The sequence below is a fragment of the Oryzias latipes genome, chromosome 8, assembly GCF_053564925.1.
Source record: "Oryzias latipes strain Hd-rR chromosome 8, Olatipes_Hd-rR_3.1".
Classification (NCBI taxonomy): Eukaryota; Metazoa; Chordata; class Actinopteri; order Beloniformes; family Adrianichthyidae; genus Oryzias; species Oryzias latipes.
In genome coordinates, this window is record NC_136244.1 from 3,399,850 (window position 1) to 3,630,000 (window position 230,151).

The 230,151-nt window shown below is 44.8% G+C and overlaps 3 protein-coding genes and 2 long non-coding RNA genes across 51 annotated transcripts; 4 read left to right on the plus strand and 1 right to left on the minus strand.

The window, feature by feature from the left end:
* Nucleotides 1–7,961: 7,961 nt before the first annotated feature.
* rad23aa (RAD23 homolog A, nucleotide excision repair protein a) lies at nucleotides 7,962–18,681 on the plus strand. The gene is made up of 9 exons (XM_023957763.2): nucleotides 7,962–8,225; nucleotides 8,884–9,045; nucleotides 9,150–9,346; nucleotides 11,781–11,824; nucleotides 12,260–12,387; nucleotides 14,362–14,449; nucleotides 17,097–17,227; nucleotides 17,311–17,472; nucleotides 17,559–18,681. Exons 1-9 carry the CDS (start codon nucleotides 8,160–8,162, stop codon nucleotides 17,670–17,672), a joined length of 1,092 nt encoding a protein of 363 aa, XP_023813531.1. The 5' UTR covers nucleotides 7,962–8,159; the 3' UTR covers nucleotides 17,673–18,681.
* Nucleotides 18,682–26,279: 7,598 nt separating this feature from the next.
* nfixb (nuclear factor I/Xb) lies at nucleotides 26,280–205,405 on the minus strand. Of its 47 annotated transcripts, XM_078951142.1 has the most exons (16): nucleotides 203,972–205,405; nucleotides 182,767–182,850; nucleotides 176,383–176,418; nucleotides 148,481–149,012; nucleotides 65,374–65,439; nucleotides 62,869–62,943; nucleotides 60,660–60,780; nucleotides 60,388–60,423; nucleotides 59,901–60,031; nucleotides 58,678–58,752; nucleotides 49,168–49,296; nucleotides 42,811–42,977; nucleotides 40,448–40,595; nucleotides 37,394–37,485; nucleotides 29,741–32,789; nucleotides 26,280–29,625 (listed from the first exon to the last, which is right to left on the minus strand). In XM_078951142.1, the coding sequence occupies exons 1-15, from the start codon at nucleotides 203,972–203,974 to the stop codon at nucleotides 32,775–32,777; spliced, it is 1,710 nt and encodes a 569-aa protein (XP_078807268.1). In that variant the 5' UTR covers nucleotides 203,975–205,405; the 3' UTR covers nucleotides 26,280–29,625; nucleotides 29,741–32,774. The 47 variants fall into 47 exon arrangements, with proteins under 47 accessions (XP_078807268.1, XP_078807272.1, XP_078807270.1 ...); XM_078951146.1 differs by lacking the exon at nucleotides 176,383–176,418 and having other exon boundaries at nucleotides 204,104–205,405; XM_078951144.1 differs by lacking the exon at nucleotides 176,383–176,418.
* LOC144994212 (uncharacterized) lies at nucleotides 37,392–39,313 on the plus strand. The gene is made up of 2 exons (XR_013657647.1): nucleotides 37,392–37,518; nucleotides 37,778–39,313. It is a non-coding gene; the product is annotated as an uncharacterized LOC144994212 (long non-coding RNA).
* LOC144994210 (uncharacterized) lies at nucleotides 100,036–121,894 on the plus strand. The gene is made up of 2 exons (XM_078951188.1): nucleotides 100,036–106,551; nucleotides 106,636–121,894. The coding sequence occupies exon 2, from the start codon at nucleotides 116,609–116,611 to the stop codon at nucleotides 118,118–118,120; it is 1,512 nt and encodes a 503-aa protein (XP_078807314.1). The 5' UTR covers nucleotides 100,036–106,551; nucleotides 106,636–116,608; the 3' UTR covers nucleotides 118,121–121,894.
* LOC144994211 (uncharacterized) lies at nucleotides 177,272–195,036 on the plus strand. The gene is made up of 4 exons (XR_013657646.1): nucleotides 177,272–177,407; nucleotides 187,786–187,868; nucleotides 188,017–188,164; nucleotides 188,266–195,036. It is a non-coding gene; the product is annotated as an uncharacterized LOC144994211 (long non-coding RNA).
* Nucleotides 205,406–230,151: the final 24,746 nt, after the last annotated feature.

Consider the following 230,151-nt stretch of genomic DNA (forward strand, 5'->3'; position numbering starts at 1 on the left):
TCACCAAAGTGTCTTTTGAATGAATGAATGAATGAATGAAAAAAAAAACTTTATTAATCCCAACAAGGAGAAACTCAGTTCCAGTACATCTCGATGAAGAAGGTCAGACAAACAACAACACAGGATACGCACACATCTCGAGAGGTTACTGAGGTCAATGCAGCCGAGCGCCTTAGATGACCTGCGCCGGCGCACCTTTGTATAGCATGCAGATGGACCACGAAGAGGGCCGGGGGTTGGGTTTGGTGACAAAAAAAAAGTTGTATCCCTACACTGCGTACAATGTGTTGATACAAGAAAAAAACTACACCGTTTAAACACAAATAGCACATATTCAGACAAAGACACAGTACATGAGGCTCAGGGGGGGAACGGTGGTGGACGGGAGTGGGGGGGCCCCCCATGAGTCTGTCCATCAGGTGCAGCTCCGTGACCCAGGCACATCTTCCGGGCAGCACACCCTCCTTCTCCTCCAGCCGGAGGACACTTTTCGCCAGCTTCAACACCTCCTGGTGAAGGAGTTCAGGAGGCATTCCAAAGCAACCAGACCTCAAGCAGCGAGCTAGTCCCAAAGGAAAACCCCTCCCCAAACACTGTGGAGGGAGGAGGGGGTTGTTTCCAAGGATTTTATCTCCGATCTTGTTTTTAAATCCGCTAACTGCCTCCAGCAGGGAGTCTGTTTCCAGAAACACTGAAGATCCCGTCATCAGCTGATTCCTGACTGATCGTGTCCTTCATGTGAAAATAGCAGCGATCCAATCATAAGAACATGAATGTGAATGTCGTGAAGAAAAACCCGATTCTCTTCAGCATGGAACCAATCTTTATCTGATCTTTGTCCGATCTTTATCTGATCTTTATCCGATCTTTGTCCGATCTTTATCTGATCTTTTTCCGATCTTTGTCCGATCTTTATTAGATATTTTTCCGATCTTTGTCCGATCTTTGTCCGATCCTTATCTGATCTTTATCCGATCTTTGTCCGATCTTTATCTGATCTTTTTCCGATCTTTGTCCGATCCTTATCTGATCTTTTTCCGATCTTTGTCCGATCTTTGTCCGATCCTTATCTGATCTTTATCCGATCTTTGTCCGATCTTTATCTGATCTTTTTCCGATCTTTGTCCGATCCTTATCTGATCTTTTGCCGATCTTTGTCCGATCTTTGTCCGATCCTTATCTGATCTTTATCCGATCTTTGTCCGATCTTTATCTGATCTTTGTCCGATCTTTGTCCGATCTTTTTCCGATCGTTATCTGATCTTTATCCCATCTTTGTCCGATCTTTGTCCGATCTTTATCCGATATTTATCTGATCTTTGTCCGATCTTTGTCCGATATTTATCTGATCTTTATCCGATCTTTGTCCGATCTTTATCTGATCTTTATCCGATCTTTGTCCGATCTTTCTCCGATATTTATCTGATCTTTGTCTGATCTTTATACGATATTTAACTTATCTTTATCTGATCTTTGTCCGATATTTATCTGATCTTTGTCCGATCTTTGTCTGATCTTTGTCCGATCTTTATCCAATATTTATCTGATCTTTGTCCAATATTTATCCGATCTATGTCCAATCTTTATCTGATCTTTATCCGATTTTTTTTCTATCTTTATCCGATCTTTGTCCGATTTTTATCCGATTTTTTTTCGATCTTTATCCGATCTTAATCCGATTTTTGTCCAATCTTTTATATCTGCACACGAAGAAGCTCTGATTTGATTTGGGTTTTGCTCCTACATTGAGTTCCTCCTGGTGCGCCTTTGAGTGAAAATTTCGGCCCCGCCACATGAATTTATGACCTAGTGATTGACCTCGCCCCCAAAAAAATGATAACATGACAGCGGACAAAATGGGGCCAAACATTCGTAAGGGGCCAAAAGAAACATTTTCAAATCCACTAATGAACGCAAAACCCACATGTCAGGGAGATCTAAAGGAAGTTTTGAAACTATTATGGGATGACCACCGTATCTGTGGTTGGGGGCCATCCATCTCAGCCGGAGGCTGCGGTGGTTGGTCCTCAGTGCCCCCCTGGCCAATGGCGCTTACATCGCATCAACTACTGTCACGAAACGGGAGTCCACGCGGGAGGTATCCGTCACCGGTCCGGCTGCGTCCTGCTGCTGCCATGGCGCCATCCAGTCGGCTACAAAAAAAGACCTTCTCCTTTAATGAGCTTCACACCAGGAAGAAGTTGGACGCATTGTTCCTCACAGAGGTTTTGCATTCACCTGAAGAAACTGTCCCCTGCCAGCTGCTCAGCTGTTGTTATTGCATTTTTTATTTTATCATAAAACGGGAACAAAGTTCAACTTTTGTTTGACATACACCACTAGGTCAAGTATGCAACATAGTGACAACATAGTATGATTGAACTTTGACCTCGGGAAGATCCAAACATCTTAAATGTAAAAAAAAAAAATACACCTTTGGTACCAGCCACAAATTGAAACTCCTCGAGCGTCATCGGGAAGCTACTTGGACAAATATTTTGGTTTTAACATTTAACGCCTGGTGAGTTCGCCGAAGTGGCGTTCTCCTGTCGCTTACACTTTTTTTATCGGAACATTGTGGAAAATTGAATGCGTGAATCCCTGCTTAACAAAACGGTATGAAATTCGATATGAACATGCCAGGAATGTGGGTGGGGTCAGCAAAAAACCTCAGTTGCCAAGGAAATCCAAAAGGTTACTTTTGCTGAGTTTGACCAAGTTCTGTTCGTCACCCCGAGGCGACCAAAAAGTAAAATGGTTGCTATGGTGATAAAACCATCAGAAAATTAGAAAAGCCACCATAACAAAAATTACAAAAAATTAATTACTATTATTATTCTTACTGTTATTTTTACAGTCGTTTGTTTGTTTTGTGTAAAGCCCTTTGGGGTGTTGTGCAACAGGATAGGCGATGTACAAATAAAGTTGAATTTGAATTTGAATGACTTCTCCGTAAACAGCTAAGCTGCGTCTGCACGAAGCGCTGTGTTCTGCAGGAATCAGGAGGTGAGGACTTCCCCTTCGTGGCTTTAAGGATCAGAGTTCACGTGTTTGTAAATGCAGCTCGTCTCCATAAAATATGGCGACTGCTTGTTAATCTTTAATAGTTCTGTCCTGAAGAATTAAGCCAGTCGAGTTCACATTTGGGGCACTCGTTCATCCACTCACACAGCCGGCTTCACGTTGACTCTGAAGAAATGTCTGAACCCATTTGCTCCCAAATTCCTCAGAAAGCTTAAATGTGGACGGTAAGAAGGAACATAGAGCAGAAACACGGAGGAGCAGAAAGAAGGGGAGCGACAGGCAGGGAGGCTCCTGGCGAGGAGCGATGGATCGAGGGTAATTCAATGCAAAATTCATGGCTGGGAGGTTTGACCGGCCGCCACAGACGGCGCTGAATGCTGCATTGTGTGAGTTTGTGTGGGCATCTGTAAGGTCACGGGCTATCAGTAAAACGGCAAAAAAATCCGGCTTCCAGTGTTCTGTTTCTGACAAGCAAATCCAGCTGAAGAAACATGCGACCAACGCCTCATTTCCTGTCTGTGCTTTTCAAAGTCGCAGACTGTTGAGGTTCTGATGTTTGGGAAGTCGGCCGTCATGTCCACATCACCACAGAACTTGATAAACAAATGACACACAAAACAAACAAACAAAACAGTGTTTGTGAATTGCCAAAAAGTCCTCTCAAAAAACAAGTCTGCATGGTGCAACAAGTCTGCCCCCTGCTGGTTGTAACCAGCAGGGGGGTGTAACTGTTGCTTTTTTCAATATATAATAATTCTTATGATAATATATACTAATATATAATAATTCTTATTATATATTTTTTTGTTTTATCTTTTTCTATTTTTAGCTTTTCTGTAAAATGTGTGTTTTTTTAAGTTTTTTTCCTCTTTTCTTTATTGTGATTTTTAGGTTTTTTGCTTTTGGTTCTTTTTGTGTTTTTCTTTTGTACATTTTGTTGTGTTTTTGTAAGTCGTTTTAAAGGTTAAGTTTTTCAGAGTTTTTTAAATGTATTTTCTTTTACTGAAAGACCGATGCCATACTATCAGTGAGCCTTTTTTAGAACTTATAGGACTTTTAGCAGAGTTAATAAACCTGCTGCATTTGGATCCAGCCGTCTGCCTGTTCTTGTGACAATATTGGTCATATAAAATGAAAGCTTTTTAGCCGATCACAGCCAGCTCCACAGAGAAAGTGTGTGTGTGTGTGTTAGCCTGGGGGCGGAGCTGGCAGCACAGATTCTTCTGAGAAGGGGCTGTTCTCACTTTGATGTCACAATGTGACACCCTCTTCTTTTCGTGGATTGGGAGGGGCTGGTGCTCTGAGAGCAGGAATACTCAGAAATGTGTGAACGGATAAATTTTCCGTTTTGGGGATGTTTTTTGTGAACATAATAAAACACTCAAAAGCTCAAATGGATTTTGCATGATAAATGAGCTTTTTAGGTTTCCTTTGTCTTATTCTTTCTTTTTGCAAGTTATTTTTAGGTGTTTTAACGTTTTTTAAATAGTCTTTTTGATTTTCAGTTTTTTGTTTTGTTTTAGGGCTTTCTTTGTTTCTCTTTTTTCAGTTTTTTTGCAAGTTTTTAAAATTTGTTTAACTTTTTTTCTTTTCTTTTATGCGTCATCTTAGTTATTTTTATTTTTTGTTTTAGGTTCTTAGATTTTTATATTTTTAATAAATTTTAGATTTTTTTTATTTTGCATTTTTTGTAAGTGTATTAAGTGTTTTTTAAAGTTCTTTTTGTTTAAGTTTTTTATTTTAGATTCATTATATTGGTTTTTTTTTAAGGTTCTTATGTTTTCTTTTTTTAAGCTATTTTTAAGTGTTTTTGTTTGAGGTTTTATTATTTCTATTTTCCCCGGTTTTCAAATAGATTTAAAAATTTGTGCTCTTCTAAAATTTTAAAGTGGTTAACTTTGCCTCCAAAAATGTGAGCTTATTTTGTTATAATATTATATATTGCTGGTTGAAAAAGCACAGGTCATGTTTTTTAAAAATGTTTTTTGTCAAAATCTATGAAAAAACTAAAAAAACTAAATCAAAAGAAATTAGTCTTAAAATAGACATAATATAGAGATCCAGAGTACAAGAAGAATATAAATATATCCAACAAAACAAGTTGTGATGGTGTGATTAGTGGAGTATAAACTTACCTGGAATTCAACCTGGTTGAATTTATAGAGTTTATGGAGTTGGTTGCTATGGTAACTAACAATCGTTGAAGATACCTCAGTTCTAGAAACAGAAGTTAAGGTTAATTAAATAGTGCCAGCCCATAGAATGAATGTAGATTCTTTGTTGGATTTTACACAGAACAAAATTACAACATTTGACTTTTTTTTAACTGAATTTTCGAAAAACAAAAGTGCAGCTATGTCTGCTAAGAGTTTTCTCAGCTAGTTATCTCAAAAAGTTAAATTAGATTTAAAAAAATGTGCGAACGGAATAAAAAACAGCTTTTTATCTGGAGATAAGGTGTCATGGTTTGTCTGGTCCTTTGTCTCCCTCTTCTGGTTGTTTTTGGTACTGCTGACATCTGTCATTTTTCTCTTGGGCTCGGTTTTGTGTGCCACACCTGAAAGCCAGCCCCATTCCCCCTGGCTGTATTCGGGACTTTTTTTTTTTTTTTTTTTGCAGTCCATCAGCAACTGGCTAACCATTAAAAGTCGAATGCTGGTCCGATTCCACTTGTCTTGGGTCAGCCTGATCTAACTGTAGGACAGTGTTGGGTAGATGAGGCGTTTCGACACATTCCCAAACTGCCAACTTGTACTGGTACTGTGTCACTACATACTGACACCTGCTGGACCCTAAAAATCTCTACAGGCAGCTGAGTCGACAGACTTTTATAATTTAAGTCATTGTATTCCATATTGAAAGTATTGTTGATATTTCTAGATACGGAGACAGGATCCACATCCAGGTGCAGTAGCAGAGACGAGATACACGACGAGGTACAGAGCAGAGACGAGGTACATGGTCAGGTACAGAGCAGAGACTGAGATAAGTTTTGTTTTAATGTCTCATTATGTCAAAAAGGGGCGATTTTTGCAGGTGATAATAGCAGGACTAAAGGTTACACAATGAAGACTCATGGCTTCATCATCAGTGTCTCAACAGAGAGTTCAAATCCAGGTGAGGTCCTACAATTTGTTTTTTAAAAATGGGACCTAAAGCCTCCCTGCTGTCAGTGGTGGTTGTAAACCGGGTAAAGCAGAAGGGACACGCAGCGCTCTCCTCAGTCGGTCCTGTGATACATTTGCAGCATGCTTGAAACGTGGTTTTGACCATCCTGATCATGCCGGGTCTGCAGTTGGTCCACTTTTGGGTTTGGTTTAGGGGTCCAGCACCTCCTGCTGGAACTTCTGTGGAGTTCGGTTGGGAAGTCCCGCTGAAAGCGACCGTCATTCAGATGCAGCTCCTGCAGCAGATGGTGAAGCTCACCGAGTCTCTGAGTGATCTCCTGAACCCAGAAACGGAGACGTGATTACCAGCACTGTGGTAGAACTCTCCAAAATAAATAAACACGATGTTTTCTAACCCTTATCCACCTTCCATAAAGAGCAATTTCCCCATAAAATTAAAGTTTATTAGTAGCTCCTCCCACATGAGTAAGGAAGATCCAATTTTTAACAATTTGACACACAAATCATGTTCAAAGTGCTCAATTCTGTCTTTTAAAATCACTTCCTAAACTCTTTTATGCAGCAGATACCCAAAGAATCCCTTTCTCCTAGGTTTTCATTGACACACGTTGACACCAAAGTCCTTTCGTTTGAACCAGTTTGTGTTGGTCGTGTGATAGTGGCATTAAAGTCTGCTGTGCAGAAAAAAGGCCCTCCAGGTGTGAATGCAGATATCCACTGTGCCTGAATCAGGAGGAAATAAACAAAGAGTGAGTTAATATTATACCCAATGATGAATAAAAGAAGTTTACAGCACGATGAAGTTTATGGTTATGTGGCTCCTTCTAATGCAAAGTTTAAGTAAATGCGTGTTTTGGGCGTCTCGCATCACGCATAGCTATAGGTTTTTGTGTTCAAAACTTGCGACCATTGACTGTGTGTGATGAAAGGTTAACCAGGTCAAACTTTGACCAATCAGGGACTCGGATTTGGTAGTGATTTGGCGTTGTAAACGTCGCTTCAGACTCAAAGACCCACCCCAATGAAAGTGGGGTTTTTAAATTGTTCTTGTGGCATTTTTCGGACAATGGAGAACACATATAAAGAAAATTCAGCTTCAAATTGGGGGGGATCCCGAGCACAGCTGTGTCACCGCTCCCCCAGGGGATGGGTCAGAACATGATGTGTATAAAAGTTTTGTGAATCTGGAACAGACAAAAAAAATGCCATCTTAGAAAGCTTGTAGCTGTGACACGGATACTTGTGACCTAGAAAATACACTGGGCGGGGCCACAAACTCACTGCTTTGCTGCATTTTGATGCATCCGCCTGTAGACCAGATCCATGTAGGCTACATCTTTGTTTTACTCGTCCGAGCTGGCGTCTGGCTCAAAGCCGGTCAGCACCAATATTTGTTGCACTGATAATGTTAGGTTGTGTGGGGCTGTAAGCTAGCAGGAGAGCATGTAAACAGAAGGGTGATGGGAAGGGGGGCCTGGGTAGCTCCGCACCAGAAGTGTTTCCTACAAACTTAGAGGTGAATTTTTAATGAACTGCTGCTGCTTTGCAGGAACTACGTCCACGAAATCAACACAGGTTTTTGAATTTTTTTGTCTAAAAACAGCATAATCGTCACTAAAAGACCACCAGGAACGCTTTGAAAATAGATCAAAAGATGATCAAAGTGGGACTTTGAGTCTCACAGGCACTTAACATGATCAGAATGTATTTCTATATAGTTAAAAAGTTATAAGTCTTGTGATTTCTGTGCGCGTGTGTTTGTCTTGCTTGTTTTCTAAAGCTTTTGTGCTGCTGGCCCTCTCGTGGTTTCTCGCGATATCTCACAGCCTCCAAGCAGGAGTGCCCGTAACTTGTCACCAAAGATGGCGATTTGCTGAGTGCTCATGGATACACACATTTCTCGGCTAGTTGTTATCTTACTCAAAACGCGAACCTGAGACACAGACTGACTTTTTTTTCCTTTAGTGCGCCGCTCTTTTTCCAGTTTGAAGCACACCGGACGCCGCCATGCAGATCACTCTGAAAACGCTGCAGCAGCAGACGATTCAGATTGAAATAGACCCCGAACAAACGGTAAGTGGCTAACAGCTAACTGCGTTAGCTTCCAGCACCGGAGTTGTCTTTTAGCTCCGCGTGCACACCCGACAGCTCCATAGAGCAGGTACAGTGAAAGGAACTAACTTTTATCACATCGAATTAATTTCTGAATTGTGTGAACATTTAAGCCACACAAAAAATGCTTAAAATTAAGAACACACCTGTTCCTTTACGCGCTGAAGCTACCTCGCTAAGCTAGGTTTCAAGCTAATGTTGCTAAAATTAACAGAGTCATTGGGCCGCCACCTGAAAGCTGGTTGTCACTAGTTGAAGTTGCTGACAGAGGATTGTTGCGGCCTTTTTGGCTGTGAATATATGAGGTAAAACCACCAACATGTGTGAATCAGAGACGCTCAGTCAGTGCGCTGGTGGTGACGAAGGATGATGCGCGTGCTCTAAATGCTCATCATGACACTGCCAATCACGCCTAGCTCCTGATAGATAGCCCAGCTCTGGAAGCCTAGATGGATTGGGTTAACTTCTACTGTTTAGATGTCTAACAAAAGTAAAATACACGCTGGTGCTCCAGATTTGGCCTTTTTCGCATGGAGGCGGCTGGGGTGTGGCTTTCAGGTGTTGAGGATAGGCTGCCTCCGGGTAGTCCGACCATCATGTCTGCCCTCTTGTGTGTCAGGTCAAGGCCTTGAAGGAGAAGATAGAGGCTGAACGAGGAAAAGACAACTTTCCTGTTTCTGGGCAGAAGCTGATATACGCCGGGAAAATCTTGCAAGACGATACGCCAATCAAAGACTACAAAATCGATGAGAAGAATTTTGTTGTAGTGATGGTATCCAAGGTGAGACTGCATGGTCCAGCTTTTTATCTTTTTTTATGTGTGCAGCGGACTCGCGTCTGGATGCAGTTCCTCTGACGTTTTCATTTGTTTTCTGAACACGTTAGGCTAAGCCTGCAGCCACGACCTCGGCACCAGCCCCGGAAGCCCCCAAGCCCCCCGCACAGGACTCTGGCTCCACATCAACCGCTGCCCCGCCTTCAAATCCTCCTGCTGCACCCACCCCTGCAGCTGTCCCTATTCCTCCTGAGGAGGCCAAACAGGAGCAAAGTGCCGAAGCCACAGAACCACAGCAGCCCGCCAGGTAACAGGCGTACCGCCACGCTCGCCGGTGTCAGCTGGTAGAAAAGGGAGACGAAATGGGGAAAGAAGTCACTTAAATCTGAGCGGGTTTGTACGATGACTTAGCATTTAATTCAGCAGAATGCAGTGAGTTCGGCTGTTGTTTTCTTTATAAACAAAACAAAAACAAACATCATTTTGTTGTTTTGCGGGATTCAGACACTGACGTCTCCATCATAGTTACAATGACTTTGCAAATCATTTACAAGATTTTCATAATATCCTTAACTTTTGTATCACATTTTTTACTTAAATCGACAATTAGATTTAAAGGAAGTGACTATTTCACCGTAATTAGGGCAGGGCTTATGGTTACAGGTAAGGTTAGGGTTCAAATACGTGCAGCAATGTGTATTTGGGCCACATGGTTTTCGTGTGATCCACATGTTTTTCCATCAGTTTTTGTGCTGGTTGCACGTAAACGCCTGCGAATAACATCGACCATATTTAAAACAATTACCGTAATTTCCGAACTATAAGCCGCTACTTTTTTCCTGCGCTTACAGCCGTGCGGCTTATTCAGTGACGAGGCTAATTTATGGTTTTATTTGGCGGCCGCCATGTACGTACTTTCGGACACAGTGAATGGTTAGAATTCTCTATCTAACACCAAGGGCAAGTCATTTGTTTTTCAATACACGTCTAGGCAGCCAAACAGCATGGACCTAACTTCAGGTCTTAGACACTTCAGTCATGGTTCCACAAACGAAACACGCATGCCCAGCCGCATCCCAGAATCCTTTGGTGCCATTAGACCCAACGTGCACGTGATCGCCACTGCAATATGATGAAGCTTTCAAGTTAAAAGCAATCGTTAGAAGCAGCGTGAAAAAATCCACCATCACACTTACTCTGGGAGGCAGGACGTGATTTGTCAGGATGACAATGTTGCCTAATACATGCGGCTTGTACTCCGACGCGGCTTGTGTATGTAGAAAAGTAGTTAAACACGTGAAAATGGGTGGGTGCGGCTTGTAATTGGGTGCGCTTTGTAGTCCGGAATTTACGGTACTTTTCCGGAACTTATTTCAGTGAAATGAACATCTGTCCAATTTTTTAATCTACATAAAAACACTTTTACTGTATAGATTTATTTACTTCGGGGGACAGAAGCGCTTAAAGTTCGTTTAGTTTCTAAACGTAAAATCCAACATTATTCAGTAAATTTAGAGGGATGTCCTGATCGGGGTTATTTTTTCCAGTCCAATGCGAAACGACTCAGTCGGCCTGATTTCTGCTCACGTGATCAGATCTGGACATCACTAATAACTTCTCTGCTGTTAAACAGGGGCCTCCAAAGTTTTCAGAGTAGGAGGCTTCTAGGAGGGAAAGCAGGAGGCTACCACCCGGGCGGTGAAAGCAGGAGGGGTTGATTGAGTGGAGGCTAAACTAGCTTTTATTTTGAAAAATATTTTTATTTTGAAAAACTACCAGATCTTTTCGGTTGCATGTCTGTCACTTGGGTGCTAAACCCCATATTTTATGACAGAAGCCTGCATGTCATTGAGCCAGACTTTGGACATGCCAGATGGATGAGATGGCATAAACTTTAAAAACAAAGATTCCTTATTTATCTTGGGAATTACATTCTAAAAATAACCCTTGATAGGAAATCTGCAAAGTAATGAAGCTTTATATGTACAATAATTCTGGTATTTAAGGCTGTAAAGCTTCTCACTACACACCTGTCTACGTTTCTCAGACAAACATGAACATTTTCACACTTTTGTCTCTTGTTTAAAGTCTCAAAGTTCAAACCTTCACAGAATCTAAGGCCAGTATTGTAGAATGAAAATAGATCTGTTTATAGTAGAAAACACTGATGGTCATGTTTCTGAAATCAGGTGGTTGATTTTTTTCGGCTTTTCTGCTTTCTTCTTTTTTTAAAATTTATTTAAAATGTGTTTTTGTGGAGGGGTTGCACAGTGGTGTAGTGGCCAGCGCTCCTCCCTCGTAGCGAGAAGGTTCTGGTTCCAATCCCAGCCGGGTTTTGTCTGCGTGGAGTTTGCATGTTCTGTCTGCATGTGTGGAACTCCAAAAAACATTCCAAAAACACGCTTCATGGTTAATTGGTGAATCTCAATTGTCTCTAGGCGTGAATGTGAACTGGCGACCTGTTCAGGGTGTAGCCCACCTTCACCCAATAGTAGTTGGGATAGGCTCCAGCAACCATGTGACTCTAAAACTGATTCTGCCGGTTTAGGGGATGGATTGATGTTGTTTTTTGTCGATTTTGTTGAATAATTTAGGCGTTTGTGCTGTTTAAATGTTGGATTGATAAAGCTCTTCGAGGGTCTGAAGTCTTTCACATTAAGGCGGATTTGTTTTACTGTATATAAAGCTAAAATAACGTGATAGGATTTCAAATCAATCAGGATTTTCCTTGTCTTTTGTAGCTCCAGCGGCGGGAATCAGGGCCTGGACGCCTCTTCAGCGTTGGGTATGTGACGCTGAACCCTCACCTGATGACTCTATGCTCCGCCTGCAGTTGCTGCTCTCATCAACACAACACAAACCCTTCCTGTAATTAGAGGGCGACAAAAGCGAGCTGGCTCTTGTTGCGGGGTCACACAGAGGGATGGGGAGTCCCATGTGATGCAGTTATGAGCACATCTGCTGCACGCAGAGGCGACAGGAAGTCACGTCATTTGTCAGTCAAGTGCCAGAGAGCCTCTGTCTTCTGCGTTCAGCCTTTTGGTCTTGAAGTCAAGTTGAGACCGTTCCCATTTAAAACAGGGGAGCCTGACACAATAATCATGAAATGTTTGGACTATTCAAATCCCGAAACTCTTTATTTGACCCGTAAAACTTGACTGATTGTAGCTCAGGCTTGACCCCCTTTGCACAGAGGTTTGATTCCCGGTTTGTGTTTCAGTGACTGGAGCGGAGTACGAGGCCATGCTGACGGAGATCATGTCTATGGGATACGAGAGGGAGCGAGTGGTGGCGGCGCTGCGGGCCAGCTTCAACAACCCGCACAGAGCCGTGGAGTACCTCCTCACTGTACGTATGCTGAGGCCCCGCCCACCTGCCGGATGGGACGCTGCCTCTGAGCTCCCAGCCAGGGTGTGATGCTCTCACTACCGTAACCCTTCGACTGCGTACGCAATTCTTCTTTTCATTAACCTGTTTTTTAGTAGGGAATCAACACGAATCGGCTGATTCTGACACGGACAAAAGCGGCTTTTCATGTTGGCTTTGCACCGATAGACCACACATTTCTAACTTTAAAAGTGTTGCATGACGGCGCAAAGCTGTTTCCGCCACGGCAGAATCGGCTGTTGGTTGTGTAAACACTTGAGTCCTGTAAAGTGTTGCCCATCAGTGTGAAGCTCATTTTCTCCACTTCAGAATCCGTTGCGTGAACAGTCGTAGGGTTACGGTAGTGGAAAGAATGTAAACACTGGCGCTAAAGCTCTGGTGTCGCTGGACATTCACACAACAGACATCCGACCAACAGGAGGTGAGGTTGTGTGAGACGTTCACACCAAACGCGTATCTGACGCGTCAGATCTGCTGCTTAATGTTTATCCAAAGAACGCGTTCATAAATGGACGTCTGAGACGAGCTGCCGGTTCAGATTTTGGAAGCATTGACTCCATATCCCGTTTACAGTGCATGGAAGACACGGATGATGTTTAGAGATCAGGTTTACGTGTTTTAAAAGACTTCTACAGAAACATTGGTGATCCCGCCTCCACGTCTGGGTTCATGACATCATTCAGAGACTCTCCCGGTACGCTGAGCTTCACCGTCTGCTGCAGGAGCTGCGTCTGATTGACAGCTGCTCCCGACTCTCCCTGACCCAGTTTGACGACTCGCTGTCCCGCATGAGTCCTGGGAGGGAAAAAATACAAATGAGAATCAAATTAGAGGAACTTTCCATTATTGTATCGACGGAAAAAGCAAAACAAAATAATGGTCCTAATCTTTTCAGTGATTCCCGATTGCATCACTGAACCCGCCACGCCTGATTGGTTGACATGCGGTTGAAGTTTAATTCGACTCGCTGCGATGCCCAAAACATGCTGCTGCAGAACCAACGTTCAGACCCCAGATGGCGTCTGGACATTGATGCGTGAATCGCATTTGGTGTGAACGCGGCTTTAGCGACACGCACCCGTACAGGTGCTGCGGGGTTTTAGGTCGTCTGGGACGTGGAAAGTCGTAGCGAGGAGCCTACCGCCACTCTTGAACTGTTTATGCAGAAAAGCCAAAGCTTTGCAACGTTTTCTCTGTCAGAATTACTAAAAAGTAACGTAAACAATCCAAGAGCGTGTGTTTTTTGTTGTTTTTTGTCGCTAGTGACAACGTAGGTGTTAAAGGTTAAGGAAACGCAGGTGTCTTGGAAATGTCATGAAATGGAAGGTACCATTGGCGTGCGTGTGGTAAGTTTGTCGTTGGGATGATGTAAGTTGCACGTGATGCTGTTGTATGGCCCCCTAGTCATCAGTAAGGCGTCACTGACGACATGCTATGTTTGATACGCAGGTGCCTGTAGGATGTCCTCTGTCTAATTTCTAAGTCAGGCTGCATGTGAGGAGCGCGCACGTGTCACGTGAACAGCACCACCGGCTCCTTTCTGCTGGAATGAGGAGGGTTGAAGACATGAAAGTCCTGACGACACGCCTGTGTCTCACCTGCTTCATCCTCACGTGTTGTAGAAGCGTTCACTGCGACCTGTCGTCCGTAGAAAAAACTGCGCACGAGCATTTTCGCCTTACAGTCTACGGTGTTAAAATGGTCCCCCAGGTGTGCCCACGTTCCCCCCACAGACAGCCGTGTCCACCTGCGAGTGCGGTGGAGACCACAGCTAAAGCCTCTGGGTGTAAATCTGGAAATGAAGGCGTGTAACCGCATCCGCTGTGTGGCACCAGCCGTCTGATTAGGTCGAACTTGTGACTCTAGATGCCTCAGAATGAAACATCGCTGTCCAGCTCAGGAAGTGGTCGCTCACAGGCGCTCTTGTGTTTCCAGGGTATTCCCAGCAGCCCCGTGCAAGAAAGCAACCCCCCAGTGCAGCCCCCCACCTCTGGATCCACAGACGCCCCCTCTCTAGCAGAAGGTATGAGACCACAATGCATTGCCTTTGAATGATTTGTCATTTGAAAAAATGTACATAAATGAGTTTTTATGAATTATCCACCTTTTCTTTATCACAACACAGAACAAAGTTGTCATAAAATGTTCCTATTGATTAGGTTTTTTAGTTTGGCAAACCGGTGACGTCAGATTTGCTGTTAAAAAAACAAAACTATCGTATTTTCACGACCATAAGGCGCAGTTTCCGTTATGGGAGCTTTTTCTGTATTTAACATGGAGAAAAGGAGCACCAGGTTTTAACGCGTTAACACACACCGGTAAAACACGCATGCAAATGTGTGTGTTTTAAAAAAGGAAGCGGAAGCAAAACTGGTTTATTTTTAGTCATCAATCAGCATCCAAAATCCATCAAAGTCATCATCTTCTGTATCTGAAATGAACAGCTGGGCTACATTTCTATCCAACACGCCAGCTCCCCTTTCGTCATCGTCAGAGTCCGTCTGGTTGCCGTGCGGCTCCTCATGAATGATGCCGGCTTTTGTGAAAGCTAGAAGAAAGCAGACACGTTAGCCCTAGCTTCTTCAATCCATTCATAAACTGTGGCGTAGCTCGCCCGCTGCTGCCTCCCAGTCTTTGTGAAACTGCGTCTGCCATTCGACAGTGTGACGCGGCGCCTCGTCCATAGTGGTGATGCGGCTGGGCTGGATGTGTTTGTGGGCGATCTTTTTACTGCAGCAGGAGCAGCTTTCTATTGTAATCCACTGGAAGTCGCTGCGCCACCGTAGTCGGCGCTCGGTGGAAAGACGGCGGCGTTTCATAAAACGGAAGCACCAAGACGGACCTGCTAGAAAGGGTTCAATTTTCATTTCCTCTGCGCGTTTCTGCCTTCAGTCGACTGGAGACTGTAGAGACGATTCCCATGAAGCACGGATTCATGAGTCTTGAATTCTCTCGTTGCTGCTGCTGCTCTATTCTTATGTTCCTCTTCGTAGCAGATAGCTTGCAGTTCAAACTCTGCTTCATATCGTGTCTCTTTGCATTTTCAGGGTTGCTTACCGTTCTCATGCTTTCATCTCCTACGTCTTCTTTACAGAAGTCACTCAACACATGAAGCGTGCCGTACATTTTGGAGAAAACCTTGAAGTGCGCCTTATGGCCGTGAAAAGACGGCAGTGAGAGTCTGAGTGGTCGTCTCCAGGGCACCACACAGATTTGTACGGGTTAGGGAATTCAGACGCAGCCTTTGTGAAGACAATTGAGCCTAAAAGGATGTTTGTTGCAGTTGATGTTTACAATGGGATTAATATACAAAAAAGAAGTGATTTGATGCTTTAAAAACACGATCAAGTCGATCAATGGATCTAGAAAATACTTCAAAGACTCAAGAATGAAGTAAATGACAAACTGTCACCTGATTTTCAATAAGAAGCAGGACTTTCAGTGACTTTCTTCTGAATCCTCAAAGTCCCACTATTCTAAAAGCATTTCCGGTGGTCTTTTAGTTATAAATATGTTGGTTTTTTTTTAGCCAAAATCCGGTTGTTTTTCTAGGACATAGTTTCTGCAGGGCTTCCCCTCTTTGTTCTTGAGAGCTCTCTGTTTACACTCTCTCCTGCTAGCTTACAGCCTCTCCCAACCCCAACCTAACATTAGCGGTGCAACAAAAAGGGTGAGCAGTCGGAGCTATCCGGTTTAGATCCAGATTCCAGCTCAGACGAGGAAAACCAAGGCGTCTCCTCTTCCTCTGCCGGTTGGGACAAACTAAAGCTCACCAGGCAAACCGGTCTTGAGCGAGTTCTTCCAGCTGTCCCCACGTTTTCCCCCTGCTCTTGGCCCCTGCTTCCAGATCTCGGCGCCATGTGTTCCAAGGTCTCCCCCTTTTTCTTTTCCCTTGGGGATTCCATGTCAGCGCCTGCCTTGTAGTGCTGGGTGCCGGTTTCCTTAGGGTGTGGCCAATACATCGCCATCGTCTATTAGAGACGTCTTCCTCTACTGGTTGCTGCTCCATCCTCTCCCAGAACTCATGGTTGCTGATGATGTCAGGCCAGCGCACCTTCAGGACTCTTCTGAGGCGGGTCTGGATAAAGCTCTGGAGTGTCTTCATCAGCTTAGCAGTAGTCCTCCATGTCTCAGCGCTGTAGAGTAGTTTGGCTTTTACCGTGGTGCTAAAGATCCTCATCTTTCAGATCCGTTGCTCCCCACATGTTCTTCAGCTGGTGGAATGTAGCTCTTGCCTTACTGATGCCAACAGTTACATCTGCGTCAGTACCGCCCAGCTTGACGATGCTGCCAAGTTTTCCACCTCTTCCAGCGCCTCGCTGTCCACCCTGATTGGCACAGCGTTTGCTACGTTGACCTTGTTCTTGGCTCTATTGACCTTGAGCCCCAGCTGTGAGGACGTTGCTGCAACCGTCCATGTTTTATCTTGAGTCTTCATGGGGGACAGGAGAGCCAGGTTGCTACGTTCAAAGGGTCCCCTGGACACAAATGGATCTATTTGTCTGACCGTTGATGATCAGCACGCTTTCTAGGAAATAAATCCGATCTTTTTCATACTCAACGATTTGATTAAAGACAGACTCCATGGCTGTTTTCTGCATTTCCGCATCCAAAGGGATCCAGAGGAGCTCTGTGGTTCCTGAAGCTCTCTGTTCATGTTGTCTCCTCAGGGGAGAACCCGCTGGCTTTCCTGCGCACCCAGCCTCAGTTCCTGCACATGAGACAGGCCATCCAGCAGAACCCCGCCCTGCTGCCCACCCTCCTCCAGCAGCTCGGCCGCGAGAACCCCCAACTTCTACAGGTGGGAGTCCCAAAGCCCCAGGGCGCCTCCCGCCGTCCTCCAGATGTTAGTTTGCTGACAGCCGTCTGTCCGTCTGCCTGCAGCAAATCAGCCAACACCAGGAGCTGTTCATTCAGATGCTGAACGAGCCGGTGGGGGAGGGAGGAGACCCCCCAGAGGTGGGTGAGATGGGGGCGGCAGGTGAGGAGGGAGCGCCTGTCAACTACATCCAGGTGACACCTCAGGAGAAGGAAGCCATAGAAAGGGTGAGTGGGACCCGTGGGTGGGCGGGGCTTATGCTTTTGGGGTGCTCCCACCCCCCCCTAACCTGACTCCCCCCCTCCACCCACAGTTAAAAGCGTTGGGGTTCCCCGAAGCCCTCGTGATCCAGGCCTACTTTGCCTGCGAGAAGAACGAGAACCTGGCAGCCAACTTCCTCCTCAACCAGGGTCTGGAGGACGACTGAACAGGAGCTGCCCCCTCCCCCTCCCGCCCTTCCTCTCCCCTCAGCATAAAGACTGCAACTCCCCCCTCCCCCCTCGAGATTCACTGTACAGCTACCCGGGGGAGGAGAGCTGTCCGGGGGAGGGGGTTGGAACGGTGGCGGCGGGGCTGAGGGACGGGAAGGGGGAGGGACATCTCGGAGGGAAAGAGACGGGGGGGTGGGGTGTAAAGGTCAAACGGAGGTGAAGGCGTAGAAGAAGTGTGGAAGAAAGATGAAAAAAATCCACGTGAATTCCAATGGAATGTGTGGGGTTCGTTTAGGGGAGATCTCTAATTTGATTTTAGGCGCGCTTTGTGAACATATGGGGGAGGGGGAGGGGGGAGTGCGTGTCTTGCGTGTGTGGATCCATGTCTGATGTCCATGTCATGCCTGAGCAGGTGGAGGCCACACGGCCCGGCTGGAGGAGACGACCTGTTCATGCTGTGGAGCGGCCGTCCTCACTGCTCCTCGTGTGAGCGTCCAAAAATGACAGCGCCTCGCCGCGCCCGGGAGCTCAACCAGCAACCTGCAGCCTCAGGAATCGCCCGGTGGCAGTCGCAGAGCTCGGACTGATGCATGCCTTTAGCGAACGCCCCCCAAACCACTAGAACCTTCTCTGAGCCGAGCTCTGCGACTGCTGGACCCTCAACCCCACGTCTGCCAATTCGCTCCGTTTCTGCGGGAACTGACAGTGATGACATCACATTTGGGGGGGAAAAAAAGTTTTGGGGGGGGGCAACAAAACAAATTTAAAGGAACAGATGGGGTTGAGTCACCCAAATAAAAGCCTAAAGACTTTTCTGGTGCAGAACGGCGGCAGGTTTGATGTCCAGAGATCTTCAGGCTGTTGGCGTTGAGCTTCCTGGTCTGTGAGGCGGCGTCCTGCGAGCTGCATCTGTGTTCAGGCAGTCTTACTGATGGTTGTCCTACAGCATCAACATGATCTCAGACTCTGCTGTGCTACATTAAATATCAGCAGTCTTTCAGGCAACCGGCTCCGTGCTTTTATTTAAGAGGTTTCCTCGTAGAACATGAACATTTCGGCGCCACGTCTTTACTAAATAAGTATGCGATGTTAAAGTTCCTTTGATATTATTGATGATGTATGAGAAGAAACATTTTGCGTTAGTTTGATTTTTTTTATTACCCCAAAGAACAAACATGGACCGTGCCAATTCCTGCATTTACTGCAGCGGCGTCCCCTGCCCCCTCACCGGCCTCATGATGTCGTTCTGAGGCGGTCCACTCTTCCACTGGGGCTACACGGTGTTTCTACCAGGTCACTTGGGGATCCCATCATCCAGTCTCTGCTTCAGCTGGTCCCAGACCTGCTCTATGGGGTTCAAGTCATTCCTGAAGTCTAGCTGTGACGATTCTGGCAGCATGTGGTGGAGCATCCTCCATGACCAGAAAGTGGGGGGTTTTGGCGGAATTGGGGCTGATAATTCATTTTAACGATCCGATTCACTGACCTGAAATGGATCCAGGACATCTTTATCCAAAACATCACCCACTCCAGGGGAAGTTTTCCAGATTCCTTGGATTTCTTCAAGATCATTTGTTTTGAAGAATATTTTGCCTCAGACATTGATCTGGTTGGATCACAGGTATATAAATTGATCAATCGTTACACCCGTAGCTCTATGATGTCTCTGAGGTGACGGGCAGTCACTTGGCCGTCCACAAAAAGCAAATTGGTTTTGATTGGTTTTGCGTTGACTGATGGTGCCTTCGAACAGAATTTCAAAAAAATTGAAAACTGTTGAGAAATCTGCCCAAATTTAACAGGACATGAATGTTTGAAACTGAGATTCACCAGCTAAAAAAATCTAATAAATGTGCACAGATTCCCCACACGTCATTCAGCTGTCTCGGTGGAGTTAAATATGGGAAAGACTTCAGACTTAACTATCCAGAAAACCATCAATGATCCCTATCAAAAGGACAAGATTCAAGAACCTGGAGACTTCCAGAAAGAGTGGAATGGCGGTGGAGGAACAGCTTCAAAAGCCATCGTGGTCAGGAGACGGACTACAACTGTTGGATTCCTTGGGTCCAAACCACTTCTGAGCCCGGACAGACGGAGGAAAAGTCTCAACTGGACCAAGGAGATAAAGAACTGGACTGTTGCCGCAACAGGATGGACTGATAGCCTATGCTAGCGGGGCCTTGCAGCCTACCAAGAGGAATCCTATCAATTACAGCTCCATGAGATTGGAGCTTTTGGCACTCCAATGGGCTGTGGCGGAGAACTTCAGGGAGTACCTTTTGGGAAAGAAATGCATGTTCTTCACTGACAACAACCCCCTTGGCTAACTGTCCACCGCCAAGCTTGAGGCCATGGAGCAACAGTGGGCAGCTCAGCTGGCAGCATTTGACCTGGAGATAAGGTACCGCTCAGGGCGCAGAATTTTTTTGTCAAGGAAGGAAAGTGTTCCTTTCATTTGGGAATTTAGGTCCAAGGGCCATGGAGGAAGACTGGTGACGAACAGAACCCGAGCTAATGAAGTTCCAGAGAGAAATCTCCAGTCAGTCAGGATTTGGGCTGCATTGGAGGCGCTGGTGTTGGTAAACTCTGCTTTCTTCATTCCAAAACCACCGCAACAGTCTGGCAGAATGTCCTAGAGGACTTCAGGATTCCTTCTGCTGAGGATCTGGATGGAGATGGAGATTTGATCCTCCAGCAGGACCTGGCCCAAAACCTGCTAAAACCGCAGTACTCGCCAAACCCCATTGAAGATTTAAGAGAAAAAACAAGACAGCAAAACAAAGAAAAGCTGACGACCAGAATCTGGGCTTCCATAACGCCACAAGCTGATTGGGTCAATGTCAAGACCTATTGAGGCAGTTATTAAGCCAAAGGGATTCCCAACCAAGTATCCCTTATGCCATCTTAGGTGACCCCACCCTTACATTGACGTGTTCTCCCTACCATGACAAAGGTGGATAAAGGTGGAAAGATTTCATGTAATCCATGGACACTAGTGAAGATCACAAATCATTGAAGAAAAAAGGTTCAGCGCACTGTCTAGTGGGTCTAGATGACCCAACTCCCAATGTTAAAGTGCCTAGGATAGTACAAGGGTTACTGAAGATGGACTTTATTGTGATTGATCTGAATGGATCATAATCCCTGTCTTTATCAATCCATCCATTAATTTTCCAAACCTGCTTTATCCATTTTGGGGTCATGGGGTTGCTGGGGCCTATCCCAGCAACTGTTGGGTTTACCTTGGACAGGATGGCAGTCTGTTGCAAGGCCACACATTCACGGTCAGTTTAGAATCTTCATTTAACCCATGCACCATGTTCATAACTACATGGAATCTTCATTAAATCAGGGGGGCGGGGTGACATGTTCTCCCTACCATGATAAAGGTGAAGAGGATTTCATGTAATCCATGGACACCTGAGAAGATCACAAATCATTGAAGAAAAAAGGTTCAGCACACTGTCTTAAGGGGTCCAGATGACCCCACTCCCAACGTTAACGTGCCTTGGATAGCACAAGGGTTACAAATCAAACAACCAAACTTTTGTCCAGATTCACGAGCAGTCCACCGGAAAAATCCACTGGAGACTTTGAGTTTGCGCTCTTGAGCTGTTCTGACATCACGGCGGCTCATTAGATCAAACCGAGCGTCTTTGCGACAGTTTGATTGACACATTCACAGTGGGTATGGTGTTCTCTGAATGAAACTCATCATTTTTTCTCCTTCAAAGCAATCAGGGACTCAGACTTGGTACGGAAGCATGGATGATGATCTTTTTAATTCACAAAAGTGCCAACCATTTGAAACAACAATCTTGAAAGCTGATCATAAAGGAGAAATTAATAATTGCAGTTTGTGCCCGACACCAAATCTTTCATATATGGGTACAGACCTGTGAAAGAAAAAGCCTGGAGCAAGATTCCTGAGATTATATGATGCATGTGTTACCACTGTACCTTTCGTTATTGTGCTCACAGCTCTTCAGGTCGTTGACCAGGTCTCCTGGGTAGTTCCGGACTGTTTCGGTACAGTTCTGAAGATCATTTGTTTCCACCAAGTGAGATCTTCTCCAGGTGGAAGGAGATTGTCAAGTGATCTTTTATTTTTTTTAAATAATTGCTCCAAACTGCTGTTTTATTGTCGATTGGTTCATCCCAGTCTGGTTCAGGTCTACAGTCTGATCTCTGGTGTCCTTTGACAGCTCTTTGGCCTGGATCATGGTGGAGAGTTCACAGTCTGGCTGTTTAAGGGTGTGGACAGGTGTCTTTATGCCGGTAAGCAGTTCAAACAGGAGACACTAATGCAGGTAATGAATGGAGGACAGAAAAATTCCGATTTTGATTGCGAAAGTTGGCATATTTCACCCATTGTCTACAAGGTCTCCCGAAAATCTACGTGAACGACATCTACAGGATTGTCGACCAGTGTTCACCTGCACCCGGTTGTAAGCGTGAAAAAGGATTTCGATTGTACATTCTACTCTTCATCTTGTAAGGTGGACTTTTAGTGGAGCAACATTTTACATGTGTGGTAGCCCGTCTTTACTTTCACGTAACCCTTGTGCTATCCTAAGCACTTTAACATTGGGAGTTGGGTCATCTAGACCCACTAGACAGTGCGCTGAACCTTTTTTCTTCAATGATTTGTGATCTTCACTGGTGTCCATGGATTACATGAAATCTTTCCACCTTTATCCACCTTTGTCATGGTAGGGAGAACACGTCAATGGAAGGGTGGGGTCATCTAAGATAGCACAAGGGTTTTTAAGTGCATGACTTTGTACATGATTTTCTGTCCATCACTGTTAATATGGTACAAGACATCAGCTTACTGCAATTCAAAAAACCTTAATTATGACATACCTGGTATAAAATCGGATGTCCTCGTCCGATCCTGCAAACCGCTTCAGTCCAAAACAACTCCGCAGCTGGAGAGCCTCAATGTGTAGTTCGAGCTCCTTAACTTTCTGGCGAAGTGTATCGTTTTCCTCAGCTAACTGATCTGCGACCATTGCTGTTGTAGGAGTAATACACTAATCATGATCTGGTGCCAGGGTATCCAGTTGCATCTCTTCTTCTGAGTCGATGTCATGGACAGGAGGAGGGGGGCTATCTGGTCTGGGTCTCCACTCCCACGCGCTCGCCTTCGGTGCCGGTATTTGAAAATCATTCCAGGAAAAAAGAGTAGGAATGGCTCCTTTCTTCAACTTTCTCAATTTCCCGGGGTTGTTAACAAAATCACCCTTTTGGAATTGCCTGCTGCAAACATGACTCGTCTTGCTTGGGGTGAAGTCCTCCCGCCGTTACCATCCATTCGGCTCTCACCGACACATCTACTGGAAAGCTATGAAAGCTTATAGTACTGTTGTACTTTGACAAATTCGCACACAGGGGTACACAACAATGTTGTGATGTCTTTGTCACGCGTTGAAACACCAAACGCCTCTCTTTTACCCTAAATACGCTCATATTTAGTCAAAACTAGCAACTCAACAAAACTCCCCACAACAATAACACGATCAACAGGAAGTTGTCGGCCTTACACTCAACACACCGAAGTTAACCGGAAGTTCTATCGTGCACGTAGGCTATTGCCCCCCCACCACCACCTACCCTCACAAACAGACCCCTACTGTGTCAAATTCAGGGGTGGGCAAACTACGGCCCGCAGGCTGGATCCGGCCCGCCTCCATGTTTGGTCCGGCCCACTGAACCAATCAGAGACGCATGTTTTTGATTTTTATCTGGCCACACGATCACGACATGACATTTTCTTCCCCCCTTCTGCAGTCTGTGTCCCGATCTGAAACCCTCTAAAATCTCTGTCAAACAGAACAGAAGACAGTCTTTCCTTTCTACGTCACAGTTCATCTTTCCCAGTTTAGCTCGTTCTTTTAGAGCGATGATGCTGCTTTTTTTAAACAGCGCACCCTGTTCTGTGTCCTGATTGGCTGGAGACCCTGTCAATCAATCTCCTCCGTCTGTCCTGTACAGAAACGTGGAGCTCTTCAGATCTACAGAACTCTGTGATGGATCAGATCTTTGTTTTCATTCTAAGTTCCTGGACTTAATTTCTATGAAGGTTTGAGAATTTAAACAAGAGAAAAGGGTGAAAATGTTCATGTCTGTCTGAGAAAAGTGTAGAAAGTGAGTAGTGAGGAGTTTCACTGCCATAAACGTCTGTAATCATTCTCTGTGGATTTCACCCATAACTGGTTCTTTTTGGAACGTAACTCCTGCAACAAACGAGGGAACTCTATACTGATGAAAAGGCAACGCAGATATATGCGTAGCTGCAGCAGAAGACACAGAAATGAGCTTTTTCGTGGTTACTGGATGAGAAACAGACGTGCAGGACACAGCTGCTCAGTTTTATTGCAAACTGTGAGACATGTGAGGAGCTGCAGCTTCAACGTCTCAGCGAGAAAATGACGACAGAGGATCCACTATTTATTTTTTATTTTTAATGTATTAGTAAATTTTTCTTGATTTTTTGTCTTTGAAAATCACAGTTATTTGGTCATTTTAAAAAAAAATGTATTAAAAGGATCATGGATCAATCAAACTTTATTATAGGTCTTTACAATGAAAGACAGACAACAGAAGTTAAAAGAAAAACAGTTATTATGGCCTTACAAGAAAAAGTTTGGGGCCTCCGCTTTAGCATCCATGCTGTGTTGGAAGATTTGTTCTTTTTCATTCTTCTGATCCTTCAAACACAACATGAAGGTTTTACACGAGGTTCATCAAGCCGTTGGTGCCATTGGCTCTAAAACGAGAACAAAAGTTTTAACCTAAAACTCTAAAATGGGGTTTTAAAATATAATTTTCAATCCAAATGTTTTCATCCAGATTCCATGTTATTTCTTTCTCACTCCACTCATCTGCTCCTATGTGGCCCGCGAGTCAAAATAGTTGCCCACCCCTGGTCTAAACGAAGGTTATTATTATTAATATTTGCTGTGAAAAAGTAAAAACTAAACTAAACAAGATCATCCGGTGAAACAGAATAACATTTGACTGTTAATGACTCCTGACATCTCAGTGAAAGAATACAACATGTTCAATCAGGCCAACCGCCCCTCCCCTTCGTGTCACTATTGGCGTACCACAGGGTTCTATCGTTGGACCCACATTTTCTCTCCACATATATCAATAACGTCGGTGATTCCTTCATTCATCTCTACGCTGACGACACAGTTTTTCCCTCCGATGGCCCCTCCCTGGACTTAGTGAGAAATCAGCTTCAACAAACCCAACTTTCATTCTCCAGACTGCATGGTTCGGTTAGACGGGACCTCCACCATCTCCACGCTTGATGGGACACATCCAGAACTGGTTACAGAGTACAAATATCCTGGAATCTGGCTGGACAACACTTTGTCCTTCTCAACCCACATTGGCCATTTGAAGTCAAGGGTAAAATCAAAAACAGGCCCTCTGTACAGAATGTGCAAGATGACCATTGGTTCAAACAACTGTCCTTCCTGTTCTTGATTGTGGTGATGTCATCAACAGATCGGCTTGTAAGCATCTGCTGCTAAAGATGAAAACTCACCACTGTCCTTCTCGGTCGTCAGTAAATCAGACTTTATGGTTCAGTCGTCGAAAAATTCTGTGGCTGCTCTATTTTACAAAACTCTGCTCAGTCTTTCTCCAACTTTTCCAAACCCCTGTGTACAATACCCACTCCCCTACCCTTGTGCTATCTTGTGGAGTCATATTGACCCCACCCTTACATTGAGGTGTTATCCCTACCATGATAAAGGCGGAGAGGATTTCATGTAATCTATGGACACCAGTGAAGATCAAGAATCATTGAAGAAAAAAAACTTTCAAATGAGACACTTTTATCATATCTGTAAATTGAAAAATGCGAATCATCAGGTGTTGTAAAAAAGGGGTGGGATCAGACTAGATTTCTTTTTACCCCACTCCTATGTAACCCTTGTGCTATCCTAGGCACTTTAACATTGGGATTTGGGTCATGTAGACCCACTAGACAGTGCTCTGAACCTTTTTTCTTCAATGCTTTGTGATCTTCACTGGTGTCCATGGATTACATGAAATCTTTCCACCTTTATCCACCTTTGTCATGGTAGGAAGAACACGTCGAAGTAAGGGTGGGGTCATCTAGGATAGCACAAGGGTTAACCCTTGTGCTATCCTATGACCCCACCCTTCAGAGCACTGTCTAGTGGGTCTAGATGACCCAAATCCCAATGTTAAAGTGCCTAGGATAGCACAAGGGTTACAGATAAATGCTGCTGTCACACGGTGCAATGATTTGAACGGTTTTATATTTTTATATATATATATTTTTTGTCTGCTTCTGATTTGCAACAATTTGAGAAAATACTCAGAAATGCAATTTTAAGCTCAACTTTCTTCATATCATCACCCTAGTGGGTGAGTGATCCTGAATGAGTCCATTATTGATTTAAAACTCTTTGTATGTATTTTATTATTTAATAAATGTTATGAGAAAATTTAAACAGATCTCAATGTTGTAAATTCATCTTCTCTAAGTGTTTTTTCCCCCCGGATTCTTTCATCCTTGAAAGACAAAAAAAAAAGAGGAGCCAACAAAGCAGAGATACAGTTGAGAACATCCTTTTATTCAATCAAGTAAAGGCATTGCTCTTTTCAAACTGTTTTTCTCATTATTATGGAAAAGAAACTGTAATTAACACATGCATTTCACCACGGGCTCTGGACGGGGCCTCTCCTCTGGGGAGGGAAGAAAGGGGCGGGACCCCGCAGACTCCAGTAAAATGGCTCTGCTGCGTCTTTTGTCAAAGCTTGGTAAAGAAAGACTGTGCACGTGTGAGTGTGTGTTTTTCCACACTCACTTTTGCTGCTGGACTTCCGTGTCAAAAGTCACTAATTGGGTTTTTGGAAGCTTTGGTCAAATTAGTGATGATTGTGCTTAATTGGAACGTCTCCGCCTTTAAGGTGCTTTTAGTCACTTTTAGTCTCCATCCTGCTGTTTTCTTCCAGCTGTCACTCAAACATCAGGAAGATCCGGATGCAGCATCGGAACAAAAACAAACCCAAAAAAAATCCAATTCCGAGGAAAACCCCCGCCTTCTGTTGTGGGCGTGGCCTGAGGAGCCGCCCCCTCCGCCCGGCCCAGAGCCCCAGTGGTGTCACTTGTTCACTTACATTAGCTGCTGCATGGAGAAGCTGGAGGAGATGGGTATGGTGATACAATGTGAAGCGTACAGACAAGGATAACATGTGAGCTAACTGCAGTCTGCTCCGACGCAAACAAAATCAGAACAAAACAAAGAAGGAGAAGAAGGAAACAAAAACAAACCAACATTTTCATAACCCCGCCGTTCAGAGAAAGGGAGAGAAGGATGGGGAGAAGGCTACAGACTACTCCAGTGTCCAAGATAGACAGACCACGAAGATACAGAGGAAGAGAAACGAGACAGAAAGAAGCATCTTTTTTTGGAGTTTTCTCAGCGTTTTTCTTTTTTATTCAACAAAAGAACTAAATCACACCAGTTTCCTTTAGTACTATGTATACTGCTTTAAAAAGCTGCAAGAAGAGGAGAAAGATATTAAAGGAGGGGTGGGTGGGGGGGCTTTTTTTTTTTCTCTTTTCACTCAGGATAACAAGATGGAATCTGTGAACAAAAGGCACTTTTTAGGGACAACCTTTAAAGATGCTCTGAGTCTAAAACACTACGTCACCAAACAAATATTTATAATCATTTACAGCTGGTGGATGGGGGGGGCATGTGGGTGGAGGGGGGGGGGGCGGGGTTCTGAGGACCCCCGCCCTCCACGCAGACAGTCTGTGAGTGTGTTTTTTTTTTCTTTCATTTTTAAATGTAACTGAAAATCCCAACCAGACTTCATCTGCAGCTTCTCGCCACAGCTAGGGGGCGGGGTGGGGGTGGGGGGCTGCCTTTGAACCCCACACCCCCCCTCGCCGTGGACTACACGGGGTTGGAAAAACTACGAGGAAGTGAGGTTTACAACATCTTACATGATGGGGAGTAGAATATGTTTGTGTACAAACCCCCCCCCCCCCCCCCACACACACACACACACAAGCACCCCCTCCCTGGTAAATACAAAAAGACAAATAGAATAATGCATGTTTTCCTAAAAAAAACAAATTACTTTTACAATAACACTTAGTTTTGCTTATTATTCTTTATGTATAATAGAGACTGAACGTCCTTTCTTCCTCAGCACCAGTTTTCATATTGATATATATTTATGAGCTTTAGCTACGATGGAGTATTAGGACCGAAAAAACACAAACAAAACCATAAATATATGAGAAGAAAGTGGAAAAATTATAAGGAAGAAGAGTCCAAATTTTACTTGATCAAATTGTAAATTTATGCCAAAAAGTAAAAAAAATATTACAAAGCAAATCATACAGATATAAAAAAATAATAACTGTTAGCTATGAATAAAGTTGGAAATTTATGCTTCAAAAAGTTATTTTTTTACAAGGCAAAAGCCGTGTCTCTTTGAAAGAAACTCGTTGAATTGAACTTGTTTACATTATGTTTTGTACAAATATATTTTTAAAAAGCAATTTTTTTCATCATTTTTTAATGTTTGCTTGTGAAATATTTCACACAATTTAATTAATTTATTCTTGTAGATTTTATTTATTTATTTTTATATTTTCACAAATTTATTTGGTAAAATGTTGCCACTTAGCTTATTATTTTGCAACTTTACAACAAATGCAACACATTTAGACTGTTTTTTCATATATTTGGAAATTTATTCTTGAAACATTTTTTACTTTAATTTCATAATTCTAAAAATGTATTCTTGTCACATTTAGCAACTTTTCTCCTATTATTCTTGTAACTTCTTTTTGGCTTTTTTCTCATATTTTAGTTATTCTTTTTTAAAAAATTAAGACGTTTTTTCTCATAATTTCTGTAAAAAATGATTACTATAAAAAATGTTTTATTTGTTTTTTTCCCACATCTTTATTCTTGTAAAATTTTGACAATTTTCTCACAATTTTACACGTTTCTTCTTGTGAATTTTTGTAAGCTTTTCTCATATTTTAACTTAATTATCGTAACATTCTTTGACTTTTCTACAAATTTATTCTTTCTTAGAATTTTGTGGCTTTGTTCTCGTAACATTTGGACTTTTTTCTCATATATTTATGAATTTATTTTCATTTTTTTTCCTTGGTGGTCCTAATAGACTGTTGTATTCAGCCCCCCCCCCCCCCCCCCCCCCCCCACATTTTCCAAAAAATCCATAGAAACATTTTTTTTTTCAAAGTGATAAAAGAAAAGAAAAAAAAACACCAAAACCAGAATCCCCAAATGTTCTTTTCTTTTCTCTTTTGTTTGTCGCTGCTCGTTTTTTAGAGTCCCGGAGCGCGCGGACTTCAAAACACACAAACCCACAAAGAAAAGGTGGCGAGGGTCTTCCCTCTTGGCGCCCTCAAATCTAACAAACACAATTCCTCTACCAAGGCATTGCACATGGCTCAATCAACATACATCATGTAGTTTAAGGACAAAACTTCCCATCACAACAGTAATGAAAACAACACAGACTATTCTGCTTTCAACCCTTCAGCTACTCGTTTTTTTCTTTTCCTGGTCTCTAATGCTAAGCGATGGACTTCCTGTTGGGTTGGCGGGGGCTTCGGCTGGAGGCGCATCCTATGACTGTGCGGTGAGTCACGCTTCCAAAAATAACTAGACTGCCACAGAGCTTATTTTTGCAAAAAAGAAAAAAAAAAGTACATATCTATAAATATATATGTGTATTGTATATAAAGATGCTTGTGATTATCTAGTGAGCTGTCAGTATTTCCCCCCTCCTGACATTTTTTTTTTCCACTATAGCTTATATATGTGAGAAAAAGAACCTGATGTTTGACAAATTGCATAATGGGAATCCAGAGGCACTTCCATAGATCAGAGGAGAAACCACCTTAAGAGCGGAGCTAGCTCCACCTTAAGAGCGGAGCTAGCTCCACCTTAAGAGCGGAGCTAGCTCCACCTTAAGAGCGGAGCTAGCTCCACCTTAAGAGCGGAGCTAGCTCCACCTTAAGAGCGGAGCTAGCTCCACCTTAAGAGCGGAGCTAGCTCTCTCTACGAAGCTGATGAAGGTCAGCGGTCTGGCGGCCCGCGGCGTTCCCTGCAGCGCAGAACCGGGCCTGGCAGTCCAGTTATTTTGTGAGCTGGGATGGGGCTGACTGGGACTGGAAATAAGGCGACTGAAAGGCCTCCTCAGATTGTCTGTTGGATGAACCTATGAAGGGCTGGGGGGGTGGGGGGTGGTAAATACTGATCTGTGCTCTTTCCACCCGCTGGTCGGAAGCGTGACGTGTCGTCAATCTGCTGTCACGCCTACAAAAGTAAGGTTGGCTGGCATGATTGTATTAGTGCAGTCGTTTGATCTAGAAGGACTATTCTATTCACAATAGCCAGGGGGGAGTGCTGGTGCATGTTTTTGGGGTGGGGTGGGGGGGGGCAGTCTGTCTCTGTAATCGTTGCACGGCGGGCCCCCAGGGGCCCTCCTCCTCCTCTTCTCTCCAAAACCAGCCAGATATGTCACATATTCATTTTGCTCCACGGCGCGGCCGCGTCTGCTCTTGGAGCGGGGGCTCGTCCGGGAGTGTAAACAAAACGGTAAACCGACGGGAGAGTCCCATCTTTAGCTACCTTCCCTCCAGAACCAGCTGCCACTCCCCACAACGCCGGCCTGACGCCACAAGCGAGTTCTCTGTCTTAGCGGGCCCGATTCCTCTGATTGTCAAAAACCAAAATCCGGGTTTTAGTTTTTTTCCTGATTGACAGGTCGTACTGGGACCGATGAGAATGGAACCGTGTGGGGAGAAATGTCAGCCGAGAAGCCGTTTGTTGGGTTTTGACCGTCAATCTGAAGCGGTCTCAAACGCATCAAACTCTGAAACAAAGGATCTTAAAGTGCTGTACCACTCATGACCACTAGATGCTGGCTCTAAAACCTCAACAGCTGTCATTCTCAATGATCCTCGTGTCAATAACCGACGTACTTCAATGAGCTTCTGTAGAGTTGGGATACTGATTGCATAACAGAGGCGGGAATGTGTGGGAAATATGAACCGAAACGTCATTTCCCCAGGAAATACTGTCAAATGAAGTTTTACTGATGAGAAATTCCTCAGGGGGGGCCATGAGGGGGCCCAAAGGGGACACCCTCCAGCTCTTTACAAAGTAAATTAGCTTATTATAAGGCCTGTAACATACCTGTGGAGAAGTAAAATTGGACTAATCAAAAGTTTGAAATAATCTGAAGGAATTTCTGTATGCAAGGCTGAAAAATGTCTAACCTGTGAGTTTCAGGCATTAAATACAAACTTAATTTTGAAAGTTCCTTGAAAATTGGCTTAGGACAAAAAAAAGAAAGAAAGAAACCTATCAAAATAAGAAATATGGCATTTATCCTGAAGCTGCTTCTGTCAGTTTTCAGTCACTGTTGGTAGAGGACAACACTCCAATTCAAAATTAGCTTTTAAGTTTAAACATTTCAACATTTTGGGTTTAAAAACTTTAGATTGTCTTTTAAATCTTGTCATCATGAGGAAAGTTGTAGGATGTAGTTGCAAAAAGGAATTTAAAACCTTCAACTGGTGGGGGCTTTTATGATGTCGGCATTAACATACATGAATGTGGCCAAAACACCAGAAAGTCCAATAATGAGGAAGGCAACACAGCAGCCAATCACAGCTCTGCAAATGTAGTTTAAAAATGGGTTGTTGTTTTTTTTAGGGTTCTATAAATGGCTGAATTTCTTTCCCATTGTCCTCATAAAATGTTGCTGTGACTCACCAAAAACACCAAAAATGATCAAACATAGGCAAAAAAAAACATAGAAACAAAGCAAAAGGAAAAACCAAAAGAGGGTTTTTGAGCTCTACCATATCTGGTTGACCAAGCGGGTCCGCTGTGCGCCGCCCTAAACACGCTGCTGCTTCTTCTCTTTAAGGTGCTATCATACAAATACAAAACAATTACAAAATAGTACAGGAGTAAATTCAAATAAGAGAAAACACAAAGAACCAAAAAACACGTCAGCCTGTGTTGATGGACGTAACAGGAGGGGAAAGGTGATACACGTTTCAGCATTTCAAGGGCATGTTTGTACTGAGTGGTACAGTCCAGTTCCGGTGGGCAAAAAATGTACCGCTCTGCCCCCTTGTGGTGGGATTTCCTCCACTGGTTAATTTGGAGGTGAATACAAAAAGAATTCCAAACAGAGATTGTTGGATTCTTTTGAAAACACAGGAAACACTTGTGATGGCGCAGCGCCCCCCTCTGACCCAAACTGTACCACTCAGTGGCCCAAAACCGTCGTGTCTGGGAATCCGGCCAAACTTCAAATCTGATTGGAGCGTCTGAAGGATCCTCAGAGCGCCGGCTCACTGCGAGCGAAGTGGAGGACAAAGCGAAGGCGTCTTTTACCTTCACGCGTTTACCTGCCATGCCACGTAGGTAAATAGTGCACATCGATAAGATTAGTGTTAACTGATTCAGCTTGCAGTGCAACCTTTCATCATTGATATGTTTTGGCATGGTCTCTTTAGTAGTAGGGCGGGAGTCTGGAGCGACGGAAACGTCGGCCAATTGGAATTTCTCTGACGGGCCTTGGAGGGTTCCAATCGGGTTTTTCTGGCTGTGGTTTCAATACTGACGGGTTTTTCGATGGAGTTGCTGATTTCCTTGGCTGTTTGTCAGACATCCTCTTGTTCCTCTCGCTGCCGCGCTGGTTATGCTGGCCGGAGAAGACCCGCTTTTGCCACTTTTTCCCCTTATCCCCCGGCGTCCCTGTCCTTCCACTCATCTCTCCATCTGTGCGCCTTTCTCCTCACCGTGGCTCCTCCCCCTGACCGCGCAGACGAGCGGGCTCCACCAAAAGAGCCGTGCCGCTGGGATTTGCTGCCTGGTTGTGTGAGACGGGTGAGACGGACAGTCGGGGCGGGTCGTTCGAGGACGTTTCGTGTCATCCTGTAGGGTGGTTTCTGTGTTATTTTTTCCTTTTTTTCATTTCTGATTGTAACGAAAGCATTCTACTTGCTGGTTGGAGCACAGATCTTGTCAGAGGAACCAAGACTGAAAAAGGAAAAAGAGAAAAGATTTCGTTAGTTTCAGCGCTTGCTATTTTCATCATGTTATCCCGTCCAACAGAGGTTGAAGAAATCTTTGAGTCGTAGACATGAGGTCGACTCATATGGGTGCTGCAGGTTTTTGGGTCTTCCAGACCCGTGGAGGCTCATAAAGAGGAGCTGCTGCATCTTAGACCTTGTGCTATCTTGTGGGGTCCAGATGACCCCACAAGATGGCACAAGGGTTAAAGGTACTGGAGGTGTGTCTTGAAGTTACGACCACCTTAGGGGACGTCATGAAGATGGAATGTACCATTGTCTTGGGTGTGGTAAGTGTATCGTGAAGTATTTGTTAGGGTAATAGAAGGTACACGCACTTATGGCGTACCGGTGATGCTGTCATTAAATTAAATAAATCAAACACCTAGGTGTTTGTTCTCCGCATTTGACCCATCCCCTGGGGGAGTGGTGAGCTCCAGACGAGTCGCTCGGTAACCATTCGGTGGATATAACCCCCCAATCTAACCCATTAATGCTGAGTGTCAAGCAGGGAGGCATTGGGTCCCCTGTTTAAAGTCTTGGGTATGACTCGGCCTGGGTTTGAACCCATGACCTTCCAGTCACAGGGCGGACACTCTAACACAAGGCCACTGAGCTGGTCTTATAGTGTTCCTACACCACACTCACACACACAAACGCTGCACGCACAGGGTTTGCACGTGAGATGCTTACACAAACTGCACTCTGCACAAGTAGCGCATACTGATCACAGCACCAACCGCCCCTTTGTGCAGGGTTTGGGAAGTTTGGGAAAAGGGAAAAATCTGTAGAACGCAGCAAAGCACGCTCAGTTGACCACTTTCAATGAAAAGTCCATGTAAAAACGCTCGTAAATGTGCGTTTCACGAGATTTGCACCAAGCCTCTTCCAACTGGAGGTGGCGGTCATGTAAGGGTTAATGGCCGACCAAGCGTGCATTGTTCAGAAATCAATGCACGCCGTGGAAGCCTGAACCGTCTGACGCGAAGCGTTAATTCTGATAATGCTCTCTTTGTCAACCATTATCCCGCTTAAACCATGGTCACTTACAAAAGAAAAAAATATTTAATCGGTTTTTAGTACTTTATTTCTGTTATTGGTTTGGTTTGGATCGCTGTTTTCACAACAAGCTGGACTATTGGTTGTGTGGCCTCGAGGTGCTGAGCCAGCATCATATAACCAGCAGCGGCAAAGGAAAGCGATATAAGTGCTGATCGGTTAAATAAAGCATCAGTTCAGAGAGAAAGTTCTCCTCTTACCGCTTGTTTTTGTCCAGATGATGTAGCTAAAGGTTTTTTTAAAGAAGCCGACGCAGTGATACAAAACATTTAAGCAAGTTGACCGGAACTACTTTTTTAGGTGTGCGGTTTTCACTATGCGTTATCACTTTTTATGGCACACCCAGCAACTGATCAGAATCGAGAATTCACCCGGACCATGGTATTGGGATAAGTCTTCTTCTTCTTCCACTTTCGGCTTCTCCCATCAGGGGTCGCCACAGCGAACAAGTCGCATGGTAAATTTGGCAATGTTTTACGCCGGATGCCCTTCCTGACGCAACCTTCTCAAACCGGGCTTGGAACCGGCAGAGGTAGAGAAGGGAACAGGGAGCAGCCCGGAGTCGAACCCTGGTTTCACGGACGGAAGGCGCCGCAAACCAGCACGAGCTAAACTGGCTCATGGTATTGGGATAAGTGAACTATAGAAAGAGAGAAGAAGAAGCCCCTCCCCGCTTGCCCAGTGTGAACATCATGGGCTTAATGTCACCTGGCCGGTGCGTACGTACCTTCACCTTTTGTTTAAATATTCACTACAATTTGTTTCATGCCTGGAGAAAAAATGTTGATGAATTTTTTTGCTCTGTGGGTCACCGAGCAGTCTTGATATTTCCTGCAGGCCACCTGTGGACCCTGAACAGGTATGACCCCTTATCACCTGCAGACATGTCAAAGTGCCTGCATAGGCTATTTAATAAAAAAAAGGCGTGCTGTGGGAGGGGACTGTGCACTTTGTGAGCCCACCTGGGGCTCGTATCGTCCACCTGGTCATGGATAAAGCTCAACCCAGCCCAGCAGGTGAAACTGGGTTCTGCTCAGGGCTCAGTCCACTTCTCTATACATCTGGCCCACCCAGACAACATCACTGTCAAATTCACCGATGGCACCACGGTGGTGGGGCTGATACCTGGGGGTAACGAGGCGACCTACAAGCATGAAGTTCTGATACTTGGAGAGTGGAGTGCATTTAACTAAGGAACCAGTCGTCCGACTCTCTCGTACCTCAACAGTTGAAGCGAGTGGAGTTCTTCAAAAGGATGAGATCTTTCAGAAAACACAAACTGCTGCTGGGTTTTTCCTCAGAAAAGCTGCAGGCTGTTCGGCTGTATCGACTTGCTGGAATGTCCAGAAGCAGCAACAGTGAGACCCCAAAGGCACATCTGACCCTGTCCACTGAACCAGAAATGACCTCCCGCTACGTCCTGTCATCCTTTTTAACAGAGTCTCTGTGTTTCGGGGGAAAAGCGCTGTTGGCCAGGCAGTAAATGGCTCATTATGACCGTGCAGCAGCAGGGGGTGGCAGTCTGGCGCTCTCCGTCACTTTCGGCATCTTCGTGTGGGTGCCTTCCACTCAGCATGGGCGGAGGGCAGTGGAGGGTCACCGCTGCTGCTGTTGGCCGCCCCGCTTGGCCTGCAGGCTCCGGCTCTGCTGTGCCAACATTCTGGAAGTCAAGCCTTGGAAACTGCTCCGCTTCTCCAAAGGAAGAGGCCTTTTGTTTGGTTTGAATCTAACAGGTTGCATGAATAACACACACCCCTCCTCCTCTTGCCTCTTGCCTTCCACTGTTACCCCACTCCTACTCCCCCCGGGCATGGTCTCAGTGGGCCCGGGCATTGTAACCTCCCCTCTTAGCTACTCTCTGTCCTTGTGTGTCTGCTCCCACAAACACACACAATCCACCCATCCCGCGTGAACACTCCCACTAAATCCTTGGCAGCAGACGGTGACCACCCTCTTTTTGTTTCCTGCCCCCTCTGGAGCAAACGCGTCTCAAATTCAAGATCGACTGGCTATGACATCATGTCTGGTTACTGGGGGTAACCAGACAGGCCGGGACGTGACTCCACGTTGGGTCAAAAATGTTTATCTGTCGCTCTCCGACAATCCTTTTCCCTTTTTCCTGCACCTTTGCTTTGGCTGTGGTGTCAATCTCTTGCCACTAGAGGGCACAACAAGCCCGATCTTTGAAATAAAACAGATCTGCAGCTGTTAGTAGTCAATAAGTGTTAGTTTTATACAATTAATCAAAAGAGTCATTAAAGAAAATGAACATTCCATATTTTTTAGCCTAAATTTAGCCTTAAAAAGCCAAAGTTGTGGAGGAGAATCAAACCCAGGATGCCTCTAAAGTTTGGGTCTTAGCATGAGGCATTTCTTCTAGAATGTAAAAGGAAACGAACGTGCAAAAGAATGAAAAAGTGAGAGCGAGACGATGGTGAAAAACCAATGCAAAGGCAGGAATGGAAGGAGAAGCCAAGCTGGAGAAATGAGGGAGGGGATCCTCGCTGCACCCTCAGATGGTTTCCATGTGTTGAGGAGTGGTGCTGAGCTGGCTCCAGGCGGGTGTGGTTAGACACTAATAGGAAAAGTGCTCGTGATAATGGAGGAGGCCCGGGAAGGAGGCGCAGGGTGGCAAACGAGAGAACAATAAATGCGGGAGAGGGAAAGCCAGAGAGAAGGCCACGGCGCGAGGAAAGGTAGCACAAGGGGACCGGCGTAGAAACAAAAGAGAGCCTTGAGCCTGAAGGGTGGGCTCCATGTGTGCCACATAAACACTGGAACACATATGGCAAACCACACATACAGTAAAATACAGATGTGCAAACTCGCAGATTGATGACTTGTGGGTTGGTGAGCACAGAGAAGCAGAGGGAACCCAGAAAACGGGGATTTTTAGGACGGTTGTAGCTCAGTTGATAAGACTCTGGACCTCCAACCGCACACTGTGCTCACGCTGAACAAATGGGGTTAGAATTTAAGGTTAGAGCCAAGGTTCAGGGTTTAGGGTATGGGGTTTGGGCCTAGGATTAGGGTTTAGAAAAGGAGTTGGACCCCCTTTGATAGAGATTGGCTGATGAATAGTTCATCACAACTTGCCCCTCTGCTCTGTTGGAAGGTACGTTTACAGACCCTCTTTAGGTGTTAGGATAGGGGTTAAAGGTTAGAGTTTAAGGTTGAGGTCTGGGTAAAGGATCTCTAAGGAGGGCCCTCCTTAGGGGTTAGGGCTATGGGTGTAACAGTCTAGGCCTCGAGGACCATGTTTTCCAACCAACCTGCCATTGAAGCTCCTTATTGGCTAAATACACCTGATTCAGGTAATCAGCAGCAGATAAGGCAGAATTTCTGGAAACCAGCAGGAGGTCACCCCTCAACGCCTGGGGTTGGACACCCCTGGGTTAACGGTTAGGGTTAAGGTTTAGGGTTTGGGCAAAGGATTTGGGCGCCCTTCAATAAAAGTTGGGCGATGCTCAGTCCAAAGGTGTGTATCACTCCTTTTTGTCAGCGTTTCCTTACCTGTGTCTGCTGCGGGATGTTCAGAAAGTTGTTGTCCCGTGTTCCGATGCCGACAAACCTGTTGGGAGCTGTGGCGCCTGGCGTGGAGTATGCTAAGAAAACAGAACATCAACAGCGACTATTTAGTGAGTGAGCACTTTAGATCATTTCTGTTCAGGCTTTTACAAATTAAGGTCAAACAGATCTCAGATTCTCAGTTTTCTGTCCAGTCGCTTACCCCTCTCAAAGTTCTCTTAAGTTCTACAATTGGCTTATTGTTTTCAGTAAATTTGTGGCTAAAATGTTGGTAGAAAAGTTCTTTAAAAAGCAACAGACTGACCAGGAAACAGAGATACTCTAGAAGAGAGATCCTCTATAACAGATCTACTGCTGCCTGTTTTCCAGCTTGCCCTGCAGATGACCTGGATCACCCTGGTGGACTCGCCCGATCCAGAACATCTTCAGACATCCTGGAAAGTGCAGCGTCTCGGACACACAACTCTTCCTCTAAACCAAACTTCAAATGGTCCAGTCATGTGGCTGACCTCTGAAACTGCTTGGATATGGGAAAACCCTTAAAAGAGCGTTCCTCTCAGATTACAGGCCTCGTTTTAGGGGACTTGGGCTCCATTTCATGCTTCCATGCTGGAAAGCTTTGGCCTCCAGGCTGTATATTCAAGCTTAACTTAAGAAGCAAAGATGGCTGACACTTGCATCCAGGCAGAAAAATGGCTTCTACTGTCACTGGTTCGGATACATTTCTTTCACCTGTTGCAGCACATCATTGTACCGTATTTTCTGCACTTAAAAGCTAACATATTTTTTCAAAAGACAACTGAGCACCTTAGAGATGAATTCATCTGGTTGCGTTTACTGACATTGAAGTGATTTTGAGAGGAACACGGCGCTCTGTCAACATGTCAGTCGGTTGTTTCACGTGCTCCAAACAAGGTTGTGAATAGCTAGCACGGCTAACGTGTAGCGGTGTCGGACTGTGTTTTTTTTAACGTATTACATACAAGGTTAGGAGTTAGCATAGTCATAGTAACGTTTCTTTTAGCGGTATAAGTCTTTTTTTACGCGCTGTAAACAGGATTGGAAGTAACAGGTTTCGCAAATATGCTAACATGGCTAAAGTACACGTTGCGTGTAACAAACAAGTTGTAGAGTTACTGTGAACACAATTTATAAAGTTTGACTGACAGACTCTTTGGTTTTGGTCAAGATGGGTTAATGTTTACACCGTCCTTGTGAATGTGTGTTCAAGTGACCACTTCCAATAAAAACTCGATGTAAAGGCATGTAAACGCACGTTCAAAAAAAAGTTTCTACGACCGTTTTTGGACTCTACGTACAAAACGAGTATCTGAAGGTTGAAGGTTAAACCAAACCTTCCACACAGTCGAACTTTGACCAATCAGGGACTTGGATTTGGTAGTAACGCATGGATGGTGTTCTTTTTAATTCACGGAAGTGCCAAATGTTTAAAATTGAATTTGGAGGAGAAATGAATAGTTGCAGTTTGTGCCTGGCCTGAATTCTATGACACCAAATATCACAATAGAGCTGTAAAAAAAAAGCCTGGAGAAAGATTTACGATATTTGCACCGCTTTGACATTTAGCTCCAAGTCTCTTCCAACTGCAGGTGATGGACATGCGCTAGCAAACAAAAGAATGGTAAGAAGAAGCTCCTCCCTGCTTATCCAGTGTGAACACCACGGGATAGACACGGGTTTAGCGTGTTCTTCAAACACCCAGTGTGAATATAGCATTATAGATCAGCTCGCCTTATATCTGACATGAGTTCAAAAATAAACCATTCATTGATGGTGCCTCCTTTTATCTGGTGCAACCTAAAATGTGGAAAATACGGTCCAGTTGTTATGTACTTTTTTCCTGTGACTATTCCCTGAAATTTTAAATAAAAACAGCGGAAATGACCACTGAAAAGACGACTGAGTTTTCAAATTAGATCACAGATTTAAGGTTATGGTCATTAAGTTGACTCTAACTTTGTTTTTCTAAGAAAATAACTCAGAGTTTCCAGCAAACTATTGCAGCTTCTGCTTTACCATAAAACAGCATTGATCAAAGTATTAAATTACTGCTAATGAGCTAATTTAGAAAAAAAAGCTAGAACTCCACATAGGAGGTGTAACATTAAGGTCATCAAACCTTTTGAGAATGTTTGCTCTGATCTAGTATTCCAACTTAGATCTCTCAAAGTGATTCAAAGCGGGGAATCGGCCCTGCTGGAAGTCATCAAGCGCACCAGAACCCTGACTCGCAGCGGCAGTCGGGGACGTTCAAAACCCACGAGCATCAAAGTCTGACAAATTTAGGGCAGTTGGAGTTACCCCACGGGCTTTGGGGAGGCAGACGTGAGCGAATGTGGGTCTGTTTGTGTTCAGGAAAGGGAGGAGGACAGGAATGAGAGACGAGCAGGAAGATACAGTGCAGTTCCATGTTGTCTTTTTGGAATTGGAATAACATACAAAAGACATGAAAGACTTTCAGACGCTGACTGGGGATAAGATGAAAACATTAATTTTAGAACAGAGCAACGATCCAACAAAAAAAAGTGCTCCATCCAGTGCCCCTTTGGTTACAGGTCAGACAAATGAGTCCATGTGGGACGTTGCTTGCTTACCTTGAAAACCCTGTTCTTCCTCTCAAATGTTAACCCAAGGAAAAAAAAAAAAACACTCCACTAACGTCAAGGAGGAAGGCTTGGAGGGAAAATTTCTCCACAGATAAGTCAGTTTCCACGGCACAACACAGAAGCCATGGAAAGTCAGGGGGGGCTAACACAGAGCCATGCTGACCACCACAGAAGTAATCGTCTCGGACCCTTGGACCTGTGGGGGGCCGTCCTGTCTTCCTTCTGTGCTCTGACCTCTGGAGCCATTTGACGGCAAAGGGAAGTGAGATGCTCGATACACAATGAAGGCACAAGTTGGGGAGGGAATAATGACACGGGTCTGTTCAATGGGGGGGGCCGAGGGGGGTTCGGAGTTTTACTTTTTTTTGTGTGTTGGTTTTACGTAGAGGACGGTCTCTGCGGGGTCACTTACACGGAGATGCGGGCGAGGAGAGTCCGCCGTCAGGGGGCGTGCTGTTGGGTTTAGAGTCGGGCATGGGGAGGGGCACTGGGCGGGCCACTGGGGGAGGTGGAGGCAGCAAGAAGGAGCCTGGCATTTTGCTCTGGCCGCTCCCGTTTGGCTGCAGACAACACAAATAGGGTCAGGAGGGCGACATGCGACAGTCCGTGGACACGGAATGGAAACGGGACATGGCTCGCAAAGCCAGTCCAACAAAAATGCCCATGAGGTACGAAGGAGTGGGGAGCGATGGAGGGAGTGAAGGGGACAAACAACTAAAGAGATGATGTATGTGGACGGCGTTGGTCATGGAGGGGTGAAAAATAATCAAGGACTGGTTGGAAGTGGGACTCAGAGCTGAAGGCTCCTTAGGGGTGGTTCCTTCCAGGTGAAGTAGGTGTGGAAGAGCAAATCATTGGACTGTGTTCATCCAGCGTATGGCGAGAAATCAAAACCATGAGAGAACACTCGTCTACACAACCACAACACCACCAACAGTACCAGCACCAAACAGCCAAACTCCAACTAAAATCGGAACAGCTAGAGATGAAAGCAGGCACACGATGGCACAACACAAGAAGGATGTGCTTGGTTGAGGCGTGCTGTGACTTATTCACTTTTGCACTGATGGCAGCAACTTCTGAGGGGTTGGGTGGAGCGAAAGCAAAAGTAAAAAAGAGAGGCGGGGAAAATCGGGGTCTGAAACGGGAAACGGCAAAATGACACACACAGAGACAATGCCGAGGTTTCTGGACTAAAGCGATGCCTGGCTGCATGTCGATGCGGGTGCACGACTGGAGATCTGCAGTGGACACCACCCATTATTTTAAGCATCCACTTAAAATAACGATACACCTTTTTAAAGAGCAATTTCATTGCACCACGAGATAGTATTAAAAGTATAGACTGTATATGAGAACTAGACTGAGGGACCCCTCCCCCCTGGTGTTCCAAACAGGAAGTACCCACCAAAATCCCACAGACGTCTACAGAAAAAATAAACAGCTGTTTCTCAGTCGTTCTATTGGTCAGAATAACTGGTCTTGATCTGGTACTTTTTTTTGACATCCTCTTTTTTTCATTATATTTTTTCTTTATTGCAAGTTATTTAAATTATAAACTGACCAATCAGACACCTCAATAAAAGGAGGTAGTCTCCAGTCCAACGTTCAAAACCTTTGATTGACAAATTTCATTGTCGCTCGCTTTCAAATGTAGACTTCCAAAAAGTTCACGCCTGATTGGCGAAAGCGGTTGCCATAGAAACACTAACTCAGATTGATCTGGACCAATCACTGATGTCGTCTGCCCTTTCACAAAAAAAGGGCGACTTAATTGACTTTATTTCGTTGAAACTGGAAATAAACCATTTTCTTTGGATGACGTCACACTCGCTCAGTCCAGGTTTCTTATACAGTCAATGATCCAAGGTCAACATTTAAAAAGTTCAGAAAGCATTTTTTTTCAAACCACATGATAGAAATGAATTTTTAAGATATGTTCCACCTTATGAAAAAGTAGAGGGTATGCGCTCTAAAGTCCCACTGAGAGCATCTCTGCACAAATGTGAGTACTAATAACACTCCAACATCTAATTAATCTAATCAACGAGTGTTTTGAAAAACAGCTATATGTACACCTCTCTTTGGTATTAAGTTAGACTTTTGACACACAGTCAATAGAAAATTGCTTTTTCCTGAAACCAGACTCCAGTGGTAATTTGAGGAAAAGCAATTTTAAGTACTTCCTGGTTGTTGATAAATTTGGAAACAGAGTGTGGATGCTTGTGGAAAATGAACGAGTTATCATTCAACAGCTCTTTATATTTCCTTTAGATTCCGTAAAAATGAAAGCAGGAGTGGAGCAGAGCCTTCCGACAAAACACTAATCAAAGTAGTTTTATTTTGAAAACTACTGATGTCAGGCTTCCTCTGCTTCCGCCTTCAGTGGGACCAGAGCTCGATTAAAATCTGCAAATTGCTAAAATATCCAAAACCTTTCAGTTGCAGCAAATCGAAATGAATACTTTTGGATGAAACAGGATCAGCTTGTCATGTGACGCCCGTACTTTTTTTATAGGCACAAATAAGGGTTACATTTCACAAAGGTTATCTGCTTTTGATTTTTTAAGTCTTCATGTAAATTGTGGCCATCCTCTAATGTCACATTTGTTTTTGGTTGTAACTCTGAACCCCTTAAAAAGTTTGACGGCTCACTTTTTTGTGATTTAAGTGATTTGAAGTTTTGTGTTTTGATATCATTTTAAAGTTTTTTTTTTATAAAAAGCCCTCTGATGGTCTTCAGATCCGCCCTTTTGCCCCGAGCTCGAGCCCTACCTGTCCGGCGGCCTGCCCCGAGCCGTCAGTACAGACGAACTGCACGAATTCCTTCAGGGGATCCTGGTGGTGGTAGCGGATGGTGGGGTGGGTGAAGTAGGGGCTGGACTGCTGGATGATGGAGGGAGAGGGGAAGTGCAAGGCCGAGGCTGAAGCACGTGGACTCCCTTAAAAAAATAAAAATAAAAAACACAAAAGTTTTTGTTAGAAACACACGGAAACAGTGAAAAGGTGAGAACACAAGGTAACGTCTATGAATCAGGTGATCTATACATAAAAGCAAGAATGCAGGGGTGTGCACTGGTCATAACTGCCTTAAACGAGAACAAAAACCCCTGAGAGGGGGGGTCCGAGTGCTGTGTTTTCTAGGTTGTGTTGGATGTCAACCCCCTCCCAGAGTGAAACTCCTTCCCAACGTCTACAACGGTCTACAGACCAGGACCTCCGAGTGTTTAAATGTGGACGTTTCGTCAACGTCATATGCAGACTTCTTGGCTTCCTGTTTTTTGTCATCACCATACGTGGGGGTGGGGGGGGTGGGGGGTAGGGGGGGGGGGGGGGGCAGACCACTGCACAGCTAAAGGTGACGTCCCATGTCAAGCCAGCAAGCCACTGGTCCCTGATTTATCCCAACACCATGTTGGAACCAGATGACATCAGCAAGCAGTGATTGGTCCAAAAGAGTGAAATCTGTACGCAATCCTGAGTCACTTCCAGGTCAAATAGAAAACAATTGAGGTGAGAGACACTTAACTGAAATGAAGCCCCTCCCACACATCCAGCTCACAGGTTCACAAACAACAATAATGATAACAGACAGTAAGAAGTCAGTCTGACATAACAAACCAGTAAAGTGAGCTCCCACAATGCACCTCATCCTCCGAAAGCCTTATTTTTCTTCATACTAGACATAAATGAATAGTTTTACATGAAGCTGGTCTGTAGCTTAAGAAATGTTGGGCTGTGGGAGGAGCTTCCGTCAAAAGTCTAAATGGAGGACGGGTTAATGACAGATCAGGTTTTTTAATATTAAGGAACTGTAGAAAAGCTCTGATGAAATCTTTTCCTGTGGCAGAAGAAAACCGACGCCAAAAGTTTAAAAAAATGAACATGACTTCAAAAAAAATGTGCACACTGACGTCCAAAGAGTGGAGCTAGCTCACACTTTAGCTAACAGATGAACTGGCTGACATTTAGTGGCAGACATGTCGACACACAACATCACGTGCTCTACCTTTTGAATCGGACCCAAAAAGCTTCAACATCGGGGTCTTTGAGACCTAAATTAGCTGCTCTTAACGCTGCACTGTGGCGGTGAGTCACCGCCGCTGATGCATTTTGGCATTCATGTGGCAAATCCGTTATTTTCTTTTCCCTTCTTGCCTCACTAATCTGTAGGTTGACTTAAAGCTGATGTTTGCAGCTTAATATCTTTAAATATATACGTGTCCGTGGAAGAGGCAGAGATGAAAAAACGGCTCTGTACAGGGATGAACGGCGGCGGTGCGTGAGCAGTTGGTAGAACAAACAAAGCCGTGTGTCAGACCTACAGCCTTCACTAAATCTCCCTGATTTGTATTAGGAGCCTGTTCTCCGCTGAGCCGTGCCAGCCCGACGCCCATCCATCCAGACCTCCAGCTGCCCGCGCTGCTCTGCCAACGCCCCTCCATCCTTTACATTTTGTGTAAGTGTACTTCATTAGGGAGCCGGCTCTGCTGAATGCAGGCGAGAGAGAGAGAGAGAGGCGATGCCTCTGAGCACTGCAGCGCCTCGCCGCCTGTGCCAGGCTGCCTGCTCCCGAGCGAATCTGTCACCCTCCTCTATAGCCCCATAGTAATCCCATTAGACGCTGGGTGGAGGCCAAATGCAGGAGGTATGGGGGCGGTGTTAGAGGGGGGAAAGGTGGATGCGATGTAGAGGAGGGAATCCCTGCATTTCCTCCCAACTCCCATTTCTACAGCTGTCTACTCCCAAACTTTGTGTACTATATAATCTATGGTTTCTATGTATGGTATTTATTCGACCCTATGATCTCTTTTTTGGAGTTTTCTGATGAAAGGGCAGCAGAATTAATTCATCTCAGAAATGAAGCATCGTCTTTGTACTCTCTGGACTCCTTCAGCATCTGCCTTTTGGATGAGTTCAGATAGCAGAAATGAAAATCTGGGTGTTTAGCAACACCAGCAGACCTTTTTTTTATTATTACCATGAAAATAAGAAAAATATCAGAACGTTCAGGAGGCCCGAGTGGGCTGTCAGTCCAGTAGTCGGGACGGGTTCCTGAAACCTGGCGACCTCCCAAGAGGTCCGATTATCTTCAAACTCTAGCACGCCGCGGCCTCCGCCCAATTCGCACCGCAGGACCTCAGATCACATCTGTACCGTTGACTTAACGTTAACCCTGGCCGCTTCCGCCATGTTTGTTGTGAACGCCGCTTTAAGGTCCAGTAACCACGGGTTGTTGCCTCATGTTTACCATGGCTTACAGTGTCGTTTGGCCAATCAAAATCCTGAAATCATAGTTCTTAGAAAGTGCTGGGGGCCATTTATTATGAATTTTATGATCCAAGCCTACAAGCCAGTAGAAATCTGGCCGGACTTTGGACATGCCTGCTTTAGCCTGTTCATTTCTTAGTTCATTTACTATTTTTAAACACATTTGAACAAAAAAAACCCCAACAATATTGGAATGAGCAGAAACTAGACGCCGTTCATCACTTTGGTCCCATTTGGTCAAATAATTCATCATTTGTTCATCAAAATGATCTTTAGCTTTTATCAAAAACCTTTAGATTGATCAACATTTAGTTAAACCAGTCATCCTTTAACTTAAGACTTAAGACTTGCATTTTAGCGGATCGTCGTAACCTTTCCTTACATTTGAGGCAGTTCAAATCTGACATCATGAAAAGGTTCTAATGGTTAAATCAACTATAATACTCTGGATTGTGTTTATTTTGCAATGATTATGGTTGGTTTTATCCATAGCTTTTAACTAAAACATCTAGGTAGAATTTTTCCTCAAACTATCATCTTCTTTCTCAAACATGAATCCTGCTAGAGTTTCCTGGAACCATTATTTACAAGAATTTGGAATTCAATTTCTCCTTTTTTATCGGCTTTAAGGCTAACTGCTAACTGTTGAGCTGTCATAGTTTGAAGGTTTTCTCTAGAAGTGGATTTCAGTGCTCTGAATCAAACATTAATAAAACGGATACTGAAAAGTCTTTAATTGTGTAGGAAATTGCTGTAATTCAACCACGACAGACGATCCAGTCTTTTATTCTTTATTGCTGATGACAAGAAACCGTTCAAGATTTTCAGTAGTTTCCCAAAACGACAGATGTGACTCCAGTTCCACCAAACCCCTGACCGCTCTGGCCCGGCAACGCCGCGACTGCTTACAAACACGCCGGCCTCCAAACACACCCGACCACGGCGAGGGCAGGACGTGTGCGAGCGCTGACACGCTCAAATGCTCGCCGCAGCTTGAGCTCCGGAGGCGTGGGGTCTGCCGCGGCCGCAGAGGGGAGGGTAACGACATGCTGCCTGACTTTTTTACCCCACATCTGCTCGGTGGCTTTAAATACTTCGATGAAACGCTGCCACTTAAAGCGCGAGGAACTCAGAGAGCCTGTTTCTGTGGCGTCATGAGAAAAAAGCTGCTGCAGATCAGAGAATTTCTACATGACGCCTCTTTGGTTCTTTGAATTCACAGTTTTGGACTTCCAACATGTTTAAGGAGCATCGTCTGATCATTTTATTGTTTAGCAAACGTCCTTGGAAAGATCATTCCGGAGTTCGGCGATGTCTCCCACCACTTCTTTGCTGATGATATCCAGCTATATTGCTCTGGACTCTCTGATGAACTACCTGATGCAGATAAAACAATGGTCGGGCCTGTTAGAACTCTCTGTGGCTAAACTCAGAGAAGACAGAAACACTAGTTATTGCCCCTGATGATGCTCTTCCAGGGATTAAGCAGTTCTCTTGGCCAGGCTGTCAAACCTAGCCTTAGAAACTTGGGTGTCATTTTTGTCAAAGATATGTCGCTGGAGCAGCGCTCCAAACAGCTGATCAGGAACTGTTTCTTCCAGTTGAGGAACATTTCAAGCTTAGGAAAATGGCGTCATATGAAGATCTTGAACTTCTTATTCATACATTTGTGTCTACACGGCTAGACTACTGTGACCGTCTGTTTTCCTGTCCGAATAAGAAGGAGCTGTCTGCTCTGCAGTTGATCCAGATCTCCCCAATGCTTGAAGCTCTTCATTGGCTCCCGGTTGCTTACCGCTTTCAATATAAAATCTGCGTACCCTGAACTCTATATATTGTTTTAAAAGTCAAATAAAAACTTATTTTTGCAAAGAATTTAAACTAAAACTGTTTTTATTTTGGGCTTGGGATGATTGTGTAACCTGTGAAGCACCTTGTGACTTCGAGAACCGACAAAGTCAACATTTCACTTCTTTGGGAGCAACCATTGACTGTATAGAGAACTGGACTGAGTGAATGTGATGTCATTCATAGAAAATGGTTTAATTCCAGCTCCAACCAAAAGAAGCCAATGCAGCTGCCATTTTTTCTGTGATACGGACTACCAATTGAAAGTCAGCTACACGAAATCTGTCAGACCGTCAGAAGCATCGGTCAGATGTTTTGAACGGTCAACGTAAGACCACCTACGTTTATCGAGGCATCTGATTGGTCACTTAAATAATTTGATGTATGGAAAAAAATGTGGGGGGAAAAAGAGGATTATCCAGAGCGGTTCTTCTGACCAATAGAATGATTGACTAACAGCTGTTTATTTCTCTGTAGACGTCTGTGGGATTTTGGCTTCTTGGAGCAACTTCCTGTTTGGAACGCCAAAGTGGGAGGGGTCATTCACATACAGTCTACGGGAGCAACATGGGGACTCCGAGGAAAAAAAGGCTTAAATAGGGATCAAGAAGATTCAAGCTACAAACTACAGACACGGAACGTGGATTGACATTGAAAAGGTTATTTTTAAAAAAAGTTCAATCTGAGTTACCAAAATGTACTGTGAAAGAAGTCACAATATATTTTGCACTAACAGTTTAAATGTATCACCTTCCTGAATTAAATATGGCTCCATATGTGCTCATGGAGAACCGGTAGGTTATTAGCGGGTATAAGCTTTTACAGAATGGACGTCAACATCTTGGCATTGGTTTTACGGCTCTGTGGAGGAATGAGTTTTACGAGAACACCCCGTTTGCTCTCCCACAGTTCTACATTCATGTTTAGGAGCCGCCCGATTCAGCTGCAGATCCACCTGTGGTCGGGTTTCAACCACTAAGTTTATCTGAGAGCTGGACTGAGTGACCCCTCCCACCTGGCGTTCCAAACAGGAAGTACCCACCAAAATCCTAGAGAAATAAACAGCTGTTACTCAGTCAGAAGAACCATTCTTGATCTGATCTTTCTTTTAACATCTTCTTGATAACTACTTATTTTTTCACGATTTCTATATTTTAAGTTATCTAAGTTATAAACTGACCAATCTCAGTACCGGCCTCAATACAAAGAAAAAGTAGGTGGCCACATGTTGAACATTTGATTCATGCGTTCAAGTGGTAGGGGGTGTGGCCTTCCAACAAACTAACTCCTGACTGGTGAGAGTGGTTGCCATAGAAACGATGACTCATACCGATTTTGGACCAATCACTGCTTACTAATGTCATCTGGTTCCAATATGGCGGCATTTGCATCGTGACAAAATGGCGACTGAAGTGACTTCATCTGGCTGGTGCCGGAAGTTCAGCGATTTTTATAGGCGTCCTGCTCACTCCGTCCAGTTCTCATTTACAGTCAATGGTTTAAAGTCCCTTTAGCTGCAGGTCCGCCTTGTTTGAGGTCAGACCCCACCTCTGCATTACACAACAAGAAAACAGCTGAGGCTCCTGTAGGCCTGAGGCCAACACTGACTGCTGCCGGCTGGAGAGACCATTCCAAAGAATCCCATCAAATGTCAAAGCTGAAGCTAAAAAAAAGCAAGCTTTCCTTCAACTCTCTGCTATTCAGAGAAAATGAAACTTGATTGAGGACAGAAACGACGGGATAGAACAGCACCAACCGCTACACCACCAGGAAACCCACAGACAGCCAAAGCTCCATCCCCAGCAAGATAATTGCCCCCTGCAGGGTCAGAGGAGGAAGAACAACCTGCCGGTCAAACTCCCAGCTGCTCTCCTGCCCCAAAGCTCCCGCCTCTAAGCTAAATGGAGAGGGGCGGGGCTCTGAGGGGTGGGTGGGTGGGGAGGGGGAAGTGGTGAAGAGTTGAGGAGGGAGGGGGTTGGGAATTAGCGGGATCGGGAGCTGGGTTGGTCTCACCTGGTCTAACTCCCGCCAGCATTGGCAGTGGGTGGTGGGTGAACGCCATGCGGGGGGGCCTCGTCTGGGAGGACAGGGCGCTGAAATCGAATTTCCCCGGCTTCTTATGAGAACCAGGCGACGAGAGTCCTGGCAAAAAGGGGATCAACAGAATGGCAGAACAGAGACGAGGTTTTAATCAAACATGGCTTCTTTGCTTACTTTGACTCTACTCAAAAAAAGAAGAAAAATATAAATCAAAATAGAAAAAAAAAATCAAGACGTCTGTAGTTTGATTACAGGAATCAAATGGTCATGACTGAAATCAATGGATTGATCGATCGAGTCATTCATTGATTTGATTGATTGGCTGGAACATATAGATGGTTCTCAGAAATTTGGAGTGGGGGTAGAGTCAGCGGGCTGTACCACGTTTGTCTGATCGGGGGCGGGGTTTAAGGTGGCGGGGTTAAGAGGACAGGAGGAGGGGTGAGGGGGGGTCACAGAGGCAGGACAGAGTGGAGCTGGAAGATGCCATTGAAGGGGGGGGGGGGGCACTACACTACCGGTATATCTAGAGTCCAAACTAGTTAAGAGTTGACTGCACTCCAACCGACAACCAACCAGTCTGCAACTAACATCCGTCAACGCTAGCAGAACTGGAGAACTAGCTTCCAGGCTGGACTCCCACCAGATGGGACAGCTCAGGTTGATGCTACAGCAGCAAATGTGGGATGGTCCTAAATTTATCTCCATAGAGACGATGGAGACCAAGGACAACTTAGTAGATGTTTGGTCTTCCCCAACCAAATCAAAGCCAACTGTATGTATGAAGACACTAGCTCATGTGGCTAGTGTGTTGGTGTGTCTGTTGACCCTCAGCCCACCCAGCCCAAGTCACATGGGGGTCGACCCGTTCGGGTGCTGCTGGTTTTTGGGTTGTCCGGGTCTGAAAGAAGAGCGACTGCATCTTAACCGTTGTCCTATCTTGTGGGGTCCAGATGACCCCACCCTTACATTGATGGGTTTTCCCTACCATGACAAAGGTGGATAAAGGTGGAGAGGATTTCATGGACACCAGTGAAGATCAAAAATCATTGAAGAAAAGAGGTTCAGTCATCTTGTGGGGTCAAAGAAGTGCATGAACGTCTTCACTCTACGGGTTCATCGAGCCGCCTACGGCTTTAGTATTTAGTGTGGACCACCTTTGTGCCCCATATAGGGTTACCCATTTTCTAACCCGAACCCACCCGTAAGGGCAGTTGTGACTGAGGGCTTTGACAGAAGCCTGTTTGCCGTCAGATTCAAAACTTCCAGTCTGGTAGAATCCCTGTGATACTCTGGACTGCAGGTAGGACATAGAAAACACTCTAGAATGTTAAATAGCTGACGCTTCCCAGGTACGGAACCTTCTGTTAACAAACAGCGGCATCGGAAAACTGTACCTGAGAGGTAAAACACACACCCGTTGTTTGTAAAAACAAGAACAGAAGCTATTGAGTTTTAATGTTGCTTCATTTTAAAAAAGATCCCAGAATTCCAAAGTCCACATTCGTTTTGTAGAATTTATACAGAAATGTCACAACTTCAATAAAGGAGCGAACATAGTCTGCAAGTCTTGGCTGTCAGACTGACTCAGTGCTTAAATGTGATGCTTGGAGGGAAAATGTGGACGTTTTATATTCAACCCTTTAGGTAAACATGCGCTAAAACAGGGACTGTGAAACCTTAAGTGGCTCGGCCAACACTAGATGATTGAGAAATCAAACTTTTGTTAAAACTACCCTCCTGCCAATTAACAAGACCACAAAAAAAGCCCCTTTTATGCTCCTATTTCAGGTGTAATACAATCAAAAACAACAAGAAGAATTGGTGTAGAACCAGATCTCTCAGCTGTGACATAAGAAGACACCGAAAAAGGATCCTCTGGCTGAACCATAGCCTGTATGAGAACTGGACTAAGTGTGATGTCACCCACAGAAAAGGGTTCACTTCCAGCTCCAACCAAAGGAAATCAATTCAGTTGACATTATTTTGCACGAATTGGACGCCGCCATGCTGGAGGTAGATGTCGTCAGTAAGTAGTAATAGGTCCGAGTCTGTCTACGTCAACGTTTCTATGGCAACCTCTCTGGCCAATCAGGACTGAGCTTGTTGGAAGGCCACACCCCTACCACTTGACAGAGCATGAAATCTGTCAATCAAACATTTCAAACATCGGATGTGAGACCGTTTACTGAGGCCTCTGATTGGTTACTTTATAACATGAAAATAAAATTATAATAAGAAAGAAAAAGTAAAAAAAAAATCAAGAAGGGTTCTTCTGACATCAAATTGACTGAGTAACAGCTGTTTATTTCTCTATAGAAGTCTATGGGCTTTTGGCTTCTTAGGACCAGCAGGTACTTCCTGTTTAGAAAGCCAGGGGGGGAGGGGCCACTCAGTCCAGTTCTGATATACTGTCAACGGTACGAACAGATGGTTTTGTGCTTTAAACACACAGTCTGAGTCATTGGTGTGTCATCTACAGGGTCTTGTGGTTGCGTCTCACAATTGCGCTTAGACACAAACATTGATGGGTGACACCAACACGTCGCCCACTCGGGTGACACCAACACGTCGCCCACTCGGGTGACGTGGAAAGATAAAGTCAAGCAGGAGAAGACTGCTCAGGGACTTGAGTGTCCTCAGTTTCAGTGCTTCACCTCTGGAGGAAGAGTGGCAGGAAAACAAGCCTCAGCTTGGTAAAAAAGGAGAAAAAAGGAGGACAGAGTAAGTACAGGCCTGGCTCACCAGCGGACCAGAAACATGGCCAAACGTGTGAGAGCCACCGATAAAAGAGGCTCCATTCTGTGATCAAGGCTGTGTGTGGTGACGGCTGCGGGAATTTATTTTGATGTATGGTAATCCAACGGAGCAATTTAGACTCCCCGGGTTTGAGGACCAGCGCCAAACGGTGCATCTGACCTCAGCTAGGAACCGCAGTGCAGAGCCTGCGCTGAAGTGAAACTCCAGGAAGGAGAATCCATAAAACTAAATAACGAGGACGGACGTGAAGCCCAGCGAGGAGCATCGCCGTTCGTTTCTCACAAACCTACCCAGCCCACGTTTTGTTTGCCTCAGATTGGGTCGAAGGGGTGATAAACAACCTTGGCGAGCGAAAAAGGACCATAAAAAAGTAAACGGCACAATATTCACACATATAAAAACAAACACAGGCAAATAAAAGTGGGGGTAATTTCAGCGTGGCCCTGAGAGACGTGGAAATAGATTTTATGAGCGACGCTTTTCAAGTCTAACAGCAGATTTGTGAGGAGCTCGCTTTTAAATGCAGCACTGGGAAGTATTTTACCGCTGTTCGCCTCGGCGCTCTCAGGCGCTGTGGGTGCAGCTGTGCTTGTGTGGGCGCCGACCAGTATAGAAAAAGGTGGGCGCCAGCATTTCTATTCACTGTCACTGCACATGCAGTAGGGAGGGGGGAGGAAGACAGCAGCATTTATTTGACTGAGTGGAGCGATCATGACGACTAAACCGCCTCAGCTCATAAGTGCGGCATTTCCAAGTCCAAGAAAAAGAAAATAACCATCATATTCAGAACTAAAAGGACCTCTAAAGAAGCAGAAAACAGTATTTTTTGCTAAAAAAAATAGTTTAAGTTAATAAATTTAAAAATATGGGACATCAAAAAACTATTTTGTGAAGACTTTTTTCCAAACCACGGTGGGGTTTGCCTTTAAACAAACGTTAAAGGCCTCAACACACTCCCAAGAAGAATTTTCCTTCGCACAAAATAGTCTATTTAAATGTAGATATACTTAGTCTGCTTTAAACATTTGCTTTTTATATGTGGCAAACTTAAAATGTTCCAATTTAGTCTAAAGTATTCAGATAATATACTTCTTACACCAGTGTGCTGGTGGGAAATGACCCATTCTGTGATTTAAAAACATTCAGCATCTCCAGGATATCAGCTCTGTGTTCATCCAAACAGCCCCTGATAAAACACTGAGTAGTTAGGAATATAAAAGATCATAAAATACAATTTTCTTTGTGTTTATTGGATTAAATTAAAGACATTACTGCCATTTAGCCACAGCTTCAGCTCCGTTTTCGGAAAAGTCCCGCCCCTTCAACTGTCTCCACCAATCATTCTTGAAGGCTTAATCACATGTCATCAGTCTGACCAATCAGAAGTGGTTAAAGTATTCACTTTCTTGTTCTGATTTAGCTCGTAAAGTCTCTCAGTTCTAACAAAAATACCAGCTAAAGTTCGTCTTTAGGGGTGAAGCTTTCCACAGAATCCGGTGTCAGACCGTGGAACAAGTGAACAAAACAATGAAGCTCAGAGAAGCGAGTCTGTTTGCCATCTGCTGCACTTTTTTGCACTACATCTCCCATGATGCATTGGGTTAAAGTGTCAGCATCTCAGCGTACAATGGGTTTTCCTTGTTAAACATCTTGAAACCACAACTTATGTCACTTTTGAAAAATTAAAAGTTAAGCTTAAGTAGAAGTAGTAACTACATTTAAGAAAACAGGATAAGGTGAAGTGGCCAACAGACACCATTAAACTAAACTGAATCAATTTAATAATCTAAAAAGAAATAAAACATTTTTGTTGAAGTTTTCAAAGACTTCATCTTTGATTAAGACAAAAGAAAAACTAATAAAGCTTCAACATGTTCACTTTTTGTGTAGCTACAGAAAACATTAACATAATGTTAGTCTTTTTGTGTAAAATGTATCAAACATATGTTGATCATGTAAGTTTTCACAAAATTACAATTGCCTTTGCACCAACATTGAAAAAAAAATTAAAAGCTAAATCACTAGAAAGATTATATTTGGTTTTTAGTGAGGTTACATAAAATTGCATGTTGATAAACTGGAAGAAAAAAACAACTATCAGGGTAAAATTACACATAATTTAGCTGAAAATTATTACAGAAAACTAACTTAACTTTTATTACATCTTTTAGAAAAAACAGCTGCAACTTCCAGCTTTTTATCACAAAAATGCACGTGATATTTCAGAAGGACGTACATGGATACAGACTATAGAGTTTCTCCTTTTTTAAGTTTGGTGTGCCGCGGGATTTTTGTCAAGGATAAAGTGTGCCTTGGCTCAAAAAAGGTTGGAAAACACTGATCTATCCAAAGACTTACAGACCCACTCCAATGAAAATGGCGCTTTTGCTGTTTTTAACATGTTCTTGTGGCATTTTTTTCACGGGGAAGCATTTTTTTTAGGAAAATTATTTAGTATTTTTTATCCATATTGTGATTTAGGAGTTTGCAGTTTGGAAAAGATCGTATTCGGTATGTAAAAACTGTTGGAGGGCCGCAAGCTCCCTGCTCAGCTCCATTCTGATGCATCCGCCTGCAGACAAAAAGATCCGTGAACGTCTTTGTTTTCCTCGTCGGAGCTGGAATCTGGATCAGAACCGGGAAGCTGCTCGCCATTTTTGTTGCATCGCTGACGTTAGCTTGGAGGTGTGTAGACTAGCGATAAAGCATGTAAACACAGAGCTTTCAGCAACAGGAATGGGGGCGGGGTTGCTCCTCGCCACATCTCAGAGGTAACTTTCTAACCAACTCCTGCCGCTCTGCAGAAACTATGTTCTGGCAATAAGATCGGCTAAATGTAGACCACTGGGAACGCTTTGAAAAAAGATCAAAAGATGATCGGAGTGGGACTTTAAAAATACAAAATATCATTTTTTAAATAGAAGTTTACAATAAACAAAATAACAAAAGAAATAAATAATATTTCTCCTCCGTCTGGCATCATAATCAGTTCTCTTTTGGAGTTGTGTGGGCAAATAAACCTGTTTATGTCATCTGTTTGTTTATGACGGTAAAGAGATTTAACAGGTTAATTAGCAGAGCAACAGAGGAGACAGAGTTATTCCCAGCAGGAAAATTAACACCAACGTGGAGTTTAACTCCAGCCAGGAGTCACAGAAGTCCCCCTTTATTTACATCTCATTAAAATAATCTATAGTTCGTCTGCTTTTATTGTTGACCGTCATGTTTACTTTCTTTTATGTTACTTTGTTTATTCTTAGCATGAAAAAGTAAAACAAACCAACAAACAAACAATTCAGATTTTTTTTATTAGTTTAAGGTTGGACTTTATCACTTTGTGAAAATAATAAAATAATGGAATTAATTCAGGAAAAAAAAAAGATTTAGAAAAAATTGGGACCCATAAACTGGATGTTCCCGTGCCGCCAGAGGAATAACACCCCCCCCCCCCCCTGCAAGCACAAACTGCCCACCAACATAACCTGGAGTCAGTATTCTGCAGATGTTTTCCTCATGAATCTGTTTGTTAGTTACAAGCTGCAGGATGCTTTCATTTACCCGACATGATGACGTCTTAGGATTCCTCAAAAAAAAGCAGCAATGATTCAATCATATGAGCTTTTTTGTGGTTGAGTTGTTTTTTTTTTTTTTTTTTTTTGACAAGGGTACGAAAAGTAGAAAAATAAGATTAAAAATTAACAATAACAAAAATCACATTTTCTGTTTCTTGCTTGATCCAGTTTTCCTTTAAACCCCGCTGAAGTGTTATTAGAATACATGCTGGGGTCAAAAACAGTTTTTTCATTAAATCCTGATTACTTCAGGCTTTTGCTGAAAAACAACCAAAAAATAGGAACATTGTGAGGCTGATTAAAGATCCACACAAATGAAAACGGAGCTTTTCCTTGTTTTCTTATGACGGCGGACACATGTAGAAAAAATTAAGCTCTGAGAATTTCTTTCTTCATAATGCAGTTTGTAAAGGATTGTATTTGGGACATAGAAAACACGCTTTCGACGGTAAGGGGAAGTGGGGGCGGGGTTGCTCTGCAACAACACTCCCGTTCAGGACTCAGAGGGGTATTTCCTCCTGCCGCTCTGCAGAAACTATGTCCTGGAAAACGACACAGGTTTTTGGATTTTGGCTAAAAGCCCACAGGGAACATTTGAGAACGGATTAAAGGTGATGGGACCTTTGGGGTTGCTGAGGTGATCCGGAGCTGTTTATCCACAACCTTTGGTGTTTCGACTGAGACGTAAAAACGCTGAAGTCGTCAGATCTGTCTGAACCTTCCTCGCACTGACTCAAATCCACATTGGCTCCTAAAATCAGCTCATGAATCGGAGGACAAGATGACTCCACTCCAGCGGGTTGCAGCTCCTTTGTGGCCCACGCTGGAAAGGCGGCACATCCTGGCGTCAATTACAACGACTCATTTTGCATGAAGAGCCTTAAATTATACATATTGTTTGGAGTCCCTGTGATATTCCCTAATTAGTCTGAATCTTCCCTGGTTTCTCAGCGAGGAGCAGCAAATGAGACCCAGATGTCCAGGGAGAGCTTTGTCTCCTGAAGCTAACAGAAGTGGCTGTGATCTGTCTGCTGCTAGCTGCTGCTGTGTGGGAGTGGGTGTGTGCGTCTGCACTCCAGCGCTTCCCGCGTTCTGCGTCCTGTTCCTGGCACGCCGCACCGGCAGCCTGCTAGCCAATTGCTCCCGTGACCCCGCAGTCTTACCACGCTAACAAGCTGGCGGCCACACATATCTGTGCTGCCGCATCCCTCACGGAGCATCGTTAGCGCTTAAAGCACACATCGGTTTTGGGGATTGTTCTGCACAGGATGTGCGCCTTTTCTCTGCTGCTGAAGAGCCCCCCCCCCTCACCACCACCAAAATGATGGAGTACATGATCACCTGCAGCGCCTGGGAGCCCCTCGTTTAGACCGGGATTCACCTGCGCGGCCGGCAGAGGCCCCGCCCCCGTCCCATCATCTTCACTCTCTGCACACCTCGGCTACCATCACCAGAGCAGATGTCTGCTGTAACCCGGCAGCTCCCTTCACTGTAGACACATGGAGGCGCCATCTGGAGCCGAACGCCGCTCCCCTCCAGACAGGCAGCGTTTACGGGGCCGCGGATGCAAGCAAACGGCGTTTGTGCAAATGAGACACGCAGAGGCAGCTTTGTACGCCAGGATGCCCTCAGCTGTGTCTGTTTGAGTCTTGGGGGCTTCCTAGACTGTTGTGAGAGATCTGCAACATGAGGGATTAGAACCAGCAACTGCTGGGATCAGATACTAAAGGTATGCCGTGATCCAAACCACTGGCAACATTTCAGACCTTAAACCCATTAAAGCTGAAAGTTTTTCTGATTCAAGGGAAGATTTGAACCAAAACCTAAAGATAAAAGTTCTCGTTTCTTGGTCAGGAACGCATTTCAGTCCCATCAAACTCTGTTTGGTGTGAACAAAAACCTCACCATAGTGGACTACTGCTCTTCACAACATCAAACCAGTTTTAAAGTCCCACCCCGATCGTCTTCTGATCTGTTTTCAGAGCGTTCCCAGCGCTCTTCTCATTATGAGGAAGCCGTTTTTACCTGAAATCAAAAAAACGTGGCAGGACAAGGCAACCCAGCTTTATATTTTTTGCTGCAGATTTATTTGAATAAAAACTTCAAGAAACTCGAGTCAAACATGATCGATTGATCTACCTACCTACCTACCTACCTACCCATCCATCCATCCATCCATCCATCCATCCATCCATCCATCCATCCATCCATCCATCCATCCTATCGTTACGTCTTTTGTCATCCTTTTCATCTTTTACTATTGAACATAAACATAACAGCACTGGTTTAGAATCTAAGCTATAAACAAAAATCTTTGCATGAAACGGTCATTTTGCTTTAGGAACTTTGCCTCTGGACGGCAACAGGACACGGTTTTGCACCAGAAGATCCGATGATGCTTTAAACCTTCTGTAATAGTACTAAAGCCCTCTGACAGAAGATAAACCTTTGACCATCATTTATCTTAAAATCCAATATGACCAAACTCAACCATATAAACTAAATGAAACATTTTTTTCTAATCCTTAGCATTTTCTTTCACACCAAAGAGCCATGATGGAGGGATAAAGGAGCCGGAGCCTCAGGTTGGACAGGTGAACCATCAGGGTGACCTGAAACCCAGCAGTGGATCTACAGACGCAGAGATCCAGTCAAAGTTTGGCTTGCATCTCCACTGAAATGCTGTGGTGGGACCTTGGAGAGGAGAAATCCACGAGACTGAGCTGCAAATGTCCAATACTAATAACTTCAAACAGAAAATCATCATCTAAATCAAAGGGGCATTTTTCATCCATGGTTCTGATGCTGTTCCTCCCCATCAGAGACCCTCACAGACCTTCAGCAGCGTCGCCGGGGCAGACAGACAGACAGACAGACAGACAGGCGCTGGATATCATGGCATTGCTCGGGCTACCGAACGGCTTCGGTAAACCCACAACGGACAAAACCAGACATCTGGCAGAGACACAACTCCAGCCAGCAGCAGCCAAAAAACAAGACAGGAGAGAGGGAAGAGGGCGCAGAGAAGATACGGCACGGATGGAGGATGCAGAGGAGCTCCCAGAGCTCAGAGGAGGCGCAAACAGACGGAGGAGGTTGGAAGCAGAGGAAGAGGATGTAGAACACACAATAGAAGGTTTAATGTTCTAACCATGGTAAGGAAACTGCACTCCATCGCTCTCATGCTTAATCTTCCTCTCCTGCACACTGGCCAAATGGTGCTGCACTGAAAGGCCAAACAAGGAGAGAAGGGAGAAGTTAAGGAGAGACACAGGAAGAGGAGGAAAGACAGAGAGACGGCAGGTTAACGTGATGGACGTCATTTAAAAAACTGGTCCTTGGTGGTGGGGGGTCCGGGTTCACACAGGCAGAAAATGTTAATGGGCCCCCTCTCTGAAATGACCCTGCAGCACGCTTTTGTTCAGACTGCTGTGACCCCTGAAGGGGAGTGTGAGCTTAACTAAGCCTCCACTTTCCTGAAACTTAGTAAAAAAAGGTGCGGCAGGCACCAGGAAGCCCCTCCCACCCTATCAGCTGATCGTGTCTGCTAAATTATTATTTTAACACATACTTAGCATTGAAAAAGTCAGTTTTTGCACTTTAACTAACATTCGTCTATGTCATTTTAATATTTGATCTATTTAATGTAATTCTCTCCTGCATGAATGAACATTACTGATTTTTCTAATGCAGCTATAAATATTGTTTTGAGTCAGATTCTTCTAAACTTTTGGATTAAAGTCCCACTCGATCTGTCATGTAAAAAAATCCACTGCCCCACGCCTCGATCTCCAAGCTCTCAGCAAAGCAGAGGCCCCGCCCACAACTCAGGGGTGAATTTCTGACGAACTCCTGCCGCTCTGCAGAAACTATGTCCTGGAAAACGACGCAGGTTTTTAGGATTTTGGCTAAAAAAGGCCAAAAGGGTTTTTGGAGCAGATAAATGGAGTTCATCCACTGCTGTGAAGTAAATATTTACTGTTGATCAGTTTGTTTCATTACAATGAGCACGAATCCACACTAAAATCTGCTTTAAATGGAAAAAAGTATTTTCATCTGTGGTGAACTGAAAGCTTTTTTTCTCCATGGATGCTATGAAGGAGGATGATGAAGGTGTGTTTGACGTTTCTGGTTAATTCCTTTGGATATCCCTGCCATGTTTTAGTTTGATTTTAAAGTATATTTTTGAGGCCCATAAGCGATTTTGGAGCCAAAAATTATTTGCCTGCTCTGATGTCATCGTTCACTAGGCCCAGAATTCCCCCTTCACCCCCTACACCCTCTGGTTAAAGCTGGAGACCCGACTCCAGCTCCCAGAGCAACACGTGGAGACAGATTCTGATTCTGAAGGAGAGCGGCGAGCGGGGGCGTTACCTGCATCCACATCATTGGGCCAACCACTGGACTGGGAGCTGCTGCCCGCCGCTGGGGAACGGCCCGAGTAAAAGACATCATCCACGGGGCTCTCCATCTCACTGTCATCAATGGACTTGCGCTTGGTGGAGCTGAAAGACGGAAAACAGACAACATTTTTTTCCCCACTTGAGTCTGAATTTTAGCAGAAATCCCGACCAAAAGGAGGGCGGAGTCTTGAGGTTTCTCCTTTCTGTTTTCGATTGCAGCCCGAGGGAACAAAGCGTCCCGGCGAGAGCAGCCAGGACGCTAACAGACAGCGGCCTGATGCAGCCTCGTCATCGAACACATCGTTGGTAAAACATGCAGGTCCTGCTGAATTCACACATCTGGGTCCAATCGAGTAAAACGGGGCAGTGAATGTACAGCATGCGTGTGTGGCTTTTGTTGGAGTGCCGTCTGTGTTGCATTAGCATCAAGCCAAATATCCTGCCATGAGTGTAACTACCTCCGTGGGAGACTTGCATAAAGCTCCATTTCAGTCCTGCAGCATCAGGTGAGCAGCAGTCGGGGACAGAAAGAGAGAGATCCCGACACAGATCGAGGATGAGGAGGAATTAGAAGAATTAGTGGGGAAACAGAAAAACAAGGAGAGAAAAACCAGAAAGCACAATCAGAAAGAAGAGCAGGCCAAGTGTTAGGAAAACAGTAAGACTGTTAGCAAATGAGAAGTATTAGCATTAGTACTGGAGTTTTTGTCCCCACTGATGGAGTTTGTACCTGGTAGAAGGGGTGGAGGTGATGGAGCGCCGTCCCAGAGCCACCTGGTTGATGTTGTAGTAGCCGGGGCTGTCCAGGTCTGCCAGGGAGAAATTGGGACCGGTTGCCGTGGCAACTGGAGCTGGGAAACGGGAGCAGAAAGAAAAATACATTTCCGAATTTAACATTCTGTTTCTTTTTTTCCCAGAGCAAGTGCAATCCAGGTAAAGGTGTCACCTGACATGCCCCCCCCCCCCCCCCCACACACACACCATAAGACGCACCTAAAAAGCCTTTATTGTTTTAAAGAAGTCAGTCCACCTTAAAAACCTAGAGCCCCTGAAATATGGATTCAATCTGCTTGAGTTTACTGATGGTAACCCTTGTGCTATCCTAGGTACTTTAACGTTGGGAGTAGGGTCTTCTGGACCCCACAAGACACTGATATGTGATCCTCACTGGTGTCCATGGATTACATGAAATCTTTCCACCTTTATCCACATTTGTCATGGTAGGGAGAACACGTCAAAGTAAGGGTGGGGTCATCTAAGATAACACAAGGGTTAAACCAGTTCAAGAAGTTAAAGCGATTTAGAGAGGAACGCGGTGATCGGTCAACATGTCAATCGAGTTACAAACAAGGTGGAATATTCTGTAATCATGCTAACGTGGCCAACGTGTAGACGTGTTTTCTACACGATTGTTTGATTTATTTCAAACACTGTAGTCAATACAATAAAAATTTCACAAAAAATGTTTCGAACTCATTACAGAAATGATGAAACGTGTCTATTATTTCTAGGGTATGTCTGAACTCCCACCCTAACCCCTATATAGTGCACCATTCTGTAGTGCTGTCCGAATCTACAATTCCAAAATCAAGTGCCCTGGAAACGTCCCAGAAGTGTCTGCAAAAATCCAGCGTGAATCAATGCTCAGTAGATTGGAGAGTGTAGACCACAATGCATTGCATCAGAACATTTTTTACCAAGAAAATGTATTTAAATGTATGTTTTTGATAAACCTTCAACGTTTTTATCTTTAGAAGACTGTGGACTCATAAATAATCGCTCAACGCTTTTAATTAGATTTTAACTTTAATTATATATTATTTAATTAAATCGACAACGTCATATCCGCCTTTAAAAAAAAAGTAGTTAGCACGTTAGTTAGTGTCCGAATTGCTTTTAAAATTCATGGCACTATATAGTTTTATGGAAGCTAAGGGTTGGGGTGGGAATTCGGACACTTCTTGCATGGCTGACACTTCTAATCTGTAGCGTGTTACAAACATGTTCTAGAGTTACTGTGAAGGTAATAAAGTAATAAAGTAACTCTTTTGTCTCATTGTCCCCTCAATGTGTTTTATTTAAGACACACATTCAAAAATAGCCCATTCGTTGACGGTGTGTCTAACGCGGCTAGTCCGGTGCAGAATATTTGATAAATGGATGGCTGATGCATGGCTTGAGAGTTTTCAGATGTTCAAAAAGGGCAAAACATTTTGTAAATGTGCCCCCACATGGGTCAGATTGAACTGATTTTAAAGTTATACCGTTTCTTGAGCTTCCTCTTGATGAAGACCTGCTTGATCAGGAACTCAACACACGTTAAACGAACTTAACATTTGTTTCCCCCAAATCTTCTAAGGAAAGAAAACCCATCGCATTCTTCCAAACCAATGCATAAAGAGGCTTTCTTGGAGAAATTGAACTGATAAAGTCACATCGTATGGGGGGTTGACCTCATACGGGGTCGGGAAGTATCTGTAAGGGATACTGTAAGTTAATTATGACGTATGGGTGATGTGTGGTGTTGCATGGTGGTACAGGTGTGCAGGTGATACTTAAAATCCCATAGGACGCCCAAAAGATGTCCAATCAAACTATACTGATTGTCTAATTTCTAACAGTCGGGCTGCACACAAGGACAACACACATGAACAGCACTAATGGGCTTCTCTGTTCAGTGGAAATCTTCTATATATGAAAGGAATCAGTTTTAGTCGGACCAAAACGTCCTGATAAAGTCCAGAGATCTCCATGCTGGCGCTGACTTTCAAACCATTAGATGAGCTAATGCATTGTGGGTATGTTTTTGGAGCTTTGATGCTCCTCCAAATGTGGCTCATTAATCATCTTAGGTGCTAAAGCGGAGGAGCCGCCCAACATGTGCTCGGGACGGCCAACCGCTTGATTGACGGCGAGGGTTCCAGCGGAGAAAGACTCACTCTGCGACACTCGCACCAGCTCGGCCACGTTCCACACCCCTGAAGTCACAAAGCAGTCCTGGAAACTCAAGTGGCCTGGGAGAAAGAAACACACAGAAGGGAGAGTGTGAGGGCGATCACGACACGGAACATGCATGTTCAGACGGGCATGAACGCTGGAACCGGAGCTGAAAACCAGATGTTCGGACAAGCTTGACATTCACCTGTTTTCTATAACATGCTATAGATGTTTGGTTCCGGAAGAAAATGTCCTTTTTTCCACTGACATACTGTTATGGAACAGGAGCAGGAATCTCCACAGAATAATAAAGATAACGTCACGAATTTGGAATCGTTTTCATGAAATTTGATGGTGACTTTCATTTCTGCCTCTTAACCTTCATGGCCATCTCTTTCAGTTTTAAACCTGCTTTGGTATTTCACTGGATTCTTGACACCCATCTTCCCACAATTCCCAAACCTTTATTGCATTTTCTGTGTGTGGCAGAAATGTCCATTGTATGCTCAATGTTCACGCCTGGCTTTGGTTCTCCAACGTTCTCCTCCTCGTAGCCTTTGTTTGTCTTTGCCCGTCTGCAGAGTCTTGGTTCATCAGCACCTCCTGATGTTCTAAATTGAAGAATCATTTTGTGTTTATTAACAGATTACTTACAATTTTGAATAAATGAAATGTTGGTAAAGACTCTCATTCAGTCTTCTGGAATTATTTTTTTAAGTCGTTGAGAAAGTGTCTTGGATTAGAAGTGAAATGTCTTTAATTTATCATTTGTGAATTATTTTTTAAATAAAGTTCCTGTTCATGTTTTTGGTGTTTTTAAGGAGTTCTCGTAGCATTTTCCTGATGATCTTACTCAGAAAATGGCAATTCTGAGTATTTCCTTACTCATTGTGAGGAAGGAGCAGGTGAAAAAGATCGTATTTGTGACGTAGAAAAAACGCTGGGCGGGGCCGCGAGCTTCCTGCTCCGCTCCATTCTGATGCATCCACTTCCAGACGAATAGATAAATGGACGTCCTTGTTTTCCTCGTCTGAGTTGGAATCTGGATCAAAACTGTACGGATGGTTAGATCTGATAAGCTAGCCAGAGTGTAAACAGAGAGCTCTCAGCAACGGTGAGGGAAAGTGGGGGTGGTTAGTGCTCTGTGCGCCATCAGTGCCACTACCAACTCACATGTGAACTCCTAATGAAGTCCTGCCGCTCTGCAGAAACTATGTCCTAGAAAACGACACAGTTTTTGGGGATTTTGGCTAAAAGTGTCATCATCATAATTAAAAGACGACTGGGAGGGATTTGAAAATAGATCCAAAGATGATCAGAGTGGCACGTCGGGGAAAACTCCAAAGTCCTGGATTTGGGTCGACCACTACACCATCCTCAACACTTTTTATGCATTCTAACATCAGAATTAGGGCTGCCTGATATAATGTTTTTTTTTTGATATAGTGATCAAAATAACGATATAACTTGCGATACATTAATAAATAGCAAAACATTATTTCCATTTCATAGCAGCAGGTGGGAAACTGACATCAAAAGGGTCCATCCGATTGGTCAAATGCATAAATGGATTCATTTGACTCGTTGAATACTTCTAGCTGCCATAAGATTGTTTTACACATTTAAAGTGACCATTAATCACAATTTTCAACCACTTTTGCGATATGCGTCTTGCATAGCTTGAGATCGCGATCACGATAAACTTGCGATTCCTAGTGCAGGCCAACTCAGAATGTTTTTCTTTTTGAAAATCAATTCAGGATTTCTTCTCTTTGACTCCAAACTCTCCCCTCGGATGACCTGAACAGTCTTCTAAACCTGCTGAGGGCTGTTTGACCTCCTTTGACCGTCAGGTCTTCCCGTCGGTCTCTGTCTACTGCGCCTCACGCAGCTCATCGTCTCTGCAGGAACCTGATATTGAACCGCCGTGACGTGAATCAGGCCTGCAAGACATTTGCAGATCATGGCTGGGCTACATTAAAGCTCTCCAGCGCCGTTTATAATCCATCTTTTAATCCATAGAATATCTTCTTTGAGTCCTGGTTTGGCTGCTGACTTGGCCGGATGAACCTGTGTTTCCGGCTTCGCTAAAGGTGAAACAGAATAGAGCTTTAGTTGTCTATGAAGACTCATCCATCACCCTGTCCTCACTGTTTAATTTTCTTCTTTCACCCCCCCCCTTCCCTCCTTTCCCTCCATTTCTCCATCTTCTCCTCCGCCTCTCCATCCCTGCCCAGGGTTAACCGCAGCGGGGACGCCGCATGAGGTCAGCAGTCGGCTCGGCAACGGCCATGTGTTTCCCATCTTCCAATAACGTCAGCGTGATTTATGAGCGGCCCGCCGAAACCAAGCACAGCCCCCACGGGCTCTCCTTACCATAACAATCGGGCCGACTGCAGCAACAAACAGAGAGGCCGGTGTGTTTTTGGAGGCGTGCGTGAACGTGAGCGGCGTTAACCGAGCTTCTCAGGTCAGGCATGCACGCGTTGGAGCAGTGAGACACTCACCATTTGCCGGGGGTTTGACATCTGTGTCTCCTTGCTGGTTTGAGTTGTCTGATTGTCCTGATTGTTCTGGAAACAGGATAAAAAAACAGAGGAAAAAAGGATGAGACGAACTGGAGATGCATCATGGTCAGAAAGAAGTTGGAAGAACTCCACAAAGTTCTTTGACTGCTGATGCAAACAGGTGTGAATCCGAGTCAACAGTCATTCCCGTCATCTCTCTGAAGGCTTTTTCTTTACACCAATCACTGTGCAGCTTGAAGAAGGAGCCAGAAGCCTAATATTTTCAATGCTCTCATGGACACTGAAGGGTACTTGTACAAATATACATGGGGAGGTTCTGTGAACGCTTCAAGCTGAAACTTTGGAATGCACTGACATCCAAAACTCCCATCAAAACCTCCTGGTTTTCCACCGTTGAGGCGTAACTGACAGTTTGGACATTTGGGATTCCCAGCAGGGCGTGGAACCGCCTCAACAAGCCGTTTTTCTTTCGTTCTTCGACCTATTTTTTTGTTGGATTTTCAACTCGATGGTGAAAACTGTGAACGGAACGTTTTACCTCAACCTGTTCCGGGGTTTTTCTGTCTTTAAAGGCTTCTTTGTCTTTGAGGTGTGACTGTGGTTAAGGCGGTAGAACAGCTTTCAAAGATGGAGGCTGAAACATTTTTACTACAAGCAATAAGAAATGAATAAATTACAGATTTTGCCCTTTAGTTTGATCCGATTTTAAGTCTAGTTGCTTTGATCATGTTTTTTCTAACATAACCATTTGTATCATATTTGATACACACTTGTCTGAGGCCCTCAATCTCATCAGCATGATTCAAACTACCCTTAAAAACTCATTGGAAAGAACCTGGTCCATGTTTTCTGTCCTGCAGTTCATCATTATCCCACTGGGGGCAGTAGAAGGACTTTTCCTGCACATTTCAGAACAGCTGCTTCCATGAAATCTCAAAAAAGACTTTTGGCGGCAAAAGTTGAGCTTATTTTCAAACATTTATTATGATGAGAATAACCTTTTTTTGACTAATTGATGTATTGAAAGAGTTGTTGATAATGAATGCTTCATAATACACACAAATGTCACAAATGTGTGGATCAGATTTGAGGCAGAGGGTAAATAAAGGAGTTGTTTCCTGAACACTCATAGCTTTACAGGGTTTCGTTTATGTATTAGTCACAACTACCGGTAATGCACGCGGGCATGCTGCAGGCGACAGGTCGTGGCGAACACGTCTACAACACGCAAGTGTAACTAAAGGCAAAGCACGTGAGATGAAGGTGTGCCGTATGAATTTTTCAACTCCCACTCCCCCAAAATGTGAGGACACCATGCAACAGCATCGCCCTTATGTTGTAAGTTACTTTAATTACCCTTGTATACCTCATGATACACTTACCCCCCCCACAACAATGGTACGTTCCATTTTCATGAAGTAGCCGCGAGGGCATTAAGAGAACTGGAAAACAGCACCTGCGCTCCCCTCAAGATGTGAGCACTTCTCTCTATGGGCCCGAACAAGCCAAAACTGGCGGCAGTGGCTCAGGTGGTGTAGCAGGTCGGCGGTTCGATCCCCGCTCCCCCCAGTCAACTGTCGTTGTGTCCTTGGGTAAGACACTTCACCATCCCTGCCTCCAGTGTGGCTCCACTGGTGTGTGAATGATCCCGGTGATGGTCAGAGGGGGGGCATGCGCGAACCGGAAGCCACGGCTCTGGCAGTCTGCCCCAGGGCAGCTGAGGCTGCATCAGTAGTTACCAAGTATGAATGAATAACGGATACATTGGAAGAGCTTTGACCGTCTGGAAATTATTGTTTTTATTATTAAAACCTGCAGCGGCCGAACGGGTCACCCCCCGTATGGATGCACGTTTTTAAAGTTCTTTGATGGAAGAAGAGGCTTTCAGAACTGAACGTTCTTTGGAACGTTAACCTCCACAGAGAGGTGCCTACTTCAGCTCCTTTAGTTTGGCCCACGCTGGCTGCCGTTCTCCTTCAGATGTGTAATGCAGCCGGCTTTTATGGCTGTACGGTATAGGTACCACTCAGCGCTTGAGTTTTAAAAGCACCTTGAGCCGAGGCTCCTCGACTGCTGCCTGCCCCCCCCCCCTTCAGCAGAAAGCACTCAGAGCTCCCAATAACGGTTATTTCTGAGCCCAAATCAGAGTCCTAATCTTGGGTGGCACCGGTGCTCTGTGTGCCAGCAAAGTGCTGCACTCTTCACCCCGCCGGCCCCGCTGCCAAAAACACCAAAACAAAAGGAGACACAAAATCCCCGCATCGTTTTGGGCCAAAACAGAAGACGGAGAGAAGCACAAACCCAGCCCCCCCCCCACCATCCAACAAGAGTTATCTTCAGGCCTCTCCTCCACTTTCTCTCCCACTCGTCGAGCCTCCCTTTCACTCTGTCGCTCAGTGGAATCCTGGCAGCCATCTTAGTGCTTGGCAGCCATCTTAGCTTTGGCGGTAGCTGTGCATTCCTGCTAGCTGACGGCACGCCCACGCACACACACACACACACACACAAAAACAGACGCACATGCTCGTGAAGCTTCCTCTGCCTCTCTCAGCCTCCCTCAGCCTCCGTGGTCTTAAAGATAAAAAGACCTACAGAGGATATGCAGGGCGAATGGAGGGAGGGCGGCGCTCCGGGAGGTCTGTCTGCAGTCCTGCGAGCGCCGTGTCCTCTGCAGGAACAGCCTCCTGTGCACAAACTGCACCAGTTTAACGGCGGCGAGCGCTGGACGCCAGGGCCGGCTCGTAAAGTGTTGGAAAACCTGCAGGCAGAAACTCCAGCACATCATTCGTGTCAGCAAAGGCCGTCCTTCACAACCAAAGAAAGCAAATTAAAAATAAAAATAAAAAATACCCCCTGCCAGAACTCGCTCCAGCGCTTTAGTGACATCAGAAACGCTACACTATACTTGAAGCCCCTAAAGACGAGTGCTTGTTGAAGCCCATGTGTGCATATGTGTCACTGTTCGGTCTGGCAATTAGTTGGGATGAAGATAATAATATAGCTCACTGGCAAACGCTCAGGGTGTTGTTTTGTTTAAGGATCTCCTGGCATCGAACGCACGACAGCCGCTGAGCCATGCTGCCATGAGGCCAGCTTTATTACTATGTCTCTGCGTTTGCAACCCCACTCCGACTGAGTCTGCAACTCTTCAAACCGAGCTTCCCTGCAGGGACTGGTCGCCTCATTTGGAGAGAGAGGCGTTTTTTTTCAAACTAGAAGCTTTATTTGTTTAACACCAAAATCATTAAGTGCTTCACAGAGTGAAATAAACAATAAACAGAACAGAATAATTAAAAGCTCTTTTAAAAAAACACAGCGTCTTTAGCTGGTTCACACCTGCTGCTCTTTACTTTCATGTCACAGTTTGATGACTCGCAGTTCCTCATCAGTTCACGAGGGGAAAAATAAAAACAAGAAGCAAACTACAGGATCTTTCTATTATTGTCTCGATGAAAATGAGAAGTTTTAGGCGGCACAAGCCGGCTGCCTCCCCTTCGCGCAGCGGTCGCTGGCGACCCGTCCAGGGTCTATCCCTCCCATGTCCAACAGCAGCTGGGACAGTCTCATGCAAACCCCAGCGGGTTAAGGAAACGGATGCAAACTGTCAAGAGAGTTGTTGGTCAGATGACCCATTTAAGTAGAAAAACGTGTTCCCATTGCAGTTTAGCGAAATATGTCAATTCCATACGCCTCAAAAACCCCCTCCTCCGAGTTTTTTTTCAAAACAGATTTGTTTCCATTGCGTGAATTTATTATCGCAAATCCAATTTGCGTAATTTAGTCAATGGAAACACAGCGGGAGCCGGTTTAGCTCGGCTGGTTTGCGGCGCCTTCCGTCCGTGAAACCAGGGTTCGACTCCGGGCTGCTCCCTGTTCCCTTCTCTACTTCTGTGCCGGTCCCAAGCCCGGTTACTTTGAGAGGGTTGCGTCAGGAAGGGCATCCGGCGTAAAACATTGCCAAGTTTACCATGCGACTCGTTGGCTGTGGCGACCCCTGATGGGAAAAGCCGAAAGAGAAACAACAAGTCAATGGAAACGCAGCGAGTGCCAGGTGACCTTGAGTTCTATAACAAGTCTATGGGACCTTAAGTGGGTTCAGACCAGAGTTAAAATCTTCATGCTGCCATAATAATGTTTCAGCTCTTTTAAGGTAACCATTTATTGCAATTTTTGCCGTCTTTTGCTACATACATATTGCACAGCTTGATATTTCGATAACAATCAATTTGCGGTTTATTGTGCAGGCCTAGTCTGTGTGAACAACTGTCATAATAAATCCATACTTGGATGAAAGACTTTTGGTTTTTGTTTGTTTATTATGAAGTCAAAGACTCTTCTTCTGTTTCCTTTCCGAGAAAGGAAACTTTCCAAATACGCTCGGGGGTTTTCAACGTGGCGCTCAGTGCAGCCGCTTAAAGAAAGTAGCGGATGGATTTTCGACACGCGACCGAGCGATTGGGCATGAATGTGGTGGAGAGAATCCAAGAGTTTTCCGGGATAAACTGAATAAGACTTTAGAACTCAAATGTGTGCAGAGAAACCCATCAAAGCCGGACGTCTCCTCCCTCCAAGATGGGACTATGGTGATCCAGAAAACTCCAAATAATCCATCCATCGATTCATCCATCCATTGATCTATCCATGTGTCCTTCCGTTCGTCCATCCTTCCATCCATCCATCCAACCATTGATTTATCCATCCATCCATCCATTGATCTATCCATCCGTCCTTCTGTTCGTCCATCCATCCATCCATCCATCCATCCATCCATCCATTGATCTATCCATCCGTCCTTCTGTTCGTCCATCCATCCACCCATCCATCCATCCGTTGATCTATCCATCCATTGATTTATCCATCCTTCCTTCCGTTCGTCCATCCATTTATCCATCCAACCATTGATTTATCCATCCATCCATCCATTGATTTATCCATTCATCCATCCATTGATCTATCCATCCGTCCTTCCGTTCGTCCATAAATCCATGTTCTGAACCTGCTGAATCCCTCTCCGGGTCACAGAATAGTGTCGTTTTCCAGAACAGCTGGTTCCGTTTTTACTTTCTTCACCAGGATGTCTACGTTTTTAACCAAATACTGATTTGTCTACAAACATTCTTGAATGAAATAAAAAAAAGTTTAAAAAAAGTACTTTTTCGGTCATCCAGCCTGAGATTGCAGAAGGTCTGAGTAACTGATCCTGGTTCTGCTGGAAGTTTCTTCCTGATCTTTTTGTTAGAGGAGATCTCAATGTAAACATCTGGAAAGTTTAGACTTACATAAAAAGTTTAGTTTGAAGTTTCCTGATTTTGTCTAAAACCTGAAGAAAGCTGAAACTAACGTCCCTGTTTTTGATATTTGCACATGTTCCACCTGCAGATGTGCACCAAAGCCCCTCTTTGTATCTAATGAACACGCTGGTATCAAAAGGTTCCCTCACAGAAGGAACTGCAACCACAGAGCTCCACTTCTCTTCAGGAAAACAATGGAGAAGCTGTGCAGGATTGTTTTATCATAGGCGCTCTATGGACCACCTGTGGCGAGGAATCACTGCGAGCAGGCCTCAATCCCTGCGGAGCCCTTTGTGCACGCCCACGTGGCTAACACGCATGACAGTGACTGCAGCATGTGTAACCAGGTTCAAGGCGCACAAACGGCGCTCTCACACACGCCGAATGTTCAAACACGGATGAATCACCCTTATCTCCTGTGCACAGTCGCCCCGTGGCCCCCCGGCGCATGGCTCGACAGAGATAATACAGCGCACAATCTCTCTAATCACACGCTGACTTCATTTTTTGCTGCCGACCCGGACAATATACAGCAGAGTTAGTGGAGCTCCATCCATCACGCCGCAGAGGCAGACGGCGGCGGCCAACTGCTGGCACGCCAACGTGCACGCACCAAAGTGCCAATCATCAAGAGACACTTGAAGGTAGAATCCATGTGCTCACTTAGCGCTCTGGCAGCCATGGCTGGTGCTAATGGACTCACGGACTGCACGCATGGAGCAGACGCTCACTGCAGACGTTCTGCTAATTCACTGTTGAGTGTTTGTTTGTGCTTCACGGGAACAAACGAGCGACCAGAGGAGAGGCTGCAAACGTCAGCGGCGCAGAATGGTTCAGCTCCTGAGGTAAACATGACAGGAACACAAATCCCTACAGCCAGAAATCCAGACCTCCAACTTTCAGCACCAACACGCCAACGTCCAATGAGGATGAGCTGCTGGTCGCTCTGCCTGAAATACCATCCATCAATGCATCCATTCCTCCATCCGCCATCCATCCATCCACCCATCAACCATCCATCCATCTATCCACCCATCTATCCACCCATCAATCCAACCTTCCATCCATCCATCCCTCCATCTATCCACCCATCTATCCAACCTTCCTTCCATCCATCCATCCCTCCATCCGCCATCCATCCACCCATCTATCCAACCTTCCACCCATCCATCCACCCATCCACCATCCATCCGACTGTCCATCCATCTATCTGTCTATCCATCTGTCAATCCATTCATCCATCCGTCTATCTATCTATCTATCTATCTATCTATCTATCTATCTATCTATCTATCTATCTATCTATCTATCTATCTACCTACCTATCTGTCCGTCCATCCATTCATCCACCTGTCCACCACCCATCCATCCATCCATCCATCCATCTATCTGTCTGTCCATCCATCCATCTATCCACCCATCAATCCAACCTTCCATCCATCCATCCATCCCTCCATCCGCCATCCATCCAACCTTCCATCCATCCATCCATCCCTCCATCCGCCATCCATCCATCTATCCACCCATTTATCCAACCTTCCATCCATCCATCCATCCCTCCATCCGCCATCCATCCGTCAATCCATCCATCCACCATCCATCCATCTGTCTATCCATCTATCCGTCCATTCACCCAGCCTTCCATCTATCCACCATCCATCCACCCGACCACCATCCATCCATCTGTCCATCCCTCCATCCATCTATCTATCTACCTACCTATCTGTCCGTCCATCCATCCATCCATCCATCCATCCATCCATCCATCCATCTGTCCATCCATCTATCCATCCATCCATCCATCCATCCATCCATCCATCCACCATCCATCCACCCTCCATCCATCCATCCATCCATTCATCCATCCATCCATCCATCCATCCATCCATCCATCCACCCTCCATCCATCCATTCATCCATCCATCCATCCATCCATCCACCCTCCATCCATCTGTCCATCCCTCCATCTATCCATCTATCTGTCCGTCCATCCATCCTTCCATCCATCCATCCATCAGAGTTCCATCTATCCACCATCCATCCACCCGTCCATCATCCATCCATTTGTCCATCCATCAATCTATCTGTCCATCCATCCACCCATCCATCCATCCAGCTGTCCGTCCATTCAGAATAGGGTGCCTGATTCTGCATGTCTGTAACCATATCAAATATACACAGCATTTACAACACACATCATTATGCCTCTTTGCAGAAAAATGATCTGAATACTTTAATTATTTCAGAGGGAAACTGTTCTTTTAGCGGAGCTCAGATCAACCAAGTACCCCTGACCAATATGTCCAGCATGCAGCCAACAAAGAAAAAGAGAAAAAAGAAAATTTGCAGTGTGTAAAATGAGTTTTATTTGCGTTTTTCGGCTCAGCTTCACCAATTATATGAAATCTTCTGTTGTTTTCTAACTAAAGGGTTGTGTTTGGACAGTGTTGAATCGTAAAAAGGGCGTCTGATGCCTAAAAATGTCCAAACCCTGCTTCAGTTGGAAACACTGAGCTTCAGCCTCCGGCTCTGTGTCCTCACTGACAGCTCTTAGTGCCCCCTATAGGTAAATTAGATTATCTTTGTTGGAGAAACGACAGCTTGAAGAATGAATATATGTTGGTTTGGGTGTTTTTTTATTCCTAGCAGCAGACATGTAGATGTTTGTTTCTGATAGTCACAGTTTTACCGCTGTAAAACTAGAGATGCTGTTGAAACGTGACTTCATTCAAGAGTCTTCGAATGCACACATGCATGCAATGCATATCTGCAGCCTGGACCCCCTCCTCCACCCTCCTGCACTGTGTCTCCTCACGGCCCCCCCTCCAGCGAATGCTGCAGAACGCTGCAGGCTGATTCCTCCCCTCCTCTGTCGCTGCCCCCTCGCCACTCTGCTGTGACCCCACGCTGCTCCACAGCTCCTTTACCTCCATCTTTGGATTTCTCCTCTGCTCCCTGCAGCATCTGAATCCCGTTATCCCTGTTGCCGGACAGCAGCAGCATCAGAGCTGCAGGAGAAACGCAGCTGGGGGGGGGGGGTCGCGTTCACGTAGTTCAGCCAACAATAGCACACTCCTTCGCTAAAGGAGATAAGCTTCAGACTGTAAGGACTGTCAGATTATACAGATTTGAAACCTGTGGCATCTCCCACAGCTCACGGAGCGTCTCCATTCTAACTGAAACAGAAAACTCAGAAACAATTCAATGTTTTCTACTTTTATCTGAATTTAATCTGCAAAAACTTTAAATAGAAATGTTAAAATGTTAAAATTTAGGAGCTTTTCCAGATCTCCTTGAGGTTACTTCCGGGTTGAAGCTCATTTCAAAGAGAAAAACCGGAAACCAGTTCAGTTTGGACTGGGTTTTTGTGATTTTTATTCCTGGACCTTCTCTTTTGTTTACCACACTGCTTCATCTATGCTAAATTTAAAAAAAAATGTACGCAAACAAAGTGTGCCCCCCTAACCCCCTCAAAAAAGGATGACATCACAGCGAAAGACATTGTCCAAAAAAAAAAAGAGATAAGGCTGAAATCCATTATGGGGCTCAAAAGCAATAATTCAAAAGCCACTAATGAAGCCAAAACTTGGGTTGGGGATATCCAAAAAACGTTTTGATATTATTATGGGATGTCCGGCTACAGGAGCTACAGCTTAGTGGCCAATTCCCATTATGGGGAAAGAAGAGTTTCAAACACACACCGCCAGCTTAACACTACAACCACAACCGAGGTTTTGTTGACCTTTGACCTCAGTGAGAGGCTGCGATCTTGAATTTACCCCCCAAAATATCCCCCTTGGTACCAGCAGGAAATGTGAAATCCTTCTAACTCCTCGAGCATTGATGGGAAGCTATGTGGGAAAAATGTTGGAAACAATGTTTGTAGATTTTAACCCTTGTGCTATCTTATGGGGTCCAGATGACCCCACCCTTACATTGACGTGTTATTCCTACCATTACAAAGGTGGATAAAGGTGGAGAGGATTTCATGTAATCCATGGACACCAGTGAAGATCACAAATCATTGAAGAAAAAAGGTTCAGCGCACTGTCTAGTGGGTCTAGATGACCCCACTCCCAATAAGCATCCTTCCATTAGCATAGCAAGCTCAAAAACGGGGCGTCTCCCTGTTGCTCACGCAATTATTTACTGGAATATTTAGAAAACGTAACTCATGCATCATTGTCTAAAGCTGAATTAAATGATACAATGTTTACTGTTGCCAGTTCTTATCAAACCCAAACATAAAACGGTTGCTCTGGAAAAAACAACAACTTAAAAGCTCTTATTTTGAAAAAGTTTTTTTTTTTTTTTTAAATCTGACCAGGATGGCAGGGTGAGAAGGGAAGGGGGGGGGGGGGGGGGGGGGGCATCTAGCAGACACTCAGCCAGTGAGGACAGGACAGGTCGAAGGGCGGCGGCGAGAGGGGTAGCACCTGCCAGGAGGGTTCCTTTGAGGGTTCTTCTGTGCAAAATTGATCAATAAGACATATTTTTGTGACTGAAAACTCCTCAAACCGCTGCTGTGAGGTTGAGTTTACAGGAACAAAAGGATCTGCAAACGAACGAAAGCAACACGGACCTCCACCCTGTGGTCATGGAGTAACGGGACGACCTCCCGGTTCCTCTGATCCCCACACGCCCTGACTTTGGCGTGAATTTATGGGACGTCTTCTGTCTCAAACGTTCCCCTCTTGCGTAAATACTCTTCTTTCTGCAGAGGTGAACTCTCCGTTCTTTGGAAATTGTTCTGTAACTGGTTCCAGATTGAGCAGCAGTAATGATTATTTTCCTGCCATCGCCGCGGACGTCTCATGTGTGAACGCGCCGCGGCAGACTTCAGCCGAGGTCCTCGTACCTTTTGATGATCCGATAATTACAGGCTTTTGATTACCCACACCTGGCTGCTGATCACCATCAGGTCCCGAGTGTGCTTTCAGTTTATGGCATAATGATACATAATGTGTTTTTCCTACATGTAAGCTTGAATTATGCTAATTCAAAGACAGCTATATTTTCCACACTGTAACAAGCCAGCCTTCATTTTTTTCAAAAAAGGAAAATACGATTCATAATCCAGAGTGTCTTACATATGGATTAATTTAGTTGTGTTTGCTGATTTTAAGACGTACACGGCATTCTGTTATTCTGAATACGCTAACACAGCTAACGTGTAGCAGTGTTTTTTATTTATTTATTTATCTGTTACTAACGATGTTGGGACATGCATAGCCACAGTAACTTTTGTTGTAGTAGTTTCAGTCTTTTTATATTTCTTTTGTGTTGCAAATAAGGTTGAGTGTTACAGTTATTGTGAATACTTTTGTCATGATTTGAACTTGTCTTGTTTTTGGTCCTTGTTCTGTCTTGTTTCTGTTTCCTGTTTTATTTTGAAAGTCTCCTGTCTTGTCTGTTTTCTTGAGTTTTACTTCCTTTGGTCCCCATCAGCCCTGATCGTGTCCACCTGTGTCTTGTCTGCCCTGTCTGTATTTAAGTCTTGTCTCTGCCTTCCTCCTGTGTTGGTCCATTAGTTATTCCTGTCCTGGTTGTCCTTGTCATGCCATGTTCCTCGTTTCTTGTTCCACGCCACAGTGAGTTTTGTTTAGTTTTGTCATCCTGCTCTGCAGCGCCTTTTGTTTGTTCATTAAACCCTCTAGACTCTGATCCTCATGCCTCCACCTCTGCGTCTGGGTCCAACCGGCTCTCGAGCCACCCCTCACCGTGACAACTCTAACGCTTCTAAAGCGGCTAACATGTAGCAACCAACAAACAAGCTCTAAAGATACTGTACTGTACTTAATAATGACTGACTAACAGATTTCTTTCATTTTGTAGTGCTGTCCGAATCTACAATTCCAAAATCGAATGCCCAAGAAGTTTCCCAGAAGTCTTTGCAAAAAACCAGTGTGCATCAATATTCACTGTATTGACAAATTTAGACCACAATGTCTGAACAATTTTTGCCCAAAAAATGCAATTAAATGTTTTTTTTTTTAATAAACCATCAACATTTTCATCTTCAGAACACAGTGGATTCATAAATGGTCGTTGCAAAACGCTCGTATCAATTCGATTTTAACTTTGTGAAATTAGTGACATCATATTCGTGGTTTAAAAAAAATAGTGAGTGTGGTGTCCAAATTGCATTTAAAATTCAGGGCACTCCATAGTCCCGAACTATATAGTTTTTTAGTAGTTAGGGAGTAGGGTGGGAATTTGGACACAGAGGTTGTGTCTGAATTTAGAAAAATTTTGGGGAAATTTCTAGGACACTCCATTTTGGAATTGTAGATTCGGACGGCACGACAAAATGCCTATATTACTATATAGTGCACTATGTGGGGGTTAGGGTGGAAATTCGGACATAGCCAGAGACTGTTTCTGTTTTTTTTCCGTGTTTTTAACATCGTTGGAAGTTAGCGTAGCCACAGTAACGTTTCTTTTAAGAGATGTCCACCATTTTTTTTTCACGTGTTGCAAACAAGCATGGGAGTTAAAGGTATTGCAAATGTGCTAACGCAGCTAAAATGTAGCAGTGTCAGACTTTTTTTTAAAGGGTAATTAACAATGTTGGGAGTTAGCGTAGTTAGTTTCTTTTTGCAGCATCTGTTTGTTTTTTGTAAATGTTGCAAACAAGCTTTGGAGCTACAGGTATTGTGTTTATGCTAATATAGTTAGCTTTTCTAACATGGCTAGCATGCAGATTGTCACAAACAAGTTCTAAATACTGTGAACGGAGTTAATAAAGTCTGACTAAAAGACTTATCTCTTTGTCTCGCTTGATGTGCCTAAAAGTTGGGTGCGCCTTAAATATGACAAAAGCTCGAAAATAGACCATTCCTTGTAATCCAGTGTGCCCTATAGTGCGAAACATGTTATATAAGACACATTTTCATGTTTTTTAAATAAGAAATAGAAACATAGACCTGAAAGGATTTATCGCTTGGAATTCTTTTAAGGTTTTCTGCAGATGCAGAGCAGAAAACATAAAAATCAAAAGTGTTGAATTGACCAAAACATCTCCAGCCTCCACCAAAAGCTTCCCAAACAGGGTTTCGCTTAAGAGGTTTATCACTATGTTGCTAAACAATATGACCTTTTTTTTATCTTTAATGCGCTTAAAATGTTCCAAACCCTCCCAATCCCCACGGCTATCCCTCACAGATGTCCGCCCGGCTCTTTTGTTGGACCTCACTGCTACTTTTTTTTGTGTCTTTCTCCAGTGTTTATTGATGGAAACGTCCCTCTGATCGCTCTACCGCCACACCTCTTGCTGTCTGACCTGATTTCATTCTGAGATTTTGGACCCTCTGCCTGAGGGAGGGGCCAAACTCAGTGAAAGTCTCAGACGCCTGAGGAAGGTTCATAGGACTCTGTTTCATTAGATAATAGACAGTAAAGGCTAACAGGATAATAACAGGGAAGGAGAAGACCACTGTGGTTGTTCCTGCTGAGCTGTTAGTGGAGGACATCTGGAACCGCCTCTCCAGCCTCGGCTCTCTGATTCATCCACAGCTTTCTGCTCTCACGAGTTTCTTTTGGTGTCTTTTGGTTCAGGATTTAAACCATGACTGTATCTGAGAACTGGACTGAGTGAGTGTGACGTCACCCATAAAAAATAACTTACTTCTGGCTCCAACCAAACAAAGTCCATCCAGTCACCATTTTTTTTACAATATGAAGGCCGCCATGCTGGAACCAGAAATCAATAGCAGGCATCTGATTGGTCCGAGTCGATCTTAGTCACCGTTTCTATGGCAAACACTCCTACCAATCAGGAGTGAGCTTATTGAAAGTCCACACCCCTACCACTTGAAAGCGGGCTACACGTAATCTATCAATCAAACGTTGGACATGAACGCACCTGCTTTTAATTGAGGCATCTTATTGGTCGGTTTATAATTTACAAACATTAAAAGAAAAAGTATCAGAACAAGAACAGTTATTCTGACCAATAGAATGACTGAGTAACAGCTATGGGAGTTAGGCTTCTTGGAGCCACTTCCAGTTTGGAACACTAGAGGGGAGGAGTCACTCAGTCTAGTTCTCATGAACAGGCCATGTCCGTAACCCTTGTGCTATCCTAGGGACTTTGACATTGGGAGTTGGGTCATCTAGACCCACTAGACAGTGCTCTGAACCTTTTTTCTTCAATGATTTGTGAACCTCACTGGTGTCCATGGATTACATGAAATCTTTCCACCTTTATCAACCTTTGTCATGGTAGGGAGAACACGTCAATGCAAGGGTAGGGTCATAGGATAGCACAAGGATTTAGAGACCAAAAGTGCCTTGGATTTTAAAAGCAATTCAGTCACAATTAAGATAGTTTCATGATGTCACTCAAATTTCAAGGTGAAACCTTAATAAATATGAAATTTTTACTGAAAAATTGGATGGTTTATAAAAAACAAAGTAAAACACCTTTTATTCACAAGAAAAACGTTTTAAACGCAATGCATTGTGGTCGATATTTTCCAATCGATGGCTGGAGGGTGTGGATGAACAGGTCAAGGTTTGTCTGATCAGATGCAGAACAGGTGTGCCGTACCCAATCCTCACCCAGGTGTGCGAGGGCGGCCCCGACACCTGACAAAACCATCATATAATAGTAGGTAGTGAGGGAACACGTCCATAGTCAGCGGTTTGATGCAAAGGCCTGGAGCGAACCTTCATCCCTCCTCAGGAGTCCTCACCAACCGGAACCAGAGGATCTGAGTTTTAGAAGGGATTTTCCCGTTCAGCTATTTCTGTCGCCTGCCTGGGAAGTCCGTTTGGCCTGCTGTTCCACACCCCAGCTCTTAAAGCAGAACCCAAACCTGGCTGTGGCTGGCGGCCTCCACCGCTCCTCCTTTCTCCACCTCCATGTCCGTCTGGAGGCGTCTGCGCGCTCTCAGCAGAGCAACGACGGCGGTGCGTTACTGACGAGTGGCATGTAACTCCGTGTGACAGCGCAGCAGGGGGCGGCGTGATTGATAGTGAAGCTTGTCTCTGTGCAGGCGGTGCTGAAGTGTGAACGTGTAGGCAATTGGGGCTATAAATACCCCGCTTGGTTGGTGCGGATCTTTCTTACATATATGTTTACAATCAGGCGCAGAGATTGGTGGGCAGCACATGTTGAGGCGCGGCGGCAGATAAGCGCGGAGCCATCTGTGACTGACAGGCAGGCTGAGCGGCGGCGAGTGGGAGGCGGACGGGCTCTTTTTATCAAAACACATACGTCGATGGCGGTTTCCATTTGCATGCCCCCCCCCCAGGGTTCCTCTATACGTGGGAAAGTCAATACATTGAGAGGCGGAACTCTGCACATCTGTGTGTGTGGGGCTCGAACCCCCGTGCCAGCAGGAGCAGGTGTGGGAAGGCGGCCCTGGGATGCCCGTTACCCATCTGCGTGGCCGTCTGTGTGCCGCCTGCGCCCTCTCCGTGCCAACGCCACACAGAGACGGGGGTGGGGAGGGGGGTGAGAGGGGCCTAAAGGGAATCAACCATGGGAGAAAGAAGAGGGCAGGGGGTAGAGGGACGGCGGGGGCTGGCAGGATGCCCACCTGCTACCCCCTGCTTCTCTGTCTCCTCGACGAGCAGAGATGCGACGGGGAGAGGGCGCCACTTTTCCCTCCCCAGTCAGAAAATAAAGGTCTGGTTCCGGAGGCCAGAGGTGTCCTTCCTCTATTCGGCCTGCAGGTGTCACTTGCTGGCAGAGGGGGGCAGCAATGAAACACATGCTAGATAAATCTGGTTCTCACCTGATTTCCAGAACCCCCCCCCCCCCCCCCCCCCCCCCCCATCCAGACCTCAAGTGGGAGGAGCCTGTATTCTCTGCGATGATGTGTATATGTTTCATGCAGACAGAGCAGAACATAAAGCAGAGCTCCAACTCTCAATGCACGTGTGTGCAGTGGGGGTCAAGTGGGGCGTAAGATCACATGATGGGGGGGGGGGTGCACAGGTAAAAAACAGCTACACTAGGAGGTTGGAAGTAGTTATGACCACAAAAATAAGATATATAAGATAAAATGGGGGGGGGGACTTCACTGGGGGAAGAGGGTAAAGAGACAGAGCCAGGGGGGAGGTTGTGTGTGTGAGGGGGGGGGAGGGCTGTGGGAACATTTCCTTACCAAAGAAAACACAAGCTGAGAGAATAAAAGGAGGAATGAGAAAGAAAGAGAGATCTGTTGGCAGAGCAGATGAGGAGAGCAAAGGAGGCTACAAAAGGGGGTAAGACATGATCAACACTACAGCGTGCGGGGGGGGGGGGGGGGGGGGGGGGGGGGCAAGGGAAAGCAAATACATGCTAAACTGTTACCACATCACATGGGAACATCACGCCACCTAAACGGAGACGGGCCTCAGTGGGTCTGAGGGCTGAAACGGTGACGCGACCTACTGACCCTTCAACATCTATGAAATTGTCTCCTAAAGATGGAAGGAACTGTCCCCGGAACCGTCTCCGGAACCGTCCCTGGAACCGTCCCTGGAACCGTCCCCGGACCCGTCCCCGGACCCGCCCGGACGCTGGAAAGTCGTCTCACACAGATACGGCAAAAAGTCTGCTCCATGCGTCATTGTCAGCCACTCTGCAGATGCTCTCTGTGCTCCAGGTTTTTATATTTAACAAAAACCTGACGAAAACCTCCATAAGTCTCCTCTTCAAGCAGAAATCTATTTATACCACGACAGGTGGTTCCCAGATGGAAGAGCGTGTTCAGCCAAACATGACCTACAGCCATAGTTATCTTGGCCCAGCACTGGCCTGGGCTGACAGGTTTCAAACTGGGGTCAGTGTGGCTGCGAATGTGCGATTTCTTTGATGGTTTGGCTCTCCCAGCAGTTGTGGAAACCCACATGAAAGCCAAAGGGCTGACATTTGGTCTACATCTGGCCCGTTTAACTCATGCTAGAATCCCAGTTAGGTCAGAGACTTGACCTTTAGGGCCGACTCACAGCACACAGACGGTCAGAGTCCATCTGGCCCCTAAAGGGCGCCTCAGTCCCCTGGCACCGGCCCACCTTGCAGAAGGGGGGCCACAGCAGTGGCCACTGTGCTTCAGAACAGGATAGTGGTGGATTTTAAAGGTAACAGACGTAGCGACCATCCAATAATGTGTCAAAGATTGTACCGTGTCTGGGCAGTCGTGGTAAAAACAGCTTATGAGTGAAGCCAGGGACTGTGCTGTAAGAACCCATCGACTGTATATGAGAACTGGACTGAGCGAACCCTCCCCCCTGGTGTTCCAAACAGGAAGTAGCCGGCGTTTATTTTTATAGAGAAATAAATTCAGTCATTCTATTGGGTAGAAGAACCATTCTTGCTCTGATACTTTTTTGAAAAAATATTCTCGATATTTATTTTTGATTACCTTTTTTTCATGATATTTTTCTGTACTTCAAGTTATTCAAGGTATAAACTGACCAATCAGACATCTCAATAAAAGTAGGTGGTCTCATGTCGAACGTTTGACAGATTTCGTGTGGACTTCAAGGACTTCTAACAAGCTCACTCCTGAGTGGTTGCCATAGAAACGAGGACTTCGACGGAATCGGTCCAATCCCTGCTTACTGACGAGATCTGGCTCCATATCACAAAAAGATTTGGGACTGAATTGACTTCAGTTTATTGGAGCCGGAATCTTCCATGGGTGTCATCACACTCACTCAGTCCCGTTCTCTTTTACATTAAACGGCAGAACCGTAGACCGGTATCAGAATATCAGACTGAGCTGGAAGTGCTGCCTGGGTTTGGCTGTGCAAAAATCCACTCCGTTACAATAATATTGCAGACGCATTTCTTATGCAAAGCATTTTGAATTGTCTTTTTACAACAAATGTGCTTTTTTTTTTTTTAACTTGTCCTGTCCAACAGCTAGGCAAACAGATGAGAGCTGAGGGCCTCTTGTGTTGGACATATTTTATTTTAACAAGAGGGGTTATTCATCTTCAGACAAACCAAAGGTATGTCTGAATAAAGCCCTTTTGTAATTGAGGCCAAACTTTATTAATTTCAATCATGTTTGAAAATCTTTGGTGTTGGACCGGACGGAAAAGGAAAGAGGGGAAGAAGAGAGAGGGACGTTAGAGAGAGGGGGGGGGTAGGAGGGTGATAATAGGAGGGGAAGGGGGGTAAGACCATGAAGCAGCATAGAGCAGACAGGTTTACTGGTTGTTTATCATTACGGTACGGTTCAAATGTAGTACAGAAAGGGCGTGGCCTGTTCACACACACTCAAATATTATCAACACACCTGCTAGCCGCAAAAATGTCCACATGTCAACATGCACACAAAACAGATAGTGTTCACGAACGCATACCTATGCCTTTAAACCAACTAGTGTGAAATCTTTCATTCATTCAATCATGCAAACTATTAGTGCAAAGGTGAGCTAACACCTGTGCTCAAGTGAGTATTTATGTTCTTCTAAAATGGATGGTGGAATGTGAAAAGAAGGAGGAGGAGCGCCCAGCCACCCCCACACCCAGACCCCCGCCGCAGCAGCAGCGGCAGCCGGAATACCCCCAACGCCACACGGGAACAGGCAGGGAACAACCGCCCCCCGGGCGACCAAGCCCGCCACCCAGGCCAGGGCCAGCAGGACCGCCGCGAGGCCCCCAGAGCCAGAGAGCAGGGAGGCGCAGAGGGAAAGAGAGCGCCACCCCAGCCCAGCCAGGAAAGCAGCCCCCCGCCGCGCCGGAAGAGCCCAACGCAGGGCCCCACCGGAGAGGGACGCCCACAGCCCCAGACGAGCACCCCACCACCACCCAGGAGTTCCGGGCATCCCCCCGCCCCGACCCCAGGTACGAGCCAGGACCCCCCAAGGGAGACCCGCTCCGCACTCCAGGCAGCCACCCACCCGGCCCACGGTTGGTCCAGGTAGGAGCAAGGCAGGGGCCCGCCGCCCCCGCCCAGGAGGGGGGAACCCCGGGGAAAAAAGGGCGGCCCACAAGGGGTGTTATAAATATGGCCCGACCAGGCTCGGCCATGTTGGAAGTTTGGCGGGGCCCAGCGCCCAGGGGCAAGGACCAGGACCCACCCCCCAGGGACACGAACACCCCCGGCTCAGGTGTAATATGAACCCCCCCACCGCGCGGAGAGAGCACCGCCGGGCCCAGGGAGCCGGCACCCAAGGGACACGGCCGCCATCGCCAAGGGGCCCGCACCCCCCACCAGGGAAGGGGTAGGGGACAGATGGACCCAGGTCCCACCTTCCTTGTAAAATGTGTGTGCGTGTATGGGTGTTTGAGAGGGTGTTTGTGTGCATGTGTGTGTGTTTATGTTTGAATGTATATATTGAAGGGGGAGGGGTGTGTGTACTAAGGGGGGTGCAGTTAAAATTGGCGAGTAGGGCACTAAGGGGACATCTCCTGATTACTCACAGTGATGTCCCCTCACCCTCCACACCAAGGGGCCCTAAATGTCTAAGGTGCGGTTAAAATTGGCGGGTAGGGTGCCAGGAGGATATCTGCTGCTTGCTTGCAGTGATGTCCAAGCACCCCCCCTACCAAGGACCCTACATGTCTAAGGTGCAAATAAAACCGAAAGAGGGGGGGCCCACTCCATACGGCAACCATAGGAGGGGGGCCACTCCCAAGTAGCCCCCCCCCAAGGCGCATCGTAGGCTAGACCCCCCACCCCCTCACCCTAATATGAGGTTATATAAGGAAGGGGGTAAGTTGGGGACAGCTGGTAGACTGTCCCCCGGTGGTCAAACAGCCGTCCCCCAGCCCACCCCCAGCAAAGGGGCCAGGGCCACCCAGCCCAGGGTCCCCACCCCCGGAGGCGCCGACACCCCAGGCCCGGCACCACCCACCCCACACAGAGAGAGAGGAGCCAGAAAGCGTCGCCCCCCCCGGAGCAAGCCCAGGCCCCCACCCCCAGACGCCGGCCCTAGAAGAGCTCTGGTCAGGCCCTGACGGGACCGAGGAGGCCAACCGGCCGAGGCAACCACTGATTGCCTCAGCGGAGACCCCGACCCGTTAGCCCCCCCGACCCGTACTAATAATGGGCCCCCCCTCCCCCCCAGAACGCCCCCCCACAGGACAGGGCCGACAAGCCCCCCACCCCACCCCACCCCAGACCCCGCAGCCGAAGCGGGTGACACCCAGAGCGACCGGGGGCCCCGAGAGGGTTGTCCCGTCCCGTCCCAGAGCCAGGGAAGGGCCGATCCCAGCCCCAGGTGCAGATGGGCAGCCCATCCGGCGCCGCTGGGCCCCCCCCACCCGAGCAGGGCCCCCCGCCAACCCCCCCCAGCACAGGCAAAGGGACCAGCCCCCCAAGCCAAGCCAGACCACCACCCCACCCCCCCACCACGCACCCCCACACCCAAGCCCAGAGGACCACGCAGCGCCCCAGCCCGCCCCACCCAGGCACCGGACCCGACCCCCCGACCAACGGAGCCCCCCACCGCCCCCGCCAGGCACCGGAGGCCCCGACCCCACCCCAAACCACGGCAGAAGGGCAAGGAGCAGCGACGACCAAGCCCCCCACCCCCTAAGTCATGGAGTCAACCACAGGAGACCAGAGAGACTGAATTCTTTCAAAGTTACTTGAGCTTTGGGCTGACATTTTTTCCAAGCTGATATGATCAAACAGCAGATTTCTGTGTTGACTTATGTTTATATTTTTCTTGTTTTTCCAATTTATTAAAATAGTTTTTATGGCAATACAAAGAGTTATGAAAATGATAGATGCTAATCCTTCTTCTATATCGATGGCACTCATGTCACCAAGCACACAAAGTGACGGTGAGGCAGTGATTGAAACCTTAAGCCAGACTGATAAATCGGCACATACCTGCTGCCAGAGAGCCTGGACAGGAGTGCAGAACCACAGTGCGTGCATGTAGCTGTCGGGTAGATTATTATCACAGTGCTCGCAAATGTCTGAGTTACTGAGACCCATCTTGAACATCCTCTGTCCAGTGTAGTAAATTCTGTGAAGAGTTTTGAGATGGATTAGCTGCAGATTTGGACTTTTTGTCAGTTTAAAGGTGTTTAGACAGAGTTCTGACCAGAAGCTTTCATCTGTGCTGATGCTCAAATCTGCATCCCATTTTTTTGTTGGAAGGGCAATATTGTTATCTAAATTACATAAAAGTTTGTATATTTTGGAGAGAGTTCTATTCATTGAAAAATTAATCAGAGTGGTAACTACATCTGGTAGCTTTAAATCGTCGTCTTTAATTTTATACTTTTTAGTAATACTTGATTTAAGTTGCTGATATTCCAAGAAGTTATTTATTCCATGTTTGTCTTGAAGTTCCTGGGGAGTTATGAATCTTCTATCAATAATTACGTGCTCTAGTTGTTTTATGCCCCCTGCTTGCCAAGCTGGGAAGTGAATCATTTTTTTGTTAATAAGGATGTCCGGGTTGTTCCACATGGGTGTCATTTTGCACGGTTGAATTGATGATTTTGATATTTTGAGAAATTCCCACCAGGCTGTTAAGGTGGCATTTATATTAATGCTTTTGAAACAATCCTGTTTTTTATTTGTTTGGCTAATAAATGGTAGCTGTGACAGGTTGATCTTTCCACATAACGCCTGTTCCAAGTCTAACCATGAGTTGGTTTCTGGATTATTTTTTAACCATTTTAAGATGTATTGCAATCTATTTGCAAGAAAGTAATTGTGGAAGTTTGGTAATTCTAATCCTCCACAGCTTTTAGCAGATTTTAAAGTTTTTAGACTAATTCTTGCAGGTTTGTTGTTCCATAGAAAGCTTGATATGGATGAGTCTAATGTTTTGAACCATTTTAATGGCGGTTGTGTGGGAATCATTGAGAAGAGATAATTAACTTTGGGTACGATTTTCATTTTAACCGTGGCTACCTTGCCCATAAGGGACAGAGGCAGGTTGGTCCAGCGTGTTAGATCGTCCTGTATGCTTTTCAGTAATGGGGTGTGGTTTAGCTGCACCAGTTCTGATAGTTTGGGGGAAAAGTAGATAACCAGATATTTTATATTTCCTGTTTTAACTGGAATTGTGAGTCTTTGTTCCATATTCCTGTTGAGTGGTAATAAAACAGACTTATTCCAATTAATGGAATAGTCTGATATGGAGGAGAATTCATTTATGATCATTGCTGTTTCATTTACAGAATGTAAATTCCTTAAAAACAGTAATATGTCATCCGCATAAAGACTAATTTTATGATGGCTGTGTTTGGTTTTTATTCCTATAATGCTCTCATTCTGTCTTATTGCTGCAGCTAAAGGCTCAATGAATATAGCAAAAAGAGAAGGAGAGAGTGGGCAGCCCTGTCTGGTTCCTCTTCCAAGAAAAAACCTGTTTGAAGTCTGTTTATTAGTTCTAACTGATGCATTGGGGTTGTGATATAATATTTTGATCCAATTGATGAATGCTTCTCCAAAACCAAACTTATGGAGGGCAGCAATAAGGAACTTCCAATTAACTCTGTCAAAGGCTTTTTCAGCATCCAGCGATAGTACCGTCATTTCCTGGTTTTCAATGGTGGCAAAGTCTATTATATTAACTAGTCTACGGACATTATCATCCGAGTGTCTGCCTTTGATGAATCCAGTCTGGTCGAAGTGAATTATGTGAGGAGTGATTTTTTCTATTCTCTGTGCTAGTGCTTTGCAGATAATTTTTACATCTGCATTGATTAGAGAAATAGGGCGATAGCTTGAAGGACTAGTGGGATCTTTGTCTGGTTTTAGAAGAAGAATTATGTTGGCTGAGTTCATGTTAGGTGGCATTGATTGGTTCTCATTAATAGATGTGACAGTTTTATAAAATGTTGGTGCCAGTTGTTCCCAGAATTCCTTATAAAACTCAGCAGGAAAGCCGTCAGGCCCTGGTGCTTTACCATTGGGCATAAGTAACAGAGCTTCATGAAGTTCAGACAGCGAGAGCGGAGAATCTAAGTTTGTGATTTGATCCTCATTTAGCCTGGGTAGGTTTACATTATTAAGAAATGAGTCAATACTTTGCTCTGACGGATTGATCTGCGGTGTGTACAGGTTTTTATAAAAGTTTTCAAATGCGTTATTAATTTTGACCGGGTCATGGGTGACATTTCCTGTTTGGTCCATAATAGAGGTGATTGATGATTTTTCTCTATTAATTTTAAGCTGATTAGCCAGAAATTTGCCAGATTTATTAGAGTTTTCAAATCTTTCAAGTCGTAGCCTTTGTATTTGAAATTGTGTTCGTTTATTAATGATGTCATTTAACAGCAGCTTTAAATTTTTCAGACCTCCCAGAATGCGTTCCTGTGCAGAAGCAGCATAAGCAGTCTCCAGGGTTTTGATTTTATTTTCTAATTCTAATAAATCTGCTTTCTCTTTGCGTTTTTTGTGCGTTGAATAAGAAATGATTTTCCCTCTCATGACTGCCTTTGCTGTTTCCCAAAGAACGCACGGTGGGATGTCTGGAGTATTATACAAATGCATATACATATACAAATGTGCTTTTTAGATAAACTTCCCTTGCCTAACCAATTACACAATATTTTACTTTCAGGTAAATAAACTGTGGGCTCCATGATCAACACCAAAAACCACCACCTGCTGGGCCAGAGCCTCAAAGAAACCCCTCAACATTTCTTCATGGATGTTACCCCAGGTGTGAATGTGTGCTGTTGATGGACTGGCGACCTGTCCAGGGTGTTCCCAAGCTTTACTCAATCAGGAATTCAGAGGGTTTAGAAGAGGATGGACCACAGCAGAACACAGTCACCTGAGCACAGATACCAGCTCACTCATACGTTTGCCCCAAACGTATGAGTGATTGAATGGCACATGCGTTGCTGTAGTTGTATTGGGTACAAGTTGACATGTTTGTGTGTGAAGATCTTTGGAGCCAACAGCTACGTTTGTATCTGATTGTGTGGACAGGCCCCGCCCCTTTTGACTAACATTCACACCTGTCAGTAATGAGGATAAACCTCCTTGTAACCTTACCCCCTCCTACTTCTTTAAGCCTCTTTATTTGTACCCTGATGCCCAATCTTCAACAACCCATTCCCTCCTTTTCTCTTCTTTTTTTCCATCCGGTCCAACAAGAAATGTATGAAAGACACAAAATAAATCAAGTTTAGCCTCAAGTACAAAAGGAGTTTATACAAATATACACCTTATGAGTCTGAATATTCATAACCCCTGTTGTAACGGTAAAATCTGTTCAACACAAGATGTCTTCAGCTCTGATCTTTTGATCAGCTCTTTTTGCTGCTTAGGTAAATTTGATGAGTGAGCTACTTTTTTTAAACAAATTGCTGCTTTGTCAAGCGTTTCTGTCCATACAAACCCTGGTTCAGTTTGGGCGTCCTCCCTGCCTATGGTCATGTTAGGGTTCAGTAACAATTACACGAGATGACGAGACGAGACATACTGAACTCTAATGCTGTAGTTCGGGTTTTCTGAGGATGTGCTCTGCAGATTTGCATGATGGGAAAAAGGATCTAGGAAACCACGTTGAAGCCTCTCATAAACTGACGTGTAAGCTGATTTTACGTATAAACGAGGCTAACAGGTTAGCATAACATAGCGAAACCACCATTTACAGAACAAAACGGCGTGCTCATGAATGAGAGCGCTCGTGTTTAACGGCGCGGCTCCACTGAAGCCTCGTCGCCAGTACAAGTCGGCTAGAATGAAGTCATTCTTCCCACACTGCAGTGTCAACAAAACATTGTTCGGTACAGGACAGCATTGTTTGCATCGCCGCCGCGCTCTTTATTGACGCCGAGAGGCCTGCAGCCTGATGCAACGTTGGCCAAAAAACGCTCAAGATTTATTTTGGGTTTCTGAACTATGCAAATAAATGCTCCCATCTCTATCTGGAGCTTGGAGGACGTGTTTTACGAGGGCTGTAAAACTCCACACAAACACATAAAGCCGGCCCGTAAAAATAATGTGCGCTCTGCATAAATGCTCATTTGGATTAATGAATTAGGGGAGCGAATGGGCGTGTAAAAAGACGCCACATCCTCCCCGGGTGAAGTCAGCAGCGACTTAACGCACAACCTGCACGGTGTCTGAATCAGCTGTGTGTGTGTGTGTGTGTGTGCTCTGCAGGATCATAAAGAGAGGCTGCTTATCTCAGTAACAGTTCCGCAAACTCCAGTCAGGATGTTCATCTTGACCTTTCAGATCGATGCCAAAAGCTTGAAGTGAACCAAACCCAGACGAGGAGCTCAGAGACTCGTGAGGCTTTTCCACCAGCAGAGTCCCTAATTACCTGGTTTCCTTTCACTAATCTTAACCACCACAACAGCCGTACCCGACCATTACATCAGCCGGTGGAGCACAAACCACAGGAACACTAAAACACCCTGAGCTTCAACGAGTTGACCCAAAGTTTTGTGTTTCTATGGAAACTACACACTTTATTCGTGATTATCAGACAGACGTGGACATTTTCTCTATTGCTTAGACTCTCAAAGTTCACAGAAAAGTGAGTCCAGTATTAAAGAAAGAAAATCATCTGATCCCAAAGAAAGATTTATGTAGGGGAGACAGATGAGATTGACTGACAACAGCCTGCAGCCAATCAGGACGCAGAAGACAGTCAATGCACTAAACAGCCATGTGAACTGGGTTACAGAGAGGGGTCACCAGATTTTACAATCTGTTGAAGGAAGAAGATGCTGAGGAAGGACAGATTTGGGATGTGGGAGGGGGCTTCAGCAGCAAACACTCTTGGAGGCGTCAGGACAGTGTTCCTAAAGATTTTGACAAAAAAAAAGCTAGTTTGATTTTTTAAGATGGAAGATCGGGATAAGGTCGAAAGAATGACTCAACTGAATAAAACAAATGTTGGTTTGATGCACGGAAAACGGTGAGATGCTGCACGGGAACTTGTTTTGGGTCAGGTTCTGCTGGTGTGCGGTAAATTCCCTTTATATTCAATAAAATATCGATGTGTTTAAGGGTGGGGTTAGGCCAAATCGCAATGCTTCCCCTACCCCTTCATTTGTAGGGGCATCTGGAGGGGTAGGATTGTCTGAAATTGATTTTTTAAGGGCTAAACCTCCACCACGAGGGTTTTCCACGTCACGCTGTGGCGTGGAGGACAGGCGCTTTTCTTCACGTGGGTGTGCCCTGATACACAGAAGTTTACATTCAAATGTATGTGATATATTTTTGTTTAGTTATTAAACCGACGCTTTTATGTGTTTCCGAGCGCTAGCTGCTCCACGCTAACGTAGCTGACCGGCGACTATTGATGACGTCATCGAGAGTTTTTTTTCTTCAACCTGCTTTAACTTCCATAAGGGATGCGTTTTTGCCCCTTAAAGCTTCTCCTAAACTGGCATCTGAGCATCTATGACAAATCGAAGGACTGAAACATCCTCACCGCCTCTGCTGCTGCCCCTTCTTCTCAGGGATGATGGGAAATTCTCCTCCCTCTTCGGTTTGTCTGCATGTGCGTCTCGTTTTGAGCCTCTTCTTCAAAGGGGCTTTGACGACGATGCAAACTGTCTTACCAGTTACCGGGTCCTGTTCACCAAAATTAACTGTTTGCACAAATCTGTCTTAAGCTATGGCGACGCGTGTTCAAGAACGCGCTTTTGGCATGTGGTGTTCACATTGAACAAGCAGGGAGGGGCTTCTTCTTCTTCTTCTTCTTTTTTACTGCTTAATAGCGAATGTCTGCCACCTACTGGCAGAGTGGTGGAAGTCTGGTAAATCCGGCTTTTTTTTTAATTTCACCGCTCTATTCTGATGTCATATAACTCGAGGCCGGACACAAACCGCAATTATTTATTTTTCCCTACCATGATCTATTTTCAGACGGTTGCCACCTCAGTGAATCAATAAATCCCCACAGAGACCTGAAAGTAGCTTCAGATTTTAAACACGACTTGAGTCTGCGTTCCCAAGCGAGGCCGGGCCAGATCCGCATCCCTGCCCGGTTCCTGTCGGCTGGGAGCGAGAACAACAGGAAGAGGCAGACGGACGGGAAGAGGCAGGTAAGGCCTGAGAAAAGGCGATCAGCCCAAACGAGGGAACCTCTGACCACCATCCGCTCAGCCACATTTGTCCTGTCTGTGTCCTGCTGCGACCCCGGGGGTCACTGGCCACCAGGCGCTCGCCGTCGCACACACGTGCGGGAGGCCGCTGCACCCCTTGTGCACACCTGACTGAGTGAGGTTTACGGCGCTTCGACTGTCACAGTCTGTGTCACAGCCGGCGTTATCTGTCCGCCCGATAAGGTGGGTAAACAACTGTCCCGCTCTTCCTGCGTCTGACGAGCCGACCGATAGAGACCGCCTTTCGCCGAGGCTCCAGCTGCAGGCTGGAGGCAGAACCCGTCGCCTCCCCCCTCGTTTGACACGCTTCCTGCGGCATACGTGAGCCACGCAACCGGAGGATTAGCCTAGTTTGGACAGCTTATGGCCGCAGTCAGACTCTCCTTCTGCAAAGCTGATAATTGGAGATTTATTCCTACAATCTATCAATCCATCTATTAACTTATTAACCCAGATCAAAAGCTTTAGAAGCGAAATCCACTGATCTGTTTTCAAATCTGTACGAATCAATAGACACCACTGTCTGCATCCACTGTAGAATCAGAACGGCTCCATAAATTCATCTAAATTCCCACAATCCACCTCTGCGTGCCTTGACGGTTCAGCAGGACAGCATGTTTGACGTTGGGAACTCCTGCCGGTCCTTTTCAGCCCCTGTTAACGGCATTAAATGGCCGTGTGGCGGCGAATTGTGCGACTCCTGGCTCGCCGTTATTAAACGGGGTGGATGTTCACTTTGTGCCGTCGGCCAGATGAGCCCGCATCTGCTTGGCAGGCGCTCAGAAATGTCTAGCGTTTCACACCGCGCCTCTGGGATCACCGGCTCCGGCGCAGCCAGGAGTTTATGAAAACCAAACAGAAAAGGGGGGGGGGGTGCAGGCAGAGGAGAATGAGCTGAGTGACAGGAGACGACGAGGAGGTTGGACAGCAAAAAATCAGATGATGTGATCTGTCCCACTCCTTCTGTCAGCCTCTGGGGTAAGACCGCATGCGGGGCTTTTTCCTGATGCCCCCGAGGAGCCCGAGCCCCCCCCCCCCCCCCCCCCCAACAGTTTCTGGGACCAACGTGCCCCAATATTTGCTTGACTTTGAGACTCTAAATATTTTTATTTTCAGATGGGGCAACAGGGTTCTGCCTTCCATCAATCCCTGTTCTCCTCAGCAGATCTGCTCCTAGGGGTCCGGTCTGTGGCTTTGGTCTGCGTCACGCCGGCACTGTCAGCCTCCACACTCCCATCACACGCTATATAAACACACGATCACATAGATCCAGACGTTATACACGCACCAGGTGGAGGCGAAAAATGTGCTCTAGGTTCTGGACCGGAAAGTTGGAGACCAAAAAAAGAATAAGGCAAGAGGATCAGATCACAGAAGTTTTTGACTCTCTCGTTTCTGACTTTGGCAGATTTAAAAAGCTTTGGTCTTCAGGAAGGTTTACCTCCAGACGTTAGACACAGCCGCAGGCCGCTGTGTCAGACCCAAAAAGACACCGTTTACAGGACGCACAAACACTGCTGTCAGCGCCAGCGTGGTTCTGAAGACAGATCCGACTAAATACGTCGTCAGAAATAAGTCAAGAATTCCTAAACAAAAACACTATTTAGAAGAGCAAAATGGTTCTTATTTTAATTAAAAATATTCTAGTCACTAAACATGTTTTCCTAAATTAAGATTATTTTACTGTCGAGAAACGTTGTTGATAAAAAAAAAGACTTATTTTCAGCGTAGCCACAATGCTGCTGCTGTTTGTGTACTTGTGGCAGTGCAAAAAGCCCCCCGGTGGTCACCTGGGGAACTGGTCTGGCTCCAGTTTAGGGAAAAAGTTAATTTAAGTTAAACGACGACCAGAACGTTTTTTGACATCGGTTGGTGGGCGGATTTGGAAGTTGCAGTGCAGCAGTCAGGCAGCAGTGCGATAATTGACTCATGCAAAGGTCTCCAAGGTCCCCCAAACCACCTCAAGGTCGATGTCAGACCCTCCAGCCACCCCCCCTGCCCCTGCTGCCGTCCCATTGTTACATATCGTACGGTGACAGTGCGGGAACTCCATGAGGGCTGTTGACGTGGGCTGAGGGCGGCCTGGCGATGACTGGACGTCAACCGAGGCAAGCATGGGTCCTGATTATAAATGATGATGATGCACAAAACTCATTGACAGCACCACAGCCACTCCGACACAGCCGTCTTGGCGAATTCCGGTTGATACTGAGAAGAATATGAAGAAGACAGAACGTTGTGTTTGCTGCAACAAGAAGGACGAAGAAGAGGTTGCTGGGGGAGGCAAAGGTGAGGTTGCAGTGCAGAGGGGTGCAGAATGGCCCGCTTTTGAGATACTGCCCCGGCTACCAGGCGCCCGGTGATCCTTGATATGAACGGTCGCCGACATTTACACATCGTCCAATCAGAGCTGCTGCCGGCCGGGGATCCGGCTGCCACCGCCCTGTAGCTGCCAGATTCCATAAAGGCATCATCCCCGCCTGACTGCCAGCCGCCATCTACGTTCATGACCACGCAGACAGCAGCTCATCTCGAAGATTCTGCCGATGCCTCCCCATCGCGCAGTGGCAGTTGTAGCTGTGACCGTAACCTTAAGAAGGTTTTTGAATCCTTTCTTAGTGTTTTCAGTAAACGTCTGACCTCTCTGGGTCATGACAATTGACTGTATATGAGAACTGGACCGAGCGAGCGTGACGTCATCCATAGAATATGGTTCACTTCCGCCCCACCCAACTGAAGTCAATTCAGTCGCCGGGCTGAAGCCAGACGACGTCAGCACGCAGTGGTTGGTCCGTGTCGGTTTGAGTCAACATTTCTATGGCAACCCGTCCGACCAATCAGAGGTCAGTTCCCTCTAAAGCTGATTTCTCTGTTGTTTTGCTCACTTACAATTATTTTTTTTAGCAGATGCTGCTCATCAAAATCTACCAAACACTTGAAACCCAGCCCCTCCAGAAGGGAATGGCCTCAGACGCAGGATCGTTTGTAGAGCAGTTCATTTGAGCGTGTGCAGACGTGTGTTTGCGCCTCCTAGTCTTACATAAACATGAACTCTTTTACATGTCATGATGCCCCGGGATCAGACCTTATCACTGAGTTACTAAAACAATCATCAGCTGTTTGCTAGCTTGATCAAAGAACTAGATACATTTCCATTTATTTGCTGTTTTTCCATCTGATGCGGGATGAGAGAGCTGTTGGAGGAGAGAGAGCGCAGAAAATCGTCCAACCATCGGCTGATTGGCAGTTCGTTTTGGGTGTCGGTGAACCTCCCTGACCCAAAGCGGATGTGGTAATCCCCGTCCATCTGGTCTCAGGGCAGGTTAAAGCGTCTTCATCTCTGCGCACTTGTTCGACATGAGCACAATATTCCACACAGCTTGGTCTTAAAAGGAATAATACTGTGCAGCTGCAGGTCAAATGAGCCTGTCGCATCCCTGCAGACTGCAGGTCTATGTTGATGCCCCCCCCCCAAAAAAAGTCCCCATTTCTGGAGCCTGCTGGGGATTTTGGAGCCTTCCTCCTGCTGTTGGACCCTCTGCAGCGCCACAGCGTGTGAATCCAGGCCTGCAGGATGGAGGTGGCAGCGTGTTTATTTAACTGTGGGCTGCGTCTGGCCATCATTATCTCACACTGCAGAAGGAGCTCTGTAAACAGATGCTCGCGGCCCGCTCGGCTGCAGGCGTGTGTGTGCGTCTGCGGCGGGAAAACAGACATCTCAGGGTGCTGAGGTCAGGGGCAGAGTGTGTGCTGTTGGCTCCTCACAGCCAGGACCTCTCCTTCAGAGGAAAGACACAGTTTGGGAAAGCTGGGACCCAAAACAAAAGGAGCTGAGGATCTGGAGGGAGGAAAAAACTGAAATGGCGTCTGTCTTAGTTAGAGTGGAAGGCGAGCTCCTCTGACTTTAATGGAAAGCAGAGATGCCCAAAAAGTGCGGCAAAAGGCAAAGTTTACGCGAGCTCAAGGCTGAGAGGGGGAGCGAGGAGCAGGAAGACCAACAAACACGGAGGAACGCGCCGCAGAAAGAGGAGGAGAGCAGTCACAAGAGTGGAAATGTGGTCCTCATTTCATGATTCAGTTCCTGCTCCCTTCCTATCTCCTCCCTCCAACTCCCTTTTTCCTCACCCTGCTCTGCTCTGCAGCTGCAGGCCGGCTGGAAAAGCCTGTAAAACGCAGGGAGAGCAGTTACAGAATAGCAGAAAATGAGCAAGGAAAGAGTGGAAGCCAGAGCGAAAGTCGTAAATTCAGTCTGAGAGCTCCTTCACGGGCCTCAGCGTCCGTCCGTCCGTCACTTCCATCTGCAGCTCATGTTCTCCTCATCCACGCCAACACTTAGGGCTGCTGCAAAGTCTCCCGCTGACAGCAGCGGTCTCTGCGACCCCGCGGGGGCTCATCGTCTGTGTCTTCCCCTCATGCGAGGCCTAATCCCAACATCTTTAACCCCCTCCTTCTGTCCTAGGACCCCTGCCAGGCAGAAATGAAAAAATCCCCCTATGAAGCGGGAGACTTTCGCGCCGCATCCCTCTGCCTCCGCAGTCCTGGAGTCTGCACCTCCGCCGCTTCCCACGCGAAGGCCTTGTCCTCAGCTGACATCCTCATCTGCTTTTGTTCACGGCGCTATCTGTCAAGGTTATTTTCACCCCTTCCCCTCTTTCTGCATCAGGCCGTACCCAGCTCTTCCCCTCCCCTCCTCCTCCAGTTCGCCAAGTTCGGCCAGGCAGTTCATTATTTCAGATTTACGGCCTGTCCGCCTCGAGGAGGGATGGAAATCAGCCTTTGGGTTGCCGTGGCGATCGGCGGCCAAACTTCTCCAACCGCTTGAATATAAAATCAGATCAAATTAAATTCAACACATCAACCGACGAGAGCCAGGGGCGGCGCACACGTGCAACCGCCCTGCTCGAGCGCGTGGGGGGGGGGGGGGGGGGGGGGGTGCACGACCTCCACCGTGGGATGCGGCGTGCGCGTGCCCGCGGCGCCGGACCGAGGAGGCTGCATTTGAAAGGGATCGGGATCGGCGGTAATGCTGGTGCCAGATCACGTCTGTCAACCTCTTCCTATCCCTATTCGCTCATTGGCCCTTTGGGGATTTCAATCATTTGAAAATATTTTAAAGAGGCCCGATTGCCCCCAGCTCAGCGGCTCAGAGAAGCCTTAAAGCCCTGCAGCTAAATCCCAGGGTTATGTAAGGTAAAGCCCTAAATCTCACCACGCCTGATGTTACATATTACTGTAATTGCAAATGAAAAAGGGGGGGGGACCCACGAGGGGAGGAGTGAAGAAATGCAGGAAAAGAAGAAGAAGAGGAGTTTAGGGGCCAGAGGAAGGGGGGAAAGGAAATAAGGGAGGTGTGAGAGGATGAATGGAGCCACGGAAAGCAGTCGGGATCAACGGCAGACGGAGTGGACTCAGAGGAGAAATCCAGCAAACGCTCTGCCGCAGTGTCCATGAGCAAACACCAGCCAGGCTGCACATTTAAACCGATTCTTTTTCCACATGTAAGCATGGCGGAGTGCCGCGCTGCATGTATGGAAACCAAATGCATGTGGAGGAGGAGCGTGATGCAACGCCGCATCTGAAGATGAAAACGGCTTAAAGTGGCGTTTCTGTGAAGTGGAGGCTTTTGCAGCAACATCTGGAGGAATCTAAGGCCTCGTTAAAAACAACATCTTTAAATCTGCTTAGGCTGAGGAAGTATTTAAAGACGCAATCTGATGAAAAGGCTGTTTTCTTTTTTTGGGTGTTTTTAACATTTTTAGCATTTTTTCTGATTATGGAGGAAACATATAAAGAAAATTCCACTTAGATCTGTACGGTGGCCGAGAACCGACATTGCAGTAAAGAAAAAAAAAAAAAAGCAACTGCAATCAAAAAGAAAATGAAATGCAAATAAAAAAGAGGAAATGCAAATAAAAAATAAACGCTGCAAATAATAACCACCATCACAGCAAAAAAGAAAAAAAAGCGATGCAAAACAAAAGAAATGACATGCAAACATAAAGAAAAAGCGATTCATCTGGGAAAACGGCTGACAGATTATCACCTGCGGGAGACCCCATCGAGAATCTCTGTTGGCTTTGGTGTCATCGGCACTGAAGAAAGAAGCTGGGCTTCTTTCTTGGAAAGGAGGTGGTAGTATGATGGTCAGGGACTGTTGCTGCAGTAGGAAACGTAGCAGACCACCAAAGGTTTGGCGGTGATGGGAGACGGTAGATCAGGAGACATTTTGTAGGAAGGACTAAAGCTAAATGACCTCTAATAAATAAAAGTCTAATTTAACTTTAAAAACAGCAGCTTTAGCCTCAAAGCTGCAGTTTTTATGAGTGGAACAGTCGTCTACTCTCTTTTTTAGGTGGTATTTTATCAAAAACGTCCTCTCTGATCAGATTAGTGAAGTAAAGGTAAGACTTTGTTGGATGGCCGTTCACATCGGCGTGGTCTCCTCTGTGAGAACCCTCTGCTATGATCCGCCCCACATGTCCTCAACCGGCTCCAGGCTCAGAGAGGCTGCTGGGAGACGGTCGCGACATCCGTGGAGCAGCTCGCCACCGTTCGGTTACCATCGGGTCAAAAAGGGTCAAAAGCAGCACTCCAGTCCGAATGTACGAATGCTAACAAACAGACTTTTATGAGCCCTCTTCGGCCTGCTTTTCATTTGTCCTACACTTCCCATGATTCTCCTCTTACTCCTCTTTTGTTTCATTTGTTCCGCTGGATCTGCTGCCAACACCTGATTTCACTTAAGTTTGAGTGAAATTAGAGTTGAACAGCAGGGACTAATGGTCATCTCCCTGTCTCTGCCTCTTTTCCTCTCCCCTTTCCTAATGAAACGACCAGTTTGGTTTCACTTCAAGGTTTGCTGCCTGTAAAAAAAAGAATAAAAAAAACTGCATTGGTCGCCAGGATTCATAAAAACTCTGGCAAACTCCAACCCCAGGAAAACACTGGACCTGCAAGAAAACGGTTTTCATTTGGGTTTTTCCCGAACTCCTTTTACCTGAAGGCGAAGGAAGCGTCTACCTGATGCAGGAGCTCACGTCACGCTTTGGCGAACTTTGAGGATGGATCCCGAGCGAGATTGTTGAGCGTTTGCGACCTCCAGTGAACCCGTCTCACGTTTCTGAACCTCCCAAAGGACACATTTAGTCATTAGCGTTAATCACCGTTGACCAAACGCGCCGAACTTTTACAGCCAGGTCACGAGTCGCGAGATAGCATCAACACGGGTCCTGACTGGATCCGGGTCAGTGGGAGCAGAACCGGCGTCCTCCAGGCCCGGTAGGACTCACTGGAGAACCCTCCTCTGCTGGCTTTCCCTTCACAATAAGAGCTCAAATGATTTTCAGAAATGAAAAACCCTGAACTCATTTCCTGGCTGAACTGACAGAAGAAACACCATCTGAAACATTTCCCAACAGCCCTCAAAACGCCGTCACCTTCAACAAGTATGCCTTAGACAGGCTAGATTTCCATTCCCTGTGATGTAAAGGAGCTGAAACTGTCTGCTCAGCTTGGAGCAGTTCTGCTGAATCCCATTCCATTTGGCTTTTCAAAGGGTTTCAAACCGTTCAGACATCAGGTGAAGAAAGGTAATCGCTCTGTGAGTCTGCACAGACTCCAACATTCCCGCTAAAACACAAAATCCCAAATATTTTTGTCTAGTTTTAACATCGTATCACGATTGACAAAAGACAAATTTACCTCTTTTAGTAACTTTTAGTACGTTTTTAAGGATTCAAGACAACCTGAACCTCTTGTTGAGTCGTGATCTCGAAAACCTTTCCTTTAAGCAAAAATTTCTACAGACGAATGTTTGGAAGATCTTCTGTTCGATTTCCGATTTATTAATGTTTTGCAGGATCTCTGCAGCCGTTTCTTCCTCCACCAAAGACAAGGAGGAGCACTCTTTTTGCATTTTCAACATTCGTATTCTAATATAACTGACTATTTTCATTCATCTTTGTTGTTTTCTGTTCAAACAGGATGTTTCATCTGGAGCAGGGGACCATGTAACACTGTTTCCCTTCCCCTTTAGTGTTTCTAAAGGGACAAATGGACTTCTGGGTTCGTGAATGAAAAGGGAAGATAAAGTAGCGGTCCTCTTCACCCAAACGTGTCTCTGAGATCCCTATTTTACAGATGAAACTCCGCTTTACCGACACCGAACCCTGGAAAGACGGCTTCACTGACAATAATCTGATTTTGAGTCGTCTTTGTTTTTGAAACCGGTCCTACCGACACATTTTTCATTTTCAAGCAAGGTTCCGATAAACTGACAACTTTGGTGTTTTCTCATAAATTGACAAGATTTAAAGTCGTAAATTTATGAGAAAAAATATAGTAAATATGACTGTTTTTTATTTTTATTATTATTCATTTTTTACATTATATTTTGTTAGTTTTTGTCTTTCCACTGCACATGGTGTTGGATTCAATGTCATTTTCCAAACTCCTCCACGGCGGCTATGCGGCGTGTAAAAATGTGACCGCTGCCTCCCCATTACAAACGCCGGCGTGCGGCCACCTGCCATATCTGCTGAACAAGGCTGCATTTAGGTGGCGGCGCTGTGGTATTTGGCGATATAAGTCTAAAATGCTGCATAACTGCGCAAAACTGCTCTTCTCACCGACATTATCACGTGACATGTGTTGATTCATAAATCAGCCGCTCCTGTAAAGCGTTGCAGATCAGCTCAACGCCGCTTTTCTCCACCTCAAAATCCGCTGGAATTACAATAATGGCGTTGACGACTTCCGGTTGTCCAAAGAATATAAAGACTGGAGCGAAAGGGACAAAGGACAGACGAAAGCTTGTGTGTAACTGGACATGTCTTTTTTTTTTTTTTAACACTGATCAGCTTCCTGTGGTTCAAAGTTTGGTTAATTGATGCCAAAACAGTTGGGTCACATGACATCACAGGTGCAGCGATCCCACCGGTCCTCGCCAGAGTCCGCTGCGTTCTGAAGGCCCGTCTCGGTACCTTCATTGTGTGATGGTACTAGACGGTACCTTTGGTTGGACAGAGCGGGCTCTGCGTCAATCTGAAGGAAAGGGGTCCAAACCTTTTTTTTCCCGTTTCAAACATGAATGAGAAAGTCCTCAAACGAAGCCGAACAATCATTGGGTTTTTTTGCAGCTCGACTAACAGAGGTCCAGAATGGAGAAAGTCTGGACTCAGACCTTCTGGTTCTTTTAGTCTAGCAGCTAGGCTTGATGGACGAAAACAGTGAGATCCAAGGGTCCTTGAACGCATCAGTTCTGCTTGGATGCTCCACAGTTGTGAGAGAAAGCAATCATGGGAGGAAAACTTACTGCAGGAACTGCAGATACCCCTCTGGGATCCCCACATAAAATGGAAAAAAGGGAAGAGTCACGGAGAAGGAAAGGGGGAACAAGACGAAACGAGTGAGAGGAGAGCAGAAACCCAGGAGCTAATGTTTTCAGCAGAAACGGCCTCCTGAATGTTCCTGTAATTGGTGTGATCCGAGAAGCCGGATCTTTCCATTCGGCTCGATTCATCTTTTTTTTTTCCAACTAAAACCTCCGTCTCTCCTCCTGTCCTCCTCCTCCTCCTCCTCCTACAAGAAGGATGTTAGTTTCCCTTTTTCACATCGTCTGTCTCATTCATTTAGCAAAACCAAGTCAAAGAAGAACCACAGAACGTCCGCATCAACACCGGCCTCGGCGGAGAACTCGGATTATTCCAATGAAAATATTAACTCGGGAGAGCTCTAAAAAACCGACCGGATCGATGTCAGCGAAGACACACAGGTGGCGATTTCATGATCCCTGCTCGCCACGTCAGCCCTGCTTTTGCACTTACTGTGCTCCACGCTCAGCCAGAGGCCGGCGGGAGGCGGCCGGCCGCAGTAAACAACCTCATCCGCGAGCTCGCTGCAACACTGAGCGGGATTCGGACCGACGACAGAAAACAAATTTCCATTTCCTCAGGTTGCAGTGTTCATGAGAACGGCTAGAAGTCTGGAGCCAGATTCACCGGACTGGCACCACTGACACTTGTGCTATCTTGTCGGGTTCAGATGACCCCACTACCAACTTTGGTAGTGGGGTCATTTAGACCCACTAGACAGTGCTCTGAACCTTTTTTCTTCAATGATTTGTGATCTTTGTAAGGATCAATGTAAGGGTGGGGTCATTTTGACCCCACAAGATAACACAAGGGTGAAAGAGCCATTGGAGTTGACCCCAACAACCCAGTAGGAACCACAAAGTCAGACTTCACCCTTTAAAGAAATAAGACACTGACTTGCATCCAAAATGAATAAACTATTGTTTATTGGCATAAATAACATGCGACATGGAACTGTTTATAAGTTTTGGTTCACATGACTGCCTTTCAAAATAAAAGTAGGTAGTGTGATGTCATGACAAAAGATCAACAACACTCAACAATTTTTTTTATTGCATCTCAGCTACAACTTCATAATCAGACCTGCTGACCTCAAAAAGATTTCCTGTGGCACACGGCGCCAGAAAATCTGTCAAAATCTTTGACGCTGCTGAACTACAAAGCCACACTGCTGGATGGATTGTCGGGGCATTGTGGGTACTGTAGTCAGGAGCCTAATGTGGGGATCCATTCTGTGCTGCAACTGTTAAGGAATGAGTCGGATAAAGTTTTCTGACAGTTTTGTTTCACTTGATGTTGCAGAAAAACAGTTTTTTTTCTTTAACCAGAGAGCCACAAAAGGAGGGGCCAAAGACACCCCTGTGGCCCCAGAGCCTCAGCTTGCAGGACCCCGGTTTAGATGCTGGAAATCTCTAAATTTTTTCAAGCTTCTTTGAAAAATCAGCAAACATCTCCTCCCCACAGGAGGTACAGGGCCTGCCAGCTGAATTATGGGTAATACAGGTGAAGGACAGTACAGAAGAACGTCTCAAAGCTCTACGACAGAACAATCTGTATTTAAAAAATGTAAAACTCAGTTGTCCGAAAAGGGAAGTGGTCCCGTGGATGACCTGCTGACCTCTAGGTTTGATGTTAAACTATTAGGCCTTTTTATGAGATAAAAGTCAACCAGATCACCTTTGACTCACAACCCTTTTATTTTGAAAGAATGCCGAACGCAGCCTCCTGCTTGAAATGAGCCTCCACATTCCAAACATTTGACTGGATTTTTTTCATTCGGGGGGGGGGGGGGGGGGGGGGGGGTCCTTTTAAATTGGTTCTGGTCTTAATGCTCCTGGCGCGAGCCTCAGACTTTTATAGTCGTCTCCAGTTTGTTTTTTAAGCCTTTTGCAAAGGAGAAACTTTACAGAAAAGGATTTTAGACATTTGGCAGAATCATAAAATGCTGCTTCTGAATGTGCCGCCAACAATAGCAGCACCGAGACCGGAACTCCGCATGGGGGGGGTTTCATTAAAAACAAGGCGTTCTAGCTCTAAAAGAATGCTTTTAATGCACAGACATCATAGAATAAAGGAGCACGAAGGGGACACAGAAGGATTTTGGAGGATCTTCACGCTTTAGCATCACCTAAATGCTGAAAGATGATGCAACGTTTTTGTAACCGCCAGCGTTCATCGGAAAGCTTTCGTGTGGGTTGTCTGAAATCCCAAAAGGTCATATTTTTTTGCGGTCGCGTGTCTACAAATCTAAGTGGATTCTGAAACGGATCATCCAATTCCCTACAAGCCCCACCTGACCTCTGACCTCCACAGCTCTCATTCCGTCCCTAATCAAAAAGCACAACCCCGTTTTTAATCCCGCTCCGTAATCACAGCTCCCCCGCTTGAGCGGGGCCGCAGAGCGCCATGCAAACCCCCCCCCTCCACGTTACAGCAATTGCATATCTGTGGTGATTAAACCATTAAGGAGATTTGGGGATGTTTGCCTCTAAAGCAAGAGTTAGTGGAAGGATGAGGGTGGGCGGAGGAGGTCAGCGATGCTGGGTGGGGGCGGGGATTAACTTATTTGGGCTGTCCACAGGCTCAAAACACTAAGCGCTCAATCACTCAATCACCGGGATCCACGCGCTGGCTGGGACTTAGCCCCGCAGATCCCCGTGACATTGACGGCGGCTAAATCTCTGCGCTGACCCACAGCCCCCGATCTGTCCCCGTCTGTATCCACCGGTCCTCCGACGCCAGCGGCGGCTCGCCATGGAGGATGATACCACAGGGAAGGTGGAGGCAGGATTAGAGGTCAGGTTCTCTGCGGTTCCACAAACGAAACGGATCTCGCCGTCTGCAGGACCGACGGGTTTTAGGGACCTCAGGAGAAGCATTCTCACTCTGACGCCTCTGTTCTTGCTGATCCTTATTTATCCTGATATTTTCACTGCAGTTCAAGTTATTCAAGTTAGAAACCGACCAATCGGAAGCCTTAGTAGAAGTAGGCGGTCTCACACTTTCAAGTAGTAAAAGTGTGGCCTTCCAAAAGGCCCTCCTCCTGATTGATGAGTGTGGTTGCCATAGAAACAGTGACTCAGACCAACTCGGACCCATCCCTGCTCACTAACGACGTCTGCCTCCAACGTGGCGGCGTACGCATCGCAAAGAAAAATGGCGACTGAAGGGACTTTGGTCGGAGCTGGAGGTGAATGGCTTCCAATGGGAGACGTCACGCTCACTCAGTCCAGCTCTCTTATACAGTCAACTGTCAGACAGTCAACAACCCCCTCCACCCCCCCAGAATGACATTGTCCTCCTGTGACCCGGTATCTTCTAAGTTTCCAGACCCTGAAGATAAACGTAGCCTGGTTCTGTGAGACGAGAAGTTCAGGAAATGAACGGCATCCCTGCAAAGAGGCGAGCGTTTCCCCGATCTGCACCACAAACCCGTTACGCATTTGAAATAACAGACAAATCTTTTAAAATCTCACCCAGTTTTCAGTCTGATAACAAGTCTTTGTTTGACTCTATAGTGTAGTTTGACAGGTAAGAGCTGGGGCTGAGGACGGGAGAGGTGGCTGATGGGAAACGCATCGGCCTGATGGGCAATAAGCTCCAGTGTCCCAGACTATGACCATTTTAATAAAATGTCAGATCCGTATCTTGTCCCGTCTGAGAAAACCAAAGACGCCAGAGAGCAGGTGGACCTGAACACAAAGTAAAATCTGGAATTATCCATTTGTTATCTTTGACTTTTGGGTTATACGACTAGAGGGAACCAGAGAAACAAAAACAGCTGCTTTTTTTAATTGAGAAATGAAAATAGAATTTGAGTTTTCTTCATGTATGTTCTCCATCATCAGGGAAATGCCTCAAGAACAACAGATCTACGGGAAAGAAAAGAGCTAAGAAAACGGATATGAAAGCAGCAACTGAATAAACTTAAGTCAATTTGACAGCCAAGACCCCGCCTCCTGGATTTGAAACACTGCAGTTCCCCAAATGACCACTAGAGGCTGGTTGCAAAGGACTTTCAGGACAAAAAACCAATCAATCCAATACTAAATAACAGAAACATATAAATATGTTTCCTTTAAAGCAACTGATGAAACCCAACTAATAATAAACAGAATAGAGACATTATCGGATCAGTAAAATTGCTGAAATTGTCTGATCAAATGTCCTAGCTTGGAGGGTTTCTTGATTTTCCCGGCATGAGGACGCCTCTGCAGGGAGGTCAGAGGTCAGACACCAGCACAAACTAATGTAGCTGTCTTCCAAGCAGAGGCTGGAGGCTTGTTAACTTGTTGTACCATGAAATGTTTTATGTCCAAACCATGAGCAGGGAGCGTCTCTCTGAAAGCAGACTGTTGATCCGGGGCTCCAGCCAAGAATTCTGCAGGATTTCGCCAACGAGTCTTCCTTTATTTATTGTTGGACATTTTTTAATGACAAACGGCTTCCCTGTTGCACTTCTGCACATGTTTACACTGAAACCGGGTCGTTGATTGAACGTTTTGTGTGAGTCGACGGCAGATTCTGTACAATCGGAGCCACAATCTGGTCTTTGAGACGAGAAGCAGAGAGAGGAGAGGAGAGGAGGAGAAGCCCTGGAGGTGAGAAAAGATCCCGCCGGTGGATCTGGGGGAGCGTTGGGGACGCAGAGCGGAGCTGCCGGTGTCTGTTTTCCCTCCGGCTGGCGATGGGCGGCTGCAGCCAGCATAAACACATGCCTTCATGGCTCACACATTTCCTGCTTCCCTCCACATCGCCGCGCTGGGCCACACAGGCTCAGGACGCCGCCGAGAGCGCCGCGCGGCACATTTGCATATGTGCATATGTGGCATGACTCTGTTTTCAGAAGCCCCCCCTCCCCCCTCCAAGTACGAGGCTTGTCTGAGGCTAATTACACATATACAGCAGGACAAAAACAGAAACATGGACTCCAGGACGCGTTTGGAGGAGCAGAGAGGCGCTCTGATTCTCGCTTTGCTCGCTGTACCTCCTACGTGTGAACGCCTCCAAGAACGGCGGCGTTTTCTCACTTCGGGGCACATATGTGAGCTGCGGCAGAACATTTGTTGCATCGTTTTCTTAAAGCAGAAGAAGCTCTGGAATGTGTCGATTGCACGCAGCGCTTTGTCTCCGTACCGCCGTCTCCTTTCAGGAAAAGTCCGGCGTGGAAAAAGAGCCGAGGCCGATGAAAGGGTGAAGGTGGGATTTCCAGTAAGGACCTCAGCGTTTTCCAGAGTCTGTTTGGTCAAACGGTGACGGCGTTCATCGTAAAAAAACTGTTTTCAGAACAGGACCAATCCCTTTGAGCGCCGCGGGGTTGCTGGAGCCTATCCTAACCAATGTCAGTCTGTCAAAAGGCCTCACACACACACACACACACACACCAAGGGACAATGCAGAACCGTCAATCAACATGTAGGAGGAAGACGGAGTTCCAACCCACGCATGCACACGCGAACTCCACGCAGGAAGCACCCATCCGGGATTCGAACCTTCTACGGTGAGCCGCTAACCCCTGGACCAGCATGCAGCCTTCATTTCTAAATGTCTGTAAAGATAAAATACGGTTTTTCTTCCATTCCAGGAAACTTCTAAGGTGACCTTTCCCATGTGGGGTCAAGTGTGACCCGGTGACACCCGGGTCCCTTCCAGATCGCTGCTGTTCGGATCAGCGCCGGATGGAACCGAGCTGTACGGCCCGTGACGCCGGATGTCTGGAAGCTGGTGGGAGTGGACAGTGACAGTCAGAAAGAATCACTTTAAAGGAAGTCTAAGTGGTTTAATACTCGTGGGGGCGGAGCCTAAACACACACAGGTGGCACAAATGTTAAAATCCCATCTTTTCACTTCCTTCAAAGCGTGGAACTACTGGGCATGAAGCGAGTAAGTCACAGTAAAGATGATGATGAGCTGCATCATCTCCACACTGGAGCCAAACCATTTCCTCTCTGCAGGGGGGTGAAAGGATTTGGTTTGGTCCGAATCGGAGAGTTCTGCTCACAAATATCTGTTTATGAACCGTAACAAAATACAAAAACTTCTCTCTGAAATGTGCCTATTTTTAGGAAACGTTTCAAACATTTGATCCAATGGTGACCAGAGGTTTTTGACCTGTGACCTTTATGACATTAAAAACAGGGCAGTGTGTTCTGGAAGATTCACCTAAAATGTGCCGTTATCCCTCTTCTCACCATTTGATGCAAAAACTCTAAATCTCTGAAGTTTTGTATTTTAGCCATCGATGTGGCATTTAATGAAAACTTCAAAAAGACGACAAGAATGAAGCCAAGCAACAAAAAATAACTCGAGATGCATCCTTTTTTGGGACAACCTTTTCACACCGTGTGTCACTAAGTTACCGTTGCATCCGGGTTTTAAGGGGTTAATGTTTTTATTTCTAGAAACTACAACTGACAGTGCAGACTGACTTTTGAAATCGGCAAAAACTGTATTTTCCTACAGAAGCGTTCAGAATCAGAGCGCTACCTTCTCTTCTTCCTGTAGTGACCTTCAAAATAAAGCTCTGCAGGTGAAATGACATCGACGCACCGACAGAAACTTTGTTAAATAAAGTTCACGGTTAAAAAAGAAGGAAAAAAACTATTATTTAAATGTTGATTTAACTAAAGAGCAGAAAAATCTGAAGCATGAGATGAGAGGAAGGTGGAGGAGGAAGAGGAGCAGACACTGAAAAAAACATCAAGCTGAGCAGACTGAGGACCAAAAACGCTACTTCCTGTTTGAAACACCAGGGGGGAGGAGCCACTCAGTCCAGCTCTCATGTACAGTCAACGGTCAAAACACGACCTGTCCTGACTGCTACACTGCATCAAGAAGATCCAGAACCTTAAAGCCGGTGAGGAACACGACGGAAAAAACCCAAAGAACAGCAGAACCCGACGCTAGAACGGCCGCTTTCTGCAGCTCCAAAGCAACGTCCGAGAGGCGTCTGAACGCAGCCCAACGCTTCCAGCCTCGGCTGTTTATTTTTAGCTGGAGCGTCTGCATTACAGTTACCCGGTCGTCTGTCTTACAACTTTATTTAAACTGCCAACAGACACGACAGAACAGACGAGGGGTTAGAGTCGCAACCACAAACCGTCGAATCTGAAGTAAAAAATAAGAAATGGAAACAAACTGCTGGAGATGTCAGACGTGAAATTTGAGTCAGAAACTGCAGCCCAACATGCGACAGAAGACGACTGTTCAGAGGCGTCCTCTGCAGGTCACGTGGAGCATGCATGAAGAACACCCCCCCTCAGGTCAGCACGCTCGCCTATCAGCTTACATCAACATGAATGTGCGTCATGTGACACTTGCTGTTCGCGCGGGTCTTTGCACATGCATGCATGAAAACCTGCACATGTTCCTGTGTTTCCAACGCATGCGTGCTCATGCGTGTAGGCGCTCCTGCTAGGCCCGCACGCTTAATCGCAAATGTATCGTTGATCGACATCGAGCTGTGCAATAAGCATATCGCAAAAGACGGCAGAAATTGCGATAAATGGTTACCTTAAAAGTGCAAAAACAATCGTCTGGCAGCTTGAAGTATTTAACGAATCACATAAATCCCTTTCGGCATCTGACCAATCGGATGGAGCCCTTCCATGTTAGATGTTCTCCTCCTCTGTAGACGAGTCATTTGGAGTGTAATTAAGTCATGTTGACTTTTATTTCAATTAAACTGTTGTAGTAACGTGGTAATGATGTTTTCAGTTGTCTTGCTATTGGTTCATGTATCACAAGTTACGTCACGATATTGATCACTAATATCGCGAGTTTTTCCTCATATTATATTTTTCTGCTGCAAACTCAATTGCAGAAAAAAAAACCTCATTTTTAAATCTATTTTCACACGTTCCCAGTGAAATGATGCCCTTTTTAGCTAAAATCTAGAAACCTGTGTCGTTTTCTAGAACATAGTTTCTGCAGAGCAGCAGGAGGTCATTCCAAAGTCACCTCTTAGCTGCGGGCGGGGCTAAAGTAAGCCTGCGCTTACTTCCCATCAGGCCTTTGTTGACCAATCTCCTGCTATCTTACAGCCCCTCATAACCCCAAGCTAAGTGGTTCGACAGTTTAGATGGAAAACAAAAGCGTTCATGGATCCGTCTGTCTGCATCAGAATGGAGCGGAGCAGGAAGCTACCATCTTTTTCCAACGGCATGTTTTTGTCTGATTCACAATGATAAAGAAATCCTCAGAAATGCAATTTTTATGAAATATTCTCTTTATATTTGTCCTCCATCATCAGTAAAATGCCACATTTTCATTGGAATCTAAAAGAACCCAAATGCAGAAATGACAGCGTTTCTGCGAGGGTGTGCAGTGTCCGTCTCTGCAGCCGTTCGATTCCCTGCTGCCTCCTGAGCGGCATTAGTCCCACTATCAGGCGGGGGGGGGGCAAGTCTGCAGGCTGACGGAGCAGGTCTGCTTCCTCTTCTCCCCCTCCTCCTCCTCCTCCTCCCTCCCTGAAGAACCGCAAACAATACACCCTCTGTTACATTTAACCTCCTCACGTGTTCCTCTTCCTCCGCCGCCCCCCCACCCCTCGCCCTGTCTCCCCTTCACTTGTTGCTCTTGCAGCTCTCGTTGCTGTTTGTGTTCTGGGCATGCTCCGTTGCTCGTACCCTTTGGGGTATTTGGGATTGGAACCGTGCAGCAGAACAAAAGGGGGCGCACTTAGACTCTGTCAGGCTGACGGCGAGGACGGTGGCGAGGAATTTCTCCACAATGCTTAGACTTTGTGAGGTAGTTTCTTGTTCATGCCGGCTGCAACCCGGGCCCCCGCCGCCGCAGCAGCAGCAGCAGCAGCAGCAGCAGCAGCAGCAGCAGCAGATGTTGGCCTAATCTTCCCCTAATGAGATTGGTCCCTCGTTCCTGCGTCTTTATGGAAGCTGGCAGACGAGCAGACTGACACTCTGCAGCCCGTTTAGGGGAGAACCGCCGCTGAGAGCGCCCAACAGCACTGACGAGAGGCGGCGAGGACCGAGGGTTTGGGAGGAAGCGTGTCAAGCATGCCCAAGTCCCTTGCAGGAAGTGGAAGTGAAGGCTTTTATCTGATGGCCAATTCGATTAGAGCGCAGCTCAGCAAACTACACTCATCTCTCTAGGTTGAGATCATTGCCGGTTTCTCCGACCCGCTGAACGAATCCACTTCATTCGATTACACACGCAGCGCCAAACTTCCGCGCTTTTCTTTCCAGGAACACTTTTCCTCTTTTCCAGCACAGATTCTGCATCGGCGTCCTCCTCTGCTAAAAGCAAACCGTGCTTTTCTTCATGCATGTGGACGGTTCTGCAACCCGAGGCCCCGGGGCCACACGTGCCTCTTTCACCCCTCCGTTTTGGCTCTCTGGTTTTAGAATATCAAAATGTTTTTACATTTTTAAAAATAAACTTTTTTTTTGCCTTGCAATACGGCAAAACAAAACAGTCAAACTTTATTCAACTTATTCACAAACAGTTGAAGGACATGACGTATCACTCTGTGAGGCTTTGGACTACAGTACCCATAATGCTCCAAGAGACCATCAGGCAGTGCAGCTTCGTAACCAGAATTCATTCGGCAGATTATAGGGCAGATTTTCCATTTTTGAACAAAATCACTGATTTAAGATGCACCATGAAAGGGCAGAAAAGCCAGTAAAGGTCATTTAATTCTGGTTAAATTTTATTTTGTTACGTTTACAAATTTCTGGCTGAAATGCACCAACACCAGTAAAATAACTGTGAATAGTTTTTCTTTTTTCTTTTTCTAATCACAGCTGACATCAAACTACCTACTACTTCATTTGCTGCATGGAGATGATCCTTTGGTGGAAGTGCCTTTTATTTTGAAAAGACGTCAAAAGTTAGAACCACAAGTTATAAACTATTTCATATTTGGATTTTTTTTCTCTTTGTTTATTTATGCAAAAAAGAAAATCGTAATATAATTAATTAAAATCCCACCCTGCTCATCTTTGGATGTATTTTCAAATCGTTCCCAGTGGTCTTTTCATAACAATGTTGCCGTTTTTAGGCAAAAATCTAAAAACTTGTGTGGTTTTCTAGGACATAGTTTCTGCAGAGCGGCAGGAGTTGAAACGCTCTCCCGCTAGCTTACACAGTTGTGGGAGGGCCTTTTGGTGCGGAGCAACCCCACCCATCTTCCCCTTCCTGTGGCTGAGAGCTCTCTGTTCACATTCTCTCCTGCTAGCTTACAGCCCCTCACAACCCCAACCCACTATTTGGGTTGGTAACAAAAATGGCGAGCGACCTTCAACACATTCTCACCCCAACTTCAAGTGTACACAGATACGGACATCGGCCTTAATATTAATATTAATAATAATAAAAGAAGCTTAAAATGAAAAGTGTTTTTCTTTTTCCTCCTGTGGCCTGAAAGCAGCGCTTATGTGGCGTTTGATCAGCCAAACTGCCAGATCACTATCTGCTCAGACGACCTTTCCCTGCGCTCGCCGTGGCGGCAGCCTGTTCCCTCTTTGACAGATTTTCAGGAAACACCAGCAAACAAGCCGTTATTTCGGTCACTGCAGAGCCCGCCTCCCCCTTCCCGCAGCAGGCTGGTTGGGGGGGGGTGAAATCACCCCCACAGCTGTGATTTAAATCAGCACTACATTATACGTCCCATTATTTGTTTAAAAAATGACACAGGGAACCAAACCATAAAGGGCCTTTGACTTGACAGAATAATTGCTTTTACTACATCAGCCCCCCCCCCCACACACACACACACACACACCCCATGTCCTTCTTCTGCCCCTCCAGGTCTGTACAAAGATGTTAAAATAATATCATCAGAAAAGTTAAAAAAAAAAAAAAAGGAGAAGGCAAAGCTGTCAAAGGCTGAGTTTTAACGCGTACCATCTGGTGGAATGATGGAGGTAAACAGACACAAGCAGGAGGAGGGAGGAAGAGGAGGAGGAGGAGGAGGGAGGGGAAAAAATGAAGGCAGCTGAGGGAGGAGGAGAGGAACAGAGATCTTAAGTGGAGAAAAAATAAACCTGATGCTACGCAGGAGGAGTAATGAGAGATGGAGTTGACAATTTGGACAATGAGGAGGAGGAGGAGGAGAAATGAATGATGATGAGGAGGGGTGGGAACAAACCAAGGTGCTGCAGTGGAGATCCAACAGAAGGAGAGGAGGAGGAGGAGTGGGAGCTTCAAAGACATCTTTTACAGCAGAACAATCAGAGAACGTCTGGAGTCCTGATCTGATTCTGGACTTCAGCTTCGCTTCTGTGTTATCCCCACACATTCGCCTGCTATCTATGGAAGCATTTCTGTAGCATAATTAAAAATAAAAGTCAAAACCAGAAAGGATTTTTCATTTTCAAAATGAAGCTGCATTTGTTGACTCAAACTTAAAATTAAAAATAAATCCACTTTTTCTTCTTCTTTTTCTTCAACACCACTCATTCTGTCACTTAATTAAAATGATAAAGAAAATGGTTTTTGACATTTCATTTTCAAAAAGTTCTCTAGTAAATGGGTAGCAAAATTCCTTTAGAAATGTCTAATTGGACAATTAAAATGGATTAACAGAAATGCTTTTTCATTTTCACAATGTAACTGCATCAATTGACTCAAAACTTAAATTAAAAAACAATCCTCCAAAATGTTTTCATTTTCTACTTTAACACTGCTTAATCTGTGACATAATTAAAGTGAAAATGCAAAGAGGGAATGGCAATAGAAAAACCCCATTAGAAATTATAGCGCGTCAGAAGTCTGATACCAGGTTAGCCCCGTCAGAAGTGTTAGCGGTGTTAGCGTATTTACAATACTTCTACCTCACAACTTTTTTTGCAAAATGTAAAAAAAAAAAACAACAGTCCCACACTGCTACACGTTAGCCGCGTCAGACCCTGTAGCCGCACTAGATGCACTGGCGTATTTTCAATATGTCTGCCTTTCCACTTTGTTTGCAACACGTAAAAACAAAGACAGACATCGCTACGTGTCAGAAGTGTTAGCCGCATTGGAAGCATTAGCGGTGTTAGCGTATTTGCAATACTTGTAGCTCACAACTTTGTGTATGTAAAAAATGTAAAAAAAAAAGAACAGTCTGACACCGCTAAACGTTAGCCACGTTAACCGTGTCAGAAGGGTTAGTTTTCAATATTTCTAACTCAAAGCTTTGTTCGCAACACGTAAAAAACCCAGTCCAACCCTACTACACGTTAGCTGCGTTAGCCGCATTAGAAGCATAAGCGGCGTTAGCGTATTTACAATACTTCTACCTCACAACTTATTTTTGCAAAATGTAAAAAGAGAAGTCAGTCCGACACGCTACACTTTAGCCACATTACACTTGTCAGAAGTGTTGGCCGCATTAGAAGCATTAGCGTATTTTCAGTACCTCCAACTCCAAACCTTGTTTGCAACAAAACACAGTCCGACAGCGCTACACGTTAGAAGCGTTAGCCGTGTTAGAAGCATTAGCGTGCATATTTACAATCCTTTTTACTTCCAACCTTGTTTGCAACATGTAAAAACCAGAAGGATATCACAAAAACAAACATAACTGTGACTTTATTAACTCCCAACCTTGTTAGTAACACAAAAAACACAGTTTTGCGCTAGCGTATTCACAATAACACCCAACATTGTTTGGAACAAGTAAAAATACAGACTGACGTGTTGACAGAGAGCTGTGTACTTCTTAAAATCGCTTCAACATCAGTAAACACAACCAGAATGAATCCATACATAAAGCGCAGCAGAATATACGGCGCACTGACGTTTTTTTGGGGGACAAAGGGCTTTTATGAGACAAAATAGAGTGCAGAAAATATGGTAATTTTTCATTATTTTAATATAGCAAGTAGTCATTTAATGAAATGCATGACAACACGAGTTACTTTCACCATAAAGTTGTGAAAATTAGCTAAACTAAAGTGTTTTTGAGATTACACGGAAGCAGCCATTTTGAATTGAACAGGAAAAGGCCTTCTACTGCCCCTAGTCGAATGATGATGAACTACAGGACAGAAAACATGGACCAACTTCTATACAACTGGTTTGCAAGGACAGTTTGTATCACGCTAAGGAGACAGAGAGTCTCAAATGAAGCTTTTCAAATGAGATATGAATGGTCATCTACTTTCACTTTCGGCTTCTCCCATCAGGGGTCGCCACAGCGAAACAACCCTCCCTCGAGATATGAATGGTTATATTTGGTTAAATCCCAAAGAGAGTAAAAATTCAAATATAATTTGCAGGAGCCTGAACTGATTGACAAAAGATGTGATCAGGGAACAAACAATATCTGAATCCAGGTTACAGAACTTCTCCTCCAATATAGATTCTAGTTTTTCTCTGGTCTTAATAACACTCACCTGCAGGATTAGTGAATTCAATATGTTAAAAATGATCCAGAATTCATGTAAAATGACTTCTATACATCTAATATTTTGTGTATAAAATACCTAACTTGTTAGTTTCTGTGTTTTAAAGTATGAAACATTTCAGTGTCTCAAAGTTTAGTAGTTGAGTAGGTTTCCTCTCACCTTCACTTTTTAAGCTAAAATGCTCATAACACGACCCATAAATAATTTGAAACGTCTAAAAAAAATTGACTCTGTGTGAAATACAAAGGTCATTTGGTCAAAGCGAGATGCAAACGTGACATCAGTGTTTCCGTCAGGGTAAGGACCCCCCCGAGTGCAGTTTTGAAAAACCTCACATGAAAGCATAATAGGTGCATTTCTCAGCGTATCAAACAGGAGAAATTCATGAGCATGCTCAGAAGAAAGACAGCAACAAAAATACACAAACAGAGGAGGTTTTCAGAACATAAACGTCTTACCTGTTGAGGAAACCGCAGCAGATCAGCAGCAGAAACATGAAAGACAGAAATGAGGTTGTGGGTTAGAAACCAGCTGAAATGTTTGTGTCAGATCAAATTTATTTTACTTTATTAAGAAAATCTCAATGTTCAAAAAAAAAAAGCTAAACTAGCAGATTTAATGTTAATTGATTTATGATGACTTGGTGCTTTTCTCTTGGCCCCACTGACCCAGAAGAAGGGTTAGTACTAGGTTAATGCGTGCTAACAACAAGATAGCCTTGGATGAACTTAAAAACTCAGTGCCGCAATGTGCATCTTGGCTGAACGTAAACATGTGGGAATAACTTCAGCCTGGATTTTGTCTGGACACGATTGGAAACATGAATTCACGTGATTGTTTACACGGTTTCTCAGGACTGTGGAGCGGCATTTCTGAATTCAAAACCCACCGTCCCAAAGCCGTCCCACAGTTCTCCTGATGTCCGGCAGAGCAGCCGGCCTGACTGCGGTCCGAAGCCTCCTCCGGAGTCAACGCCGTAACAAAGCTCCCTCCCCTGCCCGCAAACATGAAGCTATGAGTCTGGCTGCTCTGCTCAGACAGATGCCCCGCTCGCCAGGCCTGTTTGCACTCCACAGCTTTCTCTGGAGCGTCACAACGTCTACGCATGACGTAAAACCAAAGCAGTAGTGACCCACATCGGAATAAACTGTTTATGCACCACGATTGGATCAGCCCACCTATCTCCATCAGAAAACGTTTTTGATCCAAAATGAGTCTGATCGGGACAGAGGATTCCAAACGGCGTGTTTACATGACGCATTTTTATTCTGATCAGGCGTTTATTCTGATTACCTTTGTCCGGGTAACCACAGCTATTGTTTTTATGATTTAGTAAGAGCAGCAAAATGTTCTGTAAAACATCTTGAGAGTTCCTGCAAACTGCATGTCAGGAAAGTTTGCTGATCCTCTGGGATTGGTGACACAGAACCTGAAGTTTGGGACTAAAGGTGACCTCGTCCAGGTTTTTGGGAAGAAGTTCAGAGGAACCTTTGTTCACCTGAACAAACACACTAAGGAGGTCAAAAAAAGGGAGGGTTGTTATTTCCACTCAGGTATCCGGACGTCTCTGCATCTCGGCGGCACGCGCCTCTGACTCCGCCTCCCCCCGCTGGCTGTATAACTCTCCTGCACGGGGGCATGGCCTCCGTCAGGTGACACGGCAGCTGATGAGGCCTGACAGAGGGTCAGCGACCCCCACTTCCTACTCTAATTGGTCCGGGGTGATAAAGCAGCCCCCTGGGACTGAAAGGGAGACGTGGGGGCCTAGCGAAGCAGAGGGAGGAGCAAGGAGGAGGGGGGGGGGGGGGGTACTGGGGGCTCTTCACATTCTGTAATGCGCTAATTAATTTGAAGAGTTCGGCCTCCCCTTTCTGGTCCTTACTGGAAACAGATGTTAGTGTCTGCAGGGGGGGGGGGGGTGGAGGAAAATGGCGCCTATTATAAAGCAGATCTGAGTGGAGGGGAGGGGAAGGAAGCATGACCGATTATCAGAGAGAACGAGTGTTCCACAGGATCGCAGTCACTCCAACGGCCCTGATAGGTGAAGCGGATGGCAGTGCAATTTCACAGCTCGCTGAGCGAGTGACGGATTCCTCTCTGTTTGCAGGGGGGGGACAAAAGCCTCCCTCAGAGACGCTGTGCATGAGTCTGTGCATGAGTCTGTGCATGAGGCTGTGCATGAGACTGTGCATGTAGCTGTGCATGAGTCTGTGCATGAGTCTGTGCATGAGTCTGTCTATGAGTCTGTGCATGAGTCTGTGCATGAGTCTGTGCATGAGTCTGTGCATGAGTCTGTGCATGAATCTGTGCATGAGTCTGTGCATGAGTCTGTGCATGAGTCTGTGCATGAATCTGTGCATGAGTCTGTCTATGAGTCTGTGCATGAGTCTGTGCATGAGTCTGTGCATGAGTCTGTGCATGAGTCTGTGCATGAGTCTGTGCATGAATCTGTGCATGAGTCTGTGCATGAGTCTGTGCATGAGTCTGTGCATGAGTCTGTGCATGAGTCTGTGCATGAGTCTGTCTATGAGTCTGTGCATGAATCTGTGCATGAATCTGTGCATGAGTCTGTGCATGAGTCTGTGCATGAGTCTGTCTATGAGTCTGTGCATGAGTCTGTGCATGAGTCTGTGCATGAGTCTGTGCATGAGTCTGTGCATGAGTCTGTGCATGAGTCTGTGCATGAGTCTGTCTATGAGTCTGTGCATGAGTCTGTGCATGAGTCTGTGCATGAGTCTGTGCATGAATCTGTGCATGAGTCTGTCTATGAGTCTGTGCATGAGTCTGTGCATGAGTCTGTGCATGAGTCTGTGCATGAGGCTGTGCATGAGTCTGTGCATGAGTCTGTGCATGAGTCTGTCCATGAGTCTGTGCATGAGTCTGTGCATGAGTCTGTTCATGAGTCTGTGCATGAGGCTGTGCATGAGTCTGTGCATGAGTCTGTGCATGAGTCTGTCCATGAGTCTGTGCATGAGTCTGTGCATGAGTCTGTTCATGAGTCTGTGCATGAGTCTGTGCATGAGGCTGTGCATGAGGCTGTGCATGAGTCTGTGCATGAGTCTGTGCATGAGTCTGTGCATGAGTCTGTCTATGAGTCTGTGCATGAGGCTGTGCATGAGTCTGTGCATGAGTCTGTGCATGAGTCTGTGCATGAGTCTGTCCATGAGTCTGTGCATGAGTCTGTGCACGAGTCTGTTCATGAGTCTGTGCATGAGGCTGTGCATGAGGCTGTGCATGAGTCTGTGCATGAGTCTGTGCATGAGTCTGTCCATGAGTCTGTGCATGAGTCTGTTCATGAGTCTGTGCATGAGTCTGTCCATGAGTCTGTGCATGAGTCTGTGCATGAGGCTGTGCATGAGTCTGTGCATGAGTCTGTGCATGAGTCTGTGCATGAGTCTGTGCATGAGTCTGTCCATGAGTCTGTGCATGAGTCTGTTCATGAGTCTGTGCATGAGTCTGTCCATGAGTCTGTGCATGAGTCTGTGCATGAGGCTGTGCTTGAGGCTGTGCATGAGTCTGTGCATGAGTCTGTGCATGAATCTGTGCATGAGTCTGTGCATGTCCACGTGCTCAGTGTCCATCTTTAGGATCCAGAGCTTCCTAAAGCTTGCTGGAGACCATTTTTTGATGCATGTCAGAAGATTTTTGGTTCTGTTTTCTGGACCTGGAAGTGAAAAGTTTCCTCGTGTCCGTGACGAGGTTGGAAGGATTTAGGGCCCATCTCTGGGAGGCCCAGTTGTTCTAACCTCTGACCCCACGGCACACTCCGGGGCCTCCCAGGAGCCACTTTAAACAAGGGAGCCCCTCCTGCCACGGAGGGGAAAAAAGAGCAAACACAGCCCAGAGGGTCAGCTGTCAACACCGACGCAGAGCTGCACGGACCCCCAAGACCAGATCACTAACCTACAGCCGCCTCTTTGAAGTCCACGTCTCTTTTCGAGGTCCACGCCGAGCACAGGGGCGCACGTTCGATTCCCCCCCAAAGGAAACCTGATGCAAACGCTCAGGCTTTCCTTCTACACGTCTTTAAATCTGCTGCTCACATCGTTTCCTTCATGTTTTTCCTGTCAGAGATGGATCTAAGAGGAATGTTTGCCTCTAAAACTGCTAGAAGAAGAAAAAACGCATTGGTGTAACTTAAGCCTGAACAAAGAAAAATGTCCAAAGTTACATATGTGATATGAAGAAAAGCAAAAGGATCCTTCAAAGAGTATTGGAGAACTTTATGAGAAATACCTCCACCCCCCTAAAAAAATAAAACGTGTCCCTTTAGTTAGATACTGCCGGCAGGTACAGAAAGTAGCCTATAAATCATTAGATATAGATTAGTGGAGCTTTGCTGGGTCTTTTACATGTTGTTTTGACTTTGTCTTTGCATATAAACAGTTTTTATTTTGTCTCTACATATATGATTTTGTTGTAAAACATACAAAATAGTTTGATCTTAATTTTTTGGGGGCTTTTTCACTAAAACTAAATAAATAAATAAATAAAAATCTACTACTGGATTTTCTACACTCTAGGGTACGCTGGATTATAAGAAATACCATCAGAAAATGGTCTATTTATGTTATATACAGTAGGTGAACCAAACTATGAGGAGCATTAAGCAAAGCATGGTAAATGGTAACTGGCGTATACTTATACAGTATAGCACTTTTCAACTTACAAAGCCCAAAGCACTTTACAGTCACAGACCCATTCACCCAGTCACACATTCACACACTGGTGGCGGCTCCGCTGCCGAACACTGGCGCCAACCTCCCACCACAGGCAAGATGGGGTTTAGTCTCTTGCCCAAGGACACATCAACTCATGGGCATGCAGGGCAGGAATCGAACATGCAGTCTTACGATCATGGGTCGACCGCCCTACCGCTGCACCATGGCCGCCCCGGCATGTTACAAATAACTTAATGTTGGTGACCAATCAGATGGACCCCTTCATGTTGTTAGATAGATACAGTAGATTTGCTTTATTGTCATTGTCCGTTGTACAATGAAATTGAACCAATCGGATGGACCCCTTTACGTTGTTAACCAATCGGATGGACTCTTTTTATGTTAGATGTTGGCCTCCAATGTAGACAAGGGTCATTTAGAGTATAATTTAAGTTATGTTGACTCTTATTTAAATTACACTGCTGTAGTGAAATGGAAACAATGTTTTTGGTTGTTTTGCTATTTGTTCATGTATCACAAGTTGTATCGTCATCGCAATTTTGATCACTAATATTGCAAATCACAAGTTTTCTTTTGTCTTATTTAACAGACCTTATAGATGCCATAAGTTCAGAAATAGACCATCCTTTGACGATGTGCCCTTGTGTGCGGAAAATAGGGAGAACTAGAACTTGGTTGTAACACGCTACATGGTAGCCATGTGAGCTTATTAACAATACCTGAGTCTCCACCTCGATTGCGCCAATAAAAACCCAGACTGATACCACTAAAACAAAAGTCCCTGTGACTAGGCTAACTCCCAACCTTGTTAGTAATGCGGGGAAATAATCATTCTGACACGCTGCACATGACCTGCGTCAGAAGCATTAGCTGCAGTGGAGGCATTAGCTGCGTTAGCGCAATTAAAATACCTGTAACTCGCAACCTTTTTTGCAACATGTTAAAAAAACAGACTGATACCGCTACAACAAGCTTTACAGTGACTATGCTAACTCCCAACATCGTTAGTAATACGTAAAAAAGAACAAAACTCAATAAAAACACAGCCCAGCACCGTTACATGTTAACACCGTGCCGTGTCCCTCTTAAAATCACTTTGACCTAAAAAAACACAACCAAAAGGAATCCGTATTTAAAGCACACTTTCATTGAAAAAAATAATTACAGATTTTAATTGCGCCTTTTAGTGCAGGAAATACGGTTCTCCAAATGTTGTTTTTTAGACAATTTTAACTTCATTGTGAAATTAATGAAAAAATATCTGTAAAAAAAAAAGGAATCTGGGGTTATACTAAAAAGATTTATGCCAATAAAAAGAGCTTAACCCACCTGACTGTAAAGGCTGTTTTTTTTGCAAAAGGCAGCAGGATATGGTTACAAATGAAGAGAAAGGGGGGAAATAAGCAACTTTTAAAAGGCTAACTTTATTTGAAACTCTACCTACTCACACTCTGAATGTTCATGAACCCTAATTGGTCCTCTTTGAATGCCGTCCTTTTCCTCTGACGCTGCTTTTATTTCTGCAGCGAGGCCACAGATTTCCATATACAGCACGCAAAACTCCCTCATCCGAAACCTCCAGCGGCTCCCCTCTGCCTTCCAGAGCGTCGAAAAATAAACCCACACATCAGCGCCGTTCTCCTCCCCGGTCGCCTGTGTGGTCCGATTACTCAGGCCCCCGCGGTTTCGTTCTGACCCGGGGAGAATTCCACCCAGCCAGGCTTGCATGGATGGATGGAAGGTCTGGGGGGGGGTATTGATGTGCCAGGATGAAGAAATGTGATGTCATTCGCAGGAGCTGTCAGCCCTGCTTCACGGCGGCCCGCTCCATCCACGCCCGACCTGGCCGAAAACCAGGATGGGGAATCGTTCAGCAACTTGCAGAGGAAAAACAAGAAAATTCTGGAATGCAAAGGAATGATGGAAACGTTTTCTCTTTGTCAAATTCTTCCATTAGTTTCCAGAAATCCCAAACAGAGGTGAATGTTCTTCTCTCAGAGTTAAACGGCAGTTTGGGACGACTCGGAGGTCGCCAAACCGTCGACTGCGATCAACACGTTGGTCTTTGTGCGGTTTGTCAACCTGCTGCCTGAGATCCCAGTTCTGCTGTCAGGAACTGCCAAAGGCGTTGAGGCGGCTGACCTCTGACCTCTGAGGCCTGACAGCGTAGGGCAGAGCTGCAGGACAGAGACACACGTGTGGCACATGTGATCAGCGCTGGCGGTGCGTTTGCGGCCAAACTTTACAGACTGCGTGGCTGTCAGCTTCCAGAATGTCTTTGATTCGCCCATCGGCGTGGAACCGTTTAAGCTCCAACTAACACTGAATGGGGAGGAGGAGTCAACCGCAGCGACCTCAGTGGCGTTTCCTCGTTGGACCTCCTGAGCTGCAAAGATGTCCGTAAACCAGAAGAAGCAGAGCCTCCAGCTGATGCAGTGACTGATGTGTCACACTAACCTGACCTGCAGTGACATCATCTTCTCTGATTCTACTTTTAGATGATTTGATTTGTTCTTAATAATTCAAAAGTAATGTTGTTTTTCTGCTGATGTCCAGTACAGTACGATGGTTTCATTGTGTTCATTTCAATATTAAAAGTGTTTTCAAACTTTTTCACGTTCACTCTGCCGTCATGACAGCCTGTTCTGTTGATTGGACCTCTTTGACCTCTTTTGATTCTTTGATTGATTCTTCGCAGCTAAATGTTTCTTTATTACATTAGAAAATCTGCCCTTGAATGTTTATATATATGAGATCTATAAAGAGTATATCCATCCATCCATCCACGCATCCATTCATCCATCCATCCATCCATGCATCCATTAATGCATCAATCCATCCATCCATCCATGCATCAATACATCTGTCCAACCATCCATACATTCATCCATCCATGTTTCAATCCACGCATCCATCCATCCATCCATCCATCCATCCATCTCTCCATCTATTCATCCATCCATCCATCCACGCATCCATCCATCCATCCATCCATCCATCCATCTCTCCATCTATTCATCCATCCATCATGCATACAAACATCCATCCTTCCTGTCATCCATTCATCCACTTTTGCCTCTTTTTTTTATCCCTCTTGGGGTTGCTGGATGTTTTTATACCATGATGACGTTATTACTTGTGGATTTACAGACTTTCAAAATAAAATGATGCACAACTGCTGCAGAAAGTGTTTTCCTTTTACTCTTAAGGTTGTGAAATATATAGGACGTACATAGAGGATTGTTTTTTGGATCAACTTCATCTGCTGTTATACTGAATTGGTCACATGACCTGTTGAAGATTTGGATGCATGCTGTTCACCTGGAACTAACAATCAGGCTGCACGTTGACGCCTCTTCGCTGAGACACTGCAACTCCAACGAAAACTTCTGCAAACACTTTGGAAACCTTTTTCACCAAACAAACCCTAATTTGACCTCAAGGCTCTGGACAACCTGACTCCGCTTCCCCCAACGACCCCCACAGGGCTCCAAAAGTTTGAGCTCCATCCTTAAATGTAGATCTGAATTGGTCCTAGAAATGTCCATCCCGCAGAATCACACTGTTATCCGTGTAAAAGTGGGACAGAAGCAACGAAACCTCCTCATCATGCAGATGAAGACGAGCAGCCTTCATCTGCGTGTCACACCCTTGGAGGGCGGATCGAGTGAGCGCATGAACCTGTGAAGATACTAATTCTCACCGCGGGCATTGGGTCAGGGAGAAAGGAGGCGAACGGCTGGGAAAGTTTGACCGTATTCCGAAACGTCCGAGAAGTCCAGCTGAGGAAGAAGAGGCCATGCGGGGAGTTGGTCAGCCAGCACACAGAGTCTACGAGGACGGCGTTGGAGCTCCGTTTCCTGTGAAGACGCACTGAAGAATTCAGCGATGTGCTGCAACTGTTGGCCATATTGGCAATCACAACTGGCAAGTCCCCCCCGGTAGGGTTGACACGGGCTCCCGGCACTCAGCAGATTGAGCTGTGTGAGTCTCCTTGTGCTCACCATCGCACATGTTGTGTCATCTGCCGGGGGCCTTCTGCACACATTCTGCACACACGCTGAAATATTGGTACAAGCTGCTGGAAAAACAGCCCGAAACGCAGGAAGGGCCTCGTCCTTCCATCGTTCCCGTCTTCTCCCAGCACTCCTCTGATGGATAATTCGTTTTTCAGGCAAATGGATCCCACATGGGCTGGTTCTTCTGCGCGCGTTTGGAGTTTTTTTGGGGATGCTGATGTGGTTCCCCGAGAGATTTGGGGGAGTTCTGTTCCTGTGGGCCGTTAGCTCAGCTGGTTAAAAACAGACTCTAGAGGATCACGTGGCGGCCTATAATAACAGAAACTGTGGAGTCAACGAGCCTAACAAATGTTAACAATGCAGCCCACCTCCCCCTCTTTCCAGCCCCCAACCACATGGACCACTGCAGCAATTAGTGTAATGAATGTGGTTTTGCTGGTGGGTAATCACATACTGTAAGCCCCCCCCCCCAACACAATCCACCACTTACTTTGAACGCTTTCACTTCATTACAGGAGGCTCTAATAGAAAAAAGCAAATTCCGTCCCTCTTCTTCACTCTTTGTTTGGTTTCTGTTAACGTCAAACAAAAACACACATTTGGTTGATTTCTTTCCCTCCGCCCCCCATCAGCTTTCACTGACTCGCACAGGTGGTTTGGCAGAGATTTTGATGGCCTTCCTGATTTTATCCGGGCTGGGGATCGGCACAGGGAAACCCAGACATAGGCGCCCTTGTGGCTTCATAAGCGGTTTTTTCATAAACGTATCCGCAAACCGTTATAGAAATTCTAGAAATGTTGAAAAAACACAATTTGGCAATCACACTGTTTCCATTAAATCCTAATTATGTGAATAAACACAAATCAACTCACGCGATAAGTCTTTCAAAAACATGGCGACAGATGTGAACGATACTTTGATTGACAGCAGATACATTCACATTTCTGCCACGGCACTAGCGCTCATCATTACCTATACAAAGAAGACGTCGCCGTCTTCTTTAGGTCATGGAGTGGCGAGCTCCTTACAGGTGGGAGCGGCTACGGATGAAGTCATTTTGGGAGATGGTGGTTGGTGATTTTCCGGAGGAGCTGTAGATCCAACAATTCCTTATAACACGCTCAACTTTTGATGATCTGTGTGACGCTGTGGGACCTCGGGTGGCGCCCACTGTGCAGCGCCCAAGGCCGCCAGTTCCTACCAAGAAGTGCACCGCCATCCGGTTGTTGGTCACATGACTCATTTAATAAGAAAATAAAAAATATATTTACCGTTTTGGAAACATGTCAATGACGATATGCCTCAAAAATCACCTCCTCCAAGAGCAAAAACGTTGTTTGATAATTGCAATAAATAGTCAATAGAAACACAGCTTGTGTTAGGCAGCAGCTCTAAAGGTCTTGCCCAAGGACGCACACTGGATGAAGCTCATTGCACGCCCCTGGGAATTGAACCCTGATTTCCCATGTGCCCATCATGGACTTCACCAACTGAGCTCCAGCTGCTTGATTTGATACAAACCAAAAATCCAGTGATTTGATTCAGATCAAACCACGATTGTGAGGATGAGAACCTTCCCTGACACTTGACTTTAAAGGTTTATTTACTTCTGGTGACAGTTGTGCATTCCTTTAGTGTATATACTTCAAATCCAACATTATTCTCTCATTTCAGAGCGATAATTACATTTCCTAAAATGTTTTCTACAATACGTAACTATATTAGCGATCTCGGATGTCACAAATATTCGTACACCTATTTTCAGGGTTACAAATCTAATCGACACACTGCAGGTAACGTGTTTAACACCAGAGCCGCCGCCGGCGACATCAAAACCACACACGCCTTTTTAACGTACCTTAAGTCTTACCCTTTACGCGATCGACGCCAGTCAGCTGATCCTGACGGGGAGAAAAGCGGCGTTTCATATCAGCTTTGCGCCAATTTGCAGCGCATCACTAATGTAAGGTTTTTGGAACTTAAAGTGTTGTATCACGCCATTTGATTCACGAATCAAAATCTACGGCTCATAGATCCAACAACGATTATTCTGGCATTTTAGAGCGATAATTTTCCTGATTTAAAGTGTATTTTACTATTTAATAAAAATCATGAAATAGTGATCCCAACGTCACAGTAATTACTAGCAAATTTTGGGAAAACAGTTGTAATTATTACCACCCGACTGTAAACTCTTTAACGTATCGTAACTCCTCGACCGTTTACCCGATCGTCGTTAATCAGCGGATTCTGACTGCGGCTGTTTTCTTTCTCCAACAACGGCGGGAAGCTTATTTTCTCTGTGACAAAACCAGCGGATTTAGGTAAATACTTCAACAACGTTTCACATCGACACAAGGCAAATAACAAAAAATGGGGAAAGAGCTACGGTGGTCGAATGGACGGCAACACTGAAGCCAAAGCGCAGCTGTTAAAGGGTTAACGTTATCTTTTCCACATTTATTTTCCTGCAACATTTTCGTGGTTTTCTGTCATTGTTCAGTCACACTTAATCGTATTGTTTCAACAAACCAAATCTGACTTCAGCAGCGTCATGTTGTGCTTTTTGAGCAAAGACAAAATAGAATTATTGTTCACAGAAAATCGTCAAGAAAATGTTTAGAGCTCATGAGAATATATTCTACATTTTGGGACACTACTGACTAATATTGGCTTTAAACATTCCAGCCAACATGTTGTTTTCTTCACTTCTTATGTTTTAGCTGAGCGAATGTTCCTGAAATAGTTCAGATACTGCCAGAGATTTACCGCAAATCAATTTTATTGAGTAAAGGGAAAAATGTAAGGATTTTGCCTGTGCTGCATTTAGTGCTTTTCCTCTTAAAAATCCGTGGATACCGCAGTCAGTGACTCGGCCCCTCCCACAGGTACTTAGACAGGCTTCACCCGTTTTCTGCAGAATTTTTCTCCTCCATTGAGCTTGATTATTTGTCGTAAATACCCTCAACATGTCATTATAATGTTGGAATACCAGTAATATAGTTTTGAAGACCTAAATGATAAAATGAATAAACTCGGCTGCCCTCTCTTACCTTCACTGTGCCAGATCAATAAATTGATTAAACTTTCTCCACAATAAAAACATTTGAGTTCTAGTGATGACGATTTATGACACATCACAACATTTTAAAAATAGAAAAATCCATTAAACCCGACGAGAACAAACACAGAGACATGAATGGCAGGTTAAATATAGATACTGTCGTCATGGTAACAAGTTGAAAGCGAGTTTAAACAGAGGAGCTTTGAGCGACGATTTGAAGGAAGGGACCGACATTTCTGAGGTCACCAGAGTGCTGAGAGGTAGAGTCGAGCGAATGAGGAAGAAGATCTAAGAGAAGTTTGAGACTTAATCCTCGGGTAAGTGAGGAACAAAGATGGCTACGGTTGAAGTTCTCCGACCAGGTAACCTTCATGATGTCAGACTAAATAACAAACGTGTAAGTGAGGGTGATGTGGCCTCTGGAATGAAGAACTTCCTCCTTGAAACAGTTTCCCACCCATCCTTGAACCCAGCAGATGGATGAAGACTGAAGAGGAAGAGGATTTGAAGTCCAGATGCCCTGACTCAACCTCACCTTCAACAAACAATCCTCCATTACTGATCAAACCTACACAATTGTCCTAGTTCCACTAAAACACACAAGTCTATTTACTTTTAAAAAAACTGATATTGCAGTTCCTCAAAAGACCACTGGAGGCTGGAAACTGAAGACAGCCACTTTCCAATGGGACCAAGGGGCGGCCGTGGTGCAGCGGTAGGGCGGTCGACCCATGATGATATTGCAGGTTCAATTCCCGACTTGCACACCCATGTGTCGAAGTGTTCTTGGGCAAGACACTGAACCCCACCTTGCCTCTGGTGATAGGTTGACGCCAGTGTTTGGCAGCGGAGCCGCCACCAGTGTGTGAACGTGTGTGTGACTGGGTGAATGGGTCTGTGACTGTAAAGTGCTTTGGGCCTTGTAGGTAGAAGAGCGCTATATAAGTATACGCCATTTACCAATGACCAATGAAGTTAAATATTCCGGTTGTTTTGTTTCTTCTACAGTGCACTGTGTTCTTCGTCCGGATTGGCTGCCGACCATTGTCAATCAATCTCTTCTGCGTCGTGTCTCCAGTACCGAATGCATTCAGTTTAGACAGTTCTACATGAATTTTCCAGCGTGATCAGAACTTTGTTTTCATTCTGTAATCCTGGACTTTTTTTGCTATGACGGTTTGAAAGTTTAAAGAACAGAGAAAAGTGTGAAAATCTTCATGTCTGTTTGAGGAAAAACATGGAAAGTGCGTAGTGACGCATTTTACAGTCAAAAAACATATAGAATACCACTGTTTTTATCTGTGTAACAATGAGGGAACACTTATCACTGCTTTATGCATTTCCTTTTTTTTCTAATCAATTGTTTTGATTTCTTTTACAGCTCCAAATCTAGGGTCACTAGCCTTTTTGATTGACAGATGGGTGAACCCATAAGCCATTGAAGGCACTGTTATAAGGTGGGCAGAGCAAACTTGTGGTGAGGTCAGAGGTTATCTCTCCAAACGTATAAATGTCCCACTTAAAGCATTCCAGTGGCCTTTTAATGACGATTATGCCGTTTCTAACCAAAATCAAAACAACATAGTTTCTGCAGAGCGGCGGGAGTTCATTAGAAAATCATTCCCGTCACCAAGAAGTGAGAGCTTTCTGTTTACATCGTCAGAAAAATGCCACAATAACAGGTTAGAAACACCGTCTTCATCAGAGTGAGGCTTCAAACAGCCGTGGTAGAACTCCCCCCCCCAGGCTCAGCCTGCATTTGCTCGTGAGGTCGTCACGACAATGACCCGCCTCCGTCCCAGAATACCGTGGCTTCACATCTGAGACCCAACGGCCGAACGGCCTCGTCTTTGCTTCTTCTGCTCATTTCCCTTTTCCGTGTGTCTCTTTTCTGCCCCCCCCCCCCCTTTGGTTTTATATAGAAAAACATTCCAGGTTTTTCTGCTCAGCTCCACTGAAACCTGCTGCTTGTTTTCAGTGCACTAAATTGATAGCAAATGTGAGGACAGATCCCTCCCCTCCCTCCATCTCCACCTCCTCCCTTTCTGGCATCAGCATTTCGGATACGTGGAACGTTTTCGTGACCATGTTGAACTCTGGGGCTTTGTGCTGTTGGAGGTGCTCTCCCTCACAGCTCAGCTGCACATGTTTCTGCCTGCAGCACCAGACTCCCCTCCAGTAAGACTCAGGGGGCAAAGTCATTTTAGGTTTAAAAAAAAAAAGAAAATCAACCCCGAATCCAAACCTGGTGAGCCTCTGCAGCCCGTACCCATAATTCCCAAACCACAACGTGTTTTCTCATTATGAGTCCTAGTAAATGAAACTCGAACTGTTCCTGTCATTTTGGTTCTGTTGTATCCAAAGGCCCTCAATGGTTGTGGATGTGGGCCGGGCCCACAAACCCGTTTGGGAAGCCAGTCTGGTTCTGCTCTAATGTGAAGCTAGACCTTAAAATTGTATTTTCCTCTGAGACAACAAACACAAATCTCACAAACATGATCATTTCGCCAAAAAAATGTGTTATTTTGTTGCTGTTTGAGCAGCAGATATCGACGCCCCTATGCCGGGCTTTGACCCCAAAGTCCAACGCATCCATCAGCCGTTTGGCGCTGTTGGAAGAAGCAGTCGATTTATCTGTCTGTTTACATGGTAACAAATGGACCCCCACCACCAAGATGAATCTGAACCTGTTATTGTCATTTAGACTGGTTAGGCTTTTGTCCACTTTTGTCTCCATTGGGGTTTCTACAATGTTTTACTCAAGTGATGTTGAATATGTCTATTATATATACTTATTATACGTAGTTTTAATATAATTTCTACTTTTTGTTCTCTATTCCAGCTAAAAGCAGCTTTGCTTAGGGTGTATTCAGACTGGACACATTTGGTTCATTTAAAATGAACCAGAGTTACCTCAATAATCCAGAACTCTTGGATTATTGAGCACAACTACACCCACATCCACACGGTCTGACGAAGGTTTCATATCTGGTGGTCATTTGGAAGAAAATTGCGAGAAGTTCAAAACTGTTTGGCACAAGAGATTCATCCGATTAAAGAAAACTTTTCTAAAGTGTCTTTGTTTCTACGTAAAATAAAGAGCTAATAATGAACATGTGTGATAAACATGAGGTTTTAGCAGTCCTCCACCACGTGGTGGACAGAATCCGAGCCGTGCTGCTCCTGGGCTTTGCAAAAGAACTGGCCTAAGCTGGCCTGGTAGTTCTGAAGCTTCACGCAGATGGAGAGCCGGGCCTGTCTGTTTTTATTGGCCAACCCACAGCATTCCACATGTCTTTGTGATTTTCAGCTCCCTGACCTCAGGAGACCCTCCATACTACTGTAAGTTACACTCACACAACAGATGGATCAGGAAGGAAGCCCATTGGTTTGCAGCGGCCTCATAAATAAATGTGTAATGAGAAAAGCCGCCCACATGGCAGCTCCCTCAACAGCTTCGAGATGTGTTGAAGTTTCCTATACGATCGCTGGCATCTCTGAGACGGGAGTGAAGGTTGGCCTGTTGGTTTTTTCAGACATTTGCCATCATGAGCTCCAGATCTTGTGAAAAAGTATCGTTGGGTTTAGACTTCAGACTGTGGGTCAGCAGTCTTTGTGGGCTATCAAGTCACGGGGCTTCCAGTAAAAAACAAATTACTACTCTAATTTAGTTAGAGGTGCTAATTACTAACCCATGGAGACTGTCTGGGGTTCACATTTTCTCTCTGTTTAGTTCAGCGCTTTCTGACCATCCTCTGCCCGTTTTCTCTACATGCAGCATTAAATATACAGTTCAACATGTATTCCTTTGATTCATTTGTTTGGTCCCATAACAGGACTGGGAAATGGCGTAAACTAATACTTCTATAGCACTTTACGACCTTACGACCGGCGGCTCTGCTGCCGAACACCGGCGATGAACCTGCAACCACCAGGAGCAACTGGGGGGTTAAGTGTCTTGCCCAAGCACATTTCGACACGATTGACCGCTTTACCTCTCCTGGCCATAAAATCTCCACCAAAGTGATAAATTTTGTGAATAGACTGTATGAGAACTGGACTGAGTGACTCCTCCCCTCCTGGTGATTTAAACAGGAAGTGGCTCCAAAAAGCTAATATTCCATAGACGTCTATAGTGAAATAAACAGCAGTTACTCAGTTATTCTATTGGTCAGAATAAACATTCTGGCTCTGATACCTTTTTTTAACATCATCTTGATAATCCTCTTTTTTTTCTATAGTGCAAACATTCAAGTTATAAAATGGCAAATCAGATGCATCCATACAAAAAAGGAAACGTGTATATAGGAATGGTTCACAATTGACACCCGCCTACCCGCCAAATGCAGGTAAAACTTTAATTTGGCGATTAGAAAGACTATTTCACTAGCCACTTTGACTGGTGGGACATTGTTCATCCTCTCAGACAGGGGGTTCAAAACTCACGACCATGACTTTTAACTGTCTGCCACATCCCACCCCAGCCCCCCAACTTGGCTACGACAAGCATCTGTCCCAAAGTTGATTTTAACATTTAAGCTTTGATGAAAAGTCGCCGCTTTAACCAGGCCTCGAAGGACCGGCCTCCTGGAAAACGTGTAGGACTCCGGCCCTGGAGGCCTGGATTTGGGTAACCCTGCTTTAAAGGAAGGTCAGAAATGTCTTTTATTAAAATAACATTTCATTTCTGTACTGTTACAAAGCCTGACATAAGACATCACTTTCAATTATTATAAGTGTTTTGTTATCATGAGAGAATAATCATCAACTGAAACTTTATAAATACGGGGAATAAGTGTTTTGCTTTCCAATGTATATCATTAATGAATTTCCCAGAGAAACGTTTGACTAGTAGAAATGTACTACAGTATATACAGCGTATTTTCCAAACTACAACATGTACTTAAAATCCTTAACAACAGTGCGCCTTATATTCTGGAGCGCCTTATATATGGATTCATTCTGGTTCAGTTTACTGACGCTGAAGTGATTTTGAGAAGTACCCAACACTCTGACAACGTATAAGTCTGTTTTTGTACGAGTTGCAAACATAGTTGGATGCTGTTGTGTAAACGCTAATGCAGATAACGTGTAGCGTGTCGGACTGTTTTTTCTTTTTTTTTAAGTGTTCCTAACTAGGGCTGAGTATCACCAATAATTTCCAGAATCGATTGGATTCCATTCACCAGAGCCTGGATTGATTCGATTCACGATCCAATTTTGAATTTACACGGTTTACACGTTTAGACATATTTGTATAGAAAACAATAATAATCTATATACATTTAGAAGATATTCATAATAATCTGGTACTGTTCACATGATGTAAAATTGTAAAAAGGAGAAGCTCCAACAAAAATGTGAGGATTGTTGTTCCGACTCTCCTAGATGGCGTTTCAGTTTGGCCACTAGGTGGAGCTCATGCTACAGTATTACACTGTATTCCAGAAGCAAAAAGACTGTGATTTATACCACAAATGGTTACTTTTAACCCTTGTGCTATCTTAGATGACCCCACCCTTGCATTGACGTGTTCTCCCTACCATAATAAAGGTGGATAAAGGTGGAAAGATTTCCTGTAATCCATGGACACCAGTGAAGATCACAAATTATTGAAGAAAAAAAGTTCAGCGCACTGTCTAGTGGGTCTAGATGACCCAACTCCCAACGTTAAAGTGCCTAGGATAGCACAAGGGTTACACATGTATTCTTTAAAGAATTTGGAAAAAAGTATGCATGTGAGTACACAAAGCTGTTCATTTAGTCAGAAACGTCTTTTTAGGTCAACCAAGCGTTAGCATTAGCCGTCCTATGGGAAATTCCAGTATACGTTAGCATCAAGCTAGGGGACCTTGGCTTTTACTGCTGTTAAGTGTTGGGTCACTGCAAAAGGTAAGGCATAAAAGATCAATCTCTACTTTTATGGATTGATTGATTGATTGATTAAGCTTTGATCGATTCAGATCGATTAATCAATTTGATCAATTCACTCCTATTCCTAATAAGGTTGGGAGTTAGTATATATTTACAGTAACTTTTGTTTCACCTGTATTATTCTGATTTTTTTATGTTTTGCAAACAAGGTTGGGAGTTACAGGTATTGGCAATAGGCTAACCCTTCTAATGTGGCTAACATGTAACGTGTTACAAACTAGGGTTGTGCCGATGGACGATATCATCGTTCATCGTGATGGCTGACTGACATCACGATGGAGAGACACCATCTTGATGCCACGCCCCCGCCACGCTGTGAGTCGACACCATAAGCCGCGGTTACATGTGCAAAATATCTTGATCGGATCAATGGTCGGATTAGAATTCAACCGTGTACATGGGCCCAGAAAAACTTTTTCCAGTTATAACAAACATTCAAATGGGGCACACTTTGGTCGGAATACATCATTCGCGTAGTGAATGATTTCGCGTAGTGTAGTAGTGCGCAAAAGTGTTTGAAATACCGGAAGAGGAAACGAGTTCCGCTGAGAAGCTACATACATAGATATGTGGCAGCTCCGTAATATCATAGATGATCTTCTAAACGTGCTTTTATTAATGTTACGGTTATTATGAAGCGCCTGTTCGCTCATCATTTTAATTTTAATCCATCTGGTCAGTGCTTTTTTGGTGGAAGAATGGAGCTGGAAGAAGCCAGGGATAAGAGAGGCTAACACGGGCTAACAACATTTAGCCTTTGATGAACATAAAATCCATGCGGTAAATGCTGCAATCTGCATCTTGGCTGAACGTAAAGATGTGGGAATAACATCAGCCTTTATTTTGTCCGGACACGACAGGAAACAAAAAATCTGAACGGTTTCTAAAGACTCAGCGACATTTCTGCTTTGAAAAGCTCACACACCGCCCCAAAGCCGCCGTGTGAGCTGATGGTCCGAGCTCTGCCCGGACACACACTTTTACCGGGAGACCAGGTTCTCCTGAGTTCGGTAGCTTGTTCACCTAGAGCTTCGCAGTCCGAAGTCTCCCACACATAGAGAGTAACAAAGCATCCTCCCTTCCCCTCAAACACAAAGCTATAAGTCCATCTGCTCTGCTCAGAGACACGGTCGCTCGGTCCACCGGTCCACTTGACTAATCAAGTGCAGGAGCGGACTACTTCTTTCTATTTTGTTTGCTATTTTATTTTTATTTTTGTTAAAGTCACTTCCCTCAGTTTATACTGGATCATTGTAGATGAGTCATTAATTGGGAAATAAAATAAATGAACAAATAAAGCAAAATAACGAATAATAATTATATAATAACGAAAAATTAGAAATAGCCCCCCCCCCCCCCCCCCAATGATATCATCGTCCATCCCGATGGTTTACTGCAAACATCGCCCAACAATATTACAAACAAGTTCTAGAGTTACTATAAACGGAGTTAATAAAGTCAGACTGAAGCACGAACGTCCAGACTTATCGCTCTGCAGCTTATATATGTCATAGGTTCAAAAATAGACCATTCATTGACGGTTCGCCCAATAATGGTCCCCACTTTCCAACGTTAGAAACATATGACAGGTTTCGTGTGGCTTTCAAGTGAGTATGGACCTCCAACAATCTCACTCCTGATTGATGAGAGTGGTTACCATAGAGATGATGACTCAGACTGACTGGGACCAATCACCGCTTACTAACGACTTTGGGTTTCAACATGATGACCTTAGAAGTTAGAGCCGAAAGTAAACCATTGTCTTTAGATGTTGTCACATTAAAATGGTCAAATTCTTCTATACAGTCAGGGTTATATGGCATAAAAAATGACATCAAGCAGAGTTGATATTCTTATCTAGGAACGAAAACGTGGAAAAGATTGTATCCAAACCTACTTTTAATGGAAGTGCAGAATGCTAAACTCTCTCCCATACAGGCAGAAGGTCTACATAAATGCCCTTTACTTTCTAAATAGACTCTGACAGCTTTAACTGCAGTTAGCATCACATAAAGTCATATAAATCTAAGGTTGATTATTTAAACATCTGAAAATGCTTGACTTTTCTTCTAACAGAGTGATCTCTGGAACGACCATTACCCCCCAAACTCCAGCCTCTCGGCTGGCGGGAGGTGAGTTTATTCAATCAGTACAGTTTATTCAACTTCAGGCAACAGAAAAATGAATTACCATGAAACCTACGGTAAACAAATCATACTGTCATAAATAGTCAAAGCCAAACAGAACTGTGACAGGTGGCAGGGTGGGGGTGTGGCGGGGTGGGGGTGGGGGGTGGGGGGCAAAGGCTGGAACACAAACAGTCCTGCAAATGTCAAATACTCCCCCGGTTAAATCCGTCTTTTGTCATTTTGCTTGGGATTTATGCAGATCCTAATTATTGGTGGTCAGCTATTATTCAAGAACCAAAAACAATAACTGTCAGACACAACCAACAGAGCTGGAATGAAGGTCTGGGCCAACTCCATCTCTTTTTTCTCATATCCCCTAAAAGAAAAAAACCCCTCCTATCATCGCCCTCGAGGGTCTGAGAAACCATCGACAAACCAAATCAAGCATCCCATTGCATCATGGGAGAAATGGACGGAGGTTTGAATATGAAAGAGGACAGGAGGGACTGAGAGGAGAGGAAGAGGGGGAAAAGCGAGAAAAGAGGAGGGAGGGAGAGTGAAAGTTTTCACAAGTGGACAATAATATGAAGCCTCGACCCCCCCCCCCCCCCCCCCCGACCACATCAAGGCCATCCTAATGACAGGCGGTGCGACGTACATGTCCGCCTGAGTGATGGAGTGTGCGCTCTTCTGTCGAACATACAAAAAAAATGATGTCGTTTGCCAAGTGGGATTATTCTTAGCATGGACACGTGCACAAAACATGATATGCACCACAAAGCAGCCGTGTACACGTGCAGCATTTAATTAGCCGTCTTACATCCAAAAGTACAGATAAGTGCAATTAGTAGCTATTTAAGGTAATGGGAAAAAAAAAACTTGTTATACAAAGAGAATGAAGAATTCATGATTATATTTTAAAGGAATTGAAAATGGACAAAAGCTATGTCTGATTTTAGAAGCTAAAAAGTTTGAAGATGGCCTTTTGAGAGCTTGTTTTTTCTTCTTCTACTGACCCTCAATAATCATTTCTGTCAAGCTGCATGCTTAATAAGAAAAAGCAGCATCGACTGTTAGATTTGCATCAGCTAATCCAATATTTAAAAAAATAATCGACTAATGAAAAAAAGATTGCATCCTTAATGTTAAAATAGTTTAAAACGTGGCTAAGTTTTCTGTAGCTAGGTTAGCCCTTTTTTTTAAAGAAAAAACTTAGAATTTCTTAATAAATAATTAGGATATTGATTTTTACTATCACTGAATACATCAAAGTAGTTTACTTTAGAAATGTATCATTTGAACATATTTTAATACATTTTGCTCAGCAGCATGCAAGTGTTTTCTGTTGCCGTATTTGAAAGAGCAGAGCTGCTGGTGTGCAAACAATCGTTGACTCAATATTAGTATCATAATTACCAACACAAGCTTCTTTAAGAAATGAAAAAAGCTTTAACAAAAAAATGTTTTTTGAATGAATAAAAACAGTAATAATAATGAAACCGTAAAAAAAAAAAAAAAAAACTTGATCCTTCCATCCCTTCTTGGGGTTTTGCCGCCCTTCCATGGTCGTCCGCCCCCCTGCCATATATAAAATGTTCTAGCTCCGCCCCTGCACATTTGACACATCACATAAATGTTAATTTAAAAAAGAGCCATTGTATAGTAATGAACATTTTAAATCAAATATGCCAGATTTTAGCCACAGGCTAATTTCCATCTGGCAGGTCAGATTGAATTTGCCAGCTTTGGTCAAATTGTTGCATTGATGATCTTCGTTTCTGTTGGGCATGCTGCCTTTTGAAAATGAAATAAGTTGACAATGATGTTATCTTTCTCCTCTGTGTCAGTGTGTTTGAGTGAAAACAGGAATTCTGCATGAGAACATTTAGGAGCAGCTGATGGACAGGCTGACAGACGAGGTAAGACAGGAATCTCCCTGGACAATGATGTTTGCGGATGACATTGTAATCTGCAGTGAGAGTAGAGAGCAGGTGGAGGAACAGCTAGAGAGGTGGAGGTTTGCTCTGGAAAGAAGAGGCATGAAGGTCAGTCGTAGTAAGACAGAATACATGTGTCTGAACGAGAGGGATCAAGGTAAAAGCGTTAGGTTACAGGGGGCTGAGGTGAAGAAGGTGCAGGAGTTTAAGTACTTGGGGTCAACAGTTCAGTGTGATGGGGAGTGTGGAAAAGAGGTGAAGAGGCGAGTGCAGGCAGGTTGGAGCGGTTGGAGGAAAGTGTCAGGAGTGTTGTGTGACAGAAGAGTGTCAGCAAGACTCAAAGGAAAGGTGTACAAGACAGTGGTGAGACCAGCTCTGCTCTATGGGTTAGAGACGGTAGCAGTGAGACAGAGACAAGAGGCTGAGATGGAGGTAGCAGAGATGAAGATGTTGAGGTTCTCCTTAGGAGTGACCAGGTTAGACAGGATAAGGAACGAGTACATCAGAGGGACGGCTCATGTTGCCTGTGTTAGCGACAAAGTCAGAGAAGCCAGACTGAGATGGTTTGGACATGTTCAGAGGAGGGATAGTGGATATATTGGTAGAAGGATGTTGGAGATGGAGCTGCCTGGCCGGAGGGCAAGAGGACGGCCAAAGAGGAGATACATGGATGTCTTAACAGAGGACATGAAGTTGGCTAATGTTAGGGTAGAAGATGTCCATGATAGAGTGAGGTGGAAAACGATGATTCGCTGTGGCGACCCCTGATGGGAAAAGCCGAAAGAGAAAGACGAAGAAGCGTTTCCTAAAGCTTCAGACCAACCAATCCAAAATCAAGGCATGGCGGCCCTGGAGTCAGAGGAAGTCCTCTGCCTCCCGGCCAGACTGTGGAGGAGCAGCGGCCAAAAACTCTCCCCGTTAGCCCAGGCTCTGATTTATTCACGTTTCTCTGTGCCGGATCATTTCTTCCATCTACTTTAACAAAGTGTTTACAAAATCTGCTTTTGTTGGCACAATCATTCTAATTTTCTCATTAGTGAGGTTTTAGTAGGTGCTGAGGGACTGGACTGCATTTTTCATCTTTTCAAATTAGCTTTCAGGGTTTAAATGTACAAAGTTCTGCCAGAAGAAAACAGGGAAGGAAACATATTTTTGTGCTTTATCTTTTTTTTTAAATAAAAAATAAACTATGTGCATCAAGACAAAGCAGCAGTGATGTTGTATAAGGCGTTTTCTGGTGTGAGTGGATTTTAGTTTTAAATGATGAGATAGTATGCCTAAAGGTAAGACGTGACCAGAAGAAATCTAAAGAAAGAAATGGAGGGAAAAAAGAGCAGTTTTCAAAAACACCTTTAGGAAAAAAAAAAAGATCTTGACCACAAAAGGATCTCTGTGCTTGAAGCTCAGAGACGACTTCTGGCCGGTGTAGGTACCAAAAGTATTCAGCCTGCAATAACTGTTCGGGGGACAAACTACATAGCTATGGGCGTCCAGATCTGCTACGGCTCTATATTGTCATTTCATGTTTAATTTTGTAACCTAAAGTTCTTTTCCCTCATAACTAATAATGCCATATTGAATTTTAAGGAGTGTCTGACATAATTGTTTGTTACACCAAATATATAACAGGGAGAGACATTTACAATATAAACTTAATTTTCCAACATGAGTAAATGAATGACTGTATGAAAAACAATATTTATTTATGGAGTGCAGCCTGGTTTAAGAAGCCCAATTGTCAGTTTCTTACAGTTATGATTGCAAAGATTATATTTCTTTTTTTTAAAACAGGTGGAAAGCAGTATTATACTAATTAAAAAAACAATTCATTTATGTCTTATTCAAGTTATTGAAACAAAAAAAACAAAGAATTAGCACTAAAATAAATGCTAAATGTCTCGAATCCAATTTTCTGCTCGTCTCTACAGATGATATGCTGATAGGGGAGTCCCTTTTTAACCCCCATTTGATATATAGAGGGAAATCTGGATGTACAAGTCATCCATGTTTCTCACAAAGAACGGTGTTAGCGTGTAAACTTGCAGACCAATCACTATCTTTAACGTCATCAGACCGACGTAAACACAAAGCACATAATGATGATGTCATCATTAGTCGCAGGACCCCGAACAGTTATTGCAGGCCGAATACTTTTGGTACCTACACCGGGACAGACCCACTGAGAGCACAAGTGGGATAAAAAGGAGAATGTTTTTTGGGTGTAACAACTGCCTCAAGTGAGACTTTAAAGGAAGAAAGGTTGGTTTGTGTTAGAAAAGACATGGAAACACATCCCCACACATCTAAAGACCGATAAACTGGAGCTCAGAGAAAACCCAGAAGCAGTTATTTTTATATTTTTCAAAGTTGTTTTTGAGGTTTTCCTTCTTTTCAAAGTTGGGAAGTAAATTTGGGCAAACAGATCCAAACAACAAATCGAATGTGTTTCTACTGAAGACAGCTTCGGCAAAACGCAACAACAACAACCAAAAAAAAAATGCTGTGAGGACTTTTGGTGCCAGAATAGCGACCTCAGTGGAGATCCATCAAGTTACTGCAAACTATTTGACAAGAGTCTAACCATGTGCAGCAGGGCTGCTCTGACATCTTTTTTCTGGGCTCAGATGAACTCAAACACTCCGTCAGCGGCAGCATTTGTCTCCGCCGGGAGGTTTTCTACACCACTTCCAGCTAACGGCTGCAAATGTTTATTATGTTTAGCTAATTTAACGGCAGAAAATTCATACGGAGCTCCGTTTCGCTCCAATTCTCTGCTCACAAGTGTCTTTTGTAACCTTTGAAAGCCAAACGGAGCCGTAATTTGAAGGTTTTAAAGGTCAGCTTTGAGATTTGGAGCTAAATGGGTACGATCTGCACGTTTGGATGCGACAAACACTTTTGGAAGGCTTTTTTTCCAACTTTTAGCAACAAAATTCTTTAAATAAAGAATTTTATTTAATAAAGAATTTTATTTAAAGAAATAAAGAATTATGTTGATCTGAAAAAAGGACCTTTTGCAGGTTTGAATTGACCCCTAAAGTCATCTTTTGATTTATTGTAACAGCGTTCTCAGGGGTCTTTTAATTATGATTAAGGGTCACATCATTAGTTAATTACAGGCAAATGATCGCGATATTTAAAAAAAATCCTATTTTTCTCAATCTTAATCTTTAACTATTGTCGAGTTCTCAAATATGCAAAACAAAGGTCCAACTGTTTGTTTGCATGAACTAAAAAGGCCTCTTCATCGTCTTCGTTCACCGCGTCGCTGCTGTGTTCGTTCTCATAAACGAATGGGGTTCGTGGACTAAAGAATGTCTACATGTATCGTGGTATTAATAAGAATCTAGGGGGTCAATATTCTCTGGATTTCTCAGAAAAGAGATGCTTCTTCGTTCTTTTGTTTTCTTTTCCTTAACTGTTTGAGATTCAAAATGTTGTTGGTGTGAAAATGTCTGCTTTATTGGGAAAACTTCATAAAGGCTTATTTTTTTGGCTGTAATTTGATCTTTTCCTGCACCACGATGTCATGAATTTAAAGGAACATCGCTCAAAATGAGGCGTTTTTGACAACAATTATTGGGTAAAGAAAGAGGACCTAGATTAATTAATTACAGAAAACGATTAATTCATCAGACAAAATAATTAATCGCATAACAGCACTAATTATGATGATGCCATTTTTAGCCAAAATAAAAAAACCTGTGGACGTAAATTCTGCAGAGCGGCAGGAGTTCAGCAGAAATTCACCTCAGAAGGCGGGACTTCTGGCACGGAGCAACCCCGCCCCTCTCTCATCACCCATCTGTTTTCAAGCTCTCCCGCTCCAAGCCGCTCACAATCCCAACATTAAAAATCGTGACCAATAGCGGAGCCATCCAGACGTACCGCTTAGATCCAGATTCCAGCTCAGACGAGGAAAACAAAGATGTATTTATCTGAATCAAAATGGGGCGGAGCAGGGAGCTTGTGGCCCCGCCCAGCATATTTTCTACATCACAAATATGATCTTTTCAGAACCAAAAAGAGATTCTGAAGTGCAGTTTTGATCCAAATTTTCTTCATCTGTGTCCTCCATCATCAGAGAAATGCAGACACGCTGTTAAGAGCAGCCCACCTTTCATCAGGGCGGGCCTCTAAGGCAGTTTTAGAGTCGAGAAAGGGTGAAGGCGACCCCGAACGCGGGGGCGGCGTTAGCCGTCCTGCTGGCGATGCTGTTGGGAGTAAATGGAACCTCGTTAAGGCCTGTTTTATGGAGAGGCCAGAGAGGAGCGCACAGCAAGACGAAATGAGCAGAAACAGCAATAAAAGAGCAGACGGGGGGTGTGTGTGTGTGTGGGGGGGTGCTCTCAGAGCCAAAGCCGCAGATAAAAATCTAACCACAGATCGAAGGCCAGCTCGCTCTCATTCGTAGCGGGACAGGGCAAGTGGCAGAGCCCCGCCCCCTTTCCCTGCCCCGTCCTCCTCTTTGGATTTACTGCCCCTAAATTGTTTGCCCTCTGCTTTTAACAGCCATCTCTAGATCATCAGCTCTTAAAATAAACACCGGGCTTGGATTACTTTCTCCATCACCATTCCACTGGAGCAGAACTCGCTCGCAGCGGGGGTGCGCCTCCCCTCCCCTCGACTCGACTCGCTTCGGCCTGTTTGGGCCGCTGGAGGAGAGCCTGTCATTAAAGCCGAGCAGCAGAAGAATGGAAACTCAAGTGGGGCTGCAAGGCAGGGTGGTCTGGGGCTAATAATATACCAATCAAAAGCTGCCACAGAGAGGGAGGATGAGAGATTTAAGAGACGTTCAAATACCAGAGAATAATTAGGAGATTCAGCACCTTTGAATGGCTTGCAGGTTTCTTTCTCCCAGTGGACGCATCATTTAAAAAGTCCAGGTTTTTTTGGATTTTTCCATGTTTGTGGTGACAGACTGCAGTCAAAGACCAATGAGAGGGCTGGGGGGGTGGGGTCTACCTCCCGTTTTTCTCCAGCTGGGTCGCATCAGCGCGCTCTGTACGCGGCTGCATTCAACCTCGGCTCTTCATCTCCAGGATTCAGGTGTGGGGAGGGGGCGGCCGGGCGGGGGCTCAGGTGCAGGCTGAATCCAGCGAGGACACTCATGTGTTGCTCTGCAGACTGCGTTTGTTGTCACTCCGCCTGCTACCGAGGCGCACATGGGCACATGCACGCACTTGAAAGCGTTCTTCTTCACGCTCTTCACCTCCGAGGACGGCGCCGCCAACAGGGACGCTGCTCTGATCTTCACACGCAAAAAAACGGCCTCATTCGCCATCAGCCGTGCCCCGTCTAATGCAAGACACTGTCTTCTCCAGATCCTGAGAACTTCCAATCCACCAAACCATGCTGATCAGAAGTTCCACTCGCAACGATTTGAGTTTTTCCTCCGCCTTAAAGTTGAACCATTCTGATTGATCTCTGCGCATCCGACCGGAGATGCAACTGCAGCCACGGAGTTCCAAAAGATGCGGAAGGGAAGATACCTGCGCCGTGTGTGGAAGGACAGAAAAGGCAGATCAAAGCGTCTGAAGATGCAGCTGGGAAGCACTCCTTCTCCACTTCCTTTGTTGGAGAAGTGGAGAACAAGAGGCTGTGTTGAATCGGAGCCAGGATCAGGCAACTGGATGAAAACATTCAGTCAGGACGCAAGGAAAACCTAAAAGACCCACTCTTTTAGGTTTTATTTTAGGACATATATTAAGAAAATTTAACTTAAACTTCCATTTCTGAGGATTTCTTTATTTCAAATTGTTATGAATTAGGAGCAGACGCAAGAATACAGTTTGAAAAACATCATATTTGAAGAAAATAGTCTGAGCTCAGGTTAGCAGAACAAGAAAAAAAGATATTTTTCTTTTAATGGTCAGCTACTTTTCTGTCAGATGCTCTGGCTTCAGTCTCAATACTAAACAATCTGCCCTGTTTCACTTCAAAATGAGGAAATCCGTTATGTTTATATATATATATATATATATATATATATATATATATATATATATATCTTGATCTTTTATGCCTTTGCCCTTTCGGGAAAACAGCAGTAAAGTCAAAGTCTGCTAGCTTTATGCTAATGTATAATGGAATTTCCCATAGGACGGCTAATGCTAACGGTTGTTCTATGTAAACATACTTTGCTGACTAAATGAACAGCTTTAAAGACGCCCAGGCAGGAATTTACTCTTTTAGGAAAAGTGTTTTAAGTAACCATTTGTGGTTTCCGTTTTTTGCTTCTGGAATAAAGTGTAATGCCGTATGAACCGTATCCGAATACTAAGAATCTCTTCAAAATAAATACAGATCATCGACGTATTTCTATACGAATATCTCAAAATGTGTAAATTTCAAATAAAATCGGAATCGTGAATCAAATCAATCCAGGCTTCGGTGAATCGATTCTGGAAATTACTGGTGATATCCAGCCCTACGACAGAGAGCGAGAAGTTAAGCTATGGTCCAATAAACACCCAAAGGTGCATCGTGTTTTAGATCGCAGCTTCATGGACGCCGTGACCTCGCCGTACGTGTCTGCTTTTTTCCTTGTGCCATCTTCTGGGGTCTAAATGACCCCACTCCCAACGTTAAAGTGCCTCCAAGGTACGTTAAAGTTGGGAGAGGGGTCATTTAGACCCCACTAGACAGCGCGCTGAACCTTTCTTCTTCAATGATTTGTGATCTTCAATGGTGTCCATGGATTACATGAAATCTTTCCACCTTTATCCCCCTTGGTCATGATAAGGAGAACACGTCAATGTAAGGATCGGGTCATCTGGACCCCACAAGATAGGACAAGGGTTACGCATCGACGAGGGTGCAGGGGAGGCCACAGACACAGTGCAAGTGGATTCCAGCAGCCCAATGCTCTCTGGCAGCTGCCACAGCGGAGCCAAAGCGCCGCAAAGGAAACGGCCCTACGCCCCAGTGGCCGACACCCCCTCTGGATGTCACCCAGGAAAGGTACGGCGAGACAGACACAAAGCAGAGTGGCCATGGCAACCCCATTCACGCTCCGTTCAGACAGAGGAACGCATCAAATGTGACGTGAAATGACGGTTTTACCCTCTTGAATCTCCTCCAGATTTCATCGCTCAGCAAGTAAAAACAGAATCCAAGCCGCCGATAGGAATTCAGACGAGGCTGGAATTCTAGCCGGGAGAGTTTCTCGCTGTCAGAGAATGTGACTGTCCAAAGTCAGGCTGTGAAATTGAGCCGGCCTTCCATCCAAAAGCAAACAGATGGAGGAAGGAGCTGCAGGTGAATCGCTGCCTCCTCCTCCTTTTTCTGAGCAGGAGCCCAGTCCTGGACCGGGTCCCGCCCTGAGAACCGTCTTCGCAGGAATGGGAGCTCAGATAAGTGACGGCATGTCAGAAACGGGACTTTCATCCCTGAGAGATTCATTCAAGCTGCAGCTTTACTGTCTGAAGCTGAGATGAGGGGAAATAAAGGAAGCACGGCCGCTTTTACACGGCAAGACCACAAAATCCAACCGTCCTCTGGCTCCGTTTCTATTTCAATATTTCCATTCAATACATTTAACTGACTAGTAACTTAACAGAAAGATGAAACGTCTTGATTTTGTTTTTGAAAAACCTCCTTTTTCAAGTTTTTTTCTTTTTACTTTACATGATATTTTTAAGCAGAAGCTTCAAGAAACAGACGCGCTTGATTTAGTGAAACTCTTCTAATCCTAATTCACATTGAATTTTTTTGGACAAATGTATCTTTAAATGTTTCATTTTCAGATAATGACGCAGAGCTCAAAGCAGATTTTTTTGGGGGGTAAATAATAAAAACAAACTTTAAAGACATAAAACGTTTTTGAGCAATAAATGCCTATTTTATTTCAAACTATCAGAGCAAAATACCTCAATCTGAGTATTTACAGCTGATTGAAAGCCTGCAGAAAAATCACAATTTATGTTAAAAAACCTCACCAAGAATAACTCTGCTAGCTCTATGGGCAGATTTAATGCAAATTAGTGCACTTTAATCTCATGTTTTATCCATAACTATGTAAGCAATAATTCCCTTTCAGTTATAAATCATTAAAGGACGAAGAGGAAGGCTGTTGCTTTTGCCTCAAAGGGCATTAACCCGTTAATACTATGGTCACTTACAAAAGACAGAAATATTCAAGTATTGATCTTAACCCTTGCTATTTTTTAGGTTGAAAACTTTATTTTATGTATATATAAAAAAACAGACTATTTTATAATGGGTTGTCATGGTAACGGCCACAGAGCCTGGAAGTGGTAAACATTTTTGACGTGATGCAAAGCATCCTTTCAGTGGTAAGGTCGCCTGTTTCTGCCTGGTTTTGTCGAAATGTTTGGATTCCTCCAGAGCTTGAAAAAATGAATGAAAAAATGAATGAATGAATGAATTAGTTGCAGCTTATAGTTCCTATAGTTACTTCTAGAGGAGAACCCCCCCCCCCCCCCGTCTTGTGCATCTGCAACATTTTCTGCGGCGTCTTCTCTTCCACCGACTGGAAATTCCTCCTCATCTCCCATCTGAGCGCCACATTTGCAGCTCAGCTGCTCCGAGACGTGGCAAGTTTATTTATTTACCCGCTTTCTGTTAATTAGAGCATTTGCACCGTCAATTCGGAAGTGGTCGCATTAGCGCCTCGTTTACACCCACAACCCCCCCCCCCAGTCAACTGGATGCCTCCTCCCCGGATGCGGAGGGAGAAGGAGCGCCGCGTTTCAACGGATGATAATGAAGAAAGAAAGAAAAAATCCGACGCCCAGGTGCACTCCCAGAGAAAAAAAAAAAAAAGTTGGAAGCTGCCAGCATCTCTGAACTCAGTGACTTTGCTGCGTCTAAACGGAAAAGTTAAGCGGACGGAATGAAGAGCCGATTAGGCTAACTGGAGATGAAGCCAGTCGGAGGCTGGGAGCGGGACCCCCACCTCTGCAGCCCCGTGTATTCACTCTGTTATTTTAAGGGGACAAAGGGGGGGCCCTTGAGGCCATGGGTGACCCATGAAAGGAAGAAAGGAGCCCTGCTCCTGGTCGGGGCTGAATGGGGGCCTTTCACACTTAGAGAGGTCTGTTTACTCTCCCTAAATAATGGCTCTAATTTTCTGATCATTATTGAGTCATCCCCCCCCCCCCCCCCCACACACACACACACGCTTGCTCCCATCACTCACAGCATCGTTTTGAGAGGGGGTCCGTTGACCTTTAGTCCCCCCAGGCCCGATTCCTCCTCAGCCAGCCGGGAACAAGACAGTCCAGTATTTTTAGGGCAGAGGGGAATTGTGGGTATTTTTTTTTTTTTTGTCTTTTCCACATGTGGAATTGTTCTGTGCTCTGATTGGACGAAAAGCGCGCGGCGTCCTCCATTTTGTTTTGGACCCCAGTTTCAACTAAACAGTTTGAAATAACTGACATTTTAAAAAAACAAACAGGAACAGGGTTTTATTCGGCGGCGGAACGGCGTTGGGCTGACGCGCGGAGCGAGACGCGCGGACGTACGGCTGCAAAATGTTAAAATGAGGGAAAAGGGGATGAGAAGGAGAAGTTGGCAGCGACTGTGTGTGGATTTGAAAAGCTGGCACCTTTCAAACGGAGCGGCGGGTTCGGGTGCCAAACGCTGCCAACCAGCCCCACCAGCCTGAACGAGCGCCCCCCCCCCCCCCCCCCCCCCCCCTCCGCCTTTGTTTCCAGCGTGATATTCGGCATTATTTTCACTCCATGCTTTTCTTTTCCATTTTTTTTTATCGGCGCTCCGTACCGTCTGAGCAGCTAGAGATGACATGAATGTGGATGCAGAGACAAAAGGAAATTCAAACACGCTCTTTTTATTTGGGGGGGGGGTCTTTTTGGATAAAAATCTGGTGTTTTTTGGGAATTTCAGACCAGTTTTCCTCACGGAAAGAGCCGACGCCGATTACAGGGCCCGCTCTGCTCCAGCGGTCCGATCGGGAAACAGCCCCTCGCCAAGCAGCCCCCTCCTGCACCGGGACGCGTATGTTTTCAGAGCTGGCGCCGGCACAGAGCGAGCCGAGGAGCCGTCCTCACCGACACCACGTCAACTTTCACTGCGAGTAAAACCGAGTGGAAACAATCTTCCAGGAATGACAGAAAAGCCATTCCAGAGCCAGGAGGAGTCTTTCTTTTTGCTCCGTTCTCTGATTTCATTTCTTAAGAAAATACATTTGCTGAACGATAATTAAAAAAGTGGACTAAATTGAGCATTTCTGTATGGATCCTAATTACTCCAGTAATTAAAAGTCACATACAGTGAAATTAGACAATAAAGCTGCAGCACTTTTTCAGAATTCAATCACTTTCTGCTCCTTTTGGGCTTTTTATCTGCAGCATTATTCACTAAACTGGATAATTACAGTGAATTTAAAGCAGGCTGGAACCGAACCAGGAAGCTCGGCAGCTGCATGGATGGAGGGTGAGGAAAGTTTGGAGTGGAAGTGGTCGGACACGGGGGGGGTCAAAGGACGCCAGTGGAGATGTCCGTGAAAATCCTATTACCTGCAGATCAACGTTTTAATTAACTCTCCCCTTTCCAATGAAGGTAGAGATGTTGGATCCGCTTCTCCAAAGCTTTCAATCTCCAAACAATCTGCAAACCACCAGATCTGCAAGTGTCTGCTAAAACAACACTAAAAAAAAACAAATCCAGCTCTGTCCCTTTCGCTTTCTTCCCCGTTATATAACCGCCCATCTGATAACGTTCCCCCTTTGAAGCTCAGGATATTGGACAAAGCAGATAAGATGTGTTTGATGGATTAGCGTGGCGTGAAGGCTGCCGCTCTGTTTCCAATTCCTCCCTTTGTTTGTCCCTTTTTAAAAGGCATTCTTTGGGTCATTTGTGATGCCGAGACAAAGACGCTCCGAGGACAGAGTGAGCACCTCGGAGCCAGCAGAGGCGCTGGACGCGGCGTGGACATGCGGCGGCGTTTGGCGCGTTGGCTCGTCGGCCCGTCTCCAGCACCGACACGGCGCACGGCGAGGCTCTCTGAGGCGTCTCTCTCTCTCTCACATCGGGAGGAGTAATGAGAGCCGTATGAGGCGGCCCGCGCTCCAAACATGACTAATGCCGGAGCGTCGGGGCTTTGGAAAGCATGACTCCAGCCGGGGTCTCGGATGAGATCAGACCCACCCGCCTCTGCGCCGTGACTCCTGCACATGCCAGAGCCGTGACAGCCTCCAGCAGAACCAGCAAAGGATTCTGGGTAGACGGAATCCACCGGAGATGAGGATGAAAGCTGCTTTTGGGGGTCTGCAGACAAACGTGGGGGTCACATACTGTACGGGGAGGGCTGTGCGTGTGGGGGGGGGGGGTCTATCTCTTGAAAGCAGAGCCGAACGAAACCTCGGCTGCTTCCTGAGAATGTGGAGCTAAGAATAAAACGGCCCCTCCATAAACTCTGCTTCACCTCAGCCTCCCTCCTGGGAAAAAAAAAAAAAGTTTTTTATTTCAAATCAGTTCCCCATTCGCCTCACCGACGACAGCCGAGTGTCCCGGGGGGGGCAAGATCTGAAATATTTGGGCTTTTCGAGGCAGAAAGATGAGTTTCTGCAAAGCTCCAAAGCACAAATGCATCCCTTTAGAGCTGAATCAGAACCGAGGTCCAGGTCTGGACGGGGGAAGATCTGAGAAATGTGTCACAGAAGAGGATGAAGGCCGTGACATCCCAGTGATGAAGAACCAATCAATACGGAGGAGAAATTGACCGATTTTTGTATAAATTACTGATCATTCGTCCACACTTCATGGAAAGTGTCAAACATGTTGATGCTTTAGGATCAGATTGTTTCCTCCCATCATTTCTCCTTCACAGGAAATGTGCGGCACCTAAAAAATCCTGAGCAGGGTCAGCTGGGGTGTTTGCCCGTGTGTGCGTGCCTGTGTGTGTGTGCACGTGTGTGGCAGTCGGGTCGCAGACAGACAGGTCGCTGCAGACCGCCACGCACACACGCACGCCGCACTGCTTCCTGACAGGCTGGCATAGACGGGGGATTACGGACATATGACAGAAGTGGCTCTCGGCGTGCGCGCGCAGATAAACAGGTCTGCAGATGCTTTTGTTTACCGACGGCGCCACGGAACACGCGCCTTTGGATTTACACAAATTTGCACACAAATGCTTGAGCAAATGCTCAAATGCGCAGGCGTCTCTCGGCAAACACAGGTTTTAAGCCGGACTGTCAAACTGTCAGTATGTCTTTGAAGCGGGCGGAAACGTGCGAGGGGCGGGCTTTTTTCACGCCGCCCGTCCTTTGAAACGCTGCCTCCCATCTGTGAGTGAGTGTGTGTGTCCCTGGCGGGCGTACCTGGCGTATGGACGAAGTAGGCAAGGTAGAGATCCAGCTCTTTGACCGTCACCCCGATGTGATGCGGCTGCACGCACAGGCCGTGGTTCGAGCACTGGGGCGACTTGACCAGCCGCTCGCCGTCCGTGCTCTCCAAGGGGCTGCCCTTAAACAGGATGACCATCACCAGGTCCAGCCGCCACACCTTGTCCGCCTGGCGGAGGCAGTCGATGCGGCGGATCTTGCCCTTCTGGTCGGGGTTGGACAGCACGCAGCAGGGGGACTTCTTGCCCGTGATGGTGAGCACAAAGTCCTCGCGGAACTCGGGCCGGATGTCCTTGCGGAGCTTGGCCAGCAGGCGCGAGGCCCACTTCTGCTTGATCTCTGGCTTCTCTCCCAGCAGCTCGTCCTTCACGGCGCGCTCCTCGTCCTTCGTCATCCTCCTCTCGTGCTTCTTGAAGTACTTGCGCTTGCGGGCCTGCAGGTTGAACCAGGTGTAGGAGAAGGCACGCACATGGGGGAGGAGGGCCTCAATGAAGGGGTGAAATTCATCCTGAGGAGGAAACAGCAGGAAAAAAGGCTTTTCATTGGAATTCTGTGGGACCAAATGCTGAATAAATCACTTTTTTTGGCAAATCAATATGAAATTATTGAATATCTTGAAACAAAAATACAGTAAATAAATGAAATATTTGGTTATTTTTGGTTTAAACATATAAACATGCAGCCAAAAAGGAAAAAAATAACATTTAAAATAGTCAATAATCACATAAAAGTAAATACAAATTCACAAAAAATAATAATAATAGAACTAAGTCAAGTTGCGCTCCCGCTGATCTACAAAAAAAAAAATACCACAAGTGATCCGAACCGGGCCGGGATACCTTCACTACATATCTCTGGGCGACAAAACCCAGATCTCGCCACAGCGCTCCCGTGCCAGGGTTGCCACACATCGGTCTCTCAGCCCCGCCAAGCTTTGCCGCCACAAGACCACTGCTGAAATGCGCCGCTAAGAGATCAGCCATACCATTTCCTATCTGTGCGCCACCGTGGCGCGCGGGAGCTCCAACCAGACTCACATTTCCACAACACACTGACGGCCAGTAGCGGTTTTAGGCACGGGCCATACGGGCGATCGCCCGGGGCGGAAAAATGACGGAGGGGCGGCGTCAGCGGCTCAGCTCTTGTAAAATACTTTATGCACCACTATTGGTTTACTTATATCACAGAGTTTGTAACAGCCTGAAACCTGGCTGCGCCCCCGCCCCGCAGCTGCGCTCCCTCCTGTCTTTGAGAAGTAGACGCAAATGTGTGTGGGAAGGAGAAGGGAGGGGGCGCGGGGTGAAGAAGGAGAAGGGAGGGGGCGCGGGGTGAAGGGTGCAGCCTGAGAGGTGAGCACGGAGCGCAAAACGCATGCGCAAACCTGGCTGGATCTTCTTCCAGGGGGGCAACGGTCGCGGGCCGCGGCTCAGTGCTTGATGAAAAAATAAAAATTGCGCCGCCATGTAGCGAATTGGCGCCCCTGGGTGCAGCTGCACGCGCTCCTGCTGGAAATGTTTGACGAACGGGGGGCTGCGGGTATAAAAAAATCATGCTTTTTTGGTTATTTTTGTATGAAATGCCCAAATACAAAATGGGAAAACAAAAACAATTCTTCACTTAGATGACAGTTGGTTTAGTCGACAGACTTGATACCTATGTCAGGACATTTATGCTAAATGCAAAAGCATCTGAAATATGGAGAAAAAAGGTCAAAGCTGGTGCCCAATTAGGAAAGAAAAGAGAAGAAGAGGAGAAAAGAGACAAAGAAAAGGGTAATATAGCATAGCTAGATGCACGTTTTTTAAATTCGAATGCTATCTGCCCTACAACAACAACGTTGCAGATGAAAAATCTCTTGTTTGGTCTATCATGAGCAAAACTGAAGGAGGCCCAAATATTGCAAATAACGTCATTTTTAAGATATTTATTCTTAAATGTTTGCTCTGCCTTAACTTGTAACATTAGTTATGATTCGTGTGTCTGTCTGCTGTAACACAAAGTTTTTGTTGTGTTTCATTGTTGTATATTAGTTCATAATGTTAAATAAGCTGTGATGGTAGCATGCTGCTGCTGCTGCTGCTGCTGCTGCTGCTGCTGCTGCTGCTGCTGCTGCTGCTGCTGCTGCTGCTGCTGCTGCTGCTGCTGCTGCTGCTGCTGCTGCTGTTGTTAGCTTTTCAAAACTCCAGTTGATCAAGTCATACCTGAGATCACCAATGTCTCAGGAGCAACTCACTAACCTGCTGTTGTTAGTATCAATCATTCAGGGGGGGAGCAGATTTCATATGATGACGTTATTGACAAGCTTGCATCAGGAAGGCCACAAAGGTTAGGTTTTAGTTAGTGTTTTCTGTTCTTAGTGCTGCAGTTACATTTATTCTAGTGTATTATTAGTGTGATTTGTAGTTTATATTTATTTCAGATTATTTGTGTTTGATTAAATATTTCCTAACTGTATTTTCAGTTACAATAAATGGACAAAGTGGCTCGATTGGGGGGGGGGGGGGGGGGGGGGGGGGGCGCCAGAGGAGGGTCTCGCCCGGGGAGTAATTCAGGGTAGAACCGCCACTGCTGACGGCAGGCACAAATCACCACAGACAAGCACACTGCAAGAGGAAGACAGACGGCCTGGTAGTTACCATTTTGCACTCTCATCATAAATTTGGCACAGCGTTTAAAGAAGTGGGAAAAAAAATTCTCCTGCACCAGTTTTTTTTTTCTTCCTCGCGCGCTCCCCGATGTAAAGCAAATGCTGGTTTGGCACAGAGTGGAGATGAAAAAAAAATTGGATAGGATGAGTGAGAGCAGGAAAAATAATTAGCAGAACTCGCTAAAAATTACGCAGAGCCAAAGTTTTTTTTCTCTTTTATCTTATTTTGGATTAAGCCATAGGTTGTAAAAAAATTGTAAAAAAAATGGAATAAAATGTAATTATGTCAGAAAAAAAGTTCAATATTGTTGGCAAAATGCACCTAAAAAATCCTTTGCGCCTTGCAAAAAAAAATGTTTGATTCTTGCAAGGGGAAAAAAAATCCTTGGCAAAATGTAATTAGTGGTGGTGTGTGTTCTGATCCCCGGGCCTGGCGCAAGACTCACACACACACACTCACACTCTCTCTCCCTTACACACACACAGATGGGGGGCCAGGGAGAGCAGAGCGCAAAAAAGGAAAAAAAAATCGAGCCGAATCAATGTTGGACGCGCGCACAGGACCGCTGGCAAAGCCGACTGCCGCGGCTCTTCCCCCCCTTTTTCTCTCCAACTCTCCCTCTCTTTCTTCCTCTTCCTGCGTGTCGCTGGCCGTCTCTCGTCCTCTCCGCGCTCTTTCCCCCAACCATCGCTTGAGCCTCTGCCAGCAGCGGGGTAGGCCCACCTATTTGGCAGCGAGACGCGCGCAGCCCAGCCAATGCGTTCGCTTCAAGAGCTGAAAGGGAGGGAGGAAGAGAAAGAGGGAAGGAGAGAGAGAGATGGACGGGTGGAGGGGTGGAGAAGCAGGTGGGGTTGGAGGAGAGCGCGCACCCTCGTCTGACGCGCTGCAATTTGCCAAATCGACAAGTTTCCACCCTGACATGGAGTCAAAGTTCAGAGGGATTGGGGGGGGCAAGTCTTCTGCACCCGAGTACCCCCCCACCCCCCGGTCCTCTAATGCCACCTTGGCAGAGGATGGCAAAGTGACGCGCAGCTCCAGGGTCCCTCCAGACCCCGCCGCCACCCCGCAGCTGCTCGTGGGCTCACCGCGGCAGACAAAGAGGAAGATCCGAACCCAGGCAGCCCCTCTGTCGTTGCGCACACGCGCGTGAATGACGTGGGGGAAGGGGGGGGGGGAAATGAAAGGGAGCCGCGTGACGCCGCACTTCAACAAGCCCCAGATGCAATTTTATGAAATGTAAAAAACAAATAAAAACCTAAAATGTCTCAACAGCGTGCATAAGTCACAAATAATAACTTTCTGTTTTGGAAAAAAAATAACTCCTTTGAAGTTTTTCCACAGATTCTTATTATTTATTGGCGCAATAATCAAATCCCGCAGTTCATAAATGTCTCCTGTTTGCTCTAAAACATTAATTTGAGCAAAAATGTGTCAAAGTGTCAGAGACATCCGTGCGCTTCAGCCAGAGCTGGGCGCGCGCGGGGGGCAGGCTCCGCGGCTGCCGAGGCGCGCGTTTGCGTGCGTGGACCCGCACCTGCAGAAACTCAGTGCAGAGCAGGAGACGGTAACTGGCACTTGAATGTGATTCCGCGCGTCTGCGCCTTTCAAAGTGAATTAAAGCTGCGCGCAGTGACCCTGCCAAAATGCAAATACGCCGCCATTCAGATGTCAGTAGAATTCGACTGCGAGGAGGTTTCAGTCATTTTCCTTAGCCATGCTGTTTGCCATCCACAAATAAAAAAACAAAACAAAAAAAGTCACATTTATTTCCCAGGAATAACCGCCGTCACGCAAAGAGCCAAGTCTGGATGGAACGAGGCGCTCTGCTGCGCCGGTTTACGCACGAATGGAACGTGTGTAGGCTACACGCTTATTTGGGTTATCGAAGAGCCTAGGAGATAATCACCTTACCTGGAAATTCAATTAAAGGCCAAATGGCCTTCAGCTTCAATTGAAGTTTATTATCAATAACCCGCAAAGAGCTTCCCGCCTCCTTTTTTTCATCCATCCAGAAACAGTTTATTAAAGATATCAAAAAATTCAAAAACAATCCCACTGCGAGTTTTTTCCCACTAATAGACGGATATTCGCGCAATTAAAGTCATGGATTCTTTTCAAACCATGTCTGGCTTCTGCTCCAAAAACAGAGGAACGCACCGAGGAGGCCCGCGTCACGAGGAGCGGGAAGGCAATTAAAAATGAACCCTCACTGCCGCCGCTCCTTCCACTCCTCTCTCAGGGCACTTGAAATATCAAAGATGAGAAAAGGAGGGGATGAACTCTGCCAGCAGAATTTAAAAAAAAGGGGGGGGGGGCATAAAATAATCACGGTAGATGCGGTTTCCCGGCCCGCAGGCCCCGCACAAAAACTCACCAGCTGTCCGTGGTTTTTGGGTGGGAAAAAAGCGCCACAACCTTCAATCTGCGCGAAACAGGCCACGCGGGCTGAAACAGCTCAAGTATTTTTACAAACATAAAAATAAAATGAGGAAAAATGTTTGATTCTGTGATTCTCTGACAAACGCGGAGGTTCTGCCAACTTCAGATGAAAACTCCTTCAGGCCGTTAAAAAAACGCCGTTTGGAACTTCAAGCCTGTTCAACTGCAGAATCCACTGAAGGCACAACTTCAACACATTCAAATGCATTTTTATGGCTAAAAAGTCATCAAAACAAAAAAAATATATCATATTTTTCAGAATTCTTACTAGTATTGTTGTTGTAAAATGTCACATTATTCCAATATTTTATTAATGAAAAATGCATTCTAACGTTTAGAAATTAAAAATGTAGTTGAATTCTTAAACAAAAGTAGGTATGGATGTGTCTAATTCCTGGAATCATCCGCCTCGTCTAATTGTCGGTCCTCTTGAAATGCAGTATTGAGGTTAAAGTCCACGACTTCAAGCCAAACAATCAAAATTCTGGCAAAAAACCTCATCTTGCTCCCTTAAACCCCCACTCTGGATGTTCTGAGATGCTGTAGTGATTCATCAATGAGCACGCCATCGTTCTGGTAAAAGCAAAAATAACACCATAGTGGCAAAAAGAAACTTTCTGCCTCGGTGACCCGGCAGCCGGCCTCTCCGTCCTGTGGCACCTGACCTCCCTGCATCTCATTAGGCCAATTAAATCAATGGTCCACGTAACCCGAGGGCCTCCCAGCTGCCAGGGCCCCGTCATTAGTGCAGCTCTGAGCTGGTGGGGCGTCCCCGACCCCACACCGAGCCCTCACACCGACCGCCGCCGCCGCCGCCACAGACCGCTGACAGACGGCCAAGGTGGGAGGTCAGAAGGGCCCAGAGGTGATGCTGCAAACCTTTCTGGTGGGGGCGGAGCCTCAGAAAGTTTGAAACTTTTCCACATTCATCCAAACCAGACTCTTTCCGCCTTTAGCCCAAAGCGAGCACGGCCAAGCCCCCATCAATCAGAGTTCTGGCCACTCTGGCTGTGATTTTGGTTCGTTACTGCGTGAAAAACAAACCCTACTGCTTCTATCAAACATGCTGGTCTCTAACCTTCAGGTGTGTTGCCCCAAGAAGCAAAAACACAGGATCCAGCGGAAGCGGCTGTGGTTCCAGGCAAACCTGGAAAGAGTTCTGAAGGAACGGCAAAACTGTTTGGAGTCGATGAAGAAGATTTACTCCACAAATGAAACGCCAATCATCCAGGAAGTGGCTGCGTCTCAGATTCTCTCCAAAAGGTTAGACAGCAGCAATATGAGGGGCTGCAGCGAAAACGCTTCACCTAAGATCCTATAAAATCTCCGGTCAGCACGCCTGACAACACGCGGGTTTGATTCCAGACCGGGCAGGAACTGAGAGTAGTATTCCTGAAGATCAGATGTTGGCAGAGGTTTAGCGGGCATCTGTGTGGACTTGGGTTGTGTGCAAATTCCTTCCCTATTCCCTAAATAGTATATCCCTTGTGCTATCTTGTGGGGTCCAGATGACCCCACTCCCAACGTTAAGGCACATTAACGTTGGGAGTGGGGTCATCTGGACCCCACAAGACAGTGAGCTGAAAATTTTTTCTTCAATTACTTCTGGTGACAGAAGCGTTTTATTTTCAGTTTATAAACTTAAAATCCGACATGATTCTAGGGCAACATATATACATGTACATTGTGCCTGAGTTTTGTTTTTACTACACTTTACAATATACAGTAAATTGGTGAATTTCCATAGTAGATCGCGAGTATCTGGGTACTCAGATACTTGTTACAGTCCGATTGAATTGACACTTGATTATCTTGATCATCACCTGCACCGTTCAGTACCAGCGTTTCTCTCTGAGTCCCACTGGATGACGTTTTGGCTCAAGACGTCCTGGATTGATTTTAGGTCAGTGAATCGGATCATCAAGCATAAATTATGAAATGAACAGAATCGTTGTTAAAATGAATGGTTCCAGCCCTACTCATTTGGAACTGGACTTTGGTACGGTGTGTGAACAGGATGGAGGTTAAACGACAGAAAGGAACCAAAGGAAGTAAATAATGAAGGAGAACCCAAAGGAAAGATAACAGCCCACCCTGAAAATCCAAACCAACATTCTCGACGGTAAACTGTGGAGAAACAGGCACTTTTGACGGCTGCTGTCACAACCAACACGGTTCGAGCATCAGAGTCAATGTACAGACGTGTTGAGGGGTCCTGCTGCGCCTTTTGAGCATCAGGCAGTCTAGCTACAGGGGTGTGAGGCACGAGTTCCAGAGCTCAAATATCTGAGCCCTTTGCGTCAACCAATCAGGTGTTGACGTGATCAGCGGGTGGAGTCCAAAAGCAACATGGACATCAATCTCATTATTCTCCTCTAGAACTTTATATTTCACTTATTTGCACAGAGAAACTAAGACAAAGTTCCTCTACTTTATTGTTATTTTATTTTACCATTCCTGCGGGGCAGCAAGTCATCAAACTGGGTCACAGAGAGGCAGAAGTACAGCTGAAAGCGCCGTCATTCTCTGAATGATGTCATCAACCTAAACATGGAGACGTGATTACAGACGCTTTTGTATAGAGATCTGAAAAACCAATGAACCCGATTTCTCAAGATTATCCGTGTCTTCCGTCCATTACAAATGAGATATACACAGACTCTGCTAGATGTAGCGACCAGGACGAAACCTTTTGATATTAGCTCCTCCCACACGCACCGGGAGAAGAGGCGGACGTGAATTCGAGGCATGTAATACAGAAAAGTCCGAGAGCTAGCGGGATGAGGCGGTCTTCTTCCTCGTGCTTCCTTTCCTTGTCTTGTCAGAGCTCATTACTGCCCCCAAGTGTTGGGACCCCAGCAGTGCAGGTGGTTTCAGACTTCAGTTCCCTCCAGAGATTGATCCAAAGACCACAGGAAAGTTACAAAGCGTGTTTCTGCTGGATGTGGCTTCTGAGAACAAAACACTGAAAAGTTCCAATCCTGTTAGCTAACTTAGGAGCCACAGCTGGCTCTTTTAGCCTGTGCTGGGTCTTCATAATGAGAAAACTCTGCAGCCAGCCCACAACAAAGAAACACCTTCAACAAATCCATCCTCTTTCATCCAGCATTCCTCCTTTGGTCTGAGAGACGGTGATGCATTTTTGATGAACCTGTCAGAAGCGTTTCATCAAGTGAGATATCATGCAAAGAGCCCGCGCTTCGAGTCACATGATCTCTGATCTGCACCGTCTGGCCGGTCGACATCACAGAGACTTTCAAGCACACAGATTCATCAATATGCTCAAAGCAGAGGACGCTGTACGCACTCGCATAAAAAAAGATCCTTTGGAATTGGAGTTTCAGCAGGGCCTGAAATGAAAGGGGAGCGTGCCGTTCATGTGCTGAGCCGTCACTCCGCAGAGCTGGGGGGGCTTTACCTCCCTTTACCCCAAAAGTGAACCAAGATGTCAAAATAAGGCCGAACACACACAGCCAGGAGGGGAACGGTGATGGAACAATGTCTGTCTTGCAGCTAAACTGCAACAGAAGCAGCGTCACACCTGACTGTTACACCTGGGCATCACATCTGGGTGATACATCAGAGAAACAAACATTACCATCACACCTGAGAGTCACACCTGAGAGTCACAGCTGGGTGTTAAACCTAAACAACACACCTTAGCGTCACAACTGTTTGTCAGTCCTGATCTTTAAATCTGAGAGTCACACCTGAGATTCACACTTGGTCGTCCCTCCTTGATTATCACACCTGTACGTCACATCTGGGCGTCGCACCTGACCATCAAAGCTGACCGCTACACCTGACCATAACAGCTGATCACTACACCTGACTATCAAACCTGACCGCTACACCTGACCGTTATACCTGACTGCTACAGCTGACCGTTATACCTGACCGCCACACCTGACCGCCACACCTGACCATTACACCTGACCGTTACACCTGACCATAACAGCTGACCACTACATCTGACTATCAAACCTGAGCGCTACACCTGACCATCACAGCTGACCATTACACCTGAATGTTACATCTGACAGCTACACCTGACCACTACACCTGGCCGTTATACCTGACTGCTACACCTAACTGCTACACCTGACCATTACACCTGACCATCACAGCTGACCATCACACCTGACCGCAACACCTGACCGCAACACCTGACCGTTACACTTGAGTATCACACCTGACCGTTACACTTGACCACTACACCTGACCATCAAAGCTGACCGATACACCTGACCATTACACCTGACCATAACAGCTGATCACTACACCTGACTATCAAACCTGAGCGCTACACCTGACCATCACAGCTGACCGTTACACCTGAACGTTACATCTGACAGCTACACCTGACCACTACACCTGGCCGTTATACCTGACTGCTACACCTAACTGCTACACCTGACCATTACACCTGACCATCACAGCTGACCATCACACCTGACCGCAACACCTGGCCGTTACACCTGGTCGTTACATCTGACAGCTACACCTGACCGTTACACCTGACTGCTACACCTGACCGCTACACCTGACCATTACACCTGTGCACAACACTCCAGTAATCTGGTTGCTGTTGGGAAAAAGGCACTCAGGCTTGGTGACTTGAGGGGCTGTGTCTCCACCCTCCATGTGCACAGGTGGATTTCATCATAGAGCTCCGCATAGCCTTTGGCTGGAGCCAGATCAAATGATAACCTGAGCTCAGCAACCCGGTAAAGCCAGTCGTTTCCTGTTTCCAATACTTCCAACACCAGAGATGACCGGGAGTCTCTGTTTACGATGACTTTAAACTGGAGTTTTCTTTAAAAAAAACTCTCCTCTCTGTGTGAACCTGGAATGGCCCTCCATGGCGGCCAAAACCCACAGTCTGTGTTTTAATTCAGACTCTGAAGTCTGAGTCAATAGTCTGACTCTGATGAATCAAGATAAGCGGAGATTCAAATGTCTGTTTCCACAGAAACTTTGCTCCAAGAGTTCTGAGAAACTCTGACCCAAAATGACAATTCAAACCAAAAAGAACATTTTAGGAAACTTTACTGAAGTGAATTCCTGCACATTTCTCTGTTTTATATCTACTTCCTAAGTACTATGACTTGGAGAAAACAGGATTTTCTGTAATGACTGCTGTTTTGTGCACATTTTTGAGTCTGTGTGGTTTTCAGAATGAGCAAACATATTGAAAAAGGTCTGCAAATAAGAAATTAAAACACACCTGTGCATCTTATTCACCTAACATGAGGTTTGCAGGTACAGATGGGCACCGTAAAAGAATTCCTAGAGTGAAACTGGTGCTTCAACAGATTCAAAAATGAACTTTTGCTGAAGTTAAATCTTTTTTTAAACTTGTGTTGGTTGCATTGTCCGACGCTGCCAGACTGTAGCTGTTTTGTTGTGTCAGATTTCCAACAACAAACTAAAAACAACTAAAAACTATGTAGTGCCCTGAATTTTAATAGCAATTTGGACACCATGCTCACTCCTTTTTTTTTATGGCCAATATGATGTCATTGATTTCACGAAGTTAAAATCTAATTGGTATAAGCATTTTGTGACGATTATTTATGAGTCCACTGTCTTCTAAAGATAAAAACATTGATGGTTTATTAAAAAAAATACATTGAAATACATTGTTTGTTAAAAACAATTCTGACATAATGCATTGTGGTCTATATTCGCCGATCTGGTGAGCATCGATGCACACTGGCTTTTTGTAGCTGTGACTCCTCCCCTTTTAAGAAGGACATGCCCTTCTGAAAATGTTGGTCACTTAAGTCAGAAAAACCAAAATCTTGAGCTTCATTTACAACATTTATTAAATGCTAAAGGGTCTTTTTTTAATAGATGTTGATATCCTACGGATTTATTATTCCTGTTGGGACCAGGGTTCGTTTGGGTTCATTCAGACTGAACATTTGATTATCGAGGGAAACAAACTCTGGTTCAGTGTTTCCAGTCTGAACACACCTTTAAATAATTTCAACATTTAATTGCGACTGTTTTGATTAGTTGGTGTCACATCATTTTCTTACCTTCTTAGCGTTCTTTAAATGTATGGCTCCCCTATAGTTAAAATTTTTTTCTCTCTCTATGTTTGTATTTTTTCAACTTTTATCCCTTTTAAAAGTTTCTATTTAAGACAGAAATACGAAGGCGTGCGTTCATATTTCTTGAATGGAGACGCAGGCCTCAAGTGCTGATAGTTTGCAAAGTTTTGGTGACGGCGAGTTTGAAGTGCATCAGACTGTCAACGGACATAATGAGCGGTGAGCCGGCAACGTGCTCAGCACCGAGACTCCATGCGCATTACTCATGGACTGGAGGACAGAAATAACACATCTTTCACCGCGCATCTCATTGTTTGGAGCGCAGCATGCATGAGGGGACCAGCATGCTGCGTCATGATCACCATTATGCACTTTTATAGATGAAAACCGTCGGTTTTCATCTATAAAAGTGCATAATGGTGATCATGACGAGAGCGAACTTGCAGCGACAGGCAACTTGACACAAACGTTCAAAACTTTTCCCAATCGCCCGACGCGCTGATTCCACTTGGTGACATATGTGTGGAGACAATCAGCGAACACGCCAAGAGACAGAGAGAAAAAGTCCCTCCTGAATCGAAGCCGCAGAGGAGTAAAGCCCGCCGCGTTGAACGCCCTGCAATCAGACAAATAAAGGGCCAATCTAGCACACAATCAAAATAGAGACTTAGCCTGCGCTGCTGCCAACAGCTAAGGACCTCCTCTTTCTGAACAAGGGATGCACTATTGACTACCCCCCCTACCCCCAGTCTTCCCTTTCTGCCAGTCTGAAAGGCGTGATGCCAACCTTTCCCACCATTGGGCATGCTGCCCTGCCCTTTATGCAAATGCTCCACTGCCATCCCTAACTCTAACTCACAACCCCCACTGTTTCACCCTCTGTGCATGTGCACCCCCCCCCCCCCCCCCCCCCCCCCCCCAACGGCTGCCTGGTATATCCCCCTTACATTTATCTTTAAAATTTTGCCCAGTAACTGATCTGGAGCCACGGCCATGAGTAATTAATTACACCCCGATGGCGGGAGGTGCTGCACGTATGGATGCTGAATGAAATGAAAAGCCGAGCGCGCTGGGGGGGGGGAGGGGGCTGTGCTTGGTCCGGCGCCCTCGGTGGGCACAAGGCGTGGACCGAGCCGGCGAGCGTTTGACTGAGGTGTGGGTTCACGTGTCTGCGCCGGCCCTGATAAAGACGGACTTCGCCTGGCAGGAAGGATCCAGCCAAGACAAAGAGCAAACGGCAACGAGGAGGAGGAGGAGGAAGACCAGAGAAAGACTTTCAAAAACTGACCGCGGTCGAGTTTGCCTGCAGGCAAAGATGCACAAAATACCCACAATGCTTTTCCCTGATGAGAAGCTGACAAATGCACAAAAATACAAACCCTAAATGTATGGAATAAGATGACCATCAAAATGAAACCTATGCATAAACACACGAATACAACGTTTAGTTGCAGTTTAACACGTCTGTTGTGAATACAGTTTGTGTGTTTTAACTGTGATGAGGTCTTAGGCCTATAAATGTAGTCCCGAAAACATGGATTCAGCAAGATGCACATGCGTACTCAGGCATTTATTTCACTAAAATAGAATAGAATAGAACTTTACTGATCCTAAAACGAGTGTTGTTGTTGCCAAGCGACCACAGCTGACGGTGTAAACGAAGGACCCGCAGAGCGCTTCGGTGGTGGAAAATAGTCCAAAAACAGAGGAGCAGGCTTGCCGCTACATTTATTAGGTGTAAAAAAAAAAAGTCCACGTCTGTCAAAAAAAAGGTTCAAATTAAGAGAATCACGAAACAAAAACAAGTAAGCTAACTCAAAGCCTAAGTAAACGGCATCCTACTGTGGTACTGGCTTAAATAAAACATCTCTAGCATCAAAATACCGTGTCTTTATGCTTTTGTCTGTATCATCTGTTGTCAGATTTATGTAACATCGTGTGTTGTGTTTGTTTATACCATGTGGTGACATCATTGTCGAGGTTTGTTTTGTTTTAGATTTTTGGTGACGTTGGTTCAGATAAACCTAAAATAAAGTTATTCAAAGAACCGATCAAAATACCAAACTTTCTTCTCTTTTTTTTTGCTAACATATGCCATGATTTTTTTATTTTATTTGGCTCCACACCCTTAAATGTAGTGTAATTTTATTATTTTACCCTATTTCATTTCATTAAACAACACCGTCTCGCATTTATGATGTCACTGCTGCGACGGGGCCAATTTTTTGTGATCAATGATCATTAACAATAACTACAAAATTAATTAACAATAACTATTAAAATAATTCGACAGGAAAAAAAAAACTTAAGTTGTTTATGAAGCATGTAAATAGTTCCTCACATCCCTCTCTAGTTATAATCAGAACACGTGCACACTTTGCTTTCACAGACCATATTTCATATTCAATGCAGAAATGTCAAACCAAATGGTTTTCTTTTTGTGTCCAACTATAAGTACATAAGTCGTTTTGACCGTCGTCTCACCCCGTATAAAAAACGTTTGGTTGGTTTTTTTTGTTAAAACCACTTAGAGACCAAGAGACAAATCAATTTATTAAATTGTCATTTTAACGTTGTTTAGTGGGCATCTGAGAGAATTTAAGTTAAAACAAACATTTACAACCTTTGGCTGCAAAGAAACACTTCAAAGAGGGATGTCATGTTAGCAGTTATTAATGACATACATAATATTAAGCCTTCGGCAACTTTCATTGACTTTTTTTAAAACATTTTTATTCTTTAATTCCTCTAGTTTTTTCTTTCTTTAAATGTTTTAAACTCCCCTTTCCCTGTCTGTTTCACTTTTTGCTTCTAAAGTAAAAAAAAAAAAACTTAGGTTAAAATAATCCATAAAAATACAAAAGTTTCAAATACAAAGGGGGTTTATGCAAATATATGCCCAGAGTTTATAACTGAAGCCCACGTATAAAAATAGAATCAGTCCAACACAAGAGGCTCTCAGCTTCTGTCTGTTTGCTCAGCTGCAGGGAAGCAAAAGCAAGAATCGGCCGTCCACCAGTGTGACGCAGCAGCCAGCAGCCCCCCAGCTACAAATGTCTTTTTGGTCAGTCAGGTTAAAAATAGTTAATGATAGAAATGTCCGGAAAAGTTTCAGAAAATGAAGCTTGATGCCTTTTTAGAGTTCTGAGGGAGAAGAGGAGCAAGGACACAAAGGAAAGCACCAGCAGGCAGGCTGGACATTGGACCCACGTCTTCTATCTTTAGGACATAAATCTATAAAAACCCATAAGGATGTTTATTTATTCGTCCTCATTTGCAGTTTTAGTTCTATACTTCAAAATCAATCAATCAATATTTTTGTACTTATAATTTATATGTTTTTTTTTTTTAATGATGCAAAAAATCTTTAAAACATTTAATTTTTCATCTTTTTTTATAATATTTTTTTCTTTTTACAATTTTCTCTATATCAGTAATAAAAAAAAACAGTCATAATTATGATGATAAAAAAATCATATTAATTGTATTATTGCAAAAATAATGAAGTTTACAAAATAAATCCCATTTTTATTAACATGAATAAATAAAATCACATCAATATCCCCCAAAATGCAGGTAAAACTTTAAATTTACTCAAAATTGTTTGGGAAAAAAAATCTGGATATCAGAAAAACGTGATTTTTTTTATTGCTGACTAGTTTAGATGAACATATATTTTATTATTTATTCATTTTGGTAAAGAATAGCAAAAGAAAATGTCACATGTTCAGCTGTAAATGTAGTTTTTTATAGCTTATTTTTGATTTATTTAAAAGACCACAGAAAAAGCTTCCATTACCCAGAAACTCTGATTAATCTTTTTTTTTTTTTTTAAGAAAGTTTACAGCCCGCAGAAGGCAGGAGTTCTTTTTTTAATCATCAGAAAAACGGCGAAGCACGGCGTTTAGGGCGGCTAAAGCGATGACGGCTGTACAACCAGGCAGCAAAGTTAGCTGACTGCCAACAGCAGCTGCTGCCACGTCCGTGTTTTTCAGGAGAGCCCAACTGTTGGAACAGAAACGCCTCGCATCTGTGCGGTTTATTTAAACAGCGAGCCTGAAGCTGGAAAACCAAAACACTGAACAAATAGAGATGTTTCTTTTCAGATAAATACATTTTTTCTGGGGGGGGGGGGGGTGTCATACTCTTTTGCTTTCGTGTTTCCTCAAATCCTTAAATCTTGACTTGTAGAAATCAGCAAACCAGCAGAAAAAGTGACATGAAGCGACGCTGCAGCAGAAGGAAAGTGTGTGCTGTGGATGAAAAGAGGCAGAAATGAATGAGGCCTTTTCTTACAGCAGGGCCCAGATCAGAGCTCCTAACTATGGGATTTTGGTGCTGTTGCCTTTCTCCCCCTGGAGGGAGTAATTAGGTTAGGGAGGACAACTGGTGCATTGTTTTAACAGAGGAGGGATTGTGCAGGCCAAAGTCCCACCAGCAGCATGCTTCCCTCACAACCCAAATGCCGAGCCGATTCGCCGGCGCTCGCACAAACACGTTTTTCGGGGGTCTCCTCGGCCGAGCTTCGTCAAAAAAAAAAAAAAAAACTCTTCTCCGAATGTCAAAGCCGGTCCACAAGAGTCAGATGTCACCCTGTTGTTGTGGGATTCAACCGCTTTCTGGGGGCTCGCAGTAACTCTGTCAGCCCTCTGCTATATCCAGAGGCTTGGCAACACTCTGCTCTCCTAACTAATGTAATATGGTTATGATGCATTTGCATTCCTCCCAGTCCCTCAAGGAAACCCGATCCGCCTATATCGCCTGTTTTAATCACGGTCTGCTTCCAGGGAAAGAAGAAGGAGAATCCAAACAACCACGGCTATAAAGAGACTTTCTCAAATATACTTCAGGATCGTTTCAATACGTCCACTGCTGACGGATGGAGAGCAAATCAAACAAATCATGCTGGCAGAGAAAACAGGAGGATGTGGAGGGCTCTGCAGCCTCGTTTCCATCCATTCTTTCCCCTTTTTTTTGTCCTCACTTCCTTCCGTTCGAGCAGCAACCGCTGTTTTATGGTCTCTCAACCCGTAACGGACGGACACTTGCCGCAAAATGCATGCCGGCGATTTGCAGGAAAGCACCTTCAAAATCACCCGATTCCGTGCGTGTTAGGTGATACGAGTCCACAGACAGATAGTGCCTTTAGCGTGCCACAGGTGGCAGATATGATTGCTCTTTATTCCAGACGAGGACCATAATGAGAGCAGGTTTAAGTTTCAGCCGGGCCTTTCTCTATAGAAGTTGCCAAAGAGAGTGACAGCCGAGTGCTTTCGGGCCTTCCACGTCCCATTTTAGCAAAAGACAAAAGGCTGGAGCCACAAAAGAGGAAAGAAGGCTCCTATGAGAACCTGCAGATAATCTCTGGACTAGACTGAAATGCAAGTGAGACACCAATGGATCCAGACTAGAATTTGGCCTGAGAGACCAGCTGCTTCAACCCCACCTCAGTTTTACATGGAGGGCGTCTGAAGGAATCCTTATTTTTGACCCAAATGTGGACTTTTTTTTTTACACACTAATCCCGACGCTGCTTCTCTGAACTTAAACAGAGCAGAAAGTGGAGTTCTGCGTCGGCGCAGCAGCGCTGCAGCTGCAGATGGGATCAGGAGCCAGCAGGGCCAAAGGGGGAAGCCAAAGAGTTGTGTTTGCGTCTCACCCTGAGCCTCTGCTGCACTGTCAAACAGCCCCGGGCCTGCAGCGCCGTCCGTCCTGCAAACACATGCTGCAAGCAGCACAGAGCACGCACTCACGCCAAACACCTCCACGCAAACACAGTCACTCCAGCGCACACGCTCTCCCGCCCTTCAGCTTCTGCCGCTTGCAGCTGCCAGGCCTCAGAGTTCGTCTAAGGTAAAGATATGCTATATTATGCAACCCAGTATAGGTTTTCCAGGCCTGGGCCAGCGCCAACTTCCTGCTCCACAGAGCAAGCTGGAGCACTTTGTTCCCTGTGCTGACAGATTCTCGTCGACATAAAGAAAGGGGAGAAAGAAGCAAAGAAGAGCGAGCTTCTTCTGGGATGTAGGTTTTCTGTAAAACTGGTCTTTTCACTGTTTTCTGCTGCTGCTCTGGAAATCAGGTCACAACTGTTTTCATTACTGTTTGACTTGCGGGTTCATGAGCCTCCGAGCGTCAAAGTTCCTCCTCCCACCCCCAAGACAGGAAAAGATTTTCCCTCCAACTTTAACCCAATAAATGCCAATAAAGGCCATTTCCGAGCAGAGCAGGAGTGAAAAAGTATGTAGACGTCTAAAGACCCACTCTTATGAAAATGGTGTTTCTGGTGTTTTTTACATGTTGCTGTGGAATTTTACTGAGAATGGAGGAATATATAAGGAAAACTAAGATTAAAATTAAATTTAAATTATTTATTCAAATTGTTATGAATCACAAAAATATAGATGTTTGAAAAATAGCTTACAGTATTTTCAACACTATAAGGCATATCGTCAATGAATGGTCTGTTTTTGAACTTATGGCATATACAAGGGGCTCTAAACTAAGACGCATTAAACAAAAAAGAACTGCGTTCATCGTACTTGTTAGTAACACGCTACACGTTAACCACATGAGAAGCGTTAGCTATGTAGCATAGTCACTGTACCTGTAACTACTAGCTTTGTTTGCAACCTGTAAAAAAAAACAGACTAATACCACTAAAGCAAACTTTACCTTGACTATGCAAACTCGCAACCTTGTTAGTAACTCAAAAAAAACAAACAAAAACTGCTAGACACTGCTAGCTGCTACACGTTAATTGCTTTAGCATATTTACAATACCTGTAACTCTCAACCTTGTTGGTAGCGCAAAAAGAAAAAACAGTCCAACACGCTACAGATTAGCAGCTTTGGCGTATTTACAATAACTCCTAACCTTATTAGTAACTGTCACAAAGAAAAAAAAACAGTCCGACCCGCTACACCACATGTGTCAAACTCAAGGCCCGCAGGCCAAATGTGGCCCGTCATGTCATTTTAGGTGGCCCGCGAGAGCACAAAAGTTTTTAATTTCTTAGAATAAAAAATAAAAAATAAAAATTGGTGTGTTTTTATTCATATCTAGGGGGAATCTGACTTGAAATGGGCGACTACACATTAGGACTTAAACACTGTCAATATAACCTAACCTGTCAGAATCAAATTTAAAAGGATTTATGCTAGAGTAACAAGCAAACACGTGTTTTCTATGCAACTGTAATTGTCACTTTAAAAAGTTATAATAAATAAATAAATGAGTTATTTAACATTAAGGAGGAGTTACATTCATTTTTCATTACATTTAGTTACATGTATATCTGGCCATTTGAGGACAGCCGCTATGCTGATGTGGCCCTCGGTGAAAATGAATTTGACACCCCTGCGCTACACGTTAGCAGCGTTAGCGTACCAAACTTGTTGGTAACGCATTAAAAAGAAAAAAGTCAGAAACACTACGTTAGCGTATTTACAACAGCCAACCTTGTTTGAAACTCTTAAAAGAACAGACTGAGACCACTAGAACAATTGTAAATGTGACGACGCAAATTCCCAAACTTGCTAGTAACACATAAAAAAACAGTCCAACCGCGCTACATGTTAGTCGCGTTAGCGTATTCACAATAACCCCCAACCAAACATTTTGACAGCGCGCCGTTTGCCTCTCGAAATTACTTTAACATCAGTGAACACAACCACATTGAATCCATGAGGCGGTCCATATTATAAGGCGCACTGTCGTTTTTTTTGAAAAATATTACGGCTTTTCAGTGCAAAAACTATTGGGTTTGTTATGTAAAAACGACCCTGGAAGAGGCTTTCTGCTCCGCTCCAATTTGATCCATCTGGCTCAACACCATACGGCTGCATAGCTCCAATATCGCTCGCCATTTTTCGTGCACCAGTAATGTAAGGTTGGGGGTGTGAAGCTAGCAGCAGAGCGTGTAAACAAAGAGCTCTCAGCAGCATAGAGGAGAAGTGGGAGCGGGGTTGCTCTGTGCCAACGGTCCCGTCCACAAGTCGGAGGTGTAAACTATGTCCCAGAAAACAACACAAGTTTTAGATTTTGTCTAAAAACGGCATTGTTATACTTAAAAGACCATTGGGAACACTTTGAAAATCGATCAAAAGATGATCGAAGTGGGACTTTAAAGACTGTCAGGTTCAAGAAAGGCTAACTCCCATGGAATCAAGAAATGCAGGACCATACAGTATGAGGTCATGCAGTCCGATAATGAAAAAAAAGCCTTGGGAAATGTGAGGCTGTGTCACTGAAGCATCGCAGTCTTAAATAAAGGCTAAAAAAGACAATGATGAATGCTCTGACCTCATTGGTTGTAAGATGTCATTACATCCCTGCTATTACCTGCCACTTCATTATTAACTTTGGCCCCGAGAGCTCTTCCTGGACAAATGATTGTCATCCCCCCCCCTGGCTTCACCAGGTGAATGCATCTTTTTCCTGCTAATAAAATGGATGGTTAGATGGACAGATGCAGGGAACACATGAACACAATAGATTACCAGCCGAGTGTTTGTTTTGTTGGCTTCCTGTAATAGTAATTTGCAGCCAGGGGTACTTGTGCCTGGGGGTACATTTGCAGTTGCCAAGAGGCACGTGAAAGGAATGCAGAGTAGCTCGGCTAATTTGAAAAAATAAGACGTTTGATTAAAATCCGCATATTGAGTCGGATGCAACACCTGAACACAGAGGCCTCGCTCACATCGCCAACTCAAATCAGATTTTTTTTCGTTTTTGAATGGAAAAAAGATAGATTTTAGCAAAGTCTGGGCATTTAACAGCGTTAGCAAATTGGATCCAAACTACATGTGGAGGTGGTTTGAATAGCGATTCCAACAGAAATGGTGGCTTCCACCGGCACGCTGCTTGGCTCATCAGTCACCGTAACAGAAAACTCGTGCAGATGGTCCAGGGATATCCACAAGTACAAATCTACAGCAAGACCAAAGCTCTAACTCAAATAATTCTTATTCCGAAAGTCATGAAATATCTTTAATTTGATACAAACAAGAAGCAAAAAGTAATAAATCAAGAAAGACACACGACAACCCTGTTTCCTTCACTACTCCCTACTTAGTGCTCTGTACAGGACCATATTTTTGTATTTTTGGGGTGTCCGAATCTACATTTCTAAAATCCACTGCCCTGGAAAATTTCCCTTAAGTCTCTGCGAAAAACTAGTGTGCATCGATGCCCACTAGATTGGCGAATATATAGACCACAATGCACCGGTTTGAACTGTTTTTAATTTAAAAAAAAAATAACATTTTTCTTTTATTTTTTACTCAGTGGATTCATAAATAGTCTTCGTAAAATGTTAATACTTTTTATGTTTTTACTTGGATGACGTCATAGTTGGCGTTGAAAAATAAATAAATGAGTGAGCGCATGTCCAAATAATATTAAAATCCAGAGTACTGGGTAGACGCTAGTCTCTATGGGTTAGTTAACCCTTGTGCTATCTTGTGGGGTCCAGATGACCCCACCCTTACATTGACGTGTTATTCCTACCACGACAAAGGTGGATAAAGGTGAAGAGGATTTCATGTAATCCATGGACACCAGTGAAGATCACAAATCATTGAAGAAAAAAGGTTCAGCGCACTGTCTAGTGGGTCCAGATGACCCCACTCCCAACGTTAACGTGCCAAGGATAGCACAAGGGGTTTCCTGGTTTAGCCAAAATAGAAAACCTATGTGGTTCACTAGAAAATAGCTTCTGCAGAGTGGCAGGAGTTAATTAGAAAATTGCATCATAAGTCTTGTCTTGAGTTGGAACCCCATCCCCTTCCCGTCACCCATAAATGAGAGCTCTCTGTTTACAAACTTTCCCACCCCCCCAACTTAACGTCAGTAGTGCAGCAAAAAATGGGGAGCAATATTTGCACTAACCAGCTCCCAACGTTAACAACCAGTGGGTCATTAGGACCCCACAAGATAGCACAGGGGTTTTAAGGGAGTAGTGAGTGAATTCGGACTTAGCCCCGGAATACATGTTTAAAAGTGCAGGTGGGTAAAAAATTAGCGCCGCCTCCTGAACTCAGCAACATTTAGCAAATCATGCTGGGTTCACTTACATTGGTGCTCGTTTTTGTTGGGTTTTTTTTAGTTACTATAAGGGATACATTAAGGCCGCGTCACACAGCCACTAAGAACACTTTACGCATATTGCATGGATGAAAATTGGTCATGCGTGAACGTACGTGGGAAAAAAAGGAGAAAAGTTGTGGTCTTTACGTGAAATTTTCACAGATGCATCACGTATGAATCTCGGAAGAAGTACGAGCAAACCACACAAAAATCACTTAAATCAATGTAAAAGCCAAATCTAACCCAAAATATGTCCGTCAGTTATGTAATTTTAATGCGATATGTGCGCCGTATATGTGATTTAGAAGTTATACATCGGTGGTACATGCGTGAAAGTCGTGGAAAGACCCAAGTTTCTGTATGCATCACGCAAAAAGCACACACAATTGCGTAAGATTTACGGAATAATTGCATATAAACTACACAAAATGTGTAGTTCTCAACTGACAAAAACTTCTGAACAGTTCAAAACAGACTTATCGGAAAGACCCGATAACCGATACTCTCGACGGACATCTGCGCACATCGACGAAAGACGAACGCAAGAAACAGTCATGAAGGGCGTAGATCACGAAAGACCAAGATGTCCTCCATGGGAAATGCGCAAAATGTACGTAGCAGCTGGGTGACGGGACCTTTACGCCTAAAAGTTGTCTAATTGATTTACTTTGTAGGAAAATAACAAAATAATGCTAATAAACCACAAAGTGACCTTTTATGTATGTTTTTATTTTATTTTAGGGTTTAAAAATGTCAGTTCCTGCTGAGAGTTCAGACACCATAAAAGATCCTAATAGTAGAAACGAAATTTACATGCAGAATTTCAATTAAATCAGCGTCATTTGACCTCTGGCTGTTCAGCGTTTCTTCCATTTTTAATGCCTTAGACCAAATTAGCCTTTATTTCTGATGAGACTGTGGTGAAAGCTGAGGAAATGAACACTGCTCAATGTTCAAACTATGAGAAATGTCAGTGTTAATAACGAGTAGTTATCAAAGTAAAAACAAATTCAACAAATGGTTTAAAATACTCAAACTTCTTGACTAAATTAAATATTTTTTAGCACAATTTGTAAAATGTGGAAGTCAACAACACACTGTGGTGGTGCTGGGGAAGCTAACCAGCAACCATTTATCATCTTTCCTTCAGAGTGAAAAAGGGGAAGAAAAGGAACCAGGCTCACTTTAATCAGATGCAGAACACTCTTACCTGTTCCAGTCATAAAGAGTGTTTTTTTTTTTAAATAAAGAATGCACACCTGCGTTTCTGCAGCCATCAAACACGTGCAGGTGCATTCTGCACGCACGCACCCCGCCACCGCCGCCGCGAAGGCTGAGATCAGACGCACCTTTCTGGAGGTGTTCAGACAGATTGCTTCAGAAAAAGTTCCCGTCTTCCTCGCAGCAGCGGCGGATTGTGTGCTACAGTTGCATGAATGTGTGCACCTGCTTTTTGTGTGTGTGTGTGTTTGGATGCCGAGCGGCGCTGACTGAGACCTGAGAGTCGGTCTGCGTGCGCCTGCGGGGACAAACACACGGAGGGCAAACAGAGCTCAGATTTCATCCAGATTAATCTGGAAACTCTGTAATGAGAGGTCTACTGTATATATTTAGCTGCTGCTGTCAGATGTAGGTCAGACTGACAGGCAGGACAAGCCAAATAGCAGATCCAGATTGCCCACGCTGAAGTGACCTTGAGTGGGCCGCCTCATATTCACATCAGCTCTTTATCCGCTGACCTGCAGCAGACTTTGTTATGATGGCTCATGACTGAACCTCAGGTTGCTTCTCCTTTACGGAAATGCATCTTAATGAAAACAGAAAGAGGAGAAGATGAATTACTGTCAACGTTGCCTCCATGTGTTGATTCTGGCACTTGTTCAGGTTCCCTCCAAGAGAACAAAGCTCTCTTAGAAATACTTCTGTCCTCAGTGATGACAGACGCCATCATGTACGGTTCTGTCTGCACTTTAGGGAGGAATTCTTTTAAGAAACAAAACCGTTCAACTCTACGTTTACAAAAAAAAAGGGGGACAAACCCTGAGGTCACATGACCCATCGCTTTTCACCAAGTCACTAAACCCCTACCGGTTCCAAAAAGGGACACAAAACAAGCCTGGCGGTAGTGCTGGACGATATGAGAAACACCAGCAATCGATATTGTAATGCTGACATAACTTGCGATCCATCAATAAATAGAAAAAACAAAAACGAATACATCGTTTCATTTCACTGCAACAGTTTTGTTTGAATAAGTCCACATAACTTAGACTAAGCTCCAAATGACCCTCGTCTACATAAGAGGCGGGCATCTAACATAGGTCATTCGATTGGTCAGTGACGCTAAGGAGCCGATCCTATTTGTTAAAAAATGGAAAAGGCCTCAAGTCACCATGAGATTGAATGTAAACATTAAAAGTAACTATTTATCACAGTTTAGGCTCTTTTGAAATGTGCGAATTGCACAGGCTGATTAATTAAATTCATTGTGACCGCTGACCTTTCAGTTATGAAGAGAAGTTTTGATTTTTATTGATTTCATGGATTGTTTGTTTTCGTATAATATATAATTGTGGTGGGGGGGCTTTTATTTATTATTTATTGCTATTATTTTTATTATTGTTTATTTATTTGATTTTATTTAAAGCATTTTGAGTTTATAAATAAAAATGAATTTGAATAAACAGTGGATGGCGCAATAAAAACAGCTGTCACACTCATTGACTGTACATGAGAACTGGACTGAGTGACCCCCCCCCCTAGCGTTCCAAACAGGAAGTACCTGCTCGCTCATAGAAGCCAAAATCCCATAGACTTCTGCCTCCAACATGGCGGCGTCCACGAAAAAAAAAAAGGCGACAGACTTCGAAGTAAAGCGTTTTCTAAGGATGACGTCACTCGCTCCAGTTGTCAGATACAGCCGATGGTCCCACCTTTGAAAAGAAGATTCATTTTGATGATGTTCAGCACCGTGTGAAGGGACCTGGCTCCAGTTTGAAATGAGCTTCAGGGAGGAAGGGAAAGCGTTTCAGGAGGTAGAGAATATTTCATGATGTGAAATGAGGTTAAAGCGTGGAAATCAATACTTTTAGACATCTCGTCTGATTCTGTCGGATTCCCAGATGTCCACAGATCAGCCAATCGAAAGGATTGTAGGAATTTTCATGCGTCATTAAAAGAATTCCCTGAAGAGTTGATGAAGGAGACATCAATTTGAGGCGCTGCAGCAGCTACGACAGACCTGACGGCACCGCAGTTCCACAGAAACCCCAAAGTCCTCAGGCTCTAAACCAAATGTCTGCTACAAACGTATGCTTTAGTGTCGTGAAACCCCCAAACTTCGAGAAAAACGTGGAAAGCTTGTGAGTTTTTCACAGGTGACGCGGTTCTTCCAGCTGGAACCACATTTTGTTCTTGTGGTTTCCAAACAAGAACCGCCTCCTCCCCCATCAAACCGTACATCTTCTCACACTTGTCCAATCCTCTTGTACACAAAGTACTTGTTTCTGTATATTCGAGCTCAATTATGTAATTTAGCAGCCGTGCGTGCTCCGTCTCCACGGCAACAGCACAACATATCGGCAACCGCAGAGCCGCACCGGGGGCCACTGGCGCTGCTGAGGTCCTGCCAAAGAATAATCCATGCCAGAGGTGACATGAGTGAAGGCGGAGTGAAGCGGGAGGAGGCGACGCACACATGCAAAAAAAATAAAAAAATGAAAGAAATTCATCCCCAAATTGACAGAGACAGACACAACAGCCTTTTCCCGTTTCTCCTCTCGCCCCTCGCCTTCCTTCTGAGCGCGCACACACTGGATATCCTCCCATTCTTCTTGGCTGGAGCCTCCCATGGCAATAGCGGCAGGAATCCATTCTCCACGGATGCTGAGACAGCTGTGCCGACGCTGAATGAGACGCGGTCGGGTCTGCCTCTCTCTGCATGCGGCTCCAGATAAAAACTACACGCTACTTCATTCAGATCTATATTGTCCGCTGCCAAGGCGCTCGGGGGCTCAGCTCATCTTTGTGCGCGCCACCAAAAGAAAACACTGGATTTCTGAGCAGGAACCAGTGAGTTTTGCCATAAATGAGCCCCCGCTGAGATGTGATGGCCCCCCATCCCCGAACGACAGGAACTGAAGAGGAAGTGACATGAACTGCAGAAGTCTGTCCGCTTGTATCAGAGGTGGAGAAGAACCTGCGACCTCTCATCAGTGTGGGTCCCAATGGAAGGGGAGGGCAAAGACCGGAGAACAAATGGAGATGGACTCTTCCTGGAATTTAATGGAAGACAGGTGTTGGGGGGCGGCTTGTGGCCTGGCGACCTCTGGGTGTCCTGAGAAGAAGCAAAGACTGCTTGCACAGCATCCTGCGTGCTCCGCTCCAAGAAAGCCAACGGCTGGGACTGAGTGGCATATGCTTTGAGTTCAGCGGCTGTATGAAGGCCAACCGCAGAGTGCTTTCCTGGCCTCCGCATCACTTGGCGTCTCAAACATTCAGAGGATATTACTTCTCCTTGATGTTTAGCAAGTTCAACCACGATGTATACAAAGTCATGGCAATTAAAGCTGCGTGCAGCTCAAGCAGAACCCCACAGTGATATGATCACTTCATTTACCTTTGTGGGAATCTTATTCTGGAAGTAATCAAATCCCACAAACTGACGCTGGAGCACAAAGCAGAACTCCAGGGCCGGGCCGGACCCTGCGTGCGGGCCGCCACAGTCCAGATTTCTTCTGTGACCAGTCGGGGGGGGGGGGGGTTTGATCCGAACAACAGCTGCTCCGACTCGAGCCATGGGAAGAGATGGGGTGACGGAAAGAGTGGGGGAGGGAAGACGCTTCCCAAAATCCGAAACGTCCGTGCTTCAGAACCTGAACCTGACCGACATCAACCCACCCAACCAGCAAACGCTGATCTGGTCTTTAGGGTCAGTTGGTTCTGTATGGCAGAGGGCAGCTTTACACACACTGTATTTTATTTTCAGCACTATAAGACGAACCTAAAAGCCCTGATTTTATTCCCTAACTACTAAAAAACTGTAGTGTGGGACTGTAGTGACCCTGAATTCTAAAAGCAATTCAGAAACCATGCTCACTATTTTTTTTATTTTTAAACCCTAAATATGACGTCATCACAAAGTGAAAATCAAGTTGATATGAACGTAATACGACGATTATTTATGAATCCACTGTCCTCTAAAGACAAAAATTATTAAAACAATCATCTTTTTTTGGCGAAAATTGTTCCGATGCAATGCATTGTGGTCTATATACGCCGATCTGGTGAACATCGATGCACACTGGTTTTTCGCAGAGACCTCTGGGAAACAGTGATGCTTGTTTTAGCGATCTGTCTGTTATTTTGCATGTTGCAAACAAAGTTGGGAGTCAAAAGGTTTGCGAGGCTAACAGTGTTTTCAAACACCTAAAACGCAGCTAATGTGTAGCGGTCCCGATCTTTTTTTTGTTTTTTTTACATGCTACTAACAAAGAGGGGAGTTAGCGTAGCCACAGTGATGTTTGTTTTAGCGTTATCGATCTGTTATTTTCCGAGCTTCAAACCAGGTTGGGCGTTATTATAAATACGCTAATGCGGCTAACGTGTAGCGGTATCGCACTGTGGGTTTTTTAAGAGTTACTAACAACGTCAGGAGTCACAGGTATTGTGAATACGCTACTGTTGCTAACGCAGCTAACGTGTTACAAACAAGTTACTACAGACATAGTGAAGTCTGACTGACTAGCGGACTTGTCTCTGACTCTTGTCTCGCCGAATGCGTCTTATAACCCGGTGACCCCTCTAGTGCGAAATATATGGTCAAGATAAGAATATAAATAATAACAAAGGGCTGGAAATGAAATGAAATAAACTGAGAACTTCTAGAAATGTCCACAACACTAATCAATTCTAAAGATATGTGAAGCAGGGTTAACTTTTCTTTTGAATGTGTGAAAACTGCAGGAGTTTTGCTTTTTCTCTGCCTGCCAGTTTCCTTCAGCTTTTTGCAACTCTGCATTTTCTTTTCTGAATCCCATTTTTCTGTAGAATTCCTGCAGAATCTGTGACCAAAATGGAAAACATCTCTGTTTCATTTGAGCCTTGAAAATAGATTGTTTCAAACTTTCATCCTTTGCAATCAGGGTTCCCATTTGCTTCCCCGAAACCTGGATGCGCCCGTCTGAGTGACGCACGAAAACTATAATCCTCTGCAGCCTTTCAGCACGCGAAAAGCAGAATGAAGCCTTTTGGGAGTTGTGACTATTATTCAGGAAAAATTACAGGTGGAGAAAATAATCTACAGTGGGCAGCTTTGAAGGATCTGTCCGCTAATTGACGGATTCTTTTCTCTGGGCGCGTTATTGACTAGTAATTAGTCAGACGGATTTCTCTGGTAAAACCTAGATTTCTGGATTTTTTTTCCCACTGCCAGAATCGTACAGGTCATCAGAAAGTTCGCGCATTTGCATCGTCTCCTGCGCAGAGGAGCTATTCCAGGTGGACAGGAGCGCGCGCGCGCGCCTCAGTGGCGCAGCGGGAGGAGCGCAAACGGGGAGGGAAAACTGAGGAGGAAAGAAAGGACAAAAAACAAACACAGACAGACACCTAATGCTGAATAAACAGCGACTTCACAGGACTTACCACTAAGGCATTGTTTAGAAGGTGAGTGGGGTAATACTTTAGGGTGTTAAGAGGCGAGGAAGAGCATGGGTCAGCGTCCAGGCGGGCACAGGGGGGGGCAGAGGGAAGGAACATGTTAAAACGGTGCACCAGAGAAAGAGAGGTGACAAGACAGCTGGAAATACAGTGAGAGCAAGAAAATACCATGAAAAAAGACACAAAAACTGTGCTGCGTCACTGCTGGCCTATAGGAGTGCGCGCACAGCTGCAAACCGACACACACACACACACACATGGTTGGTGTGGATTATCACGAACAAGACGCATGTATGAATACAAGTCAAACAACAGTTTGAGCGCGTGATGGATGCACCTTGTAAACACACACAGGCCTGTCTCTTCACTCCCCTCCAGACAGCCCCCTTTTTCATCCTTCCTAATTTCCTTTTCTCCTCATCAGCTGCACTTTAGGGGTTCTCGTTATCTGCTCCCTTTACGCACGGAGCTGCTCGGTAATGCGCGGGCGTGATCTGCGAAGTCTCCTTCACGCACGCTCAAGTGCGCAAAAACCAAAAACCCATTTTAGGCCTGATACTCCTCGCTGTGCTGCCTTTGTGCCATTTTGCAAATGTCTAAGGAATAATATATCTTATATCCATGACGGATCGTTTTGCTTTTTTGGAGCAAACACGCGCCAAGCGGGAATAAACAGTAACTCTCACGTCCTTCCTGCACTAAAATTTTCTGTGATATATAAAAAAGTATGTTTTTAAATGATTTTTTTTCATGGTGAGTCCAAATGGAAACCTGAGCTGCGCCTGCAGAGGAGCCGAGGGCATCCTCGGAGCCTCACGGCCGACGCTCAGAGCGGAGCCAAGCAAAGGAGCCAGGAGTGAGTGACGCACCTAACCGAGGCCAGACCATCCCAAAAATCCAAAGAGGACGGGACGAGCCATGGGAGTGAAGCTTCTGCAGCAGCATTACCCCTCCGAGGTGGGAGAAGTGGTGGTAAAAGCGGCAGGAGTCACGGCACAGACAGGTTAAAGGTGAAGCATTATCGATTTTTTTAATGTAAAAACAAAATCCAATTAAAGTTATTTTATCGCAAATTTGCCAATATGGCAATTGAGTAGCAAAATACACATTTTACCCAACAACAAAAAAATCCCAAAATACATTTGCAATAAATGCACCTATAAACAAAAGTGGCACGTGACCAAACCCTATCAGCTGATTTCAAAGAGTAAAACTGAACACTCATAACTCCGACTTTTTGCTTCATTTTCTATTAATTTTCCATAAAATCCCTGTGATGCTCCACGACAAATGAAATCATGGAGTCTCCAATGAAGCTGGAGCCTCACGTGCTGCGTTTAAGTGCAAACACTTGACTGGAAAGTGTCGCTGGATGAGTCATTACGCGCGCCTCACGCGGCTCGCGCTCCCGGTCTCCGTCCCAAACAAAAGCGGTCCCTGAAGGCGGCGGTGAGCGCCCCGCTCCCCCCGCTCAAACCCCTCCTCTCCCGGTCAAAAACACCCCCTTCACCCCACCAACTCCAGCTCGGACGCTTGGAAAACTCCAGCGGTTCATTTTGAAACTTTTCTCTGGATTTCCCGGCGCGCCGCGCTCTCCTCCTCCCCTCCTTTCCTCCTCCTCCTCCAACCACCTCCTCCTCCTCTCTCTTTAAAAAAATATATGAAATACATTTTAGGAGAAGCGCCATTTTCTCCCTTGAAAACCATGTGCGCCGCAAACGCACGACAAGCCGGGACCAGCGGGGAGAGCGGAGAGGAAGTTTCAGAGAAACCGAACCCAAATGGAAGGCAGAGGCAAAAACGGCGCATGCAGAGGAAAAAAAAAAACAGAAGAGTTCTGGCTGCTTCCGAACCGAACCGAGAAATAAGAGAAGCCGGGTTACCTGTGTCAGGCAGTACGGGGAGTACATGGTTGTTCAACTGGGAGGGAGGACTGGAGAGCTTATTGGAGTTGGATGGAAGCTCGGTGCCGCATTGCAATCGTTTGCCGTCCTGCTTCTCTCAGTCCATGCTGCTGCAGCTTACAGTAACCCCGCCTAGAAAGTGAAAGCTTGCACAAACTTTCAGCGAAAAACTTTCTCCCCCCACCCCCCTCCCGTTTTTTTTTAAATCGCTTTCCTCCCCGCAGCCACGTCTCCCGATATCCCGACGACGCGCAATCACGAGGGGAGTTCGGGGTCTCGACAGGAACCAGATCTGGGGTTTGGTTCAAATCTTCCATAAGGCGCACTCCGCTCACGACTGCACGCACGCGCGCGTGCCATGCTGGAGCTGCGTTTACTGGCCCGCGCGCGCGGCGTTTCGAGCACGCAAACAATGATCGGAGGCTGTGAGGCGCGCATCCGATAGACGTAAACGCACCATCAGAAGAAGTTTGACTCAGTCTTCTACCTAATGGCAGATTGACACAGTAGACTTCAAAGTAAAGCATCTGAACTTGACTTTTACTGTCATTCACACCAAAAACTCGTCGGCTTCATTTGAACCAAACTCCAAGGTTAAAAAGGGACCAACTTTTTTTCTGGTTTATTTTAACTCAGGAAAAAACAACACTCATAGATTAGGTTCAAATGAAACCAATATAACCCCCTAAAAATTAGTATTGCTCCAAAAGTATATCCCAACATGACCAACCCAAGTGTTTGAAGAGAATTAATAAAGATTCAAATATTTCTCTTCAAACTTTAGTTTTCTTTTGTCAACTTGAGTATTTTCCCCAGGATACTCTCATTTGAATGGGTACTTTTTACTTTAATATTAATCTTAGGTGCCCTGTAGTGGACTGGAACCACCCAGGGTGGACCCTACCCTAGGGTAACAGTAGGGATAGGCTCCAGCAACCCTGTGACAACCAGATGGATTTATTTATTTTTAAACCCGTGTTTGCACCATGTTCTTGTGGCATTTTTCTGATGATGAAGGACATATAAAAGCCCAAAATTGCATTTCAAAGTATTTCTTTATTCAAATCGTTGAATATCAGGAGTAGATAAAAAATTCAGTCAACAAAAAGATTGTATTCGTGACATTGGGTGGGTCACAAGGTGCCTGCTCCTCTCCATTCTGATAAATCCAAACAGATCCGTGAACGTCTTTGTTTTCCTCATCTGACCTGGAATCTGGATCAAAGCTGCAGCTGGATAGCTACGATATTGCTCACCATTTTTGTTGCACCACTAATGTTAGATTTGGGGTGTGAGGAGCTCTAAGCTAGCAGGAGAGATGGATCACAGGAAGTTGGGGTGGGCTTACTCTGCACCAACTGTCCCGCCCACAACTGCTGCCGCTTTGCAGAAACAATGTCCTAGAAAATGGGAACGCCTTTAAAATAGAGGAAAAGACTATCGGAGTTGAGCTTTAAGTACTACTATTTTTACTCGGATAACATCTTCTCTGATGTTGATGTGCGGACGTCCTGCGTAGGAGTCAGAATTTTCCATTAATTGCTGAAAAAGAAGCTGCACAAATACTTTTTTGAGATGGATCCGTTTTTCAGCAAAAAAAGGTGCATTTCTCCTTGAATCCGTCTGAATCAATGCATCCTCTCATCCTGGCTGCAACGCCGGACTCTATTTATTTACTGAACCATATTTGACCCAGACTGCGAGCCACAACTGCAGCTTCAAAGCCAGTGAAGTGAGTCCAAGCCAAACACTGACTCCGGCGCTCACAAGGAAGTCGAAACACAGCAAACAGTGAAGACAGACGTATAATCACCGCCTCCGAGCTGAATCTAAATACTACACTGGGACGTGTCAGACATCGACGTGCCTCCCACACGCAAAGCAGCGCCGAGTGATTCATGGGAACGTCAAAAAGGGACATTTTTCTGCCGTTTGGATGAGAGGGAAACACGAAGGAACAGAGAGTGCAGATTCACGAGGCCTGATGCTCGAGCATTTCAACCGCAAGCCTCTGCAGGAGAAACAAAAGAGAGCCGGGCTCCCAATTACTGCCGGGGGCCAGGCGGAGAGGGAGACGGCAAGCGGTCAGCGTGCCGACTAAAGCCTGCCGTCACGACCGGTAGTCCTCCCTGTAATTACACCAGCAGTATGCAAACTCCGGGCACGCCTCTTTCCTCCCAGGCAGGTTGACAGACTTCACAACTGTCAGCAGCTTTCCACGGCCTGGCTTTGCTTTCTCCCAGTGGGGGCAAAAGGTCACGGCGAGCTTGTGCAGAGCTGGCCTCCTTGCAGCTCACACAGAAAAGCCTCCTCTGCTGCGGCTCCTTAAATGAGCCACACATTTAGTGGTCTGTGTGAGTAAATCTCTCATTAACTAACACATGGCAGAGCCATATGCTGCGGTTGGTGGGTCTGCTGTGGTCCTGCTTTTTCACACGCTTGGAATATACATATTTACCACTGCTGCAGCTCTGCAACAAGCCCGCTTGCTGCACGCCCGCACCACAGCTTCCATTAACGGGCGACGAGCCCTCCCAGAGTCTCTGCAGCCGCAGCGTCAACAACCGCAGCTCCAGGCGCTTGGAACAGGTTAAACGAGGATGGGAGAGACCGCGCAGCTGGGGAGGAGGACGCCACACCTGCCCGCCGAGCCTGGAAGGGGGGGGGGGCGTCTGGACGAGATAAGCTAAGGTGCGGTTGGCCCTCAGCAGATGTTGGAGCCCGGCGCTGACATGTCTGCCTTTTGCTCCAAGTGCCGCTCAGCTGACAGCCCCCCCTCCCCAAGTAATTCTGCAGAGCTGCAACCGAACAGGAAACTCGAGGGTTTGGTCCCGTAGACCAACAAATATGTCTGAAAGAAGAAACACTCAAACTAGATGTGTTCATCTATCTATCTGTTTATTTATTTGTTGGCTGATGTTGATCTGAAGCTGATCTTTTAGACTCATGGTCACATTTAAACTCAACAAATAAGTTTAATGCAAATTACTGATATATTTATGGCTTGTTTATCCTCAATCTGACTTTTTAGCATTTGGAAAAAACATTTTGGATTAAAAAAAAAACTACAGACATCTGATGAGGACAAAACTGAGTTTATAGTTGTTTAAAGTAGTAATAGTTTTATGATAAAATAAGTTTTTTAATTTTTTATTGCAAAAATGATCAGATATTATCAGTTGGCATTTCTGGATTCCGGATTAACTCTTAACTGGCCATTAATTTTATATTTCTTATTTATTTAAAAACATTCTTATAAGTTTTTGTTTATCCTCAAATATATATATATTTTTTTGTAGAATTGCAGCATTTTCAAATTTTTATTTTTAGTGTTTTTCTGGCTTCTGGGAAATCTCCCGAAAATAAGGCACTATCTTTTTGAAGACAGAAAAAAAAGTAAAAAAATTAAGCTGAGTAACTGTTAATTAAAATAAAACCCTTTTGTGTTAAAATAATACATTTCATTACCTCAGAAGAGTTTGAGCCAAAACAGGAAAAAATGCCCACATTTTTAGCATTTAATTTAGCCACAATTATTCTCTGAAAAGCAAAAGCTGAGCCCTGAAGCCTGAAAGACACATGGAAACGTCTGTTTCAGCCGAGCTGGCTGGTGATGCAAAATCTTTATTTGTATTAACAGAAATGGCATCTCAACAAAACACCATAGATCTAAATTACGATGGGGATTATTGACCTCTATTTTTTGCTTCCAATACAGAAATTAAAAGAGCAGTTTAATGTTGTTATGTGTGAGTGTGAGCTTCACATGTCGGCTGCGGATTGAAAGAACAAAGCACAAGAATGGGACGCCAAGTCGGACCCTACGCTTCCATGAGGAGAGCCCACAAGGAGCCGTGGATGCTCCTGAACCCGCTGACCTCTAGATTCTAACACCCCTCCATCTCTGAAAAAACTCTCCACCTTAGCGACCGAACTGCTCGGTTACAGCGAGACCGGTTCATTTCTGTCCTCCTGAGACACTCGGCACGCTGTAGCAACCCAGATTCTCTGGGAGACTTGGCATGGGCCTTAACTCTGGAAAACAAAGAGCGCAGCCTAGAAAAAGTGGCTCCCACCTCATTAACCACTTTCAGCTCCACAATCCCCCCCCCCCCCCCCCCACTGCAGTCTTTGGACTTCATGGGTCCAACCTCTCCTTCCTTGCTTCTCTCACTTTTAACCTTCTACTCCTCTGCACGGCGCTAAGCGTTAAGCATGAACTCTCACTCCCACGTGGCGAGAAGTAAAGATTCTTCTTTGGTTCATGTGTGGAAATAATAATTGTAATGGTTTGCAGCTGAGTGAGGAGGAGGAGGGGGGGGGCTTTAACAATGACATTATGATTGTGAAGCAATTACCAAGACAGTTGGAGCAGACAGTGAAATGACTTCAAATGACTTCAACAACATATTTAGGCGGACAGACGCACAGATGAGGCAGAAAGACACTCAAAGTGGATGCGTACCCTGTAAGAATCTGACACCACGAAGCACTCAGGCATCCCAGGACCTCTGGAGGGCTCCTCGTTCATCAGATAGCTTTCGTTTGCCTGAAACACAACATTCACTCATTAGTCAACGTTGTATTTAAGATCAGGGAACTTAAAAGACACGGAAAAGCCGGTCCCAAAACCCGCTAAAGCAGATTTCTTCCGTGAAAATCCTCCTCATCCTCCTGCTTGACCTATTTAAAGATCATCCTCAAGTCCCTCCAACAGATAACTGCTTTCATCTTTAAAATCTGCACACGCACATGGCTGCTGGCGTGCACAGCCTCCCCGCGGCCATATGCTGCGCAGACCTGAGGCCCGGCCAGACCTTGCCTGGCCTGGCCCAGCGCGGTCGGTGAGCGAAGCGTTTAGCACAGTGCCTACAAACACAAAAGCATTTCCTGCTCTGGCTATTTCACCTGGGTGCTCACTGATTCAGCACAAATCATTCAGGCGGGGGCATTCAGCGCAGACCCCGGGCCACACGTCTGCCCCCACGCAGACGAGCGCAGACCGCTCGCATAAAGTGTTTACATGAAGCCTTTCTCCCCCTTTTCAGCGCAGTTAATTTGTATGCGGCGACACGCCAGGCCCTGAATGAGCATCGACTTCTTCCTGAAGCCAATTCAGGCAGCCGGGCCAGACAGCAGAGACGGGAGGAACCCGAAAGCTGGAGATCTGGGTCGGAGGGCAAGTTCTGTTTGGCTCTGGCGCCGTTCTCCACTTCAAAACTGGAACAAGTTCTGTTTCTTGGTGGATAAATTTCACTGTTTATTCTGGGAGTGAAGGAAAACTTTTAGGCCTCAAAGCCCCACTCCGATGAAAATGGTGTTTTTAACCCTTGTGCTATCCTAGGCACTTTAACATTTGGAGTTGGGTCATCTAGACCCACTAGACAGTGCTCTAAACCTTTTTTCTTCAATGATTTGTGATCTTCACTGGTGTTCATGGATTACATGAAATCTTTCCACCTTTATCCACCTTTGTCATGGTAGGGAGAACACGTCAATGGAAGGGGTGGGGTCATCTAAGATAGCACAAGGGTTAATAAATCTGAGTATCATCCATAATCCACAATCGATTCAATTCATCAGAGCCTGGATCAATTTTTTTCAATTCTTTTGATCCACTGGTTTCAATTCGATTTGATTTTGAATTTACACGTATTTGTATATAAAAACAATAACAATCCATATACGTTTTGAAGATATTTATATTGTTCTGATACTGTTCACATGCTGTAAAATTGTAAAAAGGAGAAGCTCCAACAAAAATGTGCAGATTATTGTTTCGACACTCCTGGATGGCGTTTCAGTTTGGCCACTAGGTGGGCTATAGCATTACACTTTATTCCAGAAGCAAAAAAACTGAGCTTTATACCACAAATGGTTACTTAAAAAAAAGTTTCCTTAAAAGAGTTTGGTAAATTCATGCCTGTGTGTATTTAAAGCTGTTCATTTAGTCAGAAACGTATGTTTAAGTCGAACAAGCGTTAGCATTAACCGTCCTATGGGAAATTCCATTATACGTTAGCATAAAGCTAGCAGAATTTTTCTTTATGATTTATTTAGCTTGGATCCATTCTGATTGATTTATCAACCCAGCCCTAGTTTTTAACACTTTCTTATGGCAACTTTCTGATGCTGGAGGACAAATATGAAGAGAAATTTCCACATTTTTCCCGTTATACGCCACACTTAAAGGCTTTAATTTTTTACAGAAAAACATCGATATGCCTTTTAACCTTGTGCGCCTCGTGCTTGGTCAACATGTTTGAACATTGCGATGTCTGACTAGTTTTTTGCTAGCTCCTAATGCAGCTAGCCCTTCTAATGTGGCAAACGGTCTAATTTGGCGAATGTGTCCAATGTGACTAACGCTTCTAATGTGGCTAATGCTGATAACGTAGCTAACGCTTCTAACGTGCCTAACGCTTCTAATGTGGCTAACACTGCAAATGTGTTTAATGCTGCTAATCTACCCAACGCTTCTAACATGGCTAATGCTTCCAATGTGGGTAATGCTTTAAATGTGGCTACCGTTTCTAACATAGCTAACACTTCCAGTGTACCAAACGGTTGTAATGTGAATAACGCTTCTAATGCGGCTAATGTTTCTAACGTGGCTAACACTTTACTTGCGGCTAGCAGTTCTGATGTGGCTGATGCTTCTAATGTGACTGTCACTTTCGGCTTCTCCCATCAGGGGTCGCCACAGCGAAATAACCTTCCCACGAGGATGAGTCGCATGGTAAACTTGGCAATGTTTTTACGCCGGATGCCCTTCCTGACGCAACCCTCTCAATCCAACCGGGCTTGGGACCGGTACAGCACCAGAGAAGGGAATAGGGAGCAGCCCGGATTCGAACCCTGATTTCACGGACGGAAGGCGCCGCAAGCCAGCACGAGCTAAACCGGCCCCCAATCCTTCTAATGTGACTAATGCTTCTAACACTAACGTGTAGCGTGTTACAAACAAGTTACTGTGAACACAGTTAAAAAAGTCTGACTGACGGATTTATCTCTGATTTCTTTATCTTGCTTAATGCCTCTTATAGTTCGGTGTGCCTAATATATGACATAAAAATAAAAAATAGGCCATTTATTAACAGTGCGCTTCATGAACCAGAGCAGCCTTTTGTGCGGCAAATATGGTTTATGAAAAAAAAAATTAAGGTCAACATTACATTTCTGAATATTTCTTTATTGACATTGTTGTAAATCAGAAAGAGAAAAAAAACGATAGTATGTGTGAGGTAGGAAATTCTCTGGGCAGGCCACAAAACATGAACGTCTTTGTTTTTTTGGTCTGAGCTGGAATCTGGATCTAAACTGTACGGCTGGACAGCTCTGACATTGCTCGCCATTTTTGTTGCACCAGTAATGACAGGTTGGAGGTGTGTAAGCTAGTGGAAAGGCACGCAAACAGAGAGCTTCAAGCAATGGGAAGAGGGGTGGGGCTTATTAAGTGCCAACAGCCCTTAGGAAGCTTAGAGGTGAATTTTTTTGATGACCTCCTGCCGCTCTGCAGAAACTATGTCCAAGATATCGACACAGGTTTTTTAATTTTGGCTAAAAATGGTATCATTATAATTAAAAGACCACAGGAAACGACTTTACAATAGATCAAATGATGATCAGAGTGGGGCCATAACTAAAAGTCTGCGAGAATGTTGAAGGTATTATTCCTGAAGGCACTCAGACTCAGTTTTATGAGTAAGAGGAGGAGAAGTAATCCTGTTTTCCTCAGCTCGGCTTTTGAGAGTGATATCCACCCGGAAGAGGAACAAACTTTGTTTGTATGTGGGATCAACAGTTCCAAGGGGGCCAAACAGGCACTGGCAGCTAACTTTAGCATTTGCATACATGCAGAGGATGACATGGGGTTGCCCTTGACCAAAAACCTGCAGAGACATAAACACACAACACTATATAAAGTCCCAGACTGGGACTGACTGAGCTGCGGCGGGAGGCGCAGGCTATTCATATCCTCCAGAATGAGAGGTTACGGCCCCGTCTTTTTCCCTCTACCATCCACAGGAAGGATATCTGTGTGTGGGGTTTCACTGCGTTTGCGGCCAAAGGTCTCCGGCAGGTTGATTACCATAAACCTAACAGCGGTTTTATTCAGCAGAGCCGCTTTTGCTCACAATGCGCTTGGCGTGAGTCGTCTTCACAACACACAACCTCTGGCGTGTCACAGCTTATATGTGGGGAAACACTGGAGGAAAACCATTTGAAACCATTTATCCCACTAAATGATGCCATCATGAAAATGAGGGATGCTTTTCACTCCGCTGATTATCACCGAGGCGCATAAAAAAAGTGGCAGACGAGCGGTTCTTTACATTGCCTCCTCTTCCTGGCGTGTTTTAGCCATTTCAGGATGATAAATGACTTGTGGTGAATGGACAGTGGAGGTCTGCAGCAGTGCCTTTGAAGTATAGCTATATTTCACATTTTATAACAATAGATCACATGACCATCTGTAGGGATGCACTGGCCAACAGAGAATTAGTTTCCAGCTCTGCTTTGTCTCTCGGAGGCTTTTGGTTTTATGGCAGAAACAGTCGAATCTTATTCAGCCAGAGTGAAATCTAAAGGAGGTTATGGAGTTTAAGGTGACGGTTGATTAGCACACTGACAACATTAGTCACTATATGGGGAGATGGGGTATCTGTTGACTTGAAAGAGGCAAGACAAAAGAAAACTGTGAAGGTTTAAAAAAAAAAAAAAAAGCAGAAGGACAAAATCTTTCTAAAAAATATACTTTTTCCAATATAATTTCTTTCATAAGTAACAATAAGATGTTATGTTCTCATTGGTCACATTCAAAGTGTGTCATCAGTTTGTTTGTGAGTCCTCAGAATCACTGAAACAGACGTGTGTTGGCTGGATCTAAAGATAGTTAAGAAAAGCGGTGAACCAACTGTGTCAGCTTCTGATATCTGGAGTATCCTCAGAGTCCAGTTTATTTAAAAAAATATGTCCTGGTTTACAAAGTGAGGGAAGTAATAATTTGGACAAAATGCTTTTGGTGCAGACCACGCACGAGGTCCCTATGAAAAATAATCCCCTCTCTCTGATGGGAAGGAACCTACAGCAAAACCTGCCTCAGGAAGAACAAAGGGAAAATGAAAGAGACAAAAGACAAGCCTCATTTTGACTAATGAAGCCTCTTAAGATGCCTTCGTGTGACCTCCTAAAGCGGTAGTCACAACTGCCCTCACGTTTGAATGCGGGCCAACTGCAAGCAAAACAAGTTTAAACCTGTGTGGGGCAAAAAGATGGAATATCATAGACTGCCCGTAGAGCCCGTAGAGTGCACTGTTCATGCATGCTGCAAGCGACAGGTCATAGAGAACACTTAAACAACAAGCAAGGTTAAGCAAGGGTGAAGTAGGTGAGAAGCAGGCGTCAGACAAATCTTTCATATTTTTCAACGCCCTCAAAATCCACACTTTGTGAAGTTCACAAGTGATCAATGTGTTCTCAGAGTCCGGCCTGTGTGGTGGACATCCTGCAGGCATCGTACAGGCATTACGGATCACCTGCTCACCCCATGTGTCCAGCATTTGTGTAAGTAACCAGTACTGGCATCTTACTAATGACTAGAGTGTGGTGTAAGGGCACCAAACGACAGCATTAGCCGTACGACATAAGTGTGTGCAACTGACATTATCCTTACGAATACTTCAAGATATACACATGCAATGGTACGTTCCAGTTTCAGGATGTCCTTTAAGGTGGCTGTACGATCCTCGGGGGAACTTCAAGACACACCTGCGCTCACCTTAAGATGAAACCGCTCTGTTCCAAAACTCTCCATGGACCCGGACAACCTGCAGCAACCATACAGGGGTTGACCTGTGTAGGTGCGTATGACCAAGGTTTAAGATCACAATGATGATACATCATTACTACAGATCCTTAAAAATAACGTGAATCATATTCTCCAAATATTCTTGTTTTAAAGTCAAACCTCAAAGAGGAAGTGCAAGCGCTGGATCGTTGAATCCTCACAGGATCACTGGCTATCGGACATTTCGTCCATCCGTCCATTTTCGAAAGGACTCAATCCTTTTGGGGTCACAGGGTTGCTGGAGCGGATTCCAGCTACTTTCAGGCAAAAGCAGAGTATACGCTGAATGATTTGACAGTCCATCACAAGGCAACACCAGAGACAGACACATGCACACCTTCACCTAGGGACAATTTAGGCAAGTCATTGAGCCCTACCTAGAGTCTGGTGGAAGGTTGGTGCCAGTGTTTAGCAACAGAGCCACCATCAGTGTGTGAATGGGACTGTGATTGTAAAGCGCCATGGGCCTTCAAGGAATGTAGAAAAGTGATTTACAAGTATAGACCATTTATCGGTTTTACTGTGATGTGAGAGCGCTAACCACTACACCACTGTGCAGCCCTGGCATCACTCTTCTGATTCAACTTTATTATTTAGCCAATCTCTTAATCAACTCAATGGTTTAGTGGTAGAGTGTCGGCTCTGAGGCCGGTACATTATGTCAAATCTATAGTTGAGTCATACCAAAGACTCCAAAAACGAGACCTAATACCCTCAACATTAAGAGGTTGTTTCTGCGGTTCACTGCTCCCTCAGGGCATGGGTCAAATGCGGAAACAAACAATAAGTAGGACTTAAACTAGTTTAAAGAGCAAAGTTGCTCATCGTTTATCCAACATCAATGGTTGCTTAGAACACCGTTGACTAGCTGTAGGCAGCAGGAGTAAACTTTGAATGGAAAGTTGATCTGGAGAAGTTTCCCTCCCTTCAGCTGGGAGCTGATCATTTGGGTTGTGTGTCTTTGGCAGAGCAACCGCCTGTTGCAGGGAAACAGAGACCCGATGACATTTTTATAAATCAAGACCACTTTCATTTCTCCAAATCTGCCCTTCAAACAACCACAAGTGGTTGTTTTACCCTCCTGTTGATTACAAAGTTTTAAGAATGAAGGAGGGCGTCATTTCAAAGCTTTAATTAGAACCAGATTAGCCATGAATACAGTCTTTGTGCAGTGTTAAACTTAGAATCAGGAAACAGGTGAGGACTTTGCTTCTCAGATGCTTTAATGCCGTTCTGGACATTTTCATTTCATTTGGCGTTTTTTGGAAGAACAAATTCTTGCACTAGAACCTCACAGTGCTGAACTTCTCTGAACGTAACAAAGACGATCATGGTGCAGATTATGGTTGGTCCAGCCCCTCTGCTGTGCTCAGCCCGCTCTCTTCGCTCTGACAACCACAATCAGGGGCTGGATGCCTCAGTTGGCTGCCTCTCAAATGGATTAATCGGAGCACATATACATAATGCCCGCCTCCCCCTGTCTTGCTCATTGTGTTCTTCACACGGCGCAGAAACCACCTGGGCTTCCTTATTTATGGATACGCAACAATCCGCGAGGGGCGGGGCTCCTCGCAGCGGCTGATTAACAGCCTCCTGATGGTTCCAGCGTGTCGACCGAATCACTCGCAGCATCGACCTGACGGGCCGGACGCTTTCTGGAGCATCAGACACGCTAAACACGACGACCGGCCTCCACGGTCCCGCCGCATTCAGCTCTAATTGCATCCCCATTCTTCGCTGGTAACAAGCTAACAAACCTGTGCAGATGTGGAAAGCACATCAAAGCCAGGGAGGACTGGGAGGGGGAACTTGTTTGTATGAAAAAAAAATGTGTGGGGGAATATGAAAGGGGAAATTTATGTTGTGTGAGTCCAAGCCAGCTTTACCTCAGGGAGAAATGCTGGAAAAATGTGATATTTTACACCTGCATCTCAGGAGGTGCAGAATAGGAGCGGGGGAGGCAGTAATTAAAAGAGCATGTGTGTGTGTGTGTGTGTGTGTGTGTTTACTGTGTTTCTGGGGCTTGCCACTGGTTCTTCTCTTCCCAACATTTAATGTGCTACAATCTATTTGATGCAAGATTGTTAAAAACGCCAAACCTGGTTACAAGTACTAAAAAGTTTCACAAGTATGCTAATATTGCAGCCGGGATAAAAGCTGGCACGCTCAGCTGAATGAATAATGCTATCGGCTCGGATTTCTCATTAAGGCCTAAAACAGAAGAGGAAACATCCAAATTGGGATTTTTTTCTTTTTTTGCACTTCCTAAATAAATGCAGATAAACAGCATCTAAATTGAGTTAACTGAGATTACAGGGTTACACAGCTGCTGTGCATTCTGGGATGTCTTGTGAACCTAATTATTCTGAGTGTTAAGCCTTAATAAAGTAAAAGAGGAAAGGTTAGAAAACAGTCAGCGGGGTGACGGATGACATTAGAGATGGACGACACTGATCAACACAGAATAATGGGCAGTACTCACCGGGATGAATAACGGCGCACGTTATTCGCCAGCGTTTTTCAACAGCGTTTTTTGTGTTCAAGCCCAAGCGAATTTCGCTGACGATGAGCCGAGTGAACATGCAATTTCATTCCCTGACATTAGATGGCGCTTAATGTAAAACAGAAATACTCCTGTACACAAGGTGGCGCTGCGCAACTTTACGCTTCTTAAATTCGCTTTTCACTCAGAAGAAGAGAGCAAGTATTTACGCGATTGTCAGAATCATACAAAGAAAACATGAATATTTCAAGCACCAGTAGCTCCAGCGATGAAGAAATTATTGTTCTGTTGAATGATGAAAGACGCCGGAAAAGACGCCGATTTTGGGTAAATCCCATAGTTACGAGAAGAGAAGAACATGGGGAGTTTTATCGACTGGTACAAGAGCTGAAAATGTGTCAGTGAGTGCATCTTCTTCGTCTTATTTGTTTGCGGCAGTGTAGACGCTACTTGGTGTATATCTTCTTTGCCGTTACGTATGTGTGCTCAGCAAGACAGTTTTGTGTTTGAGCGCCCCCCAGTTGTGTTTTACTGTCACTTCAGAAGCTCCAGACACGTGTGCAAAAGCGCCATTCTCATTGGTCGTGTAGTTTTTGACGCGGCGCGTCAAACCAAAAAAACGAACCCGAGGCATTTCTATGCTTTTACGCATGGCGTTTTTCGCGTCGGTGTGCACAATCACATTGGTGCCCTTTGTTTAGTCACGAGGCGTTAAACATCGGCGAATATCGCGCGCGAAATTCGTCCTGGTGTGAACAGGCCTGAAGACGGTTTCCTGTTAATTCTGAGGCTCTTTTCCTGTTGACTTCTTTACAGCGGGGGAGGTAAATAATAAAAGATTGTTGTACAATAATTTCTTCTTTTTTACATTGTAGTAATGTCAATAATTTGATGTATAATAAACATTTCCAAAAATCGAATCAGAAACCTAAACATTAGTTTTTTAAATAAAACAGAACCCCACTTTCTTTTATTTTATAGAGATTCATGATAAAAGTAAAAGTCAAAATTACACCAATCTAATATATAATACATGAAGGCACTTCAATGTGGGGGTCTATCTTATTACAAGAAAAATAATAAGTATCCCATAATACTCAAATCACAAAGCTATCGATGTGGGATGATTTCTTTTTTCCCCTTTTTATCATCAGTTCATTGTTCAATCCATTTTCCCAACTATTCAAGATGGCATTAATAGCTGCATGTGCATAGACTAGGAAATTGTGCAAATTGGATTTGCGATAATAAATTCACCAAATGGAAATATGACAGTTTTGAAAAAACTCACATTTACATAAAAAGATTGTTTTTGTTTTTGGAGGAGGTGGTTTTTGAGGAAATTTACATGTTTTGCCAAACTTGCAATGGAAACAATATTTTCTAATAAAAATGAGTCATGTGACCAACAACCGGATGGCGATGCGCTTCTTTGTAGGAACCGGCGGCCTTGGGCGCTGCACAGCGGGCGCCACCAAGGGCCCACAGTGTCACACAGCTCATCATGTGTGTCATGTGGAATTGTTGGATCCACAGCTCATCTGGAAAAATCACCACCCACCATTTCCCAAAATGGCTTCATCCCTAGCCGCTGCTACGTGTGAGGCGCTCGCCACTCCATGGCCTGAAGAAGACGCAGACGACTCCTTTGATAGATGATGATGAGCGCTAGTGCTGTGGCAGAAATGTGAATGTATCTGCTGTCAAAGTATTTTTCAAATCCATCGCTGTGTTTTTGAATGACTTAGTTGATTTCTGTTTATTTGCATAATCATGATTTAATGGAAACAGTGTAATTGCGAAATTGTGTTTTTTTAAGTATTTGTAGAATTTTGATAACGTTTCGCGCATATGTGTCATGGAAACGCAGCTATTGACTGCATATGATAACTGGACTGAATGATCCCTCCTCCCGGCGTCCCTAACAGGAAGTTCCCGCTGGCTTCAAAAAGCCAAAATCCCATAGACTTCTGTAGAGAAATAAACAGCTGTTACTCAGTCATTCTATTATTTACATTACCCATTCTTGATCTGATATCTTTTTTGTTCATCTTAATGTATTTCATTAAGATTCATTTATTGCAAAGTTCTCCAAAGTTTGTCTGACCAATCAGATGCCTCACCGTAGGTGGTGTCAGATCCAACGCTCAAAACATTTGATTGACAGATTTCGTGTAGCCAACTTTCAAGTGGCAGCGGTGTTGCCTTCTGACAAGCTTCCTCCTGATTGGAGAGAGTGGTTGCCAAAGAAACAACAGCTCAGACCGACTTGGACCAATCACTGCCTACTGACATTGTCTGGCTCCAACATGGAGCGAATACTGGGAAAAAATGGCAACTGTATTGACTTTATTTGGTTGGCCCCAGGAGTAAAGCATTTTCTATGGGGGACATGACACTCACTCAGTCCTCATAAAGAGTCAATGGATGACATTTCATTCATCAGTACAGATAAATGACCACATTACAGTAATATGTGGAGCAGAAACTATCTTCAGAGGTTTTTAGTTTTTTGTTGAATATTTCTAATCTTGCATTATCCTGTAGCCACAGAAAACACTGGTGCTCTCAGGTTGTTTCTTTGTTTTAAAAATATTGCCAATAAATCTGAAATCTTCATCCTTTTTATTTAAATCGTGTCATATTAGTACAGAACGTGCATTTTTAAGATGAACAGCAGACTTGAGTTTGTGGGTTGTGGCCATGGAAAATTTGCCAGATCTTCCTCGTCAATGCCAGGCAATTATTTTGCTGCTCGCTCCCATTTGGTGATGATTAGTGCACTGAATGTCTGAAATTGGAAAAAACTTAATATAAGGATAACTTCAAATTGTATGTATATAGCAGAAGCCTCTGCAGTGAATGCAAAGACAAAACAGCTGCATCAGCTTGGCACCTCCACCTCATGCTGGTCGCCAGTTTGGGTGGAGATGGCCTCCCAATGTTTAACTATCATTGAATGCAAGCCAGCTAATGTAGTGGCGTTGGTCCTTTCATGTCCAAACAGGTCCCACCAGTGTCTGATAGTCAAGCTGAGACCATTCCAGCACCGGACTCAAGGTTGTCTCTGATAAACCTCGATTATTATCATTTTGAAGTTGAGTACCCTGGAGTTAAATCATTGTCCAGGTGAAAAGTCAATTCTGATTGGCTGCAGGGAGTCATATGAAAGTCATAATGCACACCTATAAAATAAGTTTTAGCTGACATAGCCTTAATGTTCTATATTATTGCACTGGCCCAAATGCCAGTTAGTAACAAGGTCAACAGAAACTGGGAACCGAGGTGGAAAATGTTATTTCACAGTTTATTCCAACAACAAGGCAGTAGAAAAGATGTCTGTCCTTCAAATGGCTCTATGATGGACATGACAATAGGTCTGTCATGTTTTACCATCAACGGCAAAGTTGTCTGAATAGTTTGTTGTCTGTATTTCTGTGGTTGGACGGCTCAGTTGGCTGGGTGTAGGACTGGCACACAGGGAAGGGTTAGATTCCTAATGGTGGCGCAATGAGCTTCATTCAGTGTGGGTCCTTGGGCAAGACCCTTCGCGCTACTGCCTTATGTAGCCACAAGGAGGCCAAAGTCTGGGTCTCCCTGTGCCGGTCTAATACAGAGCTGTGTCAGGAAGGACATTCAAATCTCCTGCACCTGTGTGAATTAGTGGAGGCAGATTCACTGTGGCGACCCCAATGGGTTAAGCTGAAAGGTCAACAACAACCGTTGTCTGTCTTTCTGTCTTGTTTACTGTATGCTGAAAGTTAAATACATGTTTAAAAATAATGTTATAATTAAATATAGAAAGAAATGGTTTGTTGGATGATACACATTTAATGGTGGATATTTCTACAATAAAAGCAATCTGAATGCGGACTTTGTTTCTTTGAAACAAACTTCATCATTTGGACCAAAACCAGCGGTAAGACGGGATCTTTTCCTCTGAAATCATGCTTTGGATGACTTTACACGAGGTTTAGCTTATATCCCACTTTCCTTCGCTGCAGCAGAGCGTGGTTGGTGTAGGCTCGGTAGCTATCACTATGACAACATATGACAGACACCAACACGTCACACCAATAGTTTGTGAAAAATTATTTAAACCTAAAATAACAAGATTAAAGTACTAATTGAATATATTTATCCTTTTTTTGTAAGTGATCACAGTATAAGCGGGATGACGCCTGAAGAAGTGTCCATTTTCAGAAGTCATTGGCAAAACATTTTTAGAAAGAGTTAAAGTCCAGATGCCACGACTTAACTTCAGAGCATCACCTGGATAAATGTGAACCTTCACCGACTTGGTACCGCTGGATGGAGAATCTCATCTCGACATCTTTCTGCACTGAGGCTGGCCTGCAACGATGACATAATGCTTAGAAATCGGGGTGGGGGTGGGGGGGCTATCCCACAGCATCATACTCCCTCCATATATTGACCTCAGAATGTTCTTGCCATTAGCAGATTCTGGGGCAGCATCAGTCATTGGCCGATTGAATTCTGTGGCGGGCGCTGCAAGACTCAATCAGCTTTTTAAAAATATTTTTGCAGTCAATCAAATGTGATTAAATGCGATCATAATATGATAATCTCTACAAACTGGATTATTTACAAAATGGATTTTATGTCAGTAATAATACGTCAATGAATTGCCTGCTTGGTGAAGAGAAAGTACCATAAAAAATATTTTAGGTTCACCTCCCACAAAGACTCTCTTCCTGTTAAAAAAGCTCATTTTTACTGCTCGTAGGCCCCTCCCACAAAATACTGTGAACACAAAAACGCTACACAAGCTGCCATGAACACGTACCGCTGCCATGAACATGACTACAAATGCCTACATACACAAACACACGCTAGACCAAACACCTGCATACATGTGCTTGAACGTCGAACCCATAACAGGAGACCTGGTCGACATGACGGAAAGAAGAAAGGTGGATCGTCCCTGTGTTCAAGAGACCAAAAGAAAAGAAAGAGTCAAGCTTATAGATGGGATAGATTATGCTGTGGATGGAAAGAATAAAGAAGGAGGAGATCATAAAGCTTCAAAGGTTGGAGAGGAGAAGGAGAAATTCTGAGATCTCATGAAGAGGTTTGGTGTTTAGTGGTGTCATGAGATTTTTCCAGAAAAGAGGGGAGCAAAGGAAGACATCTTGTTCAGATGTTGTAACCTGAAAGAGATCAGCAACTGTAAATTTGTGGCTGAGGAGAGTGCAACCAGTCATCAGAGGATGGTGGTGTGAGGATGACTCTGGTGGTGAGGAAGAGGAACATATAAAAATGTCGGTATTTCGCGATGAGTCTGGATCAGACCGTACCCGTTGCATCGACAGGTTCCAACACAGCTTCGTTTGCATAAACTTCAACACCTGGTCGCTGTCAAAAGCAACAACACACGAAACACCTGGGGAAGTTCCAGACCTCAGGGGTCAGAGTCTCTACACGCTTATGGAGATTCTTTCCCGACAATGTCGATCACCTGGATCAGGTGTACCCAGCCAATCAGAAGAGGGATTGCTGCTGAAAGCAAGCAGGACAGTGGTCCTCTGAACACACACAGACACAACAATAAAGCATCAACAATAAAGGCTCGGCATTTTACCCAAGGACACCCTCACAGGTGAATTGCCAGGAATTGAACCACCAACTCCCTGGCTTAGAGGTAAATGCTTCTAAACCACAAAAAGCTTCACTCACTTAATGGAAATGTCACATAGATAAGACCATCCATGCTGGAGCATGAGGCTTCGGTTCTTGCAAAAAAACCTATCAATTAAATCAGGAAATAGAATCTGAAAACCAACTTAGGTGTTGTTCTGCAGACAACTTTAGACTTCAGGGTTTCTTTTATTGTTTGAGGTGAAAACATTTTGACCTTTGATTGTGTCAAAGTGAACATTTTCTCAGAGGAAACCTTTCTGTTGGGCTTTGATCCAAATGATCTGCGCTAAGCAGCAGCTGCTCAGAGATTGGATTGCGTCTTCAAACCTTCTCCATCCACTGTCAACAAATAAACAACCATTTCAGCTGTGAAATTTTGGAGAGGATGCTCCCCCAAAAACTTACTAAATAGCCCAACTGTACAGGTTGAAGTGGAGGAGCCCGAGTTTGGAGCAGATTAAGAGTCTGAAGCTAAATGAAAAATGCTTCCTAAGGCCAACCAATCTTTGTTTTTCTATCTGTACAGTAAACCGGTGGAGGTTGCAGCCGTACAGCAATGGTCCCATTATGACCTGTCACTGTTTTATCTCACCTCGACACCGAGGCCCCTCAAGGCCAACCCCTAAAGCAGCCCCTTCAACACATTCTGAGGAAATGACAGTGTTGAAGAGACAAGCTTTCCTCATCGCAAGACCTGACAACTAAAATGATGTCACAACTTAAAAGTCCCATCCATCTGTTAATCCGTCCGTCCATCCATTCGTCCATCCATCAATGTGTCTGTTCGTCCTTCCATCTGTCCATCCGTCTATCCATCTGTCCGTCCATTCATCCATCCACTCATCCATCCGTTTATCCGTCCGTCCATCCATCCATCCATCCATCTGTCCATCCGTCTGTTTGTCCATCCATCCATCTGTCCGTCCGTCTGTTTGTCCGTCCATCCATCCATCCGTCCATCCATCCATTCATTCATCCATCCATCCGACCGTCTGTCCGTCCATTCATCCATCCACTCATCCATCCATTTATCCGTCCTTCCATCCATCCGTCTGTCTGTCCATCCATCCGTCTCTCCTTCCATCCATCCATCCATCCATCCATCCATCCATCCATCCATCCGTCCGTCTCTCCATCCATCCATTCATTCATCCATCCATCCGTCTGTCCGTCCATTCATCCATCCACTCATCCATCCATTTATCCGTCCGTCCATCCATCCGTCTGTCTGTCCATCCATTCATCCATCCATCTATCCATCCGTCTGTCCTTCCATGCATCCGTCCATCCATCCATCCATCCATCCATCCATCCATCCATCCATCCATCCGTCCGTCTCTCCATCCATTCATCCATCCGTTTATCCGTCCGTCCGTCCGTCCATCCATCCATCCATCCATCCATCCATCCATCCATCCATCCATCTATCCATCCGCCTGTCCTTCCATGCATCCGTCCATCCATCCATCCATCCGTCCATCTCTCCATCCATTCATCCATCCGTTTATCCGTCCGTCCGTCCGTCCATCCATCCATCCATTTTCTGAATCTGCTGAATCCATTTTGGGGTCATGGGGTTGCTGGAGCCAATCCCAGCTACTGTTGGGCAAATTTTTTGCCATTCTGTTGCAGGGCTACACAATCAAACACATATTCACACATAAGGACAATTCAGAGAAGTCAGCAGACATATCTCACATTATGTGGACGAAGGGAGGAAAACCGTCTCGGTTGGAGGTCTTATTTAAACCGGACAGACAAATCTACAAAGTAGAAATGCTTATCACCACTACAGATGTTACTTTTCAGCCTCTCCCGATGCTCACCTTGTTCACCGTGTTGGGAGTCTGACAGGAAAGTCTCATCACCTGCAGCCTTAAAAGTTTTGTTGAGAACTAACTGAACTGATAGAGTTCCTAAAATATGCCTCAGTCAGACCCTTCTGACGTTTAGTTAAGGATGTAGAGGAAAAAGACAAATGGAAACATTGATCTAGTATTGAGAGTCACAGCATTATTGGTTGAAAGCCACAGATATAAGATCATGTTGGTAAAACAGATTAAAAACATCAGGAAATCAAATCATTGGTTTGTGTCAAACTTTGTCAGTTTCTCTTCCGGTAGTGTATCTACTCTCTTTTGTCTTTTTATGAACATGTAATGCAAACACAAAGACGTCCAATCACAGCCTTGATTCCCCCAATAGGGTCAATGATTGGCTGAAGGTGAACCACAGTGAGGGATGTTTTCTCAAAACATATAATAACCCTTTAAGTTCACAGCACTTCAAATGAAACCTGAATAAATTCAAACACTTTATTTAACCTGAAAGGAAAAAAATGTCTAAAAGGCCCAAAATCTCAGCTTTAAATGCTTGAATCTGTGAAGTCAGACATTTGGTTTGTGCTGCTTAAAACAAAAAGTGCTAGAAGGAAAAGAACAAACATTTCTCTGTTAAAATACATTTTTAAACATCAAGTGAATAATGTTGATCTAGATTGTATCCATCTAGGTTAAAAAAATGGACTGTCTCGTATCACAAAGTATGTTGAATCTCTTATGTGTTGATTTCTGGACCACATATGGAGATGGATATCGACTGATGTGAGGGAGAAAGAAGCACAACCCTAGTTTTAGTGCATCATTATTTATCTATATAGAAGACGAACTTCCTATTCATTTAACCCTATAACACCAGGGTTTTAGCTCCAGTGTTTAGATTCTTTCAACTACCGTTACTCTTCATCCGTGTACGCCATTATCACGTAAACAGCATGTCAAAGAGGGTGTTACATAGGTGTCGGCAGCGACATCGCTAGTATTAATAGGTTTAATTTCGCTCTCTTTCTTTCTCACTTTTGTCACTCCAAAGAAGTTCTAACAAGGTTTTTTTGTTCCTTTGGCTCATTGACTGAAAACCAAAAAGCCTTTTTTCCCTTAACAAATATTGATCAACTCTTTGTTTCTCTTTTCTTTTTCTTAGAAATAGCTTTGCATTCTTTCACCTGACAACAGGTTGCAGTTTGACCTAACACCTTTCGTTTTGAGCTCCACCTCCTTTACCTGCAGCCACATCTACCATCAGCAGTAAATTCTTCAATCAAAATGGAGCAGAAATGTGTTTTTGCATAAATATGTGCATGTCTGTTAGTCTGTAAATGTTTGTATGGAGGTTGAGACTTATGTGTATTCATGCAGATGTGTGAGTTTATGCACAAAAATCCGCCCAAGAGGTAATATTTTAAAGTTGTAATGACATTAATAACAGTAACAACAACTTAATTTCTCATTCTGCTGTTTCCGTTTTCAATCCTTGATCATTTCTTCGTCTTTTAATGACTTTTAGTTACTCCCTCCATCCCCAATTTCTCTCTCCCTCTGAACCAAAGTTTTAAAAACCATTCTAAAATACCCAGTAAAATGTTTTTTTTTTTTAATAAATAATAGTTTTATTCAAACGTAGACCTCATTTGTCCAAAGCTCACCAAACCCTGGTTCTAACACTAAACTCAAGAGCCTCTAAGCTGCTGGAGAAGACAAGTTAGTGAGAAACTGCGAACAAACATAGAGAAAAACGTAAAAGTATCAATGTTTCTGGGTCAACTCGTCAGTCTCATGTAGAAAAAACAATGGACTTGCTTGAAAACCAAAGATTCTAAATCTGAGGGCGATTTGACTATATTTTGAGTAAACAGTTTATAATCCTTATAAATGATCTCAAACTCATGTTTGGTTCCTATTAGGACACAAAACAAGTAAATATTTAGAGGAACAGTGTTTTTGGAATCCTTTTTTTGGCTTATGATAAAATCATCAACAGAAGAATTTGAAGAAATCTCTGTGTGCGGGAGATCAATCTAAAAATCCATATTGGACAGACAGCACTGACTAAAACAGACATCATGTTGCTGTGGATTATACTGAACAGACTCCTGAACATTTCCACAGCATAAAGGAAAAACATCCGAAAATGCAGCTTAATACACCTACATGCAGCAAAGAGGACCAAGATCCAGAGATGATGTCTCCTCCTTCAGCCAAGTCTCATTTCAAAAGGACTGAGGTAAAAAAAGAGGAACCGTCGTGTGGTCAGATGAAATGAATTTGGGATTCTGTTAGGAAACCTCCGGACCAAAGACGACGCGCACATTGAGTTTGTAATGAGCTCTCAGTTCAAAGGCCCTGGTTTCTTGGTGGGCCATGAAAAGGCTGTGCCAGCTGCCCTCTCAATATTCCCTCCTGCAAATGAAATGGGCAGCTGGCACATCTGGAGAGGGAACCATCAACGCTGCGAGGAGGAGAAATTCAAGCCTCCATCAGGGAAGACCAGCGAAGAGCCGAACCACACAGCAGCAGTCCAGACCTCTCTCGCTAATGAAGACACTTGATGCATTTATACATACATATACATAAATATGAGAAGTTTTACAGGATCTTTATCATGCAAAATCAACGCCCTGAGCTTTTAAATGTACGATATTATAATGTCAATTACAAGACAAAAATCAACCTCAAAGTGGTATTTTTATCCGTTCGCACATTTCTGAGTATCCCTCTAAAAACCTGCGCTCTGAGCACCAGCCCCTTCCAATCCACAAAAATGAACACCCCATTCCAGCAAGAGTTTGAGCTGCCAGCCCCGCCCCCAAGCTAACAGACACACCCACTTCCACAGTGCAGCTAGCGGTGATCGGCTGAATGCTTTCATTTTTACATGCACAATCTGCACACCCATCTTTGCAAAAGTTCGGATGTCGTTTGTTTTCATGGGAGAGACGCAGACGAGGCCTCTCAGACGAGACTCTAGGATGATGTCATTATATGGGCGGCACCCACATGGAGCAAAGGCGGAGCCTCAGAGATAGAGTCGTCTTCCTTGACTGGAGAGTGAAAATAACTCATATTTCATTAAAAACATAGTCCTTTAGTGTGCCACAGGTCATATATTATCACATATATGGTTTACTCTGAAAGGCTTAGAAGTAACATAGTACAGGCACTTTAAAACTGTTGAGCAGCTCGATTGCTAAACAATCACATTGTTATTTGTTCAACGCCAGCTGCTAATAGGTTCAGCTGAGAAAAGAGTAGAATTTGTCAAAACTTTTTGGAACATTAACAAAAAACAAGCTTTTATTTTTTATAAAAAAGGGCAACATTTGGGGATTTGAGTTTCATGTTCCGTTATAAGCAAAATTGTTAAATTTTTTTCTAGGTACAGACAAACATTTAGAGAATCAGCATGAGCTTGGAAATAACTAAAAACACAACAGTCAGTGAACTGGGCTTTTTTTCACTAAATTTGGCCTGACACTCCCTACCAGCAGCAGCAGCAGCAGCAGCAGCAGCAGCAGCAGCAGCAGCAGCAGCAGCAGCAGCAGCAGCAGCAGCAGCAGCAGCAGCAGCAGCAGCAGCAGCAGCAGCAGGTCTGAGACGCCTCACCCTGAGCTCAGCTAAATCGGGGAGACTGCGGTGGATTTTTGTGTGTATGTGTGTGTGTGTATTCTGCATCAAAACTCTAAATCTTTTTTTGAAAATCACAAGTACTAATCTCAGCGTCTGAGTTCCAATTTGGCCTCGGTGTGGTCCAGATCTGCCACCAAACGACAGCATTTGGTGCATATTAGAGTAAGTCCGCAAACTGTGCACAAGCTCTACACCAAATCACAGCAGAGCGTCCTGCATGTCTCCGACTTCTGTGTCCACAATTTGCTTGGCTCCAAATGCAAATACAGCTTAATCGTCAAGTGTGAGTGTGTGTGTGTGTGTGTTTTCCCTCCAAACTTTTGACATCCACTCAAAGACACCGAATCAATCGGATGACATATCCTCCGAAGCCTCGACTTAAATTAGAGCTTTACAAGCTGATCAGGCTGAAAAGCCAGCCTGAGCTCAGCCTCTTAATATTCATGCAGCCTGACCGTATATCAGAGCTTTCATCCTCAAACCACAGTTACACACCACGCCAGCCATTACAGCCTGCTTGAAGTCATATTTATTTTTCCAGGGACATAGCGAAGCCAGAACAAGCATAATGACTTGATGTTCAGTTTACACAACAAGCTGCACCGGCCTGGAGGAAGCTCTCACAAGAGCGTAAAGCTGCCTGTCTGTTCATCATGTGGCGGTTTGTGCACACAAACACAACCCGATTCATCCACTAAACGCTGAGCTACATTTCAACCTTTTTTTTTCTCCCTGCTTGATGAATAAAAATTTGATATAGCTGTGCAACACTGTCAGGAACCGATCAGTTCACACTGCAAACTTTGCATGTAGTCCTCAGCCTCAATAATAGAAGCCACTAACCTGCAAATCAACAGTTCATCTCCACAAACACATGTTGTTTGGGGTATTTATTTGAGCAGATCATCATCATCCTTAGGCAAAGATGGCAGATTCCTGACGCTGACTGACAGATGCCTCCAGTGCATTCTGACTAGACTATCATGCAGCTGAAAATGCTTGGCAGGAATTCAGGAAGTCTTAAAAACAAGAAAAGGATGAGTTGCCGCAGCAAGCAGGAAAACAAGTCAAGATAATCCCGCGTGAGGCCTGTCCTGAATTCCGTATCATTTTTTACTGATGAGCTTTTTGGGTAGCTGCCATGTCAGCCGAGGATTCGCGTAAACAAATAATTATTCCTACTAATAATCTTCCACATTCATGTGCAAATAAGATCCCTTTCTGGTATCTAAGCAGCTCCAAGGTTGTATGTGGGAGGTTCCCCTAACTACTGCCTTCTTTGAGTCATTTTGTGCCAAAAACAGAATCAGGGGTCAAGGATGAGGTTAAAAAAAAAGATATATTTGAGTAAAAGTGCAAACACGTGCACTACTTTTCTCGAAACTTTTGTTTTCAGGACCTAACAAGACAAGAAATAGAATACTGTCAAGGAAAATACTGGGATAGTAGTCAGTGTTGGACATTTTATTTTGAAAGAACACTGCCGGTTAAAAAGATGCATGAATGTTTGAGCAGGAAATGATTCAAATGGCATCGTTTCCAGAGAAAGTGGGATGAAACTTTACCTTTTGAAGGCCAAGTTTGCTACTGAGCGGCACAAATGAATCCATTAATTAATCTAGAAATTAGTCCGAACTCCTGTGCGTAATTACGCACAAGGCGCACAATCAAATCTTGGCGCAAATATGATCAATTCTTGGACAGCCAAAAATACAGAACTTGTGGATATTTTGTGTGTGTGTGTCCTGTATGAGGAGCCAATATGTCACGATTTTGCTTTTGGGAGCACGTGCGGACACATCTTTATCAGCCACTAATTGAAAACGAATTGAAAATATTATCTTAAAGACACATACTTATGAGGGCTTTGGTTATTGTGAGAATTAAAGCCCAGAACGCATCGAGATGGGGGGTGGGGTGGAGAAAACAAAACACTGAGTGGGAAAAAAAGTTTTGACTTAATGTAAACAAACCAGTTTTTTCTAAAAATCCTAAAATTTGACAAAGACAAGTGCAGGTTGGAGAGTTGAAGACAGACACGTTAAAAAACATAAACAGAATGTGAATGTCATAATGTAAACAGCAAATTTTATTTCTAACAATGAACCGTTTTGTTTATATTAGCTGCTAAAACCAGGCAAAAATAAAAGATCTGCGCATAAGTGAGCAATTTGGTTTGCATAGCACGTACCATTGTGGGGTGAGGATCTGTGCCAACACTCTCAGAGACCCATTTTCCACTCAAAAGTTCGGCTTCCAAAAAAAAAAAAAGTGTGTGTGGGAGAGAGAAACGTGCTCGGTTTCCTGTTCAGCCGGGCCTCACCGGGAGCAAAGCAGCCCTATATCACGGCCTGCGGCGCGGGAAAACATGCTTTTGCTGGAATTTGTGATCGGTTTTCCTCGACCAAGAAGAGCCAGAGTAATCCAAGTTCGCCTCCTGAGTTCTTGTCTCTCCGCGTTTCTGGTTCGGATCCTTCCAGAACGGCGCGTGGCCTGGCACCGAGCTCGGCTCTAAGCGCAGCGATCTGTCCCGGTACCGTAGCGTCCGACCCCCGCCGCGGTCTGAGCCCGACTGCCTGACAATTGTGGCCGTGCGCCGACAGTAAGTTGCCCGCACCGTCTGCTGCTGCTTACGCGCTCCACCAAATCAGCTGTTGCTCCTGCCGAGGAGGGGAGGAGGGGGCCGCCGCCGCCGCCACGCGCCTTGCCTTCATGCGTGCGTGAAAACGTGGCAGTGCTCCTCGGCTCTCCTCCACCTGTTCGCCAGAGTTCCCAAACAAAGTCAGCGCGCAGCGGTTGGCGAAGCCGCGGCGAGACTGCCGGTTTTTGTCCCCCCTCCGAGAAGCAAAAAAGAGCGTGAGAGGCACCGAGCAGCTGAAACGAACAGCGCGTAAAAGTAGGAAGACAGAACAGAGAAGAACCTCCGCGTGGCTGCAGGCGCGCCGGTGTCCTGCGGCCGCGGATGGAGGAGCGCAGAGCAGAGGAGTTGAATTATTAATAACCGGAGCGTTTCCCGGTCTGCCGCTCAGCGAGCAGCCAGGGCGGCAGCTGGGGGTTTAGAGGAATTAAATACGGGCTCAGGGCAAAGCATGGACGCGGGGGATTACAGACTCGCACCGCCGGCCGTGCTGGGGCAGCGATGGGGGGAGGAGGGAGGCGGGGAGGGCGAGGAGGATGCAGGTTGCTTTTTGACAGTGTGACAGACCTGGATCTGGATCACACACACACACACACGCACACACACACGCACACACACACACACACACACACACACACACATATATGTGCTCCACAGTTACTGAGGAATCGGTTCACGCGTTTGCGTGAAGATTCCTGCGCGTTCTGCCCTCCCCTCACTTAACTGCCCCACAAGTCGCGCTGCACCTGTTTTTTGGTTTTTTTTTGCCACAATTCCAGATCCAGTTATGACGGGCCGCACCGGCTTGTTCCGTTCAGACCCCCGCGCCAGGGTTTATTTTTCCTCGAGGGAACTAATCAGCGTGGGCAGAGAAAGTTGAAGGGCGCAGGTGCCGAAGTCTAGGCTGGAGCGCGTGCACCTCTGCCAAAACACACATTAAGTCATTTGCAAGAGGCATAAAAAAGTCAGAGGGAGAGGCTGCGCCCTGATTCAGAGAGAAAGACCCCAAACGGATTTGAGCTGGAAAAGAAAAGTGATTTTAAAAAGAAATCTGCAGACAGTTTGGTTTTTTTTCTTCCTTTTTTTCACTGACATGTGAAAGAAAAGAGTTTGTGCCCCTGAGGAAGCAGCTTGATGCTCAGTCAGCTTTATTAATTCTCTAAAACATTCATAATTTTGTATTCTAACAGCTGACATTTCTAACTTCAGTAAAAGAAATGCTTCATTGTAGTTATTAATGTAATATTTCCCTTCTTTTCAGAACTTACTGACACAGACAAGGAGAAACCATGACCATCTAAAAAATGTTCTGAAAATTGTTTTACAGCTAATTTCAAAATTGTGTCTTAAATTATTTGACAAGAATAATTTATTGAGTGAAATAGATTTGACTTTTTCCACAATGCAAGCTTAAAAACAGGCCAACTTTTTATGTTTGGGCCTGAAAATGTTGTGTAAAACTTTAAGAGTAAATAAAACAAAACATTTTATTCATCTGTGAAAGTCAAATCTATATTTAGATTTTTTTAAATTATAGTGTATATAATATTTTTAGCCCCATTAAAAAGAAGATACCCTAAAACGTACTTGGCTTTATTGCTATATCTTTCCAAATAAAATTGTCGAGTTGAATCATTTGGATTATTTTGTTTTGGTAGCTCATAATTTCAACTGTGAATGCGGACGTGCACGTGCATGCGGCCTTTTCCGGCGCGCGGCCTGCGGGAAAGTCAGTTGAGGCCTTTGCGGGACAAATGGGAGCCCGCGTGACTCTGAACGCCCCGCATGGCAAGTCTATGTCTAAAATAGGAATTTACAAATATGTCAGGTTTTTTTTTTGCGGCGCGTGGTCAGCTGCACGTGCCTGATATCCGACACAACCGCAGCTGCTTCACCTGGATATCAAAAAATAAATAAATAAAAGAAGAATATATAGTATTTTTAATGATAATTTTTTACGTTCAACTTATTTAAACTTACTAGCATAATTTTGCTGTTTTGCAAATGTATATGTGCCAAACTCACATATTTTTTCGTATTTTATTTTATTTGTTTTGTGATGAAGCAGAACTTTTTCTGTGTTTGTATTCTAAACCTGAACTCTTGTCATGTTAGTTAATCCAAAACCCTAGATATTTTAATATTTTGTCCTCATTTATTTCACATTTATCAGCTAAATTGTCCCAAAACGCGCATTTTGCGCTCTGATCCTGAATCCTTTGGCCTCCCCTCTGAGGCTCACGCCGCGTCTGCGCGCGCGGAGGTTTCCACCAAACCCTGAAACAAAAGTCACGCCAGGCAACGGCGCGTCGAGGAATGCTGACTTTGGCAGCTGCAGGCGGAACCGGCTCCAGTCGCGGGTTCTTTTGGTTTGAGCTGACGGCGCCGGTGACCTGCAGGATCCGCGGCAGGTCACCGCGCCTTTACGCATGACAGGAGCTGCACGAGCTGCAAAGACTTCCATGGGATGAAAAGTCCCCGTGGGCTCATTTGCAGATTCAAAGTTGATATTTGTCTCAACATGAAGCAGAAATCTTTGGAAAATGCTCCGACCTCTGGGATCAGAATGAATCCATTAAGCAGCAACTCCACATTTAACTTAAACCCTATTCACTCCAGCATTTGTAAACTGGTGTCATCCTTCATTTCAGCACCATTTATGATTGCACGCACTGAAGGGGAGTATTTAGGGAATGTATAAAACTATTTCCCACTTTATTATCGTAATAATAATAAGGCAAACCTGGCTGTAGACTGAGACTGTGGTACTGGGACTCACTGCTTCTGGTCCTGTTGTGCAGCAATTTTGGAGCATCGTAGGCCAGAAAATGAATATAATTCTGTTTGCTGATTTAAATAGTAACCTTTTATTGTTGCTATTGGGATTGGTTGACCCTGCTGTTAGCAGAAAATATGATAGAAAATGCTGCAGAGTGTTTACTTTCAGTAACTGGATCTCTGACAAAAGGCCTCACTGGCAGAAAGTTGCATCCCTCCATGGTTGGACTTGTCGGCTGCATCACAAAGATGCTGTCTTCGTTAGGACTTGGGAACAGTTCCTGTTATTGGATTGGACACAATTACACTAAAAGCATGACCTATTGTATTGTTCTCTTGTCAGTGTCATCGTCTGTATGTCTTTTCTTGTCTGTGCAGTCGTGGGACAACGGTTGTGCTGTTTTTGTGTGTGTTTTGTTTTGGTAACGTGTTAAAAACCCAATGAATAAAGGACGGCAGGAAATAATAATGATTTTAAAATTATTTAAATTCTAAAACTGAGAAGTAATAGTGACTGTTAGTGAAAGGAAGCAGCACATTTGGATTTGTTTTCGCTGTTAGGAGGCTGCAACACATGAAAAAAAATGACCACCACAACTGTACAGAAAAACTCCACTAAACCTTCAAAATTAACACATTCTTCTGGATTTGGAAAAAGTGTGAACAAACGCTTCTTTTGACTGACCATTTTTGAAAGGACTTCTTTTTTTTTACATGTACAGCTCAAACGTTGATTGTTTTATTGATGTGAGTGACTTGAAATCTGACAGAGATTGATGTACAGCGAACTTTTAAACTTCTGGCTCCAGATTAAAGACAAACGGGAATCCCAAAGATGCTTTGATAACAGGTTGAGCTTTTATGACTTGTCAGAAAGTGGACTCCTTTTATAGATGAAGGAAAGAAGATTCTGTTAGATCACTTCAAACATGCTGAGAACTTTTTCATTTGTTAATTTTCTTTCAGTGAGAGTCTTCATGTCCTGTAGATCCAGATGCTCTGAAGCTTCGCCTGGATCCTTTTTTTCTAATCCTGGTGCACTTTTTCAGGTAATTTTATGAAGTGAGAGGCTCTCTTCAAGCACTCATGTTCCTGCAGCTGCAGGCTGAAAGGGAACGCTAATAACACCTAATGGAGGGAGCTGATTGGTGTCGCTGCAGGCCACGAAACGCACAGATTGGAGGATCCGAGCGGCTGATTCTCAGCACCGTGTGTGTGTGTGTTTGGATCTCTCAGGGTGTCCCACACTCCCATGCCTTATCAGGCTGCTCCACGGCCTCGAAGAGCGCTGCTCTCAGGAGGGCAGAGCCACCAGCGTGCCGCTTATCTTCTACAGGCACGAAGGGTTTATAGGTCTGATTAACTCACTGTTTATGAGGGAAGAAGAGAGAGCCAGGGCGTGTAATTGTGTGTGTTGCGGTGATTGTGTCTGCGGCGTCGGCAGTGTAAGTGGCTGCGTGTGTGAGAAAGGTGTTTACTGGAGTGCAGCGGGCGCTTGGTGAAGCACGCGGTGAGGGATGGCGCACGCATGCAGAGCTCGGAGGCGCCCAGGAAGTAACACAAAAGGCTGTGTGGCCGGTGAGTGTCGCTGAGGGGTTCCACACACCCCGGCATCCTTCAAAAGCTCTCTTGTGATGAATTACAAAGCTCCAAACTTGAAGTAAAAAACAAAACAAAAAAAACCTTTCTTTGTAAAATATATCAAATTGCTCCATTTGTCTCCTTGATGTTTGGACTTCTGTAGCAGAGTGGAGCTCGGAGATATGAGTTCTTCTGGTTAAGGTCCAGCCGGTACCACTTCAGAGCGTCTTCGGCGTGGTGGGGGAGGCAGGGAGGGTGGGAAAGGAAAGTCTGTGCCCCCCTGCTGGTCCCCAAACAGGAGAAAGCAGAGAAAGCATGGCGGCTATAATCTGCTTTCCTGGCTCTGAATGAAAGAAAGAGGAAGAGGCTCTACAAGCAGGGTCTGTTTAGATCTGCTGCCCCTCACCCCAGCTCTCTATCTACTATCTCCTCTTTCCCCTCCTTTTCATGGACTGCATCCTTCTCCATCTTTCTCGCCGTACCGGCTCATTCAGCCTCTGCCGGCTGTCACACTCCACCGCTCATCCACTTTGTTCTCCCCGCTGCAGCGTTTTCTCACACATTCAGCTGTTTCTTCTCAAATCTACAGAGTCTGTGAATGTACTTTTGTGACGCGGCTCGTTTCAGCCGTGCTAACGAGCTCATGGTGCTCCAGGCTGGATGGCAGCCTCTTCATCCCTCCACTGGAACATCTGAAGCAAACACTCTTCCATATCTGCTTGGACCAAACTGGAGCGAGAGATTTCTTGATCTAGAATCTGTGGTTTCCTGTCTTTTTGATTGTCAATTGATGATAACTGTGTGCGTGCTGGTTTTACAATATTAATCAGAGCGCAGGGATGCACAATGGGGTAGTGGTAAGCATGCTTTTTGCAGAGCGAGAAGGTCCTGGTTCAAATCCCAGCTAGGTCCTTTTAGTGTGAAGTTGTGTGTGTGGGCTTTCTCCAGGAACTCTGGCGTCCTCCCACCGTCTAAAAACATGCGTCATAGGTTAACTGATGACTCTAAATTGTGCCGTAGGTGTAAATGCGTGGGACTGTTTGTCTGTGATGCCAGGCAAACTGTCCAGGTTGTATCCTTTGCCTGACAGTAGTTGGGTATAGACTCCGGCAACCCCATTACCCCCCCCCCCCCCCCCCCATGTACTGGACTAAGCTGGGTTTGAAATAGGACTTTTCAAATGCAAAAACCTTCTTTCAACTGTAATAATATTTAATTGTGGAGTGCAGAAAAGAAACAAGCGAGGCAGAACATAATCAAAATGATGGCAGCTTAGGTGCATAAATGAAGAATTTATAACTAATTAGGAAAGGATCATTGTATAGATCGCAAAAGATGAAACATGTACAAAAAAAAGTTGGAAAGTCTTTTTGGAGGGAAGTTTTCAGAGTTAATCCCAACTGCCGTTTCACACACACACACCCTCTCAAACACACATACACGCACACACATTTTGCAAGGAAGGTGGGACCTAGGACCATCTGTCCCCTACCTCTTGCCTGGTGGGGGGTACGGGCCCCTTTGCAACGGCGGCCGTGTCCCCGGGGTGCCGGCTTCCTGGGCCCGGCGGTGCTCTCTCCGCGCGGTGGGGGGGTTCACATTACATCTGAGCCGGGGGTGTGCGTGTCCCTGGGGGGTGGGTTCTGGTCCCTGCTCCTGAGCGCTGGGCCCCGCCAAATTTCCAACATGGCCGAGCCTGGTCGGGCCATATTTACAACACCCCTTGTGGGCCCTCTTTTTTTCCCCGGGGTTCCCCCTCCTGGGCGGGGGCGGCGGGCCCCTGCCTTGCTCCTCCCTGGACCAACCGTGGGCCGGGCGGATGGCTGCCTGGAGTGCGGAGCGGGTCTCCCTTGGGGGGTCCTGGCTCGTACCTGGGGTGGGGGCGGGTGGATGCCCGGAACTCCTGGGTGGTGGTGGGGTGCTCGTCTGGGGCTGTGGGCGTCCCTCTCCGGTGGGGCCCTGCGTTGGGCGTTCCCAGCGCGGCGGGGGGGCTGCTCTCCTGGTTGGGCTGGGGCGGCGCTCTCTTTCCCTCCGTGCCTCCCTGCTCTCTGGCTCTGGGGGCCTTGCGGCGGTCCTGCTGGCCCTGGCCTGGGTGGCGGGCTTGGTCGCCCGGGCGGCGGTTGTTCCCTGCCGGTTCCCGTGTGGCGTTGGGGGGATTCCGGCTGCCGCTGCTGCTGCGGTGGGGGTCTTGGGGTGGGGATGGCTGGGCACTCTCCCTCCTTCTTTTCACGTTCCACCATCCATTTTAGAAGAACATAAACACTCACCTGAGCACAGGTGTTAGCTCACCTTTGCACTAACAGTTTGCATGATTGAATGACTGAAATATTTCACACTAGTTGGTTTTAAGGCTTAAGTATGCGTGTGAACACTATCTGTTTTGTGTACATGTCGACAGGTGGACATTTTTGCAGCTAGCAGGTGTGTTTATAACATTTGAGTGTGTGTGTGGACGGGCCCCGCCCTTTTTGTACTGCATTTGAACCTTACCATAATGATTAACAACCAGTAAACTTGTTGCTTTATGCTGCTTCATGGTCTTACCCCCCTTCCCCTCCTATTATCACCCCCTACCCCCCCCTCTCTCTAACGTCCCTCTCTCTTCTTCCCCTCTTTCCTTTTCCGTCCGGTCCAACACCAAAGATTTTCAAACATGATTGAAATTAATAAAGTTTGGCCTCGATTACAAAAGGGGTTTATTCAGACATACCTTTGGTTTGTCTGAAGATGAATAACCCCTCTTGTTAAAGTAAAATATGTCCAACACAAGAGGCCCTCAGCTCTCATCTGTCTGCCTAGCTGTTGGACAGGACAAGTTAAAAAAAAAAAAAGAAGTCCAATCTGCACGGAGCACGCAGAATATCAAAGCTTTAGACCATTTTGTAGGCCCATCAGGCGAAAATATTCATTCTAATTTTTTTCTACGAGCCATTGTAGAAAACACATAAGGGTAAGTGAGGGTGAAGTGGGTGAGCGGCAGGCCTGTCGCATGGATTTTTCCTTCTTTAAGCCCCCCAAACCCTGCGCACAGTGCAAGAAGACCGTTGGTGAAAGGTGTGCACTCCTTGCACATCCTTTGCATGCAGCCTGACTGTTAGATGCTAAACAACCAGAGTGTAGTTTGTGTGGACATCAAACCTATCCCCTGCAGACCCCGTGCCTGCAGCATTCACAGTAAGGAGTCAGTGCTCGCATCTTACTCATGACTGCTGCATGAAGGGCACCGTATGATGCCATCACCCATCGGATATCAGTGCATAACCTACAATATATTTATAAATAATTCACAATACACTAACCACACGCTAGACGATGGTACGTTCCGTTTTTATGACGCCCCTCAAGGTGGTCGAACAAGCCTCAAGGGAGACCACAAGACACACCTGGGCTCCCCTTAAGATGCGGCCGCTCCTCTCTACGACACTGGCCAGGACAACCCCCAAAAATCTGCAGCACCCGTAGGGGTCAATCCCCGTGCATGGTGCACAAGGTGCATTAGACAGAAAATAACACCAAGTCCTAATACTAAAAACTTTAGGCTTCAACTGACCACAAAAAGCAGTGCAGCGCAAAGTAAATGAAAATGTTCGGGCTGTTTTCACAAACTTGACAAAGTATCAGGCTCACCACCTGGACGACCGATCAGTCTCCAAGGCTAATGGCTACTTTCAGCATGAAAACAAAGAAGCATCCCTTTCATTTGTACTTTGAATCCGGTTTGGAAATAATGCTGTGTGACATAAGCTTAAAAACAGAACACTTATTGACAATGTGCCTCAAGGCTGATTTCCACTGGTTTGTTTGCGCTGTTTCTCTGTTGCGTTGACAGAATAAAATGGAACGTTCGCTAATCAATCAGGATGTTCACGTCGTCTTCGTCAGGTCTGCTTTTCACGTCCGTCTTTCTGCACCACAGCGCAACGCAACACAAGCTTTTGCAGGAATTGTATTTCCAGTCTTTCCCTCCGTCAAGTTTTCGTCAAAAAGCCGAGGAACCAGAAAATGGTCCAGGTTTAGAACTAAACGCTTCCGTTGCACTTTCAAATAAAACGTTATTTTATATTTAAGGTGACGTGCCCATGGGAGAACGCACGTTAGCGCCGCAGATAACACCTTCACCCATTTCCCCATGGAGACAGAAACAGTATTTATGACATGAAAGATGGATTATACGACTCAATGAGGAAGCAGAGAGAATGCGACAAACCCCTTTTCTGGGAACCAGAGGGAGGGGGGATGGACCAGAGACACAACGGAGTCAATGCAATGTAAACAACTGACAGTCCTGAGACAGACTCCTCATGCAATGCAATGGGGTCAGACAGCAGACAGACCCCAGACGGACCGAAGGCGGATCGCAGACGGACCGTGGACAGACCGCAGATGAACCGTAGATGGATTGCAGACGGATTGCAGACAGACAGCAGATGGACCGAAGGCGGATCAGAGATGAACCGCAGACGGACCACAGACAGAACACAGACAGATCGCAGACAGATTGCAGATGGACCGCAGACAGATCGCAGACGGACCGAAGGCGAATTGCAGACGGACCGCAGAGAGATCGCAGATGGACCGCAGACGGACCACAGACGGAACACAGACAGATCGCAGACGGACCACAGACGGAACACAGACAGATCGCAGACGGATCGCAGACGGACCGCAGATGGACTGCAGACAGATCACAGACGGACCGAAGGCGGATCGCAGACGGACCGCAGATGGACCTGCAGACAGATCGCAGGCGGATTGCAGACGGACCGCTGAGAGATCCGTGATGGACCACAGATGGCCCGCAGATGGACCGCAGACAGATCGCAGACGGGCCGCAGACAGATCACAGACGGACCGCAGACAGATCCCAGACGGACCGCAGATGGGCCGAAGGCGGATCGCAGACAGACTGCAGACAGATTGCAGACGGATTGCAGACGTACCGCAGGCAGATCGCAGACGAGCCGCAGACAGATCGCAGACGGGCCGCAGACAGGTCACAGACGGACCGCAGACAGATCGCAGGCGGACCGCAGATGGGCCGAAGGCGGATCGCAGACAGACTGCAGACAGATCGCAGACGTACCGCAGGCAGATCGCAGACGAGCCGCAGACAGATTGCAGACGGGCCGCAGACAGATCGCAGACAGACCACAGACAGATTGCAGACGGGCCGCAAACAGATTACAGACTGATTGCAGACGGAGTCTAACCCCCTGAGTAGCTTATTAGAACCATGAACTCGGCCCACTTTTAAAAAAATAAATGGTCCAACTTCACAATAAATACAAACATGCTACAGACTGGTGTTTTAATGTCCAAACAATATTTTATGATAATTTTCAAAAGTCAATTTCGTCATTGAAACTGTGCTGTGTTGTGACCTTTCATGACCTTTAGAAAGAGCACAACACGAGGCTAACGGTTCACGCAGCAGGACTTTCTGTAACAATTTCTAGAAATGCGATCTAGAAATCTCTAGAAAATTTCTAGAAATCTCTAAAGAAATGATCATGACGCTTTCAATATGGCTGCTGACTATCAGTCATAAATTCAAATAAACAATGTCCCAGTTTTACCGATCACATTTAGTTTTTTTATTGAAAATGAGAAACACATTTACTTAAGTACAAAATGTTCCAATCTGATGTCCTGAATGGTGATTGTCCACACCCCCTATTTCTGCTGCTACTTCCTCCCATGCACACTTGCTGTGTCACCTCTTTACCCCTCTGGGCGGGGGTATAATTTTGAAAATGTGCTCCCATTTACTCTGGTACCCCTCGTCTTCCTCCATCTGCCAGCACTTCCTGTAGTTTTCGCTGACTTCTCCTTCATCCTTCGTCTTTCCTGATTCTGTCCTCCCACCTTTTCTGAGCATCCCATCGAGTTCTTTATAGGGGTGGAGTATGTTCTGTGGTGCCATTTTCTGTTTGGTGCCACATCCAAGAGAACATAAATATTCATGACTAGAGCACTTTGCGCCCTCCACCCTCCGAACAGCCCCGCCCGGCCCTGCAGTGGAGGCAACACTTGGTGGCGGCACATGGCGAGACAGCTGTTGCGAACCAAGCCAGGCATCCGTGCGATGGGAGAGCAGGAGCAGAGAAGGATGCAGGGAGCACCAGAAGATGCCAGACGGGGACAGACAAAGAGGATGAGAGTCCGAAAATGGAAAAAGAAAAGATGTGCAAAGGGAGTGGGAATTGTTTGCGGCGGGCAGGGGTTTGAGGTGGGGGTGGGAAGGAGCCAAACGGGCAGACGGAAGTGGGGGGTGGCGGGGTCATCTGGGCAAAAAGATGGGAACCGGCCAAACGGAGGGAAATGGGGACTGGTGGGAGGGTCTGACTAAGACACAGACAGACGCACAGACGGAAAAAGGACGGGAACATATTTGGATTAAATAGTATCAAAAATGGATTCATTCTAGGATTTCATAGAAGGATATTTGGTTTTTAAGCCTGAATTTGGATCAGGAGAGCCGTCAAAGGTTCATATAAATATGTATAGTTAAGCAAAAAAGATTAAACAAATCTCAAATCAGCACAGATTTTTAATGAACAAGCTGCAGTTTCATGAAGAATAATTTTACAAATTTGCATTGGTTTTTATTTTGTGTTAAATCATGTGTTAAAATACAAATGAAAACTAAATTAAAATAATTTTAAATGGCATAAAAAATAAACAATTTGTGCAATTGTCAGTGAACCACTTCCTGTTTTTTTCAATGAAATTTTGTTTTCAAAAAGTGCTTTTATTTTGAAAATAAATTTGCATCAGATTTTCTTTTCTTAAAGTGATCACATTTATCCTCTTCTTCTAAATGTCACTTTAAAATAATTTTGTAAAATATATTTTTACCATATTTTCATAGAAAAACTGCATAAAAAATGAAAACTAGAAATGACCACAACATTTGCTAAACTCTGGGATGATTCAATCAGTCATGAAATTATTTTCTGAATCGAGTAAAAAGTAGAAAATAGTTTTACTGAACATCTAGAATATCTTTTAATCACACTTACTATGTTTTCTGTTTTATTTTAGGCTCACAATTCCTTTTCAGTCAGACAACTCATGCAGTAAAGAAGATTTATTTCCATATTTCTTTTAGTTTGGCATAAGGCTCCGTTCAGAACATAAAAACAAAGATCTCCATAGAAAACTTTGGGTATTAAACTACCCCTAACAGAGCTCACAGGTGGAAGCCATGGAGGAGGGTGGGGCGACAAAAGCAGGGCTCGCAGGGGAATGGATGAAGAGGGATTGGACCACACCTGGACTTAGGTAGGACGCAGAACAGGTGAGTTGATTGGGCTGAACCGCCTGCGGGGAGGAGTAACCAGGTAAACGCACTGCTGACCTGCCTGCCGGAAAATTCCCCCAGGGTCGCTCATTTTTTGCAAGTCCAAGTTAAGTTCAGGACTTTGACTTCAAGCTGCATTTCAAGTCTCAAAAAGCCGTCATAAAAAATAATGTTGTATTAAAAAACGAAAATCTGATTTGAGCCATTTACAGCAAATGACCTGACAGGGATGTCATGAAGGTAAAAACGGAGTTCCAAAGCTCTGGAGTCAAATGTCGAGTCGAGTCAAGAAGATTTCTCTTTGAATTTGAAGAGCAACTGAAGTCCGAGTTCCCGTCCCAATCATCAGGCCTTCTTCTGAGTTCTGAAGTTTAAAATACATGCAAATAACGAATTATCCATTTTTTTTGGGTAGTTTTTTGCTGTTATTTTTTGATACACAAATCATATATTGAACGTAAACAAAACCGTGACCCAAAAGCAAAGGTTTGAAGCCTATCATGGAAAAGTGAGTTGTTGCATCGCTGCTGCAAATAAACGTACGAATCTCTAAATATTCAGACGTTGAGAAGATTCTTCTGTCACCAGTAAGTTGGTTTAACTTAGAAACACAAGACAGATTGGGAAGTCAAAGGTGAAGATGTGGGGGATCTGGCATTTTCAAAACTTCATAAGTGAAAATTTGAAAAGAACGACACATATTTTGAGCCCCCACAGCCCCCCTGGCTGTGTGCATCACATGTGCGGGGGGCTAGCCGTCCACAGACGTCACGATGTCCATTTGCCAGCCTGTGCCCTTTCCCTGCCCCCGTAGCACCCCGTGACCTCCCCCTCCATCCCCTTTCCCCCCCCCATGCCCTCCATCTCCTAGATCCCCGCCTTAGGCCTGGCTGCCAGCCCCCACCCCCCCCCTCCGTCCCTCATGCTCACCCCGTCCCCAGCCGGGCAGAGGGCCCAGCTCTGCCCTACATAGCAGTGAGCGCAGCAGGCTGGCGCTGAGAGGAGCCCCCGGGTTTGCAAACTGTGTCAGGCCTCGAGACGCTTCTGTGATCTGCAGCAACCGCCGCATGAGAGGCAATAATAACTGCTACCCAGAGAACCCGGTGATTGATGTTGTCAATATGTGAGATCTGGAATAAATTAGCTCTGTGATATGATCCAAACTGTGCATGCTTGTGTCAGAAAAAGAAGAAAAAAATAAAGGGAGGGGGGGCCTCGGGGTCAAAAACACAGAAGACAGAAGCCACAACTACTGAATCCAAGCTGAGCACAGATCAACCGAATCGCTGAACGTGTTTAAGCCTTGGAAATACACCTATTCAGGTAGATATTTAGGTGGGAAAAGTAGGGCTGTGCTTGGGGGCGGGGACAATTCTGTGTTGCATCAAAAGTATATCATGGCCTTGATCACATTCGGAATCGTGTCCTCTGGTGGAAAAACGGGTTTTTAATTAAAACTGTGATCCACTGGGATGAGGCCCAGATATCTTTGATGGAGTCAATCAACCAAATGAAGTCGTGATTAGAATCTAAGAGGAGAAACTCTGTGCATTTAGGTGGAGCAGCACCGTTATGGCAGTGTCAAGAAACCAAAGCGCTACTTTTTTTGATCTCACCGGGGTTTCTGGACCACTTTCTCAGCGTTGAACGTGGAAAAGACCTCAACTGACAAGACAGACAGTTAAAGACAGATCCTACACTCCAAAAAGAAGGGCAGAGCCTCTTTCCTGCCATCCACCGTGACCTGGCAGAGAAGCCCCAGTACGGCTTCCACCTGAGGCCCGGGTCGCCCTGCCGCTTCATTCCCCCCTCTGCCAGTTCGAAACTCTCCTTGGGTGTGCCTGTAGGTGAATGAAGATACCTGGCGAAGAGGGGAAAAACATGGAGGGAGGCACCAGTGGTCAGATCTGCAGAGAGCGTGTGCACACTGGATGTTTGTTCTGCTGATACCACGGAGCGCCTCGCCAAGCAGCTGTGCCTCCAGATTTGCCGGTCCAACTGTTCTCAGCTGCCACGAGCGCGCTCTGCAAGGCCTCCCACCGCCGCGGCGAGTTCTGAGGAGGGCGCACACGCATGGCCTCTCAGACACAACACCATGGCTGCTGTTATCTGTGTGGGTTTTCCCAGAAGACCAGGGTTGTGTATCTTTCCCTCCCACCTGATTCAATACACATTTCCATACATGCTCCACGAAATCGGTGAATAAAAGATTCAACTATCTTTGTAGTCCAATTCTTTTACCCAAATAAATATAATCTAGATACCGTGTTTTCTGCACTATAAATTGCACTTAAAAGTCTTAATTTTGATCAAGAAATGAAAGGTGCTCCGTATAATCTGGATTGTTTTATATGTGGATTATCTCTGGTTGTGTTTATTGATGCTGAAGCAGTTTTGAGAGGTACACGGCGCTCTGACAAAATGTCATTGGATGTTTTTGTAAATGTGCAACTAACGTATATCACTGTCACACCATCTTTTTACTTATTTACTAACACGTTTGGGGAGATAGCACAGTCACAGTAACATTTGTTGCAGTGGTATTAGTCTGTTCTTTTCATTAACTATATATGAGAACTGGACTAAGTGACCACTCCCCCCTGGCGTTCCAAGCAGGACGTTTGGTTCCAAGAAGCCAAAACCCCAAATACTTTTATAAAGAAATATCCAGCTGTTACTCAGTCATTCTTTTGGTCAGAAGAACAATTCTTGCTCTGGTAGCTTTTATTTTTTTAACATCTTTTGGTTAATTCAGTTTTTTTCATGATATTCTTTTCAGAACAAGATATTCAAGTTATAAACTGACCAATCAGATGCCGCAGTAAAAGCATGTGACCCCCCGCCTTAAATATTTGATTGACAGATGCTCCAAGAGGCGCTTTCAGTGGCAGGGGGTGTGGACTTCGAACGTGCAAACCGGTACTCCTGATTGGTGACAGCAGTTACAGACTTGGACCAATCACTGTCGACTTGGCTCCAAATGGCGGAAAAATGGCGACTGAATCGGCTTCATTTTGCTGGAGCCGGGAGAAGGGCTTCCTCTATGGGTGATGTCACACGCGCTCCGTCCAGGTTCGTTTACATGTTACTGACCAGGTTGGGAGCAAAAAATACGCTATTGTGAACACGCTAACACGGCTAACGTGTAGCAAACAAGTTACTGTGAACACAGTTCATAAAGTCTGACTGACGGACTTTTCTCTGGTTTTTCTGTTCGCTGCGCCTCATGTAAGGTAAACATTCAAAAATTGACAGTGCATCTTATGATCCGGAGAGCCCTGTAATGTTGAAATATGATTCGTTTGGCGATTTAAACCACATAAATGTTTTATTCTTTGTGGTTAAAAAGTGAGTCATATGAATTTATTCAGATTTTGTTTGAAGTGCCGTGAAAAAAAAGGGCTCAGTGAAAACATCCCTCACTGTGGTTCACCTTTAGCCGATTACTGACCCGACTTGGTGGAAGCAAGCCTGTGATTGGACGTCTTTGTGTTTGCATCGCATGTTCAGAAAAAGACAAAGAGACACAACAGGAAGAGAAACTGACAAAGTTTGACAGAAACATATTTACTTCCTGATTGATTTGAAATATCTGTGGTTTTCAACCTCAGTACTGATGGATGTTTCCCCACGTATCTGTTTGGGTTTGGGTTCTTTCAAATGAGTCTGCAAACTTACCATAAACTCAGAATCTCTTGGTTTGATTCATTTATTTATTTCCTGAAAAAATAGATAAAGCTTATTTTTTCAAATCAACAAAACTTTATTTATAAATGACTTTTCATGCAAATCTAACACAAAGTGGAATACTTATTACAGCATCTGTTTTTCAACTTAAAAATCATAAGAAAAACTGCTTTGCAAAAGAAAAGAAATTATCCTACAAAGTCAAATAAAAAACCAAACATTGACTTCACCTAAAAAAATTCCTTAATCTGCTTAAATATATATATATAAATATATAAAAAGATATATTTGGATAACCCATTTCTTTGGTGCCCTGCTATCATTTATATCAAAGTGTAGTAAAAAACACTAAAAACACATGAAATACTTAATAAAGCTCAAGTTTAAAAGAGCAAAGTAATATTTTTTGTTAATTTCAACAAGGAAAAACACATTGATTGAATTCTTTTGAAGTGTTTAAGAACAAACATCAAGGGAGAAAAAAATTCAAATCCAGAAAATAAGGCATGTATGGGAGAATACTTTCATAAAAATTGTATGAAAAATTTTCATAAAAACTTTGCTATAGACTAACATTCTGTACATAGATTGTTGCTGAACATCAGTCCTGCATGAGGATGAGGGGAAGGAGCGGTGCAGAAAGGGCCGCTGAGTCTTGGAAAGCGGCGTGGAGCGGGGAAATCTGCTGCAGCTGGAGAAAGCAAAAACAAATGGAAGTCATTTTTCTTCTGCGGTGTAAACAGTTAGTCATTTCACATGAGGACGGCATTATTGAGGATTTTTATCTTGTCATGCCTATCGTAGAAAATAAAAATGAAGCGTCTGAGAGGAATATTGGGTTTGCCCCCTTTGTTTGAGTCCTGGGCTGCAGCCAGTGGAAGGCCGCCTCTCTTTTATCTGAGGTTTGGTATCTATTTGATCAGCACGCCTGTCTTTGCCTGTTTACTTGCCAGCATCGGATGCTCGTCTTCTGCACGTCTGAGCTCCCTGTCCTCCTACCTGCCTCCTCTCTGCTTGGCTCTTCCTGTTCTCCTCCTCTGCAGGGCCCTTCCAGTGAAGAAGAGCGGCGTTATGTGATTCCCTGTTGTGTTTCTGCAAAACTGTGTTTAGCATGGACCGAGCCAGATTGACCAAATCCCCTGCCTGTTGTTTCTTTTAAAAAAAAGCACCATCTCTCTGCTTCCTCCTTGATCCATCAGTCCAGAATCCAGTCATGATTCTGGGCTGTTTCAAAGCTCGCCAGATTCCAGCGGCGCCTGAAAGCGCAGGGAATGGGCGCACTGCCTGGATGCTCCTGTAATAAAACGTATAAAGGGGGCAGCAGGGCGTAGTCTGCGTCTGAGGTGCTTACATTAAAAACCTCCCTCTCTCTCTTTGTGCGGACAGGGTGACCCCTGTGCTCCCCTCTGGGTCTCCTTTTGTCTGTGCCGTTACGCAACCGAACCTGATCCAAAGCACTGATTGGAATAGTTGGAATTGGCTTTTCTTCTGCGTAAAACAAGTTTACAGGGACATTTTTGTGTTTTTTATTTAATCACCCACTTACGTTTTATTCCTCTCAAGGCCAAATTTGAGCTTGGTAGACAGGACTCACTAAAACCCCCTCCTACACGCTCCCATCGTAATTTGTCTGCCCACTGGTTTCACTTATTAGGTTTCTAAAGGTTTCTGGGCAACGTGGCTGCAGAAAGGCAGGGAAAACCATGGCCATCCCCCCCCCCCCCCCCCCCCCCCCCTCCCCTTTTTTATTTTTTTATTTTGGCACACGGCTTTGCCTGTCCTGCCCAGAATGAGGAGGTTACCATGGCATCAGTGGGCACCTCATAAAGCAGACCATTGTTGCTTGCTTGTGTCTGTGTGCCACACTGAGTTGCATGGCAACAACCTCTGGGCACCACCAGCATGAGCAAGACGCCCAGCAGGGCTGCCTGCAGCGCAACATAAACATCCACCTTCCCCCCCCCTTCAGGGTCCCTACATTTCCTCCACACTTGATCTCTATCTGTCTGAAAGGATGAAGAAAAATCACATAATTATAACTCAGATTATGATTTATTACCTCTGCACGCACACACACACATACAGGGTCATACAATAAATTATTAAAGAAAATATACTGTTGGTTTCAGAAGGTAAAACGCGACCACAATGGGAAAAATATCACTAACTTTATGGGTTTTCGGACAGATCTATTTGCTGGAAATGGATGCAAAAGCAATTTTTTTTTCAAACAGACTCCAAGATGTGCAAAAAATCTGGACACAATTTGTGGATCTGCTTGAATAAAAAGTTGAAAGGAGGCTTCTGAGAAGAGCTATTTTCAGCCTCCAGAAGTTCTGGTGAACCTTGAAGGGCCTGAGTGAGGAGGTGTTGCTCAGACTCAAGCGGGGCCTCTGGCTCCCTCTAGCGGTGCAAGGAAAAACTACAAACACACAAGGTCACCTGCTTTGGAAAATTTCAGACAAATATCTATCAGAACCAGAATTTCCTTTATTGTCATTGTTTGCGATAAAATATACAAGTCAGGGTTGAAAATGAAATAAAAAACACATTTTAAAAAAATCTAAAAAGGTCAAGAATATAGACATTACACTAGTGGATAATAAATTACTTATAATTGATCTAATATATTAGTGCCTCTGAGGACTGATGATATATTATGGAAAAAGTTTGAAGGTTTTTTTCCTGTAACTACGCAAAGTCTGTATTTGAATGTTCTTTATTCATTTTTGTGTAAGTATTTATGAACAAGTCATAAAGAAAGTCATGAAAAAGGTTTGAACCTTTCAAACCATTTTGAAAATTGATTCTATCCATCCATCCATCCGTTTAGTTTTTCACGTTGTCCAAATGTAGAACTTATTTCAGCTCCATCAGACTTTTAACAAGTCAAATGTTCTTTAATTAATTCAACTTTATAACTTTATAGTTTTTGTTGGTCAGTATTTTGCCCTTTTAATTTTAGAATGTTGAACTTATTTTAGAATAGAATAGAGTAGAACAGAACAGAACAGAACTTTCCTGATCCCACAAAGCAGAAATGACCTTGTGACCGTCGCTCTGTTAAACATTCAATAGATAATAAATAACACTGAAAATACACTTTAAATGAACTTTTAGTCATTTTAGTCGTTACTTCAAAACGGGTTTGTAGTTTTTCAAGCTACTGTAGCTGTTAGCATCGAGCTCATTTAAACTGTTGTAGCACTGCCTACATGTTATTTTTCTTTTTCTTCGGCAGTTTTTCGATTATTTTGGATTTCTTTGGATGCTACCATTTATTTATGGTCATTGTTTTTTATATCATTTACCTTTGGTTCAAAATGTTCTTGGTCGTGTTCTTCTTCAGCTGATTCACTTTTAAACAAGGGCAGAACTCGATCAAATCCACAGGAATCGCATTTAAAACCAACGAAATAAAAGGTGACGATGACAAACACTTTAAATGCTTTGTTAGTAAAGAAAGCTATCAGAGGATCTCACCCTTCCTGAAACATGAAAATGCTTCGAAAGCTTCATTTGTCAAAGCTCAGACGCTCAGTCACTGTTTCAGAGAAACATCTGTGGCGGTTTGAATGATGATTCACACGCTCCTCTTCCCCCGCCGGGAGGCGAGCAGCTCACCTTAAAGACAGCCAACACACCTGAATGTGTCTTCAAACGTACAGTTACGGCTTTGGCACCGATGTCAAAGAGCCTGTAAACGCTGTGAAAACACCAGAAGGTCCAGGGGATGAGGGTGATCTAAGAGGGTTCAGACTGATTGCAACTTATACACGCAGCCACCTGGAACGGACCTCCCCTCGTGCCAAACACATGCCACGTTCAGCCAGGTCCGGCCTGCCGCCGCTCATGCAGCGTGTGTGTGTGTTGGAGCGCCATCGCTGCAGTGCACCATGGGTCCTCTGCTGTTGTCGAGCATGTGGCCCACAGATTAAAGCCTTAAATGAGACTCTCTCCTGCTCTCAATGCCCCCTCTGTTTGCTTACAAGGCCCGGGTGAGGCGGCGTGGAAGGATTTGAGAGGGTTTTTGTGCCTCCTCCTGTTCACAGGGAGGGCATCCTATTATGGCTGAGAGGCTAAAGCGAGGGCACTGCCACAAAGGGTTAAAACCTGAGAGTTCCTTTCTTTTCTTTTTGTTTTTTTTTCCGTTTTGGCATGCGTTTTCTTTTAAGACATGTGCATCTCAGCTCCAAACAGATTTGGGTGGGAGACAGGTGCCAGCTCTGCCATCTGCTCTCAGCCAGTGCTTCTCCTCTCTCTGCTCTCCCACTTCATCTACCTCTTCCTCCTCTTTTTCCCACCAATCAGCTCGGTCCTCCTATCACACGCTGGCATCATTCAGGTACCTGGAAAGATTTGAAAGAGGGAAGAAATCAAAGGAAACACAGTCATTACCTGCAGTTGAGGCTTTTACGGGACATATCTAACTTTAAAATACACGCTGTCTCGGGCTGTAGAATCATCTATTTATAACCAGGATTTACATTTAAGGCGTTACCTGCAACTTCTGCTTGTTGGCTGTATATCCTCTGCAGAAATCAAGCAGAAATAGGCTTTATTTTTTTTAGGAAAAAGTGTTGTACAGACAAGGAAATAAGTATTTGATCCCTTAGCAGGTTGTTCCTGAAAAAATAAAATAAAAAAATTGACATTCTATTATATCATTGGTAGGTTCATCCGAGCTGTGAGAGAGACAACTGAAAAAATAAGATAAAATAAACCTACTTTAAAGAATTTATGTGCCTTTCATTGAGGAAGTGAGTATTTGGTCCCTAATTAGCAGCAAAAAGTTCAAATGTTTCTTGTAGTTGATGATCAGTTATCTTCGCACATCAGGAGGAATATCTCGCCATTCTTCTTCACAGATAATTTCTAAATCATTCAGATTTGGCGGCTATTGCTCAACAACTTCATCTCTTTCTATAGGTTTTCTATAGCATCGAGGTCCAGAGACTGGCTGGACGGCTCCATGACCTCCATGTGCTTCTTCTTCAGTCATTCCTTGGTTGTCTCAGCTGTAAGTTTTGGTTCATGATCCTGTTGGAAGATCCACCCACCACCCATTCAAGCCTCCTGACTTAAGGAGAGAAGGAGGTTTTCACTCAGGATTGGACGGTACATGGCTCTGCCCACCCTCACAGTGAAGAAGCCCTGTGCAGGATAAACAGCCACAGAGCATGATGTTTCCAGCCCCATGTTTGACAGTGGGGGTGGTGTTCTTGGGGTCATCGGCTGCTTTTCTCTCTTCCTCCAAACACGGCGGGTTGAGTTGGTGCCAAAGATCTCCATGTTGGTTTGATCTGAACACAGCACCTTCTCCCGTTCTCTCATGAAGGTGTTCATTGGTGAACTTCAGGCGGGAATGTGTCTTCTTCAGCAGGGGGTCTCATATAGTAACACCAGTGGTTTTCTTGGTGACTGTGGTTCAGCTGCTTGGAGATCATCAACGAACTCCCGCCGTGATGTTTAGGCCGATTCCTCAATGACCTCATGATGATGGAAACCCCACCAGGTCAAATCTGGTTTGGAGCCGCAGACCTAAATGTGGTCATGTTGCACCAACAGTTGTCGCGGTAACCCCCAGCTTCTTGTTGATGGTTTTGCAGTCCAGGCTGTGCTGGTCTACAATCTTCCCCCTTAAATCCACTGAAAGCTCTTCAGTCTTTCCCATTTTGTTTGGAGTCTGTGTGGACAGGTGTACAGGTGTCTTTTTCTACAGGTGATCAGTTCTACAGGTGTCTTCCATTCAGGTGACAGGTTGATTAGGAGAGTCTAAATGGTCTGTGTGAACCAGAATGGTTACTGGGGGATCGAATACTTTTTTCCCCAAGATGAAATGCAATTTTATTGGAATTCTTTAAAGTTGATTTCTGGACTTCCGTCTCTTGCTGTTAAGATGACAGACTGTTAATTTCTATTTAAGTGGGCAAACGTACAAAATCATTGAGGGGTGAAATACTCGTTTCCTCCGCTGTAAGTGAACTCGTCACTCTTATCATCATTTAAACGCTCATTTTTTTCTGGAGAAATGTACCAAAGTGTGTTTAGTGCAGGCCTTTCCTCTCCCTACAGCAGTGTTTTTCAACCTTTTTTGAGCCACGGCACACTTTAACCTTGACAAAAATCCCGCGGCACACCAGCATCCAAAAATAAAAAGGAGAAACAATCTCACATGCATTTTTGTGATAATTGTGGCAGAAAAAGCTGGAAGCTGCAGCTGTTTTTTTCTAAAAGATCTAATAAAAGTTAATCTAAAAGATTTAAAACTGTTTGATGTGTGTTCGTTGTGGTTTCAAGACGTTAAGAGGAGGGACTCATTGTGCGCTAAGACACTGTCACTTTAACCCAATGCATCATGGGAGATGTAGTGCAAACAGCCGCAGATGGCAGAAAGACTCGCATCTCTGAGCTTCATTGTTTTGTTCACTTGTTCCACGGTCTGACACTGGATTCTGTGGAAAGCTACACCGCTAAAGACGAACTTAAGCTGTTATTTTTGTTGGAACTGAGAGACTTTACGAGCTAAATCAGAACAAGGAAGTGAAGACTTTAACCACTTCTGATTGGTCAGACTGATGACGTGTGATTAAGATTCCAAGAATGATTGGCGGAGACAGTTAAAGGGGCGGGACTTTTCAGAAAACGGCTTTAGTTGCAGCTAAATCGCGGTACCGTCATTCTTATCAAAATGTCTTTAATAGAATCAAATAAATACAAAGAAAAAAGTATTTTACGATCTTTCATATTCATAATTTGTCAGTGTTTTATCAGGGCCTGTTTGGATGAACAAAGAACTGATAATCTGGAGATAGAAAATGTTGTTAAATCAGTTAATGAGGGCGATTTATTTCCCACGGCACACTTGTGCCGCGGCACACTGGTTGAAAAACACTGATCTACTGTCCAGGACTTTTAACTTCAGACTCTTATTTTGAAAGAAAGAGCATTCCTTCTCTTTTTTTTGTTCTGGTTGCACAACAAGGATGTAAAAACACAAGGATACATGAACATTTGTTTTTGTTAAAAGGCAAAATAAAAGGTCGAATCTAAACTTTATGAGTAGAAGTCCATTTGAACACGCTTTATGTGACAGATGTAAACGTCTGCAGGGTCTCTCTCAACCCTATTCCTTTTTCTTCCAGCCATACAGTTGTCATTTTTCATCAAATGTGACTGCTGGCTTCAACTGTTCCGCTCACCAGTTCTTGGCAGTCTGAGCTTAACAGCGTTAAAAAAAACAAAAAATCTTTGACTGGCTGTCAAACTTTACTTCATTACAAACATAAAACTGAAAGCCAGTCAGCTGTGAAATGGTTGGAAAAGGAGACGACGGGCCAAGAAACACACTCTGCTCTGCAGGAGGCCGCTTGGTGTCACCTGCCGTCTCCATCGATGTTCCTCGCTCCTGCCCGTGTGTTCTTAAGGTCCCTGATCCCACACGGGGTGGTGGGGGGGCTGCCAGCAGTTGGAATCATCTGGAGGTTCTGAAAACATTTTCCGTGATGCTAACCGGCTCTGGCATGGAGAGCGCGGTGAGCGCATTGGTTGAAACCTTTCGTGAGTGTTTCCAAAACATCCACAACGGCAGCAGGAGAAGAAGAAGAAAAGAAAAAATGAGACTCCGTGCTACAACTGTGATTTTTGGAGAGGATGCAAATTCGTGTAAAACATATCAGCTTTAATGGTCAACCGTAGAGGACTTATGAAAACACGCTGAAGTGAAAACACAGGGTTGGCTGATCCCCGTGAGAAAAGGGGGCCAGGCCTCATTTAGAGCCCGGCGCCACAGACGTGTCACCCGGCGCAGGAGTGCGGTTTTCTCCTGGAGCGGGGGCATCTCCTCGTGGGACAGAAGTGGGGCTGAGAGCAGAACGGGCCAGGTGACAGGCCGGGAAGTGTGAAGATCATTTGGCCGCAACAAGCAGTTGTTTTAAGGAGTTTTTGGGACCCTCCAAGCGTGCAGGTGCTCCTTTGAAATGCAGCCCTCTTTACCGAGTGTTTGTCTGAGTCCTGCATGGGTGCTTAGCGTCTCAGCAGCCCCAAAACCAGCGCTCTTTTCTCATCTTTTAAGCCCAGCTTTTGTCTTATTAAAGTTGTTTGATCATTTTGTGATGCAGAGGAAAAGAGTTTGAAATTCCTCTGTATTTGCCTGAGGATGCAGAATGAATGGTGGCTACAGATCCCTTAATCTGTGGAGTTACAGAGGCCAGATGGAGCTTTTATTTAGTAATGCTCCATTTAGTGTCTTCACTAAATCCTAATTGAAACTGGTTTTGACAGAAACAATTTAAATCAAATCAAATCAAATCAAATGTCATTAAATGCTTGTAAGTTTGGAAAAACCTTCAGTGGCACACCAAAGAAGTGGGCGGGGCCTGTGGTGAGATGTAAATGGATCTGTTTCTGGTTGTTTCAACTTCTGGAGCTGGAAATAAATCATTTTCTGTGGGTGATGTCACACTCACTCAGTCCAGGTCTCATGTTCAGTCATGTATGGAGCACGTACAAAGCCGGGAAGAGTGTTCATCTTTGCATGACGTAGATCCTTTCTTAATCTCATGGCGGATTCTTCAGCTAAGACTTTCTAAAATAACAACTTGCAACGTTAATCAGGTTTGTCGCTTCCCTTCTAGTCTCTGTGGGCGTTGGATTCATCATCTATAGTGAAAGGAGAGAGGAAATTCCCACAATGCTTTGGGGTCACAACTCTAACGAGGGGAATTATCTGTTCAAGTGTGACTCGAATTAAGCAGCACTTCAGTTTGAGAGGCTGGGTTGTTTACTGCGATGCCAAAGGCTACATTAATCTTGAATTCAGCATTTTAAAAGGTTTTTCTTCAGCTTCTCTTTTTTTTTTATAAAAGTAAAAAAAAAGAGGACAGATTTAAGATCGTCAAAAGTTGATTTGAAAATCTCGCTGATCACCTAACAAAAAGTTCAAAAATAATACAAAAATAAAGATTTTGTGCACGCACATTCCTGTAACTACAGGTAATCAGGAGATTTCATTCATGCACGTGGAATAAGTGAATAAAAACAGACTGCATCATATTTTTGGCCACTTATTTTTTGTTAACATGAACCTGTGGTGGATCTACGATGGGAAATGACCTCCCCTCTACATCAGACACCTACCCCTACCCCACCCCATGCCTTGGTTTTCACTAACTTACCTGCAAACAACAAATTTCCTCAAGAAATTCAACGACTTCATAGAAAAATGGAAAACAAGAAAATCAGCGTGAGTCATTCGGATAGCTTCCATTCGTGCCCTAAAAACACAAACATGATGTCTGCTGCTAAAATGTTTCCACGAGCAGAAAACGTTCTCTGTGTTCTCTTAACACCTGCCTTTTCCACATGAAAAACACAGAACAGCCGCAGTCCCGGCAAGGAATCGGACATCAGGGATTCTACTTTCAGTAAAGACATTTTGTTAATCCATCAGCAATGGTCCACTTAAACTGGCTTGTGTGTTTTTTTCTCCTAAAGTCTGAAAAAAGTCTCTGATGCACACAGAACATTTCAAAACCACAGCTGGGATTTTGTTCGAGGATCTCCTTTGGTTTTTATTTTCCTTCATCACAAAAACTGAATCTTAAGAACGTAAAAACATCCTTGCTTAAAAAAAAAGTTTTATTTTCTGTAGTGTTGTTGAAAATGTTTTTAACAGCAAAATAATCTTAGTTTGAGAAAACCTGTATTGGTGACTAGAATCTTTGTCTTAAAGGGACAAAAAAACAACAACCCCAAAGCGGTATTTTGATCCATTCACGCATTTCTGAGTAATCCTCTAGAAACCTGCTCTCTGAGCACCAGCCCCTCCCAATCCAAGAGTGTGACGCCACAAAGTGGGGAACCGCCTCCAGGCTAACAGACACACCCACTTTCTCTGTGGAGCTAGTAGTGATTGGCAAAACGCTTTCTTTGCACAATCAGCACATAGTTTTCTGCAAAAGTTGGGATGTTGTTTGTTTTTCGTGGGTGAGATGCAGACACGCTGCCGAGGCCGGCTCTAGGGTGACGTCAAGAAATAGGCTGCACCCACACGGAGCGAAAGGCGGAGCCTAAAAGATCGAGTCGTCTTACTTCCGTGTTGGAAAATGAGCTGTGAAAATAACTTGTATTTCATTTTTAAAAAATCATTCTTTAGTGTGCCAAAGGTCATATAAATGATCATATACATGGACATAGTTTTCTATGAAAGGTTTAAGAACAGCATGGTATACCTGGAAAAGTTTTGGTTTCCAATAAATTTGGGTTTTAATTTGTAATTTTCTTTTCTTTTAAATTTAAGATTGGACTGAATTGAAAAAAGGGGGATGGATTGGAAAAACTGCTAAGCATCATCCAAAGCCCCTGGTTGAAGTCCCGGCTGGGG

Coding starts and splice junctions, on each gene's coding strand:
- rad23aa (XM_023957763.2), top strand. CDS start 8,160: ATGCAGATCACTCTGAAAACGCTGCAGCAGCAGACGATTCAGATTGAA. Junction 11,825..12,259: donor GGACGCCTCTTCAGCGTTGG/GTATGTGACGCT, acceptor TTTGTGTTTCAG/TGACTGGAGCGGAGTACGAG. Junction 17,473..17,558: donor AGAAGGAAGCCATAGAAAGG/GTGAGTGGGACC, acceptor CTCCACCCACAG/TTAAAAGCGTTGGGGTTCCC.
- LOC144994210 (XM_078951188.1), top strand. CDS start 116,609: ATGAGTCTGTGCATGAGTCTGTGCATGAGTCTGTCTATGAGTCTGTGC.
- nfixb (XM_078951139.1), bottom strand. CDS start 149,487: ATGGCTGATCTCTTAGCGGCGCATTTCAGCAGTGGTCTTGTGGCGGCA. Junction 62,944..65,373: donor TGTCAAACCCCCGGCAAATG/GTGAGTGTCTCA, acceptor TCTTTCTCCCAG/GCCACTTGAGTTTCCAGGAC. Junction 49,297..58,677: donor AGTGCAGTTTCCTTACCATG/GTTAGAACATTA, acceptor CCTTTTTGCCAG/GACTCTCGTCGCCTGGTTCT.